Genomic DNA, 245,933 nt, shown 5'->3' on the forward strand with positions numbered 1-245,933 from the left:
TCTCCCTAAAATTATACTTATGCCGAAACTTATGTATTTCTGCATAACTCCCCTGTATGGATTCCCCACGGGTCTTTTTTAGAATACAAAGGCTATTTAGAAGTTTGATTTGGAGCAAGAAACGGGCCAGGATCCGGCTGGATATTTTACAGAGAGGGAAGGATGCAGGAGGTCTCTCTCTTCCTAATCCATGGCTTTATTTTATCGCCTCACAGCTGCAGCAGTTGAGGGGCTGGGGGAGGGCTCCTGGGGACAATGCATCTGCACGGCTGATAGCACATATTATAGAAGATGAATCTCCTGTGGCCCTGCTGGAGCACAATGGTCTCTCTGGTAAGTTGATAGGACATCCCACACTTAATCTGATATGTAAGGTTTGGCATAAGTGTCAGGATCTGCTGTCTATACGGGGCTTTACTCAGGTCGCCCCTCTGTGGAGAAACCCTCAGTTTCCTGAAATATTTCGCCTGGAAGGGTTCTCTCCATGGGAAAAGAAAGGGGGTGATGTTTTTGTATCAGCTGCAAAGAGACATGGTGTGTCAGCTGCAAAGAGATGGTGTGTTTAAATCATTTGAGCAATTTAGGGATGAATTTGCTCTTCCCCATACGGCCTTTTATCAATTTTTGCAGTTACGACACGCATTCCAGGCTCAGGCAAAATCTTTGTTGCTTACATGCACCAAATTCCCACTGCTACAACAAATTATCACAAGCGATTCCTTGAGTAGACTAATATCATCCATATATAAGAATTTATTTGTGAAATCTGTGCAGCATGATCCCTTAGTAGTCAAACAAAAATGGGAGAGGGAGGTTGGTTCTATTTCAGAGGATCAATGGAAAGAAGTACTAGCACTGACACCTCAATTATCACTGTGCGAGGGCCAGCGTATGTCCCAATTATTCCTTATTCATCAGGTATATAGGACTCCATCATTTATGTTCAAGATTGGGGTTAGGAGCAATGCTTCGTGCCCTAGATGTGGGTAGAGTCCTGCATCCCTGTTACACATGTTCTGGGATTGCACAGAGATTAGGAATTTTTGGACAGTTGTATTAACCTGTATTAAGGAAGCATATCAAATTGTGATCTCACCTGGTCAGAGGACGTGTGTCCTGGGAATATTAGACATAATATATAATCTTCCAGGCCAGGAAATTAATTGGCAAATACTGGCTTAGACCCCAGGCCCCATCTGGGGCTGAATTTTTGAACAGAATGAATGAGATCCTCAGCATGGAAAACGGTTTTTATATTAAAAGGAAATGTCTGGTCAAATTTACCAAAACATGGCACAAGTGGGTAGCGTTTAGGACAGCCGTAGCATAACTTGGTTTATGGTTCTCTTGGTTGTGCTGGGAGGAGTGATACTAATGGGTTTGGAACATACATACCCGTGAACAGAACTGAGTGGGGAATTATGGGGGGCAACTTGGAGTGGCGGTACTTACGGAACAGGTTATCTTGGAAGAGATGAAGGGCGAGATCATACATAGGGTGTCGACAATATCTCCCTCGGTGCTCGGCCGCAATATACTTCTATTAATGGTGTGGGGCCCGTCTCATCGCTGGATGGGGGGTGGGGGGAGGGATTTTAGACTACTATGTATTACAGCCGCAAGGGTAGTCTCTATATCATTTGATTGTATCATCAAAAGTTGGAAGTGATTTATGATAATTACTCGAACATTCTGAATGTCTAATGAGATTGTATGTAACTACAGTCAGGTCCATAAATATTGGGACATCGACACAATTCTAACATTTTTGGCTCTATACACCACCACAATGGATTTGAAATGAAACGAACAAAATGTGCTTTAACTGCAGACTGTCAGCTTTAATTTGAGGGTATTTACATCCAAATCAGGTGAACAGTGTAGGAATTACAACAGTTTTCATATGTGCCTCCCACTTGTTAAGGGACCAAAAGTAATAGGACAATTGGCTTCTCAGCTGTTCCATGGCCAGGAGTGTGTTATTCCCTCATTATCCCAATTACAATGAGCAGATAAAAGGTCCAGAGTTCATTTCAAGTGTGCTATTTGCATTTGGCATCTGTTCCTGTCAACTCTCAAGATGAGACCCAAAGAGCTGTCACTATCAGTGAAGCAAGCCATCATTAGGCTGAAAAAACAAAACAAACCCATCACAGAGATAGCAAAAACATTAGGCATGGCTAAAACAACAGTTTGGAACATTCTTAAAAAGAAGGAACGCACCGGTGAGCTCAGCAACACCAAAAAACCCGGAAGACCACGGAAAACAACTGTGGTGGATGACCGAAGAATTCTTTCCCTGGTGAAGAAAACACCCTTCACAACAGTTCGCCAGATCAAGAACACTCTCCAGGAGGTAGGTGTATGTGTGTCAAAGTTAACAATCAAGAGAAGACTTCACCAGAGTGAATACAGAGGGTTCACCACAAGATGTGAACCATTGGTGAGCCTCAAAAACAGGAAGGCCGGATTAGAGTTTGCCAAATGACATCTTAAAAAGCCTTCACAGTTCTGGAACAACATCCTATGGACAGATGAGACCAGGATCAACTTGTACCACAGTGATAGGAAGAGAAGAGTATGGAGAAGGAAAGGAACTGCTCATGATCCTAAGCATACCACCTCATCAGTGAAGCATGGTGGTGGTAGTGTCATGGCGTGGGCATGTATGGCTGCCAATAGAACTGGTTCTCTTGTATTTATTGATGATGTGACTGCTGACAAAAGCAGCAGTATAAATTCTGAAGTGTTTCGGGCAATATTATCTGCTCATATTCAGCCAAGTGCTTCAGAACTCATTGGACGCGCTTCACAGTGCAGATGGACAATAACCCAAAGCATACTGCAAAAGCAACCAAAGAGTTTTTTGAGGGAAAGAAGTGGAATGTTATGCAATGACCAAGTCAATCACCTGACCTGAATCCGATTGAGCATGCATTTCACTTGCTGAAGACAAAACTGAAGGGAAAATGCAACAAGAACAAGCAGGAACTGAAGACAGTTGCAGTAGAGGCCTGGCAGAGCATCACCAGGGATGAAACCCAGCGTCTGGTGATGTCTATGTGTTCCAGACTTCAGACTGTAATTGACTGCAAAGTATTTGCAACCAAGTATTAAAAAGTGAAAGTCTGATTTATGATTATTATTCTGTCCCATTACTTTTGGTCCCTTACCAGGTGGGAGGCACATATGCAAACTGTTGTAATTCCTACACCGTTCACCTGATTTGGATGTAAATACCCTCAAATTAAAGCTGACAGTCTGCAGTTAAAGCACATCTTGTTCGTTCCATTTCAAATCCATTGTGGTGGTGTATAGAACCAAAAATGTTAGAATTGTGTCGATGTCCCAATATTTATGGACCTGACTGTACCTTAAGATTTTCTGATGGGGTTCTTTTTTTTGTATATCTGTATATTGTTAAATTGTTAACAAAAATTATCTAAGAAAAAAACAAACAATAGTGGCCCTGGGACATAGTGGGGAGAAAGGGGCAACATCCGTGGCAGTAACAGCACAAGATGGTGGCAGATCACATTAGGAGCAGATGGCAGTAGAGGAAGCAGGTATGTTGCATCAGGTGGGTGGCAGCATCAGAATAGTGGAAGCAGCATGTGGCACAATATTCCAGTGTGGAAGCATACTACAGTCAGATCACTACTGCCAGAATGATCTAGTCTGTTGCATCAGGCACCCGTGTCTGGAAATTCTGGTTGATCAAGCCTGATTCATCTTTATAAAGGTTCGTCTCTCAACATTTTGTGTTGAAAGGCGAGTTTTATTTGGGGTAACAATGCCCCCATCACACTAAACACCCTCCCTGATACCACACTAGTGGCCGTGCAGGAAAGCTTGCCTAGGGCAAACTCAGCCAGGTGCAGGCACAATTCAAGTTTGGCAGCCCAGCAGTCCAGGGGATCTTGGATCTGGGGTGACAGGGTGCAGTCCAAGTATGCCACCACCTGCTGGTTCAGGTCCATGTCCTGCTGGATGGTTTCTTCAGTAGGCGGCTGAAGAAAACTGCTCATCAGAGACTCAAGACTTAAACTACTGCTGATGGAGCTGGTGCTGCTCCTGCCCCCTCCTCCAGGAGGCAGTGGAGTTGAGCTCAGAGGGTCCCCCCGGTTAGACCTTTGTAAGGATGGGCGATGGTGCACAGGCAGAAATATACCAACTACAAAGGATGTATCGATATTAGTTGAGTTTTTCATCCCTCTCAAAAGGTGTGAAAAAGGCCCCCATTTTCGAACAGTAATGAGGGTCAAACATTGTGGAGAGCCAGTAGTCATCCAGCCAAATGGTGATAATGCAAAGGAAATCAGCCGGGACTCACTCAGTGCCCGCCGCACGGGATAGGAAGTAATCTCCACTTGAAATCAAGAAAAAATCCCAGCAGTCGTGTCTTGTATGTTCGTGATGTTTTATTACATCAAATCAAATCAAAATGTCCTCAATCCAGGACGCGTTTCGGCAAGCATGCCTTTATCAACAGGTAGAGGTATACTCAAATAACCAGGTATATATATGATAGAATAATACCGCCCATTGTGACGTCATAACCCCCTCCCATCCACCTAAAACAGGTGGTGGAAGGGGTGGAGATGAAAGCAAAAGTATCAACCCATATATCAGAAGCCGACAAACAAAAGTACATGTCTCAAAATATGTTTCAAAATATATCAAAATATATCAGAATAACTCCAATACATATAACAGACCATATTTACAGGTGTATGTGATCCCTCAATGGATAATAGATGTCTGAAAAATAATAAAATTATTATTCTGATATATATTTTTAAACATATTTTGAGACATGTACTTTGTTTGTCGGCTTCTGATATATGGGTTGATACTTTTGCTTTCATCTCCACCCCTTCCACCACCTGTTTTAGGTGGATGGGAGGGGGTTATGATGTCACAATGGGCGGTATTATTCTATCATATATATACCTGGTTATTTGAGTATACCTCTACCTGTTGATAAAGGCATGCTTGCCGAAACGCGTCCTGGATTGAGAACATTTTGATTTGATTTGATGTAATAAAACATCACGAACATACAAGACACGACTGCTGGGATTTTTTCTTGATTTCAAGTGGAGATTACCTCCTATCCCGTGCGGCGGGCACTGAGTGAGTGCCGGCTGATCTCCTTTGCATTATCACCATTTGGCTGGATGACTACTGGCTCTCCACAATGTTTGCCCCTTATTACTGTTCGAAAATGGGGGCCTTTTTCACACCTTTTGAGAGGGATGAAAAACTCAACTAATATCGATACATCCTTTGTAGTTGGTAGATTGCTGCCTGTGCACCATCGCCCATCCTTACAAAGGTCTAACCGGGGGGACCCTCTGAGCTCAACTCCTAGGGCAGGTTGGGTTATTTCTGTTTCTTAATATGCTTGTGAAAATCAAATAAAAATATCTGATTTAAAAAAAAATAAGAAATTGGCCATGTGTTTTCTCTGCTCATACATTCGGTCCAGCATATGGAGCGTGGAGTTCCAACGTGTGGAAACGTCGCATATGAGGCGATGTAGGGGAACACTATTCTGCCTTTGCTGCTCAAGGAGAGCGTGTTTTGCATGGTAAGAGTGGCTGAAGTGCATGCACAGTTTCCTTGACATTTTCAAAACATCTTGCAGTTGGGTGGAAGAGATCAGGAACCAGGTGACAATGAGATTGAAGACATGCGCCATGCAGGGCACATGGGTCAGCCCTCCCTGACACAGTGCAGACAGAATGAGGAGGCAAAGGAGGACATAGGTGCAGATTTCCCACAATTACAACACGGAGGCGGCATTGCCATCACCTGGCCAAGTTGCTGGTGTGCCTGGGCCAGAACCACATTTACCCAGTGGGCTGTAATGGACATACAGTATATTGTCCTTGACTATTGTTATAGCTCCACACATCAGCGCTGGCATGAACTGTACCAGACGCCAACAGGCTCAAAGACTTGCCCACCTTCTGCTCAACATAGGTGTGCGGGGCTGTGTACTGATGTAAGTAATGATGGCTTCAGGGCCGGCGCCACCAGTAAGGCGAACTAGGCAGTCGCCTAGGGCGCCACATAGCAGGGGGCGCCCGCCGCGATTTAAAAAAAAAAAAAAAAAAAAAAGAAGTTGGTTAGAACTAACATAACAGTGGCGGCCGGCGGCGCCCCTCATGCTGCGCCGCCAGAGCGGCTGAGCGCTCTAAAGAATCCCGGCGGGCCGCGGCGGCGGGCGGCACATGTCAGACAGGCAGCGCACACAGGCAGCAGGCTGCGCACTGCGCAGCACTGGGCTGAGCCGGCGCCTGCTGACTCCTGACTGTGACAGTCTGTGACTGAGCGCTGCTGCCTCAGTAAAGCCGTGGGGGCGGGGGGGGGTGCGGGCGGGAGGGGGGGTCTGACGTCCTGACTCTGAGTGACTATTCTAAGTTCTAACTGCTGCTAGCTTATGCCGGCTTACCTGGCTTCAGGCTGCAGTGCAGAGGGTGGAGCGGAGGCGGAGCTCTGCTGACTTTGGAGCTAATGAGGGGTGGAGCGAAGGAGGAAGAAGAGAAGGCGGCAAGGCCGCACACTCAGCAGCCCAGCAGCCAGCCAGAGCCACAGTGGCCCACCACCAGCAATTTGCCTCCCCCGACCCCCAGTGCGGCAGTGCAGTCGTGCAGTGCCTGTGCCTTCTGGGACAGAACTAGAAGTGGGCTCCTAGCCTCCTACCTGCCTGGATTGGAGTGCAGCCTGCAGGTGCAGCTGCTTTCTTCTTCCCCAGGACCCCAGCCAGGGCGACATTCCTGAATGGTGTACGTACCGTGTTTGTCTCCAGTCCCCAGAGCCCGACCAAGAGCCAGACTGCAGCCAGAGACCAGCTCATCTTATTGTCCTGGACTGGTAAGTAGTCAGTAGACAATGCAATATGTTTATTATTTACTGTATTTTTTGCCTTATAAGACGCACTTTTCCCCCCAAAAGTGGGGGGAAAATGGCCGTGCGTCTTATAAAGCGGATTGGGGATACTTCGCTGGCCGTTATGCTGCACAGCGCGGCCAGCGAAGTATCAGTGTGGAGGGAGGAGGTGGGGAAACTCATGGCGGGGCCCGGTGCAGTGACTCTACTCTAATACACCAGGCCCCGCAGCTGTTAAGTACATTCAATCCGAATGGGTCCGCAATTACTGTACTGTACTTACTGTAGTACCTTATGTATAGCAGTATAATGGCGCAGACCAGCAGCTCGCTCGGTCATGCGCCGCCTGCCGCAGCTCCCTCCTCATGCGCCGCCTGCCCGTCTGCCTGTTCATTCATAAAGTGAGATAAGCAGGCAGGCGGCGCATGAGGAGGGAGCTGCCAGTCTGCGCCGTCTTAATGCTATACATAAGGTACTACAGTAAGTACAGTACAGTAATTGTGGACCCATTCGGATTGAATGGACTTAACAGCTGCGGCGGGACCCAGTGTATTAGAGTAGAATCACTGCACCGGGCCCCACCATGAGTGTCTCCGCCTCCTCCCTCCACACTGATGCATCTGATGGGGGATCTGTAGATGACACTTATGGGGATCTGTGGATGACATAAGTGTCATCCACAGATCCCCTTCCCCCATAACAGTGAGTCATCCACAGATCCCCCCCATAACAGTGAGTCATCCACAGATCCCCCCCATAACAGTGAGTCATCCACAGATCCTCCCCATAACAGTGCGTCATCCACAGATCCCCCCCATAACAGTGCGTCATCCACAGATCCCCCCCATAACAGTGCGTCATCCACAGATCCCCCCATAACAGTGCGTCATCCACAGATCCCCCCCATAACAGTGCGTCATCCACAGATCCCCCCATAACAGTGCGTCATCCACAGATCCTCCCCATAACAGTGCGTCATCCACAGATCATCTGATAGGGGGGGGGGGGGGGCGGCAAAAATCCTTGCACCGGCCCTGGATGGCTTGGGACTCTCCACCTTAGGTGGGCACAAGCTATCAGTTCTCTGAAATGTTCAGAGGCCACGATATTGAAAGGGAAGTACTGTAGTACCAGCAACTTGACCAGGTGCACGTTCAGCTTCTGTGCCATTGGATGAGTACACGCATACTGTTGTCTCTTTGCAATCGCCTCGATGATTGATTGCTGGCGAAACACATCACGAGGAGGAGGAGGAGCATCAGGAGCAACAGACAAAGGGAAGGAATGAGAGCTTCTTTCTGCTGAGGTTGAGGAGCCCTGACTGCTGGAGAAGGCGTGAGGGACACTGGGAGGTGAAGAGGTTGATGCAACAGGCTGTACCGCTACGTTAGTGCCATGGTTTTCCAAGGCCACTTTATGGTGACTTAGCATGTGTTGACGCAGGGCCATGGTGCCAATATTGGCACCCTGACCGCGCTTCACCCTCTGCCTATATACTTTGCATATCGCCACACTAACGTCCTCTAGTGACTTGATAAAAAAGTCCCACACTACTGAGTATTTTACCCCCAACACTCCGTGCTGACTGCCTGCTGCTTCCTGTATGAAGCCATGTTGTTTCCTGAAAAGGTAGGCTACTGAGTAGCAGACGGTCTACCCCAGGCACATTTGGCTCCAGATCTCCCACTGCTTCCACTCTGCTCGCTCATCAGCACGCTGCCACCCTGCTGCTGTCTCACAGGCCTGCTGCCACCCTCACCCCTTGATGATGATGATGATGATGCTCCCTCTTCATCCAGCTCCCACGTGTGATTGGTTACATCATCATCCACTACTGTCTGTTTGTCACTTATGTCACCCTCACCAGTCTCATGGCCACGTCACTGACTGCTTGCCACACGGCTGTCATCAATAGTTGCCCGCCTAAGGGAAGACACAGCGAACCTCTCCTTCAAGTCTATGCTGGCCTGTAGATGCTGACTGTCCTCACTAAGCTTGTCCTTGCTAAAAAGTGGAGCAGAGACTGCAGGAGCAGAGCCAATCAAAAGGATCAGCAAGAGAAAGAGGCAGTTGCAGGACAGGTAATGGCACAGAGGTTGTTCCTGGGCCATGACAACTAAGTGTGGTGTCAGAGGAACCCACCGATTCCTGGCTGTGTGTATCTGTTTTCACCTAAGATGATGTGGAAGAGCAAGTCAACTGTTCCAGTACAACTGGATTGCTGGTCAAAACATGACTGCTGGATTACAGTGGCAGCTCTGGCCTGTTGCTGCGACTGCTGCTACCACCACCCCTTATTCTGCTGCTACTTGTGCCAGCTACAGTAACATTTCTGCCACTGCCCATTCCTTTTGAAGGCTCAGGCAACTGTCTGTTGGCCATAGTGTATAGTAAGAAGAGAATAGAATCAGTAATGTAACTAAGTATGAATGGCGCAGCAGGTGAACTAAATAAGCGCACCTATATATTAGACCACCTGTTGAAGCTGAGTCTGATACACAGTAAGTCTATGTATAACAGAACAGATTAAGAATAAATGGTGGAGCAGGTGAACAAGATGCACAGGGCTATTACACTGAGACTGCACTGTCCCTGCGGTCTCCCTATGCTCTCCCTACAGTGTCTAAAAACTCTCCCTACGAGTTTCCTACTCTGTCCCTGCACTGTCCTTATCAAATATTCTACAATTCAAAGCTTTCTAAAACACTGTCCCTAGCACTTGCCACATTTCTCCCTATGCTCAGTTCACAGTGAAATGGCAGTGAACGCACAAGATGAGGCTGATTGTCTAGATCAAGCATGTCAAACTCAAAGGCTAACATGGGCCAAAAAAAACTAAATTTAAGTTTATGTGGGCCGCATCAAAAAATTTTTTTTTTTTTTTTTACAATATAATGCAGACGGATCCGTTCTGAATGGATCCACCGTCTGCATTATATGAGCGGATCCGTCTCAGACGGATCCGCTCTGAACGCAAGTGTGAAAGTAGCCTTAGGGGCGAGAACCTGGGATCTTTCATCCCTTGTCCTATTCAGCTCTATCAGGGTGAATAGGACTTCACACTGTCCCTGCTGCTCTGTGCCTTGTGCACACAGCATCAGGGATGTTACCATGGCAACCAGGGCTTCTGTAACGTCCTGGCTGCCATGGTAACTGATCGGAGCCCCAGGCTTACACAGCTGGGGCTCCGATCAGAAGCTGCCACTGCACCACCAATGAGGGGGAGGGGAGAGGTCCCTGTGGCCACTGCCACCAATGATTTTAATACTGGGGGGGTTGAGAGGGGCTGGCGCACTGTGCCACCAATGATTTTAATGGGATGGGGGGTTGAGGGGGGGGGCACACTGCACCACCAATGATAAATTACCCCTTTATACAGGAGGCTGGTACTGGCAGATCAGCAGTTAACCCCTCAGGTGCGGCACCTAAGGGGTTAACTGCCTCTGATCGCAGCTCCCTGTCAGCGGCAGGGTGCCGGCAATGCGATTCTGCTGCCGGCACCCGCCTCCTGTATTGTGTTAAAGACTGACTTTCACTATCAGGCCACACAGAGCGGCGCCCAGCGATGTCTCAGCACTCACCATTAGTCCTGGGCGCCGCTCCGTTCGCCCGCAGTGCTCCATTACTGTCTCCTCTCCTGCTCCACATGCTGCTGGTTACTATCGGAGCGATGGGAGGAGACATCAGCTTCACTAGTGGGCGTTCCTTCTCCCTGCGCTGCGATTGGACAGCGCTACAGCCAGGAAGAAGGAACGCCCACTAGTGAAGCTGATGTCTCCTCCCATCGCTCCGATAGTAATCAGCAGCATGTGGAGCAGGAGAGGAGACAGTAATGGGGCACTGCAGGCGAACGGAGCGGCGCCCAGGACTAATGGTGAGTGCTGAGACATCGCTGGGCGCCGCTCTGTGTGGGAAATGGGAATAGTCCTATCATTGGTGGCTCAGTGCGCCCGCCCCTCCTCCGCCCCTCTCTCCTCATTGGTGGCGCAGTGCGCCCGCCCCCCCCCCCCCCCCCCTCTCCTCTCATTGGTGGCAGTGGCAGCAGCACAGGGGGGAGGGAGGACAGCTTCCTTCTCCCTGTGCTGCTGAGAGAACATGAGCGCGCCGATAGCAGCGCGCTCATGTTCAGAGATACTAGACTGCCGGGCCGCAAAGATATTCATTGCGGGCCGCATGTTTGACACCCATGGTCTAGATGCACAGCAATATGGGTCTTATCGCGTTCCCGGGCTTCTTACTTTCACTTTGTAACACATGTAGCCACCATTTCAGGAAAAAAAGATTTGTTACCACAAAGCGGGAAGAAATTCGGATTCATGGCTAATCAAATTTTTCCGGAAATTTGGATCAAAGTCAATTTGTTTCACTTCAATTCACTCAACACTAATCACAACAAATGTGGATATAATTCCTATTCAAAAACATCAGTGAATTCCACTTAGAGCTCATGTACACGTGTGCCGTCCATACCATTTATTGGGGACTGCAAATTGTGTGACCTGTGATGACAGATGTAGACCCATTCAATTTGAAAATAGGACATGTTCTAATTTTTTCCGTGCAGAAGCACGGACCAAAATGACACCTAAGCGCTTTGTAGTGCTTCCGTGACCTTTGGCTCCGTGCCTTCGCTCTGTATCCTCAAGTGAATGGGTTGGCATCCGTGATACGGTGCGCACATGGCCGGTGCCCATATATTGCGGATCCTTAGGGTAAATTCAGACAGATTACAAATGTCTACATGTTGTGGACATTTTCTGCACAGAAAAACAAGCATTCTATGGATTTTCAAATCCACAGCATGCTCATACTATTGTGGATTTTCACACTGGATTTTAACACTTTCAAAGTGGCAGAGGTGAAACCCATGTGAAGGTGAAATCCATGGCAAATCCACAGTGGAATTGCAGTAAAATCTGCAGCAGAAAATCCACTGCAGAGAATCTGCCCTTTGTGCTGTATCTTATATCCACAATTTACTTTTCCTGGTGTTAAGACTGACGTATAATTCAACCCTCTAATGTGGTTGGGGAACTCCTGTCTCGAAACAGCAGATATCTGAAGATGGAAGCATGTTGGATTTCAACATGTCCGATTCTTGTTTCTTGCAAGAGATAAGTCGCCACCAGAGGAGTCTGAAAGTCGCTTAATTCCCTCTCCCTATAGAGAACACATGCACGTTCTGCTGAGCTGAGTGTCCATGAATATGAGGAGGAGGTTTCTTAAGAAATAGCTGCCAGCCTAGCAAGTGTTCGCTCAACAAAGTTTATAGCCAGCTTTATGCATGACTCCAATACTGGCTTTTATTGTAGCGTGTTATAATAGAGGAACATAGATCTACATATAAGCTGTGTGCACAAAGCAGGATATTTTAATCAAGACTATTTGCAAAATGTGGCAATCCCAACAAAATATGTCTGCAGTTCCTCATTGTGGCCTGTAAATGATGCTATACCCACGAGACAGAAGCAAACCAACAGAGGTTGTTCTGAAGTCTAGTATGATCTAATGCTAAATAGTATGTCAATCCCAGCCAGCAATCCTACTTGTTGTGCTGAAGTCACCTTAACTTAATCTTGGTACTAATCCCATTACAGATAATTGTGAGACAGAGTGTAGACAGCATACCAGACACTGTCACAGCTTCATGTCTACATAGATTCCATTACATAGAAGTCAGAGAGGGTGTTAACTCTTCCTTATGACACACTGGAGCAAACACACTACAAACATCCAAAATGAACAAACTGGGGCAGGATCGCTAAAGGATAAAATGTAACATAGTGCAAGCCTCAAAAGGTCAGACTCCAAATCTTCAAATAATAACTTAGAAAAGGAAGAAGCAGCACTCCAAAGAACTCCAAACAACAACTGTGGATTTATTCACCTAGGCTAGGGCGAATGGCGACCTTCCAGTTTCTCAGTGGAACCATGTTCAAGCTTGGAAATGGTTCCAGTGAGGAACTGAAAAGTTGCTTAGTCGCTGGGTGAATAAATGCACAGTTGCTGTCTAGAGTCTTTTGGAGTGCTACTTCTTTCTTTTCTAAGCCACATTTGAAACACGGTATTACCCAAAATAAAGGATAAGTCTAAAGTTTCTTATTTTTAGTTCTCAATTCAGGTCACACACACAGCGTGTACTTTCTAAACCCCCACTTATCTAGCACTAAAAATCACTATCAGCAGCCAATTCATTTTGGCTCCTCGCACGCTGGCCCAGGGCATACCAGAGTTAAAGGGGTTGTCTCACTTAAGAAAGTGGCACTTAATAGGTAGAGTAAGTTAATACTAGCCACTTACTAATGTATTGTGATTGTCCATATTGCTTCTTTTGCTGTCTGGATTCGATTTTCCATCACATTATACACTGCTCGTTTCCATGGTTATGACCACCCTGCAATCCAGCAACAATGGTTGTGCTTGCAGACTATAGGAAAAAGTGTCAGCCTCTCTGGTGGCTGGGACTGTGAAAGCGCACATAGGCTAGTGCTTTTTATTATAGAGTGCAAGCACGGCCACCGCTGCTGGATTACAGGGTGGTCTGTAACCATGGAAACGAGCGGCGTATAATGTGATGGAAAAATGAATCCAGCCAGCAAAGGAAGCAAAATGGACAATCGCAATACAGTAGTAAGTGGCTTGTATTAATTTTCTCTACATAATAAATGTTATTTGCTGAAGTGAGACAACCCCTTTAAGAAAGCGTGCAGGCTATCTCCAAAGTGATTGCTGATTGATCCTTGATTAACCTTTTTTATTACATAAGTACATCAGAGCAGGGGACAAGTCATATGCGAAAGGGTGCACCACAATGATATGCAACTGACAACACTGGCTAATCCTCAAGCTCATGTTAAGAACTGAGACTTTACCCAATGTATTCCTGTCAGTCTAGTGGTAGAACCCATGCCACATTGAGATACCTTGACGGTGGTGCAAAAGGGCTCCGATGTGTTCCTGACAGGAATACATTGGCCAAAGTCTCAGTTCTTAACATCAGTTTGAGGGATTAGCCAGTGTTGTCAGTTGCATATCATTGTGGCGCACCTTTCGCAGTGATTTATGTATTTTTAATTTTGCATCCACACATTATCCCATCTTGTGTAGGATGCTTTTGTGGTGCGTGTGGTCCGCTGCCGACATTCTCCATTGTATGCATTTTTGCTGGGGATTGCCGTTAGCAACAGATCACATGCAGAGGAATTGCTCCCCCAGTTATAAACACGCCACAGTGTTTGGGGTTTTTGAGCATTTCCTCCCATTTAGGCCACTTTATTTCAGTTATTTTGACAAGTCATATGCCTTAAAGGGTAACTGTCATATTATTTTTTATTTGCTAGTTTATTAGACCTAGGCATGTATACCTGGGTTAGTCTTGTCAAAAGATCTGTAATTACCTTATAATAACATCTGCATTAGGTTTTAGAGTGAGGAGGCGTGTCTCTTAGTAATCCAATCTGATTGGCTGGTAGGGAGCTGTGTGCCTAAAGCAAGTGTGTATGGGAAGTGAGGGAAAGCAGTTTTGGCCTCAGAGAACTGGCAGAGGAGCCATCTTGAGAAGGTCCTCATATTGTAAATGTTTAAACAGCCGTAACTAAGGGAAAAACTCAAGGAAAACAGTGGTATGTGAAAAAACTAAAGATTGCTTTATGCATAATGCTGCTGCAGCAGTAACATATGCTAAAAATAGATTTTTTTATTTAAACATGACAGTTACCCTTTAGCTGTTTTCCAGCCAAGGAGATATCTCATGTGTCCCTGCAAGGTGGCACTTCAGTAGCCAAGGATGCATCTCATACAGTATGTCCTTGCTACTGATGGCTGGATCTCAAGCTGTGTATCAGCTACAGATATCAACCAGGGTTTGTTTTAAATCTTTAAAGTATTAAAGCAAAATCACAGCACTACATCATGAGCTACAGCATTGATTCCGAATAAGAGCTGCATATGACCATAGTTACATTGTAACATATACTGCCTTTCCAAAAAAAAAGTCACCACCTGGATATAACTAAGCAAATAGTTATGAGCCTACTATTGCATAATTACTGCATGGGCGATTATCTTTCAGTTATTTAACCCTAACTGGTGCAATGAGTTGCTTCTCATTTCTTAAACAACCATGTGTAAAGACACATCTCGTGGTCGTGGAAAAGATGTTAGTCTGTTTGAGAAGGGTCAAATCATTGGCATGCATCAAGCAGAGAAAACATCTAAGGAGATTGCAGAAACTACTAAATTGGGTTAAGAACTGTCCAACGCATTATTAAAAACTGGAAGGATAGTGGGGACCCATCGTATTCGAGGAAGAAATGTGGCGGGGAAAAAATCCTGAATGATCGTGATCGGCGATAACTTAAACGTTTGGCAAAATCAAATCAAACAACAGTAGAACTCAGGGCTATGTTTGATAGTGAAAGTAAGAGCATTTCCACACGCACAATGCGAAGGGAACTCAAGGGATTGGGACTGAACAGCTGTGTAGCCGTAAGAAAACCACTAATCAGTGAGGCAAACCAGAAAAAAAGGTTTCAATTTGTTAGGGAGCACAAAGATTGGACTCTGGAGCAATGGAAGAAGGTCATGTGGTCTGAGGAGTCCAGATTTACCCTGTTCCAGAGTGATGGGCGCTTCAGGGTAAGAAGAGAGGCAGATGAAGTGATGCACCCATCATGCCTAGTGCCTACTGTACAAGCCTGTGGGGGCAGTGCTATGATCTGGGGTTGCTGCAGTTGGTCAGGTCTAGGTTCAGCAACAGTATGTGCTCCAAGAATGAGGTCAGCTAACTACCTGAACATACTGAATGACCAGGCTATTCCATCAATGAATTTTTTTCTTCCCTGATGGAACGGGCATATTCCAAGATGACAATGCCAGGATTCATCGGGCTCAAATTGTGAAAGAGTGGTTTAGGGAGCATGATACATAATTTTCACACATGGATTGGCCACCACAGAGTCCAGACCTTAACCCCATTGAGAATCTTTGGGATGTGCTGGAGAAGGCTTTGCGCAGCAGTCAGACTCTACCATCATCAATGCAAGATCTTGGTAAAAAATGTATGCAACACTGGATGGAAATAAATCTTGTGACATTGCAGAAGCTTATTGAAACAATGCCACAGCGAATGCGTGCCGTAATCAAAGCTAAAGGTGGTCCAACTAAATATTAGAGTGTGTGACCTTTCTTTTTTTGGTGGCGACTTTTTTTTTGGACAGGCAGTGTAGTTTGTAAGGCTAAAAAAAGACAGCTTTCCGTCGGGTTCAGCCTGTTATCCTGAATGCTAATTGCAGCGGGTTCACACCCCCAGGCTTTTGGAACCGGGTTCACATGAATCGACCAAAGAGGTGAGCTGGAACAAGTTTGTGTGCTTACCGAAGGAAAAAATACCCTGTGAGGTAGAAGACAATTTTCCTTATTTTAGGGGAAAAAAATTCCTTTCCGACACCAATCAGGCAATCTGGGTTCACACCCCCAGGCTTTTGGAACCGGGTTCACATGAATCGACCAAAGAGGTGAGCTGGAACAAGTTTGTGTGCTTACCGAAGGAAAAAATACCCTGTGAGGTAGAAGACAATTTTCCTCATTTTAGGGGAAAAAAATTCCTTTCCGACACCAATCAGGCAATCTGAATAACTCCCTGGATCAACGACCCATCTCTAGTAGCTATAGCCTATAATATTACTACATCCAGAAATACATCCAGGCCTCTCTTGAACTCTTTTAGTGAATTCACCATCACCACCTCCTCCATAGTCTCACTGCCGTAACAAATTCTATTCTACAGTATGTTTGTGTAGAAACCTTCTTTCCTTGAGACACAGAGGATGTCCCCTCATTACTGTCACAGTCCTAGGGATAAATAAATGATGGTAGAGATCTCTGTAGTGACCCCTGATGTATCTATACATACAGGGGCGGGCTGGGCCGGGGGGCAGGGAGGCAATTGCCCCCCAGGCCGCCCTAAATAAATGGCCGCTGGGCCGCACTTCTTTAAAAAAATTTTTTTTATTATTTTAATTTTTTTTATTCTTCAGGGCCGCACCACCGATCACCACAGGCAGCGCAGCCCTGGATGTAATTGCGGCCGTGCTGTGTGCTGTGGGGCAGGGGAGGGAGAGGCGTGTCCCTCCCCTGTTCTTCTGATAGGCCGCAGGCACTAATGCCTGCAGCCTATCAGAGGCCGGCTCAGGCGGCGCGGTGACGTCATCATCGCGCCGCCTGAGCCGGGCAGCACACAGCAGGGACACAAGCCGGAAGAGGCTTGCATCGCTGCTGATGGAGGTAAGTATTCGTGTGTTTTTTTTTCCTTCTTTGCGGGGGGCTGGCACTATGGGGGGGATCTGGCACTAATCTATAGGGGGGATCTGGCACTATAGGGGGGATCTGGCACTATAGGGGGGGCTGGCACTATAGGGGGGGCTGGCACTATAGGGGGGGCTGGCACTATGGGGGAGCTGGCACTATAGGGGGAGCTGGCACTATGGGGGGGCTGGCATTATGGGGGGGGAGCTGGCACTATAGGGGGAGCTGGCACTATGGGGGGGCTGGCACTATGGGGGGGAGCTGGCACTATGGGGGGGAGCTGGCACTATGAGGGGAGCTGGCACTATGAGGGCATTTCTTACTGGCACATTATGGGGGGGCACCATGGGGGAGAGGAGCACTATGGGGGTATCTGGGGGCTCTAAAGGGGCTTTTTTTAAATTATTGTCACATTCTAGGGGGCACTATAGGGGAGAGCAGCACTATGGGGCATCTGGTGTTACTATAGGGGCATTATTTGGGGGCACTATGGGGAAGTGGGGGCTCTAAAGGGGCCTTTTGTATTGGAACATTATGGGGGGCACTATGGCATTTGGTAGCACTAAGGGGGCATTTTTTACTGGCACATTATGGGAGGCACTATAGGGGAGAGCGGCACTATGGAGCATTATTTGGGGGCACTATGGGGGAGTGGAGCACTATTGGGGCATATGGTGGCACTAAGAAGGGGCATTTTTTTACTGGCACATTGTGGGGGAGAGGAGCACTATAGGGGCATCTGCTGGGGGCAATAAGGGGCATTTTTTTACTGGCATATTATGGGGACACTATGGGGAAGGGGGAGAGGAGCAGTATGAGGGCATTTACTGGGGCACTATATAGGGGTATTTTATACTGGCATACATTATGGGGACATTAGCCTCAACTGCGGGCACTAAGCGGGGGTATTTCATGTACTGTCATATTATAGGAAAAATTAGTATTACTAGGGGGTATTATGGGGAGCTTTACTACTACTGGGGGGCTATGAGGAACATGATTACTAGGGCACTATAGGGGCATTATTACTACTAAGTGAGCTCTGGCAGAGAATTATTTCTATTGGTGGGATTTTGGGGAGCACTGTTACTTTGGGGGCACCCTGGCATAGTATCAGCTTAGAACAATTATTTTTGGGGGACATTATCTTTATACTATTAGTGTCTGGGCGCAGTTATTTTTTAGAGCACTGTATGCCAATAATTGTTTAAGGGGGCACTATCTGTGTGGTAGTAGTATTCCCAGGGGGACTGTTTCTGCAGTATAGTATTGGGGGTGGCAGGAAACTAATGTCTGTTTCTCAATCTCTGCAGAGACGGGAGATGGCAGAAAAATCATCATGGCGGTCTGGTCTGAATGGAGAAGATGAGGAAAGAGAACGTCTACATCAAAGGTGACATCACTGGATGTAAGAGGTATGGGGCGCTATGTAGGAGAGGAGATGCTCCGGCTCCTCCTCCTGCCATTTGCAGAAGGAGGATTCAGAGCTGAGTGAGGACGACGAAAGGGGGCAGCAGGCCACGGGCGGGTGGCAGATGGTGGGGGGAACCACAAGCCTTGAGCAGGATCAGGGGAGGGAGGAGAGAGGAGAGCGGAGGAGCTTCCTGGCTGTAGCTTGTTATATAAGCAGGCAGTGCAGCCAGGACAGACCCTCCCCTCTCCGTATGATATGTAGAGACAGGCCTCAACTATAGAATGTCAGCTGTACAGTGTGTGTTGGGAGTGGCCTATTATATGTAGGAGGGGCTTTTAATAATGGGCGGGGCTAAAATGGGCCACTTGACTGGATTTGCCCCCCAGGACTAAGGCTGCCAGCCCTCCCCTGTATACATAGTTATTAGATCTCCCCTCAGTAGTTTTCTTTTTCTAAACTGAATAACCCTAATTTTGATCATCTTTCTGGGTACTGTAGTCCACCCATTCCAGTTATTACTTTAGTTGCCCTTCTCTGAACCCTCTCGAGGTCTGCTATGTCTGCCTTCACAGGAGCCCAGAACTGTACACAGTACTCCATGTGTGGTCTGACTCGTGATTTGTAAAGTGGCAGGACTATGTTCTGATCGTGTGCATCTATGCCCCTTTTGATGCAACCCATTATCTTATTGGCCTTGGCAGCAGCTGCATGACACTGGTTTCTACAGCTTAGTTTGCTGTTCACCAAATTTCCATGTCAGTGTTACGCAGTGTTTTACCATTTAGTAGGTACGGGTAACTTGCATTATTCATTCCAATCCTCTTCAATTACATACATAATCACATGAAGCCATCGTCCTCCACTATATACATAATCACATGGAGAAGTCCTCTTCTATTATATACAAAATCACAAATCACAAATTATAAACCAGGTTGGACCATTTATTAACACTCTTCTCAGTCCTCCTGCACAGCTGCTGCCTATTTTTTGAATATGTTGAGTCCCAAAAGTTTAATGTCTTCTTAGCACTATCTATCACTGCTATATATTGAAATCCATTGATTAATTTGATAACATTGACATATTGATACTGATTTTTACTTTCTAGAGGATCAACACATTAGGCTGTTTCTCACCAGGGATAGCTGCATGAGGATTTCGGACAAGGTAACATAATATTGAAGAAATCAATAGAAAATCTTTCAGATTACAGAATGTTCACCATATCAAAATAAAGTGTCTTATGCTGATGTGATAGGTCAGGAGCCAGGAGTACTTATAGTGTAACTGCAGTCTTCACTAATTAGTGGTCAGAGGAATATATCGATTGTACATGTAATCAAATAAAAGTTATTTAGAAAGTAAGTCTACTACCAGTCTCTAACTCGTCCCATTAGGATCTTCTGACGATGGTCTTCGTCTACCTTAGGAGAGCCAGACTACGACCTGAGAAATATAGGCAGGACTACTTTTCAGCTCTGTGAGTTTCTTTTATTATAACTGATATGTATATACTGTATATGAATAAACATAAAAATGAATACTAAAATATGCACTGACTGTAGTATAACAAGAATTTACAAGAGACATGTAAAAAACCTAGTATAACATATACAGATACCAGTGTTTACAAGCTCTGCCCTTTTCTCCAGGTCTGCTTTTTATTCAAGTAAGGCTCCATTCACACGTCCATAGCGTGTTTTGCGGATCCACAAAACACGGACACCGGCAATGTGTATTCCGCATTTTGCAGACCGCACATTGCCGGCACTAATAGAATAGGACATGTTCTATTTTTTTCGGGAACGGAATTGCGGAACTGGAAGTGTGGGTCCGCAATTCAGTATACGGGCAGCACATTGTGCGGCCCCATAGAAATGAATGGGTCTGCAATTCAGAAATTGTGGACGTGTGAATGGGGCCTAATTCAATCTACACTGTTCTGACATCTTCCATCATATTTTTATGTCTTTTTTTTTGCTGCCAGGTCCTTAGCCAACCAGTTTGAGGAAGAAGAAGACCGTTTTTGTCACGAAATGTACCCCTGGGCCCTAGGACAGAATTGGTATTTGAAGACGGAACGACTTTGATTCTTCTGTAAATGCAACCTGTTGCTTTTCCGGGTTGGATTCAAAGCTTGGGTGGACCAGGACTCCTGTGATCTGGTTAGGAAAAATAAAGCAAAACACTCCAGTCTTTAACCCCTTAAGGACCCTGGGATTTTCCATTTTTGCATTTTCGTTTTTGACTCCCTGCCTTCCCATAGTCCTAATTTTTTTTTTCCATTCACATATCCTTATGAGGGCTTATTTTTTGCGGGACAAGTTTTACTTAATAATGCATCATTTACGGTTGCATACCATGTAGTAGGGAGTGGGAAAAAAAAATTCAAATTGGGTAGAATTGGAATAGAACGCAATTCTGATAAAGGTTTTTATTTTATTTTTTACACTGTACACTATGGGGTAATATTGACCTGTTATCTTCATTCTCCAGGTCAGTACGGTTCCAACGATACCACACTTGTATAATTTTTCTTGCGTTTCATAACCATATTCTGACCCCTATAACTTTTTTTGTAGCTATGTGTACGGGGCTGTGTGAGGGCTAATTTTTTGCGGGACAATCTGTTCTTTTCAGTGATACCAATTTTAAGTGTGTGCGACTTTTTGATCACTTTTTATAAAAAAATTATTGGGTAGTTGAAGTGACAAAAAATGGCAAATTGGCAGTTTTTTCCCGATACACCATTTGCCGTATGCCATTAATATTGATATATTTTAATAATATGGGCATTTTCGCACGCGCCGATGCCCATGATGTTTATTTTTTTATTAGTTAAGTATTTTTATTTTAAGGAAGGGGGGTGATTTGAACTTTTAGGTTTTTTTATTTTTGTTTTATAGTTGTAAAAACTTTAACTTTTTTTTTTTTACTTTTTTAAGTCACCTTGGGTGCCAATAACTGGCAATCAAGGCTTTCAGCGATGGCTAAATAGCCATCATTGAAGACTTCAATTGCACTATGTCAATACAAGGCTGCCACCTAGTGGCCTGTATTGATATATACATCTAATTGACTCTGAAGCCTGCTTGAGGCTTCGGTCAATTAGCGCAAGGTAATAGGTTCGCCGATCTCAGCCAGGGAAAGCTGTTACTGGACCGGAAGCGCGCGAATTCCGGTTACGGTCTGCGCAGATGCCGTGGTCACATTTGACCACGGCATCTGAAGGGTAAGATGTATGCGATTAGCCTTATGGCTACATGGCATACATGTGCCGCGGGTCTCTGCTATTTAAAATAGCAGAAACCCTGCGGCTAAGGTGTCTTCTGCACGTGCGAGCGGACTCCATGTTTAGGGATCGGACCCATGATGTACAGCTACGTCATGGGTCCTTAAAGGGTTAATGAAGAGTGTCATATGATAGTATTATAATGCATCTACGGTTTAAATACAGATCATGGCACAATACACTCTGTATTGGGCACAGACAAGAGAGCAACAGATCCATCATGGCTGTGCTGTTCCTTCATTCAGGAGACACAACGAGGAGTTCACCATCCATGGCCCATGGAGCATCCCCCCATCCATGGCCAATGGACCATCCCTCCATCATGCACCCTCTGTGAGACCATCTTTCTCCATCCATGCGTGGTGAAAGTTTGGTGAAAACTTCATGTGCCTGGCAGACACAATGGAAGAACCCAGCACCGCAGAGACATAAACATCTCTGGTAAGTAAAAGACTGGAATGAAAGGCAAGATTTAAGTAAAACACCATACCAGAATATATAAACTGCATATAACATAAATATGGTGACAATAATAAAGAGTCTATATGAGGATCATTGAAGGCACATATCAAAATTGAAACTGAGGCACACACAATAAATTAAATTCAAGGCATCTGTGTTTTATGAAAGTGCTCTAGTTATGACTAGTGATAATCGGCATAGGCAATATTCAAATTCGCGATATTATGCAAATTTTTGGCCGAATATTCGCCATAAATTCGCAAATTCGAGAATTCGTGATCTCCATTCAATATTTACTTGATTGCGAAAATCGGCAATGTAATATATTCGCGATAAAATTTCACAATTAGAATATTCGCGATCAACACTAAGCGGTAGGAAACTTTCCTATTGGTTACTAGGGATGTTGATATTCGCAATAAATTCGTGAAAATTCTCAATTAGCATTATAGTCTAAATATTTGCAAATTCTCGAAGTGGCGATATTCGCAATTAAAATTTGCGATTACTTATGACAGTAGTAGGGCTGACACTAGTATTTCTGTCCATTGCAGACCTTGGTCAAGGCCTACAATACACATAAAGTATAAATACATAAGTTATAGCAACTCGATATAGATCGAAATTAGATTCCAAATCAATGTACAAAACAAAAAAAATGCATAGGTAAAAGTAAAATTAGACCCTATATTGCTATATTGCAAACTAAGAAGCAGAAAAAGGGCCCATACAGTATTAGGCCTCATGCACACGACAGTGTTTTTTCACTGTCAGTGATTTGGCTTCAGTGGTCCGTGTCCGATTTTGCTTCAGTTGTGTTTCCTTGTGTCTACCTTTTTTTTTGTCTGATGGGAAAAAAAAGGAAGGTTAATGAAAAGTGTAATTTTATTGCACCAAGGTCTTGTATAAAAAAACGGACGCGGACACGGATGACATACCAGTTGTGCATCCGTTTTTTTTTGACGGACCCATTGACTTGAATGGGTCCGTCCTCCGTTTTCCACTGACAAGAATAGGACAAGTTATATTTTTTTGACGGACTGGAATCACGGATCAAGGACGCGGAGAAAAAACGGAGGACTATCAGTTTTTTTTCACAGCTCCCTAGAAATGAATGGGACCTCCGCTAAACTGTGAAAAATGACGGAACGGACGCGGATGCACACAACGGTCGTGTGCATGAGGCCTTATAATAAAATAAATAAGGCACATGTCATCACTATATCATTCAGAACATACAATGTCCATGATCTTCTCTCATGACACTGGATCACATGGCATTCTACATCAATGTTGGTTCTCTGTACATTGTATCAGTTGTCACTGGCTGTGGTCACATTTTACCTACCAGTTAGTATCTCAGATATACTATTACATGTAACACTTCCTATGTGCTATTCTTGGCGCCTATAATGAATATTGTGATTCATTTTATCTTTCTATTTATAACCAAGATGTATTGCTGCCAAGATGATGGAGGACAAGAAATGCAAGATCCACAAGGAGAGAAGATCTGGAAGGCAACATCAATGAAGACCAACAATCATATATCCTTTTTTATGGTCACACAATTACTGACACACACTCTTAAAATATAATCACACAGGTATATTCTCACATCATTACACACACATAGTCGCAGCACATAATCACAGACACAATCACATACACCTGCACTACATACTGTACATGGCAAACTACTTTGAAGCAAGACCTACATCTGATATATAGTCGTGGCCAAAAGTTTTGAGAATGACACAAATATTAGTTTTCACAAAGTTTGCTGCTAAACTGCTTTTAGATCTTTGTTTCAGTTATTTCTGTGATGTAGTGAAATATAATTACACGCACTTCATACGTTTCAAAGGCTTTTATCGACAATTACATGACATTTATGCAAAGAGTCAGTATTTGCAGTGTTGGCCCTTCTTTTTCAGGACCTCTGCAATTCGACTGGGCATGCTCTCAATCAACTTCTGGGCCAATTCCTGACTGATAGCAACCCATTCTTTCATAATCACTTCTTGGAGTTTGTCAGAATTAGTGGGTTTTTGTTTGTCCACCCGCCTCTTGAGGATTGACCACAAGTTCTCAATGGGATTAAGATCTGGGGAGTTTCCAGGCCATGGACCCAAAATGTCAACGTTTTGGTCCCCGAGCCACTAGTTATCACTTTTGCCTTATGGCACGGTGCTCCATCGTGCTGGAAAATGCATTGTTCTTCACCAAACTGTTCTTGGATTGTTGGAAGAAGTTGCTGTTGGAGGGTGTTTTGGTACCATTCTTTATTCATGGCTGTGTTTTTGGGCAAAATTGTGAGTGAGCCCACTCCCTTGGATGAGAAGCAACCCCACACATGAATGGTCTCAGGATGCTTTACTGTTGGCATGACACAGGACTGATGGTAGCGCTCACCTTTTTCTTCTCTGGACAAGCCTTTTTCCAGATGCCCCAAACAATCGGAAAGAGGCTTCATCGGAGAATATGACTTTGCCCCAGTCCTCAGCAGTCCATTCACCATACTTCCTGCAGAAGATCAATCTGTCCCTGGTGTTTTTTTTGGAGAGAAGTGGCTTCTTTGCTGCCCTTCTTGACACCAGGCCATCTTCCAAAAGTCTTCGCCTCACTGTGCGTGCAGATGCGCTCACACCTGCCTGCTGCCATTCCTGAGCAAGCTCTGCACTGGTGGCACTCCGGTCCCACAGCTGAATCCTCTTTAGGAGACGATCCTGGCGCTTGCTGGACTTTCTTGGACGCCCTGAAGCCTTCTTAACAAGAATTTAACCTCTTTCCTTGAAGTTCTTGATGATCCTATAAATTGTTGATTGAGGTGCAATCTTAGTAGCCACAATATCCTTGCCTGTGAAGCCATTTTTATGCAACGCAATGATGGCTGCACACGTTTCTTTGCAGGTCACTATGGTTAACAATGGAAGAACAATGATTTCAAGCATCACTCGACTTTTAACATGTCAAGTCTGCCATTTTAACCCAATCAGCCTGACATAATGATCTCCAGCCTTGTGCTTGTCAACATTCTCACCTGAGTTAACAAGACGATTACTGAAATGATCTCAGCAGGTCCTTTAATGACAGCAATGAAATGCAGTGGAAAGTTTTTTTGGGGATTAAGTTAATTTTCATGGCAAAGAAGGACTATGCAATTCATCTGATCACTCTTCATAACATTCTGGAGTATATGCAAATTGCTATTATAAAAACTTAAGCAGCAACTTTTCCAATTTCCAATATTTATGTAATTCTCAAAACTTTTGGCCACGACTGTAGAAAAGATGATATGACTGTGGTAAGAAGACATCATGATTAGTGATGAGCGAACTTCATGTTTTGAAGTTCAAGTTTGGCGTTCGGATTTTCTGGCAATTTTGTTATGGATCCTGTTACCACGGGCCATAACTGAATTATATGACGGAATGGTTCCGTCATAGAATTCCGTTATGGCCCGTGGTAACAGAATCCATAACGGAATTACCAGAAAACCTGAACGCTGAACTCGAAGTTTGCTCATCACTAGTCATCATGATCTGTCATTCTGCTGCTGGTCACAAGATCATCAGTCATGGGGACATTTTACATAAGGGCTGATGAATTTTGTAGTGAGGGCTGTGACCTGGGATGTAGCTGGACAGATTCTGAGCTCCCTCTTCTTCATTCATCCAGCACTTTATGTACACACTGTTATAGAGGTATTCCCATCTGGACATTTAAGGCATTTCCATAAGATAAGACATAAATGTTCAACAGATGTGGGTCTGCCCACAGGTGCGGACCCACTCCAGTCTGATCTGAAAAGAGAGATGACCATGCTCGCACTGGTATCTCCATTCTCTTCTATAACATCCAAAAATAGTCAAGTGTGCTTATGTGGCTATATTTGGAAGTCCCATAGAATTGAATGGAGAGAGCAGTGCAAGAGTGGTTCTCTCTATTCACATCGGTCCAAAACCAGGCTTCATGGCGGTGTGAGACTGGACTCCATTCTCAACATAGGAGGGGGGTCCTAAAAGTGGGACCAGCACCTATCAGACATATTATGATCTATTTGGTGGAAATACCATAAATATTTAGATGAGGTTACCCCGTTAAGAAAATTTTTGATTTGTCTCTATCCCCCACCACCCATTCATCTAGCATTTTATGCACACTGTATAAAAAATGGTGAGCGTATGTATGAGATGACATCTTATAATCGTAGAGCTGTCAAGCCTCCATTTACCCTCAGCATTATAAACACTGTCTTGTCATATTTTTCCAGTTTGTCTTTCCATTATATATCACTGCATTTATGTTAGTCAGTATGTCATTGGTGTGTGAACTGGAGTATAGCTAAATACTCATAGCCCCTGGCGCTCAAATTCAGCTTGGCCCTTCTCTGGTAAATTTATACTTACAGCAGCCGCAACCCACACATAACTTTCAGCTGCGTCTCTGGCAATGTGTGTAATCCATGTACCGGGGTGGGCTCCCCAGGATACAGCGAAGTCACGAACAAGGAAAATAACTCCACCACCAGCTTTTGCCAAAACAGAATTTCACTTAAACGTGGTAATGAACACAACCACAAATGCTGGGAACACACAATAAATTTACATACACCCAGCCCGAAGGCTGAGACCCTTGTGCTGCACAGCACAGCGCTCTCCGATGGATGCAGGAGGAAAGCGTGGTAAGTTACCTACTGGCGGGCATGACTAAACTGCCACACCATACCTGTTATTACCCTAAAAATCAAGAAGAACTGTATGGGTGAATGGTGCGGGCTAGCCTGCGGTGCAGCACAACAGCTTACAAACTTACAAAGCTCTACAGTATTCCCCCTCCCATAACTGGTCCTGTAGCACGTGCCTGAGTATTCCTTATGAGCAAAATGCCAGCCTGGCTGGAGTTTGTGGGAAGTTTATCAGCTCTCCAGTGTGAAGTGTCACTTTAAGTTATGGAGTCCTTGCAATGAACAATAGCAACACTTGTGGCCTGACACAGAAACCCTAACTAACTACAGGGCTGGTCTCCAACACTGTAAAGAGGTGTGTCCACAATCTTACCGACCCGGGTCTGCTCTGCACCCGCTGGTGACTCGGAACTGAACAAATGCCTATCCAACAAGCATGGGGTGCTGCAGTGTATGTAGCTTTGCTCCTCAGCTCTCATCAGCGTTCCTGGAAGCAATCCTCATTCCTCTGGACAGGATCAGGGTCTTGGACACAATCAGCTTCACTTAGCTGCCACCCTGGTCACTGAGGTAGGCTCTCACACCTGGATGCCGTCAGATCCTCTGCTCACATAGTTCCTCAGTCTCAGCTCCCTCTAAGATGGCTGCTCTCTTTCTCGTCCTCTCCAGGCTTTGTGTAACCCCACCTCTCATGAATATGGACATACAGTATATGCAGTCTGTAGCTGTGTTTATGAAACAGCGGCATCTTGTGTCCAAGCAGCAGAATGTCAGTCCAGATCATTTAATTTAATCTACACAAACAATGTTCAGACAAGGAGAGTTTTTTCCCCATCTCACATTCGACCCCACTAGAGGTTGTAGTCCTCGGCAACCCTCCCCATACAAACTCATCCTGGGCATAGCGCTGTGGGGGCACACCAGCATTGGGCCTGGTTGACCTTCACAGAGTGATAGGCTCAGAAGCACTGGGGACGTCAGGCACATCTAATGGGAGAAGAGCTGCTGACTGCTCAACACTTTCCCAGGGTGGCAAAATTGCCACTGCTGGAGCCTCGGTGGGTACCGGGGCAGGGAAAACCCACTATTCCTCCTCCTCCGCCTCTAAGGGGATTTCATCTGTACTCTAATTAGGAGGAGGCATCTCCTCCATGCACATGGGCTCATCAAAATTACACCACCTCAACATGTTACAGTGCAAGTTTCATGAGGGCCCCCAGTCCCTATTGGCTCTACCTCATAGACTGGGATGGCTCCTCTTCACCGTGTATGGGACAGCCTCCCACTGCCAATCCAACTTCCCAGATGGCCGTTTGGCTTTGACCATGATCACCCTGGGCATACCCATCCATCTGCACTGGTCTTGGGTTAGGGAGTACCACTTATCCCAGACGCTCCCCCTCAACTTTGTGGATCGCTCTCAGCCAGCAGCGGTGCTCTTGCACCCGTGCGGTGGTACTTCTCGGTGGTGGCTCCATCCGATTAGGCATGTGAAGGTCTTCATTCTACCGTCTGGCTCTCCCAAACATGAGCATATGTGGGGAGAATCCGGTGGTACTGTGTACCCTGTTGTAATAGGCCTACATAAGTTCAGGTAGGTACTCGGGCCACCGAGCCTTTTGGCTGTCCTCCAGAGTCCGCAGCATCTGAAGCAAGGTGCGGTTGAACCGCTCGCATGCCCCGTTTACCTGGGGGTGATACAGGGTGGTGCGTGAACGTTCTATCCCATACAGTTGGTACACCATGAAAACAAGCCCACTGGTCCAAATGTATCCTCCGTGGACAACCGAACACCTGTATAAAGTGTTTGCTGTCTGGTCTCTGGTGGGTACAGCCACCACATACTTTGTGAAATGATCTGTCATGACTAGACAGTATGAGTGTCCGGAGGTAGAGTACCCAATCTATACATAATTGATCATAAGAAGGTCTAGGGGCGCTAAGGTCCGGATGGCCTGGACAGGAGCCTGCTGTTCAGTACTCTTACACAGCCCACAGGGTCGACACTTAAGACATACCTCGGCCACCATGTCTGCCAGATCTGGACAGTATACCAGCTGTTGGAGCCACATGAACATTTTGTCGCTCCCGAAATTGGCGCCCCTCTCATGGGCTTCCCGGGCGGTCTGCTGTCCCAATGACATGGGGATAACAATCTGTTGCCGGTACTGCAGTTCTGACTGTAAGTATATGGTCCGACACAGGATGCCCTGGGTAACAGTCAGCTTATCCCACTGCCTCAACAACTTTTGGCCCTCTGGAGTCAGACGGGCCCGCTCTTCTGTCCTAGGCCAGATCTTGGTCCCGACCCATTCTTTCACTTTCCACAGGTCCGGGAAGCCATTCTGGACTCTCTCCCAATCAGCCAACGTCTTCCCCAGCACCATGGGCATCCAGGACGCCACCCCACTTCAATGTGCCATGTCCTGGAACATGGGTAATCGACCAAGGTCAGGAGTTTCAGTGTTCTTGAGCTCCTCACCGGCACTGAGTCGACAACCCTACAGGGAATCGAGAGAGTGCATCGGCGTTGCCGTTCTCCCTACCTGACCGGAACTGGATGCAGTATTGGTACTTAGAAAGGTGAGCCAACCACCTCTGCTCAAGCGCACCGAGCTTGGCATTCTCCAGATGTGCTAACGGGTTGTTGTCCATCATCACGGTCACCTCTGCACCTGTCAGGTACTCCGCGAACCTTTCGGTAATGGCCCACACCAGTGCCCGTAGTTCCAATTTAAAGGAGCTATAGTTGCGCTCTGACTCCCTCAGAGACCAGCTGCCATAGGCAATGACTCTGTCACGTCCATCCTGCACTTGGGATAACATGGCCCCCAAACCATGTAGACTTCTGTCAGTGTACAGCAGGAATGGGGTGTCGAACCGTGCATAAGCGAGAATCAGGGCATTGGTCAGTGTCTCCTTCACTGCTTCAAAGGCCTCTTGTTGCCGGGTCCCCACTCGAGATGATTCTTTGGGCCCCTCACAGTGCCTCTTGATAACTCGTTTAACGGGCCCACCAAATGAGCAAATTTGGGTATAAACCTCCTGTACTAGCCGGCCAGTCCCACGAATGCCCGCACCTCTCATAGTGTACAGGGCTGAGGCCACTTCTGGACGGCCTCCACCTTACTGGCGACTGGCTTTACCCCCTCCTGGGTGACCAAATACTCTATCTGCTGTCTAAACAGTTGGCACTTCTTGGGCTTGATCTTGAGCCCATGGTCTCACAGCCGTCCTAGGACCTGTCACAGCTTCTGGAGGAGATCCTCAAAGGAGGCCCCAAACACTACTATGTCGTCCAGGTATATCAATACCAAGTTCAGATCCGCCAGACAGTGCTTTATCAACCGCTGGAATGTTCCTGGGACATTGGACAGGCCAAACTGAATCCGGTTGAACTCATGGAGTCCCATAGGTAGGATGAAGGCCGTCTTCGCTTTGTCCTTCTTGGCTACCGGTACCTGCCAATACCGACTGGCTAGGACAAGGGTCAATAAGAACTTCGCATGACTCAGGGCGGACAACGACTCCTCAATCCGCAAAAGGGGCCAGGCATCCCGGACGGGATAATCCACTCAGAACCAGAGACTCCCATCTTTCTTCCGCACAAAGACTACTGGAGCAGCCGAAGGACTTTGACTCTCCTGGATCACCCAGGTATTCCAACATGCTGGCCACCATATCCTTCACCTCCTGGTATATTTTAGGTGGGATTTGCCGGTAACATGCCCTGATCAGTGCAGCATCGCCAGTGGGGATTTCGTGTTCGATGGCGGAAGCACACCCGAAGTCCTCATCATGTCTCGAGAATGCCTCCTGAAATTCCCAAAGGGTGCCTCCCAGCAACTTCTGTTGTCCTGGAGTCAGGGTCTTGCAGTCCACTCCCATCTGGGCCATGATCACTCGACCGTTCCACTCCGCTGTCGGACTGCCATATTCAGGTCTCTACAAATATGTTCAAGTCAGGGATCTGGCTGGGCCTCTCACAGAGTTATCCCTAAACCACTCCTGTGTTGTCTTGGCTGTGTCCTTAGCATCATTGTCTAATTGGAAAGTAAACTTTGGCCTAGACCACTCTGGATGAGGTTTTTATTTTTAAAAAAATCTCTGTACTTTGCTCCATTCAGATGTCCCTCATCCATGATCAGTCTCTACGTCCCAGTCGCTAAAAAACACACCCACAACATGATACTGCCGCTACCATCATTCTTCACTGTAAGGATGGTACTGGGCAGGTGATGAGCAGAGACTGGTTTTCTCCAGACATGACGCTTACAGTTGAGACCAAAAATTTAAATCTTGGTTTCATCAGACCAAAGAATCTTGTTTCTCACAGTCAGAGTCCTTTAGGTGCTTTTTGCAAACTTTCGTATAACTTTTACTGAGATAAGGCTTCTTTCTGGCCACTCTGCCATACAGCCCAGATTGTTGAAATGCCACAGTGATGGTTGACCTGATGGAAGTTTCTCCCTTCAGCACAGAGGATCTTTGGGTTCTTGGTCATCTCTATTACCAAGACCCTTTCCCCCTGAATACTTAGTTTGGTGGATTGGCCAGCTCTAGGAAGAGTCCTGGTTGTTCCAAACTTCTTCCATTACGAATGCCACTGTGTTCTTGGGGACTTTCAGTACAGCAAAAATTTTGTTATACCCTTCTCCAGATCTGTGTCTCCATACAATCCTGTCTCTGAGCTATACAGGCAGTTTGTTTTTACTCTGATATGCATTGTTACATGGCTGTCTTTTCAAATCATATCCAATCAACTGAATTTACCACAGTTGGACTCAAATCAAGGTGTAGAAACATCCCAGAGATGATCAACTGAAATGGGAGCCCCCCCAAAGCAGAATTTTGAGTGTCATACCAAAATTGAAATTGAAATTTTCTTTTTTCTTTTTTAATAAATTATCAAATATCTATAAAATTCTGCTTTCACTGTTTATTAACCCCTTAGTGACCAAGCCTGTTTGGGCCTTAAAGGGTTATTCCCATCACGGGCTCCATCTTGATTGAAGTCTTCTCCCGGCCGGGCCGCGTGCTGGGCTGAACGCGCACGCCGCCGCGCATGCGCCCTGGTGACTTCTTCCTAGCAAGTATAGTATACTGGTCAGGTAGAAATCACCATAGCGCATGTGCGGCATCAGCGTGCGCTTTCAGGACTGTGCGCAGCTGGCCGGGAGAAAAGAAGAAGCCGTCTGCGCAAGCGCGGCCACCGCGATTTCGGAGAAGAGCGGTAGCCGTAACCAGGGGAGACGGAAGACAACAGTCAGGTAAGTATATGTTCATTTTCTTCTAAGGGGTGGGAATTAGTTAATTAAATATATTTAAAAAAGGATCACTGTTAAATCATTAACAGATTTAACAGTGATCATTAAAATGGGAATACCCCTTTAATAACCAAGCCAAATTTTGGAAATCTGACATGTGTCATTTTAGCTTAGAATAACTTTGTAACGGTTTTGCCCATCAAAGTAATTCTGACATTGTTTTCTCGTCACATATTGTACTTTACTTAGGTGGTAAAATTCTACCGATAAAATATGCGTATCTTTATTAAAAAAGTGAAACTTTATGAAAATTTGTAAAAATTGGCACATTTTCCTATTTTCAACTGCAATATTTCACATACATACATAAATACTATTCAATATTTTTTATCAGAAATACATTTCCACATCTTTACTTTATTTTGGCTGCACTTACAAAAAATTTGTACTTTTTTATTTTTATTTAGGAGACTTAACATTTTAACATAAATTTAAAAATTTTTGAAGTACATATTTTTAGCGGGCACGGAGATACAGCGATTGATTTTATCGCTAACTTGGACTGAACTGCCGCCGTAAAAAGGCGGCGCTCCAGCCCAAGGCCCCTTAGTGACCGCCGTAAAAACACGTATGGGTGGTCACTAAGGGGTTAAGGGGAGTTGAGTGCAGATTGATGGGGAAAACTTGATTTTTTTATTTATTTTAGCAACAAAATGTTTATCACAACAAAAAGTGAAAGTGTCTGAAGACTTTCCAAATGCACTGTAAATACAGGTCCCACAATAAATATAGAATCCAGACCAGATCGTAGAATAAATACAGGCTCTCTAAACTACACAATGAACTAAAGACTAGACCCCAGTCAAGGGTTGCCATCCTCTTCTTTTATTCTGGACAATGGAACAAAAAATCACTGGTGTACCAACATTTTTAGAGATCACACCTGTAATATAAGGCTCTTGAATCACAATGATACTTACTGGCATCATTACTAGCTGCGATGTATGCCAAGACTGGACGGAAACTTCACTACCATTGGTGCTGAAGATACATGGAGACAGAACAGGTGAGCTTTTCTTTTGTTACAGAACTCTTTGGAAGGCAAATAAAACATCTGTTCATACATTTATGGACAGTTTGAAAACCTGCTGTGCTCAGAACATAGATTTACTTATTCGAAACATGTTAGCTTTTCCTAGCCGGAATCTGATGTTTTTAATGATATGACAATAAAACTTGGACTTTTTACCTAGTGCTGGAAGAATTCTATTTGGATTTTATATTGGCACCTGTTCAGACCCGGGATTTTATTTCCCTGCATGGATGTCTAGTGTGTTATATTACCTGGAGAGGTGAAGTGATTATACACTTTTTTTTTGTACTTGAGTGTGCAGATTTGGAGCATTACACCAAGCATATACAGCAAGAGAACTGGTACTGTGCACTGTCCTTACAGTATATAGAAGAGGACAGGATACTGCTACAGAGGGATCTGGGTGGATTGGAGGCTTGGGCAGAGAAGTGGCAGATGAGTTTTAACACTGACAAATAAGGTTATGCACATGGGAAGGAATAATGCAAGTCACCCGTACATACTAAATGGTAAAACACTCGGTAACACTGACATGGAAAAGGAATTTTAGTGGACAGCAAACTAAGCTGCAGAAACCAGTGTCAGGCAGCTGCTGCCAAGGCCAATAAGATAATGGGTTGCATCAAAAGGGGCATAGATGCCCGTGATGAGAACATAATCCTAAATAATGTAAGGTTGGATAGTACTCCAATCTGATTTTGTGGGCAGCAGGAGATGGTTCCCAAACCAGATAAATAATATAGATTCAGACTCCTGTACTCCACTTTGCTGTTTTGAATAAATGCTTTTATTTCAAAGAGCGGTTCCAGTAACATAGTAACATAGTACATAAGGCCGAAAAAAGACATTTGTCCATCCAGTTCGGCCTGTCATCCTACAAGTTGATCCAGAGGAAGGCAAAAAAACCCTGTGAGGTAGAAGCCAATTTTCCTCACTTTAGGGGAATAAAAAATTCCTTCCCGACTCCAATCAGGCAATCAGAATAACTCCCCGGATCAACGACCCCTCTCTAGTAGCTATAGCCTGTAATATTATTACACTCCAGAAATACATCCAGGCCCCTCTTGAATTCCTTTATTGTACTCACCATCACCACCTCCTCAGGCAGAGAGTTCCATAGTCTCACTGCTCTTACCGTAAAGAACCCTTTTCTATGTTTGTGTACAAACCTTCTTTCCTCCAAACCTAGAGGATGTCCCCTCGTCACAGTCACAGTCCTGGGGATAAATAGATGATGGGATAGATCTCTGTACTGCCCCCTGATATATTTATACATAGTAATTAGATCTCCCCTCAGTCGTCTTTTTTCTAACGTGAATAACCCTAATTTTGATAATCTTTCAGGGTACTGTAGTTGCCCCATTCCAGTTATTACTTTAGTTGCCCTCCTCTGGACCCTCTCCAGCTCTGCTATGTCTGCCTTGTTTACAGGAGCCCAGAACTGTACACAGTACTCCATGTGTGGTCTGACCAGTGATTTGTAAAGTAGTAGGAATATGTTCTCATCACGGGCATCTATGCCCCTTTTGATGCAACCCATTATCTTATTGGCCTTGGCAGCCGCTGCCTGACACTGTTTTTTGCAGCTTAGTTTGCTGTTTATTAAAATTCCTAGATCCTTTTCCATGTCAGTGTTACCGAGTGTTTTACCATTTAGTATGTACGGGTGACTTGCATTATTCCTTCCCATGTGCATAACTTTACATTTCTCAGTGTTAAACCTCATCTGCCACTTATCTGCCCAAGCCTCCAATCTATCCAGATCCCTCTGTAGTAGTATACTGTCCTCTTAAGTGTTAATTACTTTACACAGTTTAGTGTCATCTGCGAAAATTGATATTTTACTATGCAAGCCTTCTACAAGATCATTAATAAATATATTGAAGAGAATAGGGCCCAATACTGACCCCTGAGGTACCCCACTAGTGACAGTGACCCAATCTGAGTATGTACCGTTAATAACCACCCTCTGTTTTCTATCATTGAGCCAGTTACTTACCCACTTACAGACGTTTTCTCCGAGTCCGAGCATTCTCATTTTATATACTAACCTTTTATGAGGTACAGTGTCAAATGCTTTGGAGAAGTCCAGATACACGACATCCATTGATTCGCCGCTGTCAAGTCTAGTACTTACCTCCTCATAGAAACTGATTAAATTAGTTTGACATGACCGATCCCTCACGAATCCATGCTGATATGGCGTTATTTGCTTACAGTATTTCCGTTAAGATGCTCTAACATAGCATCTCTCAGAAAACCTTCAAACAGTTTACCCACAACAGATGTTAAACTTACCGGCCTATAGTTTCCAGGCTCTGTTTTTGGACCCTTTTTGAATATTGGCACCACATTTGCCATGCGCCAATCCTGTGGGACATTCCCTGTCAGTACAGAGTCCGCAAATATCAGAAATAAGGGTCTGGCTATGACATTACTTAATTCCCTTAGGATACGGGGGTGTATGCCATCCGGTCCTGGCGATTTGTCTATTTTGATTTTTTTAAGTCGCTGTTGTACTTCTTCCTGGGTCAGACAGGACACTTTTAATGGCGAATTTATTTCAGCATTCAGCATTTCATCTGACAGTTTATTTTCCTCAGTGAATACATTGGAGAAAAAAATATTTAACAGCTTTGCTTTCTCCTCGTCGCTCTCTGCGACTCCCCCCTCATTACTCTTTAAAGGGCCGACACCTTCAGATTTATACTTTTTAACATTTATATAATTGAAGAACATTTTAGGGTTAGTTTTACTCTCTTTGGCAATTAATCTCTCGGTCTCTAGTTTGGCCGCTTTTATTTGTTTTTTACATGTTCTGTTTTTTTCCTTATAGTTTTTCAGTGCTTCCGTGCTACCCTCCTGTTTTAGTGTTTTATATGCTTTCTTTTTGTCATTTATTGCTTTCTTTACAGTTCTGTTTATCCACATTGGTTTCTTTTTGTTCCTTAACCTTTTATTCCCATACGGTATGTACCTCTCACAATGAGATTTTAGGATGTTTTTAAAGATATCCCATTTTTTGGCTGTATTTTTATTTTTGAGGAATTTGTCCCAGTTAGTTAGGCCTATGGCCTCTCTTAGTTGGCTAAATTTAGCTTTTTTGAAGTTTGGTATTTTTGTTCCTCCCTGTAGAAACGCTCTTTTGAATGATAATTGGAAGGTTATTACTTTATGGTCACTATTTCCCAGGTGTCCCCCAACCTGCACGTCTGTTGTTCTGTCAGGTCTATTTGGTTAATATTAAGTCCAGTATGGCCGTCCCTCTAGTCGGGTCCTGAACCAGTTGGGAGAGATAATTGTCTTTGGTTATTGCCAAGAATCTGTTTCCTTTATGAGATATACAAGTTTCAGTTTCCCAGTCTATATCTGGGTAGTTGAAGTCCCCCATAATAACCACCTCATTATGATTTGCCGCCTTGTCTATCTCGTTTAGTAGTAGATTTTCTGTGGACTCTGGTATATTAGGTGGTTTATAGTAGACTCCTATTAGTAATTTATTGTTGTTTTTAGCTCCATGTATCTCTACCCATAGTGACTCCACATGTTCATGTCCCTCACTTATATCTTCACGGAGTGTGGGCTTTAGACAAGACTTTACATAAAGGCAGACCCCTCCACCTCTCCGGTTTTGACGATCCTTTCTGAACAGACTGTAACCTTGTACATTAACTGCCCAGTCATAGCTATCATCCAGCCATGTCTCAGTTATTCCCACTATGTCATAGTCCTCCTCACACATCACTAATTCCAGTTCACCAGTTTTATTAGTCAGGCTTCTGGCATTAGTATACATACATATGAGAGGTTTATGTATATTTTTTACCCTACACCTTTCCTTCTGAACTGTTCTTGTCCCTCCTTCCATTTCTCCCCCAGTCCCACTACCTTGCCCCCGGTCTCTATCTGCACTATCTTCCCCTTCTATAGTGTAATTACCCTCCCCCCCAGTCCCTAGTTTAAACACTCCTCCAACCTTCTAGCCATCTTCTTCCCCAACACAGCTGCCCCTTCCCCATTGAGGTGCAGCCCGTCCCTACGATAGAGCCTGTAGCCGACAGAGAAGTCGGCCCAGTTCTCCAGGAACCCAAACCCCTCCATCCTACACCAGTTCTTGAGCCACTTGTTAATTTCCCTAATCTCCCGCTGCCTTTCTTGTGTGGCCCGTGGTACCGGTAGTATTTCGGAAAATACTACCTTTGAGGTCCTTGCCCTAAGCTTTTGCCCTAAATCCCTGAAATCATTTTTAAGGACTCTCCACCTACCCCTAACTTTGTCATTGGTTCCGATATGGACCATGACCGCTGGATCTTCTCCAGCCCCTCCCAGTAATCTGTCAACCCGATCCGCGATATGTCGAACTCTAGCGCCAGGAAGACAGCACACTGTTCGGCGATCACGGTCTTTGTGACAGATTTCCCTATCTGTTCCCCTAATAATTGAGTCTCCCACTACCAGCACCTGTCTGGCCTGCCCTGCTCTCCTGGTTCCCTGCTTACCGGAGCTGACATTCCCCTGACTGGCAGAGGAAGTGTCCGGCTGCGGCAGTGCCGTCCCTGGACTGATATCCCCCTCATCTGCCAAACGTGCAAACTTGTTGGGGTGTGTCAGATCAGGGCTAGCCTCCCTGGCACTCTTCCCTCTACCCCGCTTTCTAACTGTTACCCAGCTAGCTACCTCACTTTCCTCAGCCTCCTCTCTGTCACCCTCTCCCTCATCTACCCCAAAGAGTGCTTGCTCGGTGAGAAGCAAACTTTTTTGCAAATTGTCAATGCCTCTCAGTGTTGCAACTTGCCCATTTAGAGACTCGATTAGCGATTCCAAACGGGTAATTTGCTCACATCTTGAACAAAGAAATTCACCCTGGAACGGCTGTTCCAGGACTGCATACATCATGCAAGATGTGCACTGGACTGCGTTGTCAATTGTGCAACACATACTAAATGGGGATTACACCACAAAAGCAAAAAATACAATACAATGTAGTACAGTCAAAAACTTTTTTCGGCATACAGCCTTCTTCAGTACAACTGGTTGAGCAGCATAGGTGGAGAAAAAAGCTCAGAGTAAAGGTTGAGGTACCCGCAGTGGGTTGCAAGTAGTTGCAGAGTTGTGGGGCTCTGTGGCCCTGTATGGCTTGTGCTGGAATAAAGGCAGTAGCCTCCATCTAGGCTGTATGCCGGAAAACGTTTTTGACTGGAACCGCTCTTTGAAATAAAAGCATTTATTCAAAACAGCAAAGTGGAGTACAGGAGTCTGAATCTATATTAGAGAACATAACCCTGCCACTTTACGAATCACTTGTCAGACCACACATGGAGTACTGTTCAGGGGTTCAGAGAAGGGAAACTAAAGTAATAACTGGAATGGGTGGACTACAGTACCCTGAAAGATTATGAAAATTAGGGTTATTCGCTTTAGAAAAAAGACGACTGAGGGGAGATCTAATAACTATGTCTAAATATATCAGGGGTCAGTACAGAGATCTCTCCCATCATCTATTTATCCCCAGAACTGTGACGAGGGGACACCCTCTGCGTCTGGAGGAAAGAAGGTTTGTACACAAACATAGAAGAGGATTCTTTACGGTAAGAGCAGTGAGACTATGGAACTCTCTGCCTGAGGAGGTGGTGATAGTGAGTTCACTAAAAGAGTTCAAGAGGGGCCTGGATGTATTTCTGGGGTGTAATAATATTACAGGCTATAGCTACTATAGAGGGGTCGTTGATCCAGGGAGTTATTCTGATTGCCTGATTGGAGTTGAATTTTGAGGAAAGTGAGAAAAATTGGCTTCTACCTCACAGGGTATTTTTTTGCCTTCCTCTGGATACACTGCTGGTTTGCAGGGCTTACGACCACCCTGCAATCCAGCAGCAGTGGTCGTGCTTGCACACTATAGGAAAAACTGTCGGCCTCTCTGGTGGCCAGGACCGTGGGAGTGCCATCTAGTCCAGTACTTTTTTCTATAGTGTGCAAGCACGGCCATCGCAGTTGGACTGCTGTGTGGTTGTAACCCCTGGATACGAGCAGTGTATAATGTGATGGAAAAATGAATCCAGGTGGCAAAGGAAGCAATATGGACAATCAGAATACATTAGTAAGTGTTTTGTAATAACTTTCTCTACATGATAAATGCCATTTGCTGAAGTGAGACAACCCCTTTAATGTTATGTAATCCCAGTAATGTTATGACATCATAGTGAGATTGGTGCACAATAGTATCTGAAGCTGACAGATGCTGGGGAGCCAAATGCAGGCTCATAAATGATTGGTTGGGAGGAAGCAGGTGCACCCATCCCCAGTACCTAAAGATGCTTAACAGATCCTCTACCACAGTATTAGGAGACAAAAATGGTGGGTGGGGGCCCACTACAGATTTACATTAGAGCCCAGTTATGCCTGAGATAACCATTATCTAGCCAAGGGATATCCTACTTTCTATCAGTGCAGAGCAAAGAGAACTGGCTGGATGAGAGGCCATGTTGGGGATCCAAGTGGGTGTTATTTCTCCTTTGTGCCTAGTCAGCTAAGCAGTCTTATAAAGGATGAAGACTTCTTATTTACAGTCCTAAGCTTCATCCCCATATAGTATTAACAGATAGCCCTCCAGGAGCCATTAACCCAATAGTGGTTCGTACTGTTGCTGTTTCTATCATTCCTAAACGCACATTAGATGTAAGAGGATGCATAACACATGGACAGGCGTTGACAAAAGGGAATGAACCAAATTGTTATCTATAAAATAAATATATATACAGTCCTGATCAAAAGTTTAAGACCATTTGAAAAATAGCAAAAAAAATACTATTTAGCATGGCTGGATCTTAACAAGGTTCCAAGTAGAGCTTCAACATGCAACAAGAAGAAATGGAAGCGAGACAAAACATTTTTTGAGCATTCAATTTAATGAAAACAACGAATAAACTGAAACAGGCTGTTTTTCAGCTGATCAAAATTTTAGGACCACACCTCCAAAAAAAAAACTAAACCCCCCCAAAACAGAAATCCAACTGCCAAACATGAACTCAGTAATGAGTAGCTCCGCCGTTATTGTTTCGGCATGCTTGATGCAAGCGTTTCCATGAGGGGAGTGGGAACATTTCTCCAAGTGGTGAAGACGGCCGCACAAAGGCCATCTACTGTCTGGAACTGTTGTCCATTTTTGTAAACTTCCCTTGCCATCCATCCCCAAAGGTTCTCAATTTTGGATGGGCCAAAAGAGTGATGTTATTCTCCTGGAAGAAGTCCCTTGTCCTGCGGGCATTGTGTACTGTAGCGTTGTCCTGTTGAAAAACCCAGTCGTTACCACACAGTTGTTACCGTCTGAACCAATTAGGGCACGGACCCACATAGCAGCAGCCACATGCGGATGAAAAGGCCCAAATGCAGCCAATCAAATCCTAAGAGTAAAAAGACCAGCAGACTCACTTGTATTGCAGATTAGAAGCACGACAAGGATCTGCGGTGTGGTTACACCCAAGAAAATCCAAAATGAGGAAAGCAGGATTCAGCGTGTAAATAAAATCCAATGTTTATTAACCGCTTCATTACCGGAGTGTTTTACCCCCCTTTCTTTACCAGGCCAATTTTTCAGTTTCAACAATGGTCCTAACTGCAAATAACTGTTTAATTTCTGAGCCAACCTACATGTACTTGATATAATTTTTACAGGAATAATTCGACTTTTCTTTTGTGCCATTAGATATCAGACATTTTTTTTTTTTTATATTGAAGGAAAACTGTGAAAAATGAAAAATAAATTATGTTTTACCTTTCTTACCATTTTTTTCTGTTACAACTGATTTCAAGACACAACATTTCTAAAACTATTACCGTATGTTTGTACGGTGAAAATGGATGCTACTTGTGTAATTTATCTACAGGGCTGGGCCCACGGCAAAAACTTCAAAGGACCGGAGTGCATTTTGGAGGCCTGTTTTTCTATTGCTGATTCTTTGGCACCATACTGATATATAAATATATTTAGCTATACAAAATATAGAAAAAAAATGTGTACATTTGTATATTTTACACACAAAGTCTGCTATACTATTAATAAAACTAATAACTTTTTTAAATTGTTTTATGAAAGAAAAGGGGGAAATGTGTGTGTGTATGAAGTCTGCTATACTATTACTAAAACTAATAACTATAACTTTTTAGTTTTATTTGTTTACTTTTCTTTTCTTTTTTTTACTCTATTTTTTTTTTAACAAAAAAAGTGAATTATCCCCTTCCTGCCCTGACAATTCACAGACAGCAGGATCACAGTTCACTTTGCAGCCAGCAGGGGTCGCTCTCACATAGCTGAAATCGTCCCTACTGGCTTTATATACTTTTACTTCACAAATTATTGTTTTGACAATCAGCAGCCTGGAAACCAATCTGGGATCTTCACTTGACCCGAACTGCCAAATGAGGGGCACAGTCATAATGATTGGCAGTGCCATGGGGCACCTGCAGACAGTAGTGTAACCCTTCTTATATGTACGGCAGGTTACAGTTAATGCAATGATATATAAAGTTGTGTGATGATAGGCAAGTAGTTAAAAAACACAGCCCCTCATGTACATTGCTGACATTTTTTGACTGAACAGTAGCGGTCTTAAAGAGGACCTTTCACTAGAATAAAAAATCTAAACTAAGTATACAGACGTGTAGAGCGGCGCCCAGGGATCTCCCTGCACTTACTATTATCCCTGGGCGCCGCTCCGTTCTCACGGTATCGGCTCCGGTAGCTTCATATGTTCAGTTCAACTGGGTGGAGCCTGCCGGCGTCTCCTTCTCCCAGGCTGTAGTGCTGGCCAATCGCAGCGCTCAGCTCATAGCCTTAGAGAAAAAAAAACTTCTCAGGCTATGAGCTGAGTGCTGCGATTGGCCAGCGCTACAGCCTGGGAGAAGGAGACGCCGGCAGGCTCCACCCAGTTGAACTGAACATATGAAGATACCGGAGCCGATACCGTGAGAACGGAGCGGCGCCCAGGGATAATAGTAAGTGCAGGGAGATCCCTGGGCGCCGCTCTACATGTCTGTATGCTTTGTTTACATTTTTTATTCTAGTGAAAGGTCCTCTTTAAGGCTGTATTGCACAGCCTGATGTGGCAGACGTGCTCCCTCCCGGCAATCGCCTTCTCACTTGCTAAGGAGACCGCTGCTATTACATGCAGCGATCTCCTCCGCAGCATGGGAAAGAGCAATCGCTATGCCATCGCTCGTCCCCATGCTGTATAGTGGTTTGCCTGCAGCAGATCGTGATTAGATACCATGATCTGCTGCCTTCAAATGATAATGTCTGAAAATCTGGATTGCCCGATGATCAGGCTTTTGCTCCTTCCTCGGGCTATTGGCTGCTGTATTACACTGCCAGATGATCGCTAACTAACGCTCATATGAATGCTTGTTAGCGATTATCTGCCGAAAAATCGGGTAGTGTAATACAGGCTTTAGTTGTAGACATGGGTTTCCAATTAACAGTTAATGGCTGCACAGTTTTGAACCTAAACCCACCACACGTGGGGGTGCTTTTCGACCACAGTAATGTGTCACAATACCCTTAGAAACAAAACTGTGTATCAGAAATGTTCACCTGTGTAAGAGAAGACAGACTTGTATGTTACAGGTTCTTTGTGGCCACTTGTCTCAACTTCTTGCTAAATCAATATCCCCTTTCTTTATAAGGTATCAATGTTAAATAAAGTCAGGCAGATGTCATATGTTGCCACTCATTAAGGCACAATATCAACTGCAACTGGTGACACTAAACATGAATGTAAACTTTAGAGAGACACTGTCACCTGGATTTCACTTACTGAGCTATTTACATCACCACATCAAGTCTCGACGATTTACATTAAAATATACTAGTATGACTACCCTGTGTTTTGTAATTTGTCTATAAAATCGCTTTTATTAATATGCTAATTAACTCAATAAGGAGCCCAAAGGGCTGTTGGAGCCCAGCCCAGTGCTGTTGGAGCCCCCCAGGAGCAACTGGGCCCGGGGAAGCTACCCCTTTTGCCCCGCGTTAAAGACAGCCCTGACCTAATTTAAAGTGTGTGGTGGCACCAGCTAGGCACAACATATTGGGCACTAAAATGCCATGCCTAAATAACTTTAGTTTTCAAAATGGTGTAAATTATTTGGGGATTTCACTGTATGGGTACCTCAGAGTCGCTGCAAATGTGATGTAGCACCCAAAAACCATTCAAGCAAAATCTGTGCTCCAAAAGCCAAACTGTACTCCTTCCCTTCTGAGCCCCGCCGTGTGCCCATACAGCAGGTTAATTCCACATTTATAGCATTTCTGCACCCAGTAGAACCCAGCTATTAATTCAAGAAGGGTGGCGCCTCAGATGGTACCAGCTGGGTACAACATATTGGACACTGAAATGCCATATCTGGCAATTGTTATGTTGCACAGTCTGCTGTGCATTAATTTCTGAAAATAACTATGGAGTCAAAATGTTCACTGCACCCCTTAATACCTGGATTGGCAGAGTTTCCAAAATGGATTCCATATATTATTGCTATGCAAATCACCACATTGGGCCTCAAATGCACATGGTGCCCTTTTACTCCTGAGCCCTGTGGTATGTCCTGCGGTAAAGATTAGGGCTCCATGTAGGGTGTTAGGAAACATAATGTGGCCATAACTACTGAAATGGGGTCACAATCTGGGCTTAACTGCTGAAAGGGGGGGGGGGCAATGTAGATATCACTTATGTGCAGGGACAGGGCGTGTATAGATATGCATTAGGCAGAGTTAAAGGCGTGGCATGTGTAACACCCCAGAGTTGTGTTACGAATCTTTTACCCCGCTACAACCTGTTAAGAGCATTTACATTGTCAACTAATGCAATTTCACATAATATTCTCTCAAATGTGCATTGAAATCCTTGTTACATATATATTGCTGTAATTTCCATGTTCACCAGCAGGTGGCAGCAATGTGTTAGCAGGGACTTAAGCCAGTTTAGTGTTTCTGAACTGGAATAGTTCATTCCAGTTCAGCTCCCCTCTCTGTGAGCAGAGTGGATTATTCCATATCCTGACTCATGGGGAGAGAAGGAAGTTAAGTTTAGTGTGCTAGCCACCCCGGCTAGGGGAAGGCTGTGCGTGTAGGAGCTCCCAGATATAGGGATCCAAAGCCAGGATCTTGTCTCGGCTAAGACATTGATCATCATCCCCAGCCTAAACCTTGCAGCCTCAGCTGGTAGAAGCAAGCAGACAACTCCAGAACTCCAGGAGGAACCATACCCTGTGAAGATAGCTGTGAGTACCATCCAGAGACCCAGGAGAAGCCATAATCTTCCTCAGCTAGTCAGTCCCCAAGACAGCAGAAGATAGAAAGCGCAGAAGCTAAATTCCTGCCACATTACAGAGCTACTAAGCAGACGTCCTTTTCCTGCAAAAGCTCCAGGCACATGATAGAGCAGAAGATAATTTCCTGCCACACATTGCCAATACCTGCTGGGACCCAAGACTATTGCTGTATCTCACTTGGATGAAAGCTGCAACCAGTAAAGACAAGTTTGAACTTTAGCAAGGTCTGGATCTCAATTACTGCTGCAAGTTCCTCAATTACTCCTATTAGCACCACACTTATTTTATTGCAAGTGAGCCAGGATTCAGGAGTCTAGCCGTACCCAGGTAGGAGACACTGTTGACACCATTACCACTACCATACAGAGACATTACACCACTCTGGCATTCCTAACCTGGTACGTGAGTTACAACACCTTAAAGGGCCCTGTGTTAGTACCCTGCGCACGCTGCAATTGGCATCACAAACAAAACTATTAAACCCCTATCCTTACTCACTGCATAATTTGGCGTCTGTGTAACCGTACCACGGTCCTGCTCATTGCATAAAGTTGCATCACTGGAACAGGATCGGATTGAATTGTGTGCCTATCCCTGCCAACCGGATTCAAATGTGTGCCAACAGGATCAAATTGCAGTTTTACAGTATTGCAAGATCTGAGAATTGTGCCAAAACCCTGAAAATTGACTTTATTGCTGTGTCAGAAAGTGTTACACAGTGCGCACCAGCACTCAAAGGGTTAATTCGCCATATTCGCAAAATGGCGGCACTTCTTTATGCCCTTCAGAAGCGGGAAAACTCAAGAACGCCCTCTCAAGAGTGCGAAATTGCCGAATACGCCCCCCTAGAAGCGGGAACTCTCAAGCCTGCCCGCCAAGAACTTTGCAATGCGAGCCAAGGGAGTGCAGACTCCTCCCTCTGGGCTCCACCCTCATGCTCTGTACTGAGTGAGAAGGGAGACGCAAGCAATATGGCGCTCCCATCACCTAAGTGGGACCAGATGGCAATACAGGGAGAACTCGTCTACGAGGCTACCTTACCTGAAATCCGGGTCTCCCAGCTCGTGAAGAGAGCTGGCCCCTGCACGTTTGGAGTATCCCTGGAGCCTGCGCATGCCGCGACTGGTGGAGAGACAGCCGCCGCCGACCAGACATCCCCCAAGATGGCCGCCGACGCCAAACCTGCTCCCGCGGAAGACACCGCTGACTAAGTCGCCCAGGCATTGGACCAGTCTGCACCGCTGACGGCACCTGAAGCCCCAGATGACCACCAGGAGGCACCGGAACCGGCCGCGACATCAGGTAGGAGCAGTCGCGCTCCCTGAGCCCCAGGCCCGGTCCGAAGCTGCCCCTGCAACCTTCCCAGTGGACTCTAATACCCCTGGTAGGCCCTAGCCAGCTCCGCCACGCGCACATGCTGGTGTGGCGGAGGCGGCCGAAGCTCCCACTCCGCCGCCCAGAAGAGAAACCTCTAGGACAAGCCACCTTCACCCCACGTCCCGCTAGAGATAACCAGCCTCACTACCAAGGCAGTACCAGTAACCGCCACAAGAGATCAGTGGAGCTCGATCACAGCAGCTGCAGCCACCTACATAATTTCTCTAACTACTGCCATAATGGAGGACTGCCCTGTAGCCATTGTCATTGCCACTAGAGACTTTCAACCGCTGCAACAGCGAAGAAGACTCCCAGTCCCTCCGGTAGGCAGCTGCAGGCCATCTGCCAGGCGGATTTTACCACTCTTGCCCCCGACTACTGGAGTAGCATAGCCAGAAAAGAGCAAGTCTGTGACTACTATCACTGCCACTACAGAAATCTCTGGGCCTACTGCTACTGTACAGCCTGAGCCCATCAAATAGGAGCACTGCCCTGAGGTGTGTGAGGATAAGTTGGAGTCCACTGATACAGCTCCATGCACTCTGGAACCACCACAGAATCCCGAGCTCTTTGCTATGAAAGACCAAGGGTCTATCCTTTATTGCTGTCCTGAGAACCTGTCACCTACCAGGAAAAGGCCAAGACTTGCAGAGCATTTTCCAGAGAAAGGTGATACTGCAATTCCAAGTTCTGCCACAGAAAGCCACCAGGAGATCGCAGATGAAGTTTCTGCTGGAGTTACAGCTGCTGAGAGCACCCAGTTTAAAGAAGAACTTTTGCATCCTCAAATATGGGATCCAGGAGGAAGATTTCCAGACTTTCCTGTGAGGAAAACTACCCACTGTGGAAATTACCCACTATCTTGTGTGGATTACAATTAACTTTATTGTTCCATTGGATTACAATTGACGCTATTATTTTCAGAGGATTACAAGTGATTTATGGACTTTTTGTTCCTGTCCACAGTCAAGCACTTCAAGTAAAAGGACTCAAGCAATATTTGAGCTTACTATTATTGCACTAATTTTGCCTAATGTTTTCAAGTTATGCAACGTTTAAGTATTACATGCCCATTGTGTGTATTCTTTTCCAGGTGCCGCAATGTGACCTCATGCACTTATTGTGACAATTGCACTTAACATTGCACTTAACAAGATGTAGCAACTTACTCCTGTGTGTCTTACTTTACAGCTCTTGTTCTCTCACCCCTTTATACAGACTGCCTCTGCGGATGCGTAATACTAATGGTCTACACCCGGTGTTATATACCCATAGGTACCCAGGGTAGGACCAAGTGGTCCTGGCAGGTCTAGTTACAACACGGGTAACCCCGCTGCTTCGAGAATGGTTAGAAGTCATAGACCCCTCCTTCCCGTTTGTTATGTGTTCAGGATTGCTCCCATCCTGAGGTGTTTCTTCCAGGAGTTCCATGGGATTATAATACCCTCCTCCTGTGACATTGCCAGAAGTGCATGGAGATGCTAATACCTCCCCTTCTGAGCCTTTGCCTAAGGTATGGCGCCTCAAACCTTAAAGTCACATTTTAGCTACCCATAGTCACCATAGTGATCGTGCTATAAGCCATATATTTTGACTTTGGTGTAGGGAAGGGAATACAGGATAAAGCCACCCTTCCATTTGCGGGCAATCCATTACATAATGGCGAGAATACAGAGTAAAGAGACCCCCATACTTCCTTTGGTGTTTAAAGGCCAGAACACTTCAGTTAGTCAGTAATGTTTGCTTAGTGCAGTACTTGGTTCACTGGTTATACCGAGAGAGGGAAACTGTTAATTAGGACACCCAACTCATGCGGGCAAGAACCTTGGGATAGCCGTTATATGTTTTGTCTTTGTATGTCATTATGTGTAATACATGCAGCACTTTGTACTTATTTGGGTACCCCAGAGCTGGTGTCTCTCCCTCCTAAGCATAAGCCGAGGGCGGCTTAACTCGAAGTAAGGGGGAATGTAACACCCCAGAGTTGTGTTACGAATCTCTTTTACCCCGCTACAACCTGTTAAGAGCATTTACATTTTCATCTAATGTAATTTTACATAATATTCTCTCAAATGTGCATTGAAATCCTTGTTACATATATATTGCTGTAATTTCCATGTTTACCAGCAGGTGGTAGCAATGTGTTAGCAGGGACTTAAGCCAGTTTAGTGTTTCTGAACTGGAATAGTTCATTCCAGTTCAGCTCCCCTCTCTGTCGCAGAGTGGATTATTCCATATCCTGCCTCATGGGGAGAGAAGGAAATTAGGTTTAGTGTGCCAGCCACCCCTGCTAGGGGAAGGCTGTGCGTGTAGGAGCTCCCAGATATAGGGATCCAAAGCCAGGATCTTGTCTTGGCTGAGACATTGATCATCATCCCCAGCCTGAGCCTTGCAGCCTCAGCTGTAGAAGCAAGCAGACAACTCGAGAACTCCAGGAAGAACCATACCCTGTGAAGATAGCTGTGAGTACCGTCCAGAGACCCAGAAGAAGCCATAATCCTCCTCAGCTAGTCAGTCCCCAAGACAGCAGAAGATAGAAAGCGCAGAAGCTAAATTCTTGCCACATTACAGAGCTACTAAGCAGACGTCCTTTTCCTGCAAAAGCTCCAGGCACATGATAGAGCAGAAGATAATTTCCTGCCACACATTGCCAATACCTGCTGGGACCAAAGACTATTGCTGTATCTCGCTTGGATGAAAGCTGCAACCAGTAAAGACAAGTTTGAACTTTAGCAAGGTCTGGATCTCAATTACTGCTGCAAGTTCCTCAATTACTCCTACTAGCACCACACTTATTTTATTGCAAGTGAGCCAGGATCCAGGAGTACCCAGGTAGGAGACACCGTTGACACCATTACCACTACCATACAGAGACATTACACCACTCTGGCATTCCTAACCTGGTACGTGAGTTACAACACCTTATAGGGCCCTGTGTTAGTACCCTGCGCATGCTGCAATTGGCGTCACGAACAAACTATAGACTATTATACCCATATCCTGACCCACTGCATATTTTGGCGTTCGTGTAACCGTACCACGGTCCTGCTCATTGCAAATATAAAAAATGAAAATCAGACATCATATAGTACATGACAATCTCTTTCTAATAAAGCTAGAACCAGCCGTGTACCTCACATGGGTCCAGAGATCTCACCATTCATTTCTCTGCTAGATTTATATCAAGCTCACTGCTCAAAGGGAGTGTCTTATCTGTGGCAGCTAAAGGGGCGTGTCCATGCTCTCCCTATCACAGCTAAGGGGGCGTATCTCAGCTCTCCATATCACAGCTAAGGGGGCGTGTCTCAGCTCTCCCTATCACAGCTAAGGGGGCGTGTCTCAGCTCTCCTTATCACAGCTCAGGAGGCAGTGAGCATGTGCGGCCCTCTCAGTGAGCAGGTCAAAGAAAAAACAAACAGCAGGTGGCGCTATACAGAATAATTTGATATTAACAGACGTGCTGCTATTGTCACTGTCATTTTAACCACCTCCGGACCGCCTAACGCAGGATCGCGTTCCGGAGGTGGCAGCCCTGCGCACAGTCACGCATATACGCGTCATCTCGCGAGACGCGAGACTTCCTGTGAACGCGCGCACACAGGCGCGCGCGCTCACAGGAACGGAAGGTAAGAGAGTTGATCTCCAGCCTGCCAGCGGCGATCGTTCGCTGGCAGGCTGGAGATGTGTTTTTTTTAACCCCTAACAGGTATATTAGACGCTGTTTTGATAACAGCGTCTAATATACCTGCTACCTGGTCCTCTGGTGGTCCCCTTTGTTTGGATTGACCACCAGAGGACACAGGTAGCTCAGTAAAGTAGCACCAAGCACCACTACACTACACTACACCCCCCCCCCCCCGTCACTTATTAACCCCTTATTAGCCCCTGATCACCCCATATAGACTCCCTGATCACCCCCCTGTCATTGATTACCCCCCTGTCATTGATCAACCCCCTGTAAAGCTCCATTCAGACGTCCGCATGATTTTTACGGATCCACTGATAGATGGATCGGATCCGCAAAACGCATCCGGACGTCTGAATGAAGCCTTACAGGGGCGTGATCAATGACTGTGGTGATCACCCCATATAGACTCCCTGATCACCCCCCTGTCATTGATTACCCCCCTGTCATTGATTACCCCCCTGTAAAGCTCCATTCAGACGTCCGCATGATTTTTACGGATCCACTGATAGATGGATCGGATCCGCAAAACGCATCCGGACGTCTGAATGAAGCCTTACAGGGGCATGATCAATGACTGTGGTGATCACCCCATATAGACTCCCTGATCACCCCCCTGTAAAGCTCCATTCAGATGTCCGCATGATTTTTACGGATGCACTGATACATGGATCGGATCCGCAAAACGCATCCGGTCGTCTGAATGAAGCCTTACAGGGGCATGATCAATGACTGTGGTGATCACCCCCCTGTCATTGATTACCCCCCTGTAAAGCTCCATTCAGATGTCCGCATGATTTTTACGGATGCACTGATAGATGGATCGGATCCGCAAAACGCATCCGGACATCTGAATGAAGCCTTACAGGGGCATGATCAATGACTGTGGTGATCACCCCATATAGACTCCCTGATCACCCCCCTGTCATTGATTACCCCCCTGTAAAGCTCCATTCAGACGTCCGCATGATTTTTACGGATGCACTGATAGATGGATCGGATCCGCAAAACGCATCCGGACGTCTGAATGAAGCCTTACAGGGGCATGATCAATGACTGTGGTGATCACCCCATATAGACTCCCTGATCACCCCCCTGTCATTGATTACCCCCCTGTCATTGATTACCCCCCTGTAAAGCTCCATTCAGATGTCCGCATGATTTTTACGGATGCACTGATAGATGGATCGGATCCGCAAAACGCATCCGGACGTCTGAATGAAGCCTTACACGGGCGTGATCAATGACTGTGGTTATCACCCCATATAGACTCCCTGATCACCCCCCTGTCATTGATCACCCCCCTGTCATTGATCAACCCCCCTGTCATTGATCAACCCCCCTGTCATTGATCAACCCCCCTGTCATTGATCACCCCCGTCATTGATCACCCCTCTGTAAGGCTCCATTCAGATATTTTTTTGGCCCAAGTTAGCGGAATTTATTTTTTTTTTTCTTACAAAGTCTCATATTCCACTAACTTGTGTCAAAAAATAAAATCTCACATGAACTCACCATACCCCTCACGGAATCCAAATGCGTAAAATTTTTTAGACATTTATATTCCAGACTTCTTCTCACGCTTTAGGGCCCCTAGAATGCCAGGGCAGTATAAATACCCCACATGTGACCCCATTTCGGAAAGAAGACACCCCCAGGTATTCCGTGAGGGGCATATTGAGTCCATGAAAGATTGAAATTTTTGTCCCAAGTTAGCGGAACGGGAGACTTTGTGAGAAAAAAATTAAAAATATCAATTTCCGCTAACTTGTGCCAAAAAAAAAAAATTTCTATGAACTCGCCATGCCCCTCATTGAATACCTTGGGGTGTCTTCTTTCCAAAATGGGGTCACATGTGGGGTATTTATACTGCCCTGGCATTCTAGGGGCCCCAAAGCGTGAGAAGAAGTCTGGTATCCAAATGTCTAAAAATGCCCTCCTAAAAGGAATTTGGGCACCTTTGCGCATCTAGGCTGCAAAAAAGTGTCACACATCTGGTATCGCCGTACTCAGGAGAAGTTGGGGAATGTGTTTTGGGGTGTCATTTTACATATACCCATGCTGGGTGAGAGAAATATCTTGGTCAAATGCCAACTTTGTATAAAAAAATGGGAAAAGTTGTCTTTTGCCAAGATATTTCTCTCACCCAGCATGGGTATATGTAAAATGACACCCCAAAACACATTCCCCAACTTCTCCTGAATACGGCGATACCACATGTGTGACACTTTTTTGCAGCCTAGGTGGGCAAAGGGGCCCATATTCCAAAGAGCACCTTTAGGATTTCACAGGTCATTTACCTACTTACCACACATTAGGGCCCCTGGAAAATGCCAGGGCAGTATAACTACCCCACAAGTGACCCCATTTTGGAAAGAAGACACCCCAAGGTATTCCGTGAGGGGCATGGCGAGTTCCTAGAATTTTTTATTTTTTGTCACAAGTTAGGCCTCTTTCACACTTGCGTTGTTGGGATCCGGCATGCACTTCCGTTGCCGGAGGTGCCTGCCGGATCCGGAAAAACGCAAGTGTACTGAAAGCATTTGAAGACGGAACCGTCTTCCAAATGCTTTCAGTGTTACTATGGCACCCAGGACGCTATTAAAGTCCTGGTTGCCATAGTAGGAGCGGGGAGCGGGGGAGAGGTATACTTACAGTCCGTGCGGCTCCCGGGGCGCTCCAGAATGACGTCAGAGCGCCCCATGCGCATGGATGACGTGATCACATGGATCACGTGATCCATGCGCTTGGGGCGCCCTGACGTCACTCTGGAGCGCCCGGGGAGCCGCACGGACGGTAAGTACACTGCTCCCCCGCTCCCCACTACACTTACCATGGCTGTCAGGACTTTAGCGTCCCGGCAGCCATGGTAACCACTCTGAAAAAGCTAAATGTCGGCTCCGGCAATGCGCCGAAACGACGTTTAGCTTAAGGCCGGATCCGGATCAATGCCTTCCAATGGGCATTAATTCCGGATCCGGCCTTGCGGCAAGTGTTCCGGATTTTTGGCCGGAGCAAAAAGCGCAGCATGCTGCGGTATTTTCTCCGGCCAACAAACGTTCCGTACCGGAACTGAAGACATCCTGATGCATCCTGAACGGATTACTCTCCATTCAGAATGCATTAGGATAATCCTGATCAGGATTCTTCCGGCATAGAGCCCCGACGACGGAACTCTATGCCGGAAGACAATAACGCAGGTGTGAAAGAGCCCTTAGTGGAAAATGCTTATTTTTTTATTTATTTTTTTTTTCATACAAAGTCTCATATTCCACTAACTTGTGACAAAAAATAAAAAGTTCCATGAACTCACTATGCCCATCAGCGAATACCTTGGGGTCTCTTCTTTCCAAAATGGGGTCACTTGTGGGGTAGTTATACTGCCCTGGCATTCTAGGGGCCCAAATGTGTGGTAAGGAGTTTGAAATCAAATTCTGTAAAAAATGACCTGTGAAATCCGAAAGGTGCTCTTTTGAATATGGGCCCCTTTGCCCACCTAGGCTGCAAAAAAGTGTCACACATCTGGTATCTCCGTAATCGGGAGAAGTTGGGGAATGTGTTTTGGGGTGTCATTTTACATATACCCATGCTGGGTGAGAGAAATATCTTGGCAAAAGACAACTTTTCCCATTTTTTTATACAAAGTTGGCATTTGACCAAGATATTTATCTCACCCAGCATGGGTATATGTAAAAAGACACCCCAAAACACATTCCTCAACTTCTCCTGAATACAGAGATACCAGATGTGTGACACTTTTTTGCAGCCTAGGTGGGCAAAGGGGCCCACATTCCAAAGAGCACCTTTCGGATTTCACAGGTCATTTACCTACTTACCACACATTTGGGCCCCTAGAATGCCAGGGCAGTATAACTACCCCACAAGTGACCCCATTTTGGAAAGAAGAGACCCCAAGGTATTCGCTGATGGGCATAGTGAGTTCATGGAAGTTTTTATTTTTTGACACAAGTTTGTGGAATATGAGACTTTGTATGAAAAAATAAATAAATAAAAAATCATCATTTTCCACTAACTTGTGACAAAAAATAAAAAATTCTAGGAACTCGCCATGCCCCTCACGGAATACCTTGGGGTGTCTTCTTTCCAAAATGGGGTCACTTGTGGGGTAGTTATACTGCCCTGGTATTCTAGGGGCCCAAATGTGTGGTAAGGAGTTTGAAATCAAATTCAGGAAAAAATGAGGAGTGAAATCCGAAAGGTGCTCTTTGGAATATGGGCCCCTTTGCCCACCTAGGCTGCAAAAAAGTGTCACACATCTGGTATCCCCGTACTCAGGAGAAGTTGAGGAATGTGTTTTGGGGTGTCTTTTTACATATACCCATGCTGGGTGAGATAAATATCTTGGTCAAATGACAACTTTGTATAAAAAAATGGGAAAAGTTGTCTTTTGCCAAGATATTTCTCTCACCCAGCATGGGTATATATAAAATGACACCCCAAAACACATTCCCCACCTTCTCCTGAGTACGGAGATACCAGATGTGTGACACTTTTTTGCAGCCTAGGTGGGCAAAGGGGCCCATATTCCAAAGAGCACCTTTCGGATTTCACAGGTCATTTTTTACAGAATTTGATTTCAAACTCCTTACCACACATTTGGGCCCCTAGAATGCCAGGGCAGTATAACTACCCCACAAGTGACCCCATTTTGGAAAGAAGAGACCCCAAGGTATTCGCTGATGGGCATAGTGAGTTCATAGAACTTTTTATTTTTTGTCACAAGTTAGTGGAATATGAGACTTTGTAAGAAAAAAAAATCAAAAAAAAAAAATCATCATTTTCCGCTAACTTGTGACAAAAAATAAAAAGTTCTATGAACTCACTATGCCCATCAGCGAATACCTTAGGGTGTGTACTTTCAGAAATGGGGTCATTTGTGGGGTGTTTGTACTGTCTGGGCATTGTAGAACCTCAGGAAACATGACAGGTGCTCAGAAAGTCAGAGCTGCTTCAAAAAGCGGAAATTCACATTTTTGTACCATAGTTTGTAAACGCTATAACTTTTACCCAAACCATTTTTTTTTTTACCCAAACATTTTTTTTTTTTATCAAAGACATGTAGAACAATAAATTTAGAGCAAAATTTCTATATGGATCTCGTTTTTTTTGCAAAATTTTACAACTGAAAGTGAAAAATGTCATTTTTTTGCAAAAAAATCGTTAACTTTCGATTAATTACAAAAAAAGTAAAAATGTCAGCAGCAATGAAATACCACCAAATGAAAGCTCTATTAGTGAGAAGAAAAGGAGGTAAAATTCATTTGGGTGGTAAGTTGCATGACCGAGCAATAAACGGTGAAAGTAGTGTAGGTCAGAAGTGTAAAAAGTGGCCTGGTCTTTCAGGGTGTTTAAGCACTGGGGGCTGAGGTGGTTAAAAAACTGGGAGGTATGAAGGTTGTAACAACGTCCACGAAAGGGTTAAGTGAATGGGTTATTATTACTTAATTTGCACTTTTTGGTAAAGTTCTGTGTAGATTTTGGCACCCTGCAAAGTACTACGTATTCCAGAAAAACAGGTTTGTTACCAACCGAAAAAAAAACTTCAGAAAGTGAGAGAACGGAGAGCACAGCCGGACCCAGAGTACAGGGAGAGCAGCACATCACCCCCCACTCTCGCCAGGGGCCCCGCCAGCCGTGACCCCTGTGACACTGCCCGGGGCTGCCGTGACGTTCACCTCACACCACCAACTCCCTCGCTGATTGGCTGCCGCCTCTGTGACAGGAAGGAGGGGCGTGCGCTGATGGGCGGGGCGCGGGCTGTCATCAGCTATGCACCGGCTCTGGGAGCGGCTTCCTGCATACTACAGCCGGAGAGCACCGTCACATTACTACGGGAAGATGGCGGCCCGCAGGCTCCTGCTCACCCTCTGCCTCAGCACACTCCTCTGTCAGGTAGGAGCTCAGTGCGGTGTGTGTGTATATTACAGAGTGCAGGGGGTGATGGGGTCTGACCTACCTACATCAGGGGGCTGGCAGACTACAACTCTCAGCATGCTGGGCTTGTTGCTGGGACATCCCGTGGATGGAGCAGGCATGCTGGAAGTTGTAGTACAGGAGAGATTGCTGGCCCCTGCCCTGTACTGCTTATGGCATATACATCTTATGTAAGGTGCATCCCATACACTGATTACTTGGGACGGGTCTGGTTGCCAAAGCCATCATGTGGCCCCGAGTCTGCCAGGACTGCCAACCGTCCAGAAATTTCAGGACAGTCTAAAAATAGGCGACTGTTTTCCTGTGTTCGTGAAAAAAAATGTGTCGTGATTTTATTGAGGCTGGTGGTTCCCGACTAGATTATTTTGGTGATGATTCTCATCATCTTCCAGCTCCCAGTAAATGCTGGGGATGAGTTCCTATCCGTATATTGAGCTGTAGACGTGGATTCCATATAATCCATGAAACGTCCAAAGTCGATTCGCATAAAACTTCATTAGAATACTGTACGGAGTGAGCGTTCCCTACAGTATTAGGTCCCATTCACACGCATTTCCGTTTTTGAAAAAAAGAAAACATGTCCTATTCTTGTCTGCAATTGCGGACAAGAATGGGCATATTCTATTAGTGCGGGCGATGTGCGGTCCGCAAAATGCGGAACGCACATTGCCGTGTCCGTGTTTTGTGGATCCGCAAAACACGTTACGGACGTGTGAATGGAGCCTTAGGATGTATTGGCTCCGTCTCGCGAGACTTCGGGTAATAACTTCAGAAATGAATTTCTACTGTTAACCTTTTCCTGAACTCTGGTTCGGTTCCAAGTGGTACAGTAGAAATGAATTTTTGAAGTTATTACTAGGGATGAGCGAATTTCATATTTTGAAATTCGTTTTCGGTTCGTGTTGTGGTATTTGCTGAATTGCGTTATGGATTCCCTTACCACGGACCGTAACTTAATCCATAACGGAATGCGAGGCAGGAGAGGAGTCCCCTGCATAACGGAAACCGGACGGATCCGTTTTGCAGCCCGTAGACTTCTATTATGACGGAATGAATAACGGAATGCCTCTAGAGGCATTCCGTTATGGAATTGCGTTACGGTCCGTGGTAAGGGAATCCATAACCCAATTCAGTAAATACCACAACACGAACCGAAAACTAGTTTCAAAATATAATATTCGCTCATCCCTAGTAATGAATGTCTACTGTACCACTTGGAACCGAACCCGAGTTCAGGAAAAGCTTAACAGTAGAAATTAATTTATGAAGTTATTACCCGAAGTCTCGCGAGACTTTGCAAAGTAATAACTTTGGCTCATCGGAGCCAATACATTCTAATACTGTACGGAGCGCTCGCTTCGTACAGTATTCAAACAAAGTTTTATGCGAATCAACTTTGGAGGTTTCATCTGAAATCAATTCGCTCCTCCCTAATTTTGTTTTCCAATTTGTAAAGAAAATGTTGGCTGTCCGTGATTTTTGGTACAGAACATTATGTATGGGTCTTTAGCGCTACGTCCCATTGGAAGTGCTGGGATGCATCTAAGTGAGGGCTCTTTCCCAGGAATCCCGGACGAGTGCTGCCCATGTTCTCCATGTTTATTTAAACATGAGCGGTGTCTGTGATGCAGGCCAAACCTGCCCATTGAAGTCTGTGGGTCCATTAAAAGCGCTGGAAGAATACATGGAGGGCATCTGTCGGTGGTTGTCACTGCTCATTGGCAGGAGATGCTCTACAAGGGATGAAACATTGACCGGGACGTGTCAAAGTAGCCAATTCCAAATAGTCTTGATTTTAATACGTCCTACTATCTTTTTTTATGTACAGCTCCTTCACAGACATATGGGTCTCCTGCACTCATGTTTTAGGCCTCGTTCACATTTTTGTTTTTCACTGACGTGCGTTTTCCTCAGACAGAGCATGTACCCATTGATTTTAATGTGTCTGTTCACACATTAGTATTTTTTTTACTGTCTGTGGGGAAAAAAATCAGAGATGTGCACCAATATGGTCCGTGATGTGGACCAAACAATCCCATCATAGCTCATGGGTCCATGATAAAAAACGGACACAACACGGATGGCATCCATGTTTGGTCCATTTTTCACTGACTACTGATAGGAGAAATACGGATGACACACGGAGGGTAAAAAAACTGACACGTGGACCTAACACGGATCCTTCACAGATGAAACATGGACACATTTTTTCACGGATGTCAAACGAGGCATTAAGGCTGGGTTCACACTTGAGCGTTTTACAGCGCGTTCAAACGCGCTGTAAAACGCTCAACACATGAAAACCAATGCTTCCCTATGGCCCTGGTTCTCACTTGAGCGTTTTACAGCGCTGAAAAACGCGCTGTAAAACGCCCTACGCTCAAACAAGTACTTGAGCTTCTTTGGGGCGTTTTGACGCGCGTTTGTGTCCATAGGACATTGCAGTCAATCACACAAACGCGCGTCAAACGCGCGTTTACTATTGCAAAAAACGCTCGTCAAAAACGCGCGTCAAAAACGCGCGTTAAACGCGCATATCAAAGACGCTCAGGTCTGAACCCAGCATAAAGGGGTTGTACCTGATATGACATCGGACGTGGAGACGAGCAGTATCTCACCAGCAAACATGGTGCACGGGTCCTGTTCTAATGAATGCAGCCCCATACTCACCGGCCCATTATAAGTACATTTTCCTGAATTCCTAGAGACCCCGAGGTCTGCATAGGAGCTATACAGTGTTTAAACTGAGCTGTCAGCAGTTTTGACCCTAGATGAGAGCAGGTTTATACATACCCTGATGGATGGTTGCAGCATCAGCATGAAGTACTTGTAGTCTTTGGCTACATGTGACTTTTCATGGTGTCGCAATGTAGCACTCGTCATGCTGTGACTGTGGTGCAACGGTCGCAAAAATCCAGACGTGTCATGTTTTGTTGCAAGTTGCACAGCTTGTCCTCCATTGACTTTAACCCTCAGTTCAGACCTGAGCGTTTTACAGCGCGTTCCTACGCGCTGTAAAACGCTCAACAAGGAGAAACCAATGCTTCCCTATGGGAATGGTTCTCAACTGGGCGTTTTACAGCGCGTACGATCGCGCTGTAAAACGCCCGACGCTCAAACAAGTACATGAGCGTTTTTTTGGGCGTTTGTCACGCGTTCCCGTACATAGACTTTCGGGAACGCGCGACAATGTGTGTTCACTTGTCTCTGTATGCGCGCTTGTAAACGCCCGTACAATCGCGCATACAGAGCGCTCCTTTCAGAACGCTCTGGTGTGAACCCAGCGTAATGGAAGTTAAATGTGACTCGCCTGCGGCTTGTCTGTGTTTTAACCGCCAAGTCGCAGCTCTAAAATCGTTGGGCGAGAGCAAGTTACAGACAAGTCGCACGCAATTTTGTTTCGTGTGACTATTCTGCAACTTGTAGTTGCGCGGCACATGTCACTGTGTAGCCAAAGGACCTTTGATGTAATCGCGCTCACCACGTAGTGAGCGCGATGACATCAGCGCAGGTCCTGCTGAACGAAGATAAAATATTTCTATCTTCATTTAGCAGGACCTGCACTGACATCACCATGTGGTGAGCGCGATTACGTCATCAAAGGTCCTTTTGCAGGTCCTGAAAGAAGACATGCCGGCTGCGCGAACAAGAGAATGAGGTGAGTTAATTTAATTTATTACTTTTTTTTAACCCCTCAATCCATATTTTAATAAGCATTCTGCAATAAGAATGCTATTATTTTGCCTTATAACCATGTTATAAGGGAAAATAATAAAATGAACAGAACACTTAACCCAAACCAGAACTTCAGTGAAGAAGTTCGGGTCTGGGTCTGGGTACCACATTCAGTTTTTTCTCACACGCGTGCAAAACGCATTGCACTCGCGCGGAAAAAACTGAACATCGGAACACAATCGAAGTCTAAACTGCCTACTCGCGCGGTTTTCCCGCAATGCACACACGGCGCATCTGGTACGCCCGTGTGAAAGAGGCCTTAATGCACTGCTCCTGCATGTCACCATCTCAACTCATTGTCAGGTCTCCTAGCAATAGCTGTGAGCAGTTGTACATGGGCAAAACTGCTGACAGACTCCCTTCAAGATTATTCGCAACGTTGCTTTATTCCATTCAAATACATATTAGCAGTAAGGCTGGGGCCACACGGCGCTCTTGGCTACGTCACCTGTCATATCACTAAGGACTAAGCATCGCTGTGTAGCTGTGCAGCCATTGAACTCAATGGGGTTGCGGCAATTGCAGAATTGCAATAAAAAATCTAAAATTGCTGTATTTTTTGATATTCTTCGAGTCACGCTGCAACCACGTTTAATTAAGCCAACATCCCTGTGTAGCCACACCCTAAGGGTCCATTCACACGTCCGTGGAATGGGTCCGCATCCGTTCCGCAATATCCGGAACGGGTGCGGGCCCATTCTTTCTCAATGGGGCAGGAATGGATGCGGAGAGCACACTATGTGCTCTCCGCATTCTGGAGCGCGGCCCCGATCTTCCGGTCTGCAGCTCCGGAAAAAAATAGAACATGTCCTATACTTGTCTGCAATTGCGGACAATAATATGTAGTTCTATGGGGGTGCCGGCCGGGTGTATTGCGGATCCGCAATACATTACGGACGTGTAAATGGACACTAAAGCCTCTTTCACTTTGTCCTTTTTCAGTGAAGATCTTCAGCGTTTTATCCGTGATCTGGTCTGTTTGTCCGTTTTTAGCCCTTCTATCATTAACGAAGCGCTATCCTAGTTATTTTGTTTCTATTCTAAGGCCTCGTTCACATGTCAGCCTGTCTGATCTTGCAGGATCCGCTGTTACCGGATTCCCTACTTTACCGCTGGATCCCCATTGACTGTAATGAGGTTGGGTGGTGATCCGACTGCTTTCCGCCATAAATGCCGTGATTCGGCCAGACAAAAAAACATTGCATGCAACTTTTTTTTTTTTTAGTCTGGCTGACATTTGGAACAGATCAGGCTGCCGGATCTAATTACTGGAGATGTGATTGAGGCCTAATGTCTTCTGGCACGCCTGCATAAGTACTAGTGTCTGTGCTGAACTAGCAGCAAACTGACGGCACTGCACGCTTGTAGGCGGGGAGGAATATTTCTGCTGGGTTTGGACACATGTTTCAGTTTTTCTAGGACCGGGATCAGCAACCTCCGGCACTCCAGCTGCTGTGAAACTACGACTCCCAGCATGCTCCATTCACTCCTTTGGGAGTTCTGAGAACAGCCAAGGAGATGTGCATGCTGGGAGTCGTAGTTTCACCACAGCTGGAGTGCCGAAGGTTGCTGATCCTTGTTGTAGGATTTTCTCGGCCATCTCTAGGCTTTCCCAACATTTTCTATTTCAATAAAGGCAAAGGTCTCATGCACACAAACATATTTTTTTCTGTGTCCGTTCCGTTTTTCTTGTGGCCCGCATGCGGAACCATTTACTTTAATGGGGCTGCAAAAAACCAGAAATGACTCCTTGTGCATTCCGCGTCCGCATGGCTGTTCCGCCAAAAAATAGAACGCATCTTGCTATTGTCAGCATTACGGACAAGGCTAGGACTGTTCTATTAGGGGCCAGCTGTTCCTTTCCCAAAATACGGAATCCACATGGCTGGTGTCCGTCTTTTGTGGACTGCTAAACATTCAACGGTCATGTGCATAAGCCCTAAGGCGGAGTTCACATCTGCCTTGAGCTCTCCATTCTTCTGATCTGTTGTGCTCAGTTTGCATCAGTTCTGGTCAGTTCCATCAGACCACAGTAGAAAAATGTAGCTTTATTTTTTCTTTTTTTGCAATACTAGTGATTTTAATGTCATCATTTAGGGCAGGGATGCCCCCAGCTGTTGCAAAACTACAACTCCCAGCATGCCCAGACAGCCAATTTTACTGCTTTGCACTCCAAAAAAAAACAAACGTTTTTGCATCTCTGCATCCCTTTAAAGGGGTTGTCACTTCAGCAAATGGCATTTATCATGTAGAGAAAGTTAATACAAGACAATTACTAATGTATTGTCATTACCCATATTGCCTCCTTTGCTGGCTGGATTCATTTTTCCATCGCATTATACACTGCTCGTGTCCATGGTTACAGACCACCCTGCAATCCATCAGTGGTGGTCTTACTTGCACACTATAGGAAAAAGTGTCAGCCTCTCTGGTGGCCGGGACCATGGGAGGGCATATAGGCTAGTAGTGGTCACTAAGGTGCTTACATCAAAGCCTAATTATTTGTTAGTAGCAAAAATCATAACAGGCTCAGAAATAAATGACCTCAGATCCTTAAATTTGGGCCCCTGACTGAACCCTAAATTAAAGGGAACCTGTCGTCACCTTTATGCTGTCCATACGAACGGCAGAATAAAGTAGATACATGCGAGTTGATTTCAGCGGTCTGTCCTTTATAAGTTACAAGTAAGTGGTTGCCGAAAACCAACATCACAATCATTGCAGCCTGGGCCTGGAAAAGAGTCCCGGCCACCTGAGAAGAGTCCTGGTTATCCATGAACTCCTGCTCTCCTGCCCACCTGCTGATGACTGACCGGCTTCTACCTAGTTTTCTCCCTTTCTCTCTAGGAGAGAACTGCCAATCATCAGCAGATGGACGGGGAGAGCAGGAGATTAGGAATAACCAGGACTCTTCTCAGGTAGACTGGACTCTTCTCAAGGCCTGGGCTGCAATGATTATGATGCTGGTTCTCAGCAACCACTTACTTTTAGCTCATGAGTGACACACCGCTGACATCAGCATTTCTGTCACTATGTTATGCTGCCTTCAGTGAGGTCAGCATGAAGTTGATGGCAGGTTCCCTTTAAATATGAGCTGCAGACCAGGCTGCTGATCAGATGAGTATGAAGGACCTTATCAGTTCCCGCAGATGGTGAAGGAATGGTTTCATAATGTCCCATCAGCCGTTTCTGCAAGAAGTAAGCCACCGCCTGGTCGCTGTTTCCCTCCCCGATTGAAATAAACATGCATGCTCAGCCGGTCAGTCCAGGTTTTTATTTTTTATGGAGCTGAGGGAAGTTGCTATCAGTTTGGTGCGGTGAGGCAGTATACAGTTAATACTACAGCATGAGCTGCTATTTGTAATGTGAGGACACGGAGATGAATACATGTATCCCTGCTGACTGTCATGTGCCTCGCAGCCACTGCTGACTCTTACAGGACCGTGACTCAGTGAGACCGTGTTTGTGCCCTTCACCACTCTTCGAGACGGAGCCTGATGTTTCATTAGCCGGCTTTTATCCAATTATCTACAGAATTTACTTGGGGTACTTTCACACTAGCGTTATTCTTTTCCGATATTGAGTTCCGTCCTCAATACCGGAAAAAAACGGATCAGTTTTATCCTAATGCATTCTGAATGAAGAGCAATCCGTTCAGTATGTATCAGTTCAGTCCTTCTTGCAGTATATTGCCGGAGAAAATACCGCGGCATGCTGCGGTATTTTCTCCGTCCAACATTCCGGAACACTTGCCGGAATGCTGGATCCGGCATTATTTTTCATTGAAATGCATTAATGCCGGATCCGGCATCAAGTGTTCCGGCAAAACAGATCCGGTTTTCTGGCCTGCGCATGCACAGACCTTTAAAAATGCCCCAAAAAATAAATACCGGATCCGTTTTTCTGGATGACACCGGAGAGACTGATCAGTCTACAAATGCTATCCGTTTGCACACGGATTTCCGAATCCGGCAGGCAGTTCCAGCGATGGAACTGCCTGCCGGATCTTCACAACGCAATTGTGAAAGTACCCTTATTTTTAAAGCAAAACATTTTACAATAAATATATAAAACGTAACATTTTTTTTTTTTTTCTTTTTTTCCACACGCAAGACGGAACGTGTTGAATTTGTAAAGTGAAAAATGGATTCTTTTGCATACTGGCTGACCGGTTTTGTCTGAGATTGTTTAGTGATTGTTTTTTCCTTTCGAAGCCTCATGCACCGAAGGTCCACAAATTGCGCATCCGAAAAACACTGATACCAGCCATGTGCGTTCCGCATTTTGTGGAACGGGAGGTCTGGCCGTCAGTAGACCAGTCCTATCCTTGTCCGTGATGCGGACAAGTATGGCCTCATGCACACGGCCGTTGTTTTGGTCCGCATCCGAGCCGCAGTTTTTGCGGCTTGGATGCGGACCCATTCACTTCAATGGGTCCGCAAAAGATGCGGACAGCACTCTGATGCTGCGGTTTTATCTCCGTCCAAAATTTCCTATTGAATTGCATTAATGCCTGATCAGGCCCCGAGTGCAACAAATGGCGGGAAGGGGAGGGGTACAGCTGCGTTAGAATAGAAATCTGTGTAGCGGATTCCTTCTGAGGGGTGGTGCTGCCCAGAGAGTAGCTTTATGTCACCAGGAGTCCGAGCTTTCATCACAAGGACATTCTGTAATGAAGTCAGCCTTGGTTTCTATACCGGCTGCGGCGTGCGTTTCCGTAGCTTATAGTACATCCCAGGACACAAGGTTAGGTCTCTGTCTACAGAAGGCAGAGCTCTAGATATTGATATGTTGTTCTGTATTGGTACATTGTGACATCTTTAAAGGGAATCTGTCACCTGGATAATAGCAAACGTCTGTCCTTGCAGCACTTAGACCTTCTTTCCATATGTTTTCTTTTTCCTTGGAGGCCGCTTTTATATGTTCATAAAAATCCACTTTTATCCTTATGCTAATGAGACATTAAGGTGCCCAGAGGGACGTTATTGTCATTCAGAAGGTGCCCAGGAACGCCCTCCATCGAGTGCCCAAGCACGCCGCTCTCTCCTCTCATACACTACGCCCCTAGCATTGCCGTCACTCCCCACCCCCCACCCCCTGGCTACGTCGCCAGTAGCCGATAACCCTGCCCGCCCTTTCCATTCAGCATCACCAACAGGCGCAGTGCCGAACAGTGCTGGTGCCTACGCTCTTCCAGTTTAACTGAGGGCATCAGCCTCAACAGTTTCACTGGGCATGCCCCGAAAACGTCACTAGGCAATAAAAACTCCATTGAAGGGTTTTTATGGGATCATCAAAAACTTGGCCAAGGGTGGAGATGCAATAAAATAATAAAAGACCTATTACTCACCAGCGCTGCCGCTCCCAGTGTTTGTTGATGTACTGCAGCAATGATTTGTCCATTTACCCAGGTGACTGCTGCTGCCACTCACTGTCCTCAGCAGTCCTGTGCCGTACACAGCTGAGGCTAGTGATTGGCTACAGTGGTCATGTGAGTGCATGGGCACGTCCTCACTGCAGCACAGTAATGGTGGCACTGGACCAACAGGGGTTTCTTTTTCAAGTGAGTAATGGGTCTTGTTATTATTTACCCCATTCCCCCTCTCTGAAAACCCCTTTAAAGGGGTTGTCGATTTATTTTACATTAATTGCCTATCCTCAGGCTATGCCATCAATATCAGATTGGCAGGGGTCCGACCCCTCACATCCTCACCGTTCTGTCACCAGACCTACACAACTGTGTCCATTGTGTGGTGGATGGAGCTGGTTACCCCAGTGCTGCAGTCCCCAGCCACGTCCACCTCACAATGGACGGACCTGTATAGTCCTGACACCCGAGCTACTCATAAGCTGAATGCCTAGTGTCTGACCCCTGCCGATCTGATATTGATGGCCTGTCCTGAGATTAGCCCATCAGTGTAAAAGAAGACAAAATACCAAATGTAATGATCCAGATGTAAAAGGAAGATCAGAACAACATCTGCCTGCGGCCCTCCAGCTGTTGTAAAACTACAACTCCCACAGTGCCCTGCTGTAGGCTGATACCTGTAGGCTGTTCAGGCATGCTGGGAGTTGTAGTTTTGCAACAGCTGGAGGGCCGCAGTTTGAGGATGCCTGGTGTAAACTCTCCATTAAGGCCCTGGCCCCTTTACACTGCTAGATATAGCAGATGCTTGTTGGGAAGGAAGCATACCATCCCGACAAGAGCCTGCTCATCAGAAGACCTCTGCATGTACCATATTTTTCGCCCTATAAGACGCACCGGCCCATAAGATGCACCTAGGTTTTAGAGGGGGACAATAAGAAAAAAAATATTTTTCATTAGAACTCAGGTCAGACCACTAATCGGACCCCAAGAAGACCTCAGATCAGACCCACAAACAGTCCTCAGATAAGAGCCACATATCGGTCCCCAGCAGCCCCATATTGCCCCACATCATCCCCCAGCAGCTCCATATCAGCCCCTTGCACCCCCATATCGGCCTCCAGCATGTCCATATTGCCCCCATATCGGCCTCCAGCATGTCCATATTGCCCCCATATCGGCCTCCAGCATGTCCATATTGCCCCCAGTGCCTCATGTTTTATAAAATAAAAAAACACTTGCCTTTCCTACTCCAGATGCCGCCGCTCCTCACCGCCCGCGCTCTGTCTTCCTCCTCCTCCGTCTGCTGTGCTGTGAACTGGCACACACAGCGTGGGGTCACAGCGCGCCCTCACACTGTGTGCAGCCTTCACAGCCGACAGCCGAGGACCAGGAAGCGGTGAGTACAGAGCCTTCACCATTTCCTGGTCCTCTGGTACTAATGAGCAATTCCCACTTTTTTTTTGGGGGGGGGGGGGGGAATGCCTCTTATGGGGCGAAAAATACGGTACATGCTGTTTAGACAGCAAGATCTGCTGCTGGTAAACAACTATTTGCTTGTCCCCATACAGCGGAGGTAAATGCAGCCCGCATTTCTGCTGACAATCGAACAATTATCAGGAATGTTTCGTTTGTTCCTGATAATTGCCTGATATATACAGTAGGTCCAGGTAAATGGACCTTAAAGGGGTGTTCCCATCATCAGTTTTCATACTTACCTGCGTCCAGCGCGACGTTCACTTCCTGGATTCGGCTGGGCTTGATTGACGTCTTCTCCCGGCCGGGCCGCGCAATGTCCTGAACGCGGCGTGTGCATTCGCAGCTCTGTACTATACTGGCCAGGAAGAAGTCATCATGGCGCATGCGCGGCGGCGTGCGCGTTCAGGACATTGCCCGGCCAGGATAAAAACTTCAGTCTTCTGCACTAGCGCGGCCCGGCCGGATTCTACAGGAGAGGTGGCCGTAACCAGGGGAGACAAAAGACAACAATCGGGTAAGAGGGGACTTATTTTCTCAAAAAGGGTGGGAATTGGGTAATAAAATGTATTTACAAAAATGATCACTGTCAAATCATTAACAGATTTAACAGTGATCATTGTGATGGGAATACCCCTTTAAGTTTACCTGCACATGGGGGTGGGCTGTCTTGCAGATTTCTGTCTGTGTAGCGGGGCCTGCGTTAGGAATTAATGGGGTCATAGTGCAACTCCTGTGTTGGATTTTTTTTGGTGATTTGCGTGTTGCTGTCACAGCAAATGTACAGGTCACTCTGCAACTCCTTTCATTCCTATGGCAACCCTTCTACACTGCGATCTTTGGCCACCCAACAACTGTCGTAGCCAAAATTGCAGTGTAGACATACCCTAAAAGTGAGGTTTTAATCCTTCATGTTGACGCTGAGTGCTTTTCATTGTCCTGCTACTTTCATACCTTCATACCTTCTACTTGGGGCTTTGGAACATCCACCTGTGATGGGGAGATCGGTATCTTGCATTTTCTGGTCTGTGCCTGCGTTGCCGTTTGTTGGAATAGTAAAACAAATTGTAATTAGTTAAAGTGTCTGCTGTTAAAGCGGTGTTCTGAGCTTTTTCTTTAACTGATCACCTATCCTCTGGAACGAAATGAAACTTTCTATGTGTGAATGTAATGAAGATACATGTAAGCGATTACAACATTAGAGCGAAAGGATAAGTTTATTGGGGAAAACTGTACAACAGAAAGGAGGCTCTAGCACCCTGTTGGGCCTCCTCTAGCCTGGATACAAGATGAGATATGGCTGGGCATACAAGTTCCATATGGTATCCTGTGGCACATTTGCACAGATGTTGCATTTGGACCTATAGATCCTGCACACTCATAGGTTGCTGAAGTTGGCATCCCGCTGGTCCTATAAATGCTCGATTGGCGATAAATCTGGGGACCAAGGTGTTGCAATATGCAGAGACATTCCTGGGAAATCCTTGCTGTGTGTGGGTGAACATTAGGGCTCATGCACATGAACGTATTTTCTTTCTGTGTCCGTTACAGTTTTTGTTTTTTTTGTAAAAAAATGGAAGGCACCCCTTGTGCATTTAGCAAGACACCCCCAATAAAGGAGTGGTTCTGCAGGTGGTGATCACAGACCACTTCTCAGTTCCTATGCTTCCTGGCTGATGTTTTGGTCACTTTTGAATGCTGGTGGTGCTTTCACTCTAGTGGTAGCATGAGACTGAGTCTACAACCCACACAAGTGGCTCAGGTAGTGCAGCTTATCCAGGATGGCACATCAATGCGAGCTGTGGTAAGAAGGTTTGCTGTGTCTGTCAGCGTAGTGTCCAGAGCATGGAGGCGCTACCAAGAGACAGGCCAGTACATCAGGAGACGTGGAGGAGGCCGTAGGAGGGCAACAACCCAGCAGCAGGACCGCTACCTCCGCCTTTGTGCAAGGAGGAACAGGAGGAGCACTGCCAGAGCCCTGCAAAATGACCTCCAGCAGGCCACAAATGTGCATGTGTCTGCTCAAACGGTCAGAAACAGACTCCATGAGGGTGATATGAGGGCCTGACGTCCACAGGTGGGGGTTGTGCTTACAGCCCAACACCGTGCAGGACGTTTGGCATTTGCCAGAGAACACCAAGATTGGCAAATTCACCACTGGCGCCCTGTGCTCTTCACAGATTAAAGCAGGTTCACACTGAGCACATGAGACAGACGTGACAGAGTCTGGAGACGCAGTGGAGAACGTTCTGCTGCCTGCAACATCCTCCAGCATGACCGGTTTGGCATTGGGTCAGTAATGGTGGGGGGTGGCATTTCTTTGGAGGGCCGCACAGCCCTCCATATGCTCACCAGAGGTAGCCTGACTGCCATTAGGTACCGAGATGAGATCCTCAGACCCCTTGTGAGACCATATGCTGGTGCGGTTGGCCCTGGGTTCCTCCTAATGCAAGACAATGCTAGACCTCATGTGCCTGGAGTGTGTCAGCAGTTCCTGCAAGACGAAGGCATTGATGCTGGCCCGCCCGTTCTGGCCCGCCCGTTCCCCAGACCTGAATCCAATTGAGCACATCTGGGACATCATGTCTCGCTCTATCCACCAACGTCACATTGCACCACAGACTGTCCAGGAGTTGGCAGATGCTTTAGTCCAGGTCTGGGAGGAGATCCCTCAGGAGACCGTCCGCCACCTTATCAGCAGCATGCACAGGCGTTGTAGGGAGGTCATACAGGCACGTGGAGGCCACACACACTACTGAGCCTCATTTTGACTTGTTTTAAGGACATTACATCAAAGTTGGATCAGCCTGTATTGTGTTTTTCCACTTTAATTTTGAGTGTGACTCCAAATCCAGACCTCCATGGGTTAAAAAAATTTGATTTCCATTTTTTTAATTTTTGTGTGATTTTGTTGTCAGCACATTCAACTATGTAAAGAACAAAGTATTTCAGAAGAATATTTAAATAATTCAGATCTAGGATGTGTTATTTTTGTGTTCCCTTTATTTTTTTGAGCAGTGTACATACGTTCGTGTGCATGAGGCCTTATCCTGCTGAAAAATGCCAGTAGGAAGCCCTGCCATGAGAGGAACACATGTGGGCGCAGGATGTTCTGCACATATCGCTGATCTGTTAGTGTCCCTCGTATCACTGCTAGGGATGACGGACTGTCGTATACAGTGGCTTCCCAGGTCATCACACCTGCAGAGCCTGGATTCGTCTCTAAAGACAATGGGCCAGATTTATCATTACTCTGACAGCTCACTCCACTTTCACATGTGGCTAAAGTCAGTTTTAGCCAAGTCAGATTTATGATCGGCCCTTTAAGACTGTAATAAATGAGGTTTGACGGTAGCAGTTTATCCGTCAGTAAGCAGCTTTACAAAAGTCGCACATCTTTACGAAAAAGTCGCACGTTCTTATGAAAAAGTCGCATGTTCTATTAAAAAGTCTCATAAGATAAGCATGGTCCTCACTGGAGTGAAATTGCGACTTTTTTGCGACTTTTTAAATAGTCCCAATAGTAAATCTGTCTAGAGATTCATTTACATAAGAAAACACGCCCACTTTCAGAAAACTGGCGAGCATAGTGCAGAGCAGAAAAAAGTCGCAAATTTCTGCGCAGTTTTAGCGTTTGGGACTTTTTCACTCCATTATTCTGACCTTAGCTAATGATAAATCTGGCCCAATACGTTTCCAGTCCGTAGCAGTCCAGGTTTCTCGTTCGTGACACCACTGCAAACTAAGGTGATGGTGGCTGGCTGTCAGTAGCAGGACACATATTGAGCGACGTGACACCAAATTTCCTTCTGCTAAGCACCTGGATATGGTGGATGGTGGACAACAAAACTGTGGAAGATGATTGTGCTTGTCGCCAGATTAAACGGTCCTCTCTGCTGGTGGGCTGTCTGGGCTGTCCGGAGCCTGTTCACCGTGTGTGGATGCCCTCACATAACCACTGCCCCAACACCTCCTAAGGTGTCTAACCCGAGTCACCGGCACTTAGGGCAGTAAGACTACCTCCATGCCATACACAGTGGGCAGAACCTTCCCCTCCGTTTGTTTTGGGTGTCTTCCAGGGGTACAGGGTCTCTGTTCTCAAGATTGGTAGGGGCCCCAGCGGTAGGACCCCCACTGATCTAATCGTTATCTCCTGTCCTGTAGATAGGGGACAAATTGTCACAAACAGAATACCTCTTTAATTCCTGTTGTGGAAGGGGACTTTAAATATAGCAAAGGCTATTAAAAATTCTAATGTCCCTTGTTATAATGGAAGGACAAGAGGAGGCACTTCAGACGATGTTATAGACAAGAGCGCCTTGGGTAAACCTTTTACAGTGAAAGGTAAGTATTAAGAAAACACCGCCGGCGCCTGCATCTCCCAGAAACCATGCTCAATGTCTGAATACATCAAGGATGTTCTACTTGGCTCAGCTCTAGAATTAAAGGGAACCTTCAGGAGCTTCATGCCTCCCAGAGGCACAAACGGCTATGCTTTAATGGGAAATGCTGTGTGTTTCTGAGAGTCAGGGAAAGGGAGAAGAGTCCGGGGGGCGGTTCCCTCCTCCTCACTCGGCTCATCTTGGTAGAGCAGTCCCACTTTATTTCTTTATAGGGAAAGACCTTTCATTCAGACGGAGCCTGGTTTGAAGAAGCTGGCAAGTATCCACACCTGCACGGGGCCGCCCCTGTGTAGTCACTCCGCGCTGCTGCCCAGAAACTATGATTGATGATGGTGCCTGCATGAATGACCGGATCACCTGATGAACAAGTGTTTTGCTCGTTCCTTTGCTGATCGGCAGCACATTTAGTCGGCCACATTATCAGGAACGAGCGTTCACAGTAATGGTCGTTCCCGATGATCTGGACGATGAATGGTTCGTCTAAATCCACCATAACGCCCTTTGTATAATTAGGAATTCAGGACTTGTTTTGTGCTCTGTTTTCTAGTTCTGGATGTGCTCTCAGTGCACTTTGTCCCATAATGGACTCTATTGTGTCTCCGCTGTGAGGCAGTCTGCATGCGTGAATGGCTGATAAAGTAGGGCTCTCTGCCCCGTCGGCCTGAGCTCCGCACATCACTTGTGTATGTTTTGCCGCACAATATTAAAGGATATTCTGGTTTTAGCAACAACATATATCCTTTATACAAATCAAATCTTCTCATCAGTAACTTTTATTAAGATATATAGATCACATTGCTGTATCATTCCAATGTATGGCACATACAGCCTTGTACAGAAATATACTCTTATCCAATGCAAATATCTATTCCGCAGGATTTCAAGATCTTTGCTTGCTGTCACACAACAGGCACTTTTATTGTCACATTCACGGTTTGTTTTCTGCTGAGGTTTTCTGGCCATGCTGCGTGTGTTTTTTTATTTTTTAATTTTTTTTGCCCGTTTCCTGTAATTGCTTAAAACGCGTCAATTTTGTACTGAAATGAGCTGTGCACCGTTGTCCCGCATGAGCGGGACAATTCTTTATATACGAGAAGTGACCGATGAAGGGCTCCTATCTTCTATGAAAACCCTGAGCAACTGAAACTAACTATATAAAAAATTATACATTTTAACTTTATACAATGTAGAACTTTTATTTGCTTTCATGGAATCCCCCTTTAATTAAGCAGTTAAAAACCCCTTACTCTGCCAATTCAAAAGTGTAAACCTTCCAGCAATGAAGTGGTGGAACACGGTGTAGTGTATATTACCAAAACACAAATAATTGAATATGTGTGAATATACCAAATATTTGAAAACGCACATATACAGACCAGCAGCCAAGTGGGAACACCAACCCCGAGAGGAAGCGAGGCGAAACGCGCGTCGGGGTTGGTGTTCCCCCTTGGCTCCTGGTCTGTATGTGTGTCTCCTTTTTTTGCTATTTTGCAAAACTGTTTGTAACCCTTTTATTGCCTTGTCTTGCTTGGACTATGTATTATTGCTTATTGTAAGCTCTTTTCTGCTGAGATTCTTTGCAATGACTGACAGGCATTACTTACGTTTGTGGGATTGTGCAATATGTTTGTAGCAACATGGAGGATTAGGCGTAGTTCCAAATATCTTGACACCTTAGTGCCAAGCGCTATATATGTTGCACATTCCTTTGAGTCTTGAATATGCCGGCCGGTTCTGGCTGGGGGGGGGGGGGATCATTTCTGTCACAGCGTTGTCCTGTCTATAAATTATGTCAGATGTTATGTGGTGTATGACATTTTATCAATAAAGGATGAAGTTACATTACAGGTGTGTTTTCAAATATTTGGTAACTTACACTGTGTATTGTGCAGATTCTACTCTTGCCTATACCGTCGCTATGTTGTAGAGTGACCTAAACAGATAAACTATAGCTAGTGGCGTAGAGGTCGCAATAACTCCTGTACAAGCGTCATAGACGCTAGTTCAGGCCTTTTACTCCTTGGAAAAAGTCTAAGGCCTCCTGCACACGAACGTGTGGGCATTCCGCATCACTGATGCGGACCCATTCACTTCAATGGGTCTGGAGATGCGGAACGGAAACCCACGGAAGCACTACGGAGTGTTTCCGTGGGGTTTCGTCCTGTACTTCCGTTCCGCAAAAAGATAGGACATATTCTATCTTATCGCGGATCCATTAAAGTGAATGGGTCCGCGATCCGCTGCGGCTGCCCCACGGTCTGTGTTCGTGCACCGGCCATGGGGCGCACATGTTCGTGTGCAGGAGGCCTAAGGTCTACCAATACGCCTTAGACTTTTCCCCCACATTCATGAACGGCGCGGGAAGAGCAGCGATGCTGCCTGTGCCTGAAATAACCAATAGCAAGGTTCCTTACAGCAAGAAGCTTTGTTATTGGTTGCTATAGGCGCACGCCAGAGCTATACAGGTCCTGCAGCAGGGGAAGCCGGCGGAGCTGGACGGAGGAGGGGCCGGCTCCTGGGGCGGCTGTTGTAAGGAGAGCGGGGGACGCTGCCCGAGGACCTTGGCAAAAGTGACAGGGCCGCTGGAGAGGTAAGGAGCGGCAGACTCGTGACTGGTCCCTGGAGACTCTGCTCCCCCCTCCTCCTGTCACCCCACAGGGAAGAAGCTGAACAGACTCCACCGACTATGATTGGATCCGTTCAGTTTCCATTCGGGATCCTGTCTTTTTACCGGACACAAGTGCTGCATACAAGGCTTTTTTTGTCTGGCCTTTCGACAGAATCTTCAACAGAGGCTCCAAGCGCAGCCTCCAACGCAGATTTGAACAAGCGCAGGCCTACGTAATATGTATTTGAATTGCTGCAACTTTCATACTCCTCCTCGGGTAAAAAATACTCCTCAAAATGGTCAGAGGAGTATTTTTACTCTTCTGCAAAAAACGTAGTGCGACCTCTCGTCATCGTGTACGGTGCCAGTCTGTGTCAGGACTGTGCATATAGATCAGGTTGCTGTTGTGATTGTCAAATCTTATCTCCTAGATAAATCCTAGCCAGGTTTACCCCGCAGCCGGAAATGAGTCTGGCTTACATCACTGTGTAGACTGCTTTTTATACTCCGTTATAATTGTGGGACACAGTTGTGCGCTGTACTCAGCCCTAGCATTACCACAGTAAGTGCACCCTAGATATTGTGTCCCATCTTTCCTGTTTGTGAGAGAGGACCTTCCACTACCTTAGTAGACACTACAGATCCCCTACTTGCAGAGTAGTCACAGGACCGCCCCTCCTTTACACTTTGCTAATAGCCTTAGCAAACCCTACCTTCATCATAGTAATAAAGAAGGCAATAGCGGCAAGCTTCCCTCAGCTCCAGTCCTCAGGGCCCACCTGCCCCTCATGTCTTCAGGATTTCCTTAATATTGAGCAGGTGATATAATTAGTGTCAATGCATCAGTGCTCAAATCATGCCCTGCAGGTAGGGCCTGAGGGCTGGAGTTGAGGAAGGCTGAGTTCACACGAGCGTGTCCGGATGCGTTGCGGCAAACTTGCGCGAGTAGGTACGCAATTGCAGTTTTGACTGCGATTGCGTTCCGTTGTTCAGTTTTTATCGCACGGGTGCAATGCGTTTTGCACGCGCGTGATAAAAAACTGACTGTGGTACCCAGACCCGAACTTCTTCACAGAAGTTCAGGTTTGGGTTCGGTGTTGTGTAGATGTTATTATTTTCCCTTATAACATGGTTATAAGGGAAAATAATAGCATTCTTTAATGCAGAATGCATAGTAGGTGGTCAATTGAGGGTTAAATAAGAATTAACTCACCTTCTCCTCTTGATTGCGTAGCTGACGGTCTCTTCTTACTTCTTTAATCATGAACTGACGGCTAAAGGATCTGTGGTGGCGTCAGATCACATGGTCCAATCACATGATCCATCACCGTGGTGATGGACCATGTGATCTGACATCACCACAGGTCCTTTAGCTGGCATTTGATGATTAAAGAAGTAAGACGAGATCGGCAGCTACGCGATCAAGAGGAGAAGGTGAGTTAATTATTTTTTCTTTTTTAACCCTCAATTGATCACCTACTATGCATTCTGCATTAAAGAATGCTATTATTTTCCCTTATAACCATGTTATAAGGGAAAATAATACAGTGAATAGACTGTCACCTAGCAACCATGCGTGAAAATCGCACCGCATCCGCACTTGATTGCGGATGCTTGCGATTTTCACTCAGCCCCATTCACTTCTATGGGGCCTGGGTTGCGTGATAAACGCACAATATAGAGCATGCTGCGATTTTCACGCAACGCATAAGTGATGCATGAAAATCACAGCTCAGGTGCACAGTCCCATAGAAATGAATGGGTCCAGATTCAGTGCGGGTGCAATGCGTTCACCTCCCACATTGCACCTGCGCGGAAATCTCGCCCGTGTGAACTCAGCCGAGCACTGCCCTAGCTGAATCACCTCTTCCCATTAGGCTAGGTGTACACGACGACAATAAGTCGCGCAACAAATTTTATAATGGTAGTCTATGGTGTCGCACTGCGACATGCGACATGCTGTGACTGCGACGCGACAGTCGCAGAAAAATCTATCTCGAATTTATTTTTTGCGACTGTCGCAGCATGTCGCAGTGCGACACCATAGACTATCATTATAAAAATTGTCTCGCGACATTGGTTCGACAAAATGTTGCGCAACAAATGTTGTTGTGTAGACCTAGCCTTAGCTACAGCAGTGCTTTTCCCTAGTCCACCCCCCTCCTAGCGTTCATGAGGTCTGCCACCCCCCAGTAGTCAGAGCAAGGCTGTGTCCTCTTACACAGTAGTCATAGTAGGTCTCCCTCTCGCTCCCACCTAGAAGTCACATCAAGGTCTCTACAATTTTTAAACCTTGCGCGAGCCTGTGATAGCCACCCAGTTAGAGGTGGACACTTCCCCATACTGTGACATTTGTCCCAATGACTGCTGATAAGTCACTGGGTAACTTACAGGATACCGTATTGCCTCAGCCTTTACCAAGCACTTACTGATCACTAAGGCCCCTTTCACACGAGCGAGTATTCCGCGCGGATGCGATGCGGGAGGTGAACGCATTGCACCCGCACTGAATACTGACCCATTCATTTCTATTCGTTGCGTGAAAATCGCAGCATGCTCCTCTTTGTGTGTTTTTCACGCAACGCAGGCCCCATAGAAGTGAATGGGGTTGCGTGAAAATCGCAAGCATCCGCAAGCAAGTGCGGATGCGGTGCGATTTTCACGCATGGTTGCTAGGTGACAGTCTATAAACTGTATTATTTTCCCTTATAACATGGTTATAAGGGAAAATAATAGCATTCTGAATACAGAATGCTTAGTAGGTGATCAATTGAGGGTTAAAAAATAATAAAAAAATTAACTCACCTTCTCCTCTTGTTCGCGTAGCTCCCGGTCTATTCTTTACTTCTCAAAAGATGAACTATCTGCTAAAGGACCTTTGGTGACGTCAGATTACATGCTCCAATCACATGGTACATCACCGTGGTGATGGACCATGTGATTGGAGCATGTGATCTGACGTCACCAGAGGTCCTAGCCGATAGTTCATCTTTTGAGAAGTAAAGAATAGACCGGGAGCCTACGCGAACAAGAGGAGAAGGTGAGTTAATTTTTTTATTATTTTTTAACCCTCAATTGATCACCTACTAAGCATTCTGTATTCAGAATGCTATTATTTTCCCTTATAACCATGTTATAAAGGAAAATAATGAAATCTACACAACACCGATCCCAAGCCCGAACTTCTGTGAAGAAGTTCGGGTTTGGGTACCAAACATGCGTGATTTTTCTCACGCGAGTGCAAAACGCATTACAATGTTTTGCACTCGCGCGGAAAAATCGCAGGTGTTCCCGCAACGCACCCGCACTTTTTCCCGCAATGCCCGTGTGAAAGAGGCCTAAGGGCTCTTTCACACTTGCGTTCTTTTCTTCCGGCATAGAGTTCCGTCGTCGGGGCTCTATGCCGGAAGAATCCTGATCAGGATTATCCTAATGCATTCTGAATGGAGAGAAATCCGTTCAGGATGCATCAGGATGTCTTCAGTTCCGGAACGGAACGTTTTTTGGCCGGAGAAAATACCGCAGCATGCTGCGCTTTTTGCTCCGGCCAAAAAACCAGGAACACTTGCCGCAAGGCCGGATCCGGAATGAATGCCCATTGAAAGGCATTGATCCGGATCCGGCCTTAAGCTAAACGTCGTTTCGGCGCATTGCCGGATCTGACGTTTAGCTTTTTCTGAATGGTTACCATGGCTGCCGGGACGCTAAAGTCCTGGCAGCCATGGTAAAGTGTAGTGGGGAGCGGGGGAGCAGTATACTTACCGTCCGTGCGGCTCCCCGGGCGCTCCAGAGTGACGTCAGGGCGCCCCAGGCGCATGGATGACGTTATCACATGGCACGTCATCCATGCGCATGGGGCGCTCTGACGTCATTCTGGAGCGCCCCGGGAGCCGCACGGACTGTAAGTATACTGCTCCCCCGCTCCCCACTACTACTATGGCAACCAGGACTTTAATAGCGTCCTGGGTGCCATAGTAACACTGAACGCATTTTGAAGACGGATGCGTCTTCAAATGCTTTCAGTTCACTTGCGTTTTTCCGGATCCGGCGTGTAATTCCGGCAAGTGGAGTACACGCCGGATCTGGACAACGCAAGTGTGAAAGAGGCCTAAGGCTACTTTCACACTGGCGTTTTGGCTTTCCGTTTGTGAGATCCGTTCAGGGCTCTCTGAAGCGGTCCAAAACGGATCAGTTTTGCCCTAATGTATTCTGAATGGAAAAGGATCCGCTCAGAATGCATTAGTTTGCATCAGTTCCGTCTCCATTCCGCTTTGCAGCGTTTTGGTGTCCGTCTGATGAAACTGAGCCAAACGGATCCGTCCTGGCACACAATGTAAGTGAATGGGGACAGATCCGTTTTCTACGACACAATCTGGCACAATAGAAAACGGATCCGTCCTCCACTGACTTTCAGTGGTGCTCAAGACGGATCCGTTCTGAACGGATGCAGACGTTTGTATTATCTGAACGGATCCGTCTGTGCAGATCCATGACGGATCCGCACCAAACGCGAGTGTGAAAGTAGCCTAAGTTGATCATGCTTAGAACAAAGGGGGTAACACCTACTGTACCTTTACTCATACTCTCTGCCACTCCTAACTGTGTAGATTAAGAAACTAAAAAGCTTATAAAATATGCTTTTTGTACAAATCTTGTACAGTAGTGTCCCAGTAGGGCCACACATTGCTGGGGTTCACGGTCCTCCTCCATGGTGGGTTTCCGTCTGCTGCGGTCCTGTGCATGGCACTTGTATATGCTTCTCCTATTTGTGTGGTTTTCCTCTTGGTGTTTAGTGTCCTCTCAAACATGAAAAATCACTTGTTTTACGTGACTTCCTATGGCACTGGCACGCAGGCCCCTTTCTCTGAAACCACTATTATGAGGAACACAGTAGTGTCCTATATGGATTGCTCACCTCCTCAGAGACGCTGGTATCATCTGACCTCATACACTATTTGTTGAGCTGAGCAGAAATTAGACTAGTGAAAACCACATGGGCGAGACGGTGCTGGCGCGTCCCCTGATTGTCACATGCACAGTGTTAGCTTGCTCTTACATTGCCTCTTTGTTCTACACCACCATTAGTAGTATGATGCTGTAATTTAAAAAATAAATTATTTATATATATATATACTGCTCAAAAAAATAAAGGGAACACAAAAATAACACATCCTAGATCTGAATTAATTAAATATTCTTCTAAAATACTTTGTTCTTTACATAGTTGAATGTAATCACACAAAAATTAAAAAATGGAAATCAAATTTTTCAACCCATGGAGGTCTGGATTTGGAGTCACACTGAAAATTAAAGTGGAAAAACACACGACAGGCTGATCCAACTTTGATGTAATGTCCTTAAAGCAAGTCAAAATGAGGCTCAGTAGTGTGTGTGGCCTCCACGTGCCTGTATGACCTCCCTACAACGCCTGTGCATGCTCCTGATGAGGTGGCGGACGGTCTCCTGAGGGATCTCCTCCCAGACCTGGACTAAAGCATCTGCCAACTCCTGGACAGTCTGTGGTGCAACGTGACGTTGGTGGATAGAGCAAGACATGATGTCCCAGATGTGCTCAATTGGATTCAGGTCTGGGGAACGGGCGGGCCAGTCCATAGCATCAATGCCTTCGTCTTGCAGGAACTGCTGACACACTCCAGCCACATGAGGTCTAGCATTGTCTTGCATTAGATGGAACCCAGGGCCAACCGCACCAGCATATGGTCTCACAAGGGGTCTGAGGATCTCATCTCGGTACCTAATGGCAGTCAGGCTACCTCTGGCGAGCACATGGAGGGCTGTGCGGCCCTCCAAAGAAATGCCACCCCACACCATTACTGACCCAATGCCAAACTGGTCATGCTGGAGGATGTTGCAAGCAGCAGAACGTTCTCCACGGCGTCTCCAGACTCTGTCACGTCTGTCACATGTGCTCAGTGTGAACCTGCTTTCATCTGTGAAGAGCACAGGGCGCCAGTGGCGAATTTGCCAATCTTGGTGTTCTCTGGCAAATGCCAAACGTCCTGCACGGTGTTGGGCTGTAAGCACAACCCCCACCTGTGGACGTCGGGCCCTCATATCACCCTCATGGAGTCTGTTTCTGACCGTTTGAGCAGACACATGCACATTTGTGGCCTGCTGGAGGTCATTTTGCAGGGCTCTGGCAGTGCTCCTCCTGTTCCTCCTTGCACAAAGGCGGAGGTAGCGGTCCTGCTGCTGGGTTGTTGCCCTCCTACGGCCTCCTCCACGTCTCCTGATGTACTGGCCTGTCTCCTGGTAGCGCCTCCATGCTCTGGACACTACGCTGACAGACACAGCAAACCTTCTTGCCACAGATCGTATTGATGTGCCATCCTGGAAAAGCTGCACTACCTGAGCCACTTGTGTGGGTTGTAGACTCCGTCTCATGCTACCACTAGAGTGAAAGCACCGCCAGCATTCAAAAGTGACCACAACATCAGCCAGGAAGCATAGGAACTGAGAATTAGTCTGTGGTCACCACCTGCAGAACCACTCCTTTATTGGGGGCGTCTTGCTAATTGCCTATAATTTCCACCTGTTGTCTATCCCATTTGCACAACAGCATGTGAAATTGATTGTCACTCAGTGTTGCTTCCTAAGTGGACAGTTTGATTTCACAGAAGTGTGATTGACTTGGAGTTACATTGTGTTGTTTAAGTGTTCCCTTTATTTTTTTGAGCAGTGTGTGTGTGTGTGTATATATGTGTGTGTATGTGTGTGTATATATATATATATATATATATAATATATATTGTGCTTATAAACCAGTGACTTGTATACTTATAGGGAATTTGAAGCATAGGCTTGTGTCCATAAATAAACCTGTTCATTTTTTCCCCCCATTTTAATGAGTATTCCATCCAAAAGCATTCAGTTGATCAATGCTAGATCCAATAACTGATACCTCCACTAGTCACCAGAACAATGGACCTTGGTCCACCTATTCCAAAGTGCAAGACCATGGCAAGGTGGACTTCGAATACCGTGGAGGTTGAGCATGCACCCCCAGCTGATCCCAAATTTTTCATCGATCCCCTTCTCTGTCAACGCTATTGATTATTTGAAATGTGTCCTTCGACCACAAACCTGCCATGGCACTTCTGTATAAAGCTATTTTGAGATGTCTTCACACCATGTAGATGGATATGGATATGCTGTAGAGTTGTCGTCTGGGTTTCACCTGTTTTTCGTGTTGGAGCTGGAAGAACAAATAGGGGGTAACTTACTAAAAGCTGTTTTATCATAAGGCTTCTGTGGATTGTCTATCAAGCGAGTAGAAAATGAAGGCATTGAGACCGGGATCTCGGAGTGGCTTCTTGGGGTCCGTATTCACCAGCCTTTGGGTAATGTCCACAGAACATGACCACAGAACAAGGCTTGATCGGTACATGAAGCCCAGAGACTGAACCAGCTCTCTCCATTACTGTGTCTTCTACTTCCACATGATGTCCATGCTGTTCTGGATTTGTCGTAACACCCTCGCAGCCAGTTTTGTCATTTTGTGATTGTGCCCCCGCCCCCCCAATGTTTTTTTTTATTTTTTTTATCAAATCTTTATTTTCCATTTTACAGCAATAATAGTACAAATGAAAAAGGTAAGAGAGAACAATAACTGCTCCATGAACAACACCATTCTGGTCACATGAGTCATTTCACAAGTTATATGCAAAGGATACATTACTATAAGCAATTATACAAATCGTAAGAACAGGCCCCTACATTTTAGAATTATATCTGTCCTAGGTACATGGCATGGTACTTTATTAATACAATTGTATTTCCACATATTACACTTAAGCATCCCCAGTCTCAAAATAATTTTGGAAATTTGATTTGCCCAAACTACCCAAAACTAACCTCCAGGTTGCTAAGCCTGATTCCAACAGAACATAGGCACGTGTGAAAAATCAACCCTCTACTCTCCATTAGAAACAGATCTGTACCACTCCTTCCATTTTCCCCAAGTCAAGAGGAACTTATCATGGGACAATGACTCCCAGCTAGTCAATTCCTCCAATTGACATAGCTCTTGGACCTTGCACTTCCACTCTTGCATGGTAGGAGTTTCTTTAGCCAACCAATACTTTGGTATCAACAATTTAGCTGCTGAAATCAGATGTGCCGGAAGGGAGTGTGCTGCTAATTTATAATTGCTATCTGGTAGATTTAGTATAGCTACCATTGGCGTGATAGGGATCCCAATCTCACAAATACTCTGCACCCTACTGGATACCTTCTCCCAGAAGCTCCTTATTAATGGGCAGGACCACCATATATGGAACATAGTCCCTCTAGCCTCGCCGCATCTCCAACAATCAGCGGAAAAGGAGGGAGAGATGCTATGTAGCCTATCAGGGGTCCTGTACCATCTTGTGATAATCTTAAACGAATTTTCCTCTATTTTTATGCACCGCGAGTAACCATGTGAATGGGCAAGTATTCTCTCTGATGTGTTTTCATCTATAGTAAGATCCATCTCTTTGGCCCATTGTTCCACAAATAATGGTTTGGCATCCGGACTAGAGTCCAAAATTTTATTATACAAATTGCACCTTTACTGCACACTGACAGACTCCAAATTGCGTCATACCGGGTGGGGGTGTGATTGCCAGACGTGTTGTCTAGATACTGCTTACATATTTTGTTGAATTGTGATAGGTGTGACATGGTCCATGGGACCCTACCAAATGAGTCCTTTAAAGATGACAAAATGGGGATCTGACGGTTAACCAGCAGGTCACCCACTGCTACATCCCCCAAGGCCTCCCATAATCCCATGTCATCCCTGAAACCGACATTAAATAAGTAAGACAATAATCTAATGGGGGTCAGAGGGGATACAGAGTTGTTGGGGTGTAGAAATGTGGATAGTTTGAACCAAGAGTCAACAACCCCCTTTAATGCAATGGGTATATTCTCTTTGTATGGGAACTTTCCGCTAATATTCCATAACAAAGCCAGCCCCCTAGGCCCTAACTGTCTCCTCGCAATCTGACAGCCCAGCTTATCGTTCTTAAGGTTTATAATTTCCGAGTGGAGCCTCATTTGAATCGCCCTGTAATATCCATTTACATCTGGTAATCCAAAACCACCTTTGTGTCTTGGTAGCACCAATCTTCGGTATGCAATTCTGGGTTTAGCTCGATTCCATACAAAAGAGGAAAATGTTTTCCTAATCTGCCCTAAGAACTGACGGGGCAATGCTACTGGCAATGTCTGCATTAGGTACAACAGTTTGGGTAAAACGTAGGTTTTGATTACATTTTTCCTCCCCAACCATGTTAAAAAAGGAATCTTTAGATCTTTCAGTTGTTGTTTAATATCGTCAAGTAGTTTAGGATAATTCTGGGAGAAAAGCTGGTCTGGATTCTTTGTTATCATGACACCAAGGTAGGCAATGTTATCTGTCTTCCATTGGAAGGGGTAGTTAGCCTTGAGATGAGCTATGGTCGATTGCGGGCTATTCACACCCAGGGCCACACATTTGGCTAGGTTTATTTTAAAATTAGACTGACCCAAAGCATTCCAGCTGACTAAGGAGAAATGCTACCCTAGGATTGGAAAGTAGTAATAGCATATCGTCCGCGAATGCTGCTACTGTATGCATTTGAGAACCAATATTGAGTCCCTGAATGGCTTCATCCTGTCTAATAGCTTGCAGAAAAGTTTCTAGACATAAAATAAACAGAGTGGGAGATAACGGACAGCCTTGCCGGGTCCCATTTCTAATATCAAAGGGGGTGGTAAGATTGCCATTAATGCGAATTTTCGCTGTAGGAGAGCAATACAGGGATAGCACAGCCGCTACAAATTGAGGTGGGAAACCAAATTTGCTAAGAGTGGCTGCCATGAACTGCCAATCCACTCTATCAAACGCTTTTTCAGCGTCAGTACTTAAGAAGGTAATACTTTTTCCATGGGATAAAGCGTATTGTTGAGCCAGTATAACCCGGAACGTGCTATCCCTGCACTCCCTACCCCCCACAAAGCCAGATTGTTCCTGGGAAATCAAGTCTTTTAGAAGAGTGGAGGTTCTGTGAGCCAAAACCTTTGCCCATAGCTTAACGTCGGCGTTGAGCAAAGAAATTGGTCGGTAGCTAGAAGGTAGATTTGGGTCCTTGCCAGGTTTCGGAAGTATCATGATATGAGCATCTAAAGACTGCTTGGGAAGCGGGATGCCGATCAATAGGGAATTAAATAGAGAAACAATTTGTGGGCCCAGTATTGGAAGAAACTTCTTATAATAAACTATAGTCAGACCGTCAGGTCCCGGGCTTTTCCCATTGGGGATTGACTTCAGAACCTTTCTAACTTCCTCTAGGGATATTGGGGCGACCAAGCTCTCTTTCCCTACAGCTGAAAGTACCGGCAGCTTTAGTTTCTGCAAGTAAGAAGATATCCTTTCTTGTCTAGTCCGTATCTCCTCACTAGTTTCATCTTTTCGCAAATTATATAAATCATGATAATAAGCAGTAAATACCCTGGAAATCTCTGAGGAGTCTGTGGTGATCCAACCTTCAGGAGTCATCATTTGCTTAAAGGTTTGCTCTACTCGTTTTTTGATCATAGCAGATAAGACTTTGCTGCCTCTATTACCATGTATATAATGTTTATGCTTCACTCTCAGAAAGGCTTTAGCAGCCTTAATATTAAGCAAAGACTTAAGTTCCTGCCTGAGTATCACTAACTTCTCATGATCCTTAAGTGCTAGGGATTTTTTGTGTGTTCTTTCAAGCAGGGAAATACGGGTCAGTAACTCCTGCAGCTGTTTCGTTCTTTCCCTCTTAATGTGTGAGCCCAAGGGTATAAACTCCCCCCGAATGACCGCTTTATGCGCCTCCCACGTAATGGCAGGTGTCGTGGCAGTATTTACATTAACATCAAAGTAGTCCTGCAATTTCTGAGAAATCGCATCCACCTGCGATTGAGTGTCCAGTAACGTATGATTTAATCTCCATGACCACTCCTTCTCTCTCAGACTAGAAAACTGTATAGCGCAGCGAACTATCGTGTGATCGGACACCGTTATGCAACTTATATTAGCAGACTGCACTAGAGTGAGACAATTCTCCTGAATCATAAGGTAGTCCAATCTCTGATCTCTCTTATCTCCATGTACCGACCGCCATACATCTACAACATGGATATCCCTAAGGCGTGTCTGCAGTGCCTTCAGTGCCCTGAACGAGATAGCCGTCCTCCCAGATAAAGAATCTAGTAGAGGATTGAGAGTTAAATTGAAATCGCCTCCAATTAACAACCAGCCAAAAGCAAACGCAGCCATCTTGTCCAGGGTTTCAAGCAGCCAGTGGACCGTTTTTACATTTGGAGCGTATAAATTACATAAAGTGATTTTTGTATGACCCATTTCACAGTTCACCATGAGATACCTGCCTTCCGGGTCTACCAGTTGTGAATGAAGTGTAAACGGGATATTCTTCTTTAATCCAATACTGACCCCTTTTGCCACAGATGAACCTGAACAGGAACGGTACCAGTAATGAAAGGCTGAGTTACCTAGGTTTGGTACATGGTGAACTGCGAAATGTGTCTCTTGTAGCATAATAATATCTATAGCCTCTTTTTTAATAGACCTTAAAAATGCGGCTCCTCTTGACAGGGCCATTACAGCCATGTACATTGTAGGAGGCAACATTAGGTATTAATGGCGCCATTTATGTGCCATAGTATGATATAGCATCCCTGCAAATAAAAGTGTGGCCAAAAGGTGGAGCATAAACTTATAACAATAAAACTTATTGCAAACTATGCATAAAAGGGATATTACTAGAAATCCCCATGAAATCCTTCTTATGGGGGGGGGGGATCAATTTCCATCAGTATTCCCTGATCGGCCTAGATTTCTACTACAGCCCAGTGAGCATATAACCTTGCTAATTAGCTACCCATCACTACGTCTTATCAAGTAATGATTATTAATGATTATTATTATTAATCCCTCCAGACTAGGCAGATACTGCTTACCATAAAACAAAAAACAACAATGGAGTGAGCAGTGAATTAGGTAAGCCTGGAAGGGGTTAATAACAAGTACAAAGATACCCTGTATGTTGAACGACTACCATCAACACGACCGTAATCATCTGAGTTTCGGTCAAAGTCTCAGGTGTCTATCCCTCTGCTTGCCGCTTTCTTGCTACGTCCGTTTTTCGGTTGCCTCGGTTTCAGCCACGGTGAGGCTTGCGGCAAAGGTGGTAAGTCCTCCTCTGAAGGGACTGGGAGCCAGGATGGGACTTCAACTGGAGCAAGATCTAGCATTTCCCATACAGATGGTAAGTCGGCAGGTGATCTGACTGTGAACCTACGGTTCCCCGCTGTTATCAGGATGCCAAAAGGGAATAACCACCTGTACGGTATCTTAGAAGACCGAAGGAGATCCGTCAGCGGTTTAAGTAATCTTCTTTGAAGTGTAGAGGCCGCTATATCTTGATATATTTGCACGCTTCTCCCTAGTAGGTGAATCTCTTTTTTCTCCCTTGCTTTCTGTAGGACTTCTTCAGTGTCCCTATAGCTCAGTATGCCACAGATAATATCCCTGGGATTTTCAGAGGAGCTAGGCTTAGGCCGTAGTGCTCTGTGCACTCTCTCCACAGAAATGCCATTAGCCCGTTCTGAGCCTAGTAGCGAGGTAAAAAGCAGATTCATAATATTCATCAGGTCTTCCTTCTCCTCTGCTTCTGGAAGCCCTCTGATTCGTATATTTTGCCGTCTGCTTCTATTCTCTTGATCCTCCATCTGTAGGAGTAGGCTATTCATGGCTCTGGTGTGAGCCCCCAGTGAATCTTTGACCGCTGTGTTAAAAGTCAGCATGGAGTCTTGTACATTTTCTAGGGCTTTGACTCTATCCCCAATATGGCGGACGTCCGCTTTGATAGTGGCTAGGTCCGCTGCAATCGGGGCCAGCGCTCTGTGAAGTGCCTTCTCTAAGAAGTCGCGGGTAAGTGCAGCTGGCTCATCCCTGACTTGCGATCCGCTCACCTCCTCTGAATCAGCTTCCAGTGTATCATGACTCAGATCTCCATGAGCTCCTTCTTCCCCATGCCGCTTCGGCGCCATCTTACTTGCACGCGCGGGTGTCTGGGGAGCCGACTTCTGGAAGTATTTCTCCATGTCGGACTGCTGTGGAGGGTCTCTCTTCAGGTCAGCTGAGACTCTAGGAGGGTCCTTGGGCTGAATTTTCATCTCTGCGCTCGGGTAGTGCTGTTAGAAAGGGCTGTAGTGTAATCTAGTAGCGGGAGCTCCGCTCTCAAGCAGCCGCCATCAAGCACGGTCAGGCCACGCCCCGCTTCCCCCCCCCCCCCCCCCAAATGTTTAATTCCCGCCTTCCAACTTTATTTTGCTGTATCGGGGGATAGTTGTTGTTTTTTTTTGTATGGGACAACGTGTTTTTTTTTTTTCTAATGTCCTAATTTATAGGTACCTATAATATATAAAAAAGTGTTCCTTCCCGGCAATCGTCTGCTCGTCAGCGGAGGAGACCGCTGCTATTACATGCAGCGATCTCCTCTACAGTATCACTAAAGCCAATGCTCTTCCCCATACAGAATCACTGTTTGCCGTCAGCAGAATGTGTTTAGACGGCACGATCTGCTGCCGGCAAACGGCGTTTTAGGGGTGTTTCGCTAGTTTATCGGGTAATCGTCAGCGCTTTTACACTGCCAGATAATCGCTGATGAGCGTTCCTATGTGTAAGAGGCCCTTTAATCAGAGGGACAGTTGTCTTTCCTTTCTTTGAACAATGTACAAATATCACTTCACCTCAAGTAACTGGGAGATAATTTGCTAGGCTGAGTACCTGGAGATTGGTCTTTTTTTTTTTCTTTTTTTCTTCAGACAAAAGTCAGTTTTTATCTGAATGTTTTACATGCGGGTTTGTTAGACCTTGGGAGAACTGATAGTTGTGGATTGTTTGGGTTCAGAAGTCCAGTTATCTTATCATGATGGCTAACTTAGATAAATGTGCGTGTCTCCGCAGAAAGTTGTTGTCCTGCTTAATTGCTGGGTTCAGGTTTGCCCCTGAATGACCATTTACCGTCTCAGGATATGTGATACCGTCTGATTGGCGAGGATCTGACTCCATTCTAAATGTCTCGCAGTCCCATAGAGTTTGAATGGAGCGGCAGTGGGCATTCTTCATTCATACGGGCCCTACACCCCCTGTTGTGAATGGTGGGTGATAAGTTGTCAATCTGGGACAACCTCTTTAGCCCCCTACATACACTTGGCTAACAGCTGTTTCTCCAAACTGTCCCATATACATGCATGTGACATCTGCTGTTGGGGGTCAGGGCACTGCTGTATACACTGGCTAAGGCAACATGAGGCACCATTGAGGAGACTAAGAACGGCTCCAAAATACATTTAAGTGGTCTATTTTGTCCTAAAAGCTGTTTTGCCCATGAAACTATGTCCGTCAACAATTTGTCAGGCCTCATGCGTACGACAATATGTATTTTGCGGTCTGCAAAAAAACGGATCCGCAAAAAATACAGATGACCTTCCGTGTGCATTCCGTATTTTGTAGAACGGAACAGCTGGCCCCTAGTAGAACAGTACTATCCTTGTCCGTAATAGGACATGTCCTATTTTTTTGTGGAACGGAAATACGGACATATGGAAACGGAATGCACACAGAGTAACTTCCGTTTTATTTTTTATTTTTGAAATGAATGGTTCCATATACGGTCCGCAAAAAAAAAAAAAGTTACGGACACGGAAAGAAAATACATTTGTGTGCATGAGGCCTTAAAGGCATGTTCCTAGACTTTTTAATACTGATGACCTATTCTTATTGTGCATATTCTGGCTCACCACGGCCCCTGCAGACAGCTGATCAGCGAGGGTGCCGGATATCGAACCCTTGCTGATCTTACATTGATGACTTACCCTAAGACTAGTCCTGGACTACTCCTTCAATACCTTCTCAGTTGCAGCCACTTGGCTATCAATTTGAAAACCCCACTACATTTATCACACCGTGGATTGTCGACCTGTGTAAAGGGGCCTTTAGCCTTAGATGGTGGGGCACCACCGCCGAAATCTGCAGGCTTTGCAGACTCGGCTACCTAACATTTACCAGTGTTGATAAGTTTCCTTGCTTATGGCATGAGACGTGAGAATCTGCTTGATTTAAACTTCTGGTGTGGGTTAGATGAATTCAATTAGAAAAAAGTATTGTTTTTCTGTATTGTAGGTATCTTCCCAACATTGTGTCTGGTATGGAGAGTGTGGAGAAGCATCAGAGGGCAAAAAGTACAACTGCGAATACCTGGGACCTCCAATACCCCTTCCTGAGGATGGTCATGAACTACTCCAGGTATGCTATCACATCATATACCCTCATGGTCTTGGCCGGTCAGTGTTCATTGGTTGTTTGAATATGCGCTCAGATCCAACATAGAGAGGTTAAATGGCTCAATTTAAGTATATTCTGAGAATAAATTAACAACCTGGCGTTACCAGTTGGGGATGTGTCCCTGCACACTCGGATTGTCCAGTCAGTCCTGACAGTATCGCACCCCTTTGACTAGGAGAATGGTAACTCACAGTTTTCAATTTATTCATACATTTCTAGGAGGAATAAGCAAAGAGAAAAGATGTCCCTGCGTTGTTATCTCATAGGGTATAGAAGTATGTTGGGAGGTGACCGCTTTCCTTTAAGCACGTCTATCAGGTGGATAGAATAGGCTGCAGTTTTCGTAGACGGTCCTTACCAGTTGTGCTGGAGAAATCGCCGACTTCCAGAGAGGTACACTGGTAGTGATGCCTCTTTTTCTACATGGGGAATTTGTTACCTGCAGACTTCATCTAAAGGCCTCATGCACACGACCGTGCCGTTTTTTTGCGGTCCGCAAAAAACGGAAGGTGCCCGTGTTTCCTTCCGCAATTTGCGGAACGGAATGGGCGCCGGCAATATAAATGCCTATTCTTGTCCGCAAAGCGCGGACAAGAATAGGGCATGTTATATTTTTTTAGCGGGGCCATGGATGCGGACAGCACAGTCAGTGCTGTCCGCATCTTTTGCGGCCCCATTGAAATGAATGGGTCCGCATCCAAGCCGCCAAAACGGCGGCTCGGATGCGGACCCAAATAACGGTCGTGTGCATGAGGCCTAAGAGTTGCACAGATCTGTGTCGGCTGCCGCCTACTTGTTTAAGAGCAAAGAGTAAATTGTAACCGCCGTCATCTATAGAGCGTATTCTGCTATGTGTAATGGATGTATGTGCAGGCTATACTATGACCATATGCACCAATAAACAATGAGTCATTTGCATGCATTGACTGTTCACGTGCAGCAGATTAATTTTTCTCCATATTTTGCAGCAACTGTGTCCATCCTTATACTATGGAAATGTCAGCGTGTGCTGCGATGTACAGCAGCTGCACACTCTGAACAGCAACCTGCAGCTCCCCTTACAGTTCTTGTCCAGGTAAGTGGACTCTCAGACCGTAGTATACCAGAACCTCCTAGTACAAGTCTAATTAGTGGAGCTTTGGAGTATTTTTCTATAGACAATAAGAGGTACAGTACGTGAAGTAGAATCACTACCTTCAAATACGTGATTTCACTTCCGTATTCTGCTATGATTTGTGTGTGGGAAAGTGCAGTTCCAAATCTGTATATTTTACATCAGCGACTGTGTTATCTATATTTCTGTTCCTTCATAAAAGAAAAAAAACGAAGCCGTAAAACTGATCGACAGATGTGAATGGAACGTCATATCGATGTTATTCATTGACCACCGTTTTAAACGTTGGCCTATCTCACACATTGATGGCATATGTCAGATAGGTGTACCTATTTCTAGATCGGGGCCTCAAAGTAAAATGCACTGCGCATGCGCAAAGTGCTCTCTATTCGCTTCTATGGGAGTTCTGAAAAGAGCCAAGCGAGCGGTCTGAGCAATTCCTGGAACTCCCATGGAAGTGAATAGAGAGCACACTGAGCAAGCGCCGCCCACCTTTCCATTCACCTGTATGGGAGCTCTTCTATTTTCGTCACTCCCATAGAAGTGAAGGTAGGGTGGCCACACTTGCGTGGTGTGCCCCCGTTCACTTTAGGGGCCCCGCTCTAGAGAAAAGTGCAGGTCACAGAGGTGGGACCCACACATATCTGACATTGATGGCATATCGTAGCCTAATTCCACCAATGTGTGAGATGGGCCAACCCATTTAATACGCACGAGGCCAGGACAATGAGATTTACTGCACATGCACTGAGGATGAACTGAATTACACAGGCATGGGATTCTAGGGTGCCGTATTGTAGGTTGGCCGCTTTGATACCTAATACGTATGTATTGGGTAAATATGCATATTCACACTACTCTTGATAATAAAAGCACTATAAATGGTCGCCCCTACCTAGTGCTGTCAGCAGTTTAGCATGTTCAAAACTGATGACAGACTCCCTTTAAGTAACCTTCTTAATCGTGAAGAACAAAAGCTATTCCATGTGGACAGTTCAGCGGGTCTCGGGTCTATACATAGGTCCCTGTCTTATGGTCTGTGCAATGTACGGGATACAGAAAGGGTGTCCCCGCTGCAGCCGTGTCAAATACCAACAGTTTGTGAAATTTGTAACTGGAAAGCCCTTGTGTTCGTCATGAATAAGAGGGCTTTAAAAAGAGATGGTAAAAACCTGAAGTGGTTATACTCATGCACTATATAATACAAATTTATTTAATTTGACTGCTATGTGAATGAATTTTACGGTACGTTCACTGACCGTGTGTTTTTTGTGGTACACAAAGTGCAGGTTCACAAAAAGTGGATCCCGTCCGTATGCGTTCCGCATTTTATGGACCAGGACAGCCATATGATAGAAATGCCTATTTATGTCCGCAATTGCGGACAAGAATAGGACATGCTCCGTTTTGTTTTGTTTTGCCCTGGAACGGAAGTACCAATGCTTCTATTGTAGCCCCACTGAAATGAGTGGATCCGCATTCATTCCTCAAAATTGCTGAACGGATGCAGACCCATAAATACGGTTGTGTGAAACTACGTAAAAAAAAAAATATATAAATCTCACATCCAATATTTTGTTTTTCAGGTGTCCCTCTTGCTTCTATAATTTAATGACTTTGTTTTGTGAACTGACCTGTAGTCCTCGACAGTCAGAGTTTCTGAATGTTACAGAAACTGAATACTATAACAGCACAGATCCACAAAAAGGGAACGCGAGCATTACGGCCATGGAGTATTACATTGGGGACAGATTTGCAAATGGTTAGTAAAGCAATCGGGTACAGCCTCAGATTAGCTTCTTAGTATTAGTCTGGATTTCACTACTCTTTTATGTACCTGCCTGTAAAGTGTAGGTGGGAATTTCTCCATTCACAAATGAATTAAATTGTATGTATTTACTATTTAGAGATCATAGAGGGAAGTCACCATGAACACATAGCTACTAGTAGGGGAAATGAGTGGCTGCTTCCACCTTCCAGACCCAGCTGATAACTCGGAAGGCTTCTTTCTCAGTTGGGACTTTTAGAGGTTGTCAGTTTTAAGAACATTGGCTAACACCAGGAAATATAAAGTAATCATTACTCACCAGTAAAATCTTATGCCGCCATCAATATGATGGTCTCGGCTGGTCCTGCTATGATGACGGTGTGTATGTCATTCATTTGACCACTGCAGCCATTCATTAGCCTCAAGGATGTTGCTTAGATGTATGGCCCATGACAACCAAGGCCAGTGATGTGCATGATGTCATTGCTCAAGGACCAGCAGAGCTGTGGGGGTTTAATGGGTCTGCTGTAATGGTTACTATTTTATTTTAATAACTTATTATACTTTCCACCTTTTTAGCTTAATCTTTTTTTTAAATCCAAGACAATCCCTTGATTATCATTCTGAATTATCCATTGTTCCATCATTTAATCCTGTAAGGATGGAATTTGTAATCACAAAAAGATGACCCCTTTCTGTAAATTTTATTTCTCGTGCATGGCATTGGGGGACACAGCACCATGGGTATATGTCCAACTACCACTAGGAGGCACTAGACACAAAAAGTGTTGGCTCCTCCCCGTTGGGCTATACCCTCTCCACAGGCACAAGGCTATCCAGTTTTTGTCTAGTGTCCGTAGGAGGCAGACCTGTCCTGCTTTTTTGCAGGTCCTGCTGTTTATTTTTTATTTTATTTTTTATCCTTTTTTTTTTCTCTCTTCTGCAGGTCTCGGTGATCTCCACCGTTATACCTGCTGCAGGCTGGGGCTCCATCGTGTTCCACTTTAGTTGCCCCCCCTGCGGGCGCGTACCTCTGTCCCATCGCCGGTCACCCAGTCCCCACAGACTGCATCCGCAGTGGCTTGCCGGCATTCCCACGGTTCCCGTGTTGAGTCTGCTGAAGGGGTGACCCTGCGGCGCCCGAAGACATCAGATGGTGAGTATAGTGAGTATACTCCCCTGTCCCTGCCCCAGGGTTAGGTTCCCTCCTGTGGCCAGGGGGGTGGGATCCACCTTAGCTGGGGGTCCTGGGAAGCTTCCATCTTCCTCCACCTTTCTCTTCCCCCTTGGTTGGTTTTTTCTCTCCTCCCTGGCCACACAGTCCAGGCGTCGCTTCTCCTGGGCCTTCCCCGCTACTTTAGTCCCCGGCTTTTGCAGGGACTAGGCCTCATCTTCCATGGCCCGTTCCCGGCTCCCAGGTGCTCTGTTTGCCCTGTTCCGCCCACCCCCAGGCGTCGCTCCCCCCCCCCACCCTCCTCACCTAGTTTTGTGGGTCCGGAGGCCCCTCGGTCGGCCGCGATTCGTCCCGCCCCCCTCGCTCCATTCCCGGCTGCCTCATAAATCGAGGCCCCGGCTTTTGGGCCTGCTAGGCCGCGATCTTCCCGGCCCCTCCTCCTTGCTTCCCGGGCTTTTCTGACCCCGCCCGGCCCTCGGGAGGGGCTATCTCCTCCACCCTTTACTGGTCTAACGTGGGTTATCTATCCAGTGGATAGATCCTCAGTTTAAAAGAACTGCAGACCCCCTTTAGGTCATTGTCCTATGTAAAAGCAGCTAATGCTGTACATAGGGATCACTCAAGTCGTTCCCCCCCCACCCCTCCTCAATTGCTTCATTTCTCCTGCAGCCTCTATAGCTGCTGCAGCACCTCTTTGGGGAACATGGCATCCGGGTCCAGATATGACAGCCTCTGCTGGCTGCTCTATGAGGGTCTCCTCTCCCAGCCTCTCCTCGGATCGCCACGTCTTTTCACGTGCGTCCGCTGTCTACGAAGGCTGCCATGCGGTCGGCCTGTCCCTTCTTGTGTGCAGTACCTCTTTCCAGACCCCATTGTGTCCCCTGACCAAATCCTTTTGTGTAGGTCCCTTCTGAATGGTCTCCCTCTTTGTCAAAGCCATGGGAACCTTGTCCGACTCTCCCAATCCCTGGTGGAGTCGCTGGACCGCTACCTATCCAATTGCGGCCACCTATGCCCTCCCAGGGTCCTCCCTGCAGATGAGGCATGCTCAGATACCGGGTCCGGCAAGGGGTAGCTCACAGTACAACCTCGGGTGGTCTCAACAGGATTCCACCCCTCCTCGGCATCCTCGGGTCCTCCCCAGGACAGGCCTGAGGCTGGTGACGAATCCTTTCCCGTCACCCCATCCGTTGCCTCGGGGGACACCTCTGCACCGATTCCCTCGGAACAGAGCATCAGGCGGTCTTCCTCCATACAGAAGCCTCTGGGAGGTCAAGACTAACGTGCACGGAGGAACCTCTCCTACCCAGGGTTGGTATCCCCTCTAGTGGACTTTCGGATGGCGCTCCCCTGACTGCACAGGTATTCAACCGCACAGGTAGGGCAGCCATCCCCGTGTTTAGCATAATGAGTCACCTACTTGGTGTCTCTGGTACGTACGCCTTCTCCTTAACAGGGGGGTACCTGCACCACTGCCATAGGCTGTACCTGACAAGCCTTCCTGGTTCCCCTATACCAGGGGCTATGCTCTACACATTTGAGAGTGTTTCCACCGGGTCCCCATCCTGGTGCTGGTGTTCGCCACTCTACCTCCTAACAGGGGGTCCCTGTTCTTGGCAAGCGCCTCCTGTTGGTTGGTAAGGAAAAGCAATTATATATGGCTGTTTCCATCCGCCTTGCTCTTTTTCATAGGTAGAGTACCTACACCTACTCCAGATGCTGAAGCCATTACTCCTGGCTGGCTCTATGGTGTTCCATGCGGCACTATTTCTCCCTTCCGGGCGAGATACACAGGCCGCCTTCAATTGCCTTGGCAATTGCACCTGTCTGTTCCCAGCCACTTTGCTCCTTTCATAGGTAGAGTACCTACACCATCTCCTGATGCTGTAGACGATACCTCTGGCTGGCTCTATGGTGTTCCATGCGGCACTATTTTTCCCATCCGGGCGGGATATACAGGCCGCCTTCAATTGCCGTTGCAATTGCTCCTGTCTGTTCCCAGACTTTTTTGCTCCCTTTCATAGGTAGAGTACCTACACCATCTCCGATGCTGTAGCCAATACCCCTGGCGGGCTCTATTGTGTTCCATGCGGCAACATTTCTCCCTACGGGCGAGATATAGAGGCCACTTTCAATTGCCGTAGAATTGCCTCTGTCTGGTTCTAGTCGGCACCAAGCTGCCACCTTGGTCCCTTCATAGGTAGAGTACCTGCACCATTTCCTGATGCTGTAGCTGTTGCTCCTGTCTGGCTTTATGGTGTACCATGTGGCATTTTCTCTCCCTTACCGGACGAGATATTGAGGCCTCCTCCAATTGCCGTGGTCATTGCACCTACCTCATCATAGTGTGCACCAAACGGCCATCTTACTCCCTTCATAGGTAGAGTTCCTGCACCGTCTCTGATGCTGCAGCCGTTACACCTGTATGGCTCTATGGTGTACTATGCGGCCCTGTTTCCCTTTTTTTCAGGCGAAATAGAGGGCCTCCTTCAGTTGCCATTTCACCTACCTGATTGTAGTGTGCACCTGTCTTGTTCTTTGTGGTACCGTGCGGCCCTATTTTCCCCTTCCCGGGCGGAATATAGGTACCATTGCTAACGCGGTAGCTGTTGCACCTCTCTGGTTCTAGGGTGCACCATGTGGCCACATTGCTCCGATCTTAAAGGTAGTACCTCCACCATCTCCAGATGCTGTACCCATTACACCTTTCTGGTCGTTTTCTGCACTACGCAGCCATATTTCTACTTTACAGGTTGAGTACCTGTACCCTCCAAATGCAGTAGCATTCCCAGATTCTGTGGCTATGTTTCCACTCTCCTTAGACATGCAGCCACTTTCCCTATATTTTTAGGCGTGTGATTGTATTGCTCAAGGTGCTGGGCCCTATGGTGCAATCTGTGGCCCATACAGTTTCTGTATTACTGGGTGCTTTCTGCCCCCAGGTTCTAATCTGTGCGGCGGATGTTGGTTTCACCCTTTTGGTTCTTCCATACATCTCCACTCCGTTTCTGTCGTGCTCAATGGTCTCCTTGTACTTCTCAGGGCACTGTCTACAACAGGCCATCCTGGTTCTGCATGTGCATGGTTTCCATATCTGGCAGGGGTGGGCCAGCCCAACCCCCACCTTGTCGGTCTAGTGCTACTTATTGTAGCTCCAGTATATGGCTGATCTGTTCTGATCTGGCGGGTGGTCCACATACAACCATGCTCCCTACACCATGGCCAGGTGGTTGTTGGCCTTTGTGCTGGGGTTGCTCTTGCCATCTCTATAAGGTACTACGGTTTGCTGCGCTTCGCGTTACCCCATGTTATAGAGGAGTACTCGCGTTGTTTCCTATTACAGAGTGGCCTATTCCTGGTGGAGTACAGGGATCTCCACTGGATCTTCTACCTTGTTGGGGCACGTAGCTGGTGAGCATCGGCCGCTGCAGCAGTTTTCGGTCATCGCTGGATGTCCTCTGCCACATGGAATCCTTCTGGGGTCATCAGCATTTTTCATCGCTGGACGTCCTCCCTGACGGGTCAGGGACAGGACCACTGAGCGCCACACACCTGCCTGGTAGGTAATTTTTCAGCTGGTTGCTCTGGCATCGGACAGGGTCCCGTAGTTCCTCCTGGGTCCAGGTGTTCTCGGTATTCCCTTATATTCTCTGCTTAGTTGTACTACATGTCAGAGGGGCAGTCCCCTTCGACCTTGCCGTCGTTTGCACCTGTCAGGTACTTTCTCCCCCCTGGGAGTTTTCAGTACGCCGGTCGCGGCTGGTTTCTACATTTCTGTGTAGTCTCACCCGGCTTTTTCATGGCGACTTCTGCATTCCTTATGCATATGGATGTCTGTCAATTTAGTGGTACATCCCGAGCTGCTGTACTTGTCCTCTCTGGGACAATGTATACAGTTTGCTAGTCACTGTTCTTGGAATGGGTAGTTGTCCATGGCCAATGTCCCTTCCCCTATGGTAGTTTCATCTCTCCTTTCCTGGATATTCTGGCTTGCGTTGTCTTCTGGTGGTTCAGCTCCTGGTTCCTTGTGAGCCCATCCCGGGTACTCCTTCTGGAGTCCCTGGTCCCCGTTTATTTGACCACTCAGGTTCTGCATGGCAATCGTTTTTTTTGGGGGGGATCGGGGCCTGGGTTGATTGTTCCCTTTATGGGTTCCAATAACCTTGTGGTCTTCTTGGGATTCGTGTCTCTTTTCCCATCCTCCCACGTCAAGTACCTGGTATTGAGTGGTTTAGCACAACGGTTTGCAATTCCGCCGTATGGTCTCCTTCGGGAGGGACCTCCTCCTGTTGTAGAACCTTTCCTCCTTAGGCGGTTGGAGTACTCTCCTTCTACTTCCATGTCTTTCAGTCCAGTGTGTCCTGCTGAGATTTCCTGGGCCTGTATCTGGTTCCTTTTTTCCCTGATGCTTCACATGCCCAGAGTTTCCTCTGGTCTTACGCTTCACAGTGATTTCTTGTTTTCCGAGGCTTGGGCCTCATCTCCTGTTTTTGGGACGCAGGTCTTACTCTTTTTTCCTGGCTTTTACCTACAACCCCCTCCTTCTCCAAGGGTTGGCGGTTTCCTCTAGCAGCCTTGGGTTTTCGCCTTTTAAATAGGGCGCATAACTTCATCATCTGCCTTGCGGTGAGGGGAGACCTGCTCCCTTCACATGTGAGCCTTGCTACGGCTTCACTCACTCGTTTGGCTTCCAGTACTTCCTTGTTTCCTTTCTCCCCTGGCCTGTCAGGGGTTGGCCACAGGTTTTTTCGCTCTTTGGGTCTGAGACAATTTAGAGCGTTAGGTAGTCCCAACACGCGGTGCTGTCCTAATTTTTTCTCCAGCCCTTGGCTGAGCTCGGTGTTCCCTTTTGCCGCCTTCTTGCATTTGGGATTTTCTTCCAGGCATTTTTCCTGGGGTGCTGACAGTCTCCTCTGATTCTTCCTTGAGGTTTCTTCATTGTTATGGAACCTCTTGCCCATTCCGTGTTTTCTACTGTTGGGTCACATGGTTCTCCTGCACCTGTATACCCAACCGGTGGCATGGCTGTTCTTTTCCCACCCTCGGGGACTGCTTTGGGACGTCCCATGGTGCTGTGTCCCCCAATGCCATGCACGAGAAAATTGGATTTTTTGTACTCACCGTAAAATCCTTTTCTCGTAGTAGGCATTGGGGGACACAGATCCCACCCTATGTTTTTACTTCCGATTTTCCGGGCTGGTCTCTTGATCTTTCCCGGTACGGGAGTTGTTGGTTCCTTGCTTTTTTTCTCTCTCCTACTGCTTTTTGTACAAACTGAATAGCCTTGTGCCTGTGGAGAGGGTATAGCCCAACGGGGAGGAGCCAACACTTTTTGTGTCTAGTGCCTCCTAGTGGTAGTTGGACATATACCCATGGTGCTGTGTCCCCCAATGCCTACTACGAGAAAAGGATTTTACGGTGAGTACAAAAAATCCAATTTTACTTTAAATGTTAACGTTTTTATGTTAAACTTTGTTTATATGATTTTTTTTATTTTCCATACCATTATCTGTGGTCTCTTGAGCCTCATAATAGGCTAATACTTTCTGTTCTGTACAGATGACCTTTTAGAAGTCATCTCATAATCATCACAGGCCAGATTACAATTGCTGATAACACACACCATTCGCAATAGATGACAGTCGAAGCTCGCCTGCACAATACCTGTGCACTACTCGCAGAGCTTATCTAGAACTCTTCCTTAGGCCTCATGCACATGGCCGTTGTGCCATTGGGGACTGCAATGCACGGGCAACGTCCATGCGGCGGCCGTGACGGATCGAGACCCATTCAACTTAAATGTTTCCGTGATCCGTCCGCACCGCAAAAAATAGAACATGTTCTATTTTTTCCGGTCCGGAGGCACGGACAGAAACACCACGGAAGCACTTCGCACTCCTCAGCTCCGGATTGCGGACCCATTCAAGTGAATTGGTCTGCATCCGTGATGTGGGGAGCACACGGCCGGTGCCCACATATTTCGGACCCTCTGTTTGCGGACCCCATAATTATGTGCAAAACATAGATTTAGAAAATCGGAAAATAAAGACCGATTAGAAAAATAGAATATCTTTCACTACCTGGTATTAGTTCAAAAAATAAAAAATACATTCCTTTTTTTTTTTCTTTTTAAAGGGAACCTGTCACCGGGATTTTGTGTATAGAGCTGAGGACAGGACATGGGTTGCTAGATGGCCGCTAGCACATGCGCAATACCCAGTCCCCATAGCTTTGTGTGCTTTTATTGTGTAAAAAAAACTATTTGATACATATGCAAATTACCCTGAGATGAGTCCTGTATGCGAGATGAGTCAGGGACAGGACTCATCTCAGGTTAATTTGCATATGTATCAAATCGTTGTTTTTTTTTTACACAATAAAAGCACACAGAGCTTTGGGGACTGGGTATTGCGGATGTGCTAGCGGCCATCTAGCAACCCATGTCCTCAGCTCTATACACAAAATCCAGGTGACAGGTTCCCTTTTTAAGTATGAGATGCCAAAAAATTGTACTTATCTTCTAAAAGCTCAGCATGCCATCTTCACATGTTTCAGTGTTCAGCTGTGTGGGTTATTTATCTCTGTCCCTTTTGGAATGTTTTTTCAGCCATGTACAATGCTTGTAAAGACGTGGAAGCCCCATCAAGTAATGTGAAAGCCTTGAGTTTAATGTGCGGGAAAGAAGCAAAAGACTGTAACGCTACAAACTGGATCCAGTACATGTTTAACAAGGAAAATGAACAGATTCCTTTTACCATCACTCCCATATTTTCCGGTACAGCATTTATTGTATTTGCATTGATTTCATTCCAGCTTTTATGAAGTCTTTCTTGTGCCTAAGGCCTCTTTAACACGGGCGTGTGACTGCGATTGCGTTGCTTTGTTCAATTTTTATTGCGCGGGTGCAATGCGTTTTGCACGCGCGTGATAAAAAACTGAATGTGGTACCCAGACCCGAACTTCTTCACTGAAGTTCGGGTTTGGGTTCAGTGTTGTGTATAACATGGTTATAAGGGAAAATAATAGCATTCTTAATACAGAATGCTTAGTAAAATGTTGCTTGAGGGGTTAAAAAAATAAATAAATTAACTCTCTTTATCCACTTGATCGCACAGCCGGCATCTTCTTCTTTCAGGACCTGCAAAAGGACCTTTTAATGATCCTCTGTCTTCATTCAGCAGGACCTGAAAATGTCATACATTGGTGTAATTGTGATTGTTTTTCAATTTAATTTAAAAAATGATCTAATTGCGAGTTATACCATTGCTAATACCTCCAGCAACCAGCTGATATCTGTGCGGGAGACCTTCAGCAAGTGTTTTTTTTCTTGTAGCGCCACCACAGGAGAAAATTAAGCATCACACAGTTCTTAAAAATCACTGGACTGTCTGTAATGTATGGACCTGACAGTCCTCCAGAGTGATCCGCTAGCTGATTGGTGGAGGACTAGATCACTCTGAATTCCCTAGTGCATTGACAATGGGAATTCAAAATCGCTCAGCTCCTTTAAAGAAATAATGCACAAAAAATAAATATATATATATATATCCCAAGCCCTCCGATCCATATTTGCCTTGTTTCCTCTCAATCCTATTTTGTCTGATATTACCATTAAAATGAGAAAAATATAAAGAAGTTTTCTTTGTGTCCCAGGAGGTCACCCATATCCCCATCCTCCTTACAGTCCTGTGACCAGCTTCAAGACAAGTGGCTGGAGCCAGTAGCCTCCTTCCCCGGCCCTGTCTGCAGTAGACAAGTCCTGCCCCCTTGGTTAAGCCTCACCCTATTAAACCGCCATTATAAACAGATACAAGGCTTCAAGAAGCAGATTTCCCACTATTGCCTTTTTATAGCCTTTAGCCTCCGATATACTAATATAGGTCCAGTCTAACATGGAGTATTTTAACAGAAGCATGTGGAAATCCAGACTGTATTGTTTTGCCATTGCAGATGAGTCCCTCCGCCAAATGATTCCCATGAATAATGCAACAAAAGGATGCAATGAGTCAGTGGATGACGATGACGTCCCTTGCAGCTGCCAAGACTGCACACTGGTTTGTGGGGAAAAACCTGTACCTCCTCCACCTCCGAAGCCATGGCTGATTTTGGGATTTGATGCAATGGCTGTCATCATGTGGATAGTCTATGTCGTCTTTTTACTGCTTTTCAGTGCAGTTGTCATTGGAGCTTGGTGCTACAGGTACACGTACGATCTCTGGGTTGGCTTTACCATTGGGGTCAGATATTTACCCTGTGATCCACTTGAATTTATTCTTATTGGCTGAAACATGGTAGCTGTAGATACATTTTTCTTGTATTTTCTCTCCTTCCTTTGATATTATTTTATGAAATAGTAGAAAAATAGACTTTATAATTTCAGTGGAGACCTTCCCTTAAAGGGGTTCTGCAGTTTGTTTAAACTGATAATCTATCCTCTGGATAGATCTTCAGCATCTGATCAGCGGAGGTCCGACACCCGGGATCCCCACTGATCAGCTGTTTGAGAAGGCAGCGGCGTTCCTGGACCGCCGCTGCCTTCTCAAACAGCTGATCGGCGGGGGTCCCGGGTGTCGGACCTCCGCCGATCAGATGCTGATGATCTATCCAGAGGATAGATCAATCAGTTTAAACAAACTGCCGAACCACTTTAATTTTATTCATGTTTTATTTCTTGTTAAAATGGCAAAGCAAAATACCATGCCTTATCAGACAAGTATTACAATTTTGTAGTACAGCAGAACTGTAAAGGGGTTGAACACCCCCCTCCCTCCAGGTAAAATCAACTAAGGCCCAGAATGTGTTTGATGGCCACTCACCTGTTCATTGGTGCTCCTTTCTAGCTCTGAGGGAGCCATTGCTTCTACTTATAGTCTCCTGTCAGTCGTCACTTGCACTACTGCAATTCACCGGGCACATGTCGCTGAGGGACCCTCAGCGCTGGATTAGAGTGCAGTGAAGAGGTGATTGGGTTTCTTTTCTTTTTTGTTTAATGCATTCCGACCCTTTACATTGGCCGACGATCAGTACAGTTATCGGGAAGGAGCATTCGAATGAAATCTCATTCCTGATGATTGTATTGTGTAAAGGTGTGCCAATCACTTGATGAACGCATTGTCGATGCAGTCCTCGTGCAGCAGAGGTGATATCAGCATGTGAATGCAGCTCTCACTCCGCTCATGATCAGGGAGTTATCAGGAACAAGCTGTTCATTCCCAATAATATCTTGCACAGTCGACCGTGTAAAAGGGCCTTTAGTTGATTTTTATCTTGGGGGTTGGGCAATTCCCTTTAATGTGCAGAAGAGAGAGCTACTGCCTGGAGTGGATATACCAAACACAGCCCCGAGTCCTACTTATGTGGAGCCTGCAGATAGGGATCAAGGGGTATGCTTGACTATATGCTCAGGTCCCGGGCATCGGTTGTCTTGGTTGTCCACCCTGTAAACCTGGAACCATTGACACTATGTTTGATGGGAAGCATATAAGACGTTGGGGGCTGGTTTGGGCACCCCCACCCTTTGAAAGCAGCTACCTTTTCAGCTTTTGCTAAGAGTATGGTATCACATCAATGTAAAGCAGCCAATGTAAAACAAAATCAGCATGGTCATCTTAAGCCAGATTTTCATTTATCCTTTGTATTGCAGGAAAAAGAATATTGTTTCAGAATACGCCCCCATTGACAGCACTTTAGCCTATTCAGTTAACGCCACCCCTATAGCAGGTATGACTAAATTGTAGAGCTCTAACACGAACGTATTGGTCAGCGGGATCAGAGGCTTATAAATGTCAAGGCACATATGCTACCCCATGAGTCATAACATTCCTTACTGCTGGATAATTGTATACTTAACTGCATTAACTGCTACCTAGATGTAGAAAATAGGCCAGTTGTGTATGAGTAAAGGGGTTGTGTAGCAATTTATATTGATGACCTATCCTCAGGATAGGTCATCAATATCTGATCGGCGGGGGTCCAATCGGCTATTTCACAGGGAGGTGGCACTCCATGTGAGCACTGCTTCCTGGTCTTTACACTACACGTCATCTCTAGAGATGAGCGAACTTCTGTTTTAAGTTCGGCGTCTAAAGTTCGGCTTCCGGTTAGCGGAGGATCCCGATATGGATTCCGAATTCCGTTGTGGTCCATGGTAGCGGAATCAATCATGGCCATTATTGATTCCGCTACCACGGACCACAACGGAATTCGGAATCCATATCGGGATCCTCCGCTAACCGGAAGCCGAACTTTAGACGCCGAACTTAAAACAGAAGTTTGCTCATCTCTATTCATCTCATTATCTCATATTACAAGTACTCGCTCCATTCGAGTGCTCGTCATTACACTGCGCTTCCGAGAGGAAGTGCAGCGTAATGAACAGGAAGCCGCGCTCGCATGGAGCACCGCCTCCTCTTCGAACAGCTGATTAGCGTGGATGCCAAGTGTCGGACACCTGCCGATCAGATATTGATGGACAAGCTTGAGGTTAGGTCATCAATATAAATCCCTGCACAACCCCTTTAACCTATATCCTTAGACAATGCAGTAAAAGTTTGAACAGTGGGGGTCTGACCATCGCGGCTTGTGTCTTTCACTAATTATCAATGCCATATTCCTCTTAGATTAGTATTGTGTGCCCTCCTCTCCCTCTACTAACGTGTTTTAATGAAAAATGTATTTTCTACCGTTATATGGTCTTTGCATTCTATATTACTACAGCAAAAATGTATTAAAAGTCGTGCTATAAATCTGTTGTGTTGCCGCAGGTGAGGCTTCGCGCTGTGACAGAATTGGAGAGCGGCTTGAGAACTGTCTGCGAGTAGCTTTTACAAAATGGGGATCCTTCTGTGTCCGCAACCCCTGGATAGTTATCTTCTTCTCCCTTGTTGTAATTGCTGTGTGCTGCGCTGGGCTGAAGTATATGCGTATTACTACAGACCCTGTGGAGCTGTGGTCTGATCCGCACAGTCAGGCTCGGAGAGAGAAGGATTACTTTGACACACACTTTGGACCTTTTTACCGCACAGAGCAGCTCATCATCACAGCTCCCTACAGTAAGGGAGAAGTGTATTCCCCATATCCTTCAGGAGATGATGTGCCATTTGGACCGCCGTTAACCTTTGACATTCTGTCCCAGGTAAATGATTTATTTTCTTGCCAAAACTATTTTCTACACTTTCAGATGCTGAGAAAAGCTTGATAACTGGTGGCCGATATTCATTAAAAAGAACAATTTTTTTTAAATTTTCCATGCGGTTTCCGAGCATGTTTTCCTATAACTGCATGTGGTTTTGTTGGGTTTTTCCAGGTGGACGTGTGTCCCTGCAAGGTCTTGCACTGTCCAGTCAGTGCTGCCAGTGTCGGACTCTGCAGGGACACACCCCAACAGGTAATAATATCCTGCTGCCGATTCATTACTAAACCTGAGGAATAGAACAAGTTCTAAGAAAAGATGCTCCAGAATTGATATTCCATTGAGAATGCAAGTAGTTATTAAAGCTGACAGGCCAGGAATAGTGACCGGTCCTCTTAAAGAGAATCAAGGTGAATAGAAGAAGCACACAACGGTCCTCTTAAAGAGAGTTTCAGGGCATCTGACTAAAAAAATATCTGGTTTTCCACCTGTAAAGCACAGACGGATTATATCCATCGTGCACATAATAACTATTATAATCCAGAAGAACCAGTATGTGTGTTAGGCTACTTTCACACTTGCGTTCGGGGCTCCGCTTGTGAGTTCCGTTTGAAGGCTCTCACAAGTGGCCCCGAACGGATCCGTCCAGCCCCAATGCATTCTGAGTGGATGCGGATCCGCTCAGAATGCATCAGGATGGCTCCGCTTGGCCTCCGTTCCGCTCAGCAGGCGGACACCTGAACGCAGCTTGCAGCGTTCGGGTGTCCGCCTGGCCGTGCGGAGCCAAACGGATCCGTCCAGACTTACAATGTAAGTCAATGGGGAAGGATCCGTTTGAAGTTGACACAATATGGTGCAATTTTCAAACGGATCCGTCCCCCATTGACTTTCAATGCAAAGTCTGGATGGATCCGTCTGACTAACTTTCACACTTAGATTTTTTAGTGAAATATAATGCAGACGGATCCGTTCTGAACGGATACCATCGTTTGCATTATAGGAGCGGATCCGTCTGTGCAGACACCAGACGGATCCGCTCTGAACGCAAGTGTGAAAGTAGCCTTACATCCCTGGCATAAATGTGAGCTGTCTGATTATTGGAGCTCATGAAAGATTTGTATTTTTATAGAATTGATATGAAAGGCAGCAGACATATTTATTGACGACCAAATAGATTGTTCACAATAGTTTTGCACATATATCATAGTTCATACTTGTCCATGCTGTGCCGTATGTTTTTGTGGTGACCTGCCTTACTTGCTGGGCACATGTGGCATGAGCGCCTGGAAAGCTCCTGGCACATACACTGCCCTTCATTCAGCCAGTGGAGGCCAACGGTTAGGGCCTAACTAAGTTGTGTCGATTTTTGCCATTTCTTTCGATAGGATGGGAAGACGGTTTGGCTGCATTTGTACTTAACTTTATTATTAAAGGTGTTTTTAGGATAGGACATCAATATGAGATCGGCAGGGGTGCGACATGCTGATCAGCCGCATGAAGAGGCTGCGGTGCTCCGTCGGTGCATAGGCCTCTTCCTAGGCCATATGACGTTAGGTTCACCTGGCCTAGGCGCAGCTCACTCCTGTTCAAGTGAATGGGGCTGAGCTGCAATACCAGGCGCAGCTGCTATCCAATGGACGGCACTGTGCGGTGGCCGCAGCACTCACCAGGAGTCGGACCCCTGCCAATCTCATATTGATGACCTATCTATCTTAAGGAGTCAATATGAAAATACTTGAGAACCCCTTTAATAACGTTACTGACCTTTTCTACTTTCCTCCCCCAGGTTATGACTCTACAAAATGCCATTGAAAACATAACTGCTGAATATCAAAATGAGACTGTGATGCTGAAAGACATCTGCCTGACTCCTCTGGCTCCATATAATAATAATTGCACCATCTTCAGTGTCCTGAACTATTTCCAGAACAGCTATTCAGTATTGAACCATTCTGTCAGCGATGACTTCTTTGTCATGGCGGACTACCACACCCATTTCTTATACTGTGTGCAGTAAGTTATAAACATAGGCTGGCCTATTGGGCTATTGAGATTTTTATATATTTTTTTTTTTTTACATATAAAGTAGATAAAACAATGATTTGTTTTAACTACTCCCTCCCAAATCTTTACAGATCTCCCACATCGCTAAATGATACGTCGCCCCTTCATGATCCATGCCTGGGTACATTTGGTGGGCCAGTCTTCCCTTGGCTTGTGCTTGGAGGCTATGATGGTATGATGAATGTGTTCTATGATTTTCTATGCACATTTGAATGTGTTCATATGTATGTCTGTGTGCTCGGTTTCCAATTAAGTGAAGTGATCTATAACTAGATGGCAGGGAGGCATAGAATGGCTTACCTTAGTCTCATGAGTAGAAATGTGTATCGGTGTCATTGGCTTTACCGATTGACAGCTCAGTTCTGGTAGGTCGGCCCAGCTCTCTGGTAGGCTCGCAGCGTGCACAGAATTCCTGAGTGCACTACAACTACTAAGATCAAACTTCCCCCCCAAAAAATGTAATTGTTTTATTGTTTTTATGTGTAAGGGGCCACTACTTCATGCTTCTCTCAAAAATGGCATTGTGAACCAGGAGAGGGCACCAGACGGCATGTGCCGACAAGGGTCTATCCAGGTTAGGCCGTATTCACACCTGCTAACACAGAAAAATCCATATATTTCATTGTGAATTACCTGTGTGTATGTGTACAAACTGAAACCCTGTTAGGGGCCGTTCACACAGTGGGTTTTAACAGTGAAATTTTGGCGTAGAAAGCCCAGCTAAATTTTTGGATGAAATCCCTTTGGCAGCCGCGTGGCTTCTGCCTCCCATTCATTTCAATAGAAGGCAGAGCTGAGGATTGTGGAAAACATGGCCGTGCTGAGAATAGGAGGCAGAAACCACGCGGCCACCAGTGAACCTTCAGTGCTGGTGTCCACGCCAAAGTCCCACGACAAAACATGCAACTTTAATGACAATACTTTCTTGCAGGAGAGCATTACAACAACGCTACAGCCCTCGTGATTACTTTCCCTGTGAACAACTTCCACAATGACACAGAGAAAATCAATAAAGCAAAAGCCTGGGAGAAAGAGTACGTATATTCTATGTCTTATGTCGTGTCATTGACCTGGAGTCCACTCGTGAGGCTGTGGAACATATAAAAAAACATGAAACCACAGTAGGAAAGCGGAAGTGTGTATCTATGTCTATAATATATATTATACACAGAGATGGGGATATATATATTTCTCGTGCATGGCATTGGGGGACACAGCACCATGGTATATGTCCAACTACCACTAGGAGGCGACACTAGACATAAAGTGTTGGCTCCTCCCCGTTGGGCTATACCCTCTCCACAGACACTAGGCAGGTCAGTCTTGTTCTAGTGTCCATAGGAGGCAGACCTGACCTGCTTTTTTGTGCAGGTCATCCTGCTACTTTTTTTATTTTATTTTTTCTTTAATAATTATTTCTTTCTCTGCAGGTTTCGGCCTGCGGCAGGGGTGGCTCCATCGTGTTCCACTTTAGTTGCCCCCCTGCGGACGCGTACTCAGGTACCTGGCAGCCACCCAGTCCCCAAATCTGCTTCCGCAGTGGAATTCCGGCAGTCCCACGGTTCCCGTGTTGAGTCCGCCGAGGGGGTGGTTACTGCCGCGCCTGAAGACGTCTGAGGGTGAGTATGTTAGATTAGGGATCCCACCCTCCTTCCCGGGCCTGGACGCGTTCCCCCCTCATGTTCCCTACCCGGATACATGATACAGCTTTTATTGCTGTGTGGGACAATGCCTTGCCCCTGCTACATAGCTTGTGGGTTTTTTCTCTCAGCTGTATCCTGGCCCCTGAAGCCCCTGGCCTTCCGTTTTTTCTCTCCCTGGGGGTCTCTTCCTCAGTTCTCTCCCCCACCTGGCCCCCGTTCGTCGCGGCAATTCTGGGGCACTATCGCGGTCGCGGCCGTTCGCTCCCAGCCGCGCTCCATTTCTTTAGTCCCCGGCTTTTCGGGCCTACTAGGCCGCAACTCCCCGCCCACTTTCTCTCTTCCCGGGCTTACTCCGTCTCCTCCCCTCCGTGGGGGGGAGCCTGGGAGGGGCCTCTTCTGCCTGCCAAGCCGGCCCCAGGTTCTCTGCTCTCTCTCTGAGGGGCGGTTCTTTCTCCGGCTGTCGGCTCCTTCTTTCTCTGGTCGCCGACTCCTGCTATCTCCGGTCGCCATCTTCTGCGCTGGGTGCGCTGCACAACTCCTGGGGTACGGTAGACAGCCTCTGGCTGAATTGCTCCACAGGCCCCTTCCCTCTCTCCCCTCTCTATTGCTGCATTCTCCTGGAGCCCTGCCACCTGAATGAGGTTTCCTACCTACTATATAGCTGCTGCAGCACCTCTTGAGAACTGTTGTTTCCGGGGTCAGATAGGTCAGCCCTGCTGCTCTATGGGGCCTCCTCTCCCAGCCTCCGTATCGGATCGCCATGATTTTCATGCGTCCGTTGTCTACGGAGGTTTCCACGTGGTCGCCTTGTCCCCCCTCCCACCCTTTTGTGGTAGGGCCCCCCCCCCCCCTCCCCCGCGAATGGGCTCCCTCCATGGCGATCCTTCAGTCCCTGGCGGATTCGCTGGAGCGCTACCTACAAATTGCGGTCTCCTTCGCCCCTGAGCCACGCGCACGCTAAGATACAGGGTCACGCAAGGAGTAGCCCATGGACCACCCTAGGGTGGTCTCAACTAGCTTCCACCCCTCCCCGGCATCCTCGGGTCCCCCAGAACAGTCCGGAGGCTGGTGACGAAGCCTTCTCTGTCAGTTGCCTCTGGGGACACCTCTGCACCGATTCCCTCGGAACAGAGCATCAGGCGGTCTTCCACCGTGCAGAATCCCTCTGCGTGGTCAAGTCAAACGTGCATGGTGGTACCTACCCTACCAGGTTTGGTGCCCCTCTAGTGGACTTTCGGATGGCGCCCTCCTGCCTGCACAGGTAATTACCACACATGTGAGGCAGCCGTCACCGTGCTTAGCAACTGGGACACCTACGCGGTGTCTCTGGTATGTACGCCCCCGTAGGCTGTGCACGACAGACCTTCCTGGTTCCCCTATCCAGGGGCTATGTTTTAGGCAAGCTGATAATTCAGGCAAACGCCACTTGTAGGGTTGGCTCCCCTTCTCGGCCTCTAAAGGTTCTTTTGTAATGCCTGTACCAGAGAATACAGGCCGGCTTCTATGCCGTGGCGATTACATCTGTCTGTTTCCAGCTGCCTTGTTACTTTCATAGGTAGAGTTCCTGCTGACTGGTTAGGTGTTCCATGCGGCACTATTTCCCCCTACCGGGCGAAATACACAGGCCGCCTTCAATTGCCGTAGCAATTGCACCTGTCTGTTTCCAGCCACCTTGCTCCCTTCATGGGTAGAGTCCCTACACCATCTCCTGATGCTGTATCCAGTATCCCTGGTGGGCTCTATTGTTCCGTGCTGCACTATTTCTCCCTTACTGGACGAGATATTGAGGCCACTTTGTAGTGCCTTTGCCACTGCAACCTCATCTAGAGTGCACCAAACAGCCATCTTACTCCCTTCTTAGGTGAGTTCCTGCACCGTCTCTGATGCTGCAGCCGTTACACCTGTCGGGCTCTATGGTGTGCCATGCGGCCCTATTTCGCTCTTTTTAGGTGAAAAAGAGGGCATTCTTCAGTTGCCATTGCACTTACCTTGTTGTGGTGTGCACCTGTCGTTCCTTGTGGTACCGTGCAGCCCTATTTTTTCCTTCCCGAGCGAAATATAGGTGCCATAGCTAACGTGGCAGCCGTTGCACTTCTCTGGTCCTAGGGTGCTCCATGTGGACCCATCGCTCTAATCTTAGACCTAGTACCTCTGCCATCTCCAGATGCTGTACCCATTGCACCTCTCTGTCGTATCTCTGCACTACACAGCCTCATTTCTACCTTACAGGTTGAGGACCTGTACCCTCCAAATGCGGTCGCATTCCTGGATGCTGTGGCTTTGTTTCCACCCTCCTTAGTGTGCAACATGCAGCCACTTTACCTCGGTTTTGGGCGTGTATTTTTAGTACCCACGTTCTGGGCCCTCTGGTGCAATCTGTGGCCCATACAGTTTCTGTATTACTGGGTGCTTCCTTCCCTGGGCTCTAATCTGTGCTGCGGCTGTTGGTTACTTCCCTTTTCGGCATCCTGGTTCAGCACGAACATGGTAGCCATATCTGGCAGGGGTGGGCCAGCCCAACCTCCTCCTTGTTGGTCTATTACTACTTCTGGTGTACCCAGTATATGACTGATCTGTTCTGATCTGGTGGGTGGTCCACATACAACCACGCTCCCTACACCATGGCCAGGTGGTTGTTGGTCTTTGTGCTAGGGTTGCTATTGCCATCTTTATCAAATACTACTTTCGGCTGCACTCCGCGTTCCACATATTATAAAGGAGTATCCGCGTTGTTTTCTATTACAGGGCGGACCATTCCTGGTGGAGTACAGTGATCTCCACTGGATCTTCTCCTTGTTGGGATACGTAGCTTGCTGAGCACCGGCCGCTGCGGCAGTTTTTCGGCCATCACTGGATGTCCTCCGCCACGGAATCCTCCTGGGGTCAGCGACATATCCTCGCTGGACGTCCTCCCTGATGTTTCAGGGACAGAACCACTGAGCGTCACACACCTGCCTGGTAGGTGAATTTTCTGCTGATTGCTCTGACATAGGACAGGGTTCCGTAGTTCCTTCTGGGTCCGGGTGTTCCCTTATATCTATGCTTAGTTGTACTATCTAACAGAAGGCAGTCCTTTGGGACCTTGCTATTGTCTGCGCCCATCTGGTACTCTCTCCCCCTGGGAGCCTTCTGTATGTCGGTCGCAGCTGGTTTCTACATTTCGTGTAGTCACTCCCGCTTCTTTTATAGCGACTTCACCATTCCTTATGCATATGGGCGTCTGTTGTTTTAGTGGTACAACCCAAGCCGCTGAATTTGCCCTCCCCGGGACAATGTATGCTGATTGCTAGCCACTATTCTTTGAATGGCTAGTTGTCCATGGCCAATTCCTTCCCATAGGGTGGTTCTTTTCATTTTTTCTTGGATATTCAGTTTTTTTGTTGTCCTCTGGTGGTTCGGTTCCTTGTGAGCCCATTGCGGGTACTCCTTTCTGGAGTCCCTGTCCCCGTTCATTTGACCACACAGATTCTGTAGGATTATCGTTGTTTGGGAGGGGCCTGGGTTGATTGTTCCCCTTGCGGGTTCCAATAGCCTTTTGGACCTCATGGGGTTCATGTCTGTCTTCCCATCCTCCCACTTCAAGTACCTGGTATTGAGTGGTTTAGTGCTACAGTTTGCATTTCCACCTTATGGTCTCCTTCGGGAGGGACTTCCTCCTGTTTGAAGAGATTTCCTTGCCCTGCATCTCCCTGATACTTCATTTAGCCGGGGTTTCTCCGGTCTTGCGCTTCTCAGCGATATTTTGTTTTCAGAGGCTTGTTCCTCATCTCCTGATTTTGGGATGCAGGTCTTCTCTTATTTTTTTCTTTTTACCTGGCCCTTACTTCCTACCCCCTCCCTTTCCAAGGGTTGGCGGTTTCCCTTAGCGCCTTTGGGGGTTTTCACTTTCCAATAGGACGTTTAACTTCATCACCTGCTTTGCAGTGGGGGGAGTCCTGCTCCCTTCATATGTGAGCCTTGCTATGGCTTCCCTCACTCCAGTGTGCCCCTGCTGAGATTCCTGGGCTTGCATCTGGTTCCCTTCTTCCCTCATAATGAGTTTCGCCAGAGTTTCTCCGGTCTTGCGCTTCTCAGCGATATTTTGTTTTCAGAGGCTCGTTCCTCGTCTCCTGGTTGGGGATGCAGGTCTTGTCTTTTCTCTTTCCCTCGTTTTTACTTACAACCCCCTCCCCTTCCTGGGGTTGGCGGTTTCCCTTAGCGCCTTTAGGATCTTTTCCTTTCAATAGGGCGCTTAATTTTTTCACCTGCTTTGAGGTGAGAGGAGACCCGCTCCACTCACATGTGAGCCTTGCTATAGCTTCACTCTCGTTTTGGCCTTCAGTGATTCCATGTTTCCTTGCTCCCCTGGCCCTTCAGGGGTTCTCCTCAGGGTGTCTGTGCTTTCGCCTGAGGCAATTGGGATGTTGGGTAGATCCGATACGCGACGCTGTCCTACTTTCCCTCCAGCCTTCGGCTGAGCTGGGTGTTCCTTTGCCTTTTTCTTGCATTTGGGACCTTCTCCCAGGCATTTGTCCTGGGGTGCTGACAGTCGTCACTGTGGCCTCCTTGGAGTTTCTCCCTTGTTATGAGGCTTCCTGCCTATTCCGTCCTTTTCTCCTGTTGGGTCACATGGTTCTCCCGCACCTGTATGCCCACAGGTGGCATGGTTGTTCTTCCCACCCTCGGGGACTGCTTTGGGACGTCCCATGGTGCTGTGTCCCCCAATGCCATGCACGAGAAAATTGGATTGTTTGTACTCACCGTAAAATCCTTTTCTCGTAGTAGGCATTGGGGGACACAGATCCCTCCCTATGTTGTTTTACTTCAGCTTCTCCGGGCTGGTCTCTTGATCTTTCCCGGTACGGGAGTTGTTGGTTCCTTGCCTTTCTTCTCTCTCCTACTGCTTTTGGTACAAACTGAGCTGCCTAGTGTCTGTGGAGAGGGTATAGCCCAACGGGAAGGAGCCAACACTTTTTATGTCTAGTGCTGTGTCCCCCAATGCCTACTACGAGAAAAGGATTTTACGGTGAGTACAAAAAATCCAATTATCGCGTAAATATTTACTCTATATATACATACTACACTGTATAGATTACAGTTTCACTTGCCACTTGTCTTCATTTAAATTTGTTTTCTGACTTTTTTCTTAGATATCTCAAGTTTGTGAAGAGTTACAACAACACAAATTTATCAATTGCCTTTTCTGCGGAGAGGAGCATTGAGGATGAAATAAACCGGGAAAGCACAAGCGACTTAACCACAGTTCTCATCAGCTATGCCCTCATGTTTGTCTACATCTCCTTGGCCTTGGGTAACATTGGCCAGTGCAGCAGCATCTTGGTGTGTGCCATTTACTCCTGGTTAGCTTTACATGTCGTATTGAGTCCAAAGAGGGAATATTCCGGCCTAAAGTCCTTTCATAATATTATAGAAATTTGCAGTTTTCTTTTTTTTTTTATTGTTCCTATACATCTAAAATAGAAAATGTACTGGTTCTGTCTGAACCCACTTTCATACAATCGGTGTTTGCTCAGTTATTTCCATCAGTTATTGTAAGCCGAAACCAGGAGTGGAGCTACACAGAGATGAGGTATAATGGAAAGATTTGCTCCTGTTCTGTGGTTTTAACCCGCACCTGGTTCTGGTTCAAAATCACTGATGGAAATCACTGATCAAACATTGACTGTTTGAAACCCCCATAACAAGTTCTGTGCTACGCAATCGCTTAGGCTGGGTTCACATCTGCATTGTGAACTTACGGTCACCATTGTACAGTGTACATGCCAGAAAGTAGCCGGATCCTGTTTTATAATGAATGGGGATCCGGCGGTGCATGGAACAGACTGACTAAGTTCACAACGCTGAAGTGAACGCGGCTTTATGCCTTACTCACACAATCTGTGTTCAGTCAGTGTTGTCCATCAGGGATTTTGAGCCAAAACCAGGTGCAGGCCTAAAGAAAGAACCGGTTTAGATGAGGGCTCATGCACATGAATGTATTTTTATTTATTTATTTTTTGTCCGTGTCCGTTACGTGTCCCGTATGCGGAACCATTAACTTCATTCGGGCCGCTAAAAAACAGAAATAACTGTGTGCGTTTCGTATCCGTATGTCTACATGTCCATTCCGCAAAAAAATAAGACGTCCTATCATTGCACGCATTACAGGCAAGGATACGACTGCTGTATTATGGGCTGGCCGATCTGCGATACACGCACATGGCCAGTATCCGCGTCTTACGGATCCGCAAAACAACAACTGTTGTGTGCATGAGCCCTTATACCTTATCTCTTTATAGTCTTCAATCCTCGTTTTGGCGCACAGTCACTGAGGAAAATCACTGACAAGTAAATGAGGCGTTGGGTAGGATTCACAAAACGCCACCGAAGTTTTTCATGCAGTTTTTGGTGACCAAGCCAGAAGTCGTTCCAGCAGAAGGGAAAAACTGCAATAAATGGATTTTTTGTACTCACCGTAAAATCCTTTTCTCGTAGTAGGCATTGGGGGACACAGCACCATGGGTATATGCCCAGCTGCCACTAGGAGGCTGACACTAGAAACAAAAAAGTGTTGGCTCCGCCCAGGTGGGCTATACCCCTCTGCAAGAGCCGAGATACACCAGTCGGTACAAAAGCAGTAGGAACGCCATACACCTGAACAAACAGAAAACTGAACGCCAACAAGTCTTCAACTGGGGAAACCCAACGACCACAAATCGCCGGGACCACAACAAGAAGAAACTCAGTAAGAAAATGGGAGGGATCTGTGTCCCCCAATGCCTACTACGAGAAAAGGATTTTACGGTGAGTACAAAAAATCCATTTTTCTCGTGCATGGCATTGGGGGACACAGCACCATGGGACGTCCCAAAGCAGTCCCTGAGGGAGGGAAGAAGAACGCCATGTCGCCAATCTAAAGCACAGCTGCTTGCAGAACCTTGCGCCCCAGGCTAGCGTCAGTGGAAGCCAGAGAATGAATGTGATAAAACTTAGAGAAAGTGTGAACTGACGCCCAGGTGGCGGACCGGCAGACCTGGGAAGCAGATGCCTGATGACGCACCGCCCAGGAAGCCCCAACTGCCCTAGTCGAATGAGCGGTCAACCTGGAAGGGGGAGCATGGCCCTTTGCGATATAGGCCTCCTTGACAGCCGACCGAACCCAGCGAGAGATGGTGGCCTTGGAGGCAGGCAAACCCCTACGAGGACCCGCCGGGACCACGAAAAGGGAATCCGAACGACGGAAAGGTTCCGTGAGGCGAAGGTACAGGCGAAGGGCCCGAACAACGTCAAGGCAATGGAGGGATTTCTCCCTAGGGTGAGAAGGATTAGGGCAGAAAGAGGGAAGGACGATCTCTAAATTGATATGAAACGAGGAGACCACCTTTGGAAGAAAAGAGGGAACGGGACGCAACACCACCTTGTCCTGATGGAAAACCAGGAAAGGCGAACGGCAAGAAAGCGCCGCCAGTTCGGAAACCCGGCGGATGGAGGTGACTGCCACTAAGAAGGCCACCTTGAACGAGACAAACGACAGAGATATCTCTGCCAAAGGCTCGAAGGGAGAAAACTGAAGGGCGCCAAGGACGAGATTCAGGTCCCACGGCTCCACTGGAAAACGAAAGGGGGGGGGCTCGGCGAGCGACACCCTGTAGGAAAGTCCTAACCTGAGCCCGCGAGGCCACAGGACGTTGGAAAAGGACTGAGAGGGCCGAAATCTGTCCTCTGAGAGAAGCCAGGCGAAGACCCTTCTCAAAACCGGCCTGAAGGAAGGCCAGAACGTTAGGGACGGAGAAATGAAGAGGGCGGAAGCGCCCAGACTCGCACCAGGCAAAATACGCTCTCCAGGTCCGGTAGTAAATACGGGCTGACTGGGGTTTGCGAGCGTGAAGCATCGTCTGAATGACAGAATCCGAGAGGCCACGGGACTTCAAGACCGCGGTCTCAACGGCCACGCCGTCAAACGAAGCTGAAGTAAATTCGGGTGGTACAGAGGACCCTGAGAAAGGAGATCGTGGCGCAGAGGAAGTCGCCACGGAGCGTCGGCGAGCAGAAACACTAGATCTGCGTACCACGCCCTGCGGGGCCAATCCGGAGCCACCAGGATTGCCGAAACCCGGGCTGCCTTGAGACGCTTGAGCACTCGGGGCAGGAGGGGAATGGGGGGGAACAGGTACAGAAGGTTGAACTGAGACCAAGGCAGAACTAGGGCGTCTACCGCGAAAGCCTGAGGGTCTCTGGACCGCGCGACATAGCGCGGAATCCTGTGGTTGAGACGTGACGCGAAAAGATCCACGTCCGGAGTTCCTCATCGGTGACAAAGTTGGAGGAACACCTCTGGGTGAAGAGACCATTCGCCCGGGTCGACTAGCTGACGACTGAGGAAGTCTGCCGCCCAATTGTCGACCCCGGGAATGTGCACCGCGGAGAGGACGGGAACGTGGTTTTCCGCCCAGCGCAGGATATGGGAGGCTTCCTGCAAGGCCATCACGCTCCTGGTGCCCCCTTGGTGGTTCAGATAAGCCACGGCGGTGGAATTGTCTGTTTGAACCCGGACCGGGAGACCGCGAAGACGTGGGGTCCAGTGAGACAGTGCCAGGAAAATTGCCCTGAGCTCGAGTACATTTATCTGCAGGGAGGACTCCTGAGCAGACCAAAGACCCTGGACTGTGAGAGAGTCGAGGACAGCTCCCCAACCCGAGAGGCTGGCGTCCGTCGTGACCACCCGCCAACTGGGGGGAAGAAAGGAACGGCCCAGGGACACCGTCCGAGGAAGAAGCCACCAGGAAAGGTCCTGGCGAAGCTGGAGAGGGAGACGAACCAGGCGATCGAGACCTGCCTGGGACTTGTCCCACCTGGATAGAAGAAACAACTGAAGGTCCCGGGAGTGGAATTGGGAATAGGGAATGGCTTCGAAGGAAGCCACCATCCTCCCCAGGACGCGCATACACGTCCTGATAGTCAGGGTGGACGGGCCGCGGAGAAGCGTCACCCCCGCCTGAAGGGAGGCAATCTTTTCTGGGGGGAGAAACACCCGCCCGAGGCGAGTGTCGAAAATCATGCCCAGGAAGGGCATCCTCTGGCATGGGACGAGGGAGGACTTGGAGTGGTTGACGAGCCACCCGAACTGGGCAAGAGCTGAGAGGGTGATGTGCAGGCTGGACAGGTTGTCCTCCAACGACGGGGCCCGAATCAGAAGATCGTCCAGGTAAGGTATCAAGGCGACCCCCCTGGCACGAAGAAGGGCCATGAGAGGCGCCAACACCTTGGTGAAGACCCTCGGAGCAGAGGCCAGGCCGAAGGGCAGGGCTACGAATTGGAAATGAAGAGAACCTACCGCGAAGCGAAGGAACCTTTGGTGGGAGAGGGCAATGGGGACGTGGAGATAGGCGTCCTGAATGTCTATGGACGACAGGAACTCGTCCGACTCCAAGGAGGCGATCACCGACCGGAGGGATTCCATACGAAAGTGACGGACCCGGACAAAGCAGTTCAGCGCCTTCAGGTCCAGGATAGGACGGAGCGAACCGTCCTTTTTGGGAACCGTGAACAGATTCGAATAGAACCCCCGAAAGCGTTCTGACTCTGGAACCGGAACGATGACCCCTAGAGAGCGAAGGGAACGAATGGCCTGAAAAAAATCTTCTTCCCCGGAGGGGGACCTGGGGGGCGACGTCAGGAAGAACCGACCCGGCGGAAGATCGGAAAATTCGATCCTGTATCCGGAGGAGACTACCTCCAGAACCCAAGCGTCTTCTACACTTGCTTGCCAGACGTCCTGAAAGGCGAGCAGACGCCCTCCCACCTTGACAGAGTCATGCGGAAGGAGGTTTAGTGGACTGGGGGCGAGCAGGTTTGGGCTTGGCATGCCAGGAGGGCTTGGTCTTAAAGGAAGGCCTGGAGGCCTTCTTGTCAGATCGGGCAGGGGGGGCCCGAAAGGACTGCGCCCGAGAGGACGACCCAGGAAAGCGACGGCGGCGAGGCTGATTCTGGGGAAGAAGAGAGCTCTTACCGCCAGTGGCCTCCGAGATGAGCTCCTCCAAACGCTTCCCAAAGAGCTTCCCGCCGAGAAAGGGAAGGGAAATCAGAGCCTTCTTGGAGGCGGCATCTGCCGCCCAAGAACGAAGCCAGATGGTGCGGCGGATGGCCACAGAGTTAGCGGCCGCACGGCCGGATCGGCGGGCCGATTCCATAGAGGCATCGCAAAGAAATTTGGACGCCTGATAAATTTGAGAGGCAAGCACTGCCAGTTCCCCTTGATCAGAGTCTGGGGGTAAAGCGCGAACAAGCTGTTTTGCCCAGATAGCGCAGGCCTTATGTCGGTGGGTAATAATTCAATTAAGAATTATTAATTATGGTCATAAAAATTATTAATCATAAAAAAATAAAATTTATAAAATTTGTCATAAATTCTTAAAATCATGACCTGGTGAATTGTAGACAACCTAATTGATACAATTCACATCTGAGTCCGACTATTTCCTCAGATAAATAAGTTCTTTTTGACGTGAGATGATGTTAATGATAAAATGTAGTTCTGCAGTATACAATAATACACAGGTATTATAAAAATATGCAGATTTATTGGTTACAAGATTATAAACATATATAAGTAATTAAACATATTGATACAGGCAAATGAATATATATATAGTGTTAATATAAAGCATTACAAGCTTAACAATACATGTGAGTGGAAATAACTTGTCACATTATAACAAAGCTATCATTAGGTTAGGATATCAAAATATGAACATAAGTTATATACATTACTTCTGTTCAGAGAAAACCTCATGATATCAGGATGGGCATGTCTAATCCTAGACATCAATATAGAATGCTAAATACATTCTGCCCCCCCAACCAACTACACATCACATGACTTCAGGCATGGGCAAATCCATCCAAGGATATAACTTAGAAAAGATAACTATATCCTTCCGCCCCATCCTGGACTATTTTCAAATATATAAAATTGGTAAGACTATTAAGACAAATAACAGGGATCTAGAATTTTGCTAGACCATATCTTAAATGGAAGGACTTGAAATAAGTCCTTCTTGTGGGAATCCATCACTTAGCTTGGCGAAGAATGTTCTATCAATATATATATATATATATAAAAGCAATCATTTAATGCTTTACTAGATTATGAGTCTAGATTCTTCTGCAGGTAGAATGAAGCCTCACAATATGCTAAGACTACATCTCAATATGGAGATGATCAATTAATTTAATTATTTATTTATTCGCCAATCTAGATGGTATAATTTCACCCACACTATCAAATTAGTCTTAATAAAATGAAATATCATTTTCTGTGTCTCTTACCAAGTCCTAGTAGGAATCTTACTTCTGCTCCTAGGAAAGCTGGGTGGTCCATCATAGCACATCTCACCATGGCTTTCATCTTGATAGACCTCAACTTCTCCTCTCCTTCCTTCTTTCTCCTTCCTTCTCACTTTCTCTTACTTTCTCTTACTTTCTCTCTATGGCTTATGATCCCAAACTTATCAGTTAGACACACCTTCCTAGTTTGGGAACTTTCCAATCATTGTCGGATGGGCGTGACCATTGATAAAATGTGACATCATAACCCTACCCAGAATGCATTTTTGCTACTGTTGTAATGTCACCTACTGACACATAGGTGGCACTGCTGTATAAGCTATTTGCATCATAGTATAAAGGGTTAACTTATATAAGTCCGAATATACATTTTGACCTTAGAAGCTTTAATTCAAAGCCATAGGGATTAATTCTGACACTTGTAGCAATTAGAGACAGACCTCTAGGCGTCTCTCTGAAGGTTTCTCACATTTAATTTATGGATCGTAAATGGCTTGTTTTCTCACAGAGATATCAGTACCTCCTCTGTCATACCAAAGATGTGATTAATTGTTACAAAATACACATCTTCACAGACACTCTTCTAATGAGAAATATATACAATATACTGGATACATGTTGTCTTCGTAACATATAACAATATAATATAAACAAATATATATATGTCCTACTGATTGTCTTATGTCTGAGGACTAACTAAGGCTCAATAAATGAATACATACATATTATATATTTTGCTTCATTAATAAATGCCTAATTGTATAGGTAATTATCACCAGCTGCATCTTATCTTTTTCTCCCGTCATAAATTTAAGTAAGTAAACAAGGAGGCATCTTCTCAGACTGGTACATTCATGAGAAGAATAACATTGAAGAATATAAACCTTTGTGTGACCTTAATTTGGCCTATTTAAGGCATACAAAATTGCAACTATAGTCGAGCATGGCTCTTAAAGGCAATGAAGATTCATCTTGACAATAATGAATTGGATATCAATGCATTTACCTATGAAAAGGCACAACACTTAGCCACCCAGGAGGCGGCAAACGCAGGACGGATGGCGGCACCCGCTGCGATGAAAACAGACTTGGCCAAAGAGTCGACCCGTTTGTCAGCGGGATCCGACAAGGAAGCCGCGTCAGCCAGGGGAAGGGTAGTAGCCTTCGCCAGGCGAGCAACCTGAGGGTCTACCTGAGGAGGAACCGTCCAAGTATTGACAGATTCCTCAGAAAAAGGATAGGGGACGTCAGAGGCCTTGGTAAGATGAAGGCGCCGATCAGGATGACGCCACTCTTTAGCCAGAAGTGCGTCCAGATCCTCGTGATTCGGGAAGACCACAGTGGAACGCCTAGTCCGGCGGAAGGACACCGACTCCAGGGAGGAGGAGGAGGGAACGTCCTGCACATGGAGCGCGTCACGGACGGCTTTGATGAGGTCCTGAATGGCCGCAGACATCGCCGAGCACCGCTCTGATTCAGAATCAGAAGCGGAGGAGTCCCCAGGAACGGCGGAAGCGGCTGAAGAAGAAATTTCGCCCGACTCAGACCTAACCGGGGAGTGATCCGGGGTAGCTGAGGAAGAATGGGACCCAGCCGAGGCTGTGCGAGGTCGCTTGCCGGACCTCGTACCAGAGCGGGAACTGACATCCCCGGCGGGGGGGTCCCTGCCCGAGGCGGCCGCAATCTGAGCGGGCAGACGGTCCAGGGACTGCGCTAGGGATTGGGAGAGGCTGGCAAGGTTACCTATGGCCTGGGACAGGGTAGCAGCCCATTCCGGAAGGACCGACAAAGAGGGGGCCGCAGGGGCGGACTGGGTGGGCCTGGGGGGAAGGCACTGCACGCAGAGAGAGGAAGACTGACCGCATGGGAACTTCCTATTACATACGGAACAGGCGTAATGAGTGGAAATGGCGGCAGGGGGAGTGGGGGCCCGACCAGAAGAAGACATGAGGGCGCTGGAGGAGCCTGCAAAGCAAAAAAGAGTCAGCCAGAGGCTGCCTACCAGACCCAAGGTGCTGTGTCCCACAGAAGCACGTCCAGAGAGCCGAGGCGCAGGAGAAGCAAGATACGACAGGTGCAGGCAGGACAGGAGCCGTAGTCGAGAAAGACACGCCCCCCCAGCAGCCCGCGCTGGTGCTGGATTGGTAGGAAAAAACGCGGCTCCCAGGGCACCGCCCACAGAGGGGAGGGAGGAGAAAAAAAGCCCGGGAAGGCAGAAGGCGGAGATGGAGCTCCGCCCCACGTGACCTGCGGCCTAGGCTGGAGAAAAGCCGGGGCCTCGAGTAGAAAAATGCTGCCGGAAACGGACGCCCGCGATCGCGGTAACGCCCGGAGGCAGCAGCAGAAGCGGGGACGCAGCGCCGATTCTCTGGGAGTGCGGGGGCCCCGAAGGCCAGGAGTTAGCCGGAAGAAACCCGCAGGTACGGGAAGGAGCCGAAAGAACAGAATCGGCCGTCTTAAAGGGCCAGGCCCTAGAAACGAGGGTGCCCCAAGGAAGTTTTCCCCCCGCAAAAAGGATGCCCAGGCAAGCGTGCAGTGCCCCCAAGAGCCATCAGCCTCCCTAAGCTAAAAAGGGGGCCAGGACAAGAGGTGGTTGTGGTGACATCCCCGGCGGGGGTGGAGGGGGTGGGGGTGAGGGTGAGTTACAGGATACTGCCATACTCACCTTCCGACGTTTTCAGGCGCAGCAATAACCACCCCCTCGGCGGACTCAACACGGGAGCCGTGGGTCCGCCGGAATTCCGCTGCGGAAGCAGATTAGTGGGGACTGGGTGGCTGCCGGGTACCTGAGTACGCGCCCGCAGGGGGGCAACTAAAGTGGAACACGATGGAGCCACCCCTGCGTCCGGAAGAAACCTGTACAAAAAAGAAGAAAAAAAAAAAATAGAATAAAATAAAAAATAAAATTAGCAGGATGACCTGCAAAACAGGTCATGTCTGCCTCCTACGGACACTAGAACTAGACTGGTGTATCTCGGCTCTTGCAGAGGGGTATAGCCCACATGGGCGGAGCCAACACTTTTTTGTTTCTAGTGTCAGCCTCCTAGTGGCAGCTGGGCATATACCCATGGTGCTGTGTCCCCCAATGCCATGCACGAGAAAGTGTTTTTCTAAAAAATAAAAAATAAATTGTATGTGAAACCACTGGATGGTAATAAGGCTTTCTTCTCCTTTCCCCTCCAATGCTGGTGACCGTTACCTCGTCACTTACAAGCTCACAGTACAACAGATATAGAGGACCTGACAACTCTGCTTTAGTAACTGCTTGCATTCACCTTGTACTAACAATTCTGGAGCATCTATTCTTAGGATTCTATGTTGTGCCATTCCTCTGTTATTCCTACTGGGAGCCGGGAATGCAACAGTCTGCAATGAAGGTCTTTCTGGGTGTTACCAGTTAGGGGCGTGTCCCTGTCTGACATTGGTAACTCTGATTGGATAATGTGACTTGGAGGGACACTCTCCCATCTGGCAACACCCAAATGGACCTTCACAGCAAACGGTTAGCAATTCATGCATAACTTCAAAAAGCAAGACAGAGGAATGGCTCAACATAGAATAGATGTTTCAGAATTATTACATGGGGAATGGAAGTAGGTACTAAAACAGAATTCTTTGAAAAGGTAAGATGTCTACTTTAAAAGCAGAATAGGGACTGATTCTAAATCTGAAAATGTTGTGCCAGTATGGTGGTGGTCAAACGGAGAGTGCAAATGGTAAAAATATGTAGTGTACACATTGAGGTTTAAAAATGTGATATCGCAGAAAGAAAGCAATTACATTACTTATGATTGGCATCCTTCATTTTTCTTCATGTTACAGGTGGATTCTAAAATCTCGTTGGGTATTTCTGGCATCTTGATTGTCCTGAGTTCGGTGGCTTGCTCTCTGGGGATCTTCAGTTATGTCGGTATTCCACTCACCCTCATAGTAATAGAAGTCATCCCGTTTTTGGTTCTTGCCGTTGGAGTGGATAACATATACATCATTGTGCAGACTCTGCAGGTGAAATTTTTGTTTCAAACACTTAATATTTTAACTTAATATTTTAGTTTTAAGTTGTGCATTTCGGCAACATTCTGCTGCTCTACATATATATGCCAAATTAGTACTTAAAGGGGATGTCCCATCACAGACAATAAGGGCATATTGCTAGGATATGCCCCCTTTGTCTGATAGGTGCGGGTCCCACCTCTAGGACCCGCACCTACGCTGAGAACGGAGCGGGGTGAGTGGTGCCTGGAAAACCCCGGGTTTCCCGAGGTCCAGCCACTGCCAAGTGCTCTCCCTATACAAGTGAATTGGAGCACACTGCGCTTGCGTGGCCACCTCTCCGATTCATTTCTAGGCGGCAGACGGAAATTGCCAAGCTCGGGTTTTTTTCGGCAGCCCCATAGAAATGAATGGAGGACAGCTGCGCAGTGCACCCTCCACCACCATCCTCGCTCCGCCCCCATTGTCTGTAATGAGAAAACCCCTTTAAGTCCTAAAACCCGGAGCTTACTTGCTAAATCCTGTTATTTATATAGTGCACATTAGAGTTGCACCGGGTATCCATCGAGTCTCTCCCTCTCCACTGTGATGCGGCTGCCGCAGCCACCAATGGGGAGATAGCAGGGGGGAGGAGGAGGGGAGGGACTGTGGCCACTGCGCCACCAATGAATGTAAAACACGTTAATTCAAGTATAGGCAGTGGGTGCCGGCGGCGGTATCCTATACCCGGCCTTAACACCGGGGCATGCGATCCGACGAACCGCGGCAATAGCCCCTCAGGTGGCGGTAATTGCCGCGGATTGCATGCCCTGTTATTGAGGCCGGGTATGTGATACCGCTGCTGGCACCCGCTTCCTATACTTGAATTAATGTGTTTTACATCAGTGGCATATTGTGCCCCCCCAGTATTAGTATCATTGGTGCCGCAGTGGCCACAGGCGCACCCCCCATTGGCCACAGAGTCCGCTCACCTCCTCTTCATTGGTGGCGGTGCAGTTCCGATCGGAGCCCTAGCAGTGTAATCACGGGGCTCCGATCGGTTACCATGGCAGCCAGGGCGCTACTGAAGCCCTGGCTGTCATGGTAAGCTGCACACTGCTGCAGGGAGAGTGTGAGTTCCTATTCACCCTAATAGAGCTTTATTAGGGTGAATAGGACAAAGGTTCTAGCCCCTAAGGCGGCTAATAGTTATTAAATAAATGTAAAAGAAAAAAAACACCAAAATACTAAAAGTTTGAATTGCCCCCTTTCCCCAATTTTACATATAAAATTTACAGACAATAAAAAATAAACACATTACATATCGCCACGCCCGGAAAAGTGCGAACTATTAAGATATTTAAAAATATTTCCTATGCGGTGAACGCCGCAACAGGAAGAAAATTAAAAAAAAGTTTTTGAATCAAAATTTTGGTATCGTGACAACCCTAGTGCACATTATATATTCCACAGCACTTTACACACATTGTGTCCTGTGTCCACTCACCTCATCAGATAGTCTCTGTAACACCCTCTGTGCAGAAGGTGTCTTAATAAATTCTGATCAATCATGCGGTTTGTGTCATGTGTTTATTTGCAGTTCAGTAACACTATATACACAACTGCAATCTACATACTAAAGCCTCTTTCACATGAGCGAGTTTTCTGTCCGGGTGCAATGCGTGTTGCGAACCCATAGCATCCAGACTGAATCCTGACCTATTATAAATTTATTTTTAATATTTTCCATAGAAATGACTGGGGCTTGTGTGAGAAATGGAAGGCATCCCGATGCAATGCGTTTTTCACTGATGGTTGGTAGGAGGTGTAGATTGTTGTTCTTCAGTTTTTCTTTACAAACATGAAAAATGCAGCAAAAGCTGATTGCAGAAAGAACTGAAATGCTGAACACAGTTGCAGATAAAACTTGTACAAGACCATCAGTTTTTCCCTGAACAGACCCTGACTCATTCCATATCTCTCCTGTGAAATGAGCCTTAGGCCGGGTTCACACGAACGTGTGTGACCCGTGCCTGTGCAGCGGCCTGCAAATAGCGGGCCGTAATGCACGATCGCCGGCCGTAGGTCAGCCGCATCGGATCGCGGACCCATTCACTTTAATGGGTCCGCGATCCGGCCGTTGCGCTAAAAGATAGGACTTGTTCTATCTTTTAGCGGAACGGAAGTACGGGACGTAACCCCACGGAGGCACTCCGTAGTGTTTCCGAGGGGTCCCGTCCCGTGCGGCCATTCTGCGATTCCGGATTAGCGGACCCATTAAAGTGAATGGGTCTGCATCCGTGATGCGGAATTCACACGGAACTGTGGCCGTGTATTGCGGCCCGTGGAACATGGACCGTGTGATACCGGCCTGGATTTCTTCTGAGTGCAGGAGCGCACGGCGTCATTGGTTGCTATGACGCCGTGCGCGTCATGCTGCCGCCGCAGTACAGTAATACTATGCTATAGACCATACCAGTGCATTACTGTACTGCGGCGGCAGCAGGAAGCGCACGCGACATAGCAACCAATGACGCCGTGCGCTCCTGCACTCAGAAGAAATCCAGGCCGGTATCACACTGTCCGTGTTCCACGGATGCGTGCATGAGGCTTAATACAATAGATTCCTGGAGTCCCGAGGGGCACGCAGCATTATAACTCATGTGATCTGGTCAGAGGAGCGGAGAATGGGACCACACACTGACACATGCTGCGAATTTATCGCTTTGAACTTGCTCATGTGTGTCTGGCCTAATAATCCTGACCAGCAGAGGCCTCTGGATTTAGTGGGACTTTCCTTTTACATTAATTGGTATAAATATGTTTGTTTTCTAGAGGGACGAACGCCTTCAAGGAGAAAAACTTGATCAGCAGATTGGAAGAGTCCTGGGTGACGTAGCCCCAAGCATATTTCTCTCCTCATTCTCTGAGACTGTTGCCTTTTTCTTAGGTAATTTCTCCTTGCCTGGCATCTTTGTTAAAGGGGTTTTCTAGAATGTCCTTGTCCCCAGTGTGTTTGACCTAATGAAAGATTCATGCTCACCTGGTCCCTGGTGCTCGGCTCCTATACCCTGGCTGCGGTCAGCAGTCTTCCAGCCCCAGGCATGTTTACCTCCAGCCGAGCTAAGGACTGAGCCACGTGCACTGCTGCAGCCAATCTGGCCTCAGCAGTACCATTTCCCCAGTTGGTTTTATTTGACATCTAAGGCTACTTTTACACTGGCGTTTCAGAGCTCTCACAAGCGGCCCAAAACGGATCAGTTAAGCCCCAATGCATTCTGAATGGATAAGGATATGTTCAGAATGCATCAATTTGGCTGCGTTTGATCTCCGTTGTGTTTTTTTAGACTGTCACTAAAACGCAGCTTGCAGTGTTTTGGTGTCCGTCTGACTATGCAGATCCTAACTAATATGGTGCAATTGAAAATGGATCCGTCTCCCATTGACTTTCAATGTAAGTCAAGACGGATCCGTTTTGACTTGGACTTTTTTTTGAATGGATAATACAAGCGTTTGCATTATTTGTGCAGATCCGTCTGGGCAGATACAAGACGGATACGCACAAAACACGAGTGTGAAAGTAGCCTAACTCTTGTAATTCCATACATTGTTTGTTGATAATAGGAAAGATATAGATAGAGTAGACAGAAGTATATCTGAATTTCCATTGTAGACATACTCTGTTCACAGGTCTCCGGCCTACAACAGAAATTACTTTGGGACCTTTGGCTACTAATTTTAAAAATTTATAAGCCAAATTATCTTTTGGTCACCAGTGTTTGGTCAGTGATTTCCATCAGTGATTTGTGAGCCAAAACCAGGTGCGGGTCTAAACACAGAACGGATGCAGATCTTTCCCTTTATACCTTATGTCTGTGGAGGCTCCAATGCTGGTTTGGGCTCACAATCGCTGATGGAACGAGGCCTTACATGTAAAAATTAAAGGGGAAATTTATCATTGTTCTACCCCATGTTTTTTGGTGTTTAGAAAGTCGCAGAATCTGGTTTTGTGACTTCCTGAACACCACTGCTACGAAATCTAATGCAGTATAGGTGGGGGCTACTGGTATAAATGATGACTTAAATCTACACCAGCTACAAGTTTATGACTAGGTCTGCGCCTGATAAATGAAATGCCTCCTCTAGCAGCATGGGCATATCAGGACTGACATGGCACACGTGTTTACACGAGACTTCCGGACTGACCTGTTACATCATATGCAGTAACCTCCTGTGATTCCTCTAGTGGTGGCTGCAGGTGTCCTGTTTTACATATGTCTATGCAGCAGGGCACCAGGCTAGAAAAATCACTTGGGCACTTTTGGCTCTCAAGTCTAAAACTGAGAAGCCGAATGATAATTTTTGGTTGCTTTGGAGATCATTTTAGTTGTCGTCTGGAGTCCCTTATTTATCATCTTGTCTCTTATTTCTCATGTCCCATTGCTGAATATGCTGATGATATATTTTTCACATGATTGTATTTCCCTAGGGGCACTGTCATCCATGCCAGCGGTGCGAACTTTTTCTCTCTTTGCTGGGATGGCTGTCTTTTTTGACTTTCTGCTCCAGATCACCTGCTTTGTGAGCTTACTTGGCTTGGACATCAAAAGACAAGAGGTGAGTAGGTCTATACTTGAGCAGGTGAAAGGGGTTTTCCATAAATTAAATATAATACCCGGCCTAGCCGTATGATAAGTTATCAGTATCTAATAGGTGGGTTTCGAGTCCAGGCACCCCCGCCAATCAGCTGTTTGAAGAGGACGCAGCACTCGGGCGAGTGTCGCAGCCTCTTCATCGGCCTGTGACATTACATCCTCTAGCAATTATATTCTAGACTCCAAAGAACCATTTTGATGGTTCCCATACCATAAATCTATGATACAGATAAGAATACAATAGCTTTCTTTGGACAGAGACTCATTAACACAGTCTAATACTTAAAGGTTCTTCCTATATTTTAGGGGTGGAAGCATTCTTAGTGAGAATTATATAAGCTAATAGATGTATTATATATATTTTAGAACCTGTGACAACATACATAATACCATATATCCTATTATCTTATACTTAAAGAATTAAGGTTCATTACACACGCGTGTGTGTGTGTCACTGTATGTGTATGTATGTATGACAAAGGCTCTTGTATGAGCTGAAACGTTGCCATCCACATGGGTGAATAAACACCATCAACTTTTACCTGGAGTGCTGTCCGTTTTTCATCTATATTTGACGGGGTAAGCTGCTACATCCCTGGACATAGCACCCTTCCTGTGTTGTTTCTCCGGTGCCGCCATTGTTTTTCTTTTTCTCTTTTTCTTTTTTTTATATGTATGTGTAATATATATATATATATATATATATATATATATATATAATATATATATATATATATATATATATATATATATATATATATATATACACACTCACCTAAAGAATTATTAGGAACACCTGTTCTATTTCTCATTAATGCAATTATCTGGTCAACCAATCACATGGCAGTTGCTTCAATGCATTTAGGGGTGTGGTCCTGGTCAAGACAATCTCCTGAACTCCAAACTGAATGTCAGAATGGGAAAGAAAGGTGATTTAAGCAATTTTGAGCGTGGCATGGTTGTTGGTGCCAGACGGGCCGGTCTGAGTATTTCCCAATCTGCTCAGTTACTGGGATTTTCACGCACAACCATTTCTAGGGTTTACAAAGAATGGTGTGAAAAGGGAAAAACATCCAGTATGCGGCAGTCCTGTGGGCAAAAATGCCTTGTGGATGCTAGAGGTCAGAGGAGAATGGGCCGACTGGTTCAAGCTGATAGAAGAGCAACGTTGACTGAAATAACCACTCGTTACAACCGAGGTATGCAGCAAAGCATTTGTGAAGCCACAACACGCACAACCTTGAGGCGGATGGGCTACAACAGCAGAAGACCCCACCGGGTACCACTCATCTCCACTACAAATAGGAAAAAGAGGCTACAATTTGCACGAGCTCACCAAAATTGGACTGTTGAAGACTGGAAAAATGTTGCCTGGTCTGATGAGTCTCGATTTCTGTTGAGACATTCAAATGGTAGAGTCCGAATTTGGCGTAAACAGAATGAGAACATGTATCCATCCTCTGATGGCTACTTCCAGCAGGATAATGCACCATGTCACAAAGCTCGAATCATTTCAAATTGGTTTCTTGAACATGACAATGAGTTCACTGTACTAAAATGGCCCCCACAGTCACCAGATCTCAACCCAATAGAGCATCTTTGGGATGTGGTGGAACGGGAGCTTCGTGCCCTGGATGTGCATCCCTCAAATCTCCATCAACTGCAAGATGCTATCCTATCAATATGGGCCAACATTTCTAAAGAATGCTATTAGCACCTTGTTGAATCAATGCCACGTAGAATTAAGGCAGTTCTGAAGGCAAAAGGGGGTCCAACACCGTATTAGTATGGCGTTCCTAATAATTCTTTAGGTGTGTATATGTATATGTATGTATATATATATATATATATATATATATATATATATATATATATATATATTATTTTCACAGATTCGTTTCTGATCTCATTCCTCTATTTACTCAGCCGCTGCTTCATTAACAAGCTGTAGGGATGATTTTTACTAACTTCCTTATGCGTTTATCTTTAAATATAAATCTTTTAAAAGACAAGGAGTACTCTCTCAAACTGGCACGATTATAGAGAAAAATATGAGAATACACTTTAGGAACGTGTGGCCTATCCATAAACTCACAACATGGTGGACATATCACAAGATGGCAGATGTCATACTATTAAACATAGCGTAGCATGTTTGATTCATTTCGGGCCAATAATTATTACGACAGTTGGTCTCGTGGCCTTTTTGCAGCTCAGGCCAATTCAAGTGCTCTCGTCCACCCTTTCCCCCCACTGTTTTCACAGCGATGAACTGCTGTTAGTATTGAGCAAACTTGTGTTTTCAAGTTCGGTGTACAAGGTTCGGGATATCTAAGAATTCCTTTATGGATTCCGCTACCACGGACCATTTTTAGATAACCCGAACCTTGTACGCAGAAGTTCGCTCAACATTAGCTGCTGTGTATGACCGTGGCCGGCCGTCAGGGAGGCAGGATGAGCACTCCTCTCATGAATCACCAATCCTAGTAACATGCCATTCACTTTATGAGATAGGAATAATCAAAGTCCAATCCCATCTTAATGTTTTCAGGACACAGACAGTGTACTATGTTTCCGGTTCTTTCGGGACATGGGATGTTTTATATATTTTCTGATTAAATATGCTTATTATTGCTGAGCTTTTTCCTTGGTTGCACTTTGGTTTAGTTTCGTGTTATTTCACAACTATCTGTTGTAACTTCCTGTATCCTAATCATCTAGTGTTAATATTCAGACCTCATTTAGCCGGCTTTAATTGCATTGTGTCGAAGTTCTTCTGCGGCAGCTCTCGGGGATAAACTTGTGGCCGCTCTGATCGCTCCCTGTACATGTTGTCTTTGCGTGCAGAGGGAGATTCTTTGTACATAATGACTATCATGGAGTGCTACCACTTGATGTGCTGACAATTTTACAGTATATTTACAGTGGTGTGGAACAATGTAAACTCTTAAAATAAAAATTGCCCCAATAAAAGAACTTAGTGTGGTTCAGCGGGTTACATGTGATGTTAAAATGATTTTGTAACTATCATTTGTCCATAGAAAAATAGATTGGACATCCTTTGCTGTGTGCCAGGATGTGAGAGAAACCGGGAGTCTGAAAAACCAAAGAGCTGTCTCTTCCTATTCTTCAAAAAGATTTACTCCCCATTATTATTGACGGACTGGATGAGGCCAATAGTGGTATGTACATAAAAGAATTCTGGAAATGGGTCCACATGCCAAGCACATTGTAGGCTTAATAAACCTCCAATACTGGATAACTAGGAAAATGTGCTGTCTGTAAAATCTGAGCAACACCATGTCCCCTTCAGGACCCTGCCATTTTTCACCTTAAGTACCGGGCCATTTTTTGCAAATCTGACATGTCACTTTATGTGGTAATAACTTTGGAACGCTTTTATTTATCCAAGCCATTCTGAGATTGTTTTCTCATGACACATTGTACTTCATGATGGTGGTAAATTTCAGTTAAGATTTTAAATTTTTATTGAAAAAATAATAATATAGCAAATTTACAAAAAAAACTGGAAAAATTAGCAACTTTCCAAATTTCAATTTCTCTGCTTTTAAACCAGATAGTAATACCTCATATAATAGTTATTACTTTACATTCCCCATATGTCTACTTTACTTTATGTTTGGATCATTTTGTGAATGCCATTTTATTTTTGGGAGACGTTAGAAGGCTTAGAAGTTTAGAAGCAAATCTTGAAATTTTTCAGAAAATTTCCAAAACCCACTTTTTAACTCCTTAAGGACACAGCCTTATTTCACCTTAAAGGGGTTGTCCGAGTTATGAAAAAAAATAATATAGCACTGAAAATCTGATATATAACTGAGCTAAGCAAGTTTTATCCCAAAAAAATATATATATTTCCTCATTTCCCTGGTTCTTTTCTGGCCCTTTGTTTACATGCAATAAAAACACTCTCTGCCCCTCCCCCTGCACTGCTAAGGGAGTGAATACAAGAGCTGCCCTGAGTGACATGTCTGCCTGCTGGGAGACTCAGCAGCATGTTGTATATGTAGGACTACAAGTCCCAGCTGTATAAGGACACTGCTAAGAGAGTGGATACAAGAGCTGCCCTGAGTGCTGGGAGAATCAACAGCAACTTGTAAGTGTAGAACTACAAGTCCCACCTGTATAATGACACTGCTAATACACACAGGATCTTCCCCCTACCTTCTTGTGCAATGCTCTCTCTAGTATGTCAGCTCCAGTGCCCAGCATGGTCTCCTCACCGCCTGCAGCTACCCAGTCTGTGCAGCTGAAGGGGTTAAGAATCCTAGCAGAGAGTAGACGGCAGTGAAGGGGCGTGGCCAGCACAGTGATTTACAGGCTTGTAAACTACCTTTATAAGAGCAGGGAGAGAAGCTGACATCACAGGTCATGTGACCCTCAGTGAAATCTGAGAAACCAGCCACTGGAGATAAAGTGAGTTATTTGTAAAGTTGTTATATTTGCCTAGTTAGGAACATAGAAAGAACAAAAAAATAACTCGGATAACCCCTTTAAGGACCAGGCTATTTTTTGCAAATCTGACCAGTTTCACTTTAAGTGGTGATAACTTTAAAACGCTTTGACTTATCCAGGCCATTCTGAGATAGTTTTTTCGTCACATATTGTACTTCATGACACTGGTAAAATGGAGTTTAAAAAAAATCATTTCAATTTATAAAAATAATACCAAATTTGCCAAAAATCTAGAAAAATTTGCAAATTTCTAAGTTTCAATTTCTCTACTTCTATAATACATAGTAATACCTACAAAAATAGTTATTACTTTACATTCCCCATATGTCTACTTCATGTTAGGATCATTTTGGGAATGACATTTTATTTTTGGGGGACGTAACAAGGCTTAGAAGTTTAGAAGTAAATCTTGAAATTTCTCAGAAATTTTCAAAAACCAACTTTTTAAAGTATAAATGTCGTATATATATTTTTGGAGTATTTGATTGTGGTGATTAATATCACCTTGGTGGCACTAGTTAAACTTTTCACTGTGTATTCAATAACCCCTTAATTCCACATTTTTGTTCCCTGTACTGCCTACTTTTACCTGTGCTTAAAATAGGGTTGCTAGGCATGGTCCGTCTATCTGTTGAAGGACAGAAGACGCAGAAGCAGGCTGCGTGCAAGGTCACATTACTGACAGCCAGGGACTGTAAGTAAATTATTAAAGCCAGGTCCTCCCCAGCAGCTGATAACAGTGCCTGGGCTGTGTGCACTTCTCCCTGTCCCTGCACTTGGCAGACGCTCCCTCACTCAGCAGAGCTGGAGAATGCAGAGTTGAACCAGCTCAGACCAGGGAAGGGAGATCTGCCATCTGCTCAGTGTATAAATGAAAGCAACATGTGGTAAGAGGACCCCTTTGTGCTGCAGGAGATTAACCATTTAGGGGGAGGGCTCTAGTTACTGACACTTTTGGGGGCTATCGTTACTGGCTAGTGAGGGCAGGCGGGATTAGCCTCAGGGTGAGGGCAGTGGCGGCCATCTTAACTGAATAGTGAAATTGCAGTTTTATGCAGACTGGTTGCTAAGGGCTGAATCTTATTAAATATGGGGTAAGTCAGTCTAAGGGTCCATTCACACGTCCGTTGTTTCTTTCCTGATCTGTTCCGTTTTTTTTGCGGAACAGATCTGGACCCATTCATTTTCAATGGGTCCTGAAAAAAATCGGACAGCTCAATGTCTGAATTTTTTTCAGGACCCATTGAAAATGAACGGGTCCAGATCTGGTCCAGATCTGTTCCGCAAAAAACGGAACAGATCAAGAAAGAAACAACGGACGTGTGAATGGACCCTGATAGTAACTGATTCTGGAATATCATGTTATTAGTAACTACATATATGAAAATTGAAATTGCGGTCTAAATGTGACAGTTATCCTTTAAAGGGACACTGACAGGCCCAATAAGCATATTTAGGTATATATATGACAGTACAGGTCTTATAAAGTGTATTAGAATCATCTAAGTATCCCCCCTGTCCACCTTATAAATACAGTAAAATGAAGTTTTATAACCTGCTTGAATTGTCTTCAATCTGCCCAAGGGGCGGCGTTTCATCTCCACTTGCGCCCAGCCAGCCTCGCCCCAACTGCCGTTTTGAAGCGCCGCCCAGCTCATCAATATTCACTTCGCTGGGCGGCTACTACTGTCCCCGGCACCCTCACTGGCCGGGATCACATTGCGCCTGCGCACAGTCTGCATCTCAGAGGCCGATGCAGCCTCTGCTTTATGCACATGCGCCGGGCACAGTTCAGAGCAGAGCTTCAGAGTAGCCGCCCAGCGAAGTGAATATTGATGAGCGCTTCGAAAACGGCAGTTGGGGCGAGGCTGGCTGGGCGCAAGTGGAGATGAAACGCCGCCCCTTGGGCAGATTGAAGACGATTCAAGCAGGTTATAAAACTTCATTTTACTGTATTTATAAGGTGGACAGGGGGGATACTTAGATCATTCTAATACACTTTATAAGACCTGTACTGTCATATATATACCTAAATATGCTTATTGGGCCTGTCAGTGTCCCTTTAAGGACCAGTTCAGGTCTGAAGTCACTTTGTAAGGCTTACATAATAGAAACCACCCAAAAATGACCCCATTCTAGAAACTACACCCCTCAAGGTATTCAAAACTGATTTTACAAACGTTGTTAACCCTTTAGGTGTTCCACAAGAATTAATGGAAAATAGAGATACAATTTCAAAATTTCACTTTTTTGGCAGATTTTCCATTTTAATATTTTTTTTCCAGTTACAAAGCAAGGGTTGACAGCCAAACAAAACTCAATATTTATGGCCCTGATTCTGTAGTTTACAGAAACATCCCATATGTGGTTGTAAACCGCTGTACGGGCACACGGCAGGGCGCAGAAGGAAAGGAATGCCATACGGTTTTTGGAAGGCAGATTTTGCTAGACTGTTTTTTTTTTTTACATGGTAGCCCCCCTGATGCACCCCTAGAGTAGAAACTCCATAAAGGTGACCCCATCTAAGAAACTACACCCCTGAGAGCCATAGTTTTTTCAGTTTTGGGCGAATATCTTAGGTAGGGTCTCATTTTTTGCGGGATGAGATGACTGTTTGCTTGGCACTATTTTGGGGTGCATATGACTTTTTGATCGCTTGCTATTACACTTTTTGTGATGTAAGATGACAAAAAATAGCTTTTTTTTACACCGTTTTTATTTTTTTACGGTGTTCATCTGAGGGGTTAGGTCATGTGATATTTTAATAGAGTCGGTCGATACGGACGTGGCGATACCTAATATGTATACTTTTTATTTATTTGTGTAAGTTTTACACAATAACAGCTTTTTTAAAACAAAAAAAAAGTTTTAGTGTCTCCATATTCTGAGTCATAGTTTTTTTTTTTTTGTTTTTTTTTGGGCGATTGTCTCAGGTAGGGGCTCATTTTTTGCGGGATGAGGTGACTGTTAGATTGGTACTATTTTGGTGGGCGTACGCCTTTTTGATTGCTTGCTGTTGTACTTTTTGTGATGTAAGGTTACAAAATATGGTTTATTTAGCACAGTTTTTATTTTTTACGGTGTTCATCTGAGGGGTTAGATCATGTGATATGTTTATAGAGCCGGTCGATACGCACGCGGCGATACCTAATATGTGTATTATTTTTTTCCCCTATTTTTTACCATTTTTTTTTAACTTTATTTGGGGAAATTGACATTTTTGTTTATTTTTACTTGAAACTTTTAATTTTTTGGGGGGGGGAAACTTAATTTTTTTTTTTTAAACTTTTTTTTAAACTTTATTTTTTGTCCCACTTTGGGACTTGAACTTTTGGGGGTCTGATCCTTTACAATGCATTCCAATACTTCTGTATTGGAATGCATTGGCTGTGTGAGTAATACTGTGTGTATTACTCATGCAGCTTCCGGCCTGTGAGATCCAGGGGGCTGGATCTCACAGGCTTGTCACCGGAAGGCAGCACGATGCCTTCCATGCCATTGGGTCCCTCCTACAGCCCCACGGGGACCTGATGGCACCGCCGCCACCGCAATAAGTAAAAGCCACAAACCGCAGGTCTGAATTGACCTGCGGTTTGCGGCGATCGTTGACATGGGGGGGGGGTGTCATGGGACCCTCCCGCGCATTTAGCCGAGGTGCCTGCTCAATGATTTGAGCAGGCATCGGCTTCCGATCACCGCCCGCCGCGCGGCAGTGATCAGAAATACACAGGTACGCCCTGATGTCCTGGTACTTAAGGACCAGTTCAGGTCAGAAGTCACTTTGTGAGGCTTACATAATAGAAACCACCCAAAAATGACCCCATTTTAGAAACTACACCCCTCAATGTATTCAAAACTGAGTTTGCAAACTTTGTTAACCCTTTAGGTGTTCCATAAAAATTTATGGAAAATGGAGATTAAATTTCAGAATTTCACTTTTTTGGCAGATTTTCCATTTTAATCCATTTTTTCCAGTAACAAAGCAAGGATTAACACCCAAACAAAACTCATTATTTATTACCCTGATACTTTCGTTTACAGAAACGCCCCTTTTGTGATCGTAAACTGCTGTATGGGCACACGGCAAGGCGCAGAAATAAAGGAACGCCATGTGGGTTTTGGAGGGCAGATTTCACTGGGATAATTTTAAGTTGCCATGTCACATTTGAAGACCTCCTGATGCACCCCTAGAGTAGAAACTCCAGTAAAGTTACCCCATTTTGAAAACTACGCGATAAGGTGGCAGTTTTGTTGGTACTAGTTTAGGGTACATATGATTTTTGGTTGCTCTATATTACACTTTTTGTGAGGCAAGGTAACAAAACATAGCTGTTTTAATTTACAACGTTCATCTGACAGGTTAGATTTTGTGCTATTTTTATAGAGCAGGTTGTTACGGACGCGACAATACCAAATATGACTACTTTTTTTAGTTGGTTTCAGTTTTACATAATAAAGCATTTTTGAAAAACAAAATATTTTTTAGTGTCTCTATATTCTGAAAGCCATAGTTTTTTTTGGGCGACTGTCTTATGTAGGTCTGTGAAGGTTCTCATTTATCCAGGTCATGGTATATCTGTAAAGAATAAATCAAGGCAACTCAGAAATCTACAGTAAGTCCAGTTGCCTTGATTTATTCTTTACAGATATGTCTGTATGTAGGGGCTCATTTTTTGTGGGATGAGATGACTGGCACTTTTTTGGGGTGTGTATGACTTTTTAATAGCTTGGTATTACACTTTTTGTGATGTAAGGTGACAAAAAAATGGCTTTTTTGACACCGTTTTTTATCTTCAAATATCTTTTTTTTTTTTTACGGTGTTCACCTGAGGGGTTAGGTCATGTGATATTTTTATAGAGTACAGCGCGTGGCAATACCTAATGTATACTTTTTTTTAATTTTTATTTATTTAAGTTTTGCACAATAATATCATTTTTGTGTCTCCCTAGTCTTTTTTTTTTCTTTTGACGATTGTGTTAGGGAGGGTATCATTTTGGCGAGATGAGATGACTGTTTGGCACTATTTTGGGGTGCATATGACTTTTTGATTGCTTGCAATTACACTCTTTACAGATTATTATTACAGCTTTTATTTTTTTTATTTTTTTTTACCGTGTTCATCTGAGGGGTTAGGTCATGTGGTATTTTTCTAGAGCAGGTCGTTACGGACGCAGCGATACCTAATGTCTACTTTTATATTTTTTACATTTAACCTCTTGGGGACACATGACGTACCGGTACTCGCATGGCGGGCGGTGATTGGAACAAGGTGCCTGCTCAAATCATTGAGCAGGCACCCTGGGACAATGCTCGGGGAAGGGGGGGGGGGGGTCCTGTGACTTCACCAGACAATTCAGGCCTGCGGTTTGCGGCGTCTATGGGTGGTTTCGGCGGTGCCATCGGGTCCCCGTGCGGCTAAAATGGGGACCCGATGGCATGGAAGACAGCGCGATGCCTTCCTTAGGCATCGGCGCTGCCTTCCAGTAAAGAGCCTGAGAGATCCAGCCCCCTGGATCTCACAGGCAGTAAGCTGTATGAGTAATACACACTGTATTACTCACACAGCCAATGCATTCCAATACAGAAGTATTGAATGCATTGTAAAGGGGATTAGACCCCCAAAAGTTGAAGCCCCAAAGTGGGACAAAAAATTAAGTGAAAAAAGTTGAAAAAATAAAGTTTCCCCCCCCCCCCCCAAAAATGTAAGTTTCAAGTAAAAAAAAAAAATATTTCATTTCCCCCAAATAAAGTAAAAACATTTTGTAACAAGTAGGGGGAAAAAAATGTAGACATATTATTGGGTATCGCCACGTCCGTATCGACCGACTCGATAAACATATGACATGACCTAACCCCTCAGGTGAACACCGTGTAAAAAAAGCTAATTTTTGTCACCTTACATCACAAAAAGTGTAATAGCAAGCAATCAAAAAGTCATATGCACCCAAAAATAGTGCCAATCAAACCGTCATCTCATCCCGCAAAAAATTAGACCCTACCTAAGATAATCGCCCAAATACTGAAAAAACTATGGCTCTCAGAATATGGAGACACTAAAACATGTTTTCTTTTTTATATTTTTTTGTTTAAAAAATATTATTGTGTAAAACTTGCATAAAAAAAGTATACATATTAGGTATCGCCGCGTCCGTAATAACCTGCTCTATAAAAATATTGCATGATCTAACCTGTCAGATAAATGCTGTAATTAACAAAAAATAAAAACGGTGCCAAATATAATATAATATAGTAATATAGACTATATGTAATATAAAGCAACCAAAAATCATATGTACCCTAAACTAATACCAACAAAACTGCCACCCTATCCCGTAGTTTCTAAAATGGGGTCACTTTTTTGGAGTTTCTACTCTAGGGGTGCATCAGGGGGGCTTCAAATGAGACATGGTGTCAAAAAACTAGTCGAGCAAAATCTGCCTTTCAAAAACCGTATGGCATTCCTTTCCTTCTGTGCCCTGCCGTGTGCCCGTACAACGTACGACCACATATGGGGTGTTTCTGTAAACTACAGAATTAGGGCCATATATATTGAGTTTTGTTTGGCTGTTAATCCTTGCTTTGTAACTGGAAAAAAAATTATTAAAATGGAAAATCTGCAAAAAAAGTGAAATTTTGAAATTGTATCTCTATTTTCCATTAATTCTTGTTGAACACCTAAAGGGTTAACAAAGTTTGTAAAATCAGTTTTGAATACCTTGAGGGGTGTAGTTTCTAGAATGGGGTCATTTTTGGGTGGTTTCTATTATGTAAGCTTTACAAAGTGACTTCAGACCTGAGCTGGTCCTTTAAAAAGATTTTCTTCTAAACTTCTAAGCCTTGTAACATCTCCAAAAAATAAAATGGCATTCCCAAAATGATCCAAACATGAAGTAGACATATGGGGAATGTAAAGTAATAACTATTTTTGTAGGTATTAATATGTATTATAGAAGTAGAGTAATTGAAACTTAAAAATGTTGCTAATTTTTTCAAAATCTTTGGTAAATTTGGTATTTATTTTTTTTTATAAATAAAAAAGATTTTTTTTTTTACTCCTCCATTTTACCAGTGTCATGAAGTACAATATGTGACGAAAAAACAATCTCAGAATGGCCTGGATAAGTCAAAGCGTTTTAAAGTTATCACCACATAAAGTGACACTGGTTAGATTTGCAAAAAATGAGCCCGGTCCCTAAGGGGTTAACACGAAGCATTTTTGAAACAAAAAAATAAATCATGTTTTAGTGTTTCTATGGTCTGAGCACCATAGTTTTTATTATTATTTTTTTTTTTTGGCGATCGTCTTAGGTAAGGGCTCATTTTTTGCGGGATGAAGTGACTGTTAGGTGCTATTTTGGGGGGCATACGCCTTTTTGATCGCTTGGTGTTGCACTTTTTTTTTTGACTGTGTTCACCTGAGGTGCTAGGTAATGTGATATTTTTATAGAGCCAGTCGTTACGGACACGGTGATGCCAAATATGTCTTTTTTTTCTATATTTTTATGTTGTTTTTTTTTTACAATTTTTTTACTTGAAACTTTTTTTTTTTTATTATGAAAAACCGTTTTTTTTTTTTTTTTTGTCACAATCTGGGACTTCATTTTCTGGGGTCTGACCCCTCTGCAATGCATTACAATACAACCTGTATTGTAATTCATTGGCTTTCAGTTTTTATTCTGACTGTCTGGATCTCACAGGCTTCTGTAGAAGGCAATCCCGATGCCTATGGAAGGCATCGGGCTGCCATCGGGTCCCCGTCACTGCAGCATGGTGAGCCGGAGGTCACGTGTACCCACTGCAAACCCCGTGCATGCTGCGGTCAGCTATTACCGTGGCATACAAGGGGTTAATATGCCGGCATCTATGTTTTCACCGATGCAGGAGTCTGGCTGTCAGCGACAGCCGTCACTGGTCCTTAAGTCACGTCCAGCTGTGACGTACCGTACATGTACAGCAAGGGTCCTTAAGGGGTTAATATTGGACCTAATGTTTGTCAATGAGTATGGTCCCCCCAAGTGAGAGTTATGCTCGATGGCAACTTACTGCAGCTAACTTCCATAGAACAGAATAAAGATTTATTGCCATGTACATAAATAAATAAAATTCGAATGGAAAGCATTGTTAACGTCATTAGTAGACGTTACAATGAAGCCGTGCTAGCATCACAAAAAATATCCCATTTCCCCCAGTGCAGATGTCCAGTTAGGGACAAATCCTTAGTTTAGCTTTTTAGAGGCATGTTGGGGTTAACTCCAATCACAATCTAATTTTCTGGTTTTAGTAGAGTTGGAGCCCCTTTCACAGGAGCGTGTGCAGTCCGGAAATCATGCTCAGTGTGTGAGCGCGATCCTCTGTTTTGGACGCTGTTCGGCTTGCATTTATAATGCTATGTGCTTCTCAATGGCCTTCCCTCTACAGAATCATGGTGACTGCTTTATGTCACTATCATTCTGTACAAGGAAAGTCATGCGAAGGCAAATAGCATTATGAATCCGTATAATGCAGGAGCCAATCTTTCGATTTATACCTTATTTCTGTATAGGCTCTGCTTCTGGTCTTTCCTCACAATCGCTGACCAAACACTGACTGTGTGAAGTGGTCCCGTGCCCCTGACTGCAGTACCGCCAGTACTGCCCTGATCGGTATCGTCTGAACGCAGCTTAGGGGACTATAGCCAATTACATCTACTTACATGTCTATCTGTTTTCCAGGTATCAATCTTTGTAGCAATGCTTTCCTTCAGCATTGCCGTGGTTAACAAGGTAGAGATTGGTTTGGACCAGTCATTGTCTATGCCAGATGTAAGTTTACACAGTTTGATATTTTGCATTGTAAAAATTATATATATATATATATATATATATATATATATATATTTTTTTTTTACATCATTTTCCATTTTTCTGTTATTCTTGAAGGATTCCTATATGCTGAAGTACTTTGACTCCTTGAATAAGTACATGCACAGTGGTCCACCAGTGTATTTTGTGCTGGAAGAGGGATATGATTACAAATCAAAGGAGGGCCAATCTAAAGTGTGCGGTGGAGCCGGCTGCAGCAACAACTCCCTTGTGCAACAGATTTATAATGCAGCACAATTGGACAACTAGTAAGTAACTGAGGAACTGGAGACTGATTTATTTAATCCTTTATTGCACATGTATGGTATTATACAGCTCTTTACTTGGGCTCTAAGTAATGTTTTAATTAGTTTCCACTGATTATAACTTTGTGTCAATATCTTTCGTATCATTTTAGCACAAAAATTGGCTATCCCCCATCTTCCTGGCTTGATGATTACTTTGATTGGGTGAAGCCCCAGTCTACTTGTTGTAGAGTGTACAATAGCACTGAACAGTTCTGCAATGCTTCAGGTAACCTTTCATATGTTTGTCTGAAATCTAGAGTTTCATTGGAGTGATCAGTCTAGTAAAGTATAAAAGCAAGTTAGATTAATTGGAAGAGTTTGATGAGAGTGGCAGAGTAGTGGTTGGCTGAACTGTAGTAACTAGTACCAGGGAGCTGCTGACAAAGCATCATAGATCGACGAACACTCCTCTTATTATTGAGTTTAGGTGTTTTAGCCACATCCGTTGAAAACCGATGCATACGGCTACTTTCACAATAGCGTTTTTGCTGGATCCGTCATGGATCAGCAAAAACGCTTCCGTTCTGATAATACAACCATCTGCATCCGTTATGAACGGATCCGGTTGTATTATCTTTAAAATAGCCAGGACAGATCCGTCATGAACACCATTGTAAGTCAATGGGAGACGGATCTGTTTTCTATTGTGTCCGAGAAAACTGATCCGCCCCGCGCCGCTGTTTGCAGCGTTATTCTGTCTGCGATGGGAGCGCGACCAAATGGAACTGTTTTGTTCAGTTCAGTTTTGTCCCCTTAACAATGAATGGGGACAAAACGGAAGACTACTAAGGGGAGATCTAATAACTGTGTAAATATATCAGGGGTCAGTACAGAGATCTCTCCCATCATCTATGTATCCCCAGGAAGTATTGACTTGTATATCATTTTTGAGCTCCTGTCACTTTTATTTGATTTTTGAGGAACATTCATTTTAGATTAGGCAGAGGCTGAGAGAAATGTTCTTCAGTGACCCACTGAATGAAGTCTACAAAAATCCCTACCCGTATAATCGTCTTGCGTTCATCCGGTTCGGAGACCTCAAGAAACGTGTATACCTATGAGGATTAAATTGCCAGCACTTTATATAAGCGCCATTCTTTTGGTTTGAATGAACATCACTGTATGTATGATCTCTCTTTACCATCACTGCTCAGGGCTTTTGGTCTCTTTTTATTCTAGTTGTGGATCCATCATGCATTAGGTGTCGTAGTCTGACGCCAGAAGGCAAACGAAGGCCCGAGGAAGAGGAGTTTATGAAATTCCTGCCCATGTTTCTTTCTGACAACCCTAATCCCAAGTGTGGTAAAGGGTAAGTTCATGGCTGACTATGGTTTTCTACACGACCAGTGTGACATTAGTGAAGCAGAACCCCAGGTCTTCTGACTCTGTAGCCCATCTGAGGGTTCAGTGGTTGTAGACTATTACATTCTACATCGCAGGTTTACTGGATTCTAGCAGTGATAAACTTGTATTTTTATCATTGTCATCTGCATTAAGCAGTAAAGAGGAATATAGTTATTTGTATATTTTATATAATTTTGTATTTTTTAGTGGCCATGCAGCATACGGCTCTGCAGTTAACCTGCTCTCCAATAACACAGACGTTGGGGCCACCTATTTTATGACTTTCCACACCATCTTACAAAACTCTTCGGCCTTCATTGATGCCTTACGAAATGCACGAATGATTGCTAAAAACATTACTGAGAGCATAGATGTCCCAAGCAAGAATTACAGTGTCTTTGCTTACAGGTACCTTCTGGAATGACGTTTTATCATTATTTTATACATTTATTGTGGGGGGATTAATGTGTCATCTTGTCATGACATGCTTGTGTTTATTACCATTTCTTTTTTAAGCTGATTTAATTGAAAGTTACATTTTGACGTATGTTTTGTATAGTCATTTTAGTAAATTTTCTATGTTTATAGCATTACTCTTTATTTTGTTTAAAAAGTAATTATAAAAAAAAAAAACTCTTATGCAAGCTCCCACTAGTGACTCCTAACCAAAAATCTATCTTTATAACCGCTCTTGGCGAATAATAATAGTCTCAAGATGGTGCCGTCTATAAAACTGAGCAAATGGAAAGGGGACAACTTCTGTTATCATAGAGTATCTTAAATGAAGGCCTTTTATTTATGCAAATTCACTGAATAATTCTCTGACTATCTCCATCTTTTGCAGCATTTTCTATGTATTTTACGAGCAGTATTTAACGATAGTGGATGACACAGTGTTTAACCTTTGCATATCGCTGGCTGCCATATTCTTTGTGGCAGTGATCCTGCTGGGGTTTGAAATTTGGTCTGCTGTTCTGATGTGTGTTACCATATCCATGATCCTTGTCAACATGTTTGGGGTCATGTGGCTCTGGAACATCAGCCTTAATGCTGTTTCTCTGGTGAATTTGGTTATGGTGAGTTTTTGGCATTGCACTCTACTAGGCATATTTTATTTTTACCATTTAGGGCGGGTTCACATCAGCATTATGAATTCCGCTATTGCTTTCTGTTATAACAGAAAATAACGGAATTCAAAACGCCATATAGAGGTCTAATATTTTATTTGCGATATTGGGAGAAATGTGTATTTAAAAAGTATGCTTTAGAATTAATTTTAAATTAATTTTGGTATAGAGCAAATTTTGGTATAGAGCAGTACAGCAGGGAAAAGTTGGCAATGGAGCTCCATTATGAACAAGCAAAGTTAATTACCTGTGTTTCACCTGCAGTGCTGTGGCATCTCCGTGGAGTTTTGTAGCCATGTGACAAGGGCCTTTTCAGTGAGTACAAAGGGAAATAAAGTGGAACGTGCAAAGGACGCCTTGGCACATATGGGCAGCTCGGTGAGTGTCATGTTCACTAAAACTAATTCTTTACTTTCATTGAAATAGTTCCAGTTCTTACAACACAACAGCTGGGTCAGGTTAGAATAATGGAATGATGGTGGGTGCATACCTGGTTCAATAAGAAATCTTGGCCCCAGCTATCAGGGCCGGATTAAGAGCATCATGGGCCTGGTGCTGAGGATTTTGCTGGGCCTTTTTATGGAACTGCACTCAGTGTCTTAATTACATATATATTTTATCGATACCATTAAAGTATTTTGTTCCTGCAACTACCCCTTCATTTGGCGTCTATCTTGGCAACATGGAGGGGGACCCTGAGGGTGGGGGCACCCTCAGGGCACTATAGTGTCAGGAAAACCGCTGACTATGAAGATTACTGTTTTCTAGCTGCTGTGGACTGTGGACAACAGCAGCTAGAAACAGTAATTTTCATAGAGCTGTGTTATGATTTATGGACACAGCACTCAGCATGCTTAGCCAGTCAGATAGAAGGCTGGCTAGGCATGCTGAGAGCTGTGTCTAAATAACATAACACATTAAAGGGATTCTGTCACCAGGTTTCACCCCTGTCAGCTAAAAATATGCTGATGTTCAGGGCTTCTTCACGATTCCTAATGTGGGCTTATAAATGTCATCTGTGGGCTTATTTAGCTAAAAAACTGCTTTTACTAACCTGTCAGTCAAACAAATAAGGTGCCCAAGGGGATGTTAATGAATGCAAGGTGTCAGCCGCACCCGCCGCCGTTCGTGCCCAGCGCCGCCTTTCCGGACTTCTGCGACGCCTCCTAATCCTCTGTGCCGCCTCTCGCTCTCCCTCCCTCCCCCCTCCTCCTGCTGTAAGATCTCGCGCATACAGGGGTTGAGCGAAGTGCCGGCGCATGCGCACTTCGCTGTAAGAAGCCAAATGGAGAAGTCCGCACGGGCGCATCAGGCAGAGCCCTGTGCGCAAGCGCGAGATCTTACAGCAGAAGGAGGGGGGAGGGAGGGAGAGCGAGAGGTGGCACAGAGGATTAGGAGGCGGTGCAGAAGTCCGGAAAGGCGGCGCTGGGCACGAACGGCGGCGGATGCGGCCGGCATTTTCCATCCATTAACATCCCCTTGGGCACCTTATTTGTTTGACTGACAGGTTAGTAATAGCTGTTTTTTTAGCTAAATAAGCCCACAGATGACATTTATAAGCCCACATTAGGAATCGTGAAGACGCCCTGAACATCAGCATATTTTTAGCTGACAGGGGTGAAACCTGGTGACAGAATCCCTTAAAAGAAATTACTGTTTCTAGCTGCTGTGGACTAGCAGCTAGAAACAGTAATTTCTTTTATGTGTTATGTTATTTAGACTGAGCTCTCAGCATGCGTAGCCAGTCAGTAATTTTCATAGTGCTGTTATGATTTATGGACACAGCTCTCAGCATGCTTAACCAGCCTTCTATCTGGCTGTGCTTCTTGAGAGTCACAGTCCACAGGCTCAGAAACAGCCTGTGGACTGTGACTCTCAAGATGCAAAGCCAGATAGAAGGCTGGCTAAGCATGCTGAGAGCTGTGTCCATAAATCATATCAGCACTATGATTGCCCTCCCTTCCAACTGGATGAGTTTATCTGATACCTGCCCTGCTCCAGAAGCTCCTGCTGTCTCGCGGGCTGGTGTGGCTGAGCGCTGTGGGCCGTGTGCTGGTCGAAACTGCTGAGTAGGTTGTACACAGCGCAGCGTGCAGGAGGGATAACCGCGGGCGCACTGAGGTCATATCCGGCGGGCCGGCATTACAGGAACCGCACCAGCTGCTCTGACGTCCTGCCGCCGGATATCCTGTGACGTATATCCGGTGGCAGGACGTCAGAGCAGCTGGTGCTGTTTCTGTAATGCCGCGGCCCGCCGGATATGACCTCAGTAGTGATGGGAAGTTCGGATCTTTCAGATGAATCGGTTCATTTGAATCAGCTCATTCAAATGAACCGATTCATGAATCGGATCTTCGGTTCACTTGCTGAGTCACTGACTGCTGAGCTGACTCGCAAGTGAACCGAAGACTCTAGGTGCCGGTGCGCATGCGCAGATACTACCCATTACGATTCACTTGCTGCTGCTGACTCAGTCGGCTCTTCAGCTCTCTAATGAGTGAGTCCGGATCAGGAAGAGTGATTGATTATAGTGATAGTGAAGGGAAGCTGAGGCTGACGCCGGACAGGACTCAGGAGCTGTCACTGTGGTGTGCATTGTTGTCTGTTGTGCATTGTTACCCACAGTGACAACAGTCTGACACTGACAGTAGTACAACGAACCAAGTGAAGTGAAATGTGAATGCACGCACAGGGAAAACTATGTGCTGAATTACAGTCACTGGCTGATAATAAAATAGTCCCCACAGTCCCCACTTAACGGAATCCATAAAGGAGATGTGAACCCACCCTTAGTTATATAGCTACTGAATGAGATGCCTTTAACATATATATCTCCTGAGAAGCCAATTTGATCCTAAAGGGTTAATTCAACCTGTAATCTAAACTGTGTCATCTGTCACTTCTCTTATCTCTCTGCTCCTGTCAAAGGCGTACATAGAAATCACTGGGCCCCATAGCAAGAATCTAAATTGGGCCCCCATTCCCCTTTTATAGCCCCTCCCATTACCCATTCCAGGCCTCTCCCTTTGTTCCATGAACTATGTTCGCTGCTGTTTTATAATTTATGCCATCAGGGCCGGATTGGGATTACAAAACAGGCCTGGCACACAAACGAGGTATAATAGATACAGTGTGTACAGATGTATAGTGTATACAGCAGTGTACTGATATGTGAGGAACGTGGTATAATATATGCAGTGTGTTCAGGTATATAGTATATACAGCAGTGTACTGATATATGAGGTATAAATTACAGCTCGTACCTCACAATCCAATACTGTATATACAATATGCCTGTACACACCATCTATTATACCTCGTACCTAACATATCAGTACACTACTGTATATACAATATATCTATACACACTGCATATATTATACCTTGTACCTCACATATCAGTACACTGCAATATATATTATATATCTGTACATATTGCATCTATAATACTGTTTAATATATGCAGTGTGTGTGTGTGTGTGTATATATATATATATATATATATGTATATGTATGTGAGGCATACAAGGTATAATACTGTAGATGCAGTGTTTATAGAAATATGTGGTCAGTTATGCATTATAGTCACTGTGTGTGTGATGTACATGAGGTAGTGGTCACTGTACCTGTCTGAAGTATTATACATGAGTGAGCAATGAGTAAAAACAGGGAATGGATGGGAGAAAATGAAGAGAAAAGTGGAGGACTTCCTTTTATCACTCCATTCCAGTCTGTATGGATCAATGCAGAGCTGATTGTGAACTTCTAATACTTGCTGTTAGGGGTTGACGGACCTCTGATGATGTCATCACAGGTCCTGGCAGATGTACCTTTCAAACCTAGGAACTACACCATTTTTGGTGCAGTTCCTTTGCTAGATTCTGCAGGACCTGTGATGCTGAAGATGATGTCATCACAGGTCCTGGCAGATGCACTGTTCTAACCTGGGAACTACACTTTACACTGTGCAGTTCCCTTAGGCCCCTTTCACACGAGCGAGTATTCCGCGCGGATGCGATGCGGGAGGTGAACGCATTGCACCCGCACTGAATACTGACCCATTCATTTCTATGGGGCTGTGCACACGAGCGGTGATTTTCACGCATTACTTTTGCGTTGCGTGAAAATCGCAGCATGCTCCTCTTTGTGCGTTTTTCACGTAACGCAGGCCCCATAGAAATGAATGGGGTTGCGTGAAAATCGCAAGCATCCGCAAGCAAGTAGGGATGCGGTGCGATTTTCACGCATGGTTGCTAGGAGACGATCGGGATGGAGACCCGAACCTTATTATTTTCCCTTATAACATGGTTATAAGGGAAAATAATAGCATTCTGAATACAGAATGCTAAGTAAAACAGGGCTGGAGGGGGTTAAAAAAAATAAAAAATCATTTAACTCACCTTAATCCACTTGCTCGCGATGCGGGCATCTCCGTCTGACTCTTTTACTGTATAGGACCTGTGGAGAGCATTAACTATAGTTTAAGGACCTGGGATGACGTCACTCCGGTCATCACATGGTACGTCACATGATCTTTTACCATGGTGAATCACCATGGTAAAAGATCATGTGACGTACCATGTGATGACCGGAGTGACGTCATCCCAGGTCCTTAAACTATAGTTAATGCTCTCCACAGGTCCTATACAGTAAAAGAGTCAGACGGAGATGCCCGCATCGCGAGCAAGTGGATTAAGGTGAGTTAAATGATTATTATTTTTTTTTAACCCCCTCCAGCCCTGTTTTACTTAGCATTCTGTATTCAGAATGCTATTATTTTCCCTTATAACCATGTTATAAGGGAAAATAATACTATTTACAGAACACCGATCCCAAGCCCGAACTTCTGTGAAGAAGTTCGGGTTTGGGTACCAAACACGCGCGATTTTTCTCACGCGAGTGCAAAACGCATTACAATGTTTTGCACTCGCGCGGAAAAATCGCGGGTGTTCCCGCAACGCACCCGCACATTTTTCCGCAACGCCCGTGTGAAAGAGGCCTTACAGGACCTGTGAAGACTCCCTGTACTACTCAGACGACTCAGAGCTGCTAGTGCTTGCCTTGCCTCAGCTCTGATTGGTTGGTGGGCGGGGAGGGGAGGGGCTGGCAGAAGCAGCTTCCACTCTAGGATCATATTACGCTCCTCCCGAGTCCCTCCCTCAGGGTCCCTGCTGCCAGCGTGAGGTCTGCATTGTCTGTGTGCTGTGTGACGCTGCGCTGTGTACAACAGAGGACTTTTAATTCTCCCGACGGCCTTTTGGCTGGCAGATGGGCCTATTTTATGGTAGGGGCCTGGAGCTGCAGCTCCATCAGCCCCTACGTTAATCCGGCCCTGCCAGCTATGCAAAGTTGTAAATCTCTTTATTTCCTCTTCATCCTCAGGCAGTACAGAACTTGTAGATATGTGCTGCCTTCGGACTCGAGGAAAGCGAAATTACAGTTAGACAAACTTTCTCTATTCTTTACGTGAAAAATACAACTCTGATTTTTTTTTGTGTTTCTTCTAGGTCTTCAGTGGAATCACTCTGACAAAGTTTGTAGGGATTGGCGTGCTGGGTCTGTCCAAGTCTCAGATATTTAAAGTCTTCTACTTCAGAATGTACTTGTCCATGGTTCTGCTGGGAGCTGCCCATGGCCTCATATTTCTACCAGTTCTTCTCAGTTACTTAGGTGAGTGTGAGCTGAGATGACCAATAGAGGCCCAATAAGCGTTTGGATACACTTTCACTTTCCTTTCATTTGCCTGTTATTTGCATTGTATAAATAAAGCAAGCATATGACTTTTCAACCCCAGACAAAATTATATTTTTAGAGTTTGTATGAAGCAGAATCTAAGACTGTAAACTTAGCTCCTTAAAATGAAATGTTGTGTCTTGTATGGCTAGCTCAGCTGGATGTAATGATACCTTTCACTTAGCGCTCCGTTGCTTCATTCTGGAGAAAGAGTATTTGTAATTCACATGCAAGTTAGCAGTTAAGTGCACTGGGGGCGGGTCCAAGCCACTCATTGCACCCTTGCTCCTTTCTCTGCTAGCCCCTCCCTCTTGACTGACAGGCCCAGGTTCCTGCATTGTCATGTCACCTGGTTCTGGCAGACAAGGAGAGGGAGGGGTTGGCAGAGAAAGGAGGAGGAGCAAGGGTACACAAGGTGCACTCAACTGCTCATTTGCATATGGATTAAAAGTACTTTTTTATTTATTTATTTTTTCCTCCAGAATGAAGCAACAGATCAATAAATGAAATGAATCATTACATTCAGCTGAACGAGCCCTGCAATATTTCACACGCAGACAAATGCATTCCTATACACAACTTCATATTAATTCTTAGTTTCCCAGGAGTGTGTTCAGTCGGGAAAACACCTTCTGCGTGTGCGTCTTAATTTCCTGGACAAAACACTTCTCCACTCAACCAAACCAAGTTTTTCTTGGGACTGAGTTCTCATTTATTAATTGGTGAGCCACTTTACTTTTAGGTTTGTTGTAGTCATTTAATTGCATGAAGGTTCCCATCTCTGTAAATTGTTGGGTGATATCCATGCTATGTGCCTGGTGGCTGGGGCTATAATTTATAAATTTTTTATTCTGACAAACACAAAACCTGAATTACAGAATATCGAAAATTATGATGGCAGCAAAAGGGTTTAATAGCTGCACTAATTTTTATTTTTTACAAGCCAAGAAAAAAGCTGTAGTGTGGTAAGCGCCCGAACACAAATCTTATGCTTCTGTTTAAAGGGTGGCCAGGATTAGGAAAATGTCTGCATTTGTCCACAATACAGAGTTATGTCTAGATAATGCAGCATTCACATTTCTGTCAGAGCTGTCGGACATTTCGGCATATTTGATGGCAATAATAGTGCAGCATGTCCTATCTAACTATCCAACACTCCATTATTTTAGTTTTTCGGCTCCTATGACTACGCAGGAAAGTGGAGATTTTAATAGAGACGTGAACAGAGCATGATCAACACTGAGGACAGGCCTCTAAAAAGGGTTTTACACTAATATTTGCATTTTATCTAATGCCTGCAACCTGCCTCTTGAACCAAAAGATTCATACTTGCCTGCTCCCTTGTGCTCTGGTCCTCTGCACTGACTCCATCCTCCAGTCCCCGCACTGTTTACATCCGGCAGTGATGGGTATGGTCACATGCGCCGCTTCAGCAGTGATGAGCTGCTTGTGGCTACATCACCGCTGAAGCAGCGGAGGATGTGACCATGCCCATGCCAGATGGAGACAGCGGAGGACCAGAATTCAGGGAGCAGGTAAGTATGAATCTGTCTTAGGAGGCAGGCTGTGGGCGTTAGATAAAAATGTAATTAGTGGAAACCCCCTTTTAAAAGGTGCTGACCGCTATCACTAGCTGCATGTGCCGGACATGGCACATTCATGCAGCCAGTAACAGGCATTATTAAACCATTGGTTTAATAATGTAGCTAGTAATAGTGATCTTTAACAATGCTTTATATAGCTCTTCTGAAAAATGCAGGACTAAAAATAAAATTGGTTGTGAAAAAGGACTAAAGTGAGGTGGCTCCACCATCTGACTTGGTGGTAGCGGTGCTCTTGCTGTGCTTCACCCAGGCTCAAATGTAAATTAGAATAATAGTAGCGGGGGGGGGGGGGGGGGGGGGGGGGCGTGTCCGGACACCGCTGGAGATGGCCACTTGAAAGACTGGCTCCTGCCCGCACCGCAACTATCTGGCCTGCAGCGCTCCAGTACCGGCCCATATGGGGAAAAAAATCGGCACCCAGGAGAACCCCTTTCCCTCCTCGGTCCCCCTCACCTGCCAGGACCCTTGAGCAGTGCTGGGATCGAGCGTCTGGATCGGCGCTCCCGGCAGGCAACACCAGGGCACAGAGGGCCTCCCGCCATTCCTCTCTTCCTCCACCCGATTGCCCGCTCTGGACAGTGAGCGCAGATCGGCGCAGAGAACATCTGCTGGCTCTCCCCAGGGGATCGGAGCCTCACCTGTGGCCCCTCCGTGTGGAGTATCGGCTCTGGAGCTTTCCCCTGCTGCCTTGGAGTATCTGCCAGCCGCTGCTAGAAGCATGGACCATGTCATGACGGCTCCTGGATTCATCCCTCGTGGAGAGGCAGTGCACACAGGTACCTGGACTCCTATTAGGGTTCGGGATACTACCCCTGTGGCCCCCACACCTAGCCTTACTGGGGCCCCTCTGCAAGAACCCTGGCCTGGCAAGTCTCCTCCATCCCCCCCCTGTACTGGATCAGGGGGATAGCAGCTCTCCTCTGCCCTCTGACATATGGGCCAGGTCACCAAGCCCTCCGCCACTCGCTGTTATGGGCCCACCAGCCCCATCTGAACCCCCACAACCTTGGGGCGAAATACTTTAGCCGTTTGCCTACAAAGGTGGACTTTCGGGCTCTTATCTCTGAAGTTACAGAAGCCTGCAGGGCTGAGATTGCAGCTGTTCGCACTGATATCAAACACGTAGTGGACAGGGTGGACTCTCTAGAAAATGCCCATGATGACACCAGGCAGTACGTTTATGCTCTTCATGAATCTATCACTGCCCAAACAGCTGTGCTTAGGGGCATGGGACGCCATCTGGAGGACCTGGATAACCGGGGTCGTCGAAATAATATCCGGGTACGCGGCCTTCCGGAAGCATCTGGAGAAGAAGACCTCTTTGCCACACTGGAAGCCATATTTAATATGATCTTGGGGCACCCACCCTCACATAAGATCAAGCTGGACAGGGCACTCAAGCCCAAGGGCTCTGCGGCTCATCCCAGGGACGTAATCTGTTGTGTCCATGACTTCGCCCTTAAAGAAACCATCATGGCTAAAGCGCGATCCCTGCGCAACTTTTATTTTAACGGCACTCCTGTACAGTTGTTTCCTGACTTATCCTGGTTTACGCTCCAGAAAAGGAGACACCTTCAACCTCTTCTTGCGTCACTCTGGAACTGCCAGATTGCCCATCGCTGGGGATTCCCATTTGCCCTGGTAGCCCGTTATCAGGGAAGAACAGAGACTCTCCGTTCTTTCACGGATCTCTTTTTGCAAATCGCTGGGAATTCCTTTACCTGACATCCCTGATTGGGAATTTGAGTCCCCTGCGCCTCCGCCACCACGCACTTGGTCATCTGTAACCAGGAAAAGAAGGTCCGGCTCAAGTGCATCCTCTTCTCCGCAATCTCCTTTGTCACCGGGGCAACGTCCGCCTGCCTGACCGCTCCTGGCCTGGAGGAATTGGCCGTCCTGAGCCTTGTTCTTAACCCCTTCAGGTTCACAGGGACGTTGGACTCTGATGGATCATCATATGGTCGTCTATATTAGTATTGTTTAGCCAGTTGCTAACTACTTTTTTGCTCCCTTACGGTGTGGGCTCTCCGTAGGGCCCTTTATAGTTGATCGTTTATTTTCTAAGTTTTCTGTGATTTGCTCTCTGGCCGGCCTCGACTCGCTGGTCTCCGACACTCTTACCCCTTGAGGGGATTTTTGTTTTCCCCTGGCAGGGATTTCATCCCTGGAAATAGTTATTTACTGTTACTTATTTGTCTGACTTTGTGTTGTCTCGTCTAGAGTTGTTGCGATACCAAATTTTTGATTCGGTTTCGATACCATGAAAAAGTATTGCGATACTCGATACCATTCGATACCATGCGAAAAAAATAAACAAAAAAAGCCACGTGCATTCCTCATTTTTAAAAATGGCGAATCGCGCAGTTTTTATTTTATTTTTTCTGTTCCGGCATTCACCACCTAGATTTTTTTTTTATATTTTAATAGTTTGGACTTTTCTGACGTGGCGATGTAATATGTTTATTTATATATTTTATATGTGAAATTGGGAAAAGGGGGGTGATTTATACTTCATATTTTAGTGTTTTTTTTTTTTTCACTTTTTATTTAATAACTATTTCCCCCCTTAGGGGCTAGAACCTGGGATCTTTCATCCCTTTTCCTATTCACCCTGATAGATCTCTATCAGGGTGAATAGGACTCCACACTGTCCCTGCTGCTCTGTGCTTTGTGCACACAGCATCAGGGATGTTACCATGGCAACCAGGGCTTCTGTAGCGTCCTGGCTGCCATGGTAACCGATCGGAGCCCCAGGCTTACACAGCTGGGGCTCCGATCAGAAGCTGCCACTGCACCACCAATGAGGGGGAGTGGAGAGGTCCCTGTGGCCACTGCCACCAATGATTTTAATACTGGAGGGTTGAGAGGGGCCGGCGCACTGTGCCACCAATGATTTTAATGGGATGGGGGGATTGAGGGGGGGGGGGCACACTGCACCACCAATGATTTTACCCCTTTATACAGGAGGCGGGTACTAGCAGATCAGCGGCAGTTAACTGCCGCTGATCGCAGCTCCCTGTCAGGGGCAGGGTGCCGGCAATGCGATTCTGCTGCCGGCACCCGCCTCCTGTATGTGTTAAAGACTGACTACTGTATATGAGTCCAGACTTTCACTATTAGGCCACACAGAGCGGCGCCCAGCGATGTCTCAGCACTCACCATTTAGTCCTGGGCGCCGCTCCGTTCGCCCGCAGTGCCCCATTACTGTCTCCTCTCCTGCTCCACATGCTGCTGATTACTATCGGAGCGATGGGAGGAGACATCAGCTTCACTAGTGGGCGTTCCTTCTCCCTGGCTGTAGCGCTGTCCAATCGCAGCGCAGGGAAAAGGAACGCCCACTAGTGAAGCTGATGTCTCCTCCCATCGCTCCGATAGTAATCCTATCATTGGGGGCGCAGTGCGCCCGCCCCTCCTCCGCCCCTCTCTTCTCATTGCCGCCCCTCCTCCACCCCCTCTCTTCTCATTGCCGCCCCTCCTCCGCCCCTCTCTTCTCATTGCCGCCCCTCCTCCGCCCCTCTCTTCTCATTGGTGGCGGCGGCAGCACAGGGGGAGGGAGGACAGCTTCCTTCTCCCCGTGCTGCTGAGAGAGAACATGAGCGCGCCGACAGCAGCGCGCTCATGTTCAGAGATACTAGACTGCGCAGAAGCGCAGCCCAGTATCGAAAAAACGGAAATCCCGGTATCGTATCGATACCGGGACAAAAGTATCGATTGGGTATCGAAATTTCGATACCCGCAACAACCCTAGTCTCGTCCTGTCTCCTTCCCTTGGTGAGCTGTATCTTGCATAGAATATATACCATCACATACCCTCATGGTCCGGTGTGTAACTTTCAATGTCAAGGGGCTCAACTCCAATGCCAAGAGAAAACTCTTGCTCCTGGAACTGAAATCCCTTAAAGCAAACATTGTGTTCCTACAGGAAACACACTTTGATAGCGACTCCTCCTTCCGTTTTGCCTCTCACTTGTACCCTATTGCTTACTCGGCTACTCATTGCCGTCGGAGGGCAGGGGTCGCCATCTTGATATCTGTGAAGTGTCCCCTCAGAATCGAATCCTCAATTCTGGACCCCCAGCGGCGTTATATTGTTCTTCGTGGTCACTTGGCAGATAAACCCATTACTTTATGTAACATTTATGCCCCAAATACTTCGCAGATCCGCTTTCTCGGCGGAATCTTCCGCAAGGTTTTTGTTGCGGGAGCGGACTCTCTGGAACCTTTGGTGCTTCTTGGCGGGGACTTTAATGCCGTTTTTTCTGAATCCATGGATCGCTTAGCTCTACCGGGCAGGCCGGTACAGTGCTTAGCTAGGGACTTATGTAAATTGGTGCGGAAATATTCCCTGTATGACCTTTGGCGTCTCACTTACCCCACTGACAGGTCCTTCTCCTTTTACTCTGCCCCACACAGCTCCCACACCCGTATCGATTGTTTCTTTGGTACAATCTCGACCCCCAGGTTACTGGAGGGGGCAGACATGGGCCAAATCACCTGGTCTGATCACGCCCCAGTGCTGGTCGACATTAGTAGTGGGTCGGGTCATGTTTGCCAATGCCACTGGAGACTTAATGACTCCCTTTTGAAGCAGCCCATCACTAAGGAGGAACTTCGCGAACATCTGAAGTCCTACTTCGATCTGAATGAGGGGTCAGAAAGGTATGTCCATCCCCTGTGGGAGGCCCATAAGGCGGTCATGAGGGGGCATTGTATTGCAATAAGCTCTAAACTAAAGAAGGACTCTGTTGCTCTGGTCAGGACCCTTACCTCCCGTTTGTGAACCCTAGAGGACAAGATGGCTGCTTATCCCTCGCGCTGCACACTGAGACGAATCGTCGACACTAGAGCCCAACTGAAGAGTCTAGCTTTAGGTCGTGTCAACAAGCTACTGCTTTACACACGACAGCTTTACTATGCCTGGGGCAACAAACCACACACTTTACTGGCCAGACAACTTAGGAACCGCACTCCCCAAGCGGGTACGAGTGCTATTAAGGGGGCGGATGGAACGAATCACTATGACCCCAGAGTGATAGCAGAGAGGTTCTCGGCCTACTACACTGCCCTATACAACCTATCCTCTGACCTCCCCTCCGATGAGGGACTTAGAGACAGTGCACTCCAGTCTTACTCAACCTCCTGTCACCTTCCTACCCTGCCAGCCTCCGATCTCTCCACCCTTAACAGTCCGGTTACTCCTGAAGAGATAGGGGAAGTGGTTGACCGCCTGCCTGAAGGTAAATCACCAGGACCTGACTGCTTTTCGTATAAATATTATAAGACTTTCAAGACCGAACTAACTCCTCACTTAGTGACCATTTTTTATCATTTCCTAGCTGGCAACGCATTACCTGCGCCGATGTCTCACTCTTACCTCACAATGATCCCGAAACCCGGGAAAGACCCCCACGACTGCCAAAATTACAGGCCCATTGCCCTGCTTAACTCAGACCTTAAGATCTATACCAAGGTACTGGCCTCCCGACTAAACGTTTTTCTCCCCTCCCTGATCCATAAAGACCAGGTAGGATTTGTGCCAGGCCGCCAGGGAGCTGATAACACATGTAGAAGCATTGACTTGATAGATGTTGTGTCTCGCTCGAGGGGGGAGGCGCTACTTAGTTTAGACGCCGAAAAGGCATTTGACCGCTTAAGGGCTCTTTCACACTTGCGTTGTTGGGATCCGGCGTGCACTTCCGTAACACCGCAAGTGAACAGAAAGCATTTGAAGACTGATCAGTCTTCAAAATGCGTTCAGTGTTACTATGGCAGCCAGGACGCTATTAAAGTCCTGGTTGCCGTGGTGGGGAGCGGGGGAGTAGTGTGCTTGCCGTCCGTGCGGCTCCCGGGGTGGCGTCGGGGCACCCCTTGCGCATGGAGCGCCCTGGCGTCGCTCTGGGGCGCCCCACTACACTTTACCATGGCAGACAGGACTTTAGCATCCTGGCAGCCATGGTAACCATTCAGAAAAAGCTGAACGTCGGATCAGGTAATGCGCCGAAACGACGTTTAGCTTAAGGCCGGATCCGGATTAATGCCTTTCAATGGGCATTAATTCCGGATCCGGCCTTGCGGCAAGTGTTCAGGATTTTTGGCCGGAGCAAAAAGCGCAGCATGCTGCGGTATTTTCTCTGGCCAAAAAACGTTCCGGTCCTGAACTGAAGACATCCTGATGCATCCTGAACGGATTTCTCTCCATTCAGAATGCATTGGGATAATCCTGATCAGGATTTTTCCGGCATAGAGCCCCGACGACGGAACTCTATGCCGGAAAAGAACAACGCAAGTGTGAAAGAGCCCTAAGCTGGCCATTCCTCTTTGCTACTCTGCAAGCATACAGTCTTTCTGGCCCCTTCGTTCACGCCATACGTAGCCTATACTCCTCCCCCACAGTGACAATCAAACTCTCCCATGCCCAGTCTCGACCCATATGCATTGCCAACGGGACGAGACAAGGGTGCCCCTTGTCTCCTCTTATTATTTGCTATGTGTATCGAACCCCTGGCGGCCAAAATCAGAGCCTGCCCGGACATCAGAGGTGTTTAAGTTAGGGACAAGGAGTTCAAGCTATCTCTATACGTGGACGACATCCTTCTTACCCTACCAAACCTCCACTCCATTTTACAGGAATTTGGTCGGCTCTCGGAGTATAGGGTCAACACCCATAAAACTGAGGCCCTCCCTCTTAATGTTCCTCAGGCGGCCCTGAGCTCTCTTAAGATGAACTTCCCTTTCCAATGGAAGAGGGATTCCTTGAGATACTTGGGTGTTGATCTTACGCCCCGATATGGGGACCTCTATAAAGCCAACTTCCCACGCATATATGTGGAAATCAGGGGTCTTCTGGATAAGTGGCACGCTCTCCCGCTGTCTCTCCTGGGACGCATTGCCGCGACTAAAATGACGATCTTGCCCAAACTTCTGTACCTCTTTGAGACTCTTCCGATTGCAGTTCCCCTCAAGGATCTGAGATCCACCCAATCCCAGCTCCTTAGATTCATATGGGCGGGGAGATGTCATAGAATCCCAAGGTCAGTCCTCCTATCGAGTAAGCACCAAGGTGGGCTAGGAGTACCGGACCTGGCCAAATATTATTGGGGGCAGCCCAACTACGCTATGTCACGGCCTGGGTTTCTCTGCACCTGTACTCTGTCTGGATGCAGATAGAAAGACTGGCTGGCTCCGATACATCCCAACTCTATGCTATGGTCAGGATCCCATGGCGCCCTGCCAGTTAGGGATCTTTTAAGGCCTATGGTCTGCACTAGATCCATATGGCAGTTATGTAGCGGTCGGTTCCCTCTGGTTTCTACCCACTCCTCCATGACCTCCTTTCTGTATCACCCTAAGCTCCCCACTAGTCTTACCGCATCCACGACGAGACCATGGTTTCAGCAAGGGGTGTTCAGGTTTGCAGACATTGTGGACCCCTTCACTAGGGACCTTTTGCCGTTTCCAACCCTCCAGACCAAATATGATCTCCCCTCCTCCTCCAATTACTTTTATATTCAAATTAATCACTTTGCCCAGGCCATTTTTTCGGGGGTTACAGTCTCCCTCCCGACTGCCTTTGAACGCCTCTGTAGGGAAGGGGTACATGTGAAGGGTCTAATTTCTGAGATCTACTCCATATTGCTGACCCCCTTTCCCGAGCGGGTCCAGAGACACTCCTACATGGTACGGTTGGAGGAATACTTGGGGAAGACCTTACCGGACACAGTTTGGCACCTTATATGGAGGAGGGCAGCAAAATCCTCAATGTCTGTGCTACACCAGGAGAACCAATATAAAATTTTGAAGTACTGGTATCACACTCCTGACCTCCTCCATAGAATGAACCCAGTAGTTCCAAGAGAGTGCTGGTTACATTGCCCGATATCTTCTGGGACTGTCCCAAGATACGCTCCTATTGGACTGGAGTAGGCACCCTTCTGAGTGATATTTTTGCAGTGGAAATCCAGCCTGACCCTCTGTCCTTCCTGCTTAATGTGGTTCCTCATCAGGTTAAAAAACACTCACTTAAGTTAATACTAATGATACTTACGGCAGCCCGTTGTCTAATACCCCGATGTTGGAAAAGCTTTGAACCACCAAGGGTCTCCGATTTGTATGCTAGGGTGACGGAGGTCCGAAAACTGGAATACTCCACAGCTATGTTTCAGGACAAAATTGCACTCTTCAATGCCATATGGGATCCCTGGGACGATAACTGGGCTACGAGACATCCTTAGAGATCTTGCGAGAATGATGTGTCTCTTCCCCCCCCCCCCCCCCCCCCCCCCCCCAGTGTCTTTGTTGTTTGTCTTGTCTCTTTGTTATTAGTTTGACGAAGCATGTCTTTTTGAGAGGCATTGGGCTCTTGGGGTGCCCTCCCTACTGCCTGAGGCCTTCCTGTTCTGAGATATACTGCTCAAATGGTCCTATACTGGATTGATTATAGACAGACATAGTTTATTCTTTTTCTGTGCACTTTATTGCCAAATTATTGCTCGACATTTCTCTTTCTATCATTGAATGCTATTAGTGCTCAGTTACTGTGAATACGATGCTTTACCTCTTACTTTGTACTAATGTGCATGAATCTGTTGTGGATATGCTTTGTCATTTCTTTACTCTTTAATAAATATACAATTATAAACAAAAGAATAATAGTAGCAGGCACTCGCTAATACAGCTGGATTCACTTATATTTTTTATCCATTTTTTTTGCATTAATAAAGCATATCAATAAAAATTAATAAAATCAGCACTTTGATGAAGTGGCTCAGTGGAATTGATTGCTAACAGTCACTGTATGTTTGTACAAACATACAGTGACCGTTAGCAATCAATTCCACTGAGCCGCTTCATCAAAGTGTATACAACACATCTAGCTAAATAGCTGAGAAGTCACAGAGCTCTGATTTTATAAATTTTTATTGATATTTTTTATCTGCATTTTATTGCCTCAAAGCATACTTGTATCCAGCTGTATTAGCGAGTGCCTGCTACTATTATTCTAAAAATAAAATTGTATGACCTTAGGGGAGGCACAAAGGCAAAAAAAAAAATCATCATAGGCCACACTGCAGCTTCTACCCTGGCCCCTGGAGACCATAACTCATACATCTCCTATATCAAATTGACAGTTATGAAAAGGGGACATAATTTGAAAGTATTTTAGTTGCAGTTTGTGTTAGGCCGCGTTCACATCTCTGTTTAGGAGATCCGACGCTAAAGCCAGCTGTTGGCCCGACAAAAAAAGGTTGCATGCAATGGTTTTTGTCCGGCCAAAATCCATCGCAGTCAATGGGGATCCAGAAGTGACGTAGAGGATCAGTCTGCTGGATCTCCTAAATTGAGATGTGAACACCTTAGTAAAACAAATGAAAAACCATGAAAGACTTTCAGTTTTCACAGGTATAAAAATATAAAATAAAAGCAAAGCCCCATGTATCACTGTTAAATGGTGCAAAAAGTAGTTACATAATTGAATTGGGAGGGGGGAGTAGTCTTTCAAATATATACTAAAAAAATGAAAATGTACTTTGTCAGGAACGGGTGTAAATGGCCCAGTCTTGAACTGGTTAATGGATCTTTATTTTACTTGCTTATATAGCACCTGCGTTTTCCGCAGACATTATCCTCCCCACTGTTATCCTTCAGCCTTGTGAACCAGTAATGTATAGATGTAATATCTTGGTGTTGCAATGTTGATAATTCCTTTACTTCTACTTGGATTATTTCTTCCAGGGCCACGAGTGAACAAAGCTAAAGTACAAGCTGCACAGCAGAGAATAAGAGGCACAGAACGAGAGCGACTTCTTGCCCACTAGGACGACTGGACCCTCGGTGGAGCGTTCATTGCAGGAAAAGTGTGGATGAGCTCAGTAGTGTGTTACATACAGTGAATCTGAACAAACATTACAGCTGACAGCCTCAGGAATAGACTCTACTGGGACAACAGTGTTATAATGTATACAAGAGGATTTTTACTGGTATAGAGAAGTTACATTTTCTTTTTTTTCATACTTTTTAATTTAAGGGGAAACCAGATGTTTTCTAAATGCAAATACCAATGCAAGTTATCCTGCTCCTTTTTATTTCACATTCGTATGTTTCTCAGAGAATCAGATAGTATATTTTACTAATTGGGTTGCTAAATCATTAACTATTTTACATAAGAAAATATATGCAAGATAAGGAAATAAAAAAGGGGAGACCATTTTATACCAGAAGGTGCATGGACTTTTATTAGAATAATAAATAAACTTTCTACAGCTTTTATATATGTCGGCTAGGAAGCAGTGCTCTTCAGCAGGGACTGTTCACCAAAGAAATTTTTGAAGAAAGCCACGTGTTCTTCACAGTGTTCTCCTGGATGGAAGAAAAGAGGTGGTGAGAAGATCGGCCCTGTCTGACATGTGCATTGCCAAAGAGCAGTGTTTTTAATGAAGCTCTAGAGTGGATGGACACTGACCAGATGTAGCTTCCAATTTGTCTTATTTTTAAGGGAAACTAAACCTGATTTATATAGGTCTTTTTTCTTTTTCTTTTTTAAATAAAACATGTCAAACTAATGGTCTGTTCTTATTGCTTTGTTAAATTTGGGGTAAATTATTGCATTTCATGTCTTACCTACCACTTGGTATTTCAGGTATTGTCCAAGAGAAAAGATAGAGGATTTTATAGCACAACTTTCCAGTAATAGCAATTGTCAGATACAAAGTATGTCCCTGGACTGTAGCTCCCTAGTTAAAATTAAAAGGTTGTTCTACACTTGTAGAATAGAAGCGGACATGTTATACATTCCACGAATACTTATAAAAATGTGGACTATCAATTGGAGGAAATGCCATCAAAAGGCCATGTTCACCCCTACAAACTACTCAATACATTATAATACACAGACACTTTTTTATAATAGGGAATTAAACTATTAAGTTGAGTGGGAGAAATTCTGGTACGGTCTCATGGATTGAGTACAAATTAATCCAAGAATTATTTCTTGTAAGAATGAATATCTAGACTCCAGATCTTACATTAATAATGTGGTATGGCAATTGCGGTTTTCCATTAGTAGTTTTACTCCATTAAAATGGTTATACCATGATTGATGTAAAAACATAAAAATCAGACATCATATACGGTAATAGATGACTGTCTCTTTCTAACAAAGCTAGAACCAGCCATATACCTTAGTGACCCAGATATCTGTACATTAATTGCTCCAGTTGTTCTGCTAGATTTATTTCAGGCTGGCAGCTTAGGGGTGTGTTCTTTCTGCCGTAACTCGTTCCCTGTAACTGCCCCAGCCTCTGACAGAAGATATGGCTGGTGACAGCTGAACACTGAGGACTCTTTCACGCGGACGTCATGTTTTTGGCCCGGATAAGATGCGGTTGAGTCGCGGGAAAATGCAAGATTTTTCCGCGCGAGTGCAAAACATTTTAATGCGTTTTGCACGTGTGTGAGAAATCGGCATGTTTGGTACCCGAACTTCTTCACAGAAGTTCGGGTTTGGGTTAGGTGGTGTGTAGATTGTGTTATTTTCCCTTATAACATGGTTATAAGGGAAAATAGCATTCTTAATACAGAATGCTTAGTACAATAGGGCTGAAGGGGTTAAAATTTTTTTTATTTTATTTAACTCGCCTTAATCCACTTGTTCGTGCAGCCCGGCTTCTCTTCTGTCTTCATCTGTGAGGAAAAGGACCTGTGGTGACGTCACTGCGTTCATCACATGATCCATCTCCAATCCTCTACAGAGTGCAATCCTTCGTTCTTGAGACAAAACCTTCCTGGACTGTCCCGTGCTTCTATCAGTGGCAGCTCACCACTTAAAGGGTTTCTGTCACCCCCCCTAAAGTCATTTATTATTATTTTTTTGGCTCCTTAAAATTCTTATGCTGCGATTTATCAATATAGGGCTCTTACTCCTTTTCGTTCAGTAGTTTATTAAAAAAAATGGACTTTTATAATATGTAAATTACCTCTCTACCAGCAAGTAGGGCGGCTACTTGCTGGTAGCAGCCGCATCCTCCTTTCATAATGACGCCCCCTCCTTATGTTGATTGACAGGGCCAGCGAACGCGCTTGTCCTGTGGCTGGCCCTGTCTGCGTTCAAAATCTCGCGCCTGCGCCGTACCGGTCTTCAGTCGGCGCAGGCGCACTGAGAGGAGGGCGCTCGCTCGGCCGCTCCTTCCTCAATGCGCCTGCGCCGATGACGTCACATCTACAGCCGGCGCACTGAGGAAGGAGCGGCCGAGCGAGCATCCTCCTATCAGTTCGCCTGCGCCGACTGAAGACCGGTAAAGTGAAGGCGCGAGATTTAAAACGCAGACAGGGCCAGCCACAGGACGAGCGCGTTCGCTGGCCCTATCAATCAACATGAGGAGGGGGCGTCATTATGAAAGGAGGATGCGGCTGCTACCAGCAAGTAGCCGCCCTACTTGCTGGTAGAGAGGTAAATTTACATATTATAAAAGTCCATTTTTTGAAGAAACTACTGAACGAAAATGAGTAAGAGCCCTATATATTGATAAATCGCAGCATAAGGATTTTAAGGAGCCAAAAAAATAATATGACTTTAGGGGGGTGACAGAAGCCCTTTAATCTACTGGTTGCTCCACCCTTCCAACCTATCCAAGGGCAGGTCCTTCCTTCCTCTCAAATGGTCAGTCCTAACTACAGACGCAAATCTAAGCAGCTGGGAAGGCGTCTTCCTTGACCAGAGAGTCCAGGGCCAATGGTCCCACCTAGCGGCATATGTGCAGGCCAGCTATGTGATCCTCCCTACACACGTTCACAAAGCTTTATAGGGTGCATACTTTTGCATCCTCCAATGTGGCTCTTGGTAGCAGGGTGCTGCACCAGGCTGTGAACTGACAGCATTCACACTACTACAGGTAAATCTTGTCTTCCCACCCATAGGGACTACTCTAGAACATCCCAAGGTTTTTGCTGTGTCCCCCAATGACAGACGAGAAAATTAGATTTTGTTACTCAACGTAAAATTACTTTTCTCGCCCATATTCATTGAGGGACACGGGAACCGTGGGTATAGCTATGTCCTCTATGAGGCGTTGACACTAGGTAGAAGCTGTTAGCCCCTCCCATGGCAGCTATACCCCCTCCAGCCTGGAGAGAGAGCTTCAGTTTTTTCTAGTGTAAATAGGAGGCAAGACCTCCCTGCTCCGCAGCCTAGCTCCTTGAAGATTTTTTATTTTAGTTTGTTATTTTTTTCCTTTTCAGGTGGGAAACAGTGGTCGCCTAGCCTCCCTGTCCTCCCGATGGAGCATGCCAGCGTTGGCCCGCCACACAGCCTCCTCCCCCACAAGAAGACAAGGTGGACCAGCCTCGCTCCCCTGCATCCCGCCAGCGGAAGGGTCACCTATCCAAGTCCCTCTTCCAGTGTCCTGCCACTACGGTGCCAGTAACTTAAGAGGTGACCCTGCTGGAGAGGAAGGGTGAAGATGGCGGCAGGACAGATAAGTAATGCCTGCGTGACTCGGCCGGCGGGGGTGATCTTTATTAGAGGAAGACAATAATTGTCCTTCCCTCTCTGGGTCCCTCTCCTGCACACCCTAAGGAAAAGGAGTTACACCATTTGGATGTTGTCAGGGCTCTGAAGATTTATTTAGCAGCCTCCGGTCCCTTCTGGCGTACGGACTTCCCTTTTTGTCATTCCGGAGGGTCCTCGCAAGGGATTGGTGGCCTCCAAGGTGGCAACCGCACGTTGGATTCGGTCTGCAATTGCAGAGGCATACCGTGCCCGGGGCAGGGTTCCGCCCTTAAGTGTCACGGCTCACTCCATCAGAGCGTTGGGCTCGGAGGAATCGCGCTTTTGTGTAAGGCGGCTACTTGGTCCTCCTTACACACACACACACACACACAAAATTTTACCAGGTGCATACCTTTGCATCGGCGGACGCTGCCTTGGGCCGCATGGTCTTGCAGGCGGCAGTTTCTTATATGCTTGCAGGGACGCTTGCTTTCATGGGTCTGTGTTTTTTTTTTTCCCCCTCCACGTGGACTGCTTTTGGACGTCCCACGGTTCCTGTGTCCCCCAATGAATATGGGCGAGAAAACAAGATTTTTGTAAAACTTACCAGTAAAATCTCTTTCTCGCTCTTCATTGGGGGACACAGCACCCACCCAGTATTGTTGTTCGGCCACAGTTGCGGCGGTTACTGGTTAGAACCCAGTTGGGTCCTTTGGCATGGTTGGTGTTCCACGTTTTTTTTTTTCGTTGGTTGGCTTGCTTCTCCTACTGCTTGTGCACAAACTGAAGCTCTCTCTCCAGGCTAGGGGGGGGGTATAGCTGCCATGGGAGGGGCTAACTGCTTCTACCTAGTGTCAATTCAGACCTGCGGTTTGCTGCGTTTCCGGTCCATTCGGGTCTCCGGTGACCCGATGAACCGGAAAAGGACTGTGATCGGTGCCACCAATCTCAGTCCGAGCATTTGGGGGCGGAGAGAGGTGGAAGATTCAAACTCCTGGCGCTCCTCTCTCCCCTCCTCTTCCTGCTGCTGCACCTGCACCGTACTCACCAGCTCCTGCGATCCCCCCCCATCGGCACCCATCACCCTCCAGGTAGGTTAGGGTCAGTGAGGGAGAGGCACGATTAGGCAGGGATAGAAGGGAGAGTTAGTTAGGGGAAAAACAAAAAAACTTTAACTGATTTATTGTTTTTGGTGGTTGGGGTCCACAGCACTTAGCTGTGAGACCCTAGACCCACCCAGTAGTGCTGCCACTTTTTTTTTTGCGTGCACTGACTGTGGCCGGCACTCTTAGCGTCCAGCCACTGTTAGCGCATCGCCCGCCCCACCGCTGATCAGCAAGTGTGAACTGAATATTTTTTTTTACTTTTTAGTACGTGAACACCCGTGCCCCACACACACACGCACGCACGCACGCACATACAATAAAGTTTTGCACACACACACACACACACACACACACATACATACATACATACCTACCCATGGCCCGCCGGCTGTTCTCGGTGGAGGAGGCATACGCCCAGCTTGCCTCAGACTCTGAGAGCCCCAGTGAGGATGAGGATGACCCCACGTTCCTCTTGTCATCCTCATCATCAGATGACGATGAGCCCCCAAGATGGCGGAGACGCCGCCAGGGGCTCCACATGCTAGGGACCCTGTGGCCCACACCAGTACTAGCCGCCCTGGGGCTCGTACTGGTTTCCCGGCCCACCGGAGCCCCCTACCGGTGAACTTAGCTGGTGTCCCCCAGTGGATTTTGAGCCCGAGATTCCAGATTTCGTTGGCAATCCAGATTCCCACAGTGGGCTTCACTGAAATGAACTTTTTTTTTTCAGTGACCCATTTGTGAATATGATGGTGGAGCAGACGAACCTGTACGCCCAACAGTTCGTTGCTCAGCACCCGGGCTCCTTTTTGGCTAGACCCGGTGGCTGGACGCCGGTCAGTGCAGCCAAGATGAGGACATTTTGGGGCCTCGTGCTGCACATGGGTCTAGTGCAAAAACAGAGTGTCAGGCAATACTGGAGTGGGGACATACTCTACCAGACCCCACTCTACAGTATGGCCATGACACGCCCCCGGTTTGAGGCCATCCGGAAATGTCTCCCGGTTTGAATCTGTAGTTTGCAGAAACACCTCATATGTGGTCGTAAATGGCTATATAGCCACACGGCAGGGCATAGAACGAAGGGAACGCCATATGGTTTCTGGAAGGCAGATTTTGATGGACTGGTTTATTTACACCATGTCCCATTAGAAGCCCCCCTGATGTAGCCTAGACTACAAACTCCAAAAAAGTGACCCCATCTAAGAAACTACACCCCTCAAGGTATTCAAAAGTTACTTTACAAACGTTGTTAACCCTTTAGGTGTTCCACAAAACTAAATAGCAAATGTAGAAACAATTTTAGAATTTACATTTTTTGTTACCTTGCCTTAAAAAAGTGTAATATAGAGCAACCAAAAATCATATTTACCCTAAAATAGTCCCAAAACAACAACCACGTTATCCCGTAGTTTTCTAGATGGGGTCACTTTTATGGAGCTTCTACTCTAGGGGTGCATCAGGGGGGCTTGAAAGGGTACATGGTGTAAATAAACCAGTACAGCTGAAATGGGACATGGTATAAACAAAACCAGTCCGGCAAAATCTGCCTTCGAAAACCCATATGGCGTTCCCCTGCTTCTATGTCCTCCTGTTTGGCCAAACAGTAGTTTAGGACCACATATGGGGTGTTTCTGCTAACTACATTATCAGGGCAACCCATATTGAGTTTTGTTTACTTTATTACTGGAAAAAAGGGATTAAAATGGAAAATTTTCCAAAAAAATCTAAATTCTTAAATGTTATGTCCATTTGCCATGAAGTCTTGTGGAAGACCTAAAGGGTTAACAAAGTTTATAAAATTAGTTTTGAATACCTTGAGGGGTGTAGTTTCTAAAATGGGGTGGTTTCTATTACGTAAGCCTCACAAAGTGACTTCAGACCTGGACTGATCCATAAAAAGTCGGATTTGGAAAATTTCTGAAAATTTCTAAATTTGCTTCTAAACTTCTAAGCTATGTAACATCCCCAAAAAATAAAATGGCAGTCCCAAAATTATACAAACAGAAGTAGACATATGGGGAATGTAAAGTCATCATATTTTTTTGGGGTATTACTATGTATTACAGAAGTAGAGAAACTGAAACTTTGAAATTTGCTAATTTTTCAAAATTTGGGGTAAATTTGGTATTTTTTTTATGCAAAAAAATTTACTTTTTTGACCCAATTTTAGCAGTGTCATGAAGTACAATATGTGACGAAAAAACAATCTCAGAATGGCCTGGATAAGTCAAAGCGTTTTAAAGTTATCAGCACTTAAAGTGACATTGGTCAGATTTGCAAAAAATGGCCAAGTCCTTAAGGGGTTAAAAGCTATGGACACCTTTTTGCACTAAAAATCAATAACCCCATATCTTACTGTAATGCAGCACATAATAAAATTGCACTTGTTAGTTTCCTGGTATCAGCTTTGCTTTACATGCACTCAGAAATGCTCTTCTATGAGAGTCACTCGCTGTTCTCATCTGCTCTGAGAATCTGTGGGCGTTCCTGTGGATTTCACATGCACCAGCACAAGCTCTGCTGCCCCGCCCCCACATCCTGTTACACAGCACAGCTCTCAGCCACTTACATATAGGCTGCCTATAATCAGCAGATCTATTTCTCACTTTCCATTCTGTAGAAAGGCTGTTATTTGTAGATACAATAGATATTTCCGCTGATAACGTTAGTGTAGCAATCTACAGTCAGAAGCATGGTACACACAGGTAATTCTGCATAAGCGCTGTCAGCCGCAGGGAAGGGGGCGTGGTTATCTTGACTTGTAGCAAGGAGGCCGCTGCCCCCTTGACTTCAAGCATGACTAGAGAAGCACGCCTGAGCTTTAGCCGCATCAGCCTTTAGGAAGAAAATTGTCGGAAACACGCTGCTGGCTACTGTCAGGTACTGCTGGAGGCTTCGGATGGTTTTTGGAAGTGACAGGTTCCCTTTAAAAACTTTGTTGCATCACCATATTCTGCACCCATCACTTTTAATATTTCAGTCTACAGAGCTGTGTGAGGGCAAGCTGTAATTGTTATTGGTACCATTTTAGAGTACATACAACTTTTTGATCACTTTCTATTCAATTTCGGCCATTTTTTTTTTTTTTTTCCTGTTACTTCGTTCACTGTACACGATAAATATTTTTATATTTTAATAGATCAAAAATTTTCAGACTAATGTATTTTTTTATTTCTGTAAGTAAAATTAGGAAAGGTGTCATTTTAATTTAGTTTTTTAAATATTTTAAAAAGCCTTTTTTCTACTGTAATTTTTAGTTCCGTTAGGGGACCTAAATATGCATCAGGAACTGGGAGCAGGATTGCATCATCACTATCTACTGTACAGCAACCCTGCTTCCCATTTTTGTCAGGCTGAAGAGTTTCTTCTCTACAACGGTTAGTAAGGGAGCGATCGTATATAAGACATGCTGTTAGCCTGATTGCAAATCTATGCAATGGAATGGGTGGATACAGATAAGGGATGTGGAGATCTGAAAACTGTAACAATATCTAATGAAATTAGTCCACAAAATTCTTTTACCTATTGATATTTATCCCCTTCGTGATTCAACCCTTCCCCCTGCTCCCTGCCTTCCAGGAGCCATAACTTTTTTTTTTATTTGACCACTGTATCTGAGAAATTAAATGTCTGCGGTCGGCAACACTACCAATCGCTGGCATTAACTGCTGGTGTCTGCTGTATGAAACAGCAGGCGGCTATGGAGCTCACTCTGCTCCAGAGTGGGAGCCATCTTTAAGGGGTTAAAGAGGAATACATAAACAGGTTCAGTTTGATCTCATTCGCCACATGTAGTCACGTACAGTATCTAAGAGTAATGCAATCATGTATTATAGGACTTCTAACCTGGTGTAAAATTAGGGTTCCCACGTAGACGTTGGTTTCTTTGTTCAAAGAAGCGGAAGACTGTATAAAAAAGCATATTGTCGCTGGTCTGCTTAGCTGCATCTAAGAATTTACGGGCAGAGGCACTGTCATGTCCTCCAATGCTGCGTACAAATCTCAGAGCTGCCAGAACTTGTTGCTTTGATAACAAGACCTCAACAATTTCATCATTGGCTGTTGAAAGTCTCTGAAAAAAACAAAGCAACTTTGTAAATAATCGATTATAAATATTGATCAAAAATTGTCTCCAACTCACATGCAAACCTATGTGCCTCCATGTCCAGGCCACAAACCTTGTGTAATACAGGGCTTGACAAATTTCCTTGGAATCTAGGAGCCAGCTAAAAAAGTTAGGAGCCAGGCGGAGCCGCTTCATAAAATCTATATTGCGATATAATTTTAAGCATGTGCGATATGCGATATATTGTTTTCTATATTTGGGGGGAGGGGGGTGTTTAAACTTTTTTTTTTTTTTACTTTTTATTTAATAACTATTAGCCTCCTTAAGGGCTAGAACCCTTGTCATATTCACCCTAATAGAGCTCTATTAGGGTGAATAGGACTTTACACTCTCCCTGCTGCCCTGTGCTTTGTGCACACAACAGCAGGAAGCTGACCATGGCAGCCAGCCTATCATGTGCCCCCCAGCCTCTGATCAGCCCCCTCTGGTAACAAACCCACCACCCCTCCCTCCCCAGTATTAATCATTGGTGGCAGTGGCCACAGGGTCCCCCTCCCCCCCCCCCATCATTGGTGGCAGTGGGCAGTTCCGATCGGAGTCCCAGCAGTGTAATGCTGGGGCTCCGATCGGTTACCATGGCAGCCAGGACGCTACTGAAGTCCTGGCTGCGATGGTATGTTAGTGAGCAGCATTATACTCATGTGCGCCGTGATCTCCGGGAGCTCCTTCTTCTCATAGGTCTGTGCGGCGCATTGCTAATGCTATAAGCATTAGCAATGACCCGCACAGACAGAAGGAGCGCCCGGCGGCCACGGCGCACGCGAGTATAATGCTGCTCACTAACATACCATCGCAGCCAGGACTTCAGTAGCGTCCTGGCTGCCATGGTAACCGATCGGAACTGCCCACTGCCACCAATGCAGACAAACATTCCTGGCACCCGACCTCTGACAGGACGCTGTGATCCGCGCGGATCACAGCGTGCAGTCATAGGGGCCGGGATATGGCCGGCACATTGGTATTCAGGCATTCATTGGTGGCGCAGTGGCCACAGTCCCTCCCCTCCCCTCCTCCTCCTCCTATATCGTTATACATGTGTTAGGTAGGTTTGCAAAAAGAAGAGGACATATGACTTCAGGATCAGACTACCCAGGGCTTGTTTTGCATGAAATGTAGTATCTGTTAGGTCTCATGCAAACAATGGTATTTAGCATCTGTGTCCAATCCACATTTTTTGCGGATTGCACAGGGACCCATTTATTTCTATGGTAAAAAAAAATGGACAGCACACGGATGACGTCTGTCCACATCTGTATGCCTGTTCCGCAAAAATAAAACATTTCCTATTATTGTCTAGGTTGTGGGCAAGAATAGTCATTTCTAAAGATGGGAGTAAGAAAAATGTAGATTGCACACGAAAGGTATCCATATTTTGCAGGATCGTGGTTTGCGGACCGTAATACTGACACAGCCGTGTACATGAGGCCTTAAAGGGAACCTGTCATCAACGTCATGCTGACCTCACTGAGGGCAGCATAAAATAGTGACAGAAATGCTGATTTCAGCGGTGTGTCACTCATCAGCTAAAAGTAAGTGGTTGCTGAGAACCAGCATCATAATCATTGCAGCCCAGGCCTTGAGAAGAGTCCTGGTTATTCATAATGTCCTGCTCTCCCCGTCCATCTGCTGATGATTGGCAGTTTTCTCCTACAGAGGAAAGGGAGAAAACTAGGTAGAAGCCGGTCAGTCATCAGCAGGTGGGCAGGAGAGCAGGAGTTCATGGATAACCAGGACTCTTCTCAGGTGGCCGGGACTCTTTTCCAGGCCCAGTCTGCAATGATTGTGATGTTGGTTCTTGGCAACCACTTACTTGTAACTTATAAATGACAGACCACTGAAATCAACTCACCTGTCTCTACTTTATTCTGCCGTTAGTATGGGCAGCATAAAGGTGACGACAGGTTCCCTTTAACCTTCCATAGAATATACAGATCCAAATTTAGACCTTCTGATTTAATAAACGAAAATATCTCAACGACTGCTACTCTCACCTAATGGATCCTGTACTTCATAAAGTTTTACTATACAGTTTATAATAATGTATGCAGCTCAAGTACTTGGTGACTAAATCTAATACCAATATTTCAGCCCCTTCTAATATAATGATCTGGGGATATAAAGTAAAGTCTGGCAGCCTTTATTTTACCTTTAACATATCAAGGGAAAGCTGATGTGCTGGAGGATAGACACTTTCTAAAGACAACAGGAGACACGCCTGTAAGCAAAGAGCAATTCACATTAACACACTGGAGTCGATCAAGTTTTATTTCTCTGTATTTCAGCTAAAAGAGTCTGGAACACTGAACTTCAAGCTATAAGGCCACGGTTTCACAATCTATGCAAGCCACAGACAATCTGCTAGTAGCCGGAATAACCGCTTCAAATGCTTTGACTGCTATGTTGTATGTCATCCAAAAAAACAGTATCATAAACACTACTGCTCAAGTGCAAGAAATAATACATTTATTGAATAGAAATATATATTAAAAGCACTGGCTGTAACAGCCCCGCAAATTCAAATAGCACCAATAATAAGCGGTGGGGGAACGCAGCAGAGAGAAAAAAAAAAGGGTTCCATATTTAAAGGGTTTGTCTGCTTTTTACTATTGATGACCTATCCTGATGGTAGGTCAATAGAAAAAGGCCAAAGTAGACAAAGCTAAGAGAAGTACACTGAACAAAAATATAAATGCAACACTTTCGGTTTTGCTCCCATTTTGCATGAGCTGAATTTAAAGATCGGACACATTTTCTACATACACAAAAGACCCATTACTCTCAAATATTGTTCACAAATCTGTCTAAATCTGTTCTAGTGAGCACTTCTCCTTTGCCGAGAGGATACATCCCACCTCACAGGTGTGGCATATCAAGGTGCTGATTAGACAGCAGGAATATTGCACAGGTGTGCCTTAGACTGCCCACAATAAAAGGCCACTCTGAAATGTGCAGTTTGATCACACAGCACAATGCCACAGATGTCGCAACGTTTGAGGGAGCGTGCAATTGGCCTGCTGACTGCAGGAATGTCTACCAGAGCTGTTGCACGTGCAATGAATGTTCATTTCTAAGGCCTCTTTCACACTTGCGTTGTCCGGATCCGGCGTGTAGTCCACTTGCCGGAATTACACTCCGGATCCGGAAAAACGCAAGTGTACTGAAAGCATTTGAAGACGGAACCGTCTTCCAAATGCGTTCAGTGTTACTATGGCACCCAGGACGCTATTAAAGTCCTGGTTGCCATAGTAGTAGTGGGGAGCGAGGGAGCGGTATACTTACAGTCCGTGCGGCTCCCCGGGCGCTCCAGAATGACGTCAGAGCGCCCCATGCGCATGGATGACGTGATCCATGTGATCACATGATCCATGAGCTTGGGGCGCCCTGACGTCACTCTGGAGCGCCCGGGGAGCCGCACGGACGGTAAGTACACTGCTCCCCGCTCCCCACTACACTTTACCATGGCTGCCAGGACTTTAGCGTCCCGGCAGCCATGGTAACCACTCTGAAAAAGCTAAATGTCGGATGCGGCAATGCGCCGAAACGACGTTTAGCTTAAGGCTGGATCCGGATTAATGCCTTTCAATGGGCATTAATTCCGGATCCGGCCTTGCGGCAAGTGTTCCGGATTTTTGGCCGGAGCAAAAAGCGCAGCATGCTGCGGTATTTTCTCCGGCCAAAAAACGTTCCGTTCCGGAACTGAAGACATCCTGATGCATCCTGAACGGATTTCTCTCCATTCAGAATGCATTAGGATAATCCTGATCAGGATTCTTCCGGCATAGAGCCCCGACGACGGAACTCTATGCCGGAAGACAATAACGCAGGTGTGAAAGAGCCCTAAGGCACACCTGTGCAATATTCATGCTGTCTAATCAGCACCTTGATATGCCACACCTGTGAGGTGGGGTGGATTATCTCGGCAAAGGAGAAGTGCACACTAACTAATTGATTGATTAAAATTTAAAAAGTGCACATGGCAAGCTTGATAGAGTGAGAAATGCATTTTAACTTTTATTTATTTATATAGCACATTTAATTGCAATGTTGTTGCCCAAAACATACAGTTACATTAAAACATACATTCATAAAAACATTAGCAGCATTATCAAGCCTAGCAGATAAAGGTATGACCCCATGCATTTGGAGGGGTCTCAGCATCTTGACGTAGAATGGAGGTGAAGGTGTGCTATCCGTTTGATGATAATCAATGTTCACAACCACTGTTTCCTGGCAGCGCTCATGCACCGTTATGCAGGCTCTGAGCACCACATTACTATGTACCTCTTGGGCACATTCACTTTCACAAACCTCCATTTCCACTATGCTGCTGTGGGGCGCCGGATCCCGAAAGCGTGGATATGAAAAGTCCAGTTTAGTCCAGCGTATCTTTGCAGCTTTAGATCTCTTTCCTTTAGATGGCATGATGATATTCACACAGCTCTAATTTCTTTTCGTAAATGTAGCTAGTTGAAACCCCTCAAATACTCTCTACTGTATAAAACTTATTTCAAAACTTTTGAAGGGGTTGGCCGCCCTAAGTCTCAAAGATCCGAAGTGCCCCGGACAATAGCCCAAACTATGAAGTATTTAGATCATGCTAAATGTGCTGGCTAGATGTGATTTTTCTAATCTGTTCACCATGACATGTTCCCCTGAGGAGCTTCCTCGGACAGGCTGTGTGGGCGGAGCAGCTGGAAAGTGAAAGTAAATATCCCAGCATGCATTGCAGCGGGGGTAAGAGTAGGGAGCTGACAAAAGCTAGAGCAGAAAAATCAGGACATGATTTCTAAACTGCCACCACTCCCTCATTTCCAAGCCACCTACACAAATCTTATATCAAAACGTTCAGCTATCTCTGCTGCCACGGCTAAGCCATAGTCCTGATAGTTGTCACAATATGACCATTTGTTTGCAACTCCCGCCGCACATTGACATTCATTGAAACCCCACTCTAGCCACCTCAAATGTGAAGGGCAATTTCTAAACTGCGACTGTGCCTTCATTGTTAATAGTTCAGAGACATGCTATGCATCACAATGTAGGTCGGGGTCTTGTGATTCTCACAATATAAAGCTCTTCGCTGTAGGATTTAGAATTTTTTTAACTACAACCGTTTGAAGATGGCAACCGCCAGTGAAGTGACCTCTCTTTACTGCTGGGACTGGGGTGGGCTTTCTATTGTTGTGTCTGTGCAGAAGTCTGAGGGGCTCTTGTCTCTATAGGAACAGAGGTGGGCGGGGATGTCATGTGACTCCTCCTCTGAAGATGCTGGCTGCAATGCATGCTGGGATATTTACTTTCACTTTCCAGCTGCTCCGCCCACACAGCCTGTCTGAGGAAGCTCCTCAGGGGAACATGTCATGGTGAACAGATTAGAAAAAAAGACATCTAGCCAGCACATTTAGCATGATATAAATACTTTACAGTTTGGGCTATTGTCTGGGGCACTTTGGATCTTTGATACTTAGGGCGGCCAACCCCTTCAAAAGTTTGGAAATAAGTTTTATACAGTAGAGTATTTGAGGGGTTTCAACTAGCTACATTTACGAAAAGAAATTAGAGCTGTGTAAATATTATCATGCCATCTAAAGGAAAGAGATCTAAAGCTGCAAAGATACGCTGGACTAAACTGGACCTTTCATAGCCACGCTTTCGGGATCCGGAGCCCCACAGCAGCATAGTGGAAATGGAGGTTTGTGACAGTGAATGTGCCCAGGAGGTACATAGTGATGTGGTGTCACACGCTTAGAGCCTGCATAACCGGGCAGGAGCGCTGCCAGGAAACAGTGGTTGTGAACATTGATTATCATCAAACTGATAGCACACCTTCACCTCCATTCTACGTCTAGATACTGAGACCCCTCCAAATGGTCATACCTTCATCTGCTAGGCTTAATAATGCTGCTAATGTTTTTTATAAATGTATGTTTTAATGTAACTGTGAAGCACTTTGGGCAACAACATTGCAATTAAATGTGCTATATAAATAAATAAATGTTGAAATGCATTTCTCACTCTATCAAGCTTGCCATGTGCACTTTTTAAATTTGATCAATTGGTTAGTGTAATGTTTACTATCTATACTCACTCCAAACTGTTACTCTGCCCAGTCCAGCCTTTCCACAGTTACTCCAGCCACTCAACCCAGTTACTCCGCTCACTCCAGTTGTAGACTACTGGTGGAGGCAAGAACACTTCACACCATTTCCCTATAAATTGTAGCATTTCTAGTAATGTATTGTGCAGTTCTCAAGAGGGACTCAAAGCAAATCTGGACTTTCCTTGAACCTTCTAGAAGTACATACCAGAGGCTTGGAGTCGCTGAGCACGTGGTACTGCAGGAACTGATGGAGCATGTAGAAGAGGTTGTGCTGCACCAGGGTTTTGATTACCAGCTCATATAAATAGTGCTAGAACAGAAAAATAGGGGCTGAGCACCATCTTGAGATATAAAAAAAGAGTCATTATTCTACCAGTAGGTAATGTCATCTATGTACCTCATGCCCGAGGGATGAAACTGCAGGTACCACTAATATGCATGCACATACACACCTATATAAACGTGTGTTTCAACAAGATGGACCCAATTTGAAATCTCTATATCTCTGCAACCAGGAACTGTCAGTCACAAGATGGTGACCCCGCAACACAAGGCATTCTGTGTTCTTCAGTTCAGCAGGACTGAGTCCACAATTGTGGTGCAGTGTGCGTTTCAATGGCGTTTTGGCATTGATCCGCCAATGCTACAGTGCATCAGTCGCTGGTACAGACAATATGAGGAAACAGGCCGTTCTAGTAAAAGGAAGAGCTCAATATGATTGTGCACTTCACAGGAAATTGTGAGGGGATAAAACCTGATAACTCATTGCACAGTTTGTAACTTTTGGGTTAATTCATGTTGCCATTGTGAAATATACTACTTTGAAACCTGGTCCATCTTTTTGAAACACCCTTAAATCACCATTTATCACCATTAAACGATGCAATCAGATAGCCCACCGTAGACCCTAGCCACGTGAACATAACCACTACAGTTCCCTACACAGTGGCTTGCCAAAAGCAATGCTGTGAACTGCCAGAGGGATCTCTGTCCCTTTGTCCTTGAGATTGTTGTGGGTCCCAGAGGGAATATATGCATATTTTATAAAATTATTTACTAATTTCTAAAATTAATTATAGTCCAAAACTGCGTTTACAGTTCTGCGCTCGGACACCCCCTTTCATTTTCACTACATGGGGTTACTGCACAGAGCCGGGTGTAAAAATACACTTCTCAGAAAGAAAAGCACAAAAGCAACCTTTGTGTGGACCTGGGGTCATTTGAGCTCTGAAGCTTGCAGAATTGAACTTGTAGTGCTTTGTATTACTTCTAGGAATTCACTTAAAGGGAACCCATCACCCGCTATATAGTCTAGTTCCAGACCTGTTGATTTCAGCAGGTTGGTCACTTTTGAGCTGTCAGTCAGTAGTTTTATAGTACTGACATGCCAAACCTCGAAGAGCGCGATGAGAGTCGGATGAGGCTTGCCGATCCTTCCCTCCCCCACCTCCTGACCCTGTCAGGTTTCTTAAAGTACAGGTAACAGGTTCCCTTTAAATCAGCAGAGAGAAGCTTATACGCACCTGTACAGGAATCTGGAATTGGTTCAGAGAACGGATGTACTCCATGAGAACAGCTATGATGAACTTATGTGGCGCCTCCTAATCAGAAGAGAAAAATGTTAATATTGCAATCTACTCCTCACACATATTTGTCTTCTTAGTGAAGATGAAAATGTCTTATAAGTGATGAAAATGAAGAAAACCACCACACACAGCCTAATGAAAAGCGCTCTCTGGTCGTGCGAGCAATGAACACTTTCTCCTGGACATTTATTCAGTAGGTGGCGATGTCATTTTATCATAAATGTCACATGTAATATGGATTGATTTCATTATCTGCATGCTGTTTTGCAGCTATTCATATTGATTCTATAACCGACTCATTTTTGGTTAATTTGCCATTCATACCTCACATTTGTGTAGGATTGAGGGGGGAAGGGGGGGGCAGCAGAAAATCCCCAGATGTATGCTTCCAAACCTGTCCAAATGCCACTTTCACACGGTCAATATGTGGCCATTAGTTTTCGTTCATATTTGTAAGCCAAAACTAGGAGGGGGTCCTGCAGAAAAGTCTAATGGAAGGATTTCCATCTTCTGGGTTTGGAACCACTCCTGGTTTTGGCTTTCAAATACTAGAAAATACGGACCAAATTTTGACCGTGTGAATGTGGCAAAAAGGTTGAGATGGGCCCAACACATGCCAATAAAGTGGCTGATGTTTAGGAAGTAGACCACGTGTCGGTATACTTCACTGTAACTGAAGAGTGGTCAGCTTTAATACAGGGGACCCTACAAAAAAAGGTATTGTAAGAAACAGTTGTGCATTTATACAAAGATAGAGAGATGGGTGGATATGAGATAGATACAGATCAATAAATAGATAGAATAAGCTGGACCATACATTTTCACTGCGCGAGATACGTCGCAGCCTAGCCTCTGTCGGTATTACTTTCACGTAAGTTTACTCACTTTCAAGTCTGTAAAGACAGACAATACGTGGGTGTACATATCGGACTGATCTATGACCGCTTGTCCTCGCACGGGTCTCTTCACAAGTGCGTTACTTCTCCCCTGACTGCTCTCCACAGCCTGCAGCATAGAAATCAGTTTAACTAAACCTTAATAGATATCCAAAAAACAATGCAATAGTCCAATGGTATCTAGCAGATCAGAAGGAAAGAAGGAACGTTTCCCGTAATCCAACTCACCAATGTGTAGCTGTGCTCAGCCTCCAGATATTTCTTGTATTCGCTGTTGAGCTTATCGAAGACGGTGGCAATGACAGGCAGGGGCGCTCTATCCTTCTCTGATAAAACTGAAGAACACAGCCCATTAGCAGAAAGCACACCTCTGCCGGGGAGTACATTGTATGGAGGCCAGCACTTACTCTGTGAGCAAACCGATAGAATCACAGATTTACAGTCTTTGCGCTGAAGCAGGAAATCCATCAATCGACCTTTGTCTGTGAGCAAGTGAACAATCGGCTGAAGTTTCATGCGCAAGTACCAGAGGTATCCTGTGTATATACAACAAGGGGGTGAATTACAAATCAGGGATGCCCAGTCACAGGAAATACACATATACTCCATAGATCAATCAATCTTCAGTACACGGTGCTCCAGGCTCTGGTGTGAGGACAAGGTAATACGTCATGAATCCAGGTCATCACTGGCCAAGTATCATGAAATAGCCAAGATACGTTGTGTCTGCATTTCTCCCCATTGTCAAGATCTTATCTTCATGTCATTGAATGGAAACATTCTTGTTTAAAGGGTATGGCTACACTGGTCATGGCTAGGATCGCAGTGGCATCGCAGGCTAGCGGTGTTCCCATAGAAATCTAACTCTTAATTGGGAGGTTCTGTCCCCAATACTCTATAGGCCTCAGTAATTGCAATTTATATTCATGTTGCCAGTGAGCTTTTTGTTGCTTTTAGACCCCTTTTTGTACCTTGAAACTGCACCAAAAAAAAGAAGTATTTTTCTAAAAGAGCTAATGGCTTCTAGATCCTGAAGGATGGAGCTTCCTACATCTAACGTGTGGAATTTCTCTTCGCCTTCAGATTTTGGATTTTCACAAAAGGAAGGAACAACAATCTCCTGTCTCTGAAAATCCGACATCACTTTTGGCAAAAAAAAAGAGAAAAACTCTAAAAAAGAAAAAAAAAAAAAAAAAGGGTCAAACATTCTTAGGGCCTGAATCTCGCTCACCCTGCAGGCAGAGGTTACAACAACCAGAAAAAGGCCTGACAACACCAAGTTCAGGTCCCATGCGGACACAAGTAGTCTTAAGGTAGGTCTTTACCTATCTGCCCCTTTAAGAAATCTGATAACTCAATTTTTATTTCAAAGACTGAACACTCAAAGAATTGGGACGTAGCCCTTTGTTAAATCCTGAATGGAGAAAACAACATTTTCTGCAGAAACCTCAGATTGATTACACCACAAGCAAAATCTCCTCCAGATTTTTGAATACATTTTGGAAGTTATTTCCTTCCTGTTTGCAGACATAGTGCTAATCACTGAATCTAAAAGGCCTTTAGATTTTAATGTCAACCTCTCAGATTCCAGGCTGCTAAATGTAAACTTTTTTATCTGTGGATGGAACACTGGGCCCTCAGACAACAGATCCTTTACCCAGGGAAGGACCCAAGGGCTCTGTACTTAGAGAAGCTTCAGGAGGGGAAACCACTATTTTGGCCACAATTATTTTGCCCTTTCTTGCCGAATCTTCTTCACAACCCTGGACATGAGTAGCAAGGGAGGAAATGCATATGCAAAAAGAAAATCCCATTTCTGGGATAGTGCATCCACCCCCACATTTCCATTGTTGGGATTACGTGGGCAGCACGGTGGCTCAGTGGTTAGCACTGGTGCCTTGCAGCGCTGGGGTCCTAGGTTCTAATCCGACCAAGGACAACATCTGCATGGAGTTTGTATGATCTCCACGTGTTTGTGTGGGTTTCCTCCGGGTACTCCGGTTTCCTCCCACACTCCAAAGACATACTGATAGGGACCTTAGTTTGTGAGCCCCACTGGGGACAGTTGGATGCTAATGTCTGTAAAGCGCTGCGGAATATAGTAGCGCTATATGAGTGCATAAAATAAATAAATTAAGGGAAAAGAGTTTTGTTGCTGTGAGAATAACTTCTCCCCACCTGGAAGGGACAGGAAGACACCAAGGAGGAGCCGGAGCCTGTCCCTACCTGGATGGAGGAGGGTTATCCCTCATCGTAATGCCATCGTGGAGGATGAAACGAAATATATATCACCCCCTTTCCCCATATTAAAAACAAACAAAAAATAATAAAGATCATTAGCTCCGCCACGTCCCAAAACACCCAAACTTAAAATATAAAAAGGTATTTTTCTTATTTTCGCAGCTTCACTTCCCAAGAAAAAAAATTTATTAAAAAGTGATCAAAAAGTCATACACACTCCAACAACTACAGATCGTCCTGCAAAAGATAAGCGCTCATGCAGCTCCATAGAGATAAGTATAAAAAGTTATAGGGGTCAGAATTTGGCGATGTAAAGTTTCTTTTTTTTTTATTTTGAATTTTTTTCCAGCCTCCCACGACATCATATCTAATATAAAATGGTGCCGATAGAAAGTACAACTTGTCCTGGAAAAAAAAAAAAAGCCTTCATACGGGTATGTTAACAGTAAAATAAAAAAAAATAAAAAACTTATGGCGCTGGGAAGGCAGGGAGTAAAAAGCGGTAAATCACTTGGTCCTTAAGGGGTTAACAATGTAGAGAATTTCCAAGATATTCAAAGAACATGGAAAAGGGAGTCCTACCTTCACTAGCACTTATGATGATGTCTGGCTGAAAAACAATCCAGGAAGAGGAATCTGTTCCAATGGTTAAGAACATGTTCAATAACATATCCAGATAATTCTACACAATGCAGTAAAGCAGAGATTTACCTTGAAGCTCCAGGGCCCCAATGCTGAATATACCACAAGGCCCCAACTACCATGTACCATTTATAACACTGGTGTCTTCTTATGTAGCAGTGACCATTGGGCCTTCACAGGCGGCAGGGCCAAGGAACAACTGCTACCTCTGTACCTCAACAGCTAACACCACATCCCCAGCAGTAGATTTGTTTTTTTACTTTTTCTTGTCAAATAAAAAAATAAAAATAAAACATAAGATGTAAGTATGTATAACAGAATGTGTGTTAAAGGGGTTGTGTCATCACAAACTATGGGGGCATATCGCTAGAATATGCCCATATTGTCTTATAGGTGTGGGTCCCACACCTATATCGAGAACAGTGCCCTGAAAGTGGTAGAGAGCGCACGGCGCATGCGCAGCCGCCCTCCATTCATTTTCTATGGGGCCACCCAAAATTGTGAAGCACTGTCTCGGCTATTTCCATCGGGCCCATATAAGAGAACGGGAGTGGTGGCCTTTCATGCGCGGTGCGCTCTCATTCACTTCTATGGGGAGCGCGCTTGCTGGTGGCTGGACCGGAGACCTCTAGACCGTTCCCGATATAGGTGTGGGTCCCATTGTCTGAGATGAGACAACCCCATTAATACAGAAAACAACATCCTGTCCTCTAAATGTGCAGATGTAAAGCTGGCCATACACAATAGTCTGCCAAAATTCAGCAGGGCTGGCCAACAAACTAATGTGTATGAGGGCCTACTGACTCTCCCTGGACAGCAGGTGCTGGGGGACAGAAGGGTCAAGCATGTTGGATTTCAGAGTGTTCAGCTGCATGTCAGAGGCATCTGGCAGCGGCTTTCACCTCTCCCTCATTCACAAGACATGCATGCTTGGCCGGGGCTAACATGCATGTGTATGGGAGAGACAGATATTGCACAGCTGGCTTAAAGTCATGCCCGATAGCTTTAAAGGATACAAAGTTTGCACTGTATAGGGATCTGTCCGGCCACAGCTGATGGACCTGCAGAAAAACAATGTATGAATGTTTAAATGACATTCCTGAAAGGTGGGGCAATCGCTGGTTACAATGCTGCCACGATGTGGAAATGGCACCGCATGGCAAATGTCACGATTATGTTTTGCGGAGCTTTGGTAGCCTGGGTGCAGACGTTCCTACCTGCTATAGGTATTTGGTAAGGATGTATGGAGAGAGCAGGAAGCACTGGCTGATGCAAGGTCACTGTGCCATCAAACTCCCCCCGTAAGCGGATGTCAAAGATAACAGATGTCTGAAATATGAAGACAGCGGACACGCGCTGTTAACCTCTATCAACCTCATTACTAGGTTTATTAATATATGCTATTATTTACCTCTGTATCTTGGTGATGGACAACGACCAGGTTATCAACGACATTCAGGGCAAACTTTCCTGTTCTGTTAAGTTTCAAGATGTGCATCTTTTTACATGGACCTTCTCTAAGATGGAAAAGGACACAAGGTGAGGAATTTATTAAGAGCAGCATTTCATACGCCAGTGTCCATCAGTCGATGGGGGCATAAAAATGCCTGCACAGTATTATTAAAGGATATGTCCACTCTGTTGGATACTTTTTCACGGTATTATCTACCCAATCTATTTAACTTGCTAAATATATAAATCATACTCCAGAGCAGCAGTCACAGTTCTGTCTGAACAGTAAGTCACCTGAGTAAGGCTACTTTCACACTCGCGTTTTGGGCGGATCCTTTATGGATCTGTAAAAACGGATCTGTTACAATAACACAACAGTCTGCATCAGTCATGAACGGATCCGTTTGTATTATCTGTAACATAGTCAAGACGGATCAGTCATAAACTCCACTGAAAGTCAATGGGAGACGGATCAGTTTTCTATTGTGCCAGATTGTGTCAGAGAAAACAGATCCGTCCCCATTGACTTACATTGTGTGCCAGGCAGCGTTTTGGTGTCCACCTCCAGAGCGAAGTAGAGACTGATCGGAGGCAAACTGATGCATTCTGAGCGGATCCTTTTCCATTCAGAATGCATTAGGGCAAAACTGATCCGTTTTGGACCGCTTGTGAGAGCCCTGAACGGATCTCAGAAACGGAAACCAAAACCAGAGTGTGAAAGTAGCCTAAACTGTATGCAGTGATTCAGCTGCCAATTAAAAGGGTTTTCCGGGGCTTATATACTGATGACCTATCCTCTGGATATCTGGATAGGTCATCAGTATCTGATTTGTGAGGGTCCAACACTCAGGACCCCCGCTGATCAGCTGTTTGAGAAGTAGTAGCGCCGCGGTCTTCTCTCTGCTTTCCTTAGTCCAAGTGACGTCACGTTCATCGGTCACATGGCCTAGGAGCAGTTCAGCCCCATTCAAGTGAATGGTGTTGAGCTGCCATACCAAGCACAGCCGATATACAATGTATGGCTATGTGCTTGGTGAGCAGGGAGAAGGCCGCTGCCTTCTCACACAGCTGAACGGTGGGGGTCCTTGGTGTCGGACCCCCATGATCAGATCCTGATGACCTATATAGAGGATAGGTCATTAGTACATAAGTTTCAGTGAGGAACATAAGTATTTGAACACCCTGCGATTTTGCAAGACAAATAAATTCTTTAAAAATCATACAATGCGATTTCCTGAATTTATTTTTTTTATTCCGTGTCTCAGAGTGGGAATGCACCTATAATGTGAATTTCAGACCCCTCCATGATTTCTAAGTGGGAGAACTTGCAAAATCGCAGGGTGTTCAAATACTTCTGTTCCTCACTGTATATAGTATATATGTATATAAGGTTGTAAGCAAACAGAAAACATGTTACAAGGAGAGACGGGTAGCAGAGCTGAAAATACAAGATGATTACCGAGGTAAGTGGTAGAGGACGACCTCCGCTCCTGGGCTGCTAGTGGCTTTTGCATGATGTCTTAGGAACAGAACATAAAGTTGTCCATATCTGAAAATATGAAAAACAGCAAATAATAAGCATGAGCTGTTTGCCAAAAATACCAATATAGGCACAACACTATCCAAGATGAACAAATCTATAGTCCGTGATCAGGCTGCCCCCATACAGTATAACGTCTCCTTGTGGCTGCCCCCATACAGTATAACGTCTCCTTGTGGCTGTCCCCATACAGTATAACGTCTCCTTGTGGCTGTCCCCATACAGTATAACGTCTCCTTGTGGCTGCCCCCATACAGTATAACGTCTCCTTGTGGCTGCCCCCATACAGTATAACGTCTCCTTGTGCCCCCATACAGTATAATGTCTCTTTGTGGCCCCCATACAGTATAACGTCTCCTTGTGGCTGTCCCCATATAATATAACGTCTCCTTGTGGCTGTCCCCATACAATATAACGTCTCCTTGTGGCTGTCCCCATACAATATAACGTCTCCTTGTGGCTGTCCCCATACAATATAACGTCTCCTTGTGGCTGTCCCCATACAATATAACGTCTCCTTGTGGCTGTCCCCATACAATATAACGTCTCCTTGTGGCTGCCCCTGCCCCCATACAGTATAATGTCTCCTTGTGGCCGCCCCCATACAGTATAACGTCACCTTGTGGCTGCCCCATACAATATAACGTCTCCTTGTGGCTGCCCCATACAATATAACGTCTCCTTGTGGCTGCCCCATACAATATAACGTCTCCTTGTGGCTGCCCCCACACAACATAATGTCACCTTGTGTTTTTTTTCTTTTAAATGGGTATTTATCGTGATAAATTTATTAATATCGTTATCGTCTGAATATTTTTGATATCGCCCCAACCCTATGTTATACTCTGGAAAAACAATTTAAGAAAACTTGCTATAGGGATTTTGAGGATGATAATACTGATCTACTTACTGACAGGCAACATTTGTCTGATTTACTCAGAAATAATATTACACCTAATGCTTTATCAAATGGGCTCCTAAAAACTGTGCCAAAACAAGGGACACGTACAGCAATGCAAGCCTAGTAAAATATAGGCCTCCCTGTCTTAGGGCCGATTCACCATGGTGGACGCCGGAAACACGGTCCAGTGTCAGCTACATCTCCTATGATGATGTAAATACAGTACAATAGACTCGCAATTACATATGAACTGGCCATATCCTAAAACACGATGATGTAGTGAGTCGGCCGGGAGATGCAGCCAACACACGGGCCGTGTTCCCAGGCCGACCATGGTCGAGTGAATCAGCCATTATACTCACGTTGTACTTTTCACACCTTTTATCATTTACTTAACACTCACATAGTTGCCATTGCTATGTCTCTCTCAGAAATCTTTGCCATCTTGACTGTAGACGCTGGCAGCTCTACCTCAAACTTCCCCATTTTTGCCATTGTTCCACTCTATGAAAAGTCGAAAAATAAAATCATTTCAACCGAGACTTATTACATTGTATGGTTGTTACATTCAAAGTTCAATATACCAACGGCTAAATGTTAAAGGGAATAGGTCATCAGAAATGACCTAGTTTAAATCAAGTTTTTATGTTCAACATATTTTTATGATTTTTTTTTATTTTTTTTCCATGTCGCCATCTATATTTAAAAACAATCCTGAAATCCTGCAGTTTTTACACTGACCCCCTGAGCCTCACAATTGGCTGAAAATTTCTGTTCTGTAAAGATCACGTCTCAGCAGTCATCTCATTATTATCACAGGTAGAAGTACATTCAAAAGTACTGCCTATAAAACATCCCTCATTCACACAGGGCATGTCTATGGGTTCCTGTGGGTCACGTGGCTGCTGTAAGGCATCTCTATAAATGCTGTTAGCAGCTTTGCCACCTCAGTCAATTTAAAAGTTTGCTCATTTTTACATTTTTGTCAGCATATGTATCAAGAAAGTTCCTGGTGGTATTTTTTTTATGTATAGGAAAGCCCAGGAGACCGTCAGCTATCTAAAACAAAATATATAATGTGCAGTACACAGGCCAATGACCTACATATGCTGTATATAGATATTTAATAGAATGTCCACTGTATACCGCCAACATAGGCTACTTTTACACCTGCGCTTTCCCTTTCCGCTATTGAGATCCGTCATAGGATCTCAATAATGCGGGGAAAACATTTTCGTTTTGTCCTCATTCATTGTCAATGGGGACAAAACTAAACTGAAGGGAACGGAGTGCACCAGAATGCATTCCCTTCCGTTTCATTGTGTTCCCATGATGCACTCAAAAGCGCTGCAAGCAGCGTTTTTGAGTGCGTCCTGGGATGCGGAGCAAGACGGATCTGTCATGAAACACAATGTAAGTCAATAATGCCGGATCCGTTTTCTCGAACACAACGGATGCAGACGGTTGTATTATCATGACGGAGGCGTTTCTGCAGATCCATGACAGATCCAGCAAAAACACAGATGTGAAAGTAGCCATACAAATGTCAATAGTGCCTTACTGTCACACGAGCGGCAGCCTTCTCCGGCATGCTGTTCCGGCCGGTGAACAGCCCGCCGAATCCGTGACGCCGGAGGTCCGCTCTGGCCCCACTGACTATACTGGGGGCGGGCCGGAGAGCCGGCGGTAGCACAGCAAACACGCCGAGAGGCGGTCGGAATAAAACTACGACATGTCGCACCTCTAGACACGGTCACCAAACCTAAATGGAAAAAGGAGGCTGAGGCGGCCCTAGATGAGATACTCCTACCGCATTATCCATGAATGGAGGACTAGACTGGCACCTGTCACAGACCAGGGAAACACAGGAGATCAGAGGGTCCAGGCTCACCCTGAAATGAAATGGCTGCAGCACATTGCAGAGGCTGGCAGTAGACAGCAGGACCACACAACTCTCTGGACAATACATGTACCAGTTCACATTGATATTCTGACTCTTCAGGAGCTTTACAGACCGCTTCTCTGCCAGTACCTGAAATAATCACAGTTTAATGGGACAAATGAACGGTAGAAGAGGCAACAGTTACTAAGTAATGATTGATGTGATGAGGAGAACAGACTAGCTAGAAGAGCCTGGAAACATCAGTGACATAGTCAGGCCACCGGAGTATGAGGTCATCTGTCTTGACATGTGAGCTAACCGGTCTATATTTTTACCAGTCTGTAGGTCGTTCCCATACAACCATAGATATGCTTAAGCAGAACTGGTTATTTTATCATTTTAAAAGGGTTCTTTGCTTTGAACCATCCCTTCTTGTTAGAAGAGCCCTTGACAATAAGGTAATCAGAAAATGTCACCCGATAGGACCCCAAGTATCCTTGCTGGTATCTGTGGAGAAACCTGGCAGTAAGTTCAATTTCCCAGCAGCGCCACCACAGGAGAAATCAAGCATTACACAGTGCCCATTAAAATCAATGCGGTGTCTGTGTAATACAGGATAGGTCCTCAGAGCGAGAGAAGCTCCAATCTGGCCAAGAGAGAAAGTTCCCGAACAGAAGACCCACTTCTCCCTCTATTAAGGAAATACCATAATAGGATATATGAAAATGGGGTTTCAAAGTGGTCTACCCATTTACGGCTAGTTTCACACTAGCGCTAAAATCGTCCAGCAGGCTGTTCTAGCAGAGGAACAGCCTGCTGGAGTATATCGCATTCATCATAGCTGGAGCATATCGCATTCATCATAGCTGGAGCATATCGCATTCATCATAGCTGGAGCACCGCCAGGCCCCATTGTCTACAATAGGACCAGCCTGTTTCCTGCATTAGTGCGGAGATTCGACCAGACAAATATAACTGCAAGCACTAATGCTGGAAACAGGCCAGATCCCTGCCGAGTCCCATTATAGTCAATGGGCTCCAGTGGGGAAAGGTAGCATCTGGCTATCCCAGATATGATGAAGTCAGGCAGTGAAACTAGCCCAAGTAAAACAATCTACTTTCTGCCAGGATGCAGGTTAAAAGGACTATGGCAAAGTCACCCCACCTGCAGGAGAGCAGTACAAAATGCCACAAGAGCCATACCTGATAGAACTCGATTCCTTGGTCAGTAACGAATACAATTTCTGTGGCACTGGTCCAGCAGAATCCCAGAATCTTTGCATTTTTTGCCTTGAGAAAGAAAAGCAGATAAGACATTCAGCACCAATATCTGGTTAAACACTGCGTCATCCATGTCCTTTGTAGATCCTGCTGTGGCAGCAGTATATGGTACTGGATAATGACATCCACTAGGGGCCACGTTATGACCAAAGCCCCCTCCCTACTTATCTACTCTTTGTCATCACATCCGACTCACTAATTGTGCGTGAATATTAATATTTTCGCCCTTATCCTCTTACTGCTTTCTCTGCTCTCTCTCCATAGAATACACATACACGTTTGGCCAGGTACAATCCATGGCATATCCACGTGCAACACATAAGAATTTGGAGGGTCATTTATTAAGACCGATATTTCTGTAAGTAAATGACCCCCTTAGAGAAAGAGAAAGAGAAAAAAAGATGTAGACATATACAGTGTATAGATATATGCATAAATAATATAGTCTACTGTAAATGCCGAGTTCAGGCCATGTACACTGATCACAGTCTGCACTACACTGTGGGCTCAGTATGGCTACAGATATCATACATATGTTCTCCTCCGCGGCTACCACGAGCAGTATCTGCTGAAAACCATTTACCCTAAGGCTCTGACCCTTAACAAGGAAATGTATAGAAGATGAAAAGTTGGTAGTGAGTTTATGGCCGGCTTACCTTACACTCCTGGGAATATTCCAGCTGAGAATAATCCTGAATTACATTGATAAAATCCTGTGGATCATAAAGAAATTAAGAAACTCAAAAGACAACTCCCATATGAAAGTGCTAGTAATAGGATTTCATGGTAACACGTTCTTTCTATATGTGTATCTTGATGGAGCTGTCCACAGATCTTAGGCTACTTTCACACTCGCGTTTTAGCTTTCCGTTTGTGAGATCCGTTCAGGGCTCTCACAAGAGGTCCAAAACGGATCAGTTTTGCCCTAATGCATTCTGAATGGAAAAGGATCCGCTCAGAATGCATCAGTTTGCCTTCCGATCAGTCTCCATTCCGCTCTGGAGACGGACACCAAAACACTGCCTGCGGCGTTTTGCTGTCCGATTGACGAAACTGAGCCAAACTGATCCGTCCTGGCACAGAATGTAAGTCAATGGGGACGGATCCGTTTTCTCTGACACAATAGAAAACGGATCCATCCCCCATTGACGGATCCGTCTTGGCTATGTTACAGATAATACAAACGGATCCGTTCATGAAGGATGCATGCGGTTGTATTATTGTAACGGATCCGTTTTTGCAGATCCATGACGGATCCGCTCAAAACGCGAGTGTGAAAGTAGCCTTACTCATAATCATGGGGCCTCTACTAGTGCTTCTACACTTCGACGGGGACAGACTGAAAAACTGATGCAAAATAATAATAATAAATAAATATATACTGTATATTCCTGCGTATAAGACTACTTTTTAACACATGAAAATCTTCTCAAAAGTCGGGGGTCGTCTTATAAGCCGGGTATGGCGGGCGCTGCAGTGCCGGGACGCCCGAATTATCAACAGAGAGAGCCCGCGCTATTGCCTTGTATCTCCAGCAGCTGAGAGCTGCGATGTAACCCACGGCATATGCCCCCCCTGCGCTGTATCTTGTATACCGCCCCCTGCTCTGTACCTTGTATGCCTCCCCCCCTGCTCTGTACCTTCTATGCTCCTTGTACCGCCATCCTCCCGGCCGCTCGCATCTCGCTCCTACGCATGTGCGAGATTTCATGCGGCGAGCGTGGATACACGGGATCCTCACAGCCGCTCGCATCTCGTTCCTGCGCATGTGCGAGATCTCCGTGCGGCGTATCTAAGTGTGGCGCAGATGTGCATATGTGAATGTGAATATGAAGAATAACATAACAAAAACATGTTCAGGGTATAGGTGGCACATGTTTAGGGTCTGGGAGGCAGGACAAGGAAGGTGGTGGGATGCAGGGATGGTGGTGATACCATGGGATGGCGGTGGTACCTAGGGATGGTGGTGGGATGCAGGGATGGCAGTGGTATCTAGGGATGGTGGTGGGATGCAGGGATGGCGGTGGTACCCAGGGATGGTGGTGGGATGCAGGGATGGCAGAGGTACCCAGGGATGGTGGTGGGATGCAGTAATGTACTGCTGTGTGTTGAAAAAGGGGTAGTCTTATACGGCGAGTATATCCCAAACTCTATATTTTCAGTGTAAAAGTTGGGGGTCGTCTTATACGCCCAGTCGTCTTATACGCCGGCATATACGGTATATGTATTATCTCTCTCTACTGCAAATAATTCCAGACCGCAAGATGTGAAAGATCAGGGAACGGAGGTTACTCTAGCTTCACATCTGCCCCCAGATTCTGGTATTCTGTTCTGAGGCAGTATTTCAATAATTTTTTTATTTTCTTCCGGGGGGGGGAAATCTACGACGAAGTCCCCTGCCAGAATCTCTGCTGTAGATGTGAACCTAGCCTTAAATCACATGCAGAAATAGAACTTCCATAGACTGCAAATAACAGCATGTGAGACAGATGTGTGTGTCCTAGCAGAACATGGGCAAATCCAGCCATAGTGCCTCCAGAGGACCCCTTTAACCTTTCACACCTATATATTCTTTTCAATCCCTAATAGAAATACAGTGGACAAGCTGCAGGAGCTTTTAGCATCAGAGGCGCGCTCTTCCTACAGAGGAGCGGTCAGATAACGACCCCAGTGTGCTCTATGATCAGCCAGAGCATTCAGGACGGCTCCTACCCAACTATTACTTGGAAAAGGCACTACACCCTACAAGCTGGCTTCTGGTGGTGACAGGGCTGTGTGTGCCTTTTATTATTACCAGTCATGAACCATCTAAGCATAAGGCCCTGTTCACATTACATCAGGCTCTGACTCATACCAATGTATACTGATATAGTGGCGGACCTTACCCACTAATCATAATGTTAAAAACAATGTACACCCATTATAGGTTTTTTGTGGAGGTCCACCGTATGCACTTTCCTATAGAGTAAAAAAAATAAAAAAAATAATAAAAAAAAAAGTTTAGTGCTGCAGACATGGGCCAACCCTTTTGGCCTCCGTTGGTTAAATAGGGGGCCAGGCTACGTTTGTACTATGCACCCAGAGTTTCCCCAAGCTGAACACGGTCACAAAATGCTATGTGATCATAGCTTAAAAGGTTATGTACACCTTTGGAGGCAGTTTTTTATGATTGCATTTAACTTACGTTTGGCTAAAAATCATATTTTCAATTGGCCTTTATTAAAAATATTGAGCCATTCTGTCACATAGGGTTAACTGTTTTTCTAGCTGTGTGACTGGTACTTTCACTTTGTGCCGGTCATCTAATAACTCATCTCTAAACTACTAAGGGGTCATAAACACTTATTTAAGCCACATTCTTATCAGTAATATAACGACTGAGCGTTAGGCCTATTGCACACGACCGTATAGCTTTTTCAGTGTTTTGCAGTCCGTTTTTCACGGATCAGTTGTTCGTTTTTTGTTTCCGTTGGGTTTCAGTTTGGCATATACAGTAATTACATAGAAAAAATTGGGCTGGGCATAAAATTTTCAATAGATGGTTCCGCAAAAACGGAACAAGATACGGAAGACATACGGATGCATTTCCGTATGTGTTCCGTTTTTTTTTGCGGACCCGATGACTTGAATAGAGCCACGGAACGTGATTTGCGGGCAATAATAGGACATTTTCTATCTTTCAACGGAACGGAAAAACAGAAACTGAATGCATACAGAGTACATTCCGTTTTTTGCGGACCCCTTGAAATGAATAGTTCCATATATGGACCGCAAAAAAACTGTAAAAAACGTGAGCATGAGGCCTTAATGAGTGTTTATAAGGTCAAAGAGCAGATATAAAGGAGTCCGTCTGCTCCACATATGACGGATAAGACAGAAAATCCACAGGCTACTACTAGAGCACCTCAGCTCTGTACAGAAAAAAGGATTCCATATTTTTAATAAAGACCAATTGAAAAAGACTTACATTACTCTTACCGGTAATCGTTTTTTCCCTTTAGCCTCCACAACGGCAGTAAACATGGAGAGATTATCCCGCCTTCTCAGGGACAGGAAACAGCTTTGTGGATCAGCCCATATAAGGCCCCCTCCCTCTTACCTCTCCAGTTAGTAACCTAGTACTCAGAGATAAATGCAAGGAAGGTTTAATAAAGAACAAAGTAACAAATATCAGAGCCAGTCTGCTCTAACTTAGAAGAACATATATTTCATCAATAGAATATACACATAAGTATTTATACGTATTAAATAATGTATATCTATATATAGTAGATTTTTTTTTTTTTTTTTATTTTTTTTTTTTTAGGGGGGGAATTCCTCCTGCCGTTGTGGAGGCTAAAGGGAAAAAACGATTACCGGTAAGAGTAATGTAAGTCTTTTCCCTACGCCTCCACAACGGCAGTAAACATGGAGGAAGTAACATAGGATAACAGCCTAGGGTGGGACAACTGCAGATAGGACCCTCCGCCCAAAGGCTAAATCCCTATTTGCAGAAACATCTAATCTGTAATGTCTAAAAAATGTACATGGATTGGACCATGTGGCTGCACGGCAAATGTCCTCTAAGGAAGCTGAAGCACCCTCGGCCCAGGATGTGGCTAGGGCCCTGGTAGAGTGAGCTTTGAGAAACGGTGGAGGAGGAACACCCTCTGTCTGGTAGGCTAGATAGATACAGGACTTGATCCATCTTGATATTGAAGTCTTGCTGGCCGCTTTTCCCTTCAACATGCCCAGGTATTGAATTAGAAGTTGATTAGTCTTCCTAATCTCCTTAGTGGCTTCCAGGTATTGGAGGACACATCTCCTGACGTCCAGGTTATGAAGAAGTCTCTCTTTTTCGTTCTTTGCCTGAGAACAAAAGGAGGGAAGGATAATTTCCTGTTGGCAGTGAAATTTTGAGACTACCTTCGGAAGGAATTCTGGAGCATGTTTTAGCGTGATCCTGTCGTCTGAAATGGAAAGGTATGGAGGCAGGATAGAAAAGGCTTGTATTTCGCCTACTCTTCTGGCCGTAGTGATGGCTAGCAGGAATGATGTCTTAAGAGTAAGAATTCTTAAGGGTATATCTGTGATTGGCTCAAATGGAGGGTACATAAGCTTGGACAGTACCAAGCTTAAGTCCCAAGGAGGCACTAGGGATCTTAACCTAGGGCGAATCCTGACGGCCGCCTTAAAAAACCTTTTTATTATTTCCATGTTAGCCAGTTTACAGTCCATAAATACACTCAAGGCTGCTATCTGAACTTTTAGTGTACTTACTGCAAGGCCTTTATCCAACCCTGCTTGGAGAAAGTCCAGTATGAGGGACATCTGAGGTTCTCCTGACGGGTCGTATTTATCCTTCCCGAAGAGCAGAAAGGATTTCCAGGCCCTTAGATATATTTTCGAGGTGACCGGTTTCCTACTAAGAAGTAAGGTGGAGATCACTTTCCCGGAGAAACCTTTTTTCCTCAGGATGTTTCTTTCAGCCTCCAGGCCGTCAGACGGAGTTGGGTGACTTGAGGATGAGAAACCGGACCCTGAAGTAGAAGGTCTGGGCGAGGAGGGAGGATCCAGAATTCTTCTCCTGCTAGAATCTTCAGGATCGGAAACCATGATCTGCGGGGCCAAAATGGAGTGATCAGGATGATTCGTACTCTTTCTTCCAAAATCTTTGCTATGACCCGCTGTATGAGGGAGAATGGTGGGAATGCATATAACAGGACTGGTGGCCAGGGTACCGAGAGCGCATCCACCTTTAAGGGTTGATCTTCCACTGCCAGAGAGTAGAAATTCGGAACATGTTTGTTTTTTCTTCTGGCGAACAGGTCGATCTTCGGCGTTCCCCACCTGGAACAGATCTGCTTGAATACCTGAGGGTTTAGTATCCACTCTCCTGCGTTTAGCTGGTCCCGGCTGAGGAAATCCGCCACCTGATTCTCTTTCCCTCTCACATGGGCTGCTGAAAGGGACTGAATATTCTTTTCTGCCCAACTGAAGATTTTTCTCACCACCAGGGCTAGCGATAGCTTTCTTGTGCCGCCCTGTTTGTTCAGGTACTCCACTGTTGTAGAGTTGCCCGACAAGATCTTTACATTCCTCTGCAGGAGGGAGGGTGTAGTTTGTTGGCTTATCTCCCCCGGACGAGGGTTCTCCATATATCTGTCTGGTGGGCAGGTTTTTAACTCTAGACTGTACCCCTTTTTTATGACTGACAGAACCCATGGAGAGGCCTGGATATTTACCCAGGCAGGATAGAATTGGGACAGTCTTCCTCCCACTACGCTTTGGGCGTCATTGAGTAGAGGTGTGGGCCGATTTGTCAGGGTTAAACAGGAACCCTCTGCCTTTACCCCTATTGGACTGCCAGGCTGGTCTAGTGTCCCTTCTGTTTTGGTCCGGCCTACCCCGGTTCTGGGACCGAAAGGACCGCCTTTGTTGAAAAAATTTTGATTCTGTAGGAAAGCCCTTTTTTCTATCTGAAGCTTTCTCTAGAATGTCGTCCAAGGCCGTACCGAACACCCTATCTCCCTCACATGGCAGAGTGCACAGCTTGTTCTTGGAGGCTGTGTCACCGGACCAGGTGCGTAACCATACTGCTCTTCTAGCAGAGTTAGAGAGGGCAGCAGATCTGGCTGAAAGCTTCACTATGTCTGCTGACGCGTCTGCCATAAAATTAGCGGCCTGTTTTAGCATAGGTATAGAAGCTAGGATTTCTTCTCGTGGAGTGCCTGACTCTAGATGTTCCTCCAACTGTCCCAACCAAAGGCCCAGGGTTCTCGCCGTATAAGTTGCAGATATCCCTGGTCTTAGAGTGGCCGTAGAGGATTCCCACATCTTTTTAAGGAGGTTTTCACATCTTTTGTCCATCGGATCTTTCAGAAGGCCGAGGTCTTCAAATGGAAGGGCAGTTTTTTTGGAGATTCCTGCTACTGGGGCATCTACTTTAGGGGTCTTATCCCAGGCCACAGAATCTTCTTCCGCGAAAGGGTATTTTCTCTTTAACCACTTAGAGGCGGATTGTTTTTTCTCAGGGTCTCTCCATTCTGAGTGTATTAAAGCCCGGATGTTAGGGTGGACGGGAAAGACTCGTTTTTTCTTGTCCCCTAATCCAGCAAACAATTGGTCCTGTACTGAAAGGGGTTCTCTGGGCTCTTCCAGGCTTATTGTAGCCCTAATGGTTTTCAGTAGGGAATTCGTCTCCTCAACTGAACAGAGAGGTTTACCGCCTGCTTGATCTGAAATATCCGAGTCAGACCCAGAGGAAATTTCACCTTCATCCAGGTCAGAGTCCTGCACATTAGAGACTATGGCTCCTGAGGTAGATGGTCTGGGAGACAATGTAGATAACTTAGCTTCTACAGCTGCACCCACTTCTTCTCTGATTATGGTTTTCAGACTTTCAATTAAAGATGGGGTCTCCTCTGACACAACCTTGTCACAACACTTTTGGCACATAGATTTCTTGTATGTACCAGATAGCGATTTCTTGCACATTACGCATTTTTTCTTCAAGGGTGGATCCTTTTTTGAGGATTCTTTACCCTGAGAGACACAAAATTGGAGAGGAAAGTTTTATCCTTAGTCTCTAAAGAGAAGGGTAAAGAACCACCACCAAGGAGACCCCCATACAGGATAAGGCACCCTGTTATTTAGTAATGGGAGGAGGCTTACCGGGCTAGAGGGCCTGGAGGAATCTGTGGGCCGCCTGGGCGAATCGTCAGCTTGCTGGGACATTCTCGGGAGAAGAGCGCAGGAGCTGCCTGGAACGCCGGCAGCCGCGCTCCTTTACTTCCTGGTTCCCACTGATGACGACATTATGCTCCGCCCCCCCCGCGTCACGCGCCGGCCTCCGACGTCACATAGAATTCAACTGCCGGCGCGCGCGCATAGGGGAAATGTGTGGGGAGCGCTCCCAGGCCCAGGAACGCTCCCCCGGCTCGCAGAAACAGGGCCGGTCCGCACTGGACGCGGGTCCAAAGCCCGGGGTGGCCAGCAACGCTGGGCTTAAACCACAGGGAAGGAGGAACTTCTTGCAGAGTTCCGCGACCCTATCCCCTGCCTCAGCCCTCCGGCCAGAGCCGGGATAACAAACCGAAAAGGCTGGGCGCGTGACTGATCCGGCAAGTCCTGACCTTCTGAGGGACAGGAAAACAACTGGAGAGGTAAGAGGGAGGGGGCCTTATATGGGCTGATCCACAAAGCTGTTTCCTGTCCCTGAGAAGGCGGGATAATCTCTCCATGTTTACTGCCGTTGTGGAGGCGTAGGGAAAAATAATGTTTAGCTCAAAATAAGTACAATGCAATAAATAAATGCCCCAAAAAGGTGTACAGCCATTACAAAGGTATCCTATCCTTCAGGGAAAGCGGCTCCAGGCATTCACCAAACTACTGAGACCTCCACAGTGCGGATAAGATTTTCTAATCCAAGGTACCCCGTATGGCAAATGACTGCTACCCAAACAACTACCTGACCTAATCAAAACTGATTACTGCCTGAACTCAGACTCTGTAGTAATTGTATTACAATAGCTCAGTCCTAGACCCCAGCCCCCATCTAGGGCTGAATTTTTTAACAGAATGGCCGAGATCCTTCGCCTGGAAAAAAAGTGTATATACTAAAAGGCATTGCTTAGCCAAGTTTACCAAAATTTGGGACAAGTGGGTAGAATTAGGGCCAAGGCGATATAGCTTGGCTTATGGATCATTTGGCTGATTTGGATTGGATTTGATGTATGAAGATGTCCTAATAATTATCTAAATGTCCAAGGGGAATGTATGTACCCATTCATGTATCCTTTGATGTGCATTTTTTTTTTTAGTTTATATGTACATTGGAGAAAAATTGTTAATTGTGAACTAAGTGTCAAGATCTGCACAGCGGCGCCCAGGGATCTCACTGCACTTACTATTATCCCTGGGCGCCGCTCCGTTCTCCCGTTATGTCCGGTCACTTGGTTATAGTAGGCGGAGACTTAGGGGACTGTTATAGTAGGCGGAGTCTGCCTTTGTTCTCCTGGGCGTCTCCTTCTCCTAGGCTGTAGCGCTGGCCAATCGCAGCGCAGAGCTCACAGCCTGGGAGAAAAAAAAAACTCCCGGGCTGTGAGCTCTGCGATGCGATTGGCCAGCGCTACAGCCTGGGAGAAGGAGACGCCCAGGAGAACAAGGGCAGACTCCGCCTACTATAACCAAGTGGCCTAACATACCGGAGGCCATAACAGGAGAACGGAGCGGCGCCCAGGGATAATAGTAAGTGCAGGGAGATCCCTGGGCGCTGCTTTATATGTCATGACACTTAGTTCACAATTTTTTGCCAGATGAAAGGTCCTCTTTAAAAAAACAATAGCTCAGTCCTAGAGAGCAGATACTGGAAGAAAATGTCTCGCTATATATATATAATACCAGTGCTGTATTCACCAGTAATATCTAGGTCACCAATCCCTAGGGTGAACTGGCTTAACTTTTTATCACAAAATAGTAAAAAACATTAAAGGGGTTTTCCAAGATTCAGGATAGGTGGGGGTCTGACACCCAGGAACCCCTTTGATCAGCTGTTTTGAGAAGGCACCAGCGTTCCTGTGATCACCGCAACCTTCTCTCAGCTCACCAAGCAGAGCGGTGTACACTGTATAGCAGCTGTGCTTCGTATCGCATACACTTCTATGGGGCGATACCAAGAACAGCCGCTATACAGTGTACGGCACTGTGCTTGGTAAGTTGCGAGAAGGCTGTGGCGCTCATAGGTGTCGGACCCCCAACGATCAGATACTGATGACCTATCCTGACGATAGGTCATCAGTATCAAAATCTTGGAAAACTCCTTTAATTATCTTCAAATGTGTCACCCCCCTTATCCATGAACCAGAGGGATAGCACACTATAATGAGGCGGCACCGGCAACAAGTGCGGTCCTGGCACCTACTGTAGTCATGGTGGAGAGTCCCAGGTATCCAGATAGTCCGCTGAAACTGGTGACAAAATCCAGGCAAGTGATAGGAACTACCCTGATACACACTGCAGGGGGGGCTATATATGACTTACTAAACCTGGTCACAGAGTGCTCATCCTGCCAACGGTGACCCCGTCCTGAACTTAACCCTATTCTCAGCAACCCTGAAACGCATTGTTTCGCTATTAATGGTCATCACAGGACATGGATAAATCTGGAGGGGTCCACTAGGGTGTAAACAGGCTGCATATGGCAGATACTCACCACAGTCTTATTGGTCCTTTGTACAGCTAGAATTTTGTTGCCCAGAGAAAATTTGATGCACTTCACCTCGCCCTTGTCTTCCATCCTATCAAGAAAACACAGTGGGGTCATAAAAGCAGTTGTGCGGAGGATGGTACATTGACATTAGACAAACACAACTCTGCTGCACTAGGGCTGAGCGAGACCAGGACCAGTGATCATGTGAGCAGACATTTGTCAGTAATCTCATTAGCGCACAGGGCGGTCAGTCTCTACAATGACATTACTATATGGACGGGTATAAGGAATCCGTTATCCTTGTGTCTTCATGTAATACAGTCACACCCCGCACACTTCATTTAACTTTCCGTCATTTAAAGTGACCCTTAAGTCCAAACGTAAAATCTGATAAACCTGGCACATGTACAGTCAGCGAAACTGGTGCCCTCCATTCCCCCCCACAAACCTTCTGTTCTGGTCCCCATCAAATTCCTTTTAAGATGGCCGCCACCATCTGAGATTTCCTACACAGGGCGCTCACGAAGAGTCTGCGCCCATCAGAGGGACGGGTCACATGACGCAGTTTTCAGAACTATCGCAGTCTATGGTTCTATTCCCACATTCCTTATTTAACGTGCCGTGGCCGACAGCCCCATACTATTGAAGGGGACCGTTTTTAATGGGCCTCATTCATAAAAGCACCATTGAAAAAAAATGGGCGTAAAAATATAAACCGCTTTGCGGTATTTATTTTTCCAACTGTCGTGTCAATGTACCCTTACGCTTTTCCTAATGCGTTCTACAAGGGAAAATCGGAGATGTGGTGGCCATCTTGAAAGGAAACTAATGAGGGACCTGAACAGAGACATCACGGGAGGAACAGAGGGCCCCAGATAGGCTGAATATACGGGTGTCAGGTAAAGTAACTTGTTAGGGTACTATCCCACTTTTTTTTTCCAGGACTGAGTTCCGTCCTAGGGGCTCTATACCGGAAAAGAACTGATCAGTTTTATCCTAATGCATTCTGAATGGAGAGTCTGTTCAGGAGGCATCAGGATGTCTTCAGTTCAGTCACTGAACGGTGTTTTGGACAGAAGAAATACTGCAGCATGCTGCAGTATGGTCTTCGTCCAAAATTCCGGATCAGTTGCCACAATGCCGGATGCGTAAAGATGTGAAAAAAAAAATACATAACGGATCCGTTTCCCCGGATGCGGATCCGTCTACAAATGCTGTCAGTTTGCATGCAGATTGCCGGATCACTGTGCCGCAAGTGTGAAAGTAGTCTTAGGCGTGTACTGATGGCCTAGCCTTACATAGGACTGATCTGCAATACCAGGCACCACAGCCGCTCCGATTTGCATAAGGGGTGCTGGAAGTCAGACTCCCAACACTCTGATACATGAAGGTCTATCTTAGGCATCAGTATTGTAGTTGAGGAGAACCCCTTCAACTCTACCGCAGGAAGTGTTCCCCATTAACCCAACATACCTAGTAACGAACCAGCAGGCAAAGTCTACCTCTGGACAATGTTACCTGAAGGAGATGGGATTCCTGTCCTCCGGCCCCTTCACCACAACTCCAGTGGCTCCACCGGACCGTACAGCAAATACCTTCCAGAGAAGAGTGCAGACAGACATGTCATCGCATAGCCAAGGGTGCTGCGGTTTTATACTATAATAGAATTCAGCCTGCCCGCTGGTAGATGCCAGGAAAGGGAGGGGGTGGCTGACAGCTCAGAGGCAGTATACATCCAAATACAAATGGCTCCCTCTAGTGGCGACTTTCTTGCCCAGACCCAGAGCAGATTATAAAGCTACACTCATGGGCAGCACGGCTACAGGGAAGTTATTGTAATGATAGGGGTGTCACAATGTGACATGCTGTGACACAACAGTGGCAAAAAATCCATCCTAGTGGGATTTTTTTTGTGACTGTTGCACTGCACCATTGACTATCATTACAAAAAGGCCACATGACTCTTCTCCGACACATGTCGCCATGTAGCTACACCCTTACGGGGTCCCACTGCTGGCAGAGGGATATTCTTATATCATGGGGAGGGCTCTCTGGCTGTTATAGGAGTAGGTTATTTTTGCACAGTATGGCGGCACGGTCTATATACACCGTATGGGTACACGATTTCAATCACTTTACAATGAGGCCAGAGATTGTGTCTATCTAGTAGTCAGTGTGCCATGCATGTTCATAATCGTACCCACCAATCCTACAAACAATACAAAGCTTATACATTTGGGTTTTCCACTTTTTACTTGTTTGGAAATGTCAGTGATCATGTGTGCCCCATAGTGAAGACCCATCACTGTGCCCTCCATATGCCGCTGCCTAGGACAGTGACTGCGGTTGCCCGCTTAGAACCCCCTTCACCAGTGGCTCACCTGCTTATTGGCCTCATCGAAGAACACGCTGTTGACACTGGTGGCTTTCTCAAACAGGACCGGCCTGTCACTGAGCTCCAGGTAGAAGTCGTCGCCTTCCATGGCTTGTACCGGCTGTGGGCTCGGTAATCACAGCGCCGCCATGCACAACCTACAGCTAATGACAGGAGACCCCGTGAAGCAGACACCCCAGTGTTACCGACAGTGTCACGCCACGCCCCCGGAGCATCACATGACCGGCCTCTTCCGCGACGTCTGCTGTGTCACGTGACCGCGCTGACGAGACCCCAGAAAAGCTCATGCGCTCGCCTGTGGGGCAGTCCACTTCTGTCCGTAGGGGTGGTGTGTGGTCACGTGCGCTCTGGAATCTCATATCCTCTCACCAGAGTATACTACTATACTGTAGAGGAGACGAGATTGTAAGGGCAAGTCATGCACAAGCGTTCTGTGCTGCGGTCCCGTGCGATAGTGTGCATATTGTAGGTATAGTGCGTTCAAGAGGAAAGCAATCCTGAGATTTAAAATATATATTTTTTTTTTTTTGATGTTGCAAAATCTGAGATCACGTGATATGCGTGTTTTTATGTTTATTAGAGCAGATATCGCATTGTAATGTGAACGCTTTCCTGAGATTAACACATGCAACTTGTCTGTGGAGACCTGTCCCCACAGCTTCATCATGGACCTCTCCCGTGTGGACGTACCCTGAAGTCTCCAGGCTGAGGCATAGCATCAGGTCCATGAAAAAAATGTGTTTGATCTGTAAAGGATCCGTGTGTCATCCGTAATCCACGGACACAATTTCAAGAGCATTTGCTGGCAACGATCTGTGATCACAGCTTGGATGCATCCGTGTTTTTTCATAGACTACAATCGGCGCGTTTGATCCGTATCACGGACCAAAGTAGTGCATGTCTCAGTGTTTTTTTTTTTTTTTTCTTCACTGACCCGGGGTCAGGAAATGTGGACAGCACGTCAGTGAAAAAATGGAAATGTGAACGAGGCCTAATGCCTCTCACAGAGCCAGGCCTAGAAATCAGATCAGTAATTGTGAGCCAAGACCAAGTGCGGGTCAGAACCGATTAGTGTTGAGTAGAGATGAGCGAACTTCTGTTTTAAGTTCGGCATCTAAAGTTCGGCTTCCGGTTAGCGGAGGATCCAGATATGGATTCCGAATTCCGTTGTGGTCCATGGTAGCGGAATCAATCATGGCCATTATTGATTCCGCTACCACGGACCACAGCGGAATTCGGAATCCATATCGGGATCCTCTGCTAACTGGAAGCCGAACTTTAGATGCCGAACTTAAAACAGAAGTTCGCTCATCTCTAGTGTTGAGCAAACTTGTGTTTTCAAGTTCGGGTTATCTACAAACTCTGGTATGGATTCTGCTACCACCGACTGTGGAGATAGATGGATCCAGATATCAAAATTATTGTTAGGAGTAGGCAACCCCACCCTTTACATTCCTGGAGGGGGTCATCACCTCTTCCAAAACGGAGATTGTAGCAATAAAAACCAGTAAGATATAACAACTTCATAGAAACCAGAGACCTCCATCATAAAATGGGAAGATGTCAGATACCAGCGTGACACAGACCAGAACCATTAGAGGGGTCAGGAGAAGGCTAGTGTCCTTTCCAGCTGAGGTCACACATGAGACCCCCATATTGCAATATACATCAAAGAAATACATGGACAAATCCATATTTGAGCCACGTGCTTCCTCCTGAGGACTCAGGCCATGTACAGCTGTGTTCAAAATAATAGCAGTGTGTTTAAAAGTGACTAAAGCTCAAAATCCTTCTAATAGCTTTTATTCCCATACACAAATGCATTGGGAACATTACACATTCTATTCCAAATCAAAACATGAAGAAAAATTATTAAATTTGTGTTGTTCCTCTAAAGAAAAAAAAAAAAAGAAAAGTAAATATTAGACTGTTCAAAAAAAATAGCAGTGTTTGTATTCTTCTTTACAAACTCAAACATTTACTATATAAACTGAAAAATGTTTGAAGATTTTGCTTTCCTTTGAATGACTGAACTAATATGTAGTTGTATGACCACTGTTTCTGAGAACGGCTGTATGTGTTACATGGAGTCAGCCGACTTCTGGTTTTCCAGCCCAGGATGATTGGACTACATTTCACAGTTCTTCTCCATTTCTTGGTTTTGGGTCAGGTATCCGGACGGGGTCGCTCCTTGCGGGGCAAATACTCCATGTAGGTAGGCAGGGTCGTAATAGCCCCTTCCCTCTAACAGGGTCTTATCAGGGAAATCGTTCCCGACCCCTGCCCACCCCTACAGCAACTCCTCCTTTGACATCTTCCTGGCTTGGTTTCCAGTAACTGTAAGCAGAAAGAATTGGAAGACGCCTCCCCTGGGATCCCGATCTGGCACCCTCCTGCTGAGCCCTATCCATCGCATTCGTCTTGGGTGAGAGCGTTCCTTTTTTATACTGGCAACACCTTGCTTTTGTCTAGGGCCACACGGGCTTGTCTTATCTGTATGTTTTTTGAATATTTTCTTTTTGTGCCATTTATTCTAACGAGTACCAATTAAATGTTACGTTTTATTCCCTCTCTCCCCTCTCTAGGGGATTAGTATTTTGCAGACTTGGTTTCCAACAAGTGGTCGTGAAAACTGTCATTACCATATTCCCTGTCCTCCTCTGACTTCACCGGTGGGAGGGAAAACATAGCGACCCTTTTTAACATGCATGGAGAAAAACAAACTGTCATTTCTTCAGGGATCACTAATTTGATGGACTGACCGATATTTCTGCTTCCCCAGGCAACCGGACTTGGGCTACTTTCACACCTGCGCTTTCCCTTTCCGCTATGGAAATCTGTCATAGGAGCTCAATAGCGGGGGGAAAACGCTTCCGTTTTGTCCCCATTCATTGTCAATGGGGACAAAACTCAACAAAATGGAGTGCACCAGAATGCACTCAGTCTCACAGGGATACACACAGCGATGCACTCTGTTAAGGGTACTTTCACACTTGCGGCAGAGGATTCCGGCAGGCAGGCACTCAGGGCTAGGATTAGGGTTTCTATAGGTGGTGTCAGTTTCCCTTTCCCTAGCTTTGAGGCCTAGTTCCTATTCCCTTGCCTCCTGTTGTCGGTGTGGTGTTCCCTCCCACATCACTTACGTGACACTGCCTACCCCAGAGGTATAGCTGGCTGCACGGCATTATGGGTGATCTCGCGTTCCCGGGCTTGTCTCAACACTTACTTTCACTTTCTAACACGTGCAGCCGCCATTTTAAGAAAAAGTAATTCGTTTCCACGAACCGCAAGGCACTTCAGATTCAGTTTAGAATCTAAGTTTTCCTAAAAGTCGGACCCAATTCCGCTTTCAATGCTTCACTTCGCTCAACATTAATAATAATAATGTCAGGGGGGAAAAAACGTTTCATGACAAATTCAGCTCCTCATTGAAGTGCTTTATATTTATATGGTGTGATCATAATCATAGCTATAGTGTATATTACCAAATATATTATTACAATATTTCCCACACCTAGGTTTTAGAGGCGGAAAATAAGAAGAAAAATAATATTTTTCATCAGACCTCCAATGAGACCTAAAATAAATAAATGAACTCCCCTCTCCTGCCCTGGAGGGCACTGCCACTCACCGCTCCCTTGTCGTCTGCTGCTGGTGCCTTGCTGCACAGTGATCTGACGTGGCACTGCATCAGGTCATAGTGCGCCACATCAAGTCACAACACGGCCCTAGCAGAAGTTGACCAGCGAGCGGCGAGTACAGCCAGCACAAGAATCACGTATTCGCCGCTCCCTGGTCCTATTATTGTGTACTACTGAGCGCTTCCAAAATGGAAGCGCTCACTAGTATTACATTCATAAGACGCACTGCCATTTTCCCCCCACTTTTGGGGGAAATAAGGTATACATTACCAAAAGTCAAATGCTGGATCCCAGCAACAACACTGCAGTACAGTAATAAAACAAAAAAAAGTGACAATCGGACGATAAGGTTTTTATTCATCATATTCTTACAGGCCTCATCCACAAATAACACCACACAGTGACTGAATGCTACATGAAAGGGTCATTAAGCACAATGTAATAATGAGAATGCTACCTGCACCTCTGCACAACAGCGCACGTTTCATTTCATAAATCAATGCCGTTAACGTAGCTAAATGCGTTCCTATTTCATGTTACACCTGGCCCATATCTGAGCACAGCTAAAAGACTGCTTCACTGAAAGTCAGCCAAGCTCGAGATCTGCTGTCAACGAAGAGTTAAAAAGACTGGTACGCGAGCCACCCTAAATGCACAGCACTCTACTCATCCCTTTACTTCAAGATGAAACAGCACCATAATATCAAGTAGAGGAGTCGAGCATAGAAACGCGCACACAGCGCTCTGCTGCTGGCGCCATCTCAGTCTCACTTGATGTTCAAGAACATAATGGGAGTTGTGTTCTCTAGGGTGCACGCCGATCTGGTTCAGCTATTCCAACCGGCATTAGGCAGGGATGTTAACCACTGCATTAATGCTGTAGGAACACAGCAGGCTATTTTTCTTCAACATTTTTTTTTTGTGCTTTTATGTAATGCGAATGTAGCACCGGGGGTTATTCATCAAAGAATGGCGGAGGGCCGTCATCATCCTCCTGGAACATTGAAATCTTCTTTCCATGATTCTGGACATGGTCTTCATTTTCTTTCTCCAGGGCTTCAATCTAAAGGGACAAAAGCAAGGCTTTCATAGGACCGTATACTGCAAGAGAAATCCTGCACACTGACTTTTTATTTCTTTTCTAAGAGGTCATTCACACGGCATTTGCAGTGTATGTTGAGAATGTGCAAGGAAAGACACAGGTATATAATGTACCCATAGGCCCCGATTCACCTAATGGAGGCTGAAAGACCTCAGTCAGGCTTGTATACACTGGTATATGTTCTTTTTGCTGTACAGAAGAGTGTAATAGTCTACGCTCTATGGCAAACATCCAGTTAAGGCTACTTTCACACTAGCGTTCGGGGCTCCGCTTGTGAGTTCCGTTTGAAGGGGCTCACAAGCGGCCCCGAACGGATCCGTCCAGCCCTAATGCATTCTGAGTGGATGCGGATCCGCTCAGAATGCATCAGTCTGGCTCCGTTTGTCCTCCGCTCAGCAGGCGGACACCTGAACGCAGCTTGCAGCGTTCGGGTGTCCGCCTGGCCGTGCGGAGGCAAACGGATGCGTCCAGACTTACAATGTAAGTCAATGGGGACGGATCCGTTTGAAGTTGACACAATATGGCTCAATTTTCAAACGGATCCGTCCCCCATTGACTTTCAATGTATTTTATTTTTTTTTTTTGTTCATGGTAATGCAAACTGATCCGTTCTGAACGGATCTAAGCGTTTGCATTATAGGAGCGGATCCGTCTGTGCAGATACCAGACGGACCCGCTCTGAACGCAAGTGTGAAAGTAGCCTAAGATTACACTAGTCTGAGGAAAACAAGGAAAAAATATGCAGAGCAGTGTAGTGTTTTTTTTAACATGGGAGATCCTCCTACTTATACCTCCATCTCATGCAGCACGATATGAAATAAAAAAAAAGGCCCCATGGTATAGGGGCGGGGGGGTCAATCTTACAGAAGGCGGGGCACCAAAAGTAGATGGGACCAGCAATACCACACAGTGCAGCACAAAATACTGCCGCCCTCGCTGCAAGGTTCAACTGTATCCCAGTCCTGATGACTGACACAGCTGAATGCAGAAGGGCCCCTGTGGCTGCCAGTCATGAGCACAGGTACCTGATGCTCCTAGAATTAATTACTACTGAGAGCATGAGATCATTATGTATCCAGCTTGCGGTCACGAGGAGGGCTCGGGTGGGCCCGTGGACATCTGCCCGTAGAGAATTTTCCCTGTACGTCATGACTAGTATCAACTAGCGTGGGCGCGGCTAAACTCTGTTCACTTGAATGGAGCTTAGCCCCGCCCACGCTAGTTGATACTAGTCATGACGTCAGTGGGCCGGCGGCCCGGCGGTAAACAGTGAGAAGGCCGCGGCGCTGCTGGAGCGCCGCTGCCTTCTCAAACAGCTGATCTTCGGGGGTCCCGGGCGTCGGACCCCCGCCGATCAGAAGCTGATGATCTATCTAGAGGATAGATCATCAGTTAAATGAAAGTGAAGAACACCTTTAATTGTTAAATTAGTTACCTCTGCCATAAAGTCCGCTTGATTGTCAGATGCAATATCTAGCCCAGACACCATATTAAAAAGATCACGTTCACTGGGTGTCTCCGAAACACCACATTTCTGGAAGAACTATTTAAGAGAAAAAAAAAGGTCATTACAGTGCAGAGCTGTGGATGTGAAGGGGACATCTTCAATGTGAATTATTAAAGGGGTTGTCTGGGTTCAGAGCTGAACCCGGACATACCCATAATTTCACCCAGGCAGCCCCCCCTGATGAAATGCTCCAATGCTCTCCCCTGCCCTGCGCTGTCTTTTTTATTTACTATAACACATAGCCGGGCGGAGCCTTCTGCCCAGCAGTGTGTTCGGTGACTTCACCGGCTCTGATGGGCGGGCTTTAGCGCTGCCCTAGCCGTTTTACAGGCTAGGGCAGCGCTACTAAAGCCCGCCCATCAGTGCCGGTGACGTCACTGGGCTCACTGCTGGGTGGAAGCCTCTGCCTGGCAGCCCCCATGGAGAGCCCAGTTCGTCACCGGAACTCCAGAAAATGCTCCGATGCTCAAGTCAGGGGGGGCTGCCTGGGTGAAAATGGGGATATGTCCAGGTTCAGCTCTGAACCTGGACAACCCCTTTAAGGTTACCTACATAGATCTGCCCTGACTGCACTATACACCACAGATACATCATACACTGCACTGACAATACTCATAAGGTGCACATACACTGCAATACTGAACATAGCTGACATGAGTCAGGTTCACTGGGGTGAGATTCATTAGGAATCCATGAGGAAAAAAACCAAAAAAACGATTTGCTTTCATATGAAATCGGAGGAAAAAAGGTTCAGTATGGGCCCAATGCAATCCCAAAACAGACACTAAAATGCATTTTTACGGCAATGCGAAAAACGTCTGTTCTAGAGACAGGTGAGACCTGATAATTGAGGGTGGAAGTTGGACCCTGCGCGATCTGATGATATTGATAACCATCAACAAATGTCTTAAAATGGGATTCTGGACCTGTTCGGTTGATCCTAATGACAAGTGCTCGCTCTCCTCCCACATCAAATCACAAAAAATTCTGGTTCATTAGAATCCAAACGTTTTGAAAAATCTGGGATTGACTTTAGAATTGATTCGCTCATCACTATTGATGACCTATTCTAAGGATAAGACATCCATAGTAAACTTCTGGAAACCCCCTATGAATTACAGTGCATTTCTTACCCAAATCAATAACTGTTCCATTTCAGCCCTTCCTTACCTGGGAAACATTCCTACAGTCTCTGTACAGAAACTCCAGCCCATGGGGGTGAGTGGGTTCCACGGACTGACTCACATCAATCAGCCACACCTGCCAAGAAAGGAGTTTTGTATTACGTTTTAGCACGAAGGACGCTATTACACATGTGGCCGAGCCGTGGCAACTAGACCGCGATTACTCAGGAGGCCAAAGCAAGTACGGATGTGTCCTGCCTTCAGCTGTGACCCCTGTGCTGTTGCTCGGCCACACGCATGCAATAAGCGCCCTTATAAATAGATGCATGTTTGTAAATCATGATGTACCTAGGCTATGCCAGTCATTCATATAATGGTACTAGTAACGCATTTAAATTAGTAATCATTGCCCGATCACTGGGGCATCACAAAAGGAGCTGAAACCACATAAAACAACCCGACACGTGAAGGCTAAACATAAATACCTATTTCTAAAAAATGAAGCCACAGTATAGTTACCTTCCCCTCATGCCATAACATGTTATATTCACTCAGATCGGCATGTACAAGGTTGCACTTGTCATAGAGTTGTTTCATCATCTTGAAAAGAAGAAGGAAATAATTAAGGCGCGGAGACTGTACATAATCTAAGTTTTATGACAGGCTAAAATAGTTCCGCTGACAGATTAACTAGGCCAAGGGAAAATTAGAAAAGAGCACCCGTACCGCGAAACGTGAACAATCTGCATGGACTTATTTTGCAGAAGATTTCATTCATTTTAATGCAAATGTTAAAACCTGACAAACTCCCTTGGGGCCTCCACAACTTACCCTTATACCATTTAATCTTTATAGATTTTTTTTCTATACCTTGTGATTTTTTTTTCACTGCACTTCCGAAGCGGAATTTTGTCTAGGCTGCAGTAATCATCCAGCGGGTTATAATGTACATTTTATTATGTAGAACAAAAGTCTGACATAACAGATACAAACTAGTTACTTACAGTGAGAACCTGGTAATAGGCAGCTTTGGAGTCCTCCAGGCTCAGTTTGGCTTCTTTTAGTGTGGGAGCGGGAATCTGATCCTTCCCAATGAAGGACATGACCAGAATATGCTTCTTTAACATGACAACTGCTGGACACGGAATACCAGCCTTTTCCATTCTGTGTAAATAGAAAATGTTTAATATATATATCTATATATACACACATACATACATATACACATAATATTGATGACCTAATCAGATCAGCGGGGGTCTGACCGTGCTATCTTTAAAATTAAGTGTTCTCTCAGGGCAGTACGTGTTCTCTCAGGGCAGCACACGTCCCCATTTATTTTAATGTGTGTAATCAGACAGTGTTTTAGCACAGTCCGTGGGTCCGTGTTTTTAGCACGGATGCATACTCTATTTTGCCCGTGTTCACGGATCCATCACGTCCATGGATCTGTGAAAACCATGGATGCAACACGGATGCCATCCGTGTTGCATGGATCATTAAGAAGAGATGCTTTGAAAGTTATTTTTCAGCTGTTCAGTGAAACACGGATGGCACACAGACAGCAAAAAAAAGACCCAACATGGATCCTTCACGGACAGCTTTACGGATGCATCACCGACTACCTTCTCACGGATTTGAGCACGGACATTGGTGTGTGAATGAGGCTTTACTTGTGCGTCTCCAGAGGAGGGAGCGCTTGTACGAGCGCCGCTACCTCTTTGAACAGGTGATCTGCGGGGATGCCAGGAGTCAGAATCCAACCAATCTGATATTGATGACCTATCCTACGGACAGGTCATCAATACTGTAGTACTGCACAAACCCTTTAACATTACATAACTTTTTGGAAGAGATTCAGTATAAGTAGTCATTAATTCATTGAAATCCCTGCTCTCTATGCTTGTAAGTCCAGAGGGTTGTCCTCCTCTGGGACTGACAACCATCTCTATGCATGTTCAAACATAGCAAGTTGCTGCCCACGGCACTTTTTTTCCACAGGTCACCAGGTTGCAGTTTTATAAACGGTCTTACCTCTTCAGGTTATGCTTTTCCTTTTCTGCCCACATGCGAATAATTTTACGTGGATTGAGCTTGCTGAAGCGATCCTTGAATCTATAGTCATCCTTGATGTATTTGTCCCGATTCTTGAACTCATTTAGGGTGGTCTTGAATACCTTGAGGGCACATTCAGAAGGCACTTCATGATCTTCCATACTAAATAGGAAAATAAAAAGACACATTACAAATCTATCATTAGATGACAACAACCCTATCTTAGGTTCAAGGGTATACTCGCATAAAATGCCTAGCTAGTCTCACTCACCTATAAAAACTAAAGTAATCAGCAGTTATCAGACACTTCCCTGTAGGCCAGGGATCAGCAACCTCCAGCACTCCAGCTTTTCTGTAACTACAACTCCCAGAATGCTCCATTCACTTCTATGGGAGTTACAAGAACATCTGAGCACAGTGTGCATGCTGGGAGTTGTAGGTTTACAGCAGATGGAGGGCCAAATGTTGCTGATCCTTGGTCTAGGATTAGAACATTAAATATAAAGCAACTTCAGCCCATTTCATCAGCCCTTACTACAACACCAAGATATGAACACGTCTGTAAGAAAAGGGAATGGCTCGCCTATATTTTTTGCTAATTAAAACCAGATACTGACAGTTCTGTAATCTATTTTAATTTTTCTACTGTAGAATTTTGTATTTTCTGTACATGATTATGGGGCAGCCATCTTGCCTGAGCTGCTGTTAACAGCGTTCAGAGATATGCTTTACCACATGGACCATAGGAATCTGTAGTCTGGAGATGACTCATTGACTTCTATGGGACAGTTTTGTTAGCATGCTCTGAGACCTGTGTTGGTCATTATTCAGCAAGGGGGCGACCTGTGACCATCACCTATAGTAAATGGTGTGATTCTGTGTTATCTGCCTCCAGCTATATAATATCGGTTTAATCTGTCATTGTAATCCTGCTATTTAATGCAAAGATCTATGTAACCATACATAGATAACCCCTGACCACCGGTCATTTGTGGGCTTTATTCCTAGACCACCAGCTTTCTACGACTGCACGGATGGTTCATGAGAGCCGGGCCCTGCTCTAACAGACTGGCAGAAGCGCCGAGCCGGGCCCTGCTCTAACAGACTGGCAGAAGCGCCAATCCGGGTCTTTTAACCCCTTAGATGATGCGGTCAATACCAGCAGTGGCATCTATATGGTTACAGAAGGAGCACAATCCCTATCTCCCACAAAAAAGATCGCGGGGTGCTGATGTATTAACATAGCAGCTTAAAGGGAACCTGTCATCCACTTTATGCTGCCTGTACTGTAGTACTAAAGTAGTGACAGAAATGCTGATTTCAGCGGTGTGTCACTCATCAGCTAAAAGTAAGTGGTTGCTGAGAACCAGCATCATAATCATGGCAGCCCAGGCCTTGAAAAGAGTCCCGGCCACCTGAGAAGAGTCCTGGTTAGTCCTGAATTCCTGCTCTCCTGCCCACCTGCTGATGACTGACCGGCTTCTACCTAGTTTTCTCCTTTTCTCTCTAGGAGAGAACTGCCAATCATCAGCAGATGGACGGGGAGAGCAGGACATTATGAATAACCAGGACTCTTCTCAGGTAGACTGGACTCTTCTCAAGGCCTGGGCTGCAATGATTATGATGCTGGTTCTCAGCAACCACTTACTTTTAGCTCATGAGTGACACAGCGCTGACATCAGCATTTCTGTCCCTATGTTATACTGCCCTCAGTACAGTCAGCATAAAGTTGATGACAGGTTCACTTTAAGGCAATGAAGGCCCCCAGCCCTGACTCTCTGGCGCAGCCTGCTGGTGGATGTCAATATGGCAATGACAGAATAATACATTGCATAAGCAATGCAATGTATTATGGGACTGATCAAAAGATTGCCTACTAAAGTCCCCTTATGGGATTAATGAATAGTTCTAAAAGTAAAAAAAAAAGGTTTTATTAAGGCTTATTGCACACAACAGTATATTTTCACGGTCCGCAAAACGGGGTCCCGTTTTTCCGTGATCCGTGACCGTTTTTTCGTCCGTGGGTCTTCCTTGATTTTTGGAGGATCCACGGACATGAAAAAAAAAGTAGTTTTGGTGTCCGCCTGGCCGTGCGGAGCCAAACAGATCCGTCCTGAATTACAATGCAAGTCAATGGGGACGGATCCGTTTGACGTTGACACAATATGGTGCAATTTCAAACGGATCCGTCCCCCATTGACTTTCAATGTGAAGTCAGGAGTTAATATACCATCGGATCAGAGTTTTCTCCAATCCGATGGTATATTTTAACTTGAAGCGTCCCCATCACCATGGGAACGCCTCTATGTTAGAATATACCGTCGGATTTGAGTTACATCGTGAAACTCAAATCCGACAGTATATTCTAACACAGAGGCGTTCCCATGGTGATGGGGACGCTTCAGGTTAGAATATACTAAAAGAACTGTGTACATGACTGCCCCCTGCTGCCTGGCAGGTGCTGCCAGGCAGCAGGGGGCAGACCCCCCCCCCGCCCCCCCCCCCCCCCCTGTAGTTAACACATTGGTGGCCAGTGGGCCATCCTCCCTCCCCTGTAGTTAACTCGTTGGTGGCCAGTGGGCCCTCTCCCCTCCCTCCCCCTCCTAATTAAAATCTCCCCCCCATCATTGGTGGCAGCGGAGTGTACCGATCGGAGTCCCAGTTTAATCGCTGGGGCTCCGATCGGTAACCATGGCAACCAGGACGCTACTGCTGTCCCGGTTGCCATGGTTACTTAGCAATTTGTAGAACCATTATACTTACCTGCGAGCTGCGATCTCTGCGTCTGGCCGGGAGCTCCTCCTACTGGTAAGTGACAGGTCCGGCCGGGAGCTCCTCCTACTGGTAAGTGACAGGTCATGTCACTTACCAGTAGCAATGTGTTAACTACAGGGGGGGGGCCCACTGGCCACTAATGTGTTAACTACAGGGGGGCAGCAGGGGGCAGTAATGTACACAGTTCTTTTAGTATATTCTAACCTGAAGCGTCCCCATCACCATGGGGACGCCTCTGTGTTAGAATATACTGTCGGTTCTGAGTTTTCACGAAGTGAAAACTCAGCTATGAAAAAGCTTTTATGCAGACGGATCTTCGGATCCGTCTGTATAAAAAGTAACCTACGGCCACGGATCACGGACACGGATGCCAATCTTGTGTGCATCCGTGTTCTTTCACGGACCCATTGACTTGAATGGGTCCGTGAACGGTTGGCCGTGAAAAAAAATAGGACAGGTCATATTTTTTTCATGGCCAGGAAACACGGATCACGGATGCGGCTGCAAAACGGTGCATTTTCAGTTTTTTCCACGGACCCATTGAAAGTCAATGGGTCCGCGAAAAACGGCACAACGGCCACGGGTGCACACAACGGTCGTGTGCAGGAGGCCTAAATAAAACATTTCCAAATTGAAAAATACACTTTTTCCATTGAAAAAATAAACTTTTCAATGAAAATATTTACTAAAATAAAATCCCCTCTGCAAATTAGCAGTTTTCTCCAAACCCCCCCCCCCTTTCCAAGTATGTTTTCACCAAAATGGTGCCATTAAAAAGTAGACTTGTCCCACAAACAAAACAAGCCCTCATACAGCTGCAACATCAGAAAAATAAAAAAAGTTATAGCTCTTGGAAGGTAACCATCAAAAAAAAAAAAAAAAAAAACACGGCCACTAATGCCCAAAATGCATGCAAGGGGAAGGAGTTAAAGAAGCTACTCAGAATCATGGCAACTTACCTTCCCCCATTTGCATGAAAAACAACAGACTCTTTCCCAGTGCTCACACAGCCGTTGATAGTATCCAGAATCCCAGCATTCACCATCTTATATAAGAGCAGTCTGGTCTTTGGGTCCACTACTTTCTCCTGTAGCATAAAACAGAAGGTAAATGCAGTAAAGCAGCCATGGAAAGTAGACGCCAGTGATAGGAAATAGACAGGCCTACTTACAGCAGTGGAGACTTCCTTCTTGTCATGCAGTCTGGCACTCTTACGCTGTTCAGAAATCGAGTGCTGCTTCAACACATTAAAAACTTGGTTGGACAGTTTTAAGTCCATTCCAATTCCATCTCCGACCTGAAACTCTGGAGTAAACTAGAAAAGACAGATTTTAAGTTAAAGAAGCACTCCGGCAATGTCTTTTTTGAATACATAATGCTACCTTCACTAGGAATATTCTAGCAGTGTTTTTGTTTCATCCTAGCTCAGTTGCATCCATACATTCAATGCTTTAATTATAGGTATCTGGTCACGTGAAACAGGTGGTCCATCTCTCCTGTGTGGCTGACTTCCTGTGAACTACAGGATTACATCATCACTAGTGTTGAGCAAACCTGTGTTTTAAGTTCGGCGTCTAAAGTTCAGGTTATCGAAGAATCAGGTTATGGATTCTAAATTCCGTTATGGTCCGTGGTAGCGGAAACCATAACGCGATTCTTCGATAACCCGAACTTTAGATGCCGAACTTAAAACACAAGTTCGCTCAACACTAATCATCCCGTTTCAAACCCCACCAAGCAGCTCTCAGACTCCTTCCCACCAAACTCTGTTCTCTATTACGAGCCCGCAATTGTATGGAGTAGGCTGCTGCGGTGAGCCGGCTACATACGTGGTGGGTGGCAGCTGTATAATACAGCAGGCATCCAGCCGCAATGCTGGGGAATGGCGATCACGCCGAACCCCATCATTTAACCCCGCAGCAGGGGGTATGGGCCCCCCCCCATTCACGTGATTGATGAGGGTTCCAGCAGTAGGACACCCACCGATCTGATAGTTATACCCTATCTTGTGGATAGGGAAATAACTTTTACCTACCGGAATACCCCTTTAACTAAGAAGGAAAAGAAAAATTATAAACCAAAACTAAAAATATTAAAAGTTTAAATCACCTCCCTTTCCCAATTTTCCATATAAAAATATATAAACAATAAAAAAATAAACATATAAAAGGTATCGCCAATTTTGAAAATGTCTGAACTACTAAAATATCTTTAAAATTTTCCTGTGCGGTGAATGCCATAACGGGGGGGGGGGGGGGTACGACAACAAATAAATTAAAACTTACGATTGGCAATTTTTTTTTGTCCACTTGTCCCCCCAAAAAGGCGTACATACTACAAAAATGGTACCAATAAAAACTACAGCAAAAAACAAGCCCTCATGCAGCTATGTAGACCGAAATATTAAAATGGTATGGCTGTCAGAAAATAGTGACGCAAAGAAAATGTTTTTTTTTTTTTTTTTAAGTAATAAAACAATAAAAACTATACAATATTGAGCAGCAGAATAGGCACCTCATGTCATTTTTAACAGTGAACACAGTGAGGTCAAAACCTTGGCGGAATTGTGTTTTGTTTTTCAATTTTACTCCACAAATAATAATTTTTCCTGTTTTCCAATATAAAACATGGTAAATTAAATGGGGTCATAAAAAAAAAAATGCATTTTGTCCCGCAAAAAAAAAATAAGCTCTCATATGGCTATGTGAACAGAAAAATAAAAAAAAGTTATGGCTATTGGAATGTGGGGAGGAAAAATCAAAACTGTAAAAATGAAAATTGGCCCAGTCTTTAAAGGCTTAATAACAGCCCATGCTGCACTATATAGAATTTTTGGGGCCGGAGTTCTTCTTTAAAAGTCTCAAAGTTGATACTAGAATTGCAATATACAAATCATGTCTTCTCATACTTGCTGCCCTCGCCCAGTGCAGAACAAACGACGCTGGATATGTCAAGCTTAGAGGCGAGTTTTTTAGAAAACTAGTCGTAGTATAAAAATGATAAAATAAGTATTCTATGTAATCACCAGCTATATGTCTATGAACACTACGAGACAAATACTTACATTTTCCATGCGAGCAGTGTTCTTCCTCCCACAAACCACTTCATCATGTTTTGTTGTTATGTCCTTGCCTTTTCCTATGAACCCTTTCTTTGGTGTGGTGGTGGGCTTATCTACAGACAAAATGAATTGGCCAGTAAAAGGTTTGTCTCACTTTTTCCCCCCGAAAGTGATGTTAGGAGCAGAGCCCTTTTACACCGGTTGATAGAGTGGTCAATGATCAGCAGATTATCCCCAATGTATTGGGATGAATGATCACCATTGTGTTTGTTTGTCCCCATAAGAACAAATAGTTTTTTGGCTGCAAATCCCTGTTTATCTAGGATGATAGAGTGGACAACGATCGGTAATGAACGTCCATTCCCAATCAGTGCCCACTGGTTAGCTGCATATACATGCAGCAGATCATCCTCACTGTATGGGGATGAATGATCGCAACTGTGTTTGTTCGTTCCCATAAGAATGAAGAGTTGGCTGCACAGGGCAATGTGCTGCTGACAATGAGATGAGGCACAAGCAATTGGATCAACCAAGTGTTTGTAAGGTGATTGCCGACACATTAAGGCCTCTTGCACACGAACGTGTGTGCCCCGTGGCCGAACACCCACCGTGGGTCAGCCGCAGTGGATCGCGGACCCATTCACTTGCACTCCGTAGGGCTCCGTTCAGCCTCTCCGGATTTGCGGACCCATTGAAGTGAATGGGTCCGCATCCGTGATACGGAATGCACGCGGAACGGTGCCTGTGTATTGCAGATCCGTAAATGCGGTGCACAATGCGGCCACGGGGCGCACACGTTCGTGTGCAAAAGGCCTAATGCTGACCAACAAGTGTGCTTTCCTGATAACTGGCCCATGTAAAGGGGCCTTAAACCTGGTCATACACAAGTTGTTGGACCAGCGTTTCTCCCGATTCCACCCTATATATGCAAGACTGACTAATCGTACACGTTTATTACAATAGGGAGCAGAGAATAAACCTCTGCCAGCAGTATCGCTCTGGCGCCAAAGAATCGGGGATGTTGAAATGCAACATGTTTAATCCCTTTTTACCACGATATTTGCTGTTGGTAGTCAGGAAGCCCATACACATAAGACATCCTAAACGTAGAAAAAGCTGAATTTTTATAGTTCTTGCCTGGCACACAGCATAAGGTGTATCACAAAAGAAAAAAAAGAAAATTATTTCAATTCAGGGACATTGACTAAGCCCTTTAAGCCCCTATTGTGATGTATAAAAGTCGCACATTATAATGCTCGCCATATGTGTGCCAAAATTTGTGACTTTTTAGGCTTCTTGGCACTTTTCTGAAGTGGCAAAAAAAAGGGGGTGGGGCATCACTCGGCCCACCGGATTTACTATGCCGTAAGTTATAGCTGAAGTCTGCACCGGCCCCTGGCTGGCGTAGACTTCCGTGTCTGGCACACGACAGGGCAGAGATGCGCCTAGTTTATTAAGAGGCCTCTTCCTCTCTATAAATTAGGTACACCTCACCCCAGCGTAGGGAGATCAAGACTGGCGTATGGGTATGCTGGTCTTAAAAAGTCTCCCGCATTGCCTGCAGTTATTCTTCAAGGTGGGCCAGAAGAATATCACCTCTTACCAGCTTTGTAGGGGTCATGGCGGGTGTCCTGCCAATCCACTTCGTCTTCTGAACTCTCACTGTCTTCACAAGGGTGCACCTTTCGGTAGTTTTCAAAAGAGATTGAAACTAGGGCGAGAAAGAGTCCAGTCATTGTAATAGCCGCCTGGGCCGTTTATCTATCTCTGCTGGCACAGCTGCCCGCGTCTCCTCACCTTTACTGTCACCGTTAAATTTCTTCTCCTCTCTGCTCAGTTGGGCGTCGTATTCCTTGTCAAACTGCATCTGCAGCATCTGAGCCAATACTTCATCACTGGAGGTATCAACGTTCTCGGCAGTTATGAAAGCCCCGTCATCACAGCTACAGGGGGATAAAGCGCAGGCAGCCATTAGCACCCATCAGTTCAACAATATAACCAAGAGGATTCAATTTAGTCCCAGCCCCAACCAGGGTCGGACTGGCCCACCAGAACATCCTCCAATGGGCCCAAGCTCTGACAATAATGGACCCCTAGTAAACGGGGCCCTTAAAGGGGTTGTCCGGGTACAGAGCTGAACCCGGACATATCCCCATTATCACCCAGGCAGCCCCCCCCTGACTTGAGCATCGGAGCAGTTCATGCTAACATCAGGGGGCACGTCTGGGTGATATGATGGGCACGTCTGGGTGATATGATGGGCACGTCTGGGTGATATGATGGGCACGTCTGGGTGATATGATGGGCACGTCTGGGTGATATGATGGGCACGTCTGGGTGATATGATGGGCACGTCTGGGTGATATGATGGGCACGTCTGGGTGATATGATGGGCACGTCTGGGTGATATGATGGGCACGTCTGGGTGATATGATGGGCACGTCTGGGTGATATGATGGGCACGTCTGGGTGATATGATGGGTATGTCTGGGTTGTGTCTGACTTGTAGGCACTCTCAAGGCTGGACTTACATTATTTCTGGTTGGGACACGTGGCTCTGTTCTTCCAGCTGCAGCTCTCTGGCAAGCTCCTCACTCATGACATCTGCCAGTGAGCACTGGGTCGCAGGTTCTGCAGGTAAACCCCATGGGCTCTATGAGGGAAAATAATGTCGTTTATGCACAAATTGAGAAGCATCGGCTCGCGTATCTACATTAGCTCTACACAAATCTAAGACAATAACTAGCTCTTCTTTACATAACTCACTCAATACAATTCACTTAAAGGGGTTGTCACATGAAAAAAAAAAACATTCTACGGTTTTCAAACCAGCACCTAGATCTGAAAACTTTTGCTATTGCGTGGAATTAGAAATTTTGCATAGCCACTGAAATCTATCTGTATAGCGCCACCTGCTGTTTGCTCTTTTTCTCATCTCTCTGTCCTGCCATTTATGGCTGGTTGGTTTGTGAATACTGTCATCATGGACGGCCATGCCGCAAGTTAAAATGTCAAATCAGTGATTTATTTCGACTGCAATCTGTGGCCTGGACCGAGCTGTCACTGGTGGGATGCAGATCTGTCGGCCTGAATGACTTTTCAAATACAGCCCCCAATGGGATCGGTCACGTTTGTTCAGGTCAGAAAAAGAGTGGACAGCCAGCAGAATATGGTCCAAGCTGGCCTTTTCAGCCGTTCAAAATCTCCAGTGTATGTCCGGCTTCACTAAATAAAGCTATTGACCCTTTACACCCAGATATCTGACCAGACCAATACCAATCTAAACTGGTGTCTTCTCTGCCGGAATATCTGTCTGCCAACCACAATGATTGTAGTGTGTAAGCCGCATCTGAAAGGCAACCCCATTAGGGAGGCTCTAATCAGGGCTTCCATTGCAGATTCCACCAAAAAGGTGGGCCCCCGAATGGACTCCATTATAGTCAATGGGTCTGTTCGTGTCAGTTATGTGCCGGATCAAACAGAGCTCGTCCCCATAAAAAACAGGGAGTAGATGTATATATCAGCGTTCCTAAGTGGTGCAAGTGTCAGGTTTTGATACTCTATGGCCAATATATATATATTTTTAGTGAAGATATATCAAAGGTCAGAGTTACATGGCTCCTCGGAGAATATATTAGGTATTCACGTGCCAGAAAACCTTTAGCGAATCAAGAATTACCAAGAAGTGTAGTTTCCCTTATGCATATTAAAGGGGTTGTCCGGGCTTTCTATATTGACGACCTATCCTTAGGATAGGTCATCATTATCAGGTCGGCAGGGGTCCGACACCTGACAGCCCCACCGATCAGCTGTATGAATAGCAGGCACGCAAGTGGGCACATGAAGAAGAGATTTAAATGGCTAAATGAGGTTGTACTGAGTCTTTCCCCATAAAGCTGTATATCAATCACTCTGCTGATCTCCGCCAGATGGCACTGCATGGTGTGGGGACAGGGCAGTCCAAAGTCTCCAGTGACAGCCTTCTAATCTGCAGTGACTCAGCGTCATTAAGGACGGGGGTTTTCCTAAAGAGAAGAAAACGTCACCTCCATGCAATCACGTCACACACGACAATCTGGGCGTCAGAAGACTATGGGGAGATTTATCAAAACTGGTGGAAAGGGAACCTGGCCCAGCGCTGAATAGGGGGAAGCAAAACAATACTCCCTAATAAGAACTAGTAGACTGACTGGGTCTCACTAGCCATAGCTACACTAACTACCAAATCGGTGGGTTTAGCCTGACATTGATCTAATGTGTATCGCAGCTTAAAGGGGTTGTCCGCTTTCCCATATTAAAGTAGCACCCCCCCCCACCACCCACAAAATGTTTTATTCTCTGACCTGCTAGAAATGTAAATGATGTAATCTGTAACGAAGGTAATTTTCTTACCAGACTGTATTTGTGAGTTATAACCTCTCTTCTGATCCTCAGCTGTGTCATGTGACCAGCGCCCTGACAGTAAAGTCTTGCCACGGCTCGGTTCACATTGCATGCACAGTGTATATGACGGCACATTCACCAGACATTAAAGGCGTTGTATCACCTCAGACACTGGGGACATACTGCTAGGATATGAACCCATTATCTGATAGGTGTGGGTCCCATTCACTTCTATGGGACTGCCAAAAATAGCCGAGCACTGGCTCAGCTATTTCTGTAAACCCCATAGAAGCAAATGGAGTGGTGGCTGCGCTTGCGCAGTGCGCTCTCCATTAGTTTCAATGGGACTGCCAAAACTAAAGGCGCTCCCAAGAATGAATGGAGGGCGGCCGTGCATGCGCAGTGCAGCCTCCTTCACTTTGCCAGCTCCGTTTTAAAGATATCAGAAATTGGGGGCTTTTATCCTAGCGATATGCCCCCAGTGTCTGAGGTAAGACAACCCCTTTAATCACAGATACCAGGCAGTCATCATAAAGTGCAAGAACCAGCCCGATTACATGATCCCCATCCTCAGTGTGGATCAGTAGTGGTGCCAAGAGCTGGACCCCCATAATCGATCATTGATGACCTAAGGGTAGGCTGTCAGTTTTAAAGGACTACTATGCTGTCCTCATGAGCTGCTGACAGCTCCCCTTTAAAGGGAACCTGTCACCCGGATTTTGTGTATAGAGCTGAGGACATGGGTTGCTAGATGGCCGCCAGCACATCCGCAATACCCAGTCCCCATAGCTCTGTGTGCTTTTATTGTGTATAAAAACCCATTTGATACATATGCAAATTAACCTGAGATGAGTCCTGTCCCTGACTTATCTCAGGGACAGGACTCATCTCAGGTAATTTGCATATGTATCAAATGGGTTTTTATACACAATAAAAGCACACAGAGCTATGGGGACTGGGTATTGCGGATGTGCTGGCGGCCATCTAGCAACCCATGTCCTCAGCTCTATACACAATATCCCGGTGACAGGTTCCCTTTAAAGCGAAGCTGTCAGCAGCTCATGAGGACAGCACAGTACTGACAGACACACCGATCTCAGCGTCCTTACAGTAAGTAGTGACCAAGAACCAGCATCATAATGGTCACAGCCCCGGCCTGGAACAGAGTCCACCGCCCACCTGCTGATGATTGACAGTTCTCATCAGCCGGGACTCTTCTCAGGCCGCCATGATTCTGAAGCTGACTTCTTTGATCATAAAGCTGATGCCCGGTTCCCTTCCGCCGCCCGGGCCCCTGTCACTCACCGGCCGGGCTCCCGGTGCTATGATCCCCACTTGCTCCATCTTCTCATTCAGGCTCGGGCCGGACGGAGAGGCCAGTGCGGCTGATACGGGGTGAGCACGATGTATTGTTGCTGAAGAGCGGGATGTGCCCGGACTTGCCAGGTAGTCGGAGGTAGGGCCTGAGATAAGAGGAGGAGCCCTGTGTGTGGGTAACACTAGATTATCACACGGAGCTCTGCTCGGTCACCGACTACAAGCTTCTGCCGGGGATCTTCAGCAACGAACGAACAGTCGACTGTCAGGTGTCAGCTCTTCAGCTTCAATGTGCTCAGCCCCTCCTCTCCTACCGGTGTCTCACAAAACAGCGCGGTGCCTGCTGGGAACTGCAAACCCAGACCCGCCCTCAGCCGGGACACGTGACTGTCAAATCCATGACGTAATCATTCTCTCATCGCCCAGAAACGCCGTCGCTAGAGGGAAAACGTATTCACTGGGTGCAGTCTGCATACACAGCTCTGTACTGGTCAGTGTATCATGTAGTTCAGGGGTCCACGCGGGAGCACCGTGCTAGTGATAGGGTCTTCAGTTCTATTTGAAAGGCATACACTGTGAGGACTAATGTAAGTCTTCAGAAAAATGGCTGCCTGTTTATGTTGTTATATATATCTCCATGTCCTCTAGTGCAGCCATCTCCTCAGACTATGTTCAGGCAGGGTTGGAGATTTAAGAGCTTTATCACACTGGCGCTTTTATCCTCTATGACCTATCACTGCCGCTGCGGTACCACAGCTGTACCGCCACTGCTGCAAAATGCAGGAAAACTAATATCAATAATATGGTTCCGTGCGACAATACCCCACACTTCCTACAATACCAGTCCAACGCGTTTCGTATAATCGTTATCCTTCATCAGGGATGTAGACTGTTTCTCCTAGTATTCCTTAAATTCGAAGAAAATGTATTAGAATCCAGCTTCCCATAAAAAATAAAATCCAAACATCAAACACTGGAGCTGTCTGCGCGTTTCAGACCTACAAATGTTGGTCCTTAATCATGACATAAAAAAGTGGAAAGAAACCTCTACCTTATAAGAATGTGCTGGACCACAGCTAATTAATTACTGTTCCTAAGGGAGGGGAAACCGCGATACACCTAAAACAAACAGTCCCTCAGGATCTGGCCTATTAAAAACAATCACTTAGGGTCCATTAACACGTCCGCAAATGGGTCTGCATCCGTTCCACAATATCAGGAACGTGTGCGGACCCATTCATTCTCTATGGGGCTGGAAGAGATGTGGAGAGCACACTATGTGCTCTCTGTATTTCCGGAGTGCGGCCCGAACTTCCGGGCTTCGGCTCTGAACTTCCGGGCCGCGGCTCCGCAAAAAAATAGAACATGTCCTATTCTTGTCCACAATTGCGGACAAGAATAGGCAGTTCTATAGGGGTGCCAGCCGGGTGTATTGCGGATCCGCAATACACTACGGACGTGTGAATGGACCCTTATACTGTAACACTAAGTCATGTTTTTTTATTCAGACCATTTGGGGCACAACTCCCCAACCTCAACATCCAGAAAGCCTCCCTACTTAGAAGCTTTTGTTTGTGGTCCCCCCTCTGATCGGTGCAAGTCCCCTCTCCACTCCCTGTACCGCAAACGCAGACGTGTAAACTTGCTGCTGAAACATTACATGTCCTGAAATGGGGAATATCAGATAAATATTTTCGTACACTGGCTTTGATCTTTTTAGGCTACTTTCACACTAGCGTTTCTGGGTCCGCCTGTGAGATCCGTTTCAGGGCTCTCACAAGCGGCCCAAAACGGATCAGTTCACCCCCAATGCATTCTGAATGGATAAGGATCCGTTCAGAATGCATCAATTTGGCTGTGTTTGGCCTCCGTTGCGCTTTTTAGACGGTCACTAAAACACAGCTTGCAGCGTTTTGGTGACCGTCTGACTATGCGGAGCCAAACAGATCCGTCCTGACTTACAATGTAAGTCAATGGGGATGGATCCGTTTTTCACTGACACAATAGTGTGCAATTGAAAACGGATCCGTCCCCCATTGACTTTCAATGTAAGTCAGGATGATCCGTTTTGACTTTGCATTATTCATTCAAAAAAAAGTCTAACGGATCCGTTCTGAACAGATACAAACGTTTGCATTATCGGTGCGGATCCGTTTGTGCAGATACAAGACAGATCCGCACCGAACGCAGGTGTGAAAGTAACCTTAGTCGTACACCCTACATATTGTAAATGGCAGTCTGTGCGCGTAATCACATATATGGCAAACCTTGGATTACAGTTACAGAGGTCTGATTGACATTGGTGGTCTGACCTGAGGTGTAATGAAAAATATTTTTTTCTTATTGTCCTCCTCTAAAACTTAGGTGTGTCTTATGGGTCGGATCGTCTTATAGGGCGAAAAATACAGTACTTTTGTCATTGCATGAACAAAAAGACCACTAAAGAAAAGAGTGGCAGAACATATAGCCAACATAAAGACAGGATATGACAAACACTATCTATAAGGATGTGCACAAACAGGATCCATCAAATCTTGTGGTTGTGGCATTGGAGAAGGTAGAACAACACTGGAGAGGGGGTGATTACATCAAACAAATGTCTAGGATAGAATCCCGACGTATTTATGAATTCGGGTCCTTGCTACCGAAAGGACTAAATTCTGACCCAGAGATATTTGGATTTCTATAGGCTGTGTGTCTCGTCACCGATGAGATGTCGCATGCCAGGCCGTTTTTCCGGCGCTGCGACGTCTCCTTAGTTTCGAGATATCCACCCGATTTCTTCTATCAATATTTCCCTTATTAATATTTTTACATTATAACAATGCTTTAAGACATTGTGATATAACATCTGGGTCGTCTTGTCGTCTATTCATGAATTGCGTGTATATAGATAGCTATTATGTGTACCTATATGTATACTATCAGTACGATGAACAATAATTAGTGTTTTTCACTATAAGCAACCGTAGATACAAATCCCACTACATACAGTAGTATACCGCATGAAGAGGAATGTTTAGCCAAAAAAACGCACATATACTAAAAAACCCCGCAAGTATCACCAATAAAACGCATCATATCACAATCCCTCTTTGAATTGAGGAAAATTTGGAGAAGCAGGTGTTTGTAATTTGGATCCAATTAGAGACAATAGAAAGGATGGAGGCTAGGCGGGCAACACCTGACCACTGAGGAAGGGATAGCGTAACATCCTGAAACGCGTCTGGTAGAAAGGTGGCCGTACCCGCGCCAAAGTCCTCCAAAGGCAATACAGAAAGAAATCTGAAGAAACAACGCAGAAAATAAGGAACAAGCATAATACCTCCGGTCCCAGCATTTGAATATACAGCTATTAAGGTAACATCGCGGTGGAAGAACGCGTGTGCTCCCGCAAGACCTGTGCTGCTCCCGCGAGACTTGTGCTGTCCTGGCTTGAGGAGTGCGACGGGAGACGCCGGCAATAATTCGCCCCTCGCCAAGTGATCGGAAGATATCAGAACTATACACTGGGAAGGAGGTAAGAAAAAGACCTTTAAATATTGTTTCTCTACACCAGCGAAATTGGAGTTTAAGGAAAGACTCTACAGACACAGTATACTGTATATGCGTAATGTAATACGATTTATCGGGAAAACATTCAAGTGCGTCTTCTCTGTGACTCTAACAGGTGCAACACATGCGCCCAAATGCGATATTATATCAGCGACTTTACTAGTGTTGATCCCAATATACAGGAACATCTGTTTATATATACGGTCACAGATGGAAATTGTCTGAAGTGTTTTACCAACAGCAAGTGCGACTTTTTGGATGCAATAAGGTTACAGATTGAATACAGGTTGCCTAATACAGCCATCTGTACGGTTTTAATTGTATTTTTATTTATAGTTTGTATTTTAACATTTTATGTGTACCATTTTATATTTTATCATTTGAATAAATTTTCTGTATACCTCAATTGGATGCCGAGTGTATGGCTGCTCGGCCATTTTCCAAATATATACACTTTTGTCATTGCATGCTATGGGGCCCAGTCTTAGTTGTGATTATCCCCTCTTCTACTGGAGGTGAAAACTTGGTCAGGACTCTACCCTCTAAAGCAGGGGTGCACAACCTGCGGCCCAGGGGCCACATGTGGCCCTTGATACCATTCTGTGCGGCCCCCAACCATCTGGTAACAGACATGTATGCCTATGTCTTGTGGCTGCTCACATGTATTTTTCATGTATTTCTCCCATTAGATGGGAGTCCTGGAAGTGTAACTAGACATTAATGTTATATAATGTGTGTTCAATATGCCATAAGTACAATATTTCAGTTGTTAATACACCTTTAAATTTTAATTTCGGCCCTCGTCATTGGTTCAGTCTGGCAATGTGGCCCCCAACCAGGAAACGTTGTGCACCCCTGCTCTAAAGGGTCAACTTTTAGCAAACAAGGCAGTGGAAAAAATGGCCCAAGGGTCATTGAAAGGAGTTTAGGCAGAAACCCTTGTGTGCTGTATGGGGGGCCTGGTTTGGTCCTTGCTATGGGGCCCTTACTTCTCTATGTACGCCACTGGCTGCATGGATACAGGATTAAAATGTTTCAGATCTACTTTCCAAAGGTAGATTTGCTCAATCCTACTAGGCACATTTTCAGTCTCATTAGCACATGCATCTTTGAAAGCCATAACTTTTCCCCTTCTGTTATGTAAATATTTTTTTCACTTTTTTTTTTTTTGCCAGGAAAACATTTTTTATAGTTTTTCTAAAAAAAGAAAAAGTCTGTTTTCAGTTTTTGTTCAAATATTTTTTAGCATATAAATTATGTCTCCTTTCGTTAACCGTCACTTTGTCATATGGGATGTATGGGTTATGGTCGGTGGCTTTTAACCCCTTCAGGACACAGCCTTATTTCACCTTAAAGACCAGGCCATTTTTTACAAATCTGACCAGTGTCACTTTAAGTGCTGATAACTTTAAAACGCTTTGACTTATCCAGGCCATTCTGAGAATGTTTTTTCGTCACATATTGTACTTCATGACACTGGTAAAATGAAGTAAAAAAAAAAATCATTTTTATTTATAAAATACCAAATTTACCAAAAATTTGTAAAAAATTGCAAATTTCCAAGTTTCAATTTCTCTACTTCTATAATACATAGTAATACCTCCAAAAATAGTTATTACTTTACATTCCCCATATGTCTACTTCATGTTTAGATCATTTTGGGAATGATATTTTATTTTTTGGGGATGTTACAAGGCTTAGAAGTTTAGAAGCAAATCTTGAAATCATTCAGAAATTTTCAAAAACTCAATTTTTAGGGACCAGTTCAGGTCTAAAGTCACTTTGCGAGGCTTACATAATAGAAACCACCCAAAAATGACCCCATTCTATAAACTACACCCCTCAAGGTATTTAAAACTGATTTTACAAACGTCGTTAACCCTTTAGGTGTTCCACAAGAATTAATGAAAAATAGAGATACAATTTAAAAATTTCACTTTTTTGGCAGATTTTCCATTTTAATAATTTTTTTCCAGTTACAAAGCAAGGATTAACAGCCAAACCAAACTCAATATTTATGGCCCTGATTCTGCGGTTTACAGAAACACCCCATATGTGGTCGTAAACTACTGTACGGGCACAAGGCAGGGCGCAGAAGGAAAGGAATGCCATACGGTTTTTGGAAGGCAGGTTTTGCTGGACTGGTTTTCTTGACACCATGTCCCATTTAAAGCCCCCCTGGAGTAGAAACTCCAAAAAAGTGACCCCATTTTAGAAACTATGGGATAGGGTGGCAGTATTGTTGGTACTAGTTTAGGGTACATATGATTTTTGGTTGCTCTATATTACACTTTTTGTGAGGCAAGGTAACAAGAAATAGCTGTTTTGGCACCGTTTTTATTTTTTGTTATTTACAACATTCATCTGACAGGTTAGATAATGTGATATTTTTATAGACCAGGTTGTCACGGATGCGGCGATACCTAATATGTATACTTTTTTTTTTATTTATGCAAGTTTTACACAATGATTTCTTTTTTTAAACAAAAAAAATCATGTTTTAGTGTTTCCATAGTCTGAGACCCATAATTTTTTTGTATGATTTTTGTGGGATGAGATAACGGTTTTATTGGCACTATTTTGGGGTGCGTGTGACTTTTTGATCGCTTGCTATTACACTTTTTGTGATGTAAGGTGACAAAGAATTGCTTTTTTTACACCGTTTTTTTTTTTTTTTTTACGGTGTTCATCTAAGGGGTTAGGTCATGTGATATTTTTATAGAGCCGGTCGATACGGACGCGGCGATACCTAATATATATACTTTTTTAATTATGTAAGTTTTACACAATAACAGCTTTTTTAAAACAAAAAAAATGATGTTTTAGTGTCTCCATATTCTGAGCCATAGTTTTTTTTTTTTTGGGTGATTGTCTCAGGTAGGGGCTCATTTTTTGCGGGATGAAGTGACGGTTAGATTAGTACTATTTTGGTGGGCAAAGCCTTTTTGATCGCTTGCTGTTGTACTTTTTGTGATGTAAGGTGACAAAAAAATGGTTTATTTAGCACAGTTTTTATTTTTTACGGTGTTCATCTGAGGGGTTAGGTCATGTGATATGTTTTTAGAGCCGGTCGATACGGACGCGGAGATACCTAATATGTATACTTCCCCCCCCACTATTTTTTACCTATTTTTTTTTACTTTATTTGGGGAAAATGATGTTTATTTTTATTTTTACTTGAAACTTAATTTTTTGGGGCAAAAACTAAATTTTTTCAACTTTTTTTTTCACTTAATTTTTTGTCCCACTTTGGGACTTGAACTTTTGGGGGTCTAATCCTTTACAATGCATTCCAATACTTCTGTATTGGAATGCATTGGCTGTATGAGTAATACAGTGAGTATTACTCATACAGCTTCCGGCCTGTGAGATCTAGGGGCTGGATCTCACAGGCACGTCACAGGAAGGCAGCGCGATTCCTTCCTTAGGCATCGCTCTGGCCTCCATGCCATCGGGTCCCCCCAACAGCCGCATGGGGACCCGATGGCACCATCGATCGCCGCCGCAAACCGCAGGTAAAGCTGCAAACCGCAGGTCTGAATTGACATGCAGTTTGCGGCGATCGCCGACACGGGGGGTGGGGGGGGGAGTCACGGGACCCCCCTTGCATTTAGCCAAGGTGCCTGCTCAACGATTTGAGCAGGCACCGGGTTCCGATCATCGCTCGCCGGGCGGCGGTGATCGGAAATACACAGGACGTACCCGTACGCCCTGTGTCCTTAAGTACCAGGACATCAGGGCGTAACGGTACGTCCTCTGTACTGAAGAGGTTAATAAATAATATTTAATATATATATAATTATTTTTATTTTTTTACACTTTGTGTTCCCCTATATACTAAACTTTTGGGTACATTTAATATTACATATTAGCCCCATTTACAGGGGGAATACAGTCCCCAGAGAGGTTGTACAACCTCACTGCAGAACTGATCTGAGTCTAATAAGACCTAGCAGCAAGCGCAGTTACACGGCCCCCCGGTGATCACTTGACCCATAGGACCGAGCAGTAAGTGGAAATGGGGCTCCCTGATCTGGATATACAGCTATACATTGTCATTAGATGGGCAATACAAGTACAGTAGTTATTAAAACAGACATGTGAGGAGAGATGACAGGTCCTCTTTAATGGGTGGGACCCCAGAGTCAAATCTACTGGTGGACTGTAGGCAGAAGTTGTTGCTATGGACACTAATTGTAGCACTGTTGTACCCTGGTGACAGGCTTTGTCCTGTGAGCTCACTCAGTTCCTGACTAGCTGGTTTGTTTGCACACGGATTGACGTAGTTTGCACTGACGAGATGAATCATCTTTCTTTTTTTTTATAAAGCGAAAAACATGTCACAACATGCCTCATGCCTATGACTGAGCAAAACTAGTCTTCTCCCTTTTTAATAAATGCTGCTTTCATTGGTTTAGTGGCATACAAAACACATGAAAACAGTCTTTATTATAAAGATAGTGTTATATATATATATATATATATACATATATACAGTCAGGTCCATAAATATTGGGACATCAACACAATTCTAACATTTTTGGCTCTATACACCACCACAATGGATTTGAAATGGAACGAACAAGATGTGCTTTAACTGCAGACTGTCAGCTTTAATTTGAGGGTAATTACATTCAAATCAGGTGAACGGTGTAGGAATTACAACAGTTTGCATATGTGCCTCCTACTTTTTAAAGAACCAAAAGTAATGGGACAATTGGCTTCTCAGCTGTCCCATGGCCAAGTGTGTGTTATTCCCTCGTTATCCCAATTACAATGAGCAGATAAAAGGTTCAGAGTTCATTTAAAGTCTGCTATTTGCATTTGGAATCTGTTGCTGCCAACTCTCAAGATGAGATCCAAAGAGCTGTCACTATCAGTGAAGCAAGCCATCATTAGGCTGAAAAACAAAACAAACCCATCAGAGAGATAGCAAAAACATTAGGCGTGGCCAAAACAACTGTTTGGAACATTCTTAAAAAGAAGGAACGCAACGGTGAGCTCAGCAACACCGGAAGACCACGGAAAACAACTGTGGTGGATGAGCGAAGAATTCTTTCCATGGTGAAGAAAACACCCTTCACAACAGTTGGCCAGATCAAGAACACTCTCCAGGAGGTAGGTGTATGTGTGTCAAAGTCAACAATCAAGAGAAGACTTTGACAGAGTGAATGCAGAGGGGTCACCACAATATGTAAACCATTGGTGAGCCTCAAAAACAGGAAGGCTAGATTACAGTTTGCCAAAGGACATCTAAAAAAGCCTTCACAGTTCTGGAACAATATCCTATGGACAGAACGAGACCAAGGTCAACTTGTACCAGAGTGATGGGAAGAGAAGAGTATGGAGAAGGAAAGGAACTGCTCATGATCCTAAGCATACCACCTCATCAGTGGAGCATGGTGGTGGTAGTGTCATGGCGTGGGCATGTATGGCTGCCAATGGAACAGGTTCTCTTGTATTTATTGATAATGTGACTGCTGACAAATGTCCTATTACTTTTGGTTCCTTAACAAGTGGGAGGCACATATGCAAACTGTTGTAATTCCTACACCGTTCACCTGATTTGGATGTAAATACCCTCAAATTAAAGCTGACAGTCTGCAGTTAAAGCACATCTTGTTCGTTTTATTTCAAATCCATTGTGGTGGTGTATAGAGCCAAAAATTTTAGAATTGTGTCGATGGCCCAATATTTATGGACCTGACTGTGTGTGTGTGTATGTATATATATATATATATATATATATATACATACACACACACTCACCTAAAGAATTATTAGGAACACCATACTAATACGGTGTTGGACCCCCTTTTGCCTTCAGAACTGCCTTAATTCTACGTGGCATTGATTTAACAAGGTGCTGATAGCATTCTTTAGAAATGTTGGCCCATATTGATAGGATAGCATCTTGCAGTTGATGGAGATTTGAGGGATGCACATCAGGGCACGAAGCTCCCGTTCCACCACATCCCAAAGATGCTCTATTGGGTTGAGATCTGGTGACTGTGGGGGCCATTTTAGCACAGTGAACTCATTGTCATGTTCAAGAAATTGTCATGTTCAATTTGAAATGATTTGAGCTTTGTGACATGGTGCATTATCCTGCTGGAAGTAGCCATCAGAGGATGGATACATGTTCTCATTCTGTTTAAGCCAAATTCGGACTCTACCATTTGAATGTCTCAACAGAAATCGAGACTCATCAGACCAGGCAACATTTTTCCAGTCTTCAACAGTCCAATTTTGGTGAGCTCGTGCAAATTGTAGCCTCTTTTTCCTATTTGTAGTGGAGATGAGTGGTACCCGGTGGGGTCTTCTGCTGTTGTAGCCCATCCGCCTCAAGGTTGTGCGTGTTGTGGCTTCACAAATGCTTTGCTGCATACCTCGGTTGTAACGAGTGGTTATTTCAGTCAACGTTGCTCTTCTATCAGCTTGAATCAGTCGGCCCATTCTCCTCTGACCTCTAGCATCCACAAGGCATTTTTGCCTGCAGGACTGCCGCATACTGGATGTTTTTCCCTTTTCACACCATTCTTTGTAAACCCTAGAAATGGTTGTGCGTGAAAATCCCAGTAACTGAGCAGATTGTGAAATACTCAGACCGGCCCGTCTGGCACCAACAACCATGCCACGCTCAAAATTGCTTAAATCACCTTTCTTTCCCATTCTGACATTCAGTTTGGAGTTCAGGAGATTGTCTTGACCAGGACCACCCCCCTAAATGCATTGAAGCAACTGCCATGTGATTGGTTGACTAGATAATTGCATTAATGAGAAATAGAACAGGTGTTCCTAATAATTCTTTAGGTGAGTGTATATATACAGTACAGACCAAAAGTTTGGACACACCTTCTCATTCAAAGAGTTTTCTTTATTTTCATGACTATGAAAATTGTAGATTCACACTGAAGGCATCAAAACTATGAATTAACACATGTGGAATTATATACATAACAAACAAGTGTGAAACAACTGAAAATATGTCATATTCTAGGTTCTTCAAAGTAGCCACTTTCTGATTTGATTACTGCTTTGCACACTCTTGGCATTCTCTTGATGAGCTTTAAGAGGTAGTCCCCTGAAATGGTTTTCACTTCACAGGTGTGCCCTGTCAGGTTTAATAAGTGGGATTTATTGCCTTATAAATGGGGTTGGGATCATCAGTTGCGTTGAGGAGAAGTCAGGTGGATGATACACAGCTGATAGTCCTACTGAATAGACCGCAGAGTGAAGGCAAAAGGGCCAACAAGTGCTAAGCATCTCTGGGAACTTCTTCAAGACTGTTGGAAGACTATTTCAGGGGACTACCTCTTGAAGCTCATCAAGAGAATGCCAAGAGTGTGCAAAGCAGTAATCAAAGGAAAAGGTGGCTACTTTGAAGTACCTAGAATATGACATATTTTCAGTTGTTTCACACTTGTTTGTTATGTATATAATTCCACATGTGTTAATTCATAGTTTTGATGCCTTCATAGTCATGAAAATAAAGAAAACTCTTTGAATGAGAAGGTGTGTCCAAACTTTTGGTCTGTAATGTATATACAGTGGATATATACCACGTTGCCGGTTGTTGTTGCAACTTTCTGAGGGAGATATATCAAGACTGGCGGATTAATCTCCCTGCGCTGGCGTGGGATGTGCCTGATTTGTTAGGAGGCAGAAGCCTCTTAACAAATCTGGCGCATCTCTGCCCTGCTGTGCATCAGAAACTGAAGTCTACACCAGCTGCAGACTGACATAGACTTCAGCTATAACTTCCAACCACTTTCTGTTTTTTTATTTTTTTGTAAATAAATCTTTATTACAACTTTCCAATTCATACAAAGTTTTCCACAGTGCATCTTTTTCTTACATAGTTACATAATAGTTACATTATAATTTATTCCCCTACCTCCCCACCCACTGTATGTCGGTTGCCACCCAAAAAAATTTAAAATTAATAATAATAATAATAATAATAATAATATTACCATCCTCCCTCTGTTGTCCCTCTCCTCCACCAGCCCTCAGATTTTACTTATTTAGCCACCTCAGCCACATCCTGGCAAATCTATGTTTTTTCTTCGGCCCAATCAGGCAGAACTCCTCACTAGCTAATGACATCCTTGTACGGTTCTGCCATTCTTTAACTGTGGGGGGCTCCTTACCCCCCCCAGTGTCCAACTATGCATTTCCTGGCATGGAAAAGTAGTTTGGTTACAATTTCCCTATATTGAGGACCCTCCACCTCATCCAGCACCCCCAAGATACATTCCTTAAAATGCCTGGGCACTATAACCTGCTGGTATTCCTCAATTTTTTCGATTATCTGTGACCAGTAGTTTTGGATTTTTATGCATGTCTATAATATATGTATATCGTCCACTCCTATCTCGCCGCACTTTTGGCAAGTAAAAACTTTGGTATTATAATACTTCATTAGTTTTTTTGGAGAATAGTAAAGACGATACAATATATCAAATTGAATTATCCTATGCGAGAAGTTCCTTGAAACCTTAGTCTTTGTCTGTATAGCTGAATCCCAAAAGTCCTCCCGAACAGGTTCCAAAGTACCCTGCCATTTATGTATCAAGGTATCAACTGCTCTATTATTGTTCTTTTGGTGCGACAGACGTTGGTATATTCTTGAGATCAATTTCTTGCCAGGTCTTAACTCAGTAATTTTCTCCAGGGACTGTGGCAGAGTAGCTATTTGTATGCCTTTCCCTATCATCTTATACAGTGCATGTTGTAGTTGTAAATAGCAAAACCTCAGCCCTATATACTTCAGTTGGTGCCTCCTTTGCAACTCTCCATAGGGTACCATATCCCCCTCCTCCCATACCTGTCCCAGTTTGTATATTCCGTGTTTCCACCATATCTTTTGATCAAGTGGCTCTAGTTCCATTAGATTAATATTGTCCCATAGTATGGTGTCTGCATGGGGCCCAGATTGGAGCCATAGTTCTTTTACCATCTCCCAACTTTTGGCCATCAGCTGGATCAAGGGTCTATGTTTACCTCCATGGTGGGCCAAAACACCCGTTTCCATCACTTGAAAAATGTTGCATTTCTCCAATCTTTTATTTGTACCTGCTATTAGATTTTTGTAACTTTTCGTATTGCTCCATATTATCATATTTTTTATAATCCCTGCCCTAAAATAAAGTTCCAAGTCTGGCACAGACAGTCCACCTTCCCTCTCCTGAATATTCAATATCTGTACCTTTATTCTTGTTTTTTTTCCTCGCCATATTAAATCGGTCAATAGGCTAGCTATTATTTTGAAGTGTTTTTTGGGAATTGTTACTGGAGTATTCCACAAAATATAGTTCAGAGCGGGTAATCCGACCTGCCATCGACATATGCAACCTTTTCCATACTTCTATTTTCTTCTTGATTTTCGGGATAACATTTAATCTAACAGTCATTGGGATCTGGGGTGATCTGAATTCCCAAATATTTAACAGGTTCGTTCATCGTCCTAATTTCCAACTGACCCGGTCTAAAGCCGTTCAGAGGATCAATCGGGATACATGCCGATTTAGACCAGTTTATAGTAAGTCCCGCATGTTTACCAAATTGCTCAAATACCTGAAATATCCTTTCCAGTGACCCATGTGAGCCCACAAATAACATAATGTCGTCCGCATATAAAGCAATTTTTTCTTTGTGGGTATGATATCGAAACCCCACAATTACCGGGTCCTGTCTAATCATATCTGCAAGCGGTTCGATAGTTATAGCTAAAAGCAGGGGGGAGAGGGGAGAACCCTGTCTAACCCCCCTGCCAATTGGTATGCCATCTGAGTGTTCTCTATTTATTATCAGCCTTGCAGAAATTTCCGTATACAGTAGTTTTACCCATGCAACAAATCCATCCCCGAATCCCATTTTCTTCATTGTGTTGAATAGGAAGGGCCATTCTATCGTATCGAAAGCCTTTAAGGCGTCTATAGTTACAATCAACCGTTCTCCGCAATTTATGGGTTCAAACTGGGTATTCACAAAGTATCTCATAATGTTATCCGTGGTGGTTTTACCCAACATGAATCCCGATTGAGCCTTATGAACGAGCACCGAAATAACTCTTCTAAGTCTACTTGTCAAAGTCTTAACTAGTATTTTATTGTCTGTGGTAATCAATGAGATAGGACGATATGAATCCATCAGGGCCGGGCCCTTACCTGGTTTTAGGATAAGTGTGATCAGGGCTTCCCGCACAGAGTCCAGCAATTTTCCCACCTGTTGTTTCGCTGACTCCCAAACTGTAAGCAGTTTCGGGATTAATATTTCTTTATATTGCACATACACCTCAAATGGGATGCCATCCATGCCCGGAGCCCTGTTCTTTATTATCCCATTTAACATCTCATACACTTCCACCGGGGTCAGGGGAACTTCAAGGGAGTTACATTGATCTATTGTTAACCTTGCAATAGTAATTTCATCCAAGAACTGTTGTATTTGCTCTGAGTTTTTATTTATCCTACTTCTATATACACTGCGTGCAGAATTATTAGGCAAATGAGTATTTTGACCACATCATCCAGTTTATGCATGTTGTCTTACTCCAAGCTGTATAGGCTCGAAAGCCTACTACCAATTAAGCATATTAGGTGATGTGCATCTCTGTAATGAGAAGGGGTGTGGTCTAATGACATCAACACCCTATATTAGGTGTGCATAATTATTAGGCAACTTCCTTTCCTTTGGCAAAATGGGTCAAAAGAAGGACTTGACAGGCTCAGAAAAGTAAAAAATAGTGAGATATCTTGCAGAGGGATGCAGCACTCTTAACCACTTAAGGACCACAGGTTTATACCCCCCTAAAGACCAGGCCCTTTTTTACAAATCGGCACTACACTACTTTCACCGTTTATTGCTCGGTCATGCAACTTACCACCCAAATGAATTTTACCTCCTTTTCTTCTCACTAATAGAGCTTTCATTTGGTGGTATTTCATTGCTGCTGACATTTTTACTTTTTTTGTTATTAATCGAAATTTAACGATTTTTTTTGCAAAAAAATTACATTTTTCACTTTCAGTTGTAAAATTTTGCAAAAAAAACGAGATCCATATAGAAATTTTGCTCTAAATTTATAGTTCTACATGTCTTTGATAAAAAAAAAATGTTTGGGTAAAAAAAAAATGGTTTGGGTAAAAGTTATAGCGTTTACAAACTATGGTACAAAAATGTGAATTTCCGCTTTTTGAAGCAGCTCTGACTTTCTGAGCATCTGTCATGTTTCCTGAGGTTCTACAATGGCCAGACAGTACAAACACCCCACAAATGACCCCATTTCGGAAAGTACACACCCTAAGGTATTCGCTGATGGGCATAGTGAGTTCATAGAACTTTTTATTTTTTGTCACAAGTTAGTGGAAAATGATGATTTTTTTTTTTTTTTTTCTTACAAAGTCTCATATTCCACTAACTTGTGACAAAAAATAAAAACTTCCATGAACTCACTATGCCCATCACGAAATACCTTGGGGTCTCTTCTTTCCAAAATGGGGTCACTTGTGGGGTAGTTATACTGCCCTGGCATTCTAGGGGCCCAAATGTGTGGTAAGGAGTTTGAAATCAAATTCTGTAAAAAATGACCTGTGAAATCCGAAAGGTGCTCTTTGGAATATGGGCCCCTTTGCCCACCTAGGCTGCAAAAAAGTGTCACACATCTGGTATCTCTGTATTCAGGAGAAGTTGAGGAATGTGTTTTGGGGTGTCATTTTACATATACCCATGCTGGGTGAGATAAATATCTTGGTCAAATGCCAACTTTGTATAAAAAAATGGGAAAAGTTGTCTTTTGCCAAGATATTTCTCTCACCCAGCAGGGGTATATGTAAAATGACACCCCAAAACACATTCCCCAACTTCTCCTGAGTATGGAGATACCAGATGTGTGACACTTTTTTGCAACCTAGGTGGGCAAAGGGGCCCATATTCCAAAGAGCACCTTTCGGATTTCACAGGTCATTTTTTACAGAATTTGATTTCAAACTCCTTACCACACATTTGGGCCCCTAGAATGCCAGGGCAGTATAACTACCCCACAAGTGACCCCATTTTGGAAAGAAGAGACCCCAAGGTATTCGCTGATGGGCATAGTGAGTTCATGGAAGTTTTTATTTTTTGTCACAAGTTAGTGGAATATGAGACTTTGTATGAAAAAAAAAATAAAATAAAAAAATCAGCATTTTCCACTAACTTGTGACAAAAAATAAAAAATTCTAGGAACTCACCATGCCCCTCACGGAATACCTTGGGGTGTCTTATTTCCAAAATGGGGTCACTTGTGGGGTTGTTATACTGCCCTGGCATTTTCCAGGGGCCCTAATGTGTGGTAAGTAGGTAAATGACCTGTGAAATCCTAAAGGTGCTCTTTGGAATATGGGCCCCTTTGCCCACCTAGGCTGCAAAAAAGTGTCACACATGTGGTATCGCCGTATTCAGGAGAATTTGGGGAATGTGTTTTGGGGTGTCATTTTACATATACCCTTGCTGGGTGAGAGAAATATCTTGGCAAAAGACAACTTTTCCCATTTTTTTATACAAAGTTGGCATTTGACCAAGATATTTCTCTCACCCAGCATGGGTATATGTAAAATGACACCCCAAAACACATTCCCCAACTTCTCCTGAGTACGGCGATACCAGATGTGTGACACTTTTTTGCAGCCTAGATGCGCAAAGGTGCCCAAATTCCTTTTAGGAGGGCATTTTTAGACATTTGGATACCAGACTTCTTCTCACGCTTTGGGGCCCCTAGAATGCCAGGGCAGTATAAATACCCCACATGTGACCCCATTTTGGAAAGAAGACACCCCAAGGTATTCAATGAGGGGCATGGCGAGTTCATAGAAATTTTTTTTTTTTGGCACAAGTTAGCGGAAATTGATATTTTTAATTTTTTTCTCACAAAGTCTCCCGTTCCGCTAACTTGGGACAAAAATTTCAATCTTTCATGGACTCAATATGCCCCTCACGGAATACCTGGGGGTGTCTTCTTTCCGAAATGGGGTCACATGTGGGGTATTTATACTGCCCTGGCATTCTAGGGGCCCTAAAGCGTGAGAAGAAGTCTGGAATATAAATGTCTAAAAAATTTTACGCATTTGGATTCCGTGAGGGGTATGGTGAGTTCATGTGAGATTTTATTTTTTGACACAAGTTAGTGGAATATGAGACTTTGTAAGAAAAAAATAATAAAAATTCCGCTAACTTGGGCCAAAAAAATGTATCAGTGGATCCGTAAAAATCATGCGGACGTCTGAATGGAGCTTTACAGGGGGGTAATCAATGACAGGGGGGTAATCAATGACAGGGGGTAATCAATGACAGGGGGGTAATCAGGGAGTCTATATGGGGTGATCACCACAGTCATTGATCACGCCCCTGTAAGGCTTCATTCAGACGTCCGGATGCGTTTTGCGGATCCGATCCATCTATTAGTGGATCCGTAAAAATCATGCGGACGTCTGAATGGAGCTTTACAGGGGGGTAATCAATGACAGGGGGGTAATCAATGACAGGGGGGTGATCAGGGAGTCTATATGGGGTGATCACCACAGTCATTGATCACGCCCCTGTAAGGCTTCATTCAGACGTCCGGATGCGTTTTGCGGATCCGATCCATCTATCAGTGCATCCGTAAAAATCATGCGGACATCTGAATGGAGCTTTACAGGGGGGTGATCAGGGAGTCTATATGGGGTGATCACCACAGTCATTGATCATGCCCCTGTAAGGCTTCATTCAGACGTCCGGATGCGTTTTGCGGATCCGATCCATCTATCAGTGCATCCGTAAAAATCATGCGGACATCTGAATGGAGCTTTACAGGGGGGTGATCAGGGAGTCTATATGGGGTGATCACCACAGTCATTGATCATGCCCCTGTAAGGCTTCATTCAGACGTCCGGATGCGTTTTGCGGATCCGATCCATCTATCAGTGCATCCGTAAAAATCATGCGGACGTCTGAATGGAGCTTTACAGGGGGGTAATCAATGACAGGGGGGTAATCAATGACAGGGGGGTGATCAGGGAGTCTATATGGGGTGATCACCACAGTCATTGATCACGCCCCTGTAAGGCTTCATTCAGACGTCCGGATGCGTTTTGCGGATCCGATCCATCTATCAGTGGATCCGTAAAAATCATGCGGACGTCTGAATGTTGCTTTACAGGGGGGTGATCAATGACAGGGGGGTAATCAATGACAGGGGGGTGATCAGGGAGTCTATATGGGGTGATCAGGGGCTAATAAGGGGTTAATAAGTGACGGGGGGGGGGGGTGTAGTGTAGTGTAGTGGTGCTTGGTGCTACTTTACTGAGCTACCTGTGTCTCTGGTGGTCGATCCAAACAAAGGGGACCACCAGAGGACCAGGTAGCAGGTATATTAGACGCTGTTATCAAAACAGCGTCTAATATACCTGTTAGGGGTTAAAAAAAACACATCTCCAGCCTGCCAGCGAACGATCGCCGCTGGCAGGCTGGAGATCAACTCTCTTACCTTCCGTTCCTGTGAGCGCGCGCGCCTGTGTGCGCGCGTTCACAGGAAATCTCGGCTCACGCGAGATGACGCCTATTGGCGTTAGCGTAGCCTGGGGGAGCCGCCGCAATGACGCCTTTCGGCGTTACAGTTGCGGGAAGTGGTTAAAATTGCAAAGCTTCTGAAGCGTGATCATCGAACAATCAAGCGTTTCATTCAAAATAGTCAACAGGGTCGCAAGAAGCGTGTGGAAAAACCAAGGCGCAAAATAACTGCCCATGAACTGAGAAAAGTCAAGCGTGCAGCTGCCAAGATGCCACTTGCCACCAGTTTGGCCATATTTCAGAGCTGCAACATCACTGGAGTGCCCAAAAGCACAAGGTGTGCAATACTCAGAGACATGGCCAAGGTAAGAAAGGCTGAAAGACGACCACCACTGGACAAGACACACAAGCTTAAACGTCAAGACTGGGCCAAGAAATATCTCAAGACTGATTTTTCTAAGGTTTTATGGACTGATGAAATGAGAGTGAGTCTTGATGGGCCAGATGGATGGCTGGATTGGTAAACGGCAGAGAGCTCCAGTCCGACTCAGACGCCAGCAAGGTGGAGGTGGAGTACTGGTTTGGGCTGGTATCATCAAAGATGAGCTTGTGGGGCCTTTTCGGGTTGAGGATGGAGTCAAGCTCAACTCCCAGTCCTACTGCCAGTTTCTGGAAGACACCTTCTTCAAGCAGTGGTACAGGAAGAAGTCTGCATCCTTCAAGAAAAACATGATTTTCATGCAGGACAATGCTCCATCACACGCGTCCACGTACTCCACAGCGTGGCTGGCAAGAAAGGGTATAAAAGAATAAAATCTAATGACATGGCCTCCTTGTTCACCTGATCTGAACCCCATTGAGAACCTGTGGTCCATCATCAAATGTGAGATTTACAAGGAGGGAAAACAGTACACCTCTCTGAACAGTGTCTGGGAGGCTGTGGTTGCTGCTGCACGCAATGTTGATGGTGAACAGATCAAAACACTGACAGAATCCATGGATGGCAGGCTTTTGAGTGTCCTTGCAAAGAAAGGTGGCTATATTGGTCACTGATTTGTTTTTGTTTTGTTTTTGAACGTCAGAAATGTATATTTGTGAATGTTGAGATGTTATATTGGTTTCACTGGTAAAAATAAATAATTGAAATGGGTATATATTTGTTTTTTGTTAAGTTGCCTAATAATTATGCACAGTAATAGTCACCTGCACACACAGATATCCCCCTAAAATAGCTAAAACTAAAAACAAACTAAAAACTACTTCCAAAAATATTCAGCTTTGATATTAATGAGTTTTTTGGGTTCATTGAGAACATGGTTGTTGTTCAATAATAAAATGAATCCTCAAAAATACAACTTGCCTAATAATTCTGCACTCCCTGTATGTCGGCAAAATATTTTTGGAGTAACTCTATTTTGGCTGTTTGCTCAGTGTTTTTATATCCCGTTTCATCGATTATACAGTGGATATACTTATTATTTTTTGTTTGAGTTGCTACCAGGGCCGCTAGTTTTTTACCAGGGATATGTGCATAAATATCTCTTACATAATTTTCTTTTTGTTGTTCTGCCAATAGGAGCAATTCATCCTTTAGTTCCGAGGCCTTCTCAGTCCAGATAGTATAGTTCTGATCTGTAGGATTTGCGATGTATTTTTTTTCCTTTTTTTCTACTTCGCCTTCTAATGTTGTTATTTTCTCCCTTAATCCTTTCTTATATAACACTGTATACTTTGTAATAATCCCTCTAATAAAGGCCTTGGCGGTCTCCCATATTATATTAACTGTCGTTGATCCATCATTCACCAAAAAAAACTCTCTTATCTCTCGTAAGATCTTATCATGTGTATCCATCATATTTATCCATCCTATACTTATGTTCATCCCTCTTTTTTTTTTTGTGTTTTAATATTTAAATATAACAAAACAATAACAAACACAGGGGCACTCTGCAGTCTCGCTAAATCCTCAAACTGATTTTAAAATTGAGAGATTAGTCAACATGTCCTACGGTGTAGAACATGTCTAAGCCCGGACACCACGACAAGGTTTCTCAAGTAGCCCGGGACCCTACACTCTCCTACCTGAGCCGTATGGGCGATACCAGGAGCCAGTGGGCAAATTACAGGAGCATAAGGCCGACTCACAAACAACTCACCAGTTACCTCCAGCATGTGGCCATGCTTGCAATGGGAGGAGGGAGGAGTCTGTGAGTCCCACTCAAGACTTGCTGATATGTCCCAGGCCTCACAGGTGCACCTAAATGTGACCTGTAGATGGAAAACAGGCACATTTAAATAGGTTACTGGTGAGTTGTTTGTGAGTCGGCCTTATGCTCCTGTAATTTGCCCACTGGCTCCTGGTATCGCCCATACGGCTCAGGTAGGAGAGTGTAGGGTCCCGGGCTACTTGAGAAACCTTGTCGTGGTGTCCGGGCTTAGACATGTTCTACACCGTAGAACATGTTGACTAATCTCTCAATTTTAAAATCAGTTTGAGGATTTAGTGAGACTGCAGAGTGCACCTGTGTTTGTTATTGTTTTGTTATATTGTTATATTGATTATGGCATCCGCACTTGTTACCTTGTGTAGGATGTCTATTGTGGTACTTGTGGTTCGCCGCGGTCATCCTCCATTGTATGCATTTTGCTGGGGATTGCCATTAGCAACGGGCCACAAGTGCAGGATTTGCTCCCCTATATATATGCACAACTGCATGTGGGTTTGAGCAACTCCTGCTAATGCCAACCTGTCTTCTTAGTTTGTTTTAATATTTAGATTAATTAAGTTGTGATCCGAAACTCCCCGTTGCCCATATTTCACCCCTACGATTTCCAGTGAGCTTTTCTCATTTGTGAAAGCGAAATCTATCCGTGATAGTCTTGTGGGTCTTTGAAAAACACGAGTATTTACGTAAATTCGGGTGCATAACCCTCCAAATGTCAATCCAACCCATCTCTTTAGTGATATTTTCTAATTTGGATCCCATACATCTATATCCCGGTGTATTAATATGCTTACCCCTCTTGCGTATGCTGAATACACTGAGTGGAAAGCATGTTGCATCCATGGTCTGCCTATCCCCTCCCTGGTCTCCTTCGTCAAGTGTGTTTCCTGCAGACAAACTATTGCGGGGAGAGTGCTATGTATTACATCAAAAACCGCAACTCTCTTAGAACCCCTACTCAATCCCCTAATGTTCCATGAGATAATTCTCATGTTTTTTTGTTGAAAATCCTATCCATTCCCAAAGTGTAGAGAGACCCTAATGTTGCAAAAAGGGTCAGGAATACTGAGACAAGAGGGGGAGGAGGATGGCACCACAGGGATAGAGGGGGGGGGGGGCAACAAAAACAAAGAGAGGAGGAGGGAGAAAAAAAAAAAAAAAAGGAAGGCAACCGGCATCCCTCCCCCATCCCTCACAAATGATCCAGGAAACCTTAGTCCTGGTTCTCTAAACTAGCATTCCCCCTTAGGGCACCCCGTACAACCCAGCCCGCCGCTCAACCTTTTATCTTTTCCTTAACCCATTCTCCCGCCGCCTTTGCGGTCTCAAAAAACCACGATTTACTTTCCCATTCAATTCTCAGCTTAGCCGGGAACATCATTGAGTATTTAACGTTCTTTGACCACAATATTTTTTTCACATCCATAAACCGGCTTCTTTCAATTACTGTTTCTTTTGCATAATCGGGAAATATCATAACTGTTGTACCCGCATAATCCAGCCTCTCTTTCCTTCTTGCGCTGCGCAATATCTCCTCCCTGTCCCTGACCGAGAGCAGTTTCAAAATCATTACCCTCGGCCTAGTACCTGGAGGAGGTATCTTTGCCAGCACTCTATAAGCACTCTCCACAAAATTTTTATATTCAGAGACATCCTGACCCAATTGTTCCCTCAGCCAAAGGCCTCATGCACACGACCGTTGTGTGCATCCGTGGCCGTTGTGCCGTTTTCCGTTTTTTTCGCGGACCCATTGACTTTCAATGGGTCCGTGGAAAAATCGGAAAATGCACCGTTTTGCAGCCGCATCCGTGATCCGTGTTTCCTGTCCGTCAAAAAAATAAGACCTGTCCTATTTTTTGGACGGACAACGGTTCACGGACCCATTCAAGTCAATGGGTCCGTGAAAGAACACGGATGCACACAAGATTGGCATCCGCGTCCGTGATCCGTGGCCGTAGGTTACTTTTTATACAGACGGATCCGAAGATCCGTCTGTATAAAAGCTTTTTCAGAGAAGAGTTTTCACGAAGTGAAAACTCAAATCCGACAGTATATTCTAACACAGAGGCGTTCCCATAGTGATGGGGACGCTTCTAGTTAGAATATACTGAGAACTGTGTACATGACTGCCCCCTGCTGCCTGGCAGCACCCAATCTCTTACAGGGGGCTGTGATCCGCACAATTAACCCCTCAGGTGCTGCACCTGAAGGGGTTAATTGTGCATATCATAGCCCCCTATAAGAGATCAGGGGCTGCCAGGCAGCAGGGGGCAGACCCCCCTCCCTCCCCAGTTTGAATATCATTGGTGGCCAGTGTGCGGCCTCCCCCCCCCCCCGGCCCCCCCTCTATTGTATTAATATCATTGGTGGCCAGTGTGCGGCCTCCCCTCCCCCGCCCCCCTCCCCCCCTCTATTGTAATTTAATTGGTGGCCAGTGTGCGGCCTCCCCTCTCCCCCCCCCCGCCCGATCATTGGTGGCAGCGGAGATTCCGATCGGAGTCCCAGTTTAATTGCTCTGGGGCTCCGATTGGTAACCATGGCAACCAGGACGCTACTGCAGGCCTGGTTGCCATGGTTACTTAGCAATATTACAATATTAGAAGCATCATACTTACCTGCTGGCTGCTGCGATGTGTGTCCGGCCGGGAGCTCCTCCTACTGGTAAGTGACAGGTCTGTGCGGCGCATTGATCTGTCACTTACCAGTAGGAGGAGCTCCCGGCCGGACACACATCGCAGCAGCCAGCAGGTAAGTATGAAGTGATGCTTCTAATATTGTAATATTGCTAAGTAACCATGGCAACCAGGCCTGCAGTAGCGTCCTGGTTGCCATGGTTACCGATCGGAGCCCCAGCTCCCACCAATGATCGGGCAAGGGGGGGGGGGGGAAGAGGGGAGGCCGCCCACTGGCCACCAATGAAATTACAATAGAGGGGGGAGGGGAGGCCGCGCACTGGCCACCAATGATATTACAATAGAGGGGGGCCGATGGAGGGGGGGGGGGCGGGGAGGCCGCACACTGGCCACCAATGATATTACAATAGAGGGGGGCCGACGGAGGGGGGGGGGGGCGGGGGAGGGGAGGCCGCACACTGGCCACCAATGATATTCAAACTGGGGAGGGTGGGGGGTCCCCAGGGGGTGGGTGAGGGTTAATTGTGCTGATCACAGCCCCCTGTAAAAGGGTGCTGCCAGGCAGCAGGGGGCAGTCATGTACACAGTTTGTAGTATATTCTAACTAGAAGCGTCCCCATTACTATGGGAACGCCTCTGTGTTAGAATATACTGTCTGATATGAGGTTCACGATGTAACTCATATCCGACAGTATATTCTAACATAGAGGCGTTCCCATGGTGATGGGGACGCTTCAAGTTAAAATATACCATCGGATTGGAGAAAACTCTGATCCGATGGTATATTAACTGCTGACTTTACATTGAAAGTCAATGGGGGACGGATCCGTTTGAAATTGCACCATATTGTGTCAACGTCAAACAGATCCATCCCCATTGACTTGCATTGTAATTCAGGACGGATCCGTTTGGCTCCGCACGGCCAGGCGGACACCAAAACGAGTTTTTTCATGTCGGTGGATCCTCCAAAAATCGAGGAAGACCCACGGACGAAAAAACGGTCGTTTTTGCGGACCGTAAAAAAAAACGGTCGTGTGCATGAGGCCAAACTTGTATAAAACTACGAGGGTCTTGCCCCTCTACTCCCTCTGGGATCCCCAAGCATCTCACAGTTCACCTCCTGGCCCTATTCTCCAGCTGTATTAGTTTGTATTTTATTTCCTTATTTTCTACCATTA

General features: G+C 45.4%; 3 protein-coding genes across 4 annotated transcripts; 1 reads left to right on the plus strand and 2 right to left on the minus strand.

Annotated features, from left to right (window-relative positions):
* Nucleotides 1-55,584: 55,584 nt before the first annotated feature.
* On the plus strand, nucleotides 55,585-161,581 carry NPC1 (NPC intracellular cholesterol transporter 1). The gene is made up of 25 exons (XM_040431901.1): nucleotides 55,585-55,720; nucleotides 88,582-88,704; nucleotides 89,712-89,818; nucleotides 91,444-91,619; nucleotides 99,407-99,574; nucleotides 100,750-100,999; nucleotides 102,443-102,519; nucleotides 103,563-103,933; nucleotides 105,717-105,943; nucleotides 106,066-106,166; nucleotides 106,926-107,028; nucleotides 112,767-112,956; nucleotides 122,785-122,967; nucleotides 125,770-125,884; nucleotides 127,424-127,551; nucleotides 130,631-130,771; nucleotides 140,778-140,867; nucleotides 140,985-141,175; nucleotides 141,325-141,440; nucleotides 142,394-142,523; nucleotides 142,766-142,966; nucleotides 143,403-143,634; nucleotides 143,950-144,063; nucleotides 149,193-149,355; nucleotides 160,755-161,581. Exons 1-25 carry the CDS (start codon nucleotides 55,598-55,600, stop codon nucleotides 160,835-160,837), a joined length of 3,903 nt encoding a protein of 1,300 aa, XP_040287835.1. The 5' UTR covers nucleotides 55,585-55,597; the 3' UTR covers nucleotides 160,838-161,581.
* On the minus strand, nucleotides 161,244-201,084 carry RMC1 (regulator of MON1-CCZ1). Of its 2 annotated transcripts, XM_040431902.1 has the most exons (20): nucleotides 200,832-201,084; nucleotides 199,969-200,045; nucleotides 198,454-198,538; nucleotides 188,918-188,974; nucleotides 188,184-188,270; nucleotides 186,990-187,130; nucleotides 185,502-185,602; nucleotides 184,117-184,206; nucleotides 182,617-182,722; nucleotides 182,423-182,534; nucleotides 182,222-182,266; nucleotides 181,146-181,199; nucleotides 178,730-178,858; nucleotides 178,551-178,657; nucleotides 178,312-178,431; nucleotides 177,364-177,441; nucleotides 176,046-176,150; nucleotides 171,887-171,955; nucleotides 169,461-169,686; nucleotides 161,244-161,378 (listed from the first exon to the last, which is right to left on the minus strand). In XM_040431902.1, exons 1-20 carry the CDS (start codon nucleotides 200,931-200,933, stop codon nucleotides 161,299-161,301), a joined length of 1,971 nt encoding a protein of 656 aa, XP_040287836.1. In that variant the 5' UTR covers nucleotides 200,934-201,084; the 3' UTR covers nucleotides 161,244-161,298. The 2 variants fall into 2 exon arrangements, with proteins under 2 accessions (XP_040287836.1, XP_040287837.1); XM_040431903.1 differs by lacking the exon at nucleotides 199,969-200,045.
* Nucleotides 201,085-204,823: 3,739 nt separating this feature from the next.
* RIOK3 (RIO kinase 3) lies at nucleotides 204,824-222,182 on the minus strand. The gene is made up of 13 exons (XM_040431904.1): nucleotides 221,799-222,182; nucleotides 218,642-218,763; nucleotides 217,908-218,053; nucleotides 217,714-217,821; nucleotides 216,114-216,223; nucleotides 214,221-214,364; nucleotides 214,009-214,136; nucleotides 210,254-210,436; nucleotides 209,224-209,383; nucleotides 208,739-208,819; nucleotides 208,266-208,355; nucleotides 207,024-207,131; nucleotides 204,824-205,549 (listed from the first exon to the last, which is right to left on the minus strand). Exons 1-13 carry the CDS (start codon nucleotides 221,835-221,837, stop codon nucleotides 205,442-205,444), a joined length of 1,527 nt encoding a protein of 508 aa, XP_040287838.1. The 5' UTR covers nucleotides 221,838-222,182; the 3' UTR covers nucleotides 204,824-205,441.
* Nucleotides 222,183-245,933: the final 23,751 nt, after the last annotated feature.

The sequence above is a fragment of the Bufo bufo genome, chromosome 5 (assembly GCF_905171765.1).
Source record: "Bufo bufo chromosome 5, aBufBuf1.1, whole genome shotgun sequence".
NCBI lineage: Eukaryota > Metazoa > Chordata > Amphibia > Anura > Bufonidae > Bufo > Bufo bufo.

Bases quoted from the DNA above. Each gene is read 5' to 3' on its own strand.
- NPC1 (XM_040431901.1), top strand. From the start codon at position 55,598: ATGCACCGGCTCTGGGAGCGGCTTCCTGCATACTACAGCCGGAGAGCA. The intron at 103,934-105,716 runs GTAAATGATTTA...TTCCTCCCCCAG, and splicing joins CCTTTGACATTCTGTCCCAG to GTTATGACTCTACAAAATGC. The intron at 142,967-143,402 runs GTACCTTCTGGA...CATCTTTTGCAG, and splicing joins TACAGTGTCTTTGCTTACAG to CATTTTCTATGTATTTTACG.
- RMC1 (XM_040431902.1), bottom strand. From the start codon at position 200,933: ATGGAAGGCGACGACTTCTACCTGGAGCTCAGTGACAGGCCGGTCCTG. The intron at 178,658-178,729 runs GTAAGTGCTGGC...TGTGTTCTTCAG, and splicing joins TCTATCGGTTTGCTCACAGA to TTTTATCAGAGAAGGATAGA. The intron at 177,442-178,311 runs GTGAGTAAACTT...TCTTCTGATTAG, and splicing joins CTGTCTTTACAGACTTGAAA to GAGGCGCCACATAAGTTCAT.
- RIOK3 (XM_040431904.1), bottom strand. From the start codon at position 221,837: ATGGAGCAAGTGGGGATCATAGCACCGGGAGCCCGGCCG. The intron at 208,820-209,223 runs GTAAGTAACTAG...CTTCTTTTCAAG, and splicing joins CCTATTACCAGGTTCTCACT to ATGATGAAACAACTCTATGA. The intron at 205,550-207,023 runs GTAACTAATTTA...TTGTCCCTTTAG, and splicing joins AAGCGGACTTTATGGCAGAG to ATTGAAGCCCTGGAGAAAGA.